Genomic DNA, 288,358 nt, shown 5'->3' on the forward strand with positions numbered 1-288,358 from the left:
TTTTCTGTACGTTTTTATGAACGTTGTTAAAGTTTCATGCTCTAAGAATTATGGGTTAATGTACCAGTCGCCAAAAAAACCCCCGGTTTATTAATTAATTGATACTGGAGGGAAAACTGATACGATCACATCACACTAATTGTGACTGAACTACACTGGCTTCCAGGGTAATTCAGTCAGCAGTAGTTCAAAGCTTGTTTAAGCTGAACTACCGTAAATTGTTCTCGTGTTTTGATTATATTCCTTCGAGCTTCGAATTCTTACAATCACGGAAAATAAAAGTTTTAGGCTTCCTCAAACTTGATTATTACCGCATTTGCTTTTTGAATTCCTTATTGGAATGAACGTCGTATACGGCGTTCATTCAAGGGCGGCGTTTATTAATTTTCTGCTCTAAAATGCGTCGTTCATTCGAGCCCCCCTCCCACCCTCCCTCCCCCCTTTCAATTGTCAGCGGCCTGGTTATAACCGCTTCGTTCTGAGCCTTCAGATAGTGCAGAAGAACAAGGACCTGCGAACCAGGCAACGTGATAAGGAGCTAATTTAAACACAAAGACATAGGATCGGTATAAGAACTTTCCCGCGTTGTCAGCTGTCATCAGAAAAATGTGAAGCGTAACATTTGGACAAGCGCTTTGTTTGTGAGTCTTGTTGCATAGCAACACCACTCGGTGTCAAGCACTGGAGGATTTGTGCGGTAAATAAATTAAAGGGTGGAAAAGAGCAAGGCCAGGTGGAAACATATGAATTTGGCAATTAAATACCTGGGGAGAAAAATCTCAATGAACAGCAATGCCGAGCAGCCACTGACAAAAACTGGAAGGACAAAAGACCTCTCGTATGGGAATATAGGCTTTCTAAAACAGGTTATGTCAGTTAGGATTCGTTTGGAATAAAGGAATGCGTCTGTCTAGTAGCAAAAAGAGTAACCATAATTAGCTCAGAAGAAATTGGTCGCACGCTAGTCTCGGAAGTGTTGTGAGGAGACCAAACCATATTTGGACATGTCGGAAAACTACGTAGCTAATTGCTGTTAATCTTTAACCTTTTTATCTGCAAACAATGATCCATATCTAGTTCTTCTAAATATATCAGTCGAAACGAAGTCAGGCATGAAGTTAATGGGAATGAAAAAGCTAATCTCTTCAATTCTCCCATTTAAGCACTTTGGGAGTTATAGGGCGACTGGTAAGTTTTTGACACTAGATCAGACAGTAAACCACAGAAGGCAGCTCTGCTGGATATTATTAAAACAGAACAACCCTAAATATAACATGTTGGTAAGTGCACGTCAGTTGCATTTGTTCCAAAACGATGCTTGTTTTAATTGCTCTTTTCTCCATAACAAAAGTTTTTACATTTTTCCGCGATATCAATGACTTGCCTTTACTGAAGTGACACATAAGTTATTTTTAACGATAATATAAACGAATAATCTTCGAAATTTAAAGTTAAGGTAGTGACAGAAATAAATAAATAAATAAAAAAAAACAGGTCGTGTTTTACTTTCATTAACAGAAAATTTATGAAAACTTGCTTTGCTTTTTGGGAACCTATAATGACCTATAATAGCTATAGGCCCAGCGGCGTTTAATTATACCAGGGTAATCTTGATAAATATTTGTGTACTTGCATATTAGAGCAAAATTATTAACAGAACACGATTGAAATTATATATCGCATGTGTCTCCTGACCGCAAAACAACTTGGACGTGATATTTACGTTGAACCTCAATCTCATTGCAAACAAAGGAACCAAGGATGCTTTCAGCCTCATTGGTGTTCTGTTAATTAGTTTACAGTGATCGAGGGGGTGTAGAGAAAAACAAAGATATATTTAGGCGGATGAATCCTTCATCAGTAAGTCTCTGAATCGAGTGAGTAGGCTACAATTTACATGCTCTTCACCTTTACAAGAAGAACAAGTTACTTAACGCACAAAACCGCGTTCTGGTGAGTAACAAGACTACCTCTTATTTTATATTGCCTTGGCATTGCACGACTAAAAGATATTTGCGTTGCTCACGATCAATATTTGTTGCTAAACAAAAAAATTAGGAAGACGATTGTAAATAATAGCTTTAAATTTAGAACCCTTAATCATTTTAAGCAAGAATATTTATGGTATTTGCATTTAGCAACTGACCAAACAATGGTAACTGAAAGAATTTAGATCTAGGTCAGCTTATGATATCAAAAAACCCCTTGCAAGTTATTGGCGCAAATGTGCATATAACCTCGCAAGGGCTCGGACTCTTTTAAATGAAAATTCTCAGTCACTCATCTTTTTAATAGCTGGGTAGTTTACTGCTTCACTTAATTTCGTTTATTACCGATATTGGAATCCTGTTTATTCAGTCACCCAACCAGTATCAGCTGGTATCAGTTATAATTACTAAATTATACATACGGTACGGTTTGAGTATCAGTGCGACAACCATCAGTAGAAAGCCAGGAAATAATCCTATCGTAACATGATCATATAGCGTCTGTTTTTCGAGAGGGTAGCAAACAAATCCACGGCCCTTTTATTATACATTTAACGCGTCTTTGGCTCGACCTGAAAACAAACTTCTAAGAGTATATTATTGCAAGGGTTTTGCGGCAGGCGAGCAATAGGTCTTATCGCGATTACATAACATGCTCAAAATTCACCACCAAGCCTTGTGTACGCGACATTTTCTCAAACCTTCGTTGTCCTAGTGTTGTTTTCATGTGGGCATTCTTTTCTTCATTGCTGCAAACCGAGGTTTGGTGGTGATTTTAGCTAGTCTGATGCCATCACGCATAAGGGCTAATATTGACAATGGGTTGAACGAGACCGGTTTGGAGAAAACAAGTACTTTACTAGTCTGAGTGTATTTATAACCAACCAAATATTTACAACAGTACACGGGAGAAGTTTTGTACCAATGTACCGATTTAGTAACGGGTAATTAGACGTTGATTAGTGTTGGAAACTAAAAGGCTTACGAGAATGTCACCTGAAGCTATTTCAGTTCCTTTGTCACTTACGCACTGAAAGAACTCATGTATTAGTTGATTTGCGTGGTTTTTATCCGGTCATGTTGTATACCTGTGCACTTCTAAGTCAATTTGCAGTCGAGTACCGAGAAATCTCGAAGTCCTTTTTATTGAAATTAACGACTACTCTGACCAGTTTCGAGGCCTGATGAATGCTAATACCTCAGTGCAATGAAACTTTAAATATAGCAAGTCAGTTTGCATTAACGTGAAAACATACAGTAGGTTTGCCTTAGATTCTGATTTCACTTAAATGACACACCACATGTGTAAGGTTTATAACAGTTTTCATATGGCAATAGTATGCTTATTAAGTGAAACCCAAGCTTCCCCCAAAGGAGAAAAAGTAGCAGAAGATAACAGCTATTGTAGCAAGGCTTTAGTAAGTAATCACAGTCGTATCGAGCCGGACCTTTAGTCAGTAGCTTTCCTTGTGTGAAATTATTGGTAGCATAGAGACAGTGGGCTAGAGCGAAATTCTTAAAGCACATTTTATTGTCGCATTTCTCCTACAAGAATGCGCATGAAATTGTTTACTGAATTGATGTCAGTAATGCACGTCACTGTGGTTTTGTTACTATGGAAGCCTTTGATCGTATATTAATTAAAGATATATTCTAACGGATACCACATTAGTCGGTCTTGTTCGTGCTACTGATCAGGGCCTGTGCAGGTAATATAATTTCCTTCAGCCCCCTCCCAAGAACGAAGGGGCCTTACTTGTCACGTTCGTTAACATTTAACAGCCTAAATCTCTATATTTCAACTGAAAACTCTTAAAGTTTAACTACCTCTGATTAATAACTTAACTGAATTAAGCCATTTAATTTGATTCACCCGGGAAGTATATAATTGGGCCGTGAACGTGAAAGTTCCTTGTGACTAAGTGACTCCTAAGTAGCGACGAAACTTGAAGATCTTGCAACTCAAATCTCAGCTCGCATTTCTCATAATTGGAATGCTGTCTAGTAAACAGCGTATTTTGCCTTAAGCTGAATGTCTAGGAATAACTCCGTGATTCCAAGCCAGGCATGACGTTACAAGTGCGACATTAATATGCAGTACCACTTGGTCCCTGAGTCAGTGTAATTGTTGTGGCTTGAGCTTCTGGTCAAGTAGAAAAATAAATTTATAAACATTCAGACTCCCGCCGGGGTTGGGAAGATAATTATCTTTTTAAGTGGACAAGAAGAACAAAATCTTTCAAAAGTGTTGTAAAGTTGGGATAAATGTGATAGTTGAACAACTAATCATCAGCAGAGTTACCCCCCAAGGTGAGTCATTCACGAGGAAAAACTTCAACGCCGAAAATTGATAACTGAATACCTCGAGAAACCAGGTGAAAAACAGTTATTAGCAGCCAGCTAATTATACCTTTTTTGTTGAAATAGTTTAAAATATTTCAAAATGATCCAAATGCTTATAAATTATGCTGAAAACGGGATGCTAGGCCGCGTTATCTAAGATTGAGTTATCTTTTCTCTAGCTAAAATCACGATACACTAATTCTCTGCTGGACGGTACATACACATAAATCAACAGAGAAAGTTTGTTTTCCTTTTTCTGCTGGTTTTTAAGGCGGGGGAACACATGAATTTGAGTGAAATTTTAGGAAGTTTAAACGGGGATTAAAAGGATAAAAAGGGGTTTGGAACACCACCAGACAGTTGATCATTTAACCCCCGCCTTAAGATGATTTTGTTGGCAAATTGACCCCGCGCATTAAAGGTCAAATGAACCAAAATTTAGACATTTTTTTCATTTGAGTCCAATGTGATCATTAAGTGTAAAATAAACATATTCTGAAGTTTCAAACGAATTGGACGAAGTATTGCGGATATATTGGAATGTTAAAATCACTGTCTTTTATCCTTCATAATCGTAGAGCGGTCGGGAAAATTGTAGGATAATACTCGGAAATAAAACCACTGTTGGTGAGCTCAAGAAATGCGGGAAATTTGAAACTGTTTTGGTTTCAAGTTCACAGTGAACTTCATAGCACACCACTCAAAATCCAAAGTAAGCACTTTCGAGTAAACCCAGGACCCAAAACTTAAAAAAGAATGGCTTATGAAGATGAAAAGAGAATGCTTTACGCCCTCGAAGCATTCGCGCGTTTGTGCAGAACACTTTACCGAAGACAACTTCGAACAAACTCTTGTGGTAAGGAGTTTGTTGGGACCTTCTTTCAACTTCATCAACTTGTACTCAAGAAAGGCGCGGTACCGACGACTTTTTAATTATGGAACGATGCAAGCCGGTAATTGGACAAAAAACGACAAAAAACAAATGAATAATGATAACGCCCGCCCAACAGTGGGCGCTGGAACACCTCGGCCATTTCCCAAGTAAAATAAGGTTTGTATTTAGATCCATAACCTTTCTCACGAAAGACTCACTGACACAGAAACGAAACAATGTTCATGACAATAATGACTTCACAAAGCAGGGTTTCAATTCCATATTCCTTCCGTTTTTGCGCGGTCATTTTGGAAACGTTTTCGGGAAACCACCGGCTGTCTTCGCACTTTTAACTTTTTGACTCCTTTTCACCGCTCAAAATGGAAATTTCCGCACAACTTTCTTTATTTTTTTTTTAACATTTCGTCGCTATAAAATGGCTGAAGAAAAGATTTCTAAATTTTGGTTCATTTGACCTTTGAAACAATTGGCCATAATCTCGTCTTTAACAGTGGTGTCCTATAGCATTTATCGAGACATATTAGTACATCTCAGCTGAGACAAAGAAAATCAGCCCTTGTTGCGAATTTTCTAGACGCTGTTAAGGTTATGGTCGCCTGAGCCTTTATATTTATTTTCCGCATTATAGGTCTTAGACAAATTTCAATTCTTCCTAGATGAGAACGGCTATTTAAGTAAAACTTTACATGAATATTTTAGTTCATTGAGTTTTAAATTGACAAATTGCCTTCTTTTGATCCAAACAATTGGGAAGGAGTATCATCTAGACAAGTTTAATTTTAAAGTTTTTTCAGTCTTCCTGATTGACAAAAGCAAATATTTGTAAAATCAGTGCTTCTAAGTTTTAATTTATGTCCCTGTTTGCAGACCAAATCAACCATGCATCAGGCAATTGTAATTACACAATTATTGTCTTAATAATACACATGAAAAAATTACTCGATTCTGATTGGCTAAGAGCAGTGCAGTTCAAGTGTAACACCAGTGCAAAATGTGTAACATCAGTGCAAAAAGTGTAACACCAGTGCAAATTACACATCGAAATTCTGGATTATGATTGACTGTAAGAAAATAGCAACTTTTCTAAGAAAATGATATCATGTTAAATGATGGTGAAAATTTTGTGCTGAAACTTTGAAAAAAGTTTTCTCAAATGAGAAAAAATGGCTTCAAGAAAGATCTTCCGGCACTTCCTCCGCGCGAATTTTTTCATGTTTATATTATTAATAAGTAATCATACGGTTTTTCTCGCTCAATTTGGAATTAATTTGCACTTGTGAGTTTTTCAAAAAGCTGAAATTGCACTCGCCGAAGCGGCTCGTGCAATTTCAGCTTTTTGAAAAACTCACTCGTGCAAATTAATTCCAAATTGAACTCGAAACCGTATGATTACCTATACTTATAAGCGTTTATACACCTTTCACCTAAATAGGTCCCTCGCTGCACTTCTGTCCTATTTCCGACCAAAATTTTAAGGCCAGCGAGATTTTTGATTGAAGTACACTCAACAATAAAGGTAGTTTTCAATTTGGGATAAGAATTCTGTCTTTACCTACTTCGCCACCGGCTGAACGAAATTCCAGTGAAACTAAAATTAGATGTGTCTACGTGAGACAATTTTATAATGAATTGTACCTATTCTTAAAATTACTCTGAACTGTTTTTGTTCTTAAATTCTTGGAATATCAGGAATGGAAACAAGTTTCTCACGAGCTTCAGGGCAGTTAGTTTGTGATATAATCTAACATACCAAGACGAGTTTTTATTTCGATACAAAACGTGCAATAGTAACTAGGACAGTTTAAGTCGCCTCATTCGGCTGACTAGGTGTCTGTGAATATTGTGCAACACTCTTAAAATATACTCTTATATAGATCCGCTGCAATATTTTTAAAACTTGAAATGTACTTAATTATTTTAAAATGCTAGAAATATTAGTATATCAAACACTTTTTGAACCGTTACAGCAACAAAACATATTTGTTCAAACAGTGACGTCACTGCAAAGTTAACAAAGCCTTACAACGGTAGGTCCGGTTTGAGTGCAAATTGATTGTTCCTCAGTAGTGAATCACGGTGTCTATTTTTACCATTATTGTTCAAATCCTTTGCGAGATAATAACTCTTAGTATTCATTCATTATTCCAATTAGGTAAAATCGGGACAATATGCATTAAAACAAAGCCAAATTGCGGTTTGCGTCCCAAAAAACTCAAGTGTTCACTGGAAAAAGGCAAACTGTGACAACAATATCGTCGCGAGTAAGAGGTACAAAAGACAATTTTCAAGTGGCTTTGAAAGCTTTCTTGAGTTTAATACATTGGTTAATTCCAAACAATACTTCTGTTTGATTAGAGGATTTAGTGGAATTAGCACTACCGGCCGCTAAACACGCGCTATCTGAAAGTTCATCAACTACTTCATACAACTTCTGGAGGGTTAACACTGTGACTGAAATGTTAGGTGGGTAAAGAACTCTTTTGACTGTCGATGGTGGCTATTAATTTGGGAAATCTAGCAAAAAATTGACCTGTAATCTGATAAAAGAGTAATTGCAGTTGAGCATTCTAGATGGTTCAAGTAGACGTGGAAAATTTAGAATATCCAGCCGAGAACTGAATTACGAAAAACGTTTTATCTTTCAATCTTTTTTTCGTTGAAAGGCCTCGACCCTGATTAGATCATGAAACGAGTGTTAAAAGAACAAGCCAAGAAAATAGTCGAACAAAATTACTCCAAACAAGGGCATTACAAGTCTAAACTTTAAGGAATCTAATTAAACAAATTGCCATTTCCGACCAACAATCTTCTGTTTGTCGGCAAAAAAAACTAGAATGAATGGTTTTAAGTCTACGATAAATTTGACTACGTGACATGTTTGATTTTGTTCTTTATTCTTTTTTATTTCTAAGATTCTTTCTCTCGCGTATTCAATACTTTTTTGTTTGCAAAACAATTCAGGGCACTCGCATGAGTACAGCTGCGTGAAAAATGCCCTAAATTTCAATACGAGGACTCTATTCTTTATACAATAGACAGTGGTTGGGTTTCTGGTGAGATTAGAAATGGTCACAGGATGTTACGTGTTTCCCTTATTTCTGTCTTATTGTTGTTTCAAGTGGAAAAAAAACCTTCCGATTTAAGTTCAAATTCGCGATTGCGAAATGCCTTGGGTGAATGTATCTCTTGCATTTTTGGAACAGTGTTCATTCAACAAAGGGTGACACAGCAATTATGGTGACTTAGGTATATTGCTATTTCATGCGGTTAGTTCAGTATTTTGCCACACGCAAACTCTGAAAAGATATTAACAGGATAGTCACTGATTATCAAAAGAAAACATCACAACATTTGAATACGGCTGACCAATATCACTGTTCAGTGTCGTTATGACCAAACACCTGAGTCATTTTACATGTTTTTCAAAAGAAAAGTTTAAAAATCACGTACAGCAATCCTAAGTAGTCGCCGATATGACTGTTTATGTAGAGAGATTTTTAAACTTTGATTCAAAAGCTGCTAAACAAACCGACACACAAAGAAATAGTTTCAAAAAATGTTTGAGGCAAACAGATAAACTAAAAGTCAGTAGCATTATCAATACAAGAGATCGTAGTACGAATCTTCTTCAGTTAACTGGTTTGCCTAGCAAGGCATCGTTTCTTTTACTTGATTTGTATGAATGTTGTAGTCCATAACGTACTCTTGCATTGGGATCGTGCTTCTCATACTTTTGTCACACGGAAAAAGTACATAGCTACGAGAATCCACTATGACGATAAATTGCATCGTCATCCTAAGTGGAAACGCACCCGAAAAGGAGGAGAAAGGAAAGCATTCGCTTTCACCACGACCGACCACTTTTGACTTTCTAACGATGATTAATGGTCTTGTGGCTTCACAGTCGAAGGAAAACCATTCTTTAATCTCTTTTCAGACAGTGCCTTGACAGCTATGTCTGAGTTTAGCCAGTTTTGTGGTTTCAGAGGGTTGTGGGAATTTGACTTGTGTTAGAAACTTTCACTTTCTCTGATGTACTTCTTGATAAAGTTTCGCGAATACACCATTCATTTTTGTCGTTGATCGCATTTTGTAGCCTTTTCAAGAAATACGCAGCCTGTATAAGTCAGAAACGCGATCTCGCTGGCCAATATCAAGAACACAAAGCGATAAACTGTTTCAATATTGAAAAATACCATCCTTTGTGGCCAGTAAACTGGAACCAAGTAAGCCTCCTGCAGTTTTACAAGTGGCTTCACCAAGTCAGCTCAAGAAGCATAAAATTGTCGTAGATGCGAACAAAGTGTTCTGCATCAGCTGCATCTTTAGAACCTCGTGAAGTAGTTTATGAATAAAACTTGGATCATTAATGCGGTGGTGGTACGGCATGCATAAATTTTCGAGATAAGTGATATTGATTTCATGTTCTGTTAATATGTTTTGCTTCGTTGCCTCAGTTAACAGAATATTCCAGTCTAGTGGATGATTCGGCTCGGTATTCTCATCACCTGCCTAGTTTGCAATGGTCGATCTTGTGAGACGAAGTTCGATGTTGATCACTGATGTATGAAGCAATTACAAATTTAGGCCAAAATTCAATCTTCCTTACTGCGCGGATTACTGCGAACACGGCAACCGTGGCGAGTGTCACAAATAACACACTTACATTTTTTCTTCAGTTCAACTCACTAGGCTCAGTTATGAAGAGATACCTCTTAGGCGCACATCCATTATTTAGCAATTAACCCAGTGAGCAAACTCGAACTCGATTGACATGACATCAGAACTTCTGATGGGATGCATGGATCGCTAAGGAGCGAGTAGAAAAAAGTTTGCATTTAGTAAAAGAGAGAATAATAATAATCAAAAATACTTTCCCTGTTGACTAGGCGAGCTGTTCCATTAAAACATGCTATGAGAAACAGGAGAGACTGGGAAAGAGCGACGTGACTTGATATTTTCCCATATCTGTAATGTCATATCTGTCATGTCCATTACGTGTCTTGGAATATCAGTAAAATAAGCACGTTTCTGCACCGTAAGACAAAAAGAGGTAATTGTTTCAGTTGTGAAGCCCAAGAACCCATTGTACAGTGTTATATACAGATTGTAAGTCACAAAATAGCACGGAAATGACGTCACCACGCCGTTGGTTGATCACGGAACTTGAACGGATTCGTCAGTTCCGGTTTGTGCTAACTAATTGATTCTTGCTGTATAATTTGGATTATTGTTATTGTTGAAACTTGTTGCGAAATCGGTTGTTTAGTGTTCCCTAGAAATGTTTTGTACTAGGGTTAGGAAAACATGAAGTTTGTTCACTTGTTTGCGTCATAAAATCTCGGGTGTTCAGCATAAAGGAGCAGATAGTAACAATATCGTCATGAGAAAAACGAACAAAAGGCAATTAAAGGATTGGCTTTGAGGATGTTATAAGCTTATTATATTAACTATATCTACTAGCAAAGAAAACAAAGTTTGTTATGCGGAATCACGTCAAACGTGTTCTCACTCTCACTGTCGGACTGATCTGAAGGTTGACTCCCAAACTTCCCTCTGGACAGGCCCGTTTTTGAACACAACTTGTTTGGTGGGTAAATACTTAACTATTAGCTATACTATATGGAAATTAAAATACAGATTTAGTAGATTAACCGAACAGAGATGATTCAAACGAGATACCAGGTGATTCATCAATGATTTTGTGTAAAAATGCTCGTTCGTGCCATATTTGTATCCCTCCACTTGTTCAAATACTCTCTTGTTTTATGTTTCGCTCAATGTCTGAACTTTTGCAACCACGATATTGAAAGTGGACGACAAGAAGAAACTGTTATTCTTGTGGTATTTTATCTCGTTTTCGACAGTTGTTGTTGTTTTTTTATTTTATTAATGAAATAAACAATAAGCGTCAGCTATCACCTTGAGCTAAAGATAGAAGTAAGTTAAAAGATAAGCAACAACTATAACACAGGCAACTTTCAACTTAAAATCATCGGTTTGTTCTAGAAAACAAAAAGCAATATTTTGAGATTGATTCTTTTCTACTATTATGCTTAATCTATCCATTTTGATTTCTTTATTTTTTTTTTCGCACTTTATACATCACGTCGCAATGTTTACTTAGCTTGAACTTCAGTCCTCAGCAATAACTGGGTGTCTGTAGATTCTTCACTAAATACTATATTCACTGGACGATGAATTCGTTATAAGAATGTGTAAATTAGTGAGCTAGGATGTTGCGTGTTTGCGTAGTTTCTTCTCATTATCCTTTTAATTGTGAAAAATGTCTAAATTAAGTTTCAATTTCGGATTGTGAACCCTCTATCGATGGAAATGAGTTGTTCGACGCAACTTCTTTTAGACTCAATAGTCACTCAAGTCGCTTTTGGGCATTTTGTTACGCGTGAATAAAAAGCAGTTATCAGAAAATCGAAGCATAACGAGCCCAATATCAGAGCTGTTCAGTGTCATTTGGATATCAAGTCTCTTTGGATTATAAAAGAAAAAAAAAATGCCTGAATTATTAAAGGAATTCGGCACATTTTTGTGAAAAAGATAATCTACACGTCACGCAATGGAATGTTGCGACCTGCCTGCTTTTCTTGGTGTATCACTATTATCATATACTTCTGCCTAGTTTCTTCAGATTCTCTTGTCATTTGCTGATTAATTTGTTTATAATGATTTTTAACTATTCATTTGTATGGCTGATAAAGCAAACAGTTATCATAGGATAAATAGTTGACAACTTTATTTTTTTGAATTCCGAGTATAAGTTTGTTTTCTCAGCCGAAAGGGGTGTCTTTACTCACTTGGTCAGTATCAAGATCGCTGTTCAGTCTTTTATGAACTGTATCCAGGGCGGCGTCGTCCAAAACCACAAACTATTTAGTGGTAATTATGACTCTGTTTGACCTTCCATTAAAGGCATCATTATTTACCTATTTCCTTTCTGGTATCACTAATGGCTCAATTAAGAAAACCAATTAATCATGTATTCGTCGATGCTACAACCATCACTTGGTCTTTATTCAAAGACGACCGAGATCTTGCCCAGTGTATTTCCTTTTATGCATGCCTGTTTCGTGATCAGTCCCTCTAAGAGCCATGGCGTGCTTGTAAGATCTTTAGTTCTAGTAATATTTTCGCTGTCCAGTAGGTCTTGTCGAAAGTTACAATTCCGTCTTTCCCGGTCTTGTAAGAATTTTGCGGTTTGAATGTAAGGAGAACAAAAACGCCGCTTCGCATATCCGGTATTCTGTATGGCAGACTAATGATCAATGTTTTTTTGGTTTGGTTTGGTTTGGTTTTGTTTTGTTTTGTTTTGTTTTGTTTTTTTCTGTCTGCGGCAAATGGTTCAATACATGCAAGTAAACCATGCTTTGTAATCAAGTCAAATAAACGTCTGAAAATTCCCAAGGCCAGAAACATTGGTTTGCCCGTAGCTATTAATACTACGGGATCTTGTTTATTGCCTCCAACTAAACTATATTTTTAGACCCTATCGTTATTCGTTCAGCCGTGCAATTAGAGTTGGAAGATAAGAGATACAGTTGCATAGTCGTGAAAGGACAAAAGGTCCTGAAAGGCGGCGATCGCTGAATATGGTTAATTGTCGTATCGATATCAGTTATCGTATCTAGCTATGGTATGAGTCAGCAAGAAATCAAACACACCAGTGTTGTCAAAACAGTTGAGATAATCCGAAGTTCTTATTGCGTGTTTAACATTCTAACGAACTTAAAAATATGAATCGCGTAGAAGAAAAGAAAATTGAGAAATTTTTCCTAAAACTATTATAAAATATAGCTGTTGCACATATCTCTAGGGCCGAGGAGGTAACGGGAGTAATTAGGTGTACAAAGTAGAATCTCATTAAATTCTTTTGAAAGTTAAATAAACTAGTCGCTTTAGGACAAATAGGGCTAGAGCGGAAAACCACGCTGTCGCCACTACTGTTCATTACAAGCTAATGATGATTAATGGCTCAGTTACAGCTGGAAATTAAATTCAATCTTCAGTTGCTGATTACCAAGGTCTCTTTTTCTGACTTAACCTGCAGAATAGGCGTGATTTTTTTTGCGTATTTAAATTTTGATTTACTCTTTTAAGACCATGTTGTTGTTTTGTGCGCTGTTTGCGTGCTTCGATCTGTTGATTTTTCTGGGGTAAACTTCTATTCGGGAAGTTTCTGTCACGTGACTTTCTCTTTGATGTGCTTTCGTCTGAGTTTCGTGCAAAACCAAGCTGTCGTTGACGCAAAGCGCATGTTTGTCTATCCTCTAAAAACATTATTTTCTATCGCAAATCCGGCTAAATGTCGCTGGCAATATAACATATACAACATTTACAAACGATAAGCCGTTTTAATGACGTGATGACAAATATCAGTAATTAGAGGTGTTTAGAATTTTAACAACTTAGAACTCGCAGAATGAATGCCACACAATCCTTTGCAACTAATTAATTGGAAACAATGATGCCAGGTTGTCTTTCATGGCCTTGCCAGTGCTAAACCGAAAAAAACTACACACCCGAACAAGCATAAAATTGCCCTAGATGTGCGAAACGTGGCTCATATTCTTTTAGCACCTTGTTGAGGTTTGCATGCGTCATCAATTGTGAGTCGCCATGCAAATATAGACTTTTCCAGATGTGAGATATTGCTTTCGTATTCGGTTCTTTGTTTACTTTTTTATCGATGGTTAGTAATTGATTTCAATGCATTAGATAATAGACTAAGCACAGCCCTGGTGCAGATAACGAGCTGGCATCCAGCTCTCGACTATTTATTTATTTTCCACAGCTAGAGGTGTCTAGTGTTAGAGATTCCTCGTCTAGAAGTCAGCTCGTCAAGTTAGTGTTCCTGAGATCGTCTCGTTTAATTTCAAGCATCTCGAGCTTTTTGTGTCTAGATATTTTTAACTTTCTGGTCGATTTTAAGCCATTGGAATGTAGCGTGGAATTCAGCAATAGCAGATATGTGCGAACCAAGCTATTATGTTCAGAGTAGGTGTTTAATAAGCGGTTCGCTTGATCGATTGTTCTGAACTCCTGAGGCCAAACTTTGTAGTGCCAATTAATCACGGCGTTGGTATAACTTCGGGCAATTAACGAAAAAGATCACAAGCTGTTAGCAGGGCACTGCAACTGTTGCGAAAGGTAAACTGAAAAAGAAAACTGATTTTTGTAGTCAAATGGCCTTGAACATTTGGCAATGGACGCGTTTGTTGATGTAAACTTTACCAGTAATTAGTCCCTTAGAGACCTTTCGACAAAGCCTCACCATTCTGTGTTAATCTTTTCAGCTTTCAAGATCTTCTGAGCAAGATTTCAAGAACATTGTCTCGAGACCAAGATACAGCGCACACCATTAAAAATTGCATACCGTCGTAAAGGAGGACGACAAATCTTATTGATTGGATTTTCTTAGTTTCCCGACGGAAGGAAACCAACTTTGTCCTCATGAAGCCCGATTTCATGGATGAGTATCAGCGTCCGCCGGTGTTCAGCGTGGCGAACCAACCACTTTCGTACACGGCGCTACAAGGCAGGCTTTTGAAAGTCTCAAGTGTGAAGGATTTACGAGATAGAACTCTTATTACGCAAACTCAGCCGAAGAACGGGCGAGTTCCATCGCCGTTTAGGAAGTTCTCTGACACTTTTAGAAAAAGAGGATTCGCTAAGTCGAGCAGTACGGCCAAGAAACAGAGAAATGGGAGCATATCAAGTGATAGCGGCGAAGGTTCTCTCTCTGATGTCCAATCAACGACAAACGACAGCGTTTTACGGAATTCGAAACTATCACAGCAAAGCCAAAGCAAAAAATCCAGTGCTCAAGAAATTCAGAAAGTCTCGCTCAGCAAAAAACCTCAACACGTAACTTTTCGTAAACCGCGAAGATTTAGTTCGCCAGCTAGCTCTCCGACGAGACAAAATTTTGGCGAACGTTTTCCAGATACCACTTCACCACTGAAGTCGAACTTGAAAGATCACTCAAATCGTCGGCGAGGTTCATCTTTACCTGATGCGTTATTTGGAGGTGCCAATAGGATTACAACCCGTAATATCCGGGATACGGGAGCTTTTGGTATCGGCTGTTTGGAAGAAGATGACGACGAAGGTCAATACGGCAATGATGTGCGCAAATGTTTAGATTTGACACGTCCACTATCAAAACATGCCAAGTCTTCCGTTTTGCTCATTCCTGATCAGAACAACAACGAGCTCGAGTTCATCGAATTGAACAAACTTCTCGACAAAGAGACGCTCCAAGCATCAGCGGTTATTCTCGACGACGAAGGCATGACAATTCTTCACCGCGCCGTTCAGAATGGCTTCCTTAATTTGACCAAGTTCCTCGTGAACAGTGGTGTTTCGACCGAGATGACGGATTTTGAAGGCAGGACTGCCCTTTGTGTGGCGCTAGAAAGAGGAAACCATGACTGCGCCGAGCTACTGCTGAGGCTCGGAGCAAACGTCAACTTTGCCATGAAAGGTGGCAAAACAATTTTGCATCAAATGGCTCAAGAAGGGGATTATAGAGCAGTCCAGTTGCTGGTGAAACATGGTGCGGATTTAAATATGGAGGACGACAAAGGATGGCCCGCGCTGCACTATGCTTTAAAGAGAAAGGACCTCAAGTGTGCAGCGCTATTAATGACCTCTGGAGTAAACATTCATCGCTACACAGAGAAAAGGATACAAGAATATTCCATGTCCATGGAAATTGTGAACATCGGAAAAGTCAAATTGGACAATTCAAAAACAGTGGACCACGACTTGGAGCCCGAAGTTACAATAATCTGACACTGGACAAAACGTGCATTTCTTTCAAATAGCGATACCGAGAGAACTTTTGGTGCTTTAGGTCTCCTTTCTTTTCTGTAATCTAAGGTTGTTTTCATTCAAGCATTTAATGATTAGTTGCTAAACCATAAAATTTGTTTTCGATTGTTAGGTCGTCCGGTTTCCGTGACGAATTCAGTGTTGCCTTGCAGCTTTTGTGTACAATATTGGTCATAGTGTACCACATCGCGAAGCAAGACATGCTAATTTTAAGCTTGCTCGTTTGAAGCAGTACGAAATCGGTATTTTATCTTTTCAAATATTTTAAATTTTTTTAGAGCCTTTCCAGCTATGATAATGTGATAAGACTTAGAAAGAAAAATGCTAGGGTTACGAGATATAAAATAATTGCGTGGTTATATACCAAGATATATTTATACATAGATTAAGGTTGGTCAGTGTTGTACTCTAATGTATATAAAAGAGAAATTAGAGTCGCACATAAATTATTAAATGGCAAATTGTGCAAATGATAAGTCAAAATAAGGGCATAATTAAACCTTAGCAGGATTGTTAATTCAGAATTCACTGGACAAAGTATCAAATAAACAGCATGGTAGGCTGCCATAACCTGTTTCCGCTGTCAATGTTGTTAAGCCTACAGTTTCCGTTTCCTGATAGAAGTCGATACGTTTGTTCTAATAACAGCTGGAAGAATTTGATCATATATGCGTGAACACAATGCCCCCCTCATGATCACTGCCTGTTTTCTCCGTGACCTGCATACCCAGTTCTGTAATAATATTTTAAGAAGAAATTAGTCTCTAATCACCGTCTGGTTTTGAAGGGTCTATTTATGACTGGCTTTCAATTTGACTAGCGATACGCAAACAGAGGTATCGCAGTTATCTCAGTCAAGGCAAGATGACATCTTCAGCAAATGCCGCTCTTAGCTCAGTATTTCGCACATCCATGGTTGTTTTAAGGCATCATTCTATACTTATCATTCCTTGGTACACAGGAATTTTGTTTCGTCCTGTAATCTTTGTTATTTTAGCCCTAGTAAAGATATTTTAAGACTGTACGTAAATGAAAACGCACTTAATCAATATCCTACTTGTATTTCGCACATCCGTGGTTTGGTTTAGAAACCAAGTCCATATCTGCCCAGGAGTATTCACAGTCCCTTCCTCGGTGTTCACGTGCTGCATTGTGTATGGAAACAGAAAGGGTGCCTCGAGGTGATTAGGATCAGGATCAGTGGTCCAAAATAACTCAGATCATGGCACATCAAAGGAACCGATGAATCCACTCTGGTCACAGATTCATCGGTTCCTTTGATGTACCATGTTCCGAGTGATCTTGGATCACTGATCCTGATCCAGATCACTCCAATGGAACGCACTTTAATAGATCATTTGGAAAGAAACATTACAGGTAACTTAACCGATTAACATAAGCCTCTGCAAACTGGTTTCAATGAGCTTGGATCAGACAGTTCTTCCGGTGGATTCCTTGTAGTATGATTATTTTGGCAGGGCTATTGTTAAGGTTTTCATGAGTCGAATATTTTTTTTTTTTTGCATGACAAATCCATGAATACCACTCATATAATCGTGTCTTTAGTGATGTTTATATCACTACAGATACGCGGAAGTAAAATAGATAATAGATTAGATTAAAAAGATACATGCAGAATTTACAAAAGGATCAAAACATTTATAGCTTTTGCTTCTAATAGAAAAAGATGCTGCTGCAACGGCCTAGCTATGTGGAAAGAAATTTGCTTAGTTCCCTTAAAAATGGACTGATGTGTGGTATTAAGAAAAAAAAAAACCTATTTTGTATCGGGCCTCGTTTTGAAACAGAAACAAGAACTCTGAAATAGTCGATTGCCGAATAGAAAACGATTACTGTTTTGGGAAGCTATTTTTAAATCAAACATAAATATCTCATTAAAAGTGTACAGTTAAGTGTGTAATATTACTCACTGTATTTGCACAACTTGTGCTGTATTTGAAAGATGACCTCATCGATTACTAATGAAGATATTGGCCTTACATGTAAAGAACATCTTCCGAACTTAAAGCTTATAACGTTATAAGATACAAGTTTGCTGCGGGACATATGTTACAATACCGCAACTTTTGCTCTCCCTTACGGTACATGCTGGCTCTATTGTGTTTTTGACAAAAAAGCATTGCATTGTCGGAGTCGGTCATATTTCGTTCGCTGTCAGAATACATCGATATCACGACTATTCAAATCTTGAGACAATTATATATAGTTTGAGTTAATATTGGAAAGCTTAACTGAAGTGAACGTTGCAGCTGATATTTCAGACTACAATGACTTTTTTATGCGAACACAACAAATAGGACATTTTAGCATTGTATTGACACAGAAACCGCGTATCTAGTTACTTGTGGTCGGGAACAAGCCTCGAGACACGAGAACACGTGTACTTTTTACTTTTCTTTTCGTCAGAGTTAGAGAAACTTTGTTTAAGATTTCCATGAGTCATCTACATGTAGCCTTTTTTCTTCGAACTTTTTTCTTTTTCTTTGGTTAGTTTTGATACACTATCTTCAACAAGTCGGCTTAGGTGTTGGTTGCTATGGTACAACAGTAAGGTTGGCTAATCATATATATTATTGTATATTGTTCTGCTATAAGAAGCTATTAAACATGGCTATTATTAGTCATATTATGTCAAGACTGAATGTTCTGCCCCGAATTTTAAATGGTTTGTTCACTCTAAAAAGTGTCTTCAGTATTGGTTCTGGAACTTATGACACCAAGATGTTTGGGGAAGTCGGCCAGTGTTGAATTAACAGAAATCTAGCCAATCCAGAACTTCAGAGCGGACGCTACCTGCTCCTCGTGCCCATCTCCCCCTGACCAAGAGTGACAGGCGGCTTGGGGGTAGGCTTTGGTAGATTGTGCTAGCATAATTTTTAGCATAATTTAGAAAAACGAGCATAATTTAAAGCTTTTATTTCAGTTTAGCACTGCTAGCATAATCCGAGCTTTAATGCCTTGAAAACAAAAAAAAAAACCCATCATAGTTCTAGAATAATTCAGTTTGTACTTTACTTCTGTATTGTTATTGGAAAATATCGAGGTCTGGAAGACTCTAGCTAGGTCACCCCGTACATATCTGAGAGGCTGAGACTCTCCTCAGGCCACCACGCTTATGGCTCGGCGGCTCGGCCCCTCAGGCCTTAGATCAAAGATGGCGTCGTCCTCGAGTACATCCACTGATTCCACTCCCAGCACTTCCAGCACTCCCAGTGCCGTACCGAGAGCTTCAATCTCTAGAGAACGTGTTCCTAAAAGTAATACTGGAAAGTACAAGGAAAGAGGTAACTCAGATCCAAAGAACATGAGTCTTCGTGATCGAATCGAAGAATTTCCAGAGGAAAATTTGTGTCTTCGAGGTGGAAAACTGTTTTGCAATGGGTGTAAGGAGATATTGAGCTCTAAAAAGAGCATTCTCAAAAACCACTTTGCTTCCAAAAAACATGCCGCAGGCAAAGAGAAGTTAAAAGTGACAAAAAAGCGAGATCAAACGATCGAAGAAGCACTTCGTAAAGAAAAACACAAAGAGGATAGCACCTTGCCAGTCGAGGAGAGAGCATACCGTTTACAGGTGGTAGAGGAGTTTCTTAAGGCTGGAATACCCATACGTAAGATGGACAAACTTCGAACGCTTCTTGAAAGGCAAGGCTATCGGCTGAGTCACAGTTCGAACATGATGGATTACGTAACGATAATATACAAGCAGGAGATTGAGAGAATTAAAGCAGAAATTCGCCAAGGAGTATCAACAAGGGACGTATCTGTCATTTATGATGGCAGCACGAGACAGGGTGAAGCGATCGTGATCCTGGTCCGTTTTGTCGATGATGATTGGAATATCGTTCAATGACTGATCAGAATCGATATTTGTGCCAAGGCAGTGAATGGTGACCAGCTTGCTCAAGTGCTCAACGAGTGTTTAAGTATCGAGTACGGTGTGAGAGGAGAATCTCTGATAGCTGCAATGAGAGATGGGGCCAGCGTAAACCAAGCTGCGTTAAATCGCATCCAGTTTATATTCCCTAAGACATTCAATGTTGTTTGCTTCTCTCACACTCTGGACAATGTCGGTAATCACTTTGTTATCCCCAATCTGACAGAGTTTGGCAATCTGTGGATCCGCTTATTTTCGCAAAGCCACAAAGCGGGACTAATGTGGAAGGAACTGACTGGACGTAAGCCGAAAAGTTACTCCGAAACTCGCTGGTGGTCCCGATGGGAAGTGTACAAACAGCTTATGGAACAATTTGGTGATGTACAACGATTTATAGATGACATGGTTAGAGAGAAGGTTGCTCCTCAGACCTCGCGTCAGTTGGCTGATTTCTTCGCAGATCTGAATAAGGTGATAGTCTCAAGCTTGAACTAGCAGCACTCATTGATGTTGGCGAAGTATTTGTTAAGGCCACTTACGTTTTAGAGGGCGATGGCCCTCTTGTTTTGTCATGCTTTGAGACATTACAAGGAGTTTGCAATGCATGTCAGAATGTACATTTACCCAATGTCCATGCCGTAGCTGTAGCTATAGTCGACGCTGATCCCGCACAGAATGTTGCAGCATTGGAACAGGAGGCCAAAAGGAGTGTCCAGCCTGCAATTGAGTGGTTTTTGCGTAAATTTAATGTGGAATTGCACGACACGTTGAGCACATTCAAGGCTGCACGAATAATGTGTCCGGTAACTGTGCAGTGGCTGCGGCCGACACCAGCAAATGTGGAGGCTCTACGGCAGTTTCCGTGCTTGGACAGTAACGATGTAATTAATGACCTCGTTACGGAAATGCTCAACTATCTTGCCGCCGCACAAGACGTCATAATGGCATGCGAAGAAGATAAAGTGAAGTGGTGGAGGCAACAATCTGATAACCTACCCCATTGGTCTTCTGCAGTTATGAAGGTTCTGCTGGTGCAGCCCTCGTCTGCAGCCGCTGAACGAGTATTCTCTATTCTTAACTCATCGTTCAATGATTCACAAGAGCATGCTCTCGTGGACTATTTACAGGCTTGTGTAATGCTTCAGTACAATAACCGATAACAGAGAGATTAACAACATGCATAGTTGTCTCTATACTAAACTGAGGGCTTTGCCTGGATGGCGTCTAAAACAAGTATATACAAGTAACTTTCTGACCCGGATTCAGAACCCAGAAATGGTTGATTTGGATATCATTTGGCTTTTCGAGGTGCGCACATGCGTATTTGCCATGCTGAAGACTGTAAGACTGGAAGGTGGACTGTCTGAATGTTCATTAAAGTCAAAATTGATAGAGTTAAGCTACTGGCGATCTTTATTTTCCTTAAAATCCAAGTAGCATAACTTCGGTGACAGAGAGCATAATTTTCAGGAAGTAGCGTAATTTTGGCATAATTTCTAAAAAATATGAGCACTGCTAAAAGCATAATAAGCTTTTTTTTCGAGCACAATCTACCAAAGCCTACTTGGGGGACAAGAAATGACACCACGTGCAGTGTGTGAAACATCAATCTCGTTTCCAGGGTCTCTCATCTTGCCGTCCTCCCGGATGAGAGCCCCAAGACCCGCTTACCCAATGTCTGCCCACTCTTTTTAGCCCTTATGGTTATTTTGGGCAGGCAGTACTCTATACTAATTTAATGTTTATTGTAATTATTTTATAAATTGTGAGTACAAATAAATGGTTGTTGTTATCTAGGAACGAGGTTGGTGGGACATCTCTTGCGTCTTGCCGGGAATGGAGTAAGGCATGCAGAGTTGGAAATCTGGAGCAAGTCGTAAGTTACCGACTGCACAGACAGAAATGAATTACCGTCTCAGAGAAGCGTTGTATGCAAGTAGCAAAGTTGAGAAACAAGAGAACTGACTTTTCCATGTTTACTTTGCAAGGTAAGTAATAGTACCTCCCGGCATAGTCAATCGAACCAAATCGAACTGTATTTCAATCTAACTCGATCGCCCTAAAAATCGAAGGATTGAGTTCAAATTGACATAAATTACTTCACACAGGTGTGGAGCCTTATGAATGCAAAGAGTGGAAAAAGTTTCAGCCAAGCAGGAATTTTGAAGATGCATTCAAGAGTCCACACTGATGAAAAACCTTGTGAATGCGAACAGTGTGTGGAAAGTGTTTCAGCCAAGCAGGAACTTTGTTGAAGAATCATGTAAAAGTCCACACAGGTGAAAAGCCTTATGAATGCAAACAATGTCTTAAGTGTTTCAGCCAAGCAGGAACTTTGTTGAAGAATCATGTAAGAGTCCACACAGGTGAAAAGCCTTATGAAAGCAAACAGTGTGGAAAGTGTTTCAACCAAGCAGGAACTTTGAAGAATCATGTCAGATTCCACACTGGCAAGAAGCCTTATGAACGCAAACAGTGTGGAAACTGGAAAGTGTGTCAAGGGAGCTGTAAGTTCAAGTAATCATGTAAAAGTGCAGGGTTCTAATTATGATATTAAGAGTAATACATCTACAGCAACATCTAACTTTCAAGAACCTGAGCTATGTCATGTGGAATGTTGGATTTGTCAAGAGGAATTATGCAGTGAAGCCCAACTTTTCAAACACTATGATAATCATATGAAATAGTTTTAACATTTTTGCTCAATGTTATTTTCTGTAAGCACTAAGAGGCCCTGGTAATCGGCCACGTCCAGTTCACTAAAATCTGATCACGGTAATGAAATTTAAAGGACTTTTAATTAGGAAACGACTAGCTGAGCTAATGTTTTGACCAAGTTGAAGTGATTGTCGAAAGATTCTAACCTGCATTGTTCAATTTTTGATGGATTTATAAAGAGAACTCTTAAAAATAATAGCTACCAGCCACTTTCAAGTTTTATAATAGGGTATTTTGTTGAAGCCTCTCCTTTGGTGTGTGATCACATCACAGTTTAAAGCAAAACTGCCCACATGTATTCCAGGGTCCCTGGCATGGGAGCCACTGGAGCCATACGGCATTACTGGATAAAGTTTTGCACTAAAAAAACAACTACGTCGTCGGCGATCTGTCCTTTCTTATGTAATCATTGAGTTACAAACACACTCTTTTCAGTAACAGCATTGAATTTGTGGTGAAAGTGAAGAAGTTTCCAGAAGATATTGTTGGCCCAAAATGTTCCTTGAAATGTTTCGTCTGTTCTGCTGGGCATAATTATGAACTGTGGATAGTTAGGAAGTAGTGGTTTTAATGAGCTGCAATCCTGGCCATAAGTTGTTGGGACACTTACCCTTTGTCGGCGCTAAAACCCACGATTTCAACTACATCCTTGACGTTTTAGAACAAAAATGAATAGAAGCAAGTATAATTGATCCCCCTCCCCCCTAGCAATGTTGCAATAAAATGAAGCCCAAAAATTTATAAGAAATTGAGAAATATTGCCATAAAAAGAAAGCATAATTCTTGAAAAAACCATGACAATAGCTTCAGAAATGCCACGTTCAAGAATTTTTTGCCTCCTAAAAACGGTATTCTTGAACTAAAGAGACGATAAGATAAATGTTCACGTCTTATTCCCATAATAACGATTTTTCAAACACTTTTGCCAGAATTACTTTCAAATATCAGGAGACTTAAATAAATCAGTGGAAACCCAAGGAGGTAGAGTGTAACCTGCCATAAGCAGACAGCAATAGTAAATTGTCCGCTAAAGAGAGGTGCATGCTTATTTGAGGCTTAAACAACTGTTAGTATTTGTTTGAGCCTCGGACCATATCAAAGGGTCTTACAAAATTTGCTCATATACATTCTTAAACAAGAAAACGAATATATAGTTCGTATAGTGTGATCGTCCGGGTGAGTGTAGTTCTGAAAAGAACTGTTGTTGGTGACTGACGATCACACTATACGAACTACTGATACTCCTGGGTTCAAACCATTTACTGTGAAAACGAATATATCGCAGGCAAGATTAGCTACGGTATTTGTCTGTAGGAACCAGAAGCTTCTGTATTACGAATGCTAATACTGCATGAATCGGTTGTTCTCATTTTGTGATGTTGTAGTTTTACTGCGGAACCACTGGCCTGCGGCTCGTGGTTCCACAGCCACGTTGACGATGTTATGACGTAATTTATCATCACTAAGAGGACAGACACATAAAAAACTGACGTCAATTTGTTAAACAGAAGACGTCAAACAGTGTGGTAGGAACATCAGTGACAGCTTTAAGGATTTTGTTTCCATGGCAACGCTGAAAAATATTTAAATTTCAACAAAAGAACTTTTAAGTATTTTTTTAATGCGTTGATCTCACAGAATTTTCACCAAACGAAAGCGGGGAAAATAAGTGATTCAGAACTAAGGAAAAACTTCAACACCGAAAATTGAGAACTGAATACCTCGAGAAACCAGATGAAAAACAGTTGTTAGTAGCCAGCTAATTATACCTTTTTTGTCGGTTATCTCTTTGTGTGCCTCTTTTCTTTGTTCTTACCACATTTTGATGTCATCTGTGATCGATTACGGAACTGACAGACAGCAACATGGATTATATCTCTGAAACGAAACCAGAATGAATGCAATGCAAATTTACCCCAGTTTTCCACCAAAACTTTAATTATATAAAAAGAAAGGTGCTGTTCAGTCACGGACGTTGACATAGGAGTGCTTATTAGAGACAATATGGTTAACACAGGGGCGGGGCAGAAGACTCCTGAAATTTTTGTACTGGATCACCCAACAAAAAGTGACGTCACATCCGGTTTAAACGGTGCCGCGCACCTCGTTTCACAAAGCGAAAAAATGGCGTTTCGATGGGGGAAGATTTTCTTCTATTTGCAAACCGTCAGGTCCGTGTCCTTCCATACTGAGGATAGAAATATGTTGCAGGCACATTTCTTCTACTTTTGAAGCAAAACTGTTAGCAAAAGAGAACAATTTAGTATTGTTTTGAAGGAAAATAACGGAGAGCCTTCTGTCATCGAATGGCGGATTTTACACATAGTCAAAACTGGTGTTGTTCCGAGTTTTGGTTCTTATTGTTCATGATTCGGTGATAACACTAAGTGCAATAGCCTATAATGTTAACAACAACCTGGATGAAGTATTGCTGGCCATAGTTTGCACTGTGTACAACGGGAACATATTTAACCAGATTTAACAGAAGCCGTTTTTTTCTGATAGTGAACACAGTTGAAGTTCTGTATCCACGTGCGTGTGGTGGAAAAGACATGCGGAATCGTATACTGAAGGTTAGTATCCTATTTCCGTATCTCTTGTTGAATACGGTTTTTCTCTGTAAGAAATAAGCAATGTTGAGAGTTAGAGGCGAGCTTTGGGGATTACAGATTTCCCCGAAGAGATCAACAAAGGGGTGAAGCAGTCCCCCACCAAATTTTTCTGGGAGTACCTACCCCCCCGGGCACTGTGAAGTTGTTCAATAAAAAATGCTGAACAGAATTCAAATTTTATCCAGTCCCCTGTATTGTCTGAGCTGCAATGCTGGCCTGGGGATCAACTTTTTTGGGCAGTTCCAAAAGAGTGGGGTTGGCCCATTTAGGGTTAGCTCTCGATGGTATGGTATATCCTTAGCCCTTAACTTTCCCCCTGCTTTTGACAGGTACACACTTCTACTGTGACCCAGGGTGGGGGCTACTCGCTTATATGTGCTATAGGGGTATGTGTGGCCCCAAAAGACTGTTTTTCAGCCGTTTTGATCATAACTAGGGTATCAGTTTTGGCCATTTTGGCCTTAAATAGGGTATGGGTTTTGTACTCTAGTCTTGAATTGGGTAATGTTGTTTAGAAGAAGCTACTTTTTCATCATTGTTGATAAGACCATGAACAAAAGGCCTTCAAATATTATGTTTAGGGCAACTGTGCCAGCTACAATGGTGGTAAATAGGTTTTCAAATTTTTGGTCTGGTCATAAATAGGGTAGGGAGAATCGCAGATTTTTGTCATAAAGAGGGTAAGGGTTTTGGGGAGCTGGCCGCACTCCATGAGTGGTTCATAAATAAATGCTGGACAGAATTCAAATTTTATCCTATAATTAGCTTTAATCTGTAAATTATTACCTATTAATAATAAAATACAGGACATCTTCTGTGTTTCTATTCAACAATTGGACTATAGGGTCAAGAATTCTTTGAGGTGATAGTTTGAGGCTGTATCAACTGTATTATCACCTGATGGGAATCTTAAGCTAGCAATCCAATAATATTGTTAAGTAGAATTGTAATTAAATTTTCTTCAAAGCGTGATTTACCATTGTTTCTTTATCAAACTTCATACTTAGGTGCAATCATACAAACTTGTAGTTATAATATTATTAGTCAATTTGACTATTTTGAGATTTTAAGTTATGTTCTGTATATCAAATTGACTCAACAAGAGATGCTGTGGGAACACAGGCTGCTGGTGATTGTTTTCACAGCTTTTTTAGTTCTTCCAAAGATCTGTTTACAACACCTAGCTCTGTAGCAATGGGCCCCTTGTTCATTATTTGATCAATGTTTAAATGGCATCTGCCTTCCATCTTTTAAAGAAAGAATAAAAAATGACTGTCTCATACACATGCATCAAATAATTCACAAAGGTCAGTTGTGATTGCTCCATTGTGGCATTGTGGATGGGCTGAGAATTCTAGCTTGGTTTGATCTTAAAGTGATTGTTTGCCATTAATTTCCTCATGCATTCAGCTGAATTTGACCCTGCATGACTATTCATAACCCTCATTGTATAATCAAATGTGCAATATCCCTCTTTGTTTGAGTTTCCCTCAGTCATTCAATCACAGTGGGTTTTGCCGAGTTAATTTTCTCTTCTTTGTAAATTGATATTTCTGCTTTAAATTCTAAATCTAGGCATCATGTGACACTCGCCATGCTAAGAGTTGTCCCAGTTAGCCAAGCCAAAGTGTTTATGTAAAGAAAAGTTGTCCTGCCTGTCAGGGTGCCAAGGCGTGACATGAGCCAAGGCTAGACAACTTGCCCACCCCTGTTGTCTCACGGGCAAGACAGGTTTGTAATCCTACATGTAAATGGTTGGTTGAATTTTTAAAGAAATAAGTGAAAAGTTAGCTTGGCCAGGGGAACTCAGGAGAATGGTTGTCTTGGGTACCCAAGACCATATAAATGGGCCCTAAGGCCATTCTATGTTATTTCCACACTCCCTCTTCCTCTGTTGACATGAGCTTTAGACAGGGCTATGAAAGAGTTATTTCTGCACTTTTATCTTTTCTGTTAGGTGGTAAATATTGACTTTATTTAGTGAGTGTGGCTAGGGGGAGGGGGTGTGGATATAAAATGGAATATCTCTAGTCAGCTCTGGGCCCAAGTTGTGTGTTGTCCAACTGATTATGCGAACTATACTTTCAAAATCTTTATGGGTCGGTGTTTGAGAGGATCATCTTGTATGTTCATCACTACAGTTTAACCCCACCTTATGGCTACCCCATTCACATAGCCACCTTGTTATTACGGCCACTTTATTCTGGCTTGAACAAAAGCTCAGTCAGTCAGTCATTTTCTTATTTAAAGAACCCCTTTAACCACACTGTTAATGTCGTCAGATTTTTGTGGCCCATTGGCAACCAGATTAGCAGAGTTCCACTGTAATTTACAATTGTCAGTGTTGGTTGTTTTTAGAATATTTGTACCTCATATAGGTGAAAATGAATTTGAGCTATTACCCACAAAACAAAATTCTGGATCGTACATTTTAGGACATCAGGCATCACTTTCATAGTGAAGTCCCATAACTCTTTTATTTGGAGATTGGTTATCCCCTATCCCTGAAATTACCAAGGCTGATATCTCCATTATCATGTCATCAAAGCCATAATATTTTGACACCTACTGTATCAAACACAGTTTCCTTAAGTAGTAACAAGAGTCCTCCTTTGGTAAACCAAAATAGTACTTACTGCCAGGTGTTTTATTAAAGTATAACCCTTCCAGAAGCCTTCACAAAGTAATATCAGTTGTTAACAATTTTTTTGTGGCTGATTTAAATTTTGTAATTAATCATACTGAACTGGCCCAGGTTTAATATACATTTTGTTGCATATAGCTCACATGTTTTCAGTTTAAAGGAGAAGGTCACTCCAAAAAGCTTACTTTTTTTGTCTTCACTTATAGCAAGTGAATATTTAGCTTTTCCACTCACCAAAGGTTAAGCCTCTGAAGTGCCTGCTATCCTTAAGAACTTTGCTCGAAATTAAGAAGCGACTTTGGAGGCCACCATTTTGCAACTGTCTTGGCAGCCAGGCTGTGTTCATGTGACTTCATTCTGTCCAACTCAAAATTGGCAGGAAGGAGGAGAACCTGCCACTGACTTGGCATCTGTCACAAGGTCAACAAAATCTATTTTTTTCCAATTGATTATCTTCTTCACTATCTTCAATGCTATTATTTCAGAGGTTAGAGCATGTTTAGCTCAAAATAATATGTCTCAAAAGCAGCCATAACCCAGAGTGGTAGTCAAAAGCTTGTGGGAAGCCATTAGGACAAAATCTCTCGGAGGGAATGATGTCATGAAAACTTGGCCTAGGTGCTTCTTTGGAGGCGAACTTCGTAAGGAAAACCTGCACTTTAGACGCTGAAACTTCTGTGAGTTGCTAACCTAAGTGCAAGGTTTTCATTAGCGTCTACATAAAATGTAATACATTTTTTGGAGTGACCTTCTCCTTTATACATGTATCCAAAAAAACAAAATATATATTGTCCAAACTCAGTCATGTTAGTAGTGTTAGTGTCTAATGAGTACCTGCAAAGAGATAGTTATACAATCATTCTAGCAACTCTCCTCAATATTCTGGGAGTCTCCCACCTACCATTTAGATCATCCACCCCAGACAAGTTTTGAACTATTGTCCAGATACAAGGGACCATGGGCTCCTAGGGACAGTGCTTAAAGTGCTATTATGATGAAATTTGCAGTTGTCCTCCATAATATGAGCATAACAGTTTTGCTACCATGGCAACATACTGGGTTTCAACCTTCCCTGATATAGGCTTTTCTGACCACCTTTGGCTTTCCATTTTGGTATTTGCCAATGGTGCCTTATCAGCACTATCCAGGAAGCATATTAATATGCAAAGTTGAAGTCGTAGCCTTTTTTAATGTTTTTCAAGCTGAAAATCACTGAATTAGTGAAATCAGGTTGGAGGGGACTGGAAAAGAGTGAGTTGCCATGGGAAAATACAGGCTGTATATAATTTTTATAGCATAGGTGTGTTTCCTGTAGTTCTAACTTTAAGCCAACCAACTTGTTGTAATATTGGGTTGAGTGTATGACAACATCAGTCAACTCATTTGCATATTTATATTTTTCAAACTGAAATATCTTTGGAACTGATGCACATATTCACAAAAGGTAAACTGCATTTTAAATCGTTTGTGGAATGCTATGTGATACACCTGAAAATTCTGACTCAAGGGGTAAAAATTTAATGATAGAAGCACCTTAAAGCATTGAGTTGAATTTATGCTGTTGGCAAAATTTTACTGTAAGGTGTCGAAAGGAATTTGGAGGGGAATTTGGTGTGGTTATTGAATTGACAGAGGTTGGTTTTGTTGTTATTGTCATTATCTTCTATATTTTTGAGGCAGAGTGGTTGTTGGCAAAAGCAAAATTGGCAATATCCTCACTGACCTGTGTTTAGATGTTTTTAGGTTTTTGTCTCTGACAGTGAAGGCCAATTTAAGTAGTTACACTGTCTTTACAATAGCACATATGGATATTAATAGTATAGTTATATTTCAATATCCTCATACTAACATTATAGTGATTTTATGACTCAATTTCTACTTCTGCTTTAATTTGTTTAAACCAGTAATTTTATTTAAACCAATTTAATTTTATCAAAGGGGATTTAAGGGGGAATCTGAGAGCAACAATAAATCAGACCAACAAATATAAGGAAATTTGCAATGATTGCTTTCATGGCCTAGTGGAGATGAAGTGGACCAAAAGGTCTGAGATCTGATGTTTGAATCTCAAGGTCTGTCTGTACAAAATACAAAAAGATTGTATTGTAGTATAGGAGTATTATGGTAAGTCATGTTGGGGGGTTGATATGGGATCCTGGCTTTACTGTTGTAGGGTAGGAATAGGGACTGAGGGGTGGGTGATGTGCTTGTGATCGTTTTTAAAAACCACTCTAAAAGTGAAAACAAACTGATTTGAAAAATTTACAGCACAGGTAAAAATTGTTCATGGTATCTTGTTTTTTATAGGTGGTAAATGAGCAAATACCCACAAGAGACCTGTCCAAGTGGGATTTCTTTGACTGATGATGGAAATCATAATAAAGATACAAAGCCACCTTGGTTTGATTTCTTCCTTGACAGTGCAGTGCAACCTAACCAAAAGTTGTGTTCTGTAAGAGGTTTAGAAAAATTAAATGGAAAATTAAACTACACCAGTTTGTATTAATTTTATAAGTACTCCTCTCTCCAAAATATATTTGGTATGCTGTCATACTGGCAAGAATATAATCTAGAAATTTTATGGGAAATGTTGCCACTTAGAAAATGTGCAGCTCAGACACAATAACAATAATTCTCATCTCTGTGGTGTTTTCTTCAGTGTGAAAGTGTAAAAACGAATTCTACTACCCTACATGTGAGTTGAAGAATATAAGAACTCTTCTGAAAAAGTTTGTTTTTTTTTCTGTTCATTTTTTGTTGTTGAACATTTATATTTTCCTATAAGCAGTTTCTTCACAACACATTGTAAGATAATAACTAGCCATAAAAAGGACGTTTTTATCTCAGAGATCATTTTCAAGATGAAAAAGTGATTTGATTTATATTTTTTTATTTTCTTTGGGCACAGACGTTTTGAGAATTTCCCTAAAAATATCACAAGGTACAAAGGAAGGGGCAAATTAAAATAAAAGTTATGTTTTCATTATTAGTTTGAGTCTCCCTATGAACCTGCAAAGTATGGTCATTATTTTATACTGTTGTGGATAAAGTTATGCCCATTTTAATTCAAAATACAAATGGGAACTTACATAGATAATCACTCAATCCTTTGGCACTGTTTTGTTTTTCAATTGCCTTTTTCCACAAAACAAATTCAACATCCTCGTTACACAAGGAGGGGGAGGGAGGGGGTATTCTACATGGTTTTAAATAGGGAAGCTCCATCTCAAGGTCCAACCCCTTACCCTTTCACATACATTAGTACCATTTTGACAGAAGAGGTGCCTCTTTTGTAGGCAATTCATTGTAAAAGGGTACTCCTTTACAAGCCTTTTTAAGAATACTGCATCCCTTTTCTAAACCCAACTTAGAAAGAAGTTCTAAAATGTCTTTTTGAACAATATAACAGAATCCCCTCATTCTGGTTCAGTAGAGTAAATGAGAGATTATCAACAACATTTTAGAACAAGAAAAAGGGAAATACCTAAAAGACAGATTTTCCCTACCCTTTCATAGACCCGAATTCAACTTGTCAGAAATTCCTTACCCTTTAATAGTTATACCTGGAGCCCGAAAACTTTTGAGCAGAGCGTCCCCATATGTCATTACAGGGAGTCCTCCCAACTCAGGAACTCTTAATAAGTAGTGATGAACCTGGCTTTAAGACTAGTCTAATCAGGCAGCTTCAGTTTGTGAGTACAAACTTGTTGCTCTCAGTCAACTTCTAGTATGGAACCTTTTCTTCTCTGCTCTGGTCCAAGTTCACAGACACTACTAGCTAGCAATCACATTTACAACACTAACACTAACAATGTCACTCAAATTCTGGTTGTTCAGTTCCACTGCACCACGGTCACTCATCATTGTCAGACATTACTTCATTAGCTTGTAAAATTCTCCAGCCTGGAAGTGTCATTGTTGCTATTGCCTGTTCCCAGACTTTCTTTTATAGCTGGGTGTCGGGGCTTAAGATCGCACACGGAAGAGTGATGAATTAAAATAACTGAACTCTATAAGAGAGAGTTGTCAGAATTGCTAGTGTTCTCTCAGTCCCTGGCACTGAAATGTCTATTATATAGAGAAAGCTGACTGAAAATAGGGCAAAATGTCTAAATAATCTTCCAAAATAAGCTGCAAATACATATGATAGTTAGGGATTAAAAGATAGGGAACTTGGTATGTAAACAAGGCAAATAAAAGGAATCGAAGAAATTAAGGGTGCATGCTTGACCTCATAGGATTGGGGAGGGAGGGGGGGGGGGTGTATTGAAACTTTATAGTGTCGCTGACATTTAACACTGTTGAAACAGAAAAATAAATTACATTATAACTGGAAAACAAACAAAAAAAAAAACACGAGATGCCCAGACTACTGAATCGTCCATAAAAATATCCCCATGTTTATATTTAAGGGGTTCACGGCCTGCTTATGTACATGTTAAAGGAAGCGTTCACCATTATTAAGGGATTACCAAGGGAGAATTTAAGATACCAGTTTGAGTCACAAGCAAGAACAAGAATTGAGTTAGTGTCGATCGGCAAGAAAGTTCATCCCCGTTATGTGTGTGGGTCTTACAATGTGATACGATTAACAGCTCTCCATTACCCTCAAGTGTTTGTCAATGGTAAATTTGAAAAATGGGCTTCTGTTAAATAGGTTCTCCCAAGGGTAGAAAACTGACATTGCGCTTTTCTCTCAGTGTAATGCCTACCTAACAGAACGGCGTCGACAAAACCTGGATCGGACCGGATCACGGATCGGATCACGGACGGATCACGGATCGGATCACGGATCGGATCACGGATCGGATCACGGATCGGATCACGGATCGGATCACGGATCGGATCAAGGAAAAAAATTCAAAATGGAAAATTGAAGATTCAAAATTCAAAATTCAAAATTTTGTTGAGCAAATTACACTAGAGTGACTACTGTGAGCAGAACGTGATATTCCTTTATACTTTTACAATATCAAGCCAACTGGGAGCTGGTCACAGATGAATTTTTTTCAGGCTGTTGGGTTTTGATTGCGATGATCAATCATGTCTTCATATCTTTCTCCGCAGTTCAGATAAATGATATTTCGTATATTCACTTGCATCAAAGGTAGACAGTCATAAAACGAGTCAGCATGATAATAATAGGCCGAACGTATGAATCGAAACACAAAAACTAAAAACACTAAACAAATTAAACACCTGATGATTTCAAACAATTTCCGTCTGAGACAAGTCTATACTTTTACAAGATGCGAGTTTGGAATACGATAGTTCACACTGGAATAAAACGAAACAAACCATCTGTATTTCAAGGAAATACAACTGTTTTACAAAAAATTATAAGAATAACATCGATAGTGTGAACAATAACGCAACCCGAAAATAAACAACATCACGATTTTTAGAGTCATTCTTAGGGTCGTAAAGAGTTGCCTTTAAATAGAATAAAACCTTAACATGATCGTGTTCTAGGATAGGAAACACTTAAGAGGCAAGAACAAATCAAAACGGAATGAGGATTGTTATACGGTTAAGGATGGCAAAGATTAACCAGGACTGCAAATGACGAACTTGAAAAACTAGACTAGGTTTTTTTCAAGATACGCAAATCGTGACGTAGCGCCTTTAAAGCAAGCCATGTCCTTAAGCTTTCGTACGTAAGTTCTCTCATTAACTGTAACGCCAACTGTAACGCTCGCATCTGACACGAAAATGTAGCCGAGAATTAGCTACTGATACTAACAACAATTTCAAAACCGAGAATGGGAGTTCACGCAAGCTTCGAGCCAACTAACGTTGAAATATAACTTCATCTGCCTGTTCATTACAGTTTAAATTCGTCGTAAATTAGGCGCTTATGTGGCGTATTAAATGACCTCTTGTCATTCTCTGTAATTAACATGTTATTGCGTCAAATTCGGGATTCTTATTTTCATTTAACATATTTTAGTTTTCCACTTTTATTTTTTATTTATTATTATCTTATAAGTGATTTGATTTTCTTGGGGGGATTTTTTTTCTTTAAAACTTTTTTTTTTCTGTAATCCGGTCCGTGATCCGATCCGTGATCCGATCCGTGATCCGATCCGTGATCCGATCCGTGATCCGGTCCGGTCCGATCAAGATTTTGTCGCCTAAGAGAATAGGATACTTGAATTGAGTGCAACTTACCTAGAATTCATTATTTCCACGCAAACGATGACTCCTGTGGAATTCAGCGACGAAGAAACGACGACATTTCGTAAAAACACACGCCTTCAAAACAGCGTCTTTTCGAATAAATAATTGTTCCGTTCCTCAAACAAACGATATGGCGAGGAAGAAAATAAAATTTTGTTTATCATGGCCAAATAAAACGTTAGAAATATCCGACCGATTGCGAAATATTGCTGTTTTACTTACAGGGAGAACGATTACGTCGCATTCAAATTTTATTTTGTCGCTCAGCCCGCTTGTTTACCGGATGTGACGTCAGTTTTTGTTGGATGATCCAAACACAAAAAAGTGCCAGGCGTCGCAGAGTGTCCTCCCCCGCCCCTGGTTGACAGACATGCAGCCTTGGTTTACCGTGTACTTCTTTGACATTGGACATCCATGTTATGATCAATTGACACCTGTCAAAACAAGGTATCAGCTGACCAGTATTACGTGACCATATCGCGGGCTCAAGTTTACAAGTCATCGAGGTCACGTGTTTTTTTGAAGTTGACCGCTGACCAAGTGCTGGTTTTCGATTGGATCGCGAGTTCATGTGAGCTTAACTTGTTAAAAACAGGGCAGGATTGTTCGGAAGCCGGTTACTGCGCCTTTCAATAACGTGCGGACTCTAGACTTCAAAGCTCAACCGACAAACTGAATGCGTTTTTCAATACCGTCAATCAAATGTTCGGCGGCTCCTCCCAGCTTCCGACTACTGCCAAGCACTGTTTCGTTGTCTGAACTGTGCTCAACGATTTGATTACCGCGCGATCGGCAGTAGTCGGAAGCTGGGAGGAGCCGCCGAACACTTGATTGACGGTAGCGAAAAACGATTTGTCGGTTGAGCTTTGAATTTTAGAGTCCGCACATTATTGAAAGGCGCAGTAACGCTAACCCAGGATTAAAAGTTAACCGAATCATAACTTTTTCTTCTATGCAAATGTTTTTTGCTGCTTTGTTTTGTCTATATGGTGATTATTAAAACGCAAAACAGAACGCCAAACAATATACAGAAACCCTCACCGCAAAGTTACATGAAATCAAAATTCTACCTTTTCTTGGGTTAGCTTAATCGGTCTCTGAACAACCCGGCCCAGGAGCTACGCTTTTAGGCTGGCCTAAATCTATTCATATACAAGAATCAAATGAAAGCGCGCGCTCTCATTGGTCAATCAGCTATGTTTTATTGTGCCAGTAAACTCATGGAAATTTCGCCTGTTTTCTGAATTATTATATAAAAGCAATAGACCACAAGTTTCTATGGTTTAGAGGCATGATAAACCACTTGAGATTTTGGAAGAACACTCGAAGAATTCGTAAATCACTTGCCTGCGGTTCGTGATTTACGAATTCTTCTCGTGTTCTTCCAACATCCCGCTTGGTTTATCAGCCTATAAACCATAAAAACTATGTGGTCTATTGCTAAAATGTTACTTTCTCCTTTATCGTGGAAATGTTGTCTTTGTTACTAGTGACAACCGGCTCACACAATTTCCAGGTGAAAAACGATCAAATTAGGTGGAGTTGTGTTTTGGACTGTCTTGAACAGGCTGGTTTCAAACTTGTATCAAATATCCCAGGGGGGGTACTCCCTTATATGGGCTATGTAAGGTATGTGCTGCCCCAAAGGGTATGGTTTTTCAGCCGTTTTGGTCATAAATAGGGTATCGATTTTGGCCATTTTGGTCTTAATTAGGATATGGTTTTAGCACTCTAGTCTTGAATTGGGTATGTTTCTTAGAAGAAGCTACTTTTTCACAATTATCAATAAAACCGTCAACAAAATCCCTTCATAACTTATGTTCAGAGGAACTGGGCCATCCGCAACGGTCATGAATAGGGTATCGAATTTTTGGCCAGGTCATAAATAGAGTAGCAAAAATCAAAGATTTTGCTCATAAATAGGGTAAGGGTTTTGGGAGGCAGGCCGCACACCCCCACCCAAATTTTCTGGGGGTACCCCCCGTGTCAAATCTCAACTTGAAAAGACAAAATAAAAGCCACAGTTATGATCAGCAGCTTACATTTTAATTCGTTACCTACCACGTATATATCCCAATTAGAGCCATGTACTCTTGAATACGTAAACTAGGTTCCAACTGTGACAAAATGATCCATCAACAGACAATGTGTTCCATGGCTACTCTACTCAATGCTCAGCATGGCTTTGTACGTTTTCAACTCTGTTTAGTTGCATGCCTTGCTTCTTGGCTCAGTCATTCGTTTTATCCAACCTTAGTCAAATACTTCATGTTGTGACATTTAACTGAGTTTGTTGAAAGAGTCTTCGGTTTGCCGAGGTGCTGCAAATAATGAACACGTATTGACCAAAAAGCGTTTAATAAGTACGTACATGTCGGTGGTCATTCCTTCGGTGAAAAATCTTATCAGGATCTATCAGGATTTCAAGATGAATCAACTGCTAACTAAAATCCATAAAGTGACCAATCAAAGCTCGTTGCTAGAGCGCAATTTCACAAATTAGGCTTGTAGCGACTTCAATCAATTTGTGCGGCAATAAAGTATGACCTACCCACCCCTGGCTCAGCTTGCTCGGACGGCAGATGGCATTGTTTATGATTCAGAAACAGCCGAATTAACATCATGTAGCTACGAAAAATGTTTAAAATGAAAGGAAAAGTTACAAACTTGAACAAGTCTTCAAGTCAGGTGAGACGGTCTTTTTCTCTTCAGTTTTCATTTCTGATCCAATGCGCGTAGGTTCGTATATACAGTAGAGTGCATACTAAATTAATTTACTTATACTTTCGAATGAGGATAAATTAAATACATTATACCCGAGTAAAGTGCACAGGTTTAAGTTTCCTACAAGCTACAGATGCAGCCGTGCTTACAGCGTTCTTGAGGAAAGTGTCTTGAAAAATTGTTTTGGTCGCGGCATTTATTCGATGGGGTAGACTCGAAACGCAAAGATTGAAACCCTATACCAACTAGATTTTCTACAAACTGGATTCTTAACAGTATGTGGTATTGTTTATACTTGAGAAATAACTTTTTATTCAAATCTCATTTAGTGAGAAAAGCATGATGCCTGAGAAAATTATAACAGTTGAAACTGAAATGATTCTAAAGGCAGAATCTGTTTCTGCTTTGTTATCTTTTTGTTTCGCAAGTAACAAAATCACTGCATGAGACTATTTTAACCACAGTTTCCTCTAAAGTCCGGGAAACCCAAGGCAAAGGAGAGTTTGTATTTCTCAGGATATCTAAGCATTTCTGCATGCTGGTTTTAGTCCTTACTCTACTTGCAATACGAAGAGTCTTAAACTTTCTAAATTATTAATCTGTGTGAGGCCTATTAATTACCTTGCCACCTTAGACAATGGACAAACGGAGTCATCGATCATTTCTCTCAGTCCTCTAGTTTGGGAGAAGAAAATGCTCTCCAGGCAGCATACATTTTATTTAGTCAAACAATTTGAGAAAACGGCATGTGGCATGTTTGGTGCAAATTCTTTGCAAAAGAGCTGAATAAGAGCTTTCACCCTGTCGATGCCCAAATGTGTTCAGTGTAATGCAGCGAACGGGAGATAAGCAAGATCTGAGTAAAGAAGTAACAGCATGTTATACACTGTTTTATCTCGCCGGCAACTGCTTATGAAACGGATTTCACCAGGTAAGTTAAGTAACGTTCATGATGCATTAATTTTAATACCTTATGTAAGGCACAGTTGAATATTTTATAAAGACTGCGTCACGATGTAAATTTTAATTATTATCATTATCACCACGATTAAACTGAGCTTGTGTTTGAAAACTGTCATTGGAAATGCACATAACTGAAGAAAGTTAACCGTAAGAAACCTGAATCAATTTGTAACTTTCTTACGTGGGACCCGAATATATTATTACTTAACAACAAAGTGTCAGTCCTCGTTAGGAAAAAAAATGGCAGCTGTACATTTTATCACAATCGGCATGCGAGCCTTACACAGCCCACAAAGTACAAGGAAAGCCATATTTTTGCAATATTTGTCCCTGTGCTAATGACATTGTGTATGCTAGGTTTAAAGATTTTAGAACTTTTTCTGTACGTTTTTATGAACGTTGTTAAAGTTTCATGCTCTAAGAATTATGGGTTAATGTACCAGTCGCCAAAAAAAAAAACCCGGTTTATTAATTAATTGATACTGGAGGGAAAACTGATACGATCACATCACACTAATTGTAACTGAACTATACTGGCTTCCAGGGTAATTCAGTCAGCAGTAGTTGAAAGCTTGTTTAAGCTGAACTACCGTAAATTGTTCTCGTGTTTTGATTATATTCCTTTGAGCTTCGAATTCTTACAATCAAGGAAAATAAATTTTTAGGCTTCCTCAAACTTGATTATTACCGCATTTGCTTTTTGAGTTCCTCATTGGAATGAACGCCGCATCATGATACGGCGTTTATTCAAGGGCGGAGTTTATTAATTTTCTGCTCTAAAATGCGTCGTTCATTCGAGTCCCCCCTCCCACCCTCCGCCCCCTTTCAATTGTCAGCGGCCTGGTTATAACTGTTTCGTTCTGAGCCTTCAGATAGTGCAGAAGAACAAGGACCTGCGAACCAGGCAACGTGATAAGGAGCTAATTTAAACACAAAGACATAGGATCGGTGTAAGAACTTTCCCGCGTTGTCAGCTCTCATCAGAAAAATGTGAAGCGTAACATTTGGACAAGCGCTTTGTTTGTGAGTCTTGTTGCATAGCAACACCACTCGGTGTCAAGCACTGGAGGATTTGTGCGGTAAATAAATTAAAGGGTGGAAAAGAGCAAGGCCAGGTGGAAACATATGAATTTGGCAATTAAATACCTGAGGAAAAAAATCTCAATGAACAGCAATGCCGAGCAGCCACTGACAAAAACTGGAAGGACAAAAGACCTCTCGTGTGGGAATATAGGCTTTCTAAAACAGATTATGTCAGTTAGGATTCGTTTGGAATAAAGGAATGCGTCTGTCTAGTAGCAAAAAGAGTAACCATAATTAGCTCAGAAGAAATTGGTCGCACGCTCGTCTCGGAAGTGTTGTGAGGAGACCAAACCATATTTGGACATGTCGGAAAACTACGTAGCTAAATGCCGTTAATCTTTAACCTTTTTATCTGCAAACAATGATCCATATCTAGTTCTTCTAAATATATCAGTCGAAACGAAGTCAGGCATGAAGTTAATGGGAATGAAAAAGCTAATCTCTTCAATTCTCCCATTTAAGCACTTTGGGAATTATAGGGCGACTGGTAAGTTTCTGACACTAGATCAGACAGTAAACCACAGAAGGCAGCTCTGCTGGATATTATTAAAACAGAACAACCCTAAATATAACATGTTGGTAAGTGCACGTCAGTTTCATTTGTTCCAAAACGATGCTTGTTTTAATTGCTCTTTTCTCCATAACAAAAGTTTTTACATTTTTCCGCGATATCAATGACTTGCCTTTACTGAAGTGACAGATAAGTTAACGATAATATAAACGAATAATCTTCGAAATTTAAAGTTAAGGTAGTGATAGAAATAAATAAATAAATAAATAAATAAATAAAAACAGGTCCTGTTTTACTTTCATTAACTGAAAATTTATGAAAACTTGCTTTCAGTTGCTTTTTGGGAACCTATAATGACCTATAATAGCTATAAGCCCAGCGGCGTTTAATTATACCAGGGTAATTTTGATAAATATTTGTGTACTTGCATATTAGGGCAAAATTATTAACAGAACACGATTGAAAATATATATCGCATGTGTATCCTGACCGCAAAACAACTTGGACGTGATATTTACGTTGAACCTCAATCTCATTGCAAACAAAGGAACCAAGGATGCTTTCAGCCTCATTGGTGTTCTGTTAATTAGTTTATGGTGATCGAGCGGGTGTAGAGAAAAACAAAGATATATTTAGGCGGATGAATCCTTCATCAGTAAGTCTTTGAATCGAGTGAGTAGGCTACAATTTACGTGCTCTTCACCTTTACAAGAAGAACAAGTTACTTAACGCACAAAACCGCGTTCTGGTGAGTAACAAGACTACCTCTTATTTTATATTGCCTTGGCATTGCACGACTAAAAGATATGTGCGTTGCTCACGATCAATATTTGTTACTAAACAAAAAAATTAGTAAGACGATTGCAAATAATAGCTTTAAATTTAGAACCCTTAATCATTTTAAGCAAGTATATTTATGGTATTTGTATTTAGCAACTGACCAAACAATGGTAACTGAAAGAATTTAGATCTAGGTTAGCTTATGATATCAAAAAAACCCTTGCAATTTATTGGCGCAAATGTGCATATAACCTCGCAAGGGCTCGGACTCCTTTAAATGAAAATTCTCAGTCACTCATCTTTTTGATAGCTGGGTAGTTTACTGCTTCACTTAATTTCGTTTATTACCGATATTGGAATCCTGTTTATTCAGTCACCCAACCAGTATCAGTTGGTATCAGTTATTAAATACATACGGTACGGTTTGAATATCAGTGCGAAAACCATCAGTAGAAAGCCAGGAAATAATCCTATCGTAACATGATCATATAGAGTCTATTATTCGAGAGGGTAGCAAACAAATCCACGGCCCTTTTATTATACATTTAACACGTCTTTGGCTCGTCACTGTGGTTTTGTTACTATGGAAGCCTTTGATCGTATATTAATTAAAGATATATTCTAACGGATACCACATTTGTCGGTCTTGTTCGTGCTACTGATCAGGGTCTGTGCAGGTAATATAATTTCCTTCAGCCCCCTCCCAAGAACGAAGGGGCCTTACTTGTCACGTTCGTTAACATTTAACAGCCTAAATCTCTATATTTCAACTGAAAACTCTTAAAGTTTAACTACCTCTGATTAATAATTTAACTGAATTGAGCCATTTAATTTGATTTACCCGGGAAGTATATAATTGGGCCATGAACGTGAAAGTTCCTTGTGACTAAGTGACTCCTAAGTAGCGACGAAACTTGAAGATCTTGCAACTCAAATCTCAGCTCGCATTTCTCATAAATGGAACGCTGTCTAGTAAACAGCGTATTTTGCGTTAAGCTGAATGTCTAGGAATAACTCCGTGATTCCAAGCCAGGCATGACGTTGCAAGTGTGACATTAATATGCAGTACCAGTTGGTCCCTGAATTCAGTGTAATTGTTGTGGCTTGAATTTCTGGTCAAGTAGAAAGACAAATATATAAACATCCAGACTCCCGCCGGGGTTGGGAAGATAATTATCTTTTTAAGTGGATAAGAAGAACAAAATCTTTCAAAAGTGTTGTAAAGTTGGGATAAATGTGATAGTTAAACAACTAATTATCAGCCGAATTACCCCCAAGGTGAGTCATCTTGGATCCACTATCTTCGCTGTTAAAAAACTGAATTACTGAACAGTTGTGCTGAAAGAAATAAGAAGAAATTACTGACATTCAACCAGAGGTTACAATCACAATCCTGGTCAAAAATGTTGGGACACTTCACGGCAATGGCAACGAGAACGTCACCAAAAAAAAGGTTTAAAGTGCACCTAAAACGAATCTAGACTTTATTTGAAGCATTTGCGCGAAGAAATTTTTGGATTTGGTTGAATCCTCGCTTTTCTATGCCCTTTCAAAGTCGCGCTTGAAGTGTTTCACGACCGCGTTTTAGGGAGTCTGGGGCGGCGGTACCTTATGACGTCTACCCAGGAACCAAACACAATAGCGCCTCAGTCAACTCTCTGTATTTGCTCGAGAAAATGGAACACAAAACTAATCGTTCCGATGTATTTTGGGACTAAAACGTCCAAGTTTTGTCTCAGAATCATTTCTTTTTCGTCACTGGAGTCAGAGTTCAGTTTCGATTCGGAAGACTCCGAAATAAACTTCGATCGAGCACGTTCGACAACTATGAACTCACTGCTTAAAGCTTTGAGAGCAATTTACAATATTTCAAGCGACGAAGGGGAAGACTTCTTTGCGGACGAGCTGCTTGTATATCAGGAATGGAAGGCTAGATACGAAGTGGAGGACCAGGCAAACGAAAAGCAGGACAGAAAACTCAAGGACTGCTTTGGATGGTAATTTCGTCAACTAAACATAAGATTCCCACGCGTGTTTATAGCCCGTTTAATTTACATTTGTCCTTAGCGAGAATGTATTTTGTCTAGGTGTGATTGCTCTGTCAAATCCAGTTTGTGTTTTACTTTCAGTTGAATGCTTCATGTTTTTAAGAGCGACGTACGTGTTGCAGTTTTTGAGCCTTGATGACCTCCAAAACATTGGCTTCGATCGATTGAAAATCGTATTCTTTGGACCTGTATTTTTGAAGCTGGGGGAAGAAAGGCGGAAGGAAACATTTCATACAATTACCGATTTCACATTGTCACACGTTTTAAGTCGTAACTCCAAATTACCAATGTAAATTGTTCTCAAAGTTTGCAGTGAAATTCGTCGGATAAGCGAAAAGGATGTGTTCCCTAAGCGGTCCGCAGATAATGTTACGCGGTCATATTTTCGACGCTATTGCACAGAATCTCTGTCGCACTGCTGATTTCCAAACCCTCGAAAAACTCTGTGAGTCTAACAATTTTGTTATCATGCAATTCTAAAGGATTACTCTTCGACTTTCATCGAAATCGAAAGAGAAATAAGTGTTGGTTAGCGGCGTACAGTTGCGATCTATTTACATATCAGTACAACGCTTCTTGATCACGATCGGATCACACAACTTTGCCGGTTATGTTATAAATACTGCGGGATTGGAAGATATAGGTTGTCGGTAGTATTTCTACAAATTGCTGGTTAGCTTTAATCAGAAGATTTATGAAAATAGCGTTCGAAAGTCTGCGGAACAAATTCCAGTGAGAGTTCTTCAATGGTTCTCACTGATTCAGTTAGCTCGTTTCGGTTCGACAAAATCAACCATCATTTACGTCTTTATTGCACCGTTAGCCGATTATCGTCAGTAAATTGCACGGTATATCTTTCTTTAAATCCGGAATATTGCTGCAACAGCCGATAGCACCTCTGGAAGGCGTTTCTGCGCACTTTTCGAATGTGTATTGCACCATCCTGAAGGAAATGAGAGGACGTGAGATATCCAACCTTCCTGGGTAGACATCACAAGAGCCGATGGACCCATTCTCCTCAAACTCGGTCGTGAAACAAAATGGTGGTGTTTTGGAGCTATTTTCGAGATTTCGTCGGGGCACAGAAAATCGAGGATTTAATGGAATCCAAAAATTTTCTCGCAGAACTATTTCAAATAACAAGTACATGGAGGTACAAGCGAGATTACTGGAGGATCAATGTTTCTTTTCCTTGTCCTAGCTTGCTCAGTTCCAGGGCCGGGCGGAAGGAGGTTCCGGGACCAAAATGCCTGGCTTAGACAGCAATAACATTTACTCGATGAGATGTTCCTGCGCCGTAAAGCGTCTCTTCTATTCTATCAATATTATTCCACGCAAGCGTTGCCTGAATATTTTCGACGAAGGAACATCATTATCAGACCTCAAGGCCATTTTTTATAGGCAAAGTGCTGTGTTTATTTCCTCAATAGGCAATCCCACGCCCACATCTGTATAAGTTCAACATTGCGGTTTGCAAAGTTTTCACTGCGTATGGTAATAGCATTTGCTTGGAAGGTTTTCCTCCAGTTATCCCGTATACAATGTCTTGCCCAAAAGAGTTGCCAACAAGGCACCGGTAGCGATGAGGATATTCCGTTGGGTTTACTTAGTTGCTAGTTAGAAGACTACATAGAAAGGCATCTACAATCCCGGCCAAAAGTAGTTGGGACACTTGAGCTGTATCACGTATCCCCCTTCCCCCCTAATCAATGTTGGAAAATATCGCGTTTTCTCCAACAAAAAAGGCAAAAACCACCTGATTATCAACATTGAAAGTGGGGGGAGGGGAGAACTTGCTTCGTGTCCCAAGTCTTTTGTCTGGGATTGTCTGAAAGAAGAATTTAAAGAATGTCACACCACTCGCTCTAACAAAGCTTGGAGAAGAGGGGAGTTGTAACGTCTCGCGGGTACAGCTAACGAGCGCTACTAAAAAGAAACAACATACAATGACAAGTTTTACCTGGTCGGGCACTAAGAAACGTAAAGTGATCTTTCTAAATGATCTTCTACGGTAGGCGATTGGTAAGTCCGTGGCATGACCTTCTGTTGCCTCTTGAGGGGCAAACGGCCCACTTGCTTGCCCGTAAAATGCAACTTTGCACAAGATGTTGTGTTTAAAAAGGATGTTTCTATTTCCTGCACTGAAAAATACGACCTTGTCTACGTCTTTAGAGGGGTGGTTGATTGGCGCGAAACAGAAATGATGCAAATTCGGTTGAAACAGTAGGTGCCGGGCAAGTGGATATTTTCGCCTTGTCCTCGCCGTTTCGCGGAGTTAATCTGTGGACAGCAATAAAGCGTTGCTCCTACCTAAACGCGGTTAAATTATGCATGTCTTTCTTCGTTTTCCGCTCTAATACCGGAACGCGTATAAAGCGAGGTGTGTTTTCGGCTTCAGAAGTGCCACCGGGTTAACCGCCGCGATTAACCCTTACGGTTAACCATTCTGGTAACAGTTTTTGGTTCCAAACTGCTACGTGTCATTCGAATTATACCTTTTCCCGCTTTATAGGAATTACAAAAAACCATTTAACATTGTCTGGGATCAAGAACTAGCAACAGAGAGCTTTCCGAGAAGGTTTATATGGTTAACCATTCAATTGAAATAAAAAGGGTAGTTACGTAGTTAACTTGTTATCTGCGGCAAACCGTTAACCATATTTCAAGTGTCAAACTCGACTATTTTGCCACCAAATTGCTTCCATCCTGCATTTCAAATAATGTGAAGTGAGAAATTTTTTAACCTTCTGCCAATTGGGAAGAACAGGGAAGGTTAGGTTGCAAAACGCTGACTTTCAAATGGTTAACCGTTGTCGTTAACCGTTGTGGTTATTCGTGCGCGTTCATAAAACACATGGAACCCGGAAGCTGTCGTGTCGCGTGTAATGGTGATATATATGATTACTCTACACCGATAAGCATTTCATTGGGTTGAAGTCAATTTATTTAACACTATTCCGTTAAACAACACAAAGATCTGCTACTTTCCGAATTGATAATCCTGGAAAATGTCTTAATAGACACGAGCTCTAACCTTCCCTTAAATGCCATTTTGCTTGAAGCAAGTCCCAAATTTCGTTTTGCTACAGGCGGTTATGGGTTAAATTCCACGAATATCTGCACCGAACCTTAATCTAGATTAACGTAAAAAAGTTCTGTCCAATTTCCAGAAACAAAGTGTACGTCATTAAGCCTAAATCAAATTCTAAAATATCGTGACGCCATGACGATTGCTGGCGTTACCTTTATTGGAAAATTCCTCGCATATCTCTTTCAGACAATCCCGGCCAAAAGTAGTTGGGACACTTGAGCTGTATCACGTATCCCCCTTCCCCCCTAATCAATGTTGGAAAATATCGCGTTTTCTCCAACAAAAAAGGCAAAAATCACCTGATTATCAACATTGAAAGTGGGGGGAGGGGAGAACTTGCTTCGTGTCCCAAGTCTTTTGTCTGGGATTGTAGTTATGCTGGGAGATTGATTGCATTCTCACATAGTTCAGAAGATTTCGGTGGCCATGCCATTTCACTATTATTTGAAAGAACTACATTACAGATGTACAGTCCAACTTGCTATTTTCCTTGACTTTACATGGAGTCAGCCCTGTTGTCGAATTGCTGAGATAAAGTTACTATCTCTCTGGCTAGTTGAGCATTCGAAAAATTTTGGGAAAGAACAAAAACTTTATTATTGTACGGGAGATCTTCAAATTGTAATAAGTCGCCGAAATCGTTTTCTAACTTTCTTCGGAAATGTCTTTTTCGTTGATTCGGATATTTCAGTAGCGCCCATTGATCGCATGGAGATTACTGCTTCTCTCTCAGATCAACCATCTAAATTAGCCTGGGATTTAATAAATCTGATCAAATAAACTCCAACAGTTTGTCATAAGCTTGAGACTCTATATCAAAAAAATTGGTTTTCATCCGAGTCCGGTTCACTGTTTTCCAAGTCAGTGTACTTGCTCGCTTTATCTGGTATGGTACAATCTCAAAAGCACCGATCATGGTGACACTCTTCAGCTGCTACCAAATCACGACAGGCAAGGCCAATAAACCTGCTATCACCCGCAGCAATAGCAACTTTTCTAAAGCACCTAAATACAAGTCAACCTACTGAGTCAAAGGGATCGCGTGTTCTTGTACATGCAGTCGTATTTTCGCAAAAAGTGTACATTTTCGAGCAAGTTCTACTCGTGCTTGGCTCTTGCCAACGAGATCTTTGCCCTTCGCTTTCCATATTAAACTTCGAAATCTGTTTCGTGGCCGTTGTTTGAAAAATGCTCTCCAACTAATCTCGCTTCATATATACTAAAAAGACTACGGCATTTCCTGTGATATATGACTTGGGGAATTTCTCCTTCCATGGTATTCTCTGCCAATGAATAAAGCAATGGCCCATGACTTTTACTTGTAGCCGCGTTCAATAAATATTTCAAAGAGTCGAATCTTTTTTTAAAATAGGAATAATTAGCAGACTTTCATCATATCAGCAGTAAATAATACAAGTTTTAAAAGCAGGTCTTTAGTTTGGTCTAGGAATAAAACAACAATTGAAACTGAACATAGCAGTCAAGTTTCCTTGAGTCGAACAGAGACTCTTAAATGTTTGTAAGTATTTTGTTCAGTGAGCATAAAAATACTAAGTGTTCCCTGTTGATAAAAAGCGTCTAAACTCCGAAAATTTGCAAGAACTTTGAAGTATTTACCATGCAGCGAGACCGTCATCTTAGACGTTACCCATGATGCTTTTTGAGTTTGAGCTGCATGGTTTCATTTAAGTTTTTCTTTTTCAAATCAACTTATAAATTTTAATTTTCAACCACAAATGTTAAGAAAAGCTGTTTACTGTAAAATGTAGTAATTTATTAATATTATAAATAAAGAACGCATTTAAAATAACTGTTTTAATGTGAACCTCGTTTCCATGTCACAGCAATATTTTTGAGAAAAAAAGAAGTACGCAAAAAATACTGAAAGCTACTCTTTCACAATTGCTATCAAGTAAATTTGAAAAGTCCTTCATACAACCTTTCACCAGATATCACTAATATTTTCTCCCCCCCGAGTGGTACCGAGAACCTGCCCTGGCCCATGGACTATATTATGACATGCGCAGTAAGACTCAGGACTACGCTTTTTTTGACCATGCTTGCTGTGATACTGACCACACGATCTGAAATGATATGTGAAATTTGAAGCTTGTGGCAAATACAATGACCAAGATGGAACATCACGAAATCGAGAGCATGCTTCGACTAAAGAGGTGTTTTACTTATCCGGCATAGGGGCGGATCCAGGATTTTTCTCAGGAGGGGTGCACCACTAAGGAATGGCGTAACTGACTGGTGAGGTAAACAAATTTTAAAAGTGAATGTGAAGAAATAAACTTGTCATTAGAATTTTGATCAACAGTTACATCTTAACATGCACATTCCACCATTTGTCACAAAAAAAGTAATGCATTTTCTTCTCTAAAATTCTTAAGACTAAAGTTATGTAGACTGCTCTAATGATCTTCAAAAACATAAAGTTTTGTTCATATTTGTAACTTTGATCTCCTTTCAATAACGTACTTATATTGTATTCCGTACTTATTTACACGCTAGAATTTTTACGGAAATAGCAGTTGTCGGAAACATATAGATGACTCGAATTTTATCTCCTTTTTCAATAACGTACATATATTGTAGTCCATACTTAAACGCTGGCATTTTTACAGAAATAGCAATACTCGGAAACATGTAGATGATTCGACGCGTAAATCTGAAAACTTTATATAACTGCCAATTCAGAATAAAATGGAATCTAAGGAAATCGTCAAAACAGAGACCTTCCTGTTTCTCTGCCTTCTGTCTTAGACAGTACTAACTTCCAAACACTGGAATATCGTAGAGTGTTTAATTAAAGCGACTTTGCCAACAACACATATTATAATAAAGTTTTCATATAACGCGCGCTCTGATTGGCTGAAACAGTGTACTTTATCAGAGAACAGAGCACGGGTTGATGAGGGTTGCTGACGATAAGCTGGCTTTCAAATTTTTGCTTCGGAAGTTTGGCAAATTTGACCCAATTAAACATCCTTTGTGACTCACACAAACGAAATGGAAACAGGCTATTTGTCTGCAGTAAATATGGCTGCACGGAGACCATTGTGAACAACAGTAGTGTTGAAACTGTATTAAAATAATAAGTTTTGCTAGATTCCGAAAAAGCAGATAGCGAAATAAACAAATTCTCAACCTAGCGAGTGCTTCGATAAAAGATGTTATATTTGCTTCGAAGGCAGAAATTATACTTCAGAAGTAAAACAACCAAAGAAGATACTTAGCAAGTAAAACCTCGTCGACAAAAGAAGTTGACGAGGTAAGAAAGATGTTATATCTATGACTAATTAAAGGCAGCCAAGCGCGAGAAGAAGGCTGCCGAAAAGCTGATCATCGATGCTCTTTACCGTGGCCAAGAGACATTACAATTTCCTTTCTATAGACGTTTAATGGACAATTAAGCTAAAGTCAACGCTTAACGCTAGTTTAGTTTTTTTTTTCTACGTAACCACCTGCTTGAGAGCTGCAGCTTTCCACTCTCTGTATCCAGTCAAAACGCCGCACCGACAAAGCTTTAGGTAAGTCTGTAACAGTTATGTGTTTTTGTATGTGTTTCAGAGAGTGTTTCCGTTTTAGCTTGCTCTTCTGTCATGTTGATCAAACTTGTTTTGATGTTAACGGCGTAATAAGAATCACGCCTTGTCATAAATATCAACCGCACCGTGAGTATACTTCTAAGACAGCTTTTTTCGTTATTTCTTGGATACCCTGCCTGTCTTTTCATTAGAAACTAAATGTATAAGCTGTTATCACTTAACGTAAGTAGACTAAACAGTTCGAAAAAGCGAAGACAAGTTTTTAGTTGGTTGCATCAGCAGCAATCGGATATAATTTTCTTGCCAGAAACTTATTCCTTCCCAAAATAATTTTGGTAAACATTTATGCACCGAACGATGTAACCCAACAAATTGTTTTCCTCGCGATCGGAGACCTTTCAAGAGAATTTCTAATCCCGTACGCCAGTGACAACCTAGTGCTAGGAGGTGGTTTCAACTGTACAATTAGCACTTTAGACCAAAAAGGTGGTAGACCGATTAGTTGACAGCAAAAAAGCTTCTCTCAATGAGCTTCAATCACGGTCAATTAAAACACACAATTTACTTGATTCCTGGCGTTTCAAGAATCCAGATCAACCTGGCATTACATGGACTAACCCATTAATGAAAATACAGTGTAGACTTGATTACTCCCTTATTTAAAAGCAGCCAAAAGACCGCGTGAAGGAGTGCAAAATACCTCCCAGCATTTAGTCAGACCACTCCGCCGTCGCTCTCTCCGAGTCTCTTAACGAAAGTAAGCTCCCTCGAGGACCGGGGTTCTGGAAGTTTAACAATTCCTCGCTGTCTGATACTAATGAAGCTGAAAAAGACAAAAAAAATCGGCCATAATATAAACATTCAAATACAATTGTTGCGGACTGGTGATTGGTGAAATGAGAAGTTTATAATGCTAGAAGTCTGTGTCTCGTATTATGACATGCGCGATAAGACTCCCGACTAGGCTTTTTTTGACCATGTTTGTTGTGATACTGACTTACCACACGATCTGAAATGATAAGTGAAATTTGAAGCTTGTGGCAAATGCAATGACCAAGATGGAAAATAACGATATTGATCCCGCATTGTTTAATATTAACTGTTTATATCAACTGCGGTTGAAATGCTAATTTCAATTCGCAATCAGAGGTCGGTACAATTCAGTCGAGATCATGAATTTAGCTGTTAACGACAAATCGAGGAGAACGTTTTAGAACTTCCGTGCATCGTAGAGAGACCAGGTAAGTCCTAATCGAAAGTCAACCCAAACTCGCTTGTAAGATACCTTTTGTGCGAATCTTTAGGGAGAACACCAAATTTCCGCTCTTTGTTATTATTGTCAAAAAACCCACTATCTCCTCCAAGGTCTTCTTCTGGTAAGGCGTGACAAAGGATATTGCTGGTTTTCAGTGTCACGCCATTCAAAATAGATCAAAATCAAAATCAAAACCGTTCAATAGATAAAGTCCAGAATCTGAGAAAAGAAAGAAAGCAAATATGCAAAGACTCTCGCCAAGATTCAGGTCACAGCAATTTTTCTTATGCAAGATATGCGGAGAAACTTTTTACCCAAATTTATAGAGATTTGTATGGAAACGCCATGCTGGTGCCCATCCGGATGGGCACCAACATGGTGGCCGAAACCAAAAGAAACATCTGTCACTGAGTTTTGCCACAGAAGCGCGAATTTATCTCTCGAGAAACTCAAAAACATTAAAATAATACTTTTTCTAATACAAGAACTGTTCGGATAGCCAAATTACCCGAATTAAGTCACATTTTTAACCAACATGACAGCTCTGTCGGGCGTCATGTAAATGCCGCGTCACGCAAAAGCTCAGAAATTCAAGCGTAGTCTATCACAAAACCAAGAATCCATTCGGAGCAAAAATTTGTATGAATTATTAGTTTTCAGCTGCTTTTATACATCATGGAAGTAAAATGTCAGGAGGATCACTAGTTTTGTAGTTTGAATTTTAGTGACGTCATGTGAGAACCGGCAAAAGGTTGGTGGCGAAGAAAATTAAGAGTGGGGAAAGAGGAATCAGCTATTTCGAATTTTTTTAAATTAGTTCTGGAAGGATTATTTTAATCCTTTAATGTTCAAAGCTTTGTGTAAATCGTCCACTCAGAGGTGCCTCGGGCTCCTCACGTCTGTCACAAAAACTTGTTTACAAGTTTATTACGCGACCATTCTTCTCAGAACAGAAGAATGAAAAGCATGTAGTCATCAAGTGGTGAAAGTGCTGTAACTCTCTTTTTATGTGGTATCTACTTTAGTTTATGTTTTATTTTATTGTACGTGTCTTCTATGAATAAAATTAAAAAAATATCCACTGGTTAAATAGTGTGAAATTATGTCCAAGCTATTTTAAGGGTCAGTATATTCCTATTTATGTGCCCCTCATGTTTCGACCGTTGGACCACGTGAATTTCAAGGACTAGACGTTTTCACGTGTTCATATATTACCAACAAAGAAGCCATGCATCCAAAAATACATTTCAATAAAAGGAGTCATGGCAAATGGTCAAGTTGTCGCTCCATTAAGTTATTTATTCCATGAACGAAAATGAGCAAAAAACTATTAATGTCTGTTCTCATAACCCAATTAAATACAACAGAAAGAGTTTGTTATTGGAAATTACGGTTAAGTTCTTCGCCTGGGGTCCGGATTCATATACGCTTTGAAATTCTTCGCCAAACTTGATTTTAAGAAAATCAATGAATACTAAAATAAGTTTGTTAGTGATATAAACAGCGGTGGAATCCCGATTTCTCGAACCCTCAGTTTTTCGAACCTCTCGATAACTCGAACCAAAAGTCGTTTCCCCTCCTCAGTGAAACGCTGTAATGTTACCCCCGATTTTTCGAACCAATTTTCGTTTCCCTTGAAAGTTCGAAAAATCGGGATTCCACTGTAAAACAACACATCAGCTCGAGCTAACAAAGTCGGCTCCCACTCCTCGTATCCAATGCGCTCTAAGTGGGATAGTTTAGATTTATCAGTCTTAATCAATTTTCCCGCCTCCAGAATCATCACTAGGAAAACATTGTTGTTGATATAAAATTATGTTGTCATTAGCCTGTCGACTTTGAGGGTTAGGGTTTAATCCTGTTTTAGAGCATTATATATTTTACTGAGTCAACCAAGTAATACAGAGAGAGATAAATCGACGAGTTAAATAATAATTAAGCGTTTCAGACTGGGAAAAGAGGAATGATAATTAGCCTTTTGTGTTTTGCATGAGTATAACCTACGCGTTCATAATGTATTATTTAGATTTGATAGCTCCCACGCGCACAAGTATTCCAGTAGGCTCCTCCCCAAAACGTGTTTACAAGTTTATTACACCACAGTTATGCTCCGAACAGAAGAATGAAAAATGCGGCCACAGAGTTGATTAAATAGTGTCAAATTATGTCCAAGGTAGATTAAGGCCAGCATTCATTCATATGTAATCCTATGTTTGGAAGTGTGGAATCGTAAACCGTATATTGTCGTAAACTTTGCTCGGAAGGACCACATGTACAAGCATTTCAAGGACCAGACGTTTTCACGTGTTTAGATATTACAAACACAATGCGTAAACAGGAAAAATATTTCAACAGAATGGGGTCAGAGTAAATGGTCACGTTGTCGCTCATTATAATATCTAGGAATATAAGTGATAAAAAACGACCGCTTTTTGCTCACATAATCTGGTGAAGAAATCAATGAAAGTTTGTTATTGGAAATAACGGGTGAAAACTTTTGCCTGAGGTTCGGATTCACATAAGCTTTTGAATTCTTCGCCAAACTTCTGAAAAATTTCGAGGAAACGTGCCGTCTTTGTTTCCTTTTTTAACTCTGTTGTGGTTCTCTGATGATGTTCTTCCGGTGTTTTGTGATAAAGATTTTCTTTTGTTATAGATCGTCATGGCAATCAAAGAAATGTGTCGTTGATAGAATCAGTCGTGCGTATGGATGCTCTCTGAACCCCTATAAATTAAAATGTTGCAGGTATATTTTTTCACTCGGTGCTAGAGATCGGAACTGTTGCTCTTGAGAGCCATTGTCAATTGATAGCCTCTTTCTACTGGAAAGATATTCACGAATTTCAAGAAATAAGAAGTTCGGTAAGTAAAACTGGTGCTGGTTGTGTGTTGTTTAGTAAGTGGAGCCCTCAGTCATGAGTAAACAACAAAACAGTTAGACTCAAGTGATGATAAAAGACACAAACATTATTGATACTTGAGCTACTAAATGCAGAATTGCTTGAAAAGAGTTGCTTATTACTAAGGAAAAAGGGATGATTCATCACATCGTAAAGGAGCTTCTGTTTCAAGCCCTCTTGGAAAACGTTCTTGTCAGCCTATCATATCGCGTTCTTGACACTATTTTGATTCTTGATCTTGGCTGACCTTAATTTGGCCCACAGACTGTTATTTTATTACAGGCCGAAATTTGTCGTGAAGTCGCGACATAATTTCAGCCCCTCTAACCGGGCTGAAATTTCAGCCCACTCCGAAATTCGCCATGTAATCACTCCCTTAATGTTGACGAAAAAGTTCCTTCTACGAATCTATAAATGACAAAATCATAGCGTCATTACAAACAATGATGTCTCTCAAGTGTAACAATTGAAGGTGACAAACAAACCAGATTAAGATCTAGTATGCGCTACAGACGTCACAGTTTGAATGCACAAGTTTAATCATACTGGGCGTAAACACGAGAGAAACAAAAGTGAATAAGGGTTACCATTTTCACAAAATTCTAATGTTTTTTTCTTAATTTTTCTTTAATTAGTGTAACCAATTAGTGTGTAAAACGCTTGAACGACTGACACTTAAATAAAGTTTGCTGCTACTACTACTACTATCATGGGTGTGTGATGTGTGTGTGTGTGTGATTCAACTGAAAAATAAACGAGTCAAAATATTTAAGTACAAAATATAACGACACAAAAAACTGACAACGGAGCAAAATAAACTTACAAAACTGTGGCGACTCGAATTCTAGAATTTGTATTTCAGGGCTCACACAACAGTGAAGCAGCTAAGGAAAAAACGCGATAGAAACCAGCAGATCGAACTTTCAGCGCTAACAAGCACTGGCCAAAAATGGAAACACAAAACTACGCATAATGAAGAACGCTTAAGTATTGCAGAGTGGGTTGCATAATTCCCAGGGGTCACGGAAATCGTGGCACCCAAAAGCAAAGAAAGTTCTAGTCGCTACAGCTATTGTTATTCCGGCCGAGGCTGACTATTATTATTTTTCTGCCGATTGTTGGCGGAAAATATTCTTATTACGGTGAATATTTTTAGATGATAACGTATGACATTTCTGTTCTGGAATGTATTTGGTGGTTCGATAATGTTAAAGTAATTTTGGAGCCAACCAGCAGGCATTGAAGACCATTGAAGCATACCTTTTTGCAGAATTATTATTAACGTCGAACATACGATTAGTGCTGTTTTTGCTGCTTTTAGGATAGTTTAATGTTTAGGGAATGGAAAAGTTTTATGCTGTTTAGTTTAAAAAAATACATGTATAATTGTATTTTCAACACATAAAATTATATTCCTTTCAAAATCTTAGTCTTTGGTACATTCTAAAAATATTCTAAAATCTTCTTCAGTTTCTGTCTAGGCTGCGAGCAGGCTCACGTTGGAGCACAAGCGCGCGCGGCGTAGCCGCGAGCGCGAAATCGATCGGCGAAGCCGCGAGACGAGAAAGTGAGCCTGCTCTGATCTCTGGAAATTTCCACCCCGGAAACCGCAGAACAAATAAGCCAACTGATTTTCACCGGATGTGGGGTAAGCCCGCTCGCAAGCTAGTTTCTGTCCATCAGGCCCTCTTTTGCATTTGTTGTCTTAAGTGGTTATTTTTATATTTCTCTCAATTCGGTGGCCATTTTCTTTTGTTTAAATTTCAGAAAAATCTGTGACACAGTTCTTTTAATATCTTCATCTTGGGGTTTTAGGAGCGTTTTATATACAAGGGCTTTTGTTTGACTCAAAATGCAATAAAATCACCGCGGAAACTAAATGGCTACAAATTGCACGTCAGACCATGTCATCCTCCCACTGACGGAGAACTACAGTGGACATATATGTATATACGCACAGCGAAAAACCCGAAACTCCACCCTTGAGAAATGAGAAATGCCGAGCTTTTCTTCGATTTTGATTAAGTCTGACAGACTCTTACATAGGCTATTCCAAATTTATGTGGCAGGTCGCTGTTATAATTTAGAGTTTGTGCTCAATCAAAAATGACCCCTTTTAGACCTTTAATGCAATCGGTTAATATTGAGGACTCGCCGGCGCGAAGAAAAAGCCGGGGCTTTCTTTCCCAGATACCTCTCGTTCTCGCTCTCTCCTCTACTCGGCGTTCCCGTTTAATTTCACTCACCCCAGAAATTGAGAGCCTGGAACACGCTATTTTAATGCAAGAAAAATGCTTATCTGACTCGTTCATTCTGCTTAACGACACAGACAGCAACTTGAAACAGGATTGTGAAGCTCCCTTATTGAGCGCGTTATTATTTTTCCTCACTGCAGCTCGCGTATGTTAGGTATCAGTTGAAAAAATAAAGAAATTTACTGACAGACTGTGAAACGATAGAAATCACTCAAAACTATGCTTAGTTGAGAACAACAATAATGACTGTAAAATATTTAAGCAACCGTGGACCGTGGACAATAGCGATCTAAGAATATAAAAGCAGAGACCGATACATAGTAAGATAATTTCGGCTGGCCAAACGTCCTTCAGGTAAAGTGGAAGTTTTACCTTGGAAAGGGTGTATTTGTAGTGATTACGGTATTTGCCTTGGTAATACCGGAAATACGTAAAACTGAAAGTGATCGACAGTGTAAATACACGATAAGGTAAAACAAGATAACATATAAGACCAATGATCTCATTAAAGGGTAACCTAAGACAAAATATTGGGAAACAACGGGAACGAGTAACACAAGGACCTAAACCAGTACTTGACTTAAGAACTTGCTCGTGTTGTAGCACACAGTAACCAACTAAATAAACTGAATTCGAGCACAAAGTTGCCAATTTATTACAGACTTAAGGAAACTGTAGGAAGAACTCTAGACCAAATAGAGCAAGAGGATGTATTTAATTTGCTGTCCAGAAATACAGGATAATAATACCTGCGGGAACTAGGAGATTACTAAACCTACACAACAGGATTTAGCTAAGAGAAATGTGTGGGAGTGAAACAACTAACGCAAAACAAATAAGGTGCGCAAGGAAACCAAACAAATGCAGGAAAATAACCAAATAATATCTGCAACACTAATACAAATAGTTCATTTGAAAATTAGAAGTAAATTTGAACTCAAGTCACCTCTTGGTCACAAGTAGAAGCAGTAATCAGTAGGCTTCGAATGTGGCAAGTGCGGAGCTGAAAGTAACAGGGGAGAGCTAGAGATCTTCATTTCACCGGTAAAATATAGCTTCCTGGCCTCTTATTTCATAAGAATATCGACAATGTGAACAGCTAAGCGTGTTTGTGAACGTATTTTTGTTACATGTACAATGTTTGTGCTAGACAAACATATGTTCTTAGGTTCATAAAACGTGAAGACTTTTCTGACGGAATTGAGTATTTAATTTGGAGTGCGATGTGTCCCACTGTCATAAATCAAATTTAATATAATTAACTTTTCCCAGCTTCCCGTTGTATTAAATTTGAACACTGATGTTTTGCGTTTAGGAAAACCTGTCTAAGCTGGTGTCATTGGAATATGGCTACAATTGAAGCCACGCGGAAACGTACCCATATCATCCAGCAGTTCTCCTTCGGAGTGGGTCACGTGATAAATGATGTTACTCGCCTACTGATGATCTCATTCCGACTGGTGTTCCTGATGAAAGTTGTCCGCATGTCTGCGAGTAATACCGGCTGGATAATTCTTTTCAGTCGTGTCACCAATGCAGCAATATTCCGACCGATGGCTGGATATTTGTGCGACAAGGTTTCTATTCCAGTTCTGTCGCGTAGGCATGGAAAGAAAAAATCGTGGCACTTGATAGGAACTGTGCTGCAAGTTGTCAGTATGCCATTGCTTTTTAGCAACTGTTTGGTTTGCAGCAGTGAACCAAGTCAATGGGAACTTATCGCATACTATGGAACAATCAACACATTGGGCTGGATATCTATTATCTTAATTGAAACTGCACATCTATCACTCATTCCTTTCATAGCCAAGGATCAAAAAGAAGCAGTCAAACTGAATGGCTTGAGGTTTGAAAACTGTTTAATTTCTATTCAGTTACCTAATTTTGACGATAGTTTATATTACAGAATCGGGAAGTCTTATACAAGCTATTTACAATTGGAGTTTTTTTTATTCTGATTACTTTGTGCACTGTCGTTCAACGTTCTCGCTTCTTGTTTAACAAAAAGAGTAACTTGTTCTGCATTGTTCTCCTTGTACTAACTGGTAATTGATTGTTGTTTAGAGTAACCTTGGTGTTCTTAACTGGCACAGTCTCCTACCTTGTGGCGTTTGCAATTTTAGGACAAGATGATAAGGATCAACTTACAGCAGAAAGTGTAAAGGATTTCTCAGTAAGAATTTTAATTGTTGACTATAAATATATCAAATCCAGGAAAAGAACTCTCGATAAGAACTGTCATAAATTTGCATAATCAGCCTTTCAGTAATTCTTTCAAATTTTAGCTGGGCACAGTGAGTTTTTTATAATTGTCACAGTTGATAAAAAAAACTTCTTCAAACAAAGGATCAAATAAGATTCCAAAGAGTTGAAATAACGAAAGGTCTAGGAAAACAATAATGCAATTTACTTTACTCTACTGGAGTTCCTTGCCCATTTCCCTAAATTTAGTCGTGTTTTTATATTTATCATTCTTGTAAACTTGTAAAATATTGTTTTGTCTCGTTTCTCTAGATGATAACTCTAATCTTGACAGGAGCAGGCCTGCTGTTTGCTATAATCTTCCACGTTGGAACCAAGGAGCCTTCTAACAAGCTGGCCAAAACAAAGGTCAGCATCAACGTCCTTTCATAGACCAGTTTTGTGGTATAAAGTACTCTGCATCAATCCTTCAAAAGTCCAGCATACCATTTGTATACTTTCCTCGTGCATTAACTACGCTTATTTTTTTCTCAAGCGTCTGAGCGGGCCGGAATCCTAAATCCTCGAATTTGATTGGCTAATCAAACGCACGTGACCGGTCCAGCTTTTTACGATACGGCCCACGGGCCGGATTTTTTCCCGCTGCTTAAATTTCGCTCCTAAAAGTTAGCGGTAATCGTCAATCTTTTGCCTTTTTTACACATCCATCGACGATTAGTCAACGCAAGTTTATCTCTGTTTACTTTAAAATCTGTTCTTTAATACATCTTTCTTTGTCTACTATCTGAGTTACTCGCTCGTTGCCAAGATTTTTTACAAATCGTTAGTAGACGGCGCGCAAGCAGGAGTTGCGTAAACAAACCCATTTTTAATCTGTAAAAACAATTTACTGCAGGAAAATAAGAATAAACATGTTATCTGCCGGCTCAGGGTCGGTCCGTATAGTGAAAAACTGTGACCTGTGGCACAGTTTTTCACCATACGGACCTCCCAGCCGGCAAATAACATATATGTATTGTAAAAACACAGTAGAAAAGTAGTGGTAAAGTTGGCGTAGGAAACAAAACTTGAAAAACTGAAAGACCTCAAACCGTACTCTGTACCTCACTATGTATCTAAAACATAATTGTAATGACGTCTCATTATAAATTTTAAAAAAATAATCTCTGTGTTTTTTTTGGAAAGGCTATTTTATATTAAGTGCTTTTGTTTCAAAAATGATATTTCTGTAGCAGAGAAATGATGACGAGGTGCTGTCCAGTGATAATCAAATGCCACCACACAAGCACGGAAGTATTATTCACAGATCCATGGGATTACAGGCCGATTATCAGAATCCCACGAACGAGCAATTAACTAACGGGTCCGAAGAAGTCACGATGTCTGAGGTGAAAACTGATAGTCCGGGAATGCTAGACCATTCCGAGACAAATGAAAATGCCAATGAGTTAACCAACAATGGCAGTGAGCAAAGAGCAAGAAATGAGGAACATCTAAGAAACACGGCAAAGGAAGCCGCTGGTATTGATCATGAACATGACGCAAAAACATCAGGAGGCGATTCTGAGGTTTTCGTTTTATCACTTACCAATTCTCTTGGTGTCGACAACAAAGGATTTGATTGCAATGATGAAGAATCGACATACTGTTCTCCGGATCAGGTGACTGTCGCAAAAGTGGACGAAGTGAATATGAATGACGTACTGTCGAAGTCATCAGAACAGAACCATGATATTGTAGTAACAGAAACCGTGACCAATAAGAAGCCGTTCGTCGTTTGGTGTGATCCTGAATCTGCTCTTCCAGCAACACCAGGACCTAAGACAGTACGAGCCTGGTTAAAAGATCCTCATTTATACAAGGCAATTCCACTTTTTCACTCTCAATTATATTAAGGTGTACGTGATTAAACTCAAATTAAGTCTCCAAGTTTTGCACAATTTGAATGAACCTATTCTCTTTTTCACACAGGTTGCCATTATCTTCGCGTGTACAAGGGCTGTGCAAGATATTTCTTACTCCTATTTGCCATTGTTTCTTACTGACAGTTTAGATTTCCAAAAGGTTAGTATCGATTTTACCCAGTTATCACGCAAAGATTACGTATCACTAACAAAAACCTAACCACCCAACCAAGACCAAATAATAAACCAAATAAAAAACAACTAACCAAACAAACAAACAAACAAAATAGCCAAAAAATACCCCCTCTCCCAAAGAAAACAACAACAATAACAACAACAACCAACTAACCAAATAATCAACCAAATGCGAAAAATAAGCAATCAACGAACTAAACAACGGACTTATCGACCGACCAAATCAACAAACAGAGCTATCAAAACCACCAAACAAAAACACAAATTGCCGTCCGTCCCATCTGTCCCTGTCTTACCCACTCCCATTCCTCTCCCTCGTTCCCTCCATTAATCTCCGTGCCTCCCCTTTTCCAGCTTCCGTCTTTCTTGCCAATTTTAAAAAACGTATTTTGTGTTTGTTATTTAGGTAGCCATTGCTTATTTGCCACTTGTAGTGTTGATAAGTGCTACAGTTTCCGCTGGAACCTCAAAGAAACTTATCGGAAAAATTGGAGGCAAGGTAATATCCCAAGAAATCCCTCTGAAAAATAATAAATGTTTTATTTTAAGAGTCTAAATTTAAAGGGAAAGTGGTCCCTTCACGTATAAAGTAAGCTAGACTTTTTCGGATTCATAGCTCCATTTATTTCAGTGGGTAATTTGCTCATATCTATTTTTACTATCGATCATTACAAAAATTGTGTGTATGGAACTACGGATAGTGCAAAACTTCCAAAGGTATGTAACATAATGTAACCTTTGTATACAGTTCGCAGTATACTTGTAACTGATAATGAGATGGCCAGAAATAATTAAGAAGTGATTTAATGGTCTTAGGCAAATCCCAAAGTAATCAACGAATCTTATGCAAAGAAAAAGTCTACTAAGTGAACTAATAATCTCAGTGAAATGATACACCGGCTTTACCTTCTAATTTCAGTGGTCTTTTATCTCGGCTGCTATACTTGCGTCGGGATCTTGTGCGTGGTTCTATTTTATTACCCAGTCCACCAGAGCGTTAACTTACCCGGCCGCTGCTTTTCTCGGGTTTGGATTCTCCGCCATGTTGGTGAATTCGTTTAGCTTCACTACGGAACTGATTGGAGACAACAAAGTAAGTTGAGAACTGTTTTCAGTCGTTCTCGTGAACAATTCTCTTTACTCTGGCTTAATTACTTAATTTAATAACAGAGATTCGTTATTAGTATTAGTTACGATCTGATTGATACCGATATAAGGTTGAGCCTCGGGCTCTAAACTTTCGCAATGAACTAGAGATGGCCACTTTAGAGACCTGGCCTTCAGTGAAATTTTGTATTTTCTTCATGTCGACCATGATGAAGTGACGAAGTATTTCAAGCAATAACCAAGACCTTCATTGTTTGGTTGTCCACTTGATGAAAAGTAAGACATTTCAAACTTCTACAAGTTTGTCGTATTTTGATTTATTTCAACATGATATTGTACAAGTAGAGCACTGACCGGCGTACCGAAAAAGAAAGAAAAGAAATACAGAATTGAAAAGGAAATTCTGGTTCAAATATCACGACGGCCGGTGTAAGCCGGGACGACAAAAAGCTGGTTCCGCGATACAACTGAACTGTATATCGTCCAAGACTGGTTTTATCAAGCTTCCATTCCCGTCCGGTCCCCTCCCCTCCTAAAATAATTTGCATGAATTAATGAATAGCGACTTAAGTTTTCTGTCCATTTTCCAGTACTTTACTTGCAAAGTGACTGGAACTTTTTCAATTGTTTTTTAATTGCCCAAAAGCTTCTGAACGCATTCTTACTATGGAATACTTCTCTTAACGTGGCTCCCTATAGTTTTACGATCGCACGCGCGCTGAGGACGAAAGCTCAAGTAACCTGCGCGCGCTCGAAGAAAAACGTCAGGTTTTTTGGATATTTTATGACGTCAACATGAGCACAAAAAGCAAAACTGACAGCGAATTTTCTTGTGTTTCCCTCGTTAAAATTCGGTAAAATTTGGCAGATTGGTAGTAAATATTTTACTTTAGTCGGAGCTCTTTTTTCAGGGAAATCTATAAGACCAGGGTTTTTGCAGCGGTAAAAGACAAATTTTAAAAAATCGAAAAAACTGCCTCTACAAACCCTACTTTTTTCGTGCTTAAAATTCGTATCTCGCTGGAATCGATGTGCTGTAAAAATGTTGGAAGATTTCACCGAAGGAAATTCAAGAAAATCACAAATAAAGCCATAAAAACAGTAAAAAACACATTTGTGAGGGCATTTATAATTCAAGGCTAAAGCCCAAGATTTTAACAGAGATGATAGCGAAACACTATTTAATCAATGGTTTTTACATGCAATAAGTTTGAGAAGACTGAGTGTGAAAGCGAATAGAAAAACAGCATTCAAAACATAACACTTGCGCGCGCAACGCCATACATAATTACCCTATGGAGCCACCTTACTGGCCCTATTCTGTTGGGATCAAACGTTTTGGTTGTTATTCAGTTTTTGCAACGTTAGTCTGAGAAAAGCGTTTTTGGTTGGTTTGGTTGATCAACTTTTCAACCAACTGAAGAGTTGCTTTAGTTTAAGTGTAATTTCCGTCCAATAGACACGACCTTTCCATTCATTTTCAGATGAAACCTTGATCAATATTCAACCGAAAAACCTGCTGGAAAGGAACAAAAATAGATAAAAAACATTAAAATAATATAACTGACGGTTAATCCCTACAGAACACGATGTAGCAACCATGAAGCGTTTTACGATCCCTAGGATAATCTCTCTCAAGTTATTTTTGGATAAGTTCTGGCTTCAAAAATTCCAGGAGGGTCTAGAAAAAGGCAATCCTGTTACAGGAGGTTTACTCACCTTTACTGCCCAAAAGGCTCTCTAACCCTTTATTTATGTTCAGTTGTTTTATTATGAGACACTTTAAAAGTGTTTAAATCAGTTGAAATAAACTGGCGTTGTAAACGTCCAGTTGTAATAGAGCATGACCTTAGCAAAGTATGGAATGCGGGAACGATTTTTGATGTTGATATTTTTGTTGTTTATCGCTATCGTTTGTGTTAAATTTTCTCAAAGTACATCTTTTTCTTCGCAGACCAACTCTGGTTTTGTATTTTCCTTTTTGGGTATTTCATCAAGTCTGATTGGAGGAGCCTTGTACGGCATTATACAGAATTTGTTTCCTCAAAAAAGGTAAATATGTTGCTGTTTGGGGATTGGGAAACTCTGGGTCACTTATCGAAAAAAAAACTTTAAAAAAGATCCGCTACCCGTGCACTCTGTTCGGAATGTCCCTATCTATTCTTACTCGGCATAATTGTTTGCATGTAGTGTTTGAACGATGAGCAGTTGCTTTTTAAATTGGAAATGCTGAACGCTTCACTGAATTTTGACATGCGAATTTTAAGCCTTATCGCGAAACAAACTAATTGCTCTGTTAGGTGCAAACATCTCTTCTTGAGTACATCTTGTGTTTAAAACACCATACGATCATTCTGTATATGTAATTTTATATTGATAATATTCACCTGACTTGTTAAATTCTTTTTATTGGTATCTTATCTTCTCAGGCTATAAAAACATCATCGTTTCATCACAAACTTAGATATGGTGACCAACATATCTGCAAATATCTTTGTGTATTATAAGATTTTTTTTTTTATTTTCTTTCAGTGCGTCTGATGACTGTGAAGAGTGTGGCAATTATGTCCGACACATATTTTCAATCGTACCAGGCTCTCTCGCTATCATCAGTTTGTTGATTGTTTTGTTGTTCCAACATTCTCACACAACTTGGAAGAAAAACGGTAAGTTTGCATTGACTACACGTGCGGATGACACATTGCAATTACCTTCCGAATAGTTAATCAGGACTAGTCTAACTGTTTTAATTTGGATCAAGTTACATCCTATCAAGAAAAGACCAACACTAGTAGTAGTTAGCTGTAATTATATGAATTGTCGACGAGACTTGCCTTTCATTAAGATGTCGCAGATGTTTCGTGGCTTCTTCGTGGGGAGTCGCGGCCAGTGAAGTTTTAAGCTTTTTTTAGCTATTTAGTCTATGATTCAGTTGGAAGCAAGTTACATAGAAATAATAAGCATCCGATGGATTTATCCAAGGACTCAGTGCGGTCAGCATCATTACACGTCACTTCGCAGAACAAACTCATTCGTCAGCGAGCATATAGTGGTAATTGTGGTGTTCAGTTTTTTCACAATGTTATTGTGTTCTCGTTTGGTTGCTTTTCAATTCTTAGCCCTTTTTTTCCCGAAGATGCAACACATACAATCAAGATTGTATTGACTATACGTGCGGATGGCTATTTGTCATACACATTGCAATTACCTCTCGAACAGTTAATCAGTCTAACTGTCTTAATTTGGATAATTTTATTGACCGTCAAGAAAAGACCAAGAACAGTGTTAAGCTGTAAAAATATGAATTGTCAAGGAGACTTATCTTTCGTTATGATGTCACAGACGTCTCATGACTGCCGTAAGTCGTGGCTAGTGACGTTTTAAAGCTGATTTTAACTATTCAGTCGATGATTCAGTTGGAAGCAAGTTCAGTGTCTTCTTGACATCGCAACAGAACTCTCATCGAGCGTGAGGTGGTTGGTCTGGGGCTCAGTTTTTTTCACAATATTATTTTGTCCTCGTTTAGTTTCTTTTATTAGGAAGATAACACATGTAGCGACAGATATGCATGTAAGAGAGTAACTGGGCGGCCGACTCTCACCCCGTTGATAGGAACTGGTATTGTAAGCTGATGATTATACTTTGTGTTCACAATTCAGCTGCTTCAAAAGTTGATGTAGCCACACAAACTGATGTAATGGATGACAACATGAAGACTAAGATCATATCCACAGAACCCATTGTCAGTCCTGAACGCAGCCAACGAGACTGGTGAAAGTCACAAAGAAACCTTGGCGATTGCCATGCTGTTGGACATGTTTAGCGCTTTTTGATTTGGGAAATTAAAAGACACTGCTCACAAGTTGATTTAAATGTTCACAGGATGAACTGTCAGTGAGGGACTGACGAACATTCAGGGCTAGATTTCGTGATTAATGAAACTAGATGAAGGGTAGGAGTCTATCGTCCACCAATATCTAGAAAGACCTGTTCCCAAGGTAATCCCTTTCAAGTTATTTTTAGGCATGGTACCTAGGCCTGTTGCGGATCGGATAATGTTTCCACGTGCTTTAGGTAGATGTTTTCGTGGGGGAACTCCATTTCCAATTTTTTTTAAATAAAAGCGCAAGTGTGCATGGTTTAAAAAGGGCTTGATTGATTTTTATGCTTCTAGTTCTAGTATTAAAGACATTCGTCATTTTACAGTTTCTTAACTTGTGCTGTTTTAATTTTTAATATTTATAAGGTGATATGAATTTACCTTTTAGCTAATCTTACATACATTTTCGACTTATATTTACCAGCAGATTTTGAACACATTTTACTTAGGTTTTTTAATGAGATTTTCAATTATTGTGCATTTAAGATGGCCACAAGTTTATTAGTTGTATACCTATTAGGTGTTACCCTCTATAAATAAAGATTGATTGATTGATTGATTGATGAAACTGCGTGTAAAGCCGTCTGGACTGTCCACCTGACTAAACTTCTCGTCACAGGATTGGCTATTTCCTTACTCTCCTGGGATTTCCAAAACCGGTATAGATCTTGAAAAAAGATCGACAGGGATCGACAAGAGCTTCACGAAGGTGATAGCAAACTACACTTGTGATGAATAAATTATCAGTATCAGCGTGCGCTGTTGGGATTTATTTGCAAAGTAAATTTGCTACACAGATTTGTTTGCCCCAGATTGCATTCGAAGCTCGAAGGTTTTTGTTATACTAAGGTTTATTTTCTAACGTCCGGTGACCTTTAATCATTTCCCTTCTTTACTCCTTCTTTACTCGTTTTAAGTTCTGTTAGAGTTCAATGACTTAAAGATTACATTTTCGCCGATGAACAGTTTTTTTTTCTGTCCGCATAGCTATTACTCCAAGACTCTTTATGGGATGGGGACCCAACATTTTTCTGGCCCTTAGGAAGTATTTTAACCCCCTGGGTCCCTCTCTAAGATAAGGAACTTGATCGCTTCTGAAATCATATTCGTTTCAACACAATTCATGAGGGTCTCCCAGTGGAGGATACTTGTACCCTTGGCCAATTTCACTGCTTCCTAAGTTCACGTTGATAGTAGAGATAATCTTTATTCCCCGAAATTAATCCAAAAAATGTTCACAGCTTTCTGTAACCCCCTCCCCGCCCCCACACCCACTCGAAGGTCCTTTGGGCTCCTCACGCCCGCCTCAAAAACGTGTCTGCAATTTTATCCAGCGACCGTTCCTCTCCAAACAGAAGAATGAAAGCATGCACTCATTAAGTGGTCAAATGGTGTCAAAATATGTCCACGCTATGATAAGGGCCAATGTTCATATTTATGCACCCCTCACTATGATGTGGCTCAGACCAAAGGACCACATGAATTTCAAAGTCTAGACGATTTTATGTCGGTTCATATATTTCGAACAGAAGCAATGACGACCGCTTTCAGTGGTCGCCCCATGGAGCTATTTTTTGCAAAACGAAAAGCAAAGCGTCAAAAAACCTCAATTTCAATAGAATGGGTCGCGTTATCGCCCCATGAAGTAAATTTCCCATGAACGAAAATAAACAAAATTAACGACCGTTTTCTGTTCTCCGCTCATGACCTTACTAAATGCAACAGAAATAATTTGTTATTGAAAATTACGGGTGAAAACTTTCATTACGAGGAAAAGTGAGAAGTGTCCTTAGACTGTTGACTTTGAGGATTAGGGTTAAGAGTAGCCTGTTTTAGCACATTATATTCTTTATTGAGAAATTTCCGTTGCGTGACATTAACATCTAAGAGTCAAGCAAGTAATAGAGAGAGAAAGAGAGATAGATCGACGAGTTAAATTAAGCGTTTCAGTTTAGGGAAAGAGGAATGATAATTAGCCTTTTGTGTTTTGCATGAGTATCACCTCCGCGTTTATAACTTATTATTTCGATTAGTTGTGTTCCACGCACAAGACCTTTAATTTAGACTCCTCATAATTTAAACGTGTTTACAAGTTTATTACACCACCGTTATGCTTTGAACCATAGTTTATAGAGAGAAATGATCGTGAAACCCGGCAAACATTAAAGGAGTAAAACAAAGATGCCAAGGTTTATGTGGGAAGATACACAACCGTGCACAATCTTTTGTTTTGCACTCGTACACTATGCTTGAACTCTAACCAAAGCAATTCTATTGGTTAGTTTCTTAGTAGGGAGCAAACAACAATTGTGTTTTGTGCCAGATCGATCAAGCCCAAAAACGTGAACAAAAACCTACAACGAAGAAATTTGTCAGGTTTCCTAACTATTCTTCTCTGTTAACTATGTTCGAACAGAAGAATGAAAAAATGCAGCTATAGAGTTGGTCATATAGTGTGCCCAAGGTGTACTGTGGGACAAAATTCATATGTAATGCTCGTGTGTTTGGAAGTGTGGAATAGTAAGCTATGGTTGCAAGGGCCACGTGCACAGGCATTTCAAGAACCAGACGTTTTCACTTTGTTCAGATATTACGAACAAAGACACAATGCATAAACAGGAAAAACACTTCAATAGAAGGGGTCATAGTAATTGGTCACGTCGTCGCCCCATTAAGTACGTTGTTTGTTACCAGAAGACGCTCCAGGAACGTAAGTGAGCACAAAACGACCGCTTTCTGCTCACATAACCTGATGAAGAAATCAAAAAAAGTTTATTAATGGAAATTACGGGTGCAACTGACTTTCGCCTGAGGTTCGGATTCAAGTGCGCTTTTGAATGCTTCGTGAAATTTCAGAGAAGTCTCGAGAAAAACGATCCCTTTCGGCGGGTGAATTGTTTCCCTTTTTAGCTCTGTTGTGTATAGTTCGCTGTTGACGTGCTTCCCGTGTTTTGTGATAGTGATTTTCTTTTGTTATATAGAAGGAGGTCATAATTGCGTAATGGTGATCAAAGAAATGTCGCTTTGATAGAATCAGTCATCCGTTTGGATGCCCTCTCAACTCCTATATATCAAGATGCTGCTAAATGTATATTATTACATGGTGCTAGAGATCGGAATTGTTGCTGTCGAGAGCCGCTGTCAATTGATACAACTCTTTCCATTGGAAAGATATTTAAGAATTTTAAGAATATAAGAAGCTCGGTAGGTAAATGTAGTGTTAAAGGGAGACTGGGACGAGACAGTCGATGGAATAGCTCTCCGACATAAGCGAAGGGAGAAAGATAAACGCTCGCCTAATACTTCAAGTTGATACACCAGTTTAACTAATTTGATATCCGCAAAAATGCCGCCAAAACTAAGTGACAAAAAGCGTACGCGGGTGTCGAGTTCTGACGAAGAAAATATCGAACTACATAAGTACTTGTTGACGACTCCGTTTGAAAGATTTGCAAACGAAACTACAGTGTAGGTTTAGTTTTAATAGGCTTAATGCTTTTTAATTTGAGAAATTAAAAGACACTGTTCCCAAGTTGATTTAAATGTTCACAGAATGGACTGTTGTGTACTGAGGAACGTACAGTGTTAGATTTGGCGATTATTTAAACTGGATTAGATCAACAGGGATCGACAAAAACTTCACGAAGATGGTGGTAAACTAAACTTGTGATGAATAAATTATCAGTGTCAGCGTGCGCCGTTGGGATAATTTGCAATTTAAATTTGCATCACAGATTTGTTTGCCCCAAATTGCTTTTGAAGCTCAAGGTTTTTGTTATACTGAGGTATGTTTTCTATCGTCCAGTGACCTCAAATCGTTTTCCCTCTGATGAAGACTTGTTCTTTACTTGTTTTAAGTTCTACAAGAGTTAATTGGCTTCAAGATTACATTCCGCCGATCAGAAAAAATGTTACACGATATCCGGTTAGGCGATAGAAGGTGATGTGCGAAGCTGAAAACACCCGATTCTGTTTTTTTTTTTTTTTTTCTATCCGCATAGCTATTGCTCCAAACCTCTTCACAAGATGGGGGCCCAACATTTTTCCAGCTCCACTGGTCTTAAATTAAGTCGGGGCCCAAAACATTTTCGGCCCTTAGGAAGTATTTTAATCCCCTGGCTCCTTCCCTAAGATATGGAACTTGATCGGTTCTGAAACCCAGTGGTGGATACGTGTTCCCTTGGCCAATTTTACTGCTCTCTTATTTTTCTCCAAAATTCAAGTTGATAGTAGAGAAATCTTTTATTCCCTCAAATTAATGCAAAAAATGTCCACAGCTTTATATAATTAACCGCCCACTCGGAAGTCCTTCGGGCTCCTCACGTCCGTCTCAAAAACGTGTATACGAGTTTATTTTGGGACCGTTCTCCGAACAGAAGAATGAAAAAAATGCAGTCATCAAGTAGCGGTCAAATAGTGTCAAATTATGTCCAAGCTATGTTAGGGCCAGTTTTCATATTTATGTACCCCTTGTATTTTTCGACCACAGAGCCACATGAATTTTAAGGGCTAGATGGTTTTATAGTTCGTTTATGTCGTTTGTATATTTCGAACAGAGAAACAATAACGAACGCTTTATGTGGTCACCCCATTAAGCTATTTTTAAAAAAACAAAGCTCAGAACAACGTGTCAAGGAAAATACATTTAAATAGACTGAGTCATGGCAAATGGTCACGTTTTCTCCCAATAAAGTTGTCTACTCCATGAAAGAAAATGAGCTAATTTTAAACCGACCGCTTTCTGCTCTCTGCTCACGACCCTATTAAATACAACAGAAAGAGTTTGTTATTGGTAATTACGGGTGAAAACTTTCATTGGCAAAGAAAAATGAGAAAGTTTCATCACTAAAAAAACATTGTGCTTGATTTAAATTTCTGTTGTCCTAAGACTGTTGACTTTGAGGATTAGGGTTTATTAACAGTATCTTGTTTAGTTCATTATATGTATTATATTTAGAAATTTCTATTGCGTGAAAGTTAAATTAAGCGTTTCAGATTGGGGTAATAGGAGTGATAATTTGTCTTTTGTGCTTTGCATGAGAATCACCTCCACGTATATATTGTATTATTTAGATTACTTGTCTCCCACGCACAAATCCTTTAGGCTCCTCCCCAAAACGTGTTTACAGTTTTATTACGCCTCAGCTTGCCCCGTACAGAAGAATGAAAAACTTTAGCCACAGAGTTGGTCAAGTAGTGTCAAATGATGTCCAACGTGTTAGAAGGAGTAGCATTCATATTTATGTAGTTTTCGCATGTTTGGAAGTGATGATCAAAAGGACCATATACACAGAAATTTCAAGGTCCAGACACTTTTACGTGTTCATATGTTGCAAACAAAGAAACAATGCGTAAAGAGGTAAACATTTCAACGGGCGAATCTTTGCTGACGTCATTGTTTACATTTTTCCTAATTAACATACGACTTTGCGCATAGAAGGCATCATGCTAGACACGATTTTACTAGAAAAACTTAAAGAGCTTGTGAAACTTAGTAAGTGGTGAAAGTTTTGGCTCTTTGGGTGTAATATTCGAGGAGAAATTGGGTTTCAAAAACATCAAAATTTCTGTGTGGCAAAAGCGCTAATGAGCTCATACATTCTTTGTAAAATTTTGAGCTTTTAAACCCTCGTCACACAAAAAGTATTTAACACATCGCGCTCAAATTCCTTGGGACAGTTAATCGTGCTGTGCTCTTTTCAATATTCAGTATTAATCTCTTTGTAGCTCCATCAGAAACTGTATCGCTTATGGTAATGAGGCAAATATTGTAAACAAAGATTCTCCTATAGTCCGAACCTTTTTTTCAATCGTACCAGGCTCTCTCACTATTATCAGTTTGTTGATTGTTTTGTAGCTCCAATATCCTCACACAACTTGGAAGAAAAATGGTAAGTTTGTATTGACTACACATGCGGATGATCACATTGCAATTACCTTCCGAATAGTTAATCAGGACTAGTCTAACTGTTTTAATTTGGATCAATTTACATCCTATTAAGAAACGACCAACACTAGTATTAAGCTGTAATTATGTGAATTTTCGACGAGACTTGCCTTTCATTATGATATCGCAGATGTTTCGTGACTTCTTCGTGAAGAGTCGCGGCCAGTGAAGTTTTTAAGCTTTTTTTTTTAGCTATTCAGTCCATGATTCAGTTGGAAGCAAGTTACATAGAAATAATAACCATCCGATGAATTTATAGAAATGCGGTCCGCATCAGTACATGTCACTTTGCAGAACAAACTAACTCGTTAGCGAGCACATAGTGGTTGTTCTGGGGTTCAGTTTTTTCACAATGTTATTTTGTCCTCGTTTGGTTGTTTTTCAATTCTTAGCACTTTTTCCCCCGGAGATGCAACACATACAGCGACAGATTAACATGTATAGGGGAGGAACCGGGCGACCGACTGTTCTGAACTGCATGTTCTTGTGAGCTGATGATTATACTTTGTGTTCACGATTCAGCAGCTTCAAAAGTTGACGAAGCCACATCCAGATGCACCTTTACTGCGATCATATGACAGCATGAAGACTGAGATGATATCCACAGAGCCCATTGTTAGTTCCGAACACAACCAACGAGACTGGTGAAGTCAAAAAGACACCTCGGCGATCCTGATGCCTTGCTGTTAGAACACGACAGACGTGTTTAAAACTTTTTGATTTGGGAAATTAAAAGAAACTGTTCCCAAGTATAGATTAAAATGTTCACAGGATGGACTGCTATACACTGAGGAACGAACAGGGTTAAATTTCGTGATTATTGAAACCAGTTAACATCAAGAGAGGATGAAGGGTTAGAGAGAATCATATAGTGTTTATTCCCAGGGTAATCCCTCTCAAGTTATTTTTAGACATGGTACCCGGGCCTACAGCGGATCGCATAAAGTTTCCATATGCGTTGCGTGGTGTTTTCGTGGAGGATGAAATGGCGTGCAAAACCGTGTGGGCTGTCCACGTGACCACACTCCACGTTACAGGATTGGATATTTCTGGACTCTGCTGGGATTTTCAAAACCGAGATTGATCTGAAAACAGATCGACAGGGAATAAGGCCAACATTAGGGATTAACTCTCTTACCCTTCATCCTGTCTTGTTTACATGCATTCATGAATTATACACATTATTTATCAAGGGGGAAAACGGGTAAAATTATGTAACCATTACGCTGAGAGACACTTCAAGGACTACAAGGCTATCTGTTATCAAGACCTTAACCGTTTCTTATTGTTTTTGTGATCTAGAATAACCTTAGAATGGATATGGTATAATATAGACCGTAAATAATGAGTTTAAAAGGCGACATCAGCTAACCTTGTTAGTTGCTCCGTCGATGACTGCAGAAGGAGTAAAGGCTTAAAGAGAATAAAGATGTGGTCCTTTAGGCATTTTCTTTGGCACTTTTGGGCCTGTCCCCGCCCCACCCAAGTATACGCTTTGTACTCTCTTTGTACTCTCTGTGTACCCGCTCTGTATCCTCTCTATTTATCCACTCTGTATCCACTCTTTAACCTCTCCGCTTTACCTCTCCTCTACCTACTCTGTACACTTTCTACCGTTCAATTTTAATGTTGTCAACTATTCTTTGTCAAGTATGTGCGGGTTAATATTTCATCATCTGTGATTTGAAACATCGCAAGGTGGATGGTCGATGCAGTTAACTGTTAGATTTGACCTATCTGCTAGAGTCACTTTTATTCTGACTGTTGGTCTCTTTTTCTCTCACTCAAAGAGGCATGACGAAATTAACAAAACTTGCAAAATATATCTGACCGATTTTCCAAAAACATGCCCGCTATTTTGTGCAAAGTCTTAACACGGTTTTCATAAATCCAGTCATATGTTCGCACAGAACTTCCGAAATCATGAGGGAATGCCCTAGTTTGACTCCAGATGCTTTAGAAAGATCGACAGTAAGTAGAAATGCTCATGTTTCGGCCTTTCTGGGTCATTCAGTCTTAATCCGTTGATCATTCGCACAGAATGTCCGAAATAATCAGGGAATGCCCAGTTTGTCTCCAGATGTTTTAGAAAGACCGACAATGGTAGAAACGCTCATTTTTCGGCCTTTCTGGGTCATTCAGTCTTAATCCGTTGATTATTCGCACAGAATGTCCGAAATGATCAGGGAATGGCCTAGTTTTACTCCAGATTCGTTAGAAAGATCGACAGTAGTCGAAACGCTCATTTTTCGGCCTTTCTGGGTCATCCAGTCTTAACAGGAGCCATAATCGGGGACGGAGACCGTAAGTCTTGGGATCCCCGCGCACCTATGATATGGGACAATTTTTCTATTTTTAGATCAAAATTGCGCCATCCTGACGTCATATATCCGCGCGGATCCACGCACATGTCGGGGCCTCTCGTGTGGATGTTGTCACGTTGCGTGATCAAATGGTGAGAGTTGCGAGATTCTCTTGCAGATTTTTTACAGCAATGGCAGGGAATAAGGCAGGGAATAAGGCAGGGAATAAGGCAGGGAATAAGAACCAGGGCTTTTATATGTAGTTTTATGCTCTGAGCTAACGGAAAAGGTGGGTTTTTCAAGGTCGAAAACAAGACTTCAATCTCGCGCTGGGAATGAATAATAAGATCTGCTCGCGCTAGTTGTAAGCTTACGCGTATGCTTTTGCGTTTGTGTTGACTTAAGAATATAGCAAGAAAACTGTCTACTCTGGTATCGAGTTAATTTGTGAGTTTCTCAGACAATGCTTAATCATAAACAAAACCTATTTTTCATGGTTTCTCATTGTTTCTGCTTGTTTGGCGAGTTTGCAAAAGTTTTTGAAAGGAAAGTCTGACGCGTACAAGTAGCTCATTTGCATAGTGCAGCTCGTGCACTTTCAAGTCCGAGTCGGTGTTTTCAATTGTCAACAAATCTTGACAAAGATTTGTTTCGTTATCTTTTGTGCTAAGATGCTGCAACAAATCTCACGAACGCAAAAAGGCCACTAACATCATGTGTGTTTCTTCAACAGAGTGAAGTTTTACGCTGCGAAAATGAAAATAGACAAGGAGTTTTGAGAACTCGATAAACAAAATCGAAATCGTTATTCGAAGTTGATTAAAGAAAACGTCATCGTAACTTTGCTGATTATTTCTGCTTTATTCACATATTTTCAGCTTAGCTTTATGTTCTCAAACATTCATCAATCTTAAAGTATATATATGACACGAAAAATAATTTTCGCTCATTTGAAAGGCCTTTCAAAACACCGAAGAATGGCGTTTTTCTTTTTGAAATATTGTTTTTCGTTTTAGAGATATTGACGTTTTTCTATTATGCAAATTAGATCAGTGATGACGTCATATTGTTTGCAACTAAAAAGTGGAAAATATTGAATAAACGATGTCTCTGGAAATATTGGAGCAGCGTTCTTGAAACTTGGCACCACAAATGTGCATCACAAAAGGAACAAAATGACACCCTCAGTGAGTTGCCATAGCAACTCTTTCGGTTCCAGTCTCTTTCTGTCAAAAACTAAAAATGCCCATTTGCAACCTCTTAAGTGAGACAAAAAGTCCTATTTGGAACAGACATAGTTCCTATACTGTCTTACTCCCATCATTAGATTGGGTGGTGTAAATGGTTCTTGGTTTAAGACAAAAACTGGGAATTTCAGTTTTTATTAGGACAGCATTAGCGGCAAAACTGTTGTCATGGCAACAGCCTAAGGGTGTCATGTTGTTCCTTTTGTGATGCACATTTGTGGTGCAAGTTTCAAGAACACTGCTTCAATATTTCCAGAGATATCGTTTATTCAGTATTTCCCACTTTTTAGTTGCAAACAATATGACGTCATCACTGATCTAATTTGCATAATAGAAAAACGTCAATATCTCTAAAACGAAAAACGATATTTCAAAAAGAAAAACGCCATTCTTCTGTATTTTGAAAGGCCTTTCAAATAAGCAGAAATTATTTTTCCTGTCATATACACTTTAACCATGTTTAAAAACTATAGAGTTATTGTTTGAGTTCGATAGACGTTTTCACACGAAAGTGCGGCTGAAGTACAATTTGTCATGTTTACTGACTGTACAAAACACGCATCGGCAGGCGCTCTCATTCATCGACAAAAGACAATTTACTGGATTTTTACACAAATAAAACTGAGCAGTATCTACGGTCGTAAAGTTATTGGGCCTTGATGAAACAGCAAGCGTTGTTTACAATTCAGGCGAAACTCGAACTAGCAATTGTTTTGTTTTGCTTTTCGGTCGCGATAGACTGGCAAATTCTTCGCAAGCGTGTGGTGAGAGGAGCTAGGAAACTATGAAGTCCTGAAACTCTGCTATATCTAAATATATCCAGCTAGTGTTTTGCTGTGTCATGGAAAAGCTGTTAATCTTCAAATATGTGAAAGTTACAGGAGTACCCGACGGAGCCGCTCGACAGAAAACCCGCTCGACAGGCTGCAATTACGCTGGCTGGGAAATATTAGCATTAGATTATTTACTGGCTGGGATTTTCTTTCAGCGTCTGGCTTGCTAAAAACTTATTTAAAACACTGTCCCTAGCTGGTAAAAAAGTGACTTTTTTGTTTTTTCTGGCTGTGACTTTTTCGAAAAAGCAATCAATCCCGCCCTGGGACGTAAAAACGCGAGACGATAAACCGCAAGCGGTCGTACTTACTCCCAGCGCCACGTGCGGCAAAAAAGAAAAAAAAATGCAAATCAACGCGCGCGTGATGCCATGCCCGAAAATGATGGCTCCACTGTCAGATTGTTGCGGTTTATCTTTTTCATCAACCAGTAAAAATTGCATAACACCAGCAGCTGTCATTTTCAATGACGTAATAACACTAGTATCTCGAATGGCCGAATCCGTTAAAAACGTTTTTTTCAATGGAACACGGCCTATCTCCAGGATCTCCGCTCGTTTGTCGTTCCAAAGGCCTTAAGAAGCCGTCACTTCAGAAAACCGCTACTGGCGCTATTGTGCTGCAAGCAGTCAGCAGTTATAAAGAAACAGTGGAAAGCAACTTAAAGGTTGGTAAATTCACTCCTATAATTCTCTTGCTTGCACACGGGGCAGTGATGGTACATTGTGCTGGAATCAGTGACATTGTTCGCTGTCTGTTTGCATTAATTCTTTCATTTATAGACAACTAAATTTAAAAAGGTATCGGAGGCATAAGAACCTAGACTCTAAGGTATTCATTTACATTCCTATTTTGCAGTCATTCTGAGTTATTTCGAGGGCTCCGCTGGTAAAGGAAAGAAACGAGATCTGCCAAATCTGAGATCTGCTGTGAAAGGGACTTGGCGCAGACAAGCAAAGCAGCTGGATAAAGGGTAGGCATAATGTTCTGTTTATATGCGCTAGTCGTCTGCATCGGTGGTCAACTTTCCTCTCTTGATGCTAGAGTAATCAAGTAAAGTAATCTCATTGTACCATACACTCATCGTTTCGCTCATAGCATTTTTGGGTTGCTATAAATCTGCAAATTTGCTTAATCGAAAATTTCCCGAAGGTTGCCGGAAGACGAAGGACAATGGTTTGCCCTCTTTTTCAGTCTTATTGGGTACATTAAATGCCTTAATCGTGGTTCAGTACCAGCATAACGAGTTAATGTTTGTCCTCTGGAAAACAAGGGACTATCGCGCGTTGCTCACCGGAAATGTCCGTCGGGTGAATTCATTCCACACTGTTTGCTGTCTCTTTGAGAGAAATGCTTTTATTTTGAGACCCTAAACTTATTAATGTATCGGCGATTCAAGATTGCCGGGAGTTAATTTACATTTGCAGTCATTCTGAGTCATTTCAAAGGCTGGAGAGAAAAAAGAAAAGAGACTAAGGGAAGACATCTGCCCGATCTAAGTTCCGCTGAAAAAAGGACTTACCAAAGGGACAAAGCAGCTGGATAAAGGGTAGGCGTATTTGTTTATATGCGCTAGCTCGGACTGCATTGTTGGACATGCAACTATCCTCTCTGATGCTAAGATAAAGGGATCACTGTATCATACAATCAACGCCTCCCGCTCATGGCACTTTTGTTTTGCTTTAAATCAGTGCAACTTTGCGTGATGGAGTTTTCCGAAAGTTGCCGGACGACGAGGGTCAATTGTTTGCCTTCTTTTTCAGTCTTATTGGGTACATTGAATGCAAGGGACTGTCGCGCGTTGCTCACCGGAAACTGTAGTTAAATCATGCAATGTATTTTATTGGCATAATAAGTAAAATGTTAAAATTGTCTATGTTATTAAAATCTTTGTCAGTTAAAAGAAACTTTTAACTTAAACTTTCCTTCAGTTTGTAGTTGAGAAGGAAACAACTTTCGTCTTTCCGTGCGGCTTTCTTTGAGCAAACATATATCATTTGTTGCCTTTAGTTGTGTTTCACAAAGCTAGCTGGTCGGACCTGTAGGTTCTGCGTGTAATCATGTAATAATTGAATTTCCGTACTAGGAACCGGAGGATCTTTCGAAGCCTAAAGAAGACAGAAATCAGCGAAGGATTACAGAACTCGCGATCGTTTGTCATTTTGAAAACACTGTTTTAGAATTGTGAAAAGCAAACTACTAAGCAAGTGTCCGGAAAATATTGCCAAAGTACAATTTGACAAGCTTAACGCACGATGTGTTTGATTGCGCCAAGCAAGTGAATTTCCGGTAATAAACGCGATCCAAAACAGCTTTCATTTGAACTCGTCGTTGACCTACCAGTTGAGGCAACGGTTTCAATCAACCTCGTTCCCAGGGTCTCTCATCTTACCGCCCCCTGGAGCGAGCGAAGAGAGACCCTGGTTGGGTCTGGTCACGTGCCACTTTGACAATTAAGACCATCAGGGAGGGGTCCTCTGTAATCAGCAATTTGTCGCGTTGAGCTTTGTCGAATTCGAAGTATCGCGCTGCGACTGCCATTACCTGCGGCGTTTATTAATACTTAGCTTTCAGGCTGAAATTTCGAATAATATCTATTCCAACGTTTACCTAAAGGTTAAGCAAGTCTGTCTCGAGGCAATTTAGTGGTCTTGATTTTCAGTGTTGCCGTCTTACCCACTGGATTTATGGAAAGTCAGTCATTTCCACTGTGGACGTGGAGCAGCGCAATTTCATCCCGGAGTAATTGTCGTTTCTTCTTTGAATGCACTTGATCAAATTGATGCTCAAGGGATATTTTAGTCTTTGTCCCTGGAGAGCCAATACTTAGAGCCTTAAAACATATCTTGCAATAGAAACGAACCTAAACAAAGTATAAGCACGGCATGGCAAATTTATACAGAGGTGTCACTCTGAGAAGCGACGTGCAGTTTACAGCGGAAACCATGCAGACCTACGATCTCTAAAAATATGCTGTAACACAATCAAACGACTCCACTCTACTTATAATTTCCATTTCTTCTAATAACACAGCATAAAAAGTGCCCCTCAGAAACACGCGTGAAGTAAAGAAAGGTCGAAAGATCGAAAATTAAATGACAATGTGCACAATTGTCACGAACCGTTGGAGTCACGTACACTAATTTATTAACGACACAATAAAAATTATATTTGTCTTTTTCTTCTTCTTGCCTCCTTTCGGTCGAAGATAAATCCAGTTTATCAGCAACGACGGCGAAATGCATACCGCAACGAGTTCGTTGTATTATCCTTCGCGCTCTGCAAAGTTCGGGGCGCCGACGGCGCGGTGAAACTTCAATAGATCTTTTCAACCTTTGACGCTCCTTTCGAAGTGACCTTAGCTTTCAGTGATCAATTAAAAGGCCCTGAATTCTCTAGAATTATTTAATCGCCGTTCACAAGACCTACACTTCATTCTGAGGTAAAGCTGAGTCAAAGATCTTCCATACACAGCCTCGGTCGCGGTGTGTAATTCTCCATTCGCCTTCTTGAAGAGATTTTTACAATATGTAACGTCCTTCACTGAACCATAGAGCCTTCAGCGACTTGGATTTCCGCTATTAGATGATGGATAAGTTTTCCTCGGCGTTTGCAGAATATTACCGCCGGACATTGCCGCAGAACATATCGTTCTTGGTTTACTTTGGTGACAACACATCCCGCACTCCCGTGGGCTAAGTATAGACAAAATTCCTACTGGGCCGCCCATCCCTTCAATAATTTAATTGTCATCTCCCAGATTCTGGGAGACACGTGACCAGACCCAACCAGGGTCTCTCTTCGCTCGCTCCAGGAGGCGGTAAGATGAGAGACCCTGGGAACGAGGTTGGGTTTCAATCTGCACGCTAGTGCCGTGAATTAACTGGAGTCGTGTAATGAATGATCTATCGATGAACTCTATATCGAAGTGGACACTTCTGCCAGTTTAAAATTCTTTGACCAAAGAGCGCACGTCTGGATAATAATTTTGCCAGATTATTTGGCAGGCATCTGTCGCCCGTGGTATTGGGCGGGCGTAAAGGCGAAAACTCCTATTTTTTTTTTTCGGCATGTTCACTTGCTTAACACAAGGCCAATGGGGCGAATTCCTTTGGGGTGATCCAGGTCAGGATTTATGATCCGAGATCACACTGATCATGTTCAAAACGAGAAGCCGCAAATGACCTTTGGAACGTCAGGAGATAAGTTGACCCATGAGAAACTTGACAGAGCCTTAAGACATGACCGCAAACAAAAGCGGTTGTATTCCTGATTAGGCGCTTTGACAAGGTCTGTGCACCCATTACGTGCACAGGAACCACACAAAATTGCAAAAGTCGTTTCAGTTCGTGGACTAGTAGAATGGGTGATTGGGGGTATAGATCACGTTTCACGGAAAATAAAAAGCCCTTTTCACAATTCACGAAAACTGATATAATATTGGCATTTTACGCTTCACGGAAAATAAAAAAAAAGAACGTTTTGGAAAATCATGGCTCACGACTACTAAGACAAAGCCAGTCGCTTCAGTTATGAGCAACTAACGATTGCTTTTGCTCCGAATCATTCCGACTTCTGTCGTGAGTCTTTTGCGGTGATCGCCTTACGAACGACTAACGATTGCTTTTGCTGCGAATCCTTACGGCTTCTGTCGTGAGTCTTTTGCGGTGATCGCCTTACGAACAACAGTTACTAACGATTGCTTTTGCTGCGAATCCTTGCGGCTTCTGTCGTGAGTCTTTTGCGGTGATCGCCTTAGAACTACTAACGATTGCTTTTGCTGCGAATTCTTGCGGCTTCTGTCGTGAGTCTTTTGCGGTGATCGCCTTACGAACGACTAACGACTGCTTTTGCTGCGAATCCTTGCGGCTTCTGTCGTGAGTCTTTTGCGGTGATCGCCTTACGAACAACAGTTACTAACGATTGCTTTTGCTGCGAATCCTTGCGGCTTCTGTCGTGAGTCTTTTGCGGTGATCGCCTTACGAACAACTAACGACTGCTTTTGCTGCGAATCCTTGCGGCTTCTGTCGTGAGTCTTTTGCGGTGATCACCTTAGAACTACTAACGATTGCTTTTGCTGCGAATCCTTGCGGCTTCTGTCGTGAGTCTTTTGCGGTGATCGCCTTACGAACAACAGTTACTAACGATTGCTTTTGCTGCGAATCCTTGCGGCTTCTGTCGTGAGTCTTTTGCGGTGATCGCCTTACGAACAACAGTTACTAACGATTGCTTTTGCTGCGAATCCTTGCGGCTTCCGTCGTGAGTCTTTGCGGTGATCGCCTTACGAACAACTAACGATTGCTTTTGCTGCGAATCCTTGCGGCTTCTGTCGTGAGTCTTTTGCGGTGATCGCTTTACGAACGACTAACGATTGCTTTTGCTGCGAATCCTTGCGGCTTCTGTCGTGAGTCTTTTGCGGGGATCACCTTACGAACAAGTAACGATTGCTTTTGCTGCGAATCCTTGCGGCTTCTGTCGTGAGTCCTTTGCGCCGATCACCTGATGAACGACTAACGCTTGCTTTTGCTGCGAATCCTTACGGCTTCTGACGTGAGTCTTTTGCGGTGATCGCCTTACGAACAACTTGCGATTGCTTTTGCTGCAAATCCTTCCGGCTTCTGTATTGAATCTTTTGCGGGGATTTGCTATTTCGCCAAGGAAATGTTATACTGATAAAGGTAACTGACATCTGTTTGTTTCGTAGGTTCATTTGATTATAAAAATGACAGACTCTTGGTAGCCAAAGCCTAGTGAGGGCTTTGTAATCTTGTTTTGCTTTTACTTCATGAGCTAAACAGTTTTTAGTTCTTTGCATGGAGGTTCGTTGACTTTTTGGAACAATAACTCTGGGAAATGAAATGAATGTGAAAGTTTGTCGGATGTAAGCGTTTGAAACAACTGATAGGTTGCTTGTTGTACTTGTAATAACAACAATAGATCTTCATTAACTGAATATCTAGATTACGTCTGTTAACCGAATGGACATTGTTTATACTTCACTCTTCTTTTGGAAGGAATTCACGATTTATTTTCAGAGTGAAGCTTGGATCCCTCAAGGATAATCAGAACACTGTAAGCACATTTTATCTTTCCCTCTCTTGGTTTACTGTTGTATGGTAAGTGTAATCTTTTGAGTTTTACGAAACCTTTCCAGTCAAAAGTAAAAATGAAACCATTAACGTATTTTTTTGCGTTCAGGGTACGCAATACTAAATCCGTTGTTATATAAATAGTTTTAAGGAAATGCACCTTGCTATGGTATATTGAAATTACTCGCTCGCCGGCTGGCAAAAAATGGTATACTCGAACATGCTGGCAAACTTTTGGCAAACTTTTTCATGCTGGCTAGCTAGGTGACAAATTTAAAGCATGCTGGCTCGTTGACGACCTCAACGTCGAGCGCTGGCTGGGAGTCCGATAAGTTCAAAATCATGCTTGCTGGCGGTGAAGAGCGGGTATTTTTTTCCCAGGAAAGTTAAATATTAAACAAGATTGACGTAGTGACACTCAGGTAATGTTAAGTACACTGTATGGTGGATTTTCTTCGAAACTGTCGTTGGGTACTCCTGAATTTACAGTGGAGTAATGTACAGCTCATGTAAAAGAAGCATCGGAACACAAATTGGGCCCAGTTGAGACGTCGTGCTTTTGCCGTGCCGAACTAAATTGCAATTTGGTTCGACTGTAGCACGGCAAAGAAACAACTCTGATTCAGCCGTCGTGCCAGAGTCGAACCAAATTCAGCATTTAGTGATGCCTCGTAGCAATTCTCCTCCTCACTCCCCGTGGGAACGCAATCTCGCCAAAATACATTAATATAATTTATGAATTTTGTTTAGCGTGGCAAAAGCACGACGTCTGAATCACTGCCGTGCCAGAGTCGTGTAGCACGGCAGAGCTTGTCGAACTTAATTGCTTGCCGAACTTAATGCAAAAGTTTGATTCAGACGCCGTGCTTCTGCCGTGCTTTTGTCGAACTTAAATCCTGATTTTAGTTCGGCACGGCAAAAGCACGACGTCTGAACTGGGCCTTGGTCAGCGATATATATAAGCTTAAAGCGGAACATACCTAAATTCGACACTGTCTTACTTCACTCCAACTGGAGCAGCTTACGACGAAAATATTTTAGCAAAATTCCCACAGACGTAAACGCGTTGAGTTGTGGGCCAAAAACATGAAAAATTTCGGGAATTTCGGACGCCATTTCCCCCGCGCGACATCCGCAAAAATTCTCGCAGCATGTACGCGCGTGTGCAGAGGCGTGTGCCGCAGGCGATGGCGCAATTTGTTCTAAAAATAGGAACATTGTTCCATATCATGGGGACAGCCCCAATACTAGAAATGGCGCGCGCTTACTGTCTCCGTCCCCGATTATGGTTCCTGGTCTTAATCCGTTGAAATATATGTCTGCATGGGTTTATGAAAACAGTGTTAAAGAAATCAAGGGGGTTTTATTTATTTTATTTTTTTATTACTATTTTATTTTATTGTTGTTTTTTTTTTATTTTGCTTTCCCTATGGCAGCAGCCTGTAAATATTGCCTAGCATAAAATGTAAAGAACTTCTTGCTGAATGTTTCTACACTCTCCTGAATTTCAGTTCGCGCTGTGACTCTGAGAAGGAACCGACTGATCAGCGTTCTGTAACTGCTGTCTAAAGGAAGTCTGCCCGAGGACATCATTAAGTCCAATGAAGGTGCAAGCCTAACGATTTGCTATCGCCCGTTATCGAACATAAAAGGGCCCTGTACTGGAACGGGGCTTCATTTAGCCCCGTAATAGTAGGCCGTTTGCACTGTGGCGATAATGTTGTGCTTGCTTTAGACAGCAAAGAGCTTTAGCCACATCAATTTAGGGCTTACACGTGCAATGGACTAGACATTTCTAGCTGCTGTTGGCGTTATTTCCTCTGAACTTTGATGTCGCTAAAGACTTAAAAATCTGTTGAGGTCGGGAACTGGCATTTCCCACTCGATAAAATTCAAGCACATCCGGGCAAGAGAATCCGGGATATTGCTATTTGCGAGCAAAACATGGTTACAAACGGAGTGAAGAACAATGGGTCAAGCGCTGATCGTGAGTAGAATTTCCTCAGTTGTTTTATCAATTTTAGGCGTTCACGGCCTAGCTAACTATCAGAACTGTCTGTGATTCGCCAACGCGGAAGAAATATATTTGCGTGGCTTCCGGTCGATAATTGACGTAACGATAACATGTTAAGTGTTCGCTTACTGCTAACTATGGCTTAGTTTGTTTGAAGTTCAATCGATTCCCGATGTAGGAAGCTCTTGTTCAGTCCATTCAGGACGATGCTGGCCTTTAGAAAGCTATAGATCAGCTCTCCGCTGTGCGTTCGTGTTGATTTAGAGTCCAATTTCATGTTAAAAGCACTCTTACTTAAATTGTGCAATTCATGATTCAACGAAAAGACGGTGAATAACTCAATATAGTCTTCCTGGCCTCAAAAGGCATACAGGAGAGTTATTTCCTTTTATTTGAGCTACGATAAGCCTTGTGCAAAGCTACAATCATGGACAAAGGTGTTGACTCATTTAAGCGAAACAAACGCTTTCTGACGGCTTCCTTCCGTAATTTTAAAAAACAGTCTTTTTTGTCGATAGCCAAACCTCCGTTTTCCCCCTTTTCAATGTTGAAGTACGCTCCGTGGACACTGTCACGTAGTTGCAACATTGAAAAGGGGAGAGGGGGTCGAAATGTGAAAATTGGATATTGAAAAACTCACGTGTTCAACGAAACAGGTCTTTGTCGGGGAGTTTCTCAACTACTTTTGTCCACGATTGTCTGAATTATATTTTACACAGTGCGAAGCTTTCCCAGCATCATCCGGCACTGTTCCGTCTACTCAGTAGTACTTAGCATCATTGTCTAGCAAACTATAGATCCTGTCGTGGACCAATAGAGTGCAATTATTACGCCACATAGGTTAATTATTGGCGAGAATTATTTCACGAAATGGTTTTCGAGGAGCCATTGATTTTTTTTTTGTTTTGTTTTTGTTTTTGTTTTTTTTCTGGATTGATGCAGAAAGGCGACAATATCTTTTGTTTTTTACGTAAATTCTGTTTTTTTACGGTGCACATGAGCAAGACATGTACAGTAGATTTCAATGGCTCACAACGGTTCACATCCCCGATTAAAGAAAATAAAAGATATTATCTTTTTCTCAGCTCGTGAGCGGGGGGAAATCAACAAATCCTGCAATCTGATTGGTTCCTGGAGCGGGCGGAATTTTCTCATCCGGACCGCCACAGCGGGCGGAATCCCTCGAGTTGATCTATTTTCGTGAACGAATTACACTTCCATAGACGATTAATCAACGCAAGTTTATCTCTATTCACCTTTAAATGGCAAGGAAAGTCACTGTAAGTAAATTCAATTGAGTTTTTTGAAGTTGTGAGAGTTTGTTTGGCTGTTTGTAGCTCGGCGCTGTAATGGGGCGTAATCCTGCGTGACTCTCGCTGTGCAATTTTAAGGAAAAAAAGAGTCCATTTCAGTCGAGTTTATCTCTCCGATCGTTGCCGTATTTGAGAGAATTTCTGTGGAATACACTTCACGAATTTCCTCACTATCTGCTACTCAATTTACGGTAGAAAATTCTGATTTCGAGTGATTCGCAACAACTGACAGAAATTGTTTTCGTAGTACACCTTCAAACTTTGCACAAAATTTCACACCGGAAAAACACTTTTAGAGAACTTAAATGGTGAACTAAATGCAACTAACATAGAGTAGTTCGGTATAAATCTGTTCTTTAACGCATCTTTCTTTTTCTAGTATCTGAGTTACTCGCTCGTTCGCTCGTTAGATTTTTTACGAATGGTTTGTAGAGTCTGTAGACGGCGCGTAAGCCAATTCAATGACAAAGCTGCGAAAACAAACCCACTTGTAAGCCAATTCACCGCAAGAAAAAAAGATAAACATTTTATTGTCCGGCTTAGGGTCGGTCCGTATAGTGAAAAACTGTGACCTCGGGCTTGAAAGACCTCGGTCACAGTTTTTCACTATACGGACCTCCCAGCCGGCCAATAACACATATTTCTTTATTTGTGTCATGTGAACCGCTGTGAATCGTTGTCAACCGTTGTGAATCGTTGTAAAGCCACCTCAGGGCATATATTCTGCCAACAACATCAAGGACAGAAGCAGAAAATCTGTTTTTTTTGGGTGGTAACTGTTCCCGAGAACTGTCGCATTGTCAACGATAACTTGTGTCATGCCAGACTTCTACTGCTGAGTTCAATCACTGGGTTTGTTATCAGTAAAATCACTCAGACAAATTTCGCGAATCAAAATCTACACGGACGTAAATTTGGGTCTTTAATTTGCCGTATTATCTTACAAACACGATTTGTTGTTTTCTAACTTGTGTGGACTCAATCTGTGTTTAGCGAGACCACTAAAGCGGCCGCTAATACGCGGAGACTGGAAACGAGTCTGCGGAAAACTATTCTGCACTGCTCTTAAGCCTCCAAATCCTGACCTAAACTACAACTAGACGGTTTCTATTGCAATTGTTATGGTATTTCAGTATTTCCAACACATATATAGTACATTTCTATTTATTTTCGCTGAAAGGCAATTTCAGACTGTAGCTCTAGGACAGAATTATATCAAGATTATCAGTGACAAGTCAAATTCTGTGGCTATTTTTTTGCGAATCCAGACAGATATATTTCACCGAATTTGCGAGGTAGACCAAAACCATGGCAATACACAAGATGATGGAAAATACTTTTTAAGACGATTTCTTCTCTCTAAAGCCTTCTGGGGCAAAATAGTGGAAAGTTGCCGATTGTGCAAACTCTTGTAACTTGAATACTCCCTAAAACATATCGCCAAAATTCCGGTTAATAGCAGAGCCGCCCATGTAAATTAACCTTATTCCCTCAAATAAATCCAAGGTATATAAATAAATGATTATTTCCCCTTTTTCCCAAGACCGCTAGGAGGTTCTCAGGTTCAATGTTTATAAGCGTTCATAAATAAAAATAATTTTCTTTCAAAGCTATCCTCAGTCAATACATGATGATCATTATGCACACAATGAGATGAAAGAAAAGATATAGTATAGAGTTTTACGTGACCCGTAAGTAAAGACATTTACTTGCGACCTGCGCTTTAACGTCTGGTTTTCTTTGCTGAATAATTAAGACCGCAAAGACGACACGATGACACAGATCACACCCAGTTCTCAACGGAGAGTTAACCTGTAACGAAGCTTAAGATGATTTCAAAGGAAAATATTGAAAGAGAAACCTGTGCAATAATTCCCACTTGTAAACAATTCTAGAACACTAACGCTTGGTGATATAGGTGCCCTCGATTCGTTGGGCCAACATTAACTGACGGAGTTGAAAATAATAATTCCTGTCCAAAACCTGTCCCTCTTCCTTTTAGGCCCTTTGATAAGGGGTGAAGAAAGGACGTTATCCTTAATGTGTTGTGAGTCAGTACAAGAGAAAATCAATCCAAATATACCAACTTGGTCTTCTTCGATCTAGTCTTGGCTGTGACTGCTACTGACCTGGTCACATTATGTAGAATAAAAAGAAACAGATCTACGTAGTTTATTTCAGCGTATACACTGTAGGTAGAAAATGGCGAACCTCAGTGAAACACGGCATCGTGATGTGTGTCGTGGCTAACTTGTTCCCATTACACAAATGCGTGACGAAACTTATTGTGGACGGCAAGCAACCAAAGCCAGTCACTGGCAAACCAAAGAGAACCCAACTGAACTGCATGTCAATGCAGAGTATCTGATGGCTTCTGTGTCCCTGTATTACAGCTACAAAACTACACTCAGCTACATAAACAGACACACCTACAGTGACAAATGTTCGACAGAATAGAGTATTATAAGGTGACTGTTAGTACCAGGAGTAATTGCTGGGACGCTATAAGAATTACTCTGTGATGATTTTGTTTTCTGTTCAAATGGCAAGATGACAACACACCTGGTCCATATATAAGCCGGTTATCGCTAAACTTGCAGGATTAAAATTTAACCCACGTCATCAATTCCTTTTACGTGAGAAGCAACTTCCACTGCTAAGTTTAAGTTTGAAAGTAAAGCTAGGGCAAAAACTTACGGAACAAAAAATCGTCAATAAGTGATACAACTGAAATGTTCATTGACATAAATCTTGGATTGTTGAAAGCCGATTAAACCCGTCCCTGAATTCTACAGATGGCATTATCTACCGGTTTGTTGCAAAGACGGTGACCCAAGTATGCGATATTTTCGTGATAGATAGTTACTTTTTGTGTTCAAGAATGCGATTACTTACGATTTTGTTCTAGTGAGCCGTGGTTGGCGTAATTGTCTGCTCGCAAAACGTTTCTTGGACTATCTTTTCACATAAAAGAAGAGATAGAGAAGGGGAATACCAACAGAAGAAAACAAATTCACTAAAAAAATCCAAGCAGAAAGGTACTTTTTAGAGGACAGCACGGTGGCATTTTTGAGCGATTTCAATGTCGTAGTTAAAGTGTTTTAATTCATTTTTATGGTGTGTCGAGGAAGGGCCTACTGAGAACTAAAACTGAGTACACAAATAGTGAGTTGTCGCGGCGTAATAAACATTTTCGCTTCTCTTTAAATCAAGATGCTTCCTTCAACATTCACTCATTGAGAAACCGAGGAAAAAAACCTAACTAGATATTCCCACTGACCGGGGCTAGTCATTAACTGTAGTCTATTTCATACGCAACAGTAAAAATAAAAAAAAAAATAAATGAGTATCCCACGTGGCGTAAGTTTAAATCATAGCCAAGTCATCAATGAGCGATCGCGTGAGATTCACGTAAGCCTGGACAGCTATGTAACATATACCAAGTAAACATGTTTAACTGCTATACGTGCAGGTAACTGAAGAATCCCTGGCCGTACATTGGAATACAGTGTAATATTTATATAAAGTGTTACAAAGCATAATTTACTTCATGATTCTAAGATTCTAATTACATGAGTCTGTAATTAAAAACAGCGAATAATTTAAAGACATCAGCCCAGACTTGACGCAAATTTACGAAAAACACGTTTTTCACACCATTTCACCTTCATTCAGTTTCTTCTTGACTTATTTTTTTTAAAAAATAAATGATTTTCAATGCTTTTCACACTTTTTCACCTTTATCCAGTTATTTCTTCTTGACTTAATTTTTAATGAAATCGATGATTTTCAATAAAGTACTGAATAGTTTTCGATTTTGAATTGTTCGGTGCTCATCTATTTTAAACAAGCTATTTTGTAAAGAAAATCACTCTTGAAAAGCATTGGAGAGTCATTTCAGTTCCCGTCTGAGGTAAACGTTGATAACTCTCCTAAGGAAAGTTTTAGCACGTCACTGTTCTTCACATTACGTCACAAATTTGTTTTCAGGAGAACAGGGAAATGCCCTGTCGTCATGTCTCTAATTTCCATGAATTCCCGGATGCGTTCCGTTGTATACCGAGCAATATCAGTTCCACATTCAATAAGCAGTATAGCACATTTATAATGAGCTTTCTTAAGTGCGGAATGAATCGGCGGAAAACCATCTTGGTCGACGATATTAACCAAGGCGCCGTATTGAATGAGGGTGTGAATGCTTTCCAGGTCTCCAGCAGCGGCTGCTTTGTGTAACAATGAGCGACCACTGGGACTTAACTGATTCACATCTATTCTCTCCTTTTCAATGACTTCCTTGACTTCCGCCGCTGAATTCTCACCAATTGCACTCAGAAGCATGGCTGAAGGTGAGAAGGAAATTTTTCGACCCCGCTGCTTCCTGTTGAAAGTTTGTTCCTCGAGTTTTTCCAAGGAAATACGTTCATTGTTATTAACATCGCTCTCACTCTTTTCCTCGAAAGGAGTTTTTGAGTCCAGTGTTCCAAAAAAGTGCTTTCGAAGTCTTAAGATGACCCTTACGAGCATCGGGACAGTTTTGTTTTCTTTCTTTTGAAGGCAGCCACCAAAAATGTCCATGTCCCCCTGCTCTTCGTCCAGGTAATATTTTACTTGCGGCTTTTTATAGAGAGATGCTGATTCCTTGCGTGCATTCAACACATATGTAGAAATGGCTTTCAGTTCCTCTCTAAAGTCTTCAGCTGTAGGAATTCCGGTCTGACATTCACATTGATACTGGCACTCGCAAACACGGTCACTCGTAGAGAGATCACTAGTATCTACACTTGAAGTTGGCGATGAAACTCTTATTTGCCCAGTTGTGTATTCACGCCGAAGAATATCCCCCATGAGCTGTTCGTGAAGAGATGGAGCGCGAGCAGGGCGTGGTAGGGGTGACAGCCTGAAGCTTCGAACATAGGGTTCACTGTCAGACGATGGCTCGTTATCTCTGAAGTATGACGAAGTTGAGGAGGGGCGGGAGTTTCTTTCCAAAGCTGAATGTTCATAATCGGGAATGACAAACTGCTTTCTCTCATTATAATCCTGACGAGACAGCGAGTCTTTGCGAATTTTCCATGGGTAGATGCCACCGTTATTAGAGCTGATGCTTGTGAGAGAAGAATAAGAGCTCTCTGATCCGGACACCTCGGGCGCTGCATCGTGATTAGTGGTAATAACATTCCCTGAAGGCGTTTGGCTTACCAAGTCCGGATTTGGTGTGGAGTCAAAGAACACATCATCACTCAACGCTGACATCAACGTCTCCGAAAACCCGCTTTCAGTTAAGGCGTCTGCCTCAAAGGGAAACTTCGAGCGTGTGTTATCATGTGGAATTCTTTTCTCCAGATGATTCTCGAATTCATCTTCTCTCGAATGGAAGTGAAACTTCGAGTGTGTGTTATCATTTGGAACTCTTTTTTCCGGATGATTCTCGAATGCATCTTCTCTGGAATGATGCGTGTGTGGTCCTCGCTTTGGTGCGTGAAGATTTCGCATAATTTGATGATAACTAGGGTGTACCGGATGGCTTTTTGACCGCGTGGTGCGGGTGGCGACCCTGTCATTGCTATCAGTGCTAATTGCTTTGTAATCATTGTTGTAGCCAACAATGCCAAAGAATTGATCATTAAACTGTGAAATATGCCCATCAGCCTCCTGGTACTGTGGTTTTGTTTTGTCAACTCGGAATAGTACTGCCTTTACAGCTTCGCCGTTGTTGTTTACATCTGCTGGGACGTTTTGAATGTGTTGTCCGCTCTCATTGCCGTCTGTGTAACCAGTGCCATTGTTTGTTAAAAGACTCTTAGCGTCAAATCGTTTACGAGTATAATAGGCGTGCTCGTATCTTTGTTCTTCTGGAACGTGATTCATTTGCATTTCAATAAGCTTGTTGCTCGCAACAGCGTCACAGTTCATCGTTTCGTTCTGTTTTAATCCATGGTTTCCGTTCTGGTATTGCTCCACTTGCCGTGTAAAATAAACAACGTTTTCGTACTTTCCATTCTTCACGAGTAGTGGATAATCTGCCATTGCTTGCTGTCTGTCTGGTTCCGTGTTTGTCGAAGATGATTGTTCAAACGCATCACTGAGATTTGCATTTAATTTGGCTGGATTCCTTTCATAATAGAATGCTTCTCGTTCTCCTAAAGTGTCAACAAAATCGTAGTTAGTGTGATCGCCCTCAAGTGGCTCCGAATCAACATAGATCACGTTGTAAGATGGTTCACCGGCTTTTTCTGTGTAATAAGCGCTGATGTCAGGTTTAAAATCACTTGAGCTCTGTTTGTATTCCATGTATTTCTCGTTGTCACAGTGCATTGACTCTGAAGAGTGATGGTAAATTTGATCAAATGTTGCCCCATCAGAAGAATGCGTTGATTGAGTTGTTGATTGTTTGAACAAAGACCTCAATTGCTCATCCACTGCCCTCTGCTCCTTGATTTCGTCAGCTGCGAAATGACTTTGAAATCTTTCAGAATGATGTCGAGCAATGGGTTTAAACGAGTTAACGCCACTAGAGCTGATGCCTTGAGAAGGCTCTTTAGCCGTTGCTATGCCAATAGTAAGGCCATATTTGCGGCTTAAAGGCAGCTTATAATCTTTGCATTCTGTAGACACCATTTTCTCTTCTTGATCGTATTCAATGTCGATAGCACCTCCAACTTCCCGTTTCCCTTCAAACGGATCATAGGCATTGGAATGTGATCCTCTTGAATTAAGTAAACAATCTTCCGAAGGAATTATCTCGGAGACACGTTCATTCCTCTGAGTACGCATTTGCTTTTCGCTTGTACCAAAGCTCCTTTGGCTCGGTAGCGGTATCACTTCATTCGCAAACGATTTTAGCGAATTGGTAACACTTGGAATGCTTAAATCTCGCTGATTAGCATTGATCTTATTCTCTGTGGCGCCGTCGTTATCCCCGATAAATGCGTCTTCACAGGTAATATATTTACGCGCATTATCATCCATTTCTGACCATATGAAAGTTTGTTTTTCTGTTGTAAATGAATAAGAGTCATTGTCTTTGTAGCTGCCGACGGGAATAATGAGATAAGAAGTGCTGCGTTCGAGCTCGTGTTCTGAATCTTTAGAGATCGCACTATCAAGGCGCGAACTGTTGTGTTCATCGTCGCTGGAAATAGGTTCTGAACAACTCGAACCGGAGACGTGCCTTCTCCCACATTTCTTGATTGCCGTTACAGATGCCGCAGACGAGCCGTCTTCTGGTAGCAAATTGGCTGCCAGGTCTTCTTGAATTGCCAAACTGGTTTCAAGCTTCCTTTCTAATGCCTCGATTTTCCAGGAAAGAAAATGCAACTCGTCGAGGATTTTTTCATCACTGGCCATAAGAAATTCACAGTCCAACACAGTTCTTTCCTTGCTTTAAATTGTATTAATTTTCTGGAATCAAGTCATCGTCTAAAATGACTTTAACCCGGACACGTGTGAACAGCCATTCTGATACAACATGAACAAGTGTGGCTTTCTTGAGGACATATACTTTTCCAAAACACGATATCGTTTCCTGACACTGTGACCAAATCGTCAAAGACGCGGGCGATGATCCTCGTGGGACACATGCAAGCCCTCCCGTTGTGTCAACCACATTGTCATGCGCGTTGATGCAAAATGTATGTACTTGGTAATCGATTGTGACGGAATAACACTACTGTGAAATATGACCGACAGCTGTGAATGTAGCTCGAGGAAATTGCTATTGCTTAATCCTTCAAACGCTATTTGTCGAGGCACGTACGAAGAACTTTATCGATTATCGATGTTAGTCATGTTAGAGAGGTCTGCAAATGTATTCCGTGTCCATCAGCACCTATTTGTGAAATGTCCTGTACTTTGTTTTGGTGGCATTACGTCACACGTCATTGCTTCCCTACACTCATTACAACTCATTTTAGGCCTATTCTGGTAATGGTTAATACCTGCACGTAAATAAGAATACCGAAATCATAATGTATTTTATTTAAGACTTCTTTATCCATTAAAGCTGTCTTGACTCCCTAGCGATGGCAAGCACGCCGTGAAGCCTGCATGGAGAAAAACCTACTGAACCCAAATTATTATAGGCCCCGTCCACACTACCCTGGAAGTATATTTGAAAACGAAGGTTTCACCCTGAAAACGCATCAAATGTTTTCCGCCCACACAACCGTGGAGGAATCTAAAAACGCAACAATCACCGGTCATTTTAGATTTGTGATTAAGGAAAACAAGGCCAGGGAAATCGTTTTCAAAACGTTTTCCGTCCAAATAAAAATGCAAAGCCGACGTCCTCAAAGTCCTCCTGCTCATGGAAAGCTCCGTTTTCGTGACGGATTAGTATGGCCGGTAGGCCAAACCCTGGAATTAAAGCTGCGTTCTCAAATTTCTCCGGCGTAGCAGTGTGGACGCTGCCGTTGGCAATCCGGCCATCTGATGAAAGTTTCCAAATCTGCGCGGTTCTCTTGTTTTCTGTCATTCCCCGTGTTTCAAGCCTTTTGTTCCCTAGGAAACTAGAGGCAATATTCTACATCGCAGAAATGACCTGCCGTAAGATTAATTGTAGTTATTCGTCTTGTTTTAATTTGCAGCTTTAGATCATCTTTTGCAATACGACACTAATCCTTTCCATGCATATTTAAGAGATATTTTAATCCTGCAAGAAATAAAATGGAATGAACACCTTAGAGCCAGGAAATTTGTTGAAAAGCTGATCAACCAAGCCGTAGCTTGACTAAACCTTGAGTCACTTAGAGTCTGTTGGAAGTCGTTGAAGTTTCGAGCACGTGCCCTTTCACGGTCTTGCATGTGAAAGCTGAAACACCTCACGGAACCTTTGAGCCATGAGTGCCAAGTTGCCGACCACAATGACAAAGGTCCATTAATCTTGCTAAACTCTTGTCACTCGCCATGATGCGATTAATCAAACTCTTTAAGAATTCATGCCAAAATAAGTACGGTCATGATGCCTTGTGCTGTCCCAAAATGGTGTGATCTTTTCGTCAAAGGAGATTTAAAAACCTGAAACAAAACTGATTTAACTTAAAATTGTGCCTTTAAACAGCTGAAGCAAAAGCTGAAAATAACACCAGGCGAAACTAGGGCGGAAAAAGGTAAGCGTCCGACCCGGCCCGAAACGGTGCATGGGAGCCAAGTGTATATTTGGCCTTAGAAAGATTATGTACTTTGTTCGAATATTGTTGGAATAACATGCGTAGAAATTTGTTTAATTACTAGCCAATGTTTCGAGACGAAATACGGGGGCGCATGTTATCTGAAGAAAACATGGGATAAGTAATCGCAACACAAAGTCTTGCTATCTAGGCTCAACAAGTGGCGGGAAAAGTACGAGGAACACGAGGTAATACGCTCTCAGATTTTAAGCAGATGACCTAACAGAGAAGTAATAATCTTAAAGTGCATGTGTTTCCTTTTTTTAATCCCTTCATAAACCTACGAGATCGGAGGTGCCCGTGGTGAGTACTCCGTCGCTCTCTCAGTGAGTCGGCGAAATTAATTTTTGCGGCTGACCAAACCACTCTTCCGAAATTTTAAGCTACTAGATCGAAGCCTTTAGTCGAAGTGAATGCTCGTCGTTGTTGTTGTTGATTGCTTTTGAGCGTCTTTTTTCGCATCAGGCTGCAACTTTAAGAAGTCAAACCCCCATAACTTTAGTGAGACCGAATAGGGTATCAGGTTTTTGCCGTTTTTAATCTTCAGTTCACAGTCAAACCAGTTTCAATTAAGTTAGTACAATTGCTCAGTTAATTCCTTGCAACTTATGGCTTCTTCGTTTTATGGGAGAGCTTTAGGGGACGTCCTGGAGGAGGCGCGCGCGGGGAAAACTACGCGCTTCGTACGTTTTTCCACGCCGTGAGACCGTTAAAACTCGCAGCAATCGGACGGTTCCTAAGCAACAGAGCACTCGTTATCGTGCATGTTATTCCTGCTGGCCGGGACGGAAAAAAGAATATAGCAAGACAAGAGAATATGATCTGAATCTGTCGAGCAAGAGTATCATGTGAAAGACCAGGTGTTTTTTTTTTTGAGTATCTGAAATTCGCAATTATAATTTCACCTTGTTTTGGGCTCTGAGAAGGTTAGCTCAAAGTAGAAACCTATCGGTGAAGATTACGACAAAAGATAGTTAAAAAGGAAGGAGGTAGTAAAATACCCAGTCGCGCCGTGAGACATATTCCTTGCTTTCAAAATTAAGCAATTACTCGTTTATGAATGTGGCTTAGAGGTTAATTGCTTGAAATTTCAGTTTGTAGCTGTGAATCGAAATACCAAATAGGAACAAAACTCCGTGTGTAAAAAAAGGAATTCCAGTTCTTTCAAACTCCCAACAGCATTGTCGTGACAACATGACAGGCTACTCAAGGTCATACTTCCCCAGCGTATTTCCATTTTACTCCCACTCCGTCGCTGTTTAATACGAAGAAGACAAGTTTAGCTGCTCTCACGGGAACGTAGAATACAGTCAGCTACCAGGTTTAGCTAGTTTTAATCCGCCAACGAATAGCTTTAATTGCTACTTTTATCTATCCCGCGGATCTTCCTTCTTTTTAAGAAAGTACAACAGTTTGTAATCGATACACAATGACAGAGGGTCCACAATAGGGTTCTCAGATCCCGCTTTCCCGCCCATTTTTTGCTGTTAATCCCGCCATCCCGCCCTTTTTTGCCTAGAAATCCCAATCCCGCCCACTTTTCAAAGACGTTTCTGCGTTAATTATTAATTTGTTAAAGTAGTACTTAATTTAATTATTAACTCAGAAACTTTTTAAAACTAGATATCGCATAAAAGTTCACAAAAGAATGCTATGGCTAGCAGAAAAGTAAGCACAAATGATTACAACATTTCTCTCTGTAAACGGTTTACTGTTTTGTTTTGTTTTTGTCCACGTATCAGTGAAAGGAAAAGATTGTTCGTTTCCATATTCAAGAGATGGCCCGTAAACACAATTGACAGTTTCTTCCAAAGTTTTCAGCATCTTCACTTTCCTTGAAATCTGGCCTCAGAACTTTTCTTTCCGAATGACGGGCATAGAGTCCTAAAGTGATGACGTCACAAAAATAAAAGTTTTGAAATTATGGGATATGATGTCATATTCTTATAAAGGATCCTAAAAGATGCCCTCATCCCAAAAATTAGCTCTGAATTGTAATTCCCGATAGAGATATAAGGGATAAAAGTTTGATAGCATCCCATACGAACCCTTCAAAATTTGTTTCAGTTCCTTCAGTTTAGAACTGACTCAAAATTAGAGAGACTTATATGGGGCAGTACCAAATTTTCGTCCTTTATATTTCAGCTGGGAATTATAATTATGAGGTAATTTTTGGCAAAGCCTCCTTTTTAAGGACGCTCTGTTCGAAAATGGCGCCAAATCCCATAATTTCTCAAATTTATTTTTTTGTGACGTCACACTTTAGGACTCTATTCCTGCTCGCAGATCTTTTTCGTAATATATGGTGACGCAATTCGTAATGTTACATACTTCGTTTAGTAAATCACTGTCATCACCATCCGAAAGACTAGAAAAACTAGAAAGGATCGGGGGGCCAAGATTGCAGACGCAAGCGTGGAAAATGTCGGAAATGGACAGATGTCATTGATGTCAGAGGTCAACACAAATGATTGTAATATGACTCAAACACCTCATAGAGTCGCATGAACAGATTCTAACGTAGTCAAGCGATAATGGATACGTTTGACAGAACATGACAGGGTACAGAGCCGTTGCTATTCATTATTTGAAACCTGACACAGTTTTCCGCAAAAAAGATTCGTGTCTGCCAGCATGTAGTTTTTGCGCTGGCCAACAACAATTTATGTGGTCACGTAAGAATTGAAATCCCGTATCACGCTCTGTTCCATTTGCGAATCCCACATCCCAACCCTATAAAAACACGAAACCCCACTCCCGCTCGTAATTGTGAATCCCGCTTCCCGCTCCTGTTTTCAGCTCAAATCCCAAATATCACGGCGAAAAAAAGCCAAATCCCGCATCCCGCCAAACCTATTGGGGACCCTCAATGACAGTCCACTGAAAAAGTTAACACACATTTCCACAGGGAACTGTACAATTCATTTCTGTCATCAGCGCACGATAGGCACGACAAAAAAACATATCTAACCCTGCACAAACAGAAATTACGATTTAGTATCTCCCTCTTCCTTGAAAGAGAATTTTCCGACCTCCATTTGCATTACTTTTTTTATTATATCAAGAGGCCTACCGAGGTTAAATTAAATGCATGGCAGCTGAATCATTTAGCTGTGGGACTTTTTGAATATCATTTCTATCTAATTAAAATATCTGTAAAAGAGAAATATTGTATTAAAGAAAACTTGTGAAATCGATGTCATAATTTTCTCTACTCTGAGAGATTACATGTATGTCATGACGAGAATATTTTTTTTCTCAAAACAAAACAACCGAGGTAAAAGGTGGCTTCTTCGCTCACTGTTTATTCAGAAAAAAATGACGGACATGGAATAAATTTATTGAAGAGTAAACAAACCTACAGGTTAAGGAACAACCGTTTGTTTGACTAAATTTTTATTATTTTCAATAATACAGAAAACTCGATTATTTTCTTTGTGAGGGTAAATTACTTTCAAAATTCGCTCTCTGTCGTCTCTGAAATACTGAGACCAGAAAACCATACTACGAAGCCTTGGTTTTATTTCTCATTGATTTCAAACGCGCGTTCACGCCATTTCAACCTGATATTGGACAATATGGCCTTTCAACCAGCCGGATGGTCATGCTTGAGGAGATCTTAGTCCTTCAGACATTGACTTCAAAAGAGCGATAACAACTCTTTGATAAAACCAAAGCATCTTCGTACTCCTGCACGCATTGTTGCGTGTATTCCTCTACGCTTGCTCCTGACTCGATTAAAAGCACAATACACTCGAATTGGCGCATCGAAATCGCTAAATTGATAGCGGAGCGATTTGTGGAGTCTCTTAGGTTAATGTCAGCCGCATGAGACAGTAAAACGCGCACACAATCAACTGCTCCGCGCTGTACAGCGCGATGAAGCGGGGGAAGTCCACGAGCGTTTTTACACAAATTCACATCGACCCTGTGGGTTCTGATTATTTCGATCAATTCTTTAGACGCGTTTTCTTCGATAGCTGAAAATAAGAGAACATCGGCGGGAAAAGAGATCTTTTTAACTGTGGAGCCCTGTTCACGCTTTGTGACTCGATAACCATTACAAGCTAATTGCTTTTGTCTACATTTCAAAATACACTTGTAAAATTTCTTAGGAGTCGATGTCCATTCTCTAACCATTTCCTTCTTTTCTTTGGAGAAGATTTCAAGTCTGTGCTTAGCTTTAAAGCTTGTTAGTTTATCGATGTCGTTGAGCCATTTCTCTGAAGTTGGACACATATCACTCAAGTTGTCCACACGTCCGCTGGCTGTATTTTGTTCAGCATCTGTGTGTGACCCAAGAAGCGAAACTTTAGAATCGTCTGCATTTGAACTATGCACCTTGTGCTTGAAATTGGGCGAATTATCGCTTTTACGTCGAAAGCACAGTTTTTCGCTCTCAACTACAGGCATATTCAAGGGTAAGGTAATGCTTTGCGCTCCTTTGGTTCTGTGTGCTGGAAGTGACGTGTATTCGATCCCTTCTTCTAAATAGTCCGACTGCCGAATCGCTTCGGCATCGAAATCCTTCAGCTGGTATTTCAAAGTCGATAGATATGGCGGCATGATTCCCTTTTTGTCGCTTTGGCTTTCTTCTTGATTCACGTCTTCCTCTGGCAAAGTGTTCGTTGTCTTGTTATGAATAGAAGGTTCTAATGTTATTGTTCTGAATCTGCCTTTGAGAAGTGGCATTCCAATATTGCTTGTCTTCCCCACGACTTCTCCTTCATTGTTGACGATCTTCAAATTGTAATAAATATAACCAGAAACACATTATTCAAATATAGTTCCAAATAGCCCTGGCCTATCAATCGTTCTTTTACTTCTGCTCGCTGTAATATCCTCCTGCAGTGACGCCTGGTTCGAAACTACTATCCGGCGAAAGCCTCTCGATGTTTAAAATCTACATATCGAGTTTCAAGATTGTCGAGATTGTACACGAATGAATTTCCTGTTGGCTAATGCCATGATGTCACGTCAGCTTGCTATGAATTTACGTTTTTGCCACGTTTGGTCTAAAATCCAAGGCGACTGTGCTAACATCACGAAAAAGTTCACGAGCCACGAGTGGCAAAATCCATATTGCACCTTAATGACAATCCCCTGGGGGAAGCTGTCATCTTATAATTAACATAAATGACGGTGAAAACAAATTGATTGTTTTATTAGGTACATACATAGCCTTATGCACGTTCCGTATATGCGCCAATACACAGGAAATATTACTTTCTAACGAAGGCCCAGCGCTGTTTAGTTTCGACGCATTTACTGCATGGTTGAAGCGTGAAGCGTATATCAAACACGATTTGCTGCGGGTTGCATCGTGACAACTCGTTTCCCATGTACAATCAAGGGACAGCTGAACGCCATGAGCGTGTTGGACGGTGCGAGTCTCTAAACCAATCAAGTACTCACTGTAATTGTCAAAGGATTGGGTGATAATCACGCAAGACATGCAGGCTTCACATCCCTCTGACGAAAATTTCAAACATTCATGATTATGTGTGAAACTTGGCTTTCTGAGTTAATACTTGATATCGAGATCGATGCAAATTAATCCCAAAGTGTTAATGACTTGCCAAGTCAAATTATATTACTGCCAAAAGATGCGTCAGCCGGAGGCGTGACAAGAGGTCGAGATTCCACGCGTGGGCAGGCCTTAGCAAGTCACGCGCCCGCGCGCGCTTTTCGTCAACAGAGATACCGAGAAAGTTAGCTAAGAGTTTTCGAGGCCTCTTTTCCGACTATTGCCAGCGTAAACACGTAATACACATAGTCCAGGACTTCGACAAGTTAAAATAGTCAGGGAAAAACAGATTTCTCGATACTTTAAACTGACCAAAACTGTGGTGAATAATCAATTTATTTCAAATATTCACGGTTAAGTATACAAATGTTATTGATTGTTGTTCTACTGACTTCACGCTAGTGATGGCGGTAGATTCGATTTCGTGCGCCTTTTAATAAACTTGCCTCTAGCTACTCGCGGTTCCGGTCAACACAAACCGCTTTTCGTAAAGTGAGGTCACACAGACTATTGTCACGTATTCTTGAATCGAGTAGACATGCTCCATGATAGCAATGACAGTGCAGAGGGGCATTTTTGGGTCGGGACGACATCAGCTAGCCAGCTAGGCCTGTTCTGTTAACGGAGATAGAAAGAGTATCTGATAGACCAACCGAGCTCATAACAAATTTAACTACATTCTTCCCAAAAGTTTTTATGGGAGTGTGCGGAGATCGAAGTTTCTTGAAAACGTTAGACAATTCAAACCAACAAATGTGATTTTCGACACCTAATTTCAGACCTGATCCAAAAATTAACGTTCTATTTCAGGCCTCTAAAATCAGTATGTCACTAAAAATCACTGCAGTTTACAGGATACGTTTCAATTTACGTAAAAACATTCCCGACAACACTTCCATTTCTAGGCCAGAGTGTAAGTCATTCTCTATTTCAGACCAAAACGGGTCAAAAATCATACTCCGAAGCGCCGCATATACCTGTATAGCTTATATAAGGTAGTACCCCTCACCCCCATCGGGTGCATCCTAATCAAATGGCATGCATTTTTCCATTCATTGCCATTTTAATCAATCAGGGAGAGAGAGAGAGACAGAGAGAGACAGAGAGAGAGAGAGAGAGAATGGATCTCACACCATCAACCGTGGTTAACTGCCTGACGCTCAGCGAATCAACACACTTAACAATATATGTGCATAAAATAGGCATATTTGACCCAGCTGTAAAAATACTTTGTCGCTTAGCAACATGCTAATCAAGAAAAATCACCAACAGCAGCTTGAAGATCTCAGATGTTCCTTGATTCAGTGAGTTCGAATCTGAATATAACAAGGAGGGCCTGAAGGAATTTAGGAATCCGAGAGTCGAGGCCGAAATTGCAGGGCTTCTGCAACTGGACTCCAACTGGACTGTGCTCCGCAGCCAAAATATATTCCGACTATTTCATTATACATTAGAAAAGCTGTGACAAATGCGGCATATAGCTAATAGCCGGTGTCGAGAAGTTAAAGTGTAGTGCAGTGTATGAAGAATTCCAATAATTAAGATAGTGGTAGTGACAACATTACGCAGTATCATCGTTATTATTAACAGCTGATTGTAAACATCTTGTCGTAGACTTTGCGTCGTTGATTCACAACAGAGTTTTATCAAGCTGGAACAAGAAAGAAAAATTCCGGATTAAGTTATAGAGAAATTATCCCACAAAAGAACCATTATTTTTAAATAGATGCGGTGAAACAAGGAAGCTATTTATATCTTTCATATCATCTTCTGCCTGTGCTACATGTACACAATAAACCAGGTTGGTAACAAAGTTTCTTTCAATATGCACGTTTTTAAGAGAAACGTTCTTCTGCTTTGTATCGATTACAGTCCATACAGGGTATTCTGCACTTAAACGACGTACTCGTTTCCTTTAAGTGGTTCCGCTGAATTTAGGAACCTCCCGGCGCCTACTCCGGTTACAACGAAAGGAAATCTATTCTACTGCTAACTGGATGATTTAAAGTAGGCGTTTTGTTGTCAGTGTTGCCCAATGAAAAGGACTAAGAAAAATATTTCTAGGGGATTATTAACTAAGGACAATAACGTCATCTCGAGGGTTGCGCGCTAAGCTCGGGGTTCACGTTGTACCTTTGCTACGGTTGAAAGCAGTATAGTTTACCTACCTTCACAACCGTAAATTTCCAGCTTAGTGCAGATAAATTTGTACCAGTGAGTGACGCACAGCTTTATGTATCTTGCTTCGATTGCCTGAGGCAGAAACTCCCTGCTTATATCCGCCTGTGTTTTGTAGCCATGAAATATCTAAAGTTTAAAAAAGCGGACAAGAAAAGTAATATCAATATTATAAAATCATACTGCATATAACGTTCGCGCCAGGAATGCCTTGACGGTTCAAACCTGAACAGCGATCCTCTCTTTTTGAACCTCTATTTACCAATTACTGGGACACGTCTCTAAGCTAAGATGGCAGTTATTGATTATTCATACACTCAGGTAAGCTGTGGTTAAGTCCTTGCAAGTTGCAAACGATCTAATAAGCGGTTTTATAATACTTCCAAACGTTGAACACTCATTATGTCGACCATGTGACTGATTTTAAGATGACAGCATGCGTAGTGCATGTATTTATAAAATAACTGAGCTAGTACACGCGTTCTCATTGGTCGATAGGTTTGTTTAGATGAGAGTATGTGAACACGGTTGTGTCGTTTTGGATTCGACCGTATTTTTAGTCGGGCTTCCGTAGGGCAGCCCGAGTTATAAAATGTTAGCGTTTTGGTCGCCAAAATAGGGGTCATGGTTCCAGGCGTTCCATACGTAGACCATGGAAACTGGGAACGAGAAACGCGACATTGCTCGCGTGACAGAACGCGGTGTTTTGCGAAGAAATTTTTGGTGAGAATCGCGCCATATACGTTCATCTCGCATACAAAGATGTCGATCGTTTTCGGAAAGGGTCGGTCCACGAATTATATTGCTTGAAAGCCAGCCAGGTAAGCAAAGGTCAAGCTCGAAACGTTCTCGTGAGATAACAGTTGAGCCGATCGCGGTATGAGTTCAAACTACGAAAACACTGACAAAAAATAGGCAGTCAGTGACTGCATGTGACTACTGCTGTTATTATTTAGAACACTGCAGTAAAACAAATCATGTTGCAATAAAACGAGGTAAATACGAAAACGTTTTTGAACTGGTAGCTCATTAAAAACGTGCGACTTGTTCCTTGCACCGCGCAGTATATGTCGATCTCCAAATTTGTAAAGATAAGACTTTCGGTAACTTGAATTAAATATCTTACCTCCAAGTTAGTTGGCTTTCTAGTAGGGTGCAGAAAAAAAACAATAGCGTGCGATTTTGGAGGCAAACTGTGCGGGAAAAATTAAAACTGTGCGGGATTATTGACGAACCAATGTTAACGTTCTTGTCAAGTCCTAAGGAAAATCTGCATTGACGATAGTTTAGCCAGATTTATTTCACTAGTAGTTCAAATATATTTAGCAGTCTTAGCAATCGCTAATTCTTGTGGAAAACTGTGTCTGACTGCTAAAGAAAATCATGTTGCGTGACATGAACTAGACGAGCATGAAACCAAACTAAATAGCAAAACAGAATGCTGCATCTTCCCTTATAAATGAGTTCCTTTTTAAAAATACTCCTGCCTTGATTCAATAAAAATATGTAGCTCAAATATTTTTTCATAAACTGCGTTAAGGGTCGCAAATTCTCGGAAGTTATCCGCAAAAAATACAACTTGAAAGTTTATGCAAATTTTAAGTGCAATGCAATTTGCGCCGTGTCCTAGGACTGTTGTTTTCGCCAAGGAGTTTGTTTAATCGCTCTCCAAAGGAGATAAGACTCTTGAAAAGGGTTTAAGATCGCAACACGGCAAAGATGTTCAGCTGCACAATCCACTCGGATCGCCACGACCAGTAAACGAACTTCGAACAATTTCTGCTAGCATGTACAATGTAATCGCCATAAGTGGTAAAAAGACCTGGAAAATTCTTTGCAAACAAGTTCTCCACAAATGCGTAGACAGCTGTAATTGATTCTTGAACCAAAATGGTTTAAACTCACAACTTGCGATTGAATTAGGAGGATACTCAACGAAGCAACTTGAATAGTAAATATGTAAGCAGAACTCTTGTGCTAAAATGTCCTGATTCTTTAATTTGTTTTTATTGTGTCCAATACGCGTTTTCGTAAAGTATGATTTGATACTGCAGTACGAAGCCCGAGTAAACGCTCTTAGATCGTCTAGTTGAGAATTATTTTATAAAAGCAATAGAACACTTTTTCCGTTCTTACATAGCCGGCCTCATCTAAACACTCGGGGGGTTGGGAGAATTCTCGAAAGTTATGCAAACCCTCGCCCCCCGACTACGTCTCAGGTTTGCTCAACTGTCTCGAATTTTCCCAACCTTCTTCATGTTTAGATGAGGCTATGTAAACACGGAAAAAGTGCTCTATTGCTTCAGTAGCGGATCCAGACCTTGAGCTCGGGGGGGGGGGGGGGGGGGATTTGCGGATTTTTTTTTCTTTTTTTTTTTTCTTTTTGCTTGCCCTGCCGGCTTTTCTTCCTTCTGCGATTTTTTTTTTTACCAAAAATAAGGGGGCCCCTCCCCTAGATCCGCCACTGTGCTTAAATATAGAAGGGAGGATTCAGAAAAAAATACATAAATTGCCAGTTCCAGAACGGGTCATATCCCGGCTTAACATTAGTTTCATGCGTACATGTCCTAACTGTAAAGAAATTGACTTCTTTATTCTTTTTCTGAATCCTCCTTTCTACATAGACATGTACTTCGCTGTCTACATGGTCGACAAAGCGAGTGTTCACTGACATATGACATTGTAAAATCAACTTAACAACCGGTTATGAGATCGTCTGCAGCTTGCAAGAACTTAACCACAGCTTACCAGTAGGAATAATTAATGACTAGTGCTGCCTTAGCCACTGAGAGCACAAAAGGAAGATTTTTCAAACTGATGAATATCGTTGGTGAGAAAAAAGAAAATCCCCAGCCCCACCCCTGTCAGACGAATCCTTGCCTTTCGCTGTCCTTCATATGTGTAGTCCTTCCAGTTAGAGCCATCGTCACTGTACTGAATATAATATTCCTTTAAACGAGAATCTCTTTCCACATAAGCATTTCCTTGAGTTGCAATTGCTGTAATAGTCTTTCGTTGACCCAAATCGATCTGTAGGTAATAATAATGGGAATAAAAGATTACAGCTTTTGAAAAGGTTACTTGCTGGTTCTGGTTGTAGAAAAACCGTCTGACATGTTCTAGCTAATCATAGCATGAATATTGTTTACTTAGCAAACCGAGAACGGGTTTGTTACCATCTTGACAGGTAACAAAGCCATATCGACCAATCCTGTTTGGATGCGTGACTTCAATTTTCTGTGCTGGGTCACAGCTGACTCAATTGCATGTTGAACATGTCGTTGCACATGATTGTTACGTTAACTCCGTGGTTCACGGTGAGTCGAGCAAGTCAGTACAATCGTTAAAATCCTTTTAGACTGCTGATGAGCTCCCTATTTTCAGTAAAATAGTAGTTAACGTCATATATCAGAATATATTTGCACTTCCCCTGTTTTCATTCGGGTTTATTACTGACTGGCTAAACAAAACAGTCCACAAAGGTGACAGAAACATCAATGTTGAACGAATCAACCGTGAACCTCAGTCTCGCGGCAATGGTATGGTATGTTTGACTCTTAACGTCAACGCAAATGTCAACAATGCAATAGAGAGAATAACTAGAAAGTAAACACCTTGAAACCTTTGAGATTAATAAAGGCAACGTGGCCAGGAAGTTCTTTTGATTTCATCATATCTTTCAGTTGGTGCTTACATTACGATTCTGTAAGGTCAGCGAATTTGACTATGCATAAACTGAAGGATGAGAAAATACGAATGGGGTTATACCTGTACAAACTGGTTAAGGTTGTGATAATCAGCGCACCACATGTCTTTGTTGTAATATCCCAGGCGCACCCTCTCCTTAGTTCGACCTCCTTGAGATGAGACAGCTATGGATGAATCCGGGATTTGAAAATTTTCCAGCCCTAGCGGTTCCAAACAAGCTGCAAAACAAAAAAATAAAATAGAATTAAATCAAACCCCACCCTTGGATATTTATTTTACTTCAACAAGGGCCAATCAAAGACACTTATGAAATATCGCAATTACTGAAAATTGCAAGAGTTTAGGCACCTCCCTTCACTTGATTTGTTAGACCCATGTATGGCTTTCGTTGCCGCGACGGTGATTTGAAAGGGGGTTAAAAGCAACAGACATAGACGACGAATATTAAAAAAGCACTGATTCATACTGATTTCTAGTGTCAGTTTAGTGTTGTATTTACGTGCAGTAAAGACGAAGTTTAATAAAACCCAAAGTTTGTTCCATGACCACTGATGCAATAGTAAGAGAGTTCTAAAACGATGAGGTACAAAATCAAGAAATTGACATCTAAGAGGTACATGTTACCACATTTTTATGTCACCTTGACAACCATAAAGCTCCATTCTTAGGCAGATATGGTTGGACCATTCCTTAACAACGACACGTACAAATCGGGCGTGTACTGTGTTAACAAGTTTGTGTCTCTTATTCCCAGTGAACTCCTAAAGAGAAAATTCAGTAATGACTTAATTGTAAGGTACAAATATGTAGGATTTATGTTAGAGTTAATTCATGAATTTCGTCAAAACGTTGTCAAAGTAGCTCAAAGTAGATCCACAGAGTACTCAAGTTGACAATGTTATGACCAAATACACTGTCAATAACAGGACATACGCATGAAATACTCACGTCAATTTGTTTTTTACGATAACAAATTGGCATGTCAAATTGTCCTCTCTGGCTCGTTGCGTCAACATCGCATAAATTATAAATTCATGATGCGTCTATCCGCTTATTGGCAATGAAAATTAGGTAATGAAAGCGCGAGAATTTCTGCAGTTATCGTACAAAAGAAAGTTGTCTCTCACAGCAATGCGGTAGACAGCGGAGGTGGAAGATTGCTATAATAGGTATTGGTAACAGGACTCAGAGGAATCCAATTCGGAATGTAATAAATAACTGTTACAGAATTGGACGACACAAACTGAATCATAACTGTAAAAAATCGAGGAGCAAAATAAGGCAAACTCGAACCTTGCTCACGATTTGTCATCTATATTTGTTTCAAAGTGTGCTGGGAAAAAGTAATTTCTAAGGATTTAAGGATACTAATGAAGAAGGAGTAATCAGTTATAATCAAGCAGCAACCAAGTAACGCTCGCGCGGCATGAGAATTTTTGTCGATGGAGACCTTGCTGTTGGATACCTAAGCTGAGCAGACTCAATTTTACGAACAAAAGGGAATGCTATGAACCAGTCAGATTCAAGAAGTTTTTGTCACAGTTATGTACGAGCGTCTTTCAAAAGAGACGCCCTCTCTTGCCTCCTAGCCACTTTGGAATAAACGTCTCTTGGTATAACATAGTTTAAAAAACTTTGGAGATGTCCTAAGTCTGCCCTCCAAGGAACAAGATATCCAGGAACGTAAACATTCAGAAACACGTCTACAAGACAATTAATTTAGACTGTTTTGGTTGGTTATAACATGTTTCAAATATTGAGAAAACTTGTCTTGCAAATAATAGCACTGCCTATCAGTATAAGCACTTAGTGCATTTATGAAGGAACAGCAGTTTTTCTACCCTCTTTATGTCATCAAAACTAGAATTAAACGTCCACTCGATAAAAAGCATTGACCTAGTAGCCTTCAGACTCGCTCTAAAGGAATTTTAACCATTGGAGATCTTATGATTTTTGTTGACTTAACTATTAACCTTAACTCCACTGCCGTCAGAGTACTCTGACCAAGTCAACCCATTCTCACTGTAATCAACTACAAACTTGGTAACCCAGGCCTTTCCCATCGGTTCGGCCGGTGAAGTCTTAAGCTTTCCCTGTACGGCAATCTGTGAAATGATGTGAACTCGTCTGAGCTGCACTTGGATAAACTCATCCGGGACATTGTCACGTGCGCACCACGCGCCTTTCCCGTGATGTCGATTATAACGAGCGTTCCATGGTACATAGCCTTCACCAAGATAACTGGAAGCATTTATAGACGCGTCTGTGATCTTCGAATTTTCCATCCCCAAGTCGTCATTGCAGCCTAAACAAATCCAAAGAACGTTAAATATGTTATTTTCTCTTTTGGTTTTCAGTGGTGTTTCTCTAATTAAGCGGCCACTTTCTCTGCTAAAACACGAACTATATACGATCAAAATATTTTAAAAACAGTCCATGAAACTGCGAGCTGAAAGGCAATAGGCCTAGGTTTTCCAAGATTCCAACAATGGCAGCATTTCCCGGCCAAAACTGTACTGGACCTCACAACCCTAAAATCCCCAGAGAAATACCAACCAAATAATGCCCACATCAGAATTATCGAGAGCATGCAAATAATTAAGCACGACTTTTCTCGCAGAATGTTGACACGTGACTGCAATATCCTCAAAACTAATGTGGGAGCAGAACAGTTCTTGATATTTTAAAATAAAATTTTGTATTGAAAATAAAATTACGCCACTGTCAAAGATACGCCATGTCAAGGATTGAGACCGGCAAAAGTTTGACTTCCTGCTGACTATCATGTTGAGAGACTGGCGCAAATGCCTGTTCAGTCCTCACCATCTCTTAGCACTTATCACACTGTGACTGAAGTCCGCGGATCCACGTGAACCACTGACAGTTGTCCTACGTTTAAAGATAAGCTTCACCAAAGATAAGCTTTATCCTAATCTGATTAACTGACATAAGTTATATGAAAAATCTAGGAAGTGACCAAGTAATGCTAGTACAGCAACATATTTTAACATCAAGTTGAGCTCACCTTTATAACCGAATACCTGTACTCTGAGGCAGATTGCACTGTGCCAGTTTTTTACAACAATCTTCAGAAAACGAGCATTAACTTCGTATAAGAACTTGTTCTTGAATACACTTGAGCAGTCTGTATTTGCTGCAAGTTCAACTATCTTATTCCCTGGGTTTCCAAACGACTGTGTGTAGGTAAACCAGGCAGCCCCGTCCACGCTGTATTCTAACCTGTATTTTGAGACGCATTCGTTGTTGCTATGGTGACCTTGGGTGGCAATCCCAGTGAGCATCATTGTCTCTCCAAAATCGAGCTGCAAGCTTTCGTCTCTGGTCTCTCGACTTGCGCACCATGAACCTGTGTGGCTTAACAGCTGCGCCTTTTCAGGTTCGTGTGACGGTCTACTGCTCGAGGCTGATGACGAAACAACTGGTAGGATGTCATTTCCGATGCCATGTGACTCTGAACAGGCTGTAAAATATAGACAGCGCTATTTAAAATGTTAGCAAAATATAGAATACAGGCCAGAGTCCGCGTTCTTGGTGCTGACGAAAAAAAGCGGGCTCTGAGGGTGTAAATGTGTGTCCAGGACTGAAGTCGTATGTGCCCTCCTACGGTCTTAATTGACTCCTTAAAGTAACAAGCTTACCTTCACAGCCGTAGAGTTCCATTGTGACCTGTGGACGCTTGATCCAGTCCTTCAGCAAAACTCGTATGTACCTTGCAGTGATGTTATGCTGCAATCTGTGCTTTGATGGGAAGAAGCGATTCTCTGAAGGAGCCTGGAACGTCTGTAAACATAAACCATGTCTGTTCTACAGTAATTTTTCCTAATGATAAGCAAATAATTCTCTCAATGTAAGTTAAGAGAATTTGGTGTTCCATCAAGATAAGTATGCTTAGTTGATTTGTTGACACTTCAGAAATGATCGAACTAAATTACCAATTACCACTTTAGGTCGAGCCGAGCAGGAAGTTATTTGGTTAGTGGTCATGAATAGCGTACATACGGACGTGCAGTCCTGTCCAAGCTTTCTCGGTGAAGTAGCATTTTATCATATCAACTTCATTGCGCTTGTTTTAGTTAAAAAATCATAAAGTTTTCAGATAAATGTTTTACATTACGTGCTTAATGAAATACTATGGTATGCGGGATCGGTTATGTCAAACGCAAGTGCACCATTAACTTCTAACACAGTGTTTACGCTTTCTTTCTGTGGTATAGTAAACTTCTGCATTATTAATTACCAATATGCTTGACAATTTACCTAAAGTGCAAGGGCAAATCCGTTTTCCATTGTTTCAGACCAATTGAGGATTAAAATGTGGCTTCAAAAATCAGGCAATTAAATGGTCGGTCTCGACATTACCCTTTTACCGCATGCGTAAAGCTTACATCAAATCTACAAAATGAATTTCTTAATTTTGTATCAAGCCTACAACTTACTTGCGATTGTTGCAGACACGAACAATGTCGTAAGATTTTGAAACACGTTTCAAAACCTAGGGCATTCGTAACCTCGGGAAGTGTTACATGAGGTTTACTGACTGCTAACGATTCTTTGTATGCTGGTAAATCGTTTTTCTCAAGGATATCGACAGCTTTTTCGAGTGAATTCTTTCACCAATAAGAGAAGGCAAAGTTTCCTGGTTACGTTCTAAACCTTTTTTTACCTTTAAAACGCCATTTTCCATGTAAGAGAAAAAGTCACTGCCGTCCCTGCTGTAGTTTAAGGCAAATTTGGTGATCCAGTTTTTATTGCTGCTTGAAAAACGTCCTTTAATGGTTACAGCAGTCAGTGTTTTCCCTCCAGGGCCCAGGTCGACCTGAACGTACTCGTCTACTTGAGGTTGCAACAGAAAGTAATCGGGTTTGTTTAACCGAGTACGAATAGCATCATAACTTGGAGTAGTCGTCAGAAGAGCATAATTAGGAATGTCAAGATTTTCCATACCAAGAGCATCTCCACAAGCTGGAAAAGGAAACGAAGAAATGCATGAACAACGGGAAATATGCATTGACGACCTTAAGCAGCTTTTATTGACTCACAACAGCGTCTTTATTTCCTATTCCCTGGCGTTTTTTTTGATTTTTTAGTAGTGTTTTTTTGATGTTTATTCCCGCTATCGGGAATCTTTAAAACCTTTCTGCTTAACTGAAAATTATCCTTGAAATGAAAGGTTACGAAAAACATTTCATTTGGGATTCCGATACAGATATACTATTTCCTTTCAAGTTTTACTTTTGCGCTCTTAAAACACACTTATTTAGCCATAAGGATAGCATTGCCCCAATATCAAAATTAATAAGCCTCGGCTACATCACAGAAACAAAGGTTACATTGTTTTCGCAAGAGACCATTTGCCCACCTTGACATCCGTAAAGTTCTACTCGCATGCAAATGTGTCGGTGCCAGCTTTGAGGAACAATTCTGACATGACGACCAACAATCGCAGCTCCCAAAGAAATGAACGTCACCTCATGTGGATTCGAGCTACCAATAAATACCTGAATAAAAATAAACAGTAATCGATCTATATTTTTGTGACAGCATTTCTGGTATAACGTTTCTTTAAAACCTCTAATACACTCCTTTTCTTTTTACATTTTTATTTACACTTCAACGGCTCACATCAATTTGTAAAACAATAGGCTAAAAATTAATAAATGGCTATTAAGTTTACGTGAGTAGCTGACGTTATACTACAAGTGACAAAAAAGAGAACTACACAAAAAGACATCAAGAACAACTGGAAACAAACAAACAAAATGAGTGAATCATTTCGTGATTACAAAGAGCGAATCAAGCTAAATTATTTCTTTGGTTACTTGCGTATTTAATCTATCTACATAATAATTTGATTTCTGGCCAGGACTAAATATCCATTTCATTTCAAAATAATCCTTCTTATTTGTTTTACCCTCAGTTTCATAAATTATTTTTTAGCTATTTTGTTTTGATAACCTTTAATTTTAGGATGTATTTTGTTTCTTCTGCAGTCCCACAAAAACAGCTTTCCAACAATAATAAAGTAATTTAATTGAAGGGCATTGCTTAGATATTATACCAAATAAAACATTCTGCAAAGGAAGACGAAACTGTTGATTTGATAAAAGGCACCAATAAGATTCAAAATCGTTCCAGAATTGCCTTGAGTAAGGGCATTGGTAAAGGATATGGTACAAAGTTTCTGGTTCGGCCACACAAAAAGTACAAACATTGTTTGTTCTGTAACCAGTTTCGAATAATTTTTTATTTGTGTGGAGTATATTATTAAGCACTTTATAGTGGAAAGTCTAATACATCCTCAAATAGCCACTAATTGGGATTATGTTAGATGCTCAGTGAATGACATCCAGCCTGACTTGCAAACTGTTCTAAAGCTAGACTGCAAACAGTCTTTTCCTTTTCCAAGCATGCCACGTGAATACAGGAAAGCGGAGCAAATCCCTCTCTCGTGTGTCTCCTAATTTGCATCCTTTTAACTTTTCCAATCGCCAGGAGGATTTCTTTAACAAAACCAGACTTGCTGTAGCCTATGCTAAAATACGTTCAACGCCGGTGGCGTAAACCTATTCTATGACCGTTTCCTCCCCGAAAAGATTGATTCACCCGTAAACGCCGGTAAAAGTTTGGAGGCACACGAACAAAGCCACACATACCTTTGAAACTCCATCATGCTCATGATCTGTCCATTCCATCCCATCTACACTGTATGACACTGTGAAACTCTTCACCCACGCGCTCTCCACAGTAGGATGTCTACTAACGCCCTCTTTGCCTTGAATACCAAGGCTGTGTATTTGATTCACGTGACCCAAATCAATCTGCAGGTACTGAGTGTTATCGTTATTTTTGGCGCACCATGCTCCACCTCCCACTTTAGCACCCAGTCTCCCCATCCACGGCAGGTAGTTCGTTCCGAGCGAACTGGAAGCTGACATAACTTCATTTGGTATTATCCACTCTTTTAGTCCCAGGGGCCAAGTACATTCTAAAGAACAGATGTTTCATCATTAGTCGAATACATACTGAAAGACCTCTTTGGTAAATCGGGCTTAACTATAGATGCAAATCAGACTTTAAGCTGTCAGCTCAGCCAATATCAGCCAGCTCTATATCTGAGTGAAAAGAGCTCGCCTCTATGGTAACGTTGTAGTGAAGTAATTCGAAATGGAACATTTCGCAGACCTTCATAACCATAAAGCTCTACTCTCATACAAGCCAAGTCAGTCGACATCTCAGGAAGGAACCTGTAGAAACGCGCTCTTATTTCCAAAGCAAGTGGAAACTTGAAAGCTTGCGAATAATCCACGGGTGCCGTGAACTCCTAAAAAGAAACAGTTTTTCTACGATTAGTCTTGCCGTGCCTCTATTCCAACACACATTTATCTAGAGTACTCATAGTTGGGTAACGAGGACTGTGCGCGAGATAATTCAATGGAAATCCTTAATTCCTATGATATCACAGACAAGAATCTCCAGGAATTCAACATCACGTAGCCCTTAAAAACACTAAGGAATATTTTCGGATTCTTCATTTACTAAACTTTATTTACGGTGATCTTTGCACAGTGATCTATCTGCTGACAGACATTGAGAGTACATTCCGGTTAACAGCTCTCCACCAAGACCTTGGGTGTGACCCGCCCTCCTCTCACCTTTACGTTATTAACTTGTGGAGGTTCTCAAAAAACTACGGAGCGAGATAAAGGAGAGAGAGGCTTGGTGCACCGCGCTTCTCGCCAATTTTTCGCGCGCCATTTTTGCTCGCTGAGCCTCAAGGACTCAGATTGGCTTTCTTATCTTGCCTGATAGGTAACTTTTGCAGATTTGTGCAATGTTTTTTGTTCATGTGTACATGAATCTTTAGAAGCCTTTGTGTGGGGGATCCAGGGGTGACTTGGCCTCAGAATGCCGGGAATCCCATTTCCGAGGATCTCGACTTTAAAACTGTCTGGGGTAGAATGACCCCTACAGGGGACCGCCTCAGACATTCCATATCTCAAACCCCTTTCTCTAAAATCATATAATCGCCCCAGGCCTTAGTGCGGCATCTCCTTCCAACGTCGTGCACTGTTACAAAGTTTTCTGTGATGGAATTTTGCATGCTCAATTAATTAATCAAGAGAATGTTATTAAGTCTTGAAGTTTTTACTTTTCAGCTCATATCGAAACATTTCTTAAAACCGCTACTGAGTATAAGCTCCTGACTCCCCTAGCTATTAGTTTATACCGGCAAGCCATCATAAAACCCTTAAAAGAACTTAATAAATCAGGTTGTGCTGTGTTCGTCACCTTTTCCCCAGCAACTGTTGTATATTTTCGCCAGAATCCGCCGTCGTTACTTGAAGATAGCTTAAATGTCGTCACCATGCCTCCTCCACTTTTTCCCGCCACTGCTATTTGGTTCACAACTACGACTCGACCCAGGTCGATATGCAGATAGGGTGATGAGTCGGAAGGTGCGGCACACCAGCCTTTCGTATCAGGTACCACATTTAACCTCGCCATCCATGGTTCGTTCCCAGATCCTGAGTAGCTCGATGAAGTTATTTTGTCGTTTTCGATTAGTCCTGATGCGATTCCCATGGGATGTGACCGAGCTGTCAAGTGAGATGCATGTAAATGTTGATTGTCAACCCCGGTTTGCAAGCGCTAAGCTTTAGAAGAAACATTTATCAAAATGGCCAGCACAATGAGCTCTAGCGTGTTATAAGTTTAGATACATTCGTGGTGTTTCAAGTAATATATAAAACACGAAAGACCGTGTTTGACCACATTTCTAAACACCGAGAAGGGAGTTGAAAATACGACTCGCCGCGGAGTATTTTTGACAAACTTTGAGGTGTTTGGAAATGTGGTCATACACTGTCTTGAGTGTTTGATATGCCTTCTCGATCGAAACTGAAACTAAGGAGAAAACGGAAAAATAAAATCGTAAAAACCTGTGCCAATTAAGATCCGATATCCAAGCACCGTTCACATTACCTTGATGAATTATTCATGAGTTTGAGAAGTATCACTTCTTTTTAATTAAAGAATAAATGCCGGGTCTTAAAAGTCGAATTGAAAACATACGCCCTTACAACGTTTAATGGTGGTCCCAGTGATCGGAGCCCGACTTGGCAGTTGTATTTATTTCCAGGTTATTTTAACAGATTAATGAACCATCACAATATGCCATTTGTTTCCCTCGCTAGGGAGCTGCAATCCGACAACTAAAGAAATTTGACTTACAAAATATCCTTTGTAATGAAAATCTTCACGTTTTTATTTCACTTTACTGACCAGAGACAGAGTATGTTTGTTCCATACCTTATCGTCCCTTAATCAGACTACTATACATTATTATAGTTTGTTTGTTAGAGGTCAGCATTCTCCATAAAAATAAGTAGTTTATGTTTACGACTGATTCCCGAGACCTGGTATTAAAATAGCATGGGCGCATTTCCAAGAAATGTTTACTTACTCTCACAGCCGTAGACTTCTAATCTTACGGAAACGTACTCCACCCACTCTTTCAAAACGAAGCGTACATAACGAGTGATAACTTGGTACTCCAGGACATTTAGTACAGTAATATCTGGGCTTGTATTGCCCGGCATATCCTGTGGAACAAAGAGAACAATGCAAGTGTCTAAAAGAGAGCAGTTTCTTTTCTAATTTCTGTTCCACTCTTTCTCCTTGCCGAAAGAATAAGACTGCCGTTTCTTTTCATTAAAAGCTGACAATTCTGGTGATATTTCCAACCTGATGATTGATGTGATTGCCTTGTAACTGCATGAGCATCACAATTTCATGCTGAAAATGAACTTACCTTAACTTCTCCATGTTCTTTGTAATAAAACCATTCACCTTCCTGTCTGCTAAACGCCAGTCGATAACTTCTCACAAATGCCTTCCCTCGATATCTACCCTGCGTGGCGACAGCAGTGACAGTATTCAATTTTCCCAGGTTGACTTGTAACACGACTTCTTCACGACCTTAAAAACGAAAATGAAAAAGATAAACTAAACTAAACATCATTTTTAGGTAGTTTTGATGATTTTTTGGGAAAAACAGTGTCAAAAATATGGCTCTCTTTCTTCACCCATGCACATAGTGCGCTTGGACACCAAGATTGAAGTATTAAGTGATCATTACATTACGTGAATTGCTGAAGGTAAAGTTAGTATTTCGAGATTTTTCCAAGACAAAACGACAGGTTTAAATAACGTCTGCCAGACTTTTTCGATTCGTTACCCAGCCTCGTGCATGAGTAATTCGTGATTTCATTCATACCATAGCCTCAGTGTACTGGCCGTGTACTTTGTAATAAAACTAGGCCATATTTTGAGGCTTTCATCGACACTAATGTGTCATTAGACAAATTTCGATATATTAGAATTCAGCCTAAAACAGTAGACCTCAGCACGTGGCTCTGGGGAAAAAAACTATAGAGTTTGTGGTATTTATTTCCCAGAGCCTCGTGTTGAGGTCTAATGTGTTAGGCTGAATTTTAATATATCGAAATTGGTCTGTTGCATTTTGAATTTTGTCATTTTGCATTTGTGTTTGAGTAAAACTCGGGTAGGGGAATATCCTGATTATAACGTCATCGTTTTCGGAAAGCTTTGTTTTCAAAGTGTTCACCGTCCACATTAACTAAAACGCAAAGCCGGCGTTTTCAAATCCGTCCGGTTTGAAGATCGTTTTCGAAAAGCTCCGTTTTCGTGACGGATTAGTGTGCACGTAAGGCCTAACAAGCGAAATAAAGCTCCGATGTTAAATTCCTTCGGCGTAGTGTGGACGGGGATTTTGCAATTCGAAGAAAAGTCTGAAATTGATGAAGAATGATTTTAGAAGAAATGTTGGTGTATTATTGCAAGGCAAGGCAAGTCCATGATGTTTTCGTTTTTGAGATTCGAATTCTTGCTAAGTTCCAGACGTGGCATTCACGGCTAATTATTTGGAACTCCACTGCAAATGACTTCCTTTATTTCTTGAACCATGAAGTAAGTTATACGAGAGAACAAATGCTGTCGAAATCTGTTGGAATCTGCCGTTTTAATGTTAAAAAATGTCAAGATCAACATTTCTATACGCACCTCCATAGAATTGACTGCTGCCTTCATAGTTTAACCTTGCATTGAAAATATTATCTAGGATAGTTGACTTTACGTTTGTTCTAGGTATAGAGAAGTCCTCCATTCCCAGAGGCTGAAAACAAGCTGTAATAGTAAAAAAACAACGCTGAGAATCAATTGAAATCAGTGCACTGTAGCAGTTTTAAACCGACTAGGAATTGATTGGTTTACATTTAAAAGACGTTCACCGTAGTTTAAGACACAGATAAAGTTCAAAGATTTTCCTGAGCATAGCATTTGAAAAATCACCTTTGCATCCGTAAATTTCCACTCTCATGCAAATTCTGTTGAACCAGTTCACAGGACGAAGACGGACATAGCGAGCAATCACAGGGTCCCCCAAATCGTGACTGACAACAACAGAGGTATTACTGTTCCCGGAGAAGACCTAAAAAAGGTTAATTCGACAATTTCAATCACTTAATACCTTATGACTGAGCAAATGAAGATAACAAATACTGAAAATAACATGACTAGCTTGTAGTTATTTACTTTTATTGTAAATCATGTCGAGGCCCCAAAGCTTAAAGGGTCCTTATAAAGAGCGCTTTATGACCTATGCAATACAGGTCTCCAAGCGGGTGCGTTCGATGTTTGACCGATCTCTCTCTCAAAAGTATCACTGCAGCATTATGACAAATTGAAAATACACTCGTCCTTTCAATGAGTAGGATTGAAAGGAAAGTCAACAAGAATTTTGTTTGTGAGTGTGCAGACTTGTATATATATATGTGTGTGTCGGGTTGTGGGCTTCAGTGGCACTCCCTTTGGGACCCTTACAACCGATTTACATGCCCAGGGTAAATGATGTATTTCATGTATCAAGCAGGAAATGAAAACTCTGTGTAATTAAAGCAAGAAGACTGGAGACACATTTACGTAAAAACGACATCACGTAAACATTTCCACCATTTCATCATTTTATCACTTCGTCTTCATCATAAGCGCCGGTCGAGAAAACAAACACTCAAAAGTGTCTATGTCATTGCACCGTTTTTTCTTCTCACCCTCGTCTTGCCATCCTCTGTGTAATTCCACCAGTGCATCGTATCTTGTCTAAACTGCATGATATAGCTAGTGACCCAGGCATCCGGGATAATACATCCGGGCACAGGGTATTTTCCTTGAGTGGCTACACGTTTCACACGATGCAAGCGTTGTAAGTCTATTTCCAAGTACTGATTCTCGTCGTTTTTCTGTGAACACACACAAAATATCTGTTGTCCAGTTTTTCTATTTATGTATAATTTTTTCGTCAAGCCATCGTGTTGCTCTCTCCTCCCATAGGCCTTTCTTTGTTAAATTAGGAAAGACGTTATTAAGGTCAGGGCCATTTGGAGTATTTTTATGTGAAAGGGATAAAGGTATTTACTTACTCCTGCACACCAGGCTCCTTCTCCCAGCTGGCTGTGTAACCTGGCCAGCCAGGGTTCATAATTTACCCGCAGAGCGCTTGAAGCTGTGATGACTTCGTCCGATATTTCACCGCTCTCCATTCCCAAGGAATCACTGCAGTCTTTTAACAGAATATAACGAAACAAGAACGAAAAAATTTTAAAAATGTCTGATGTTTACATTTATTCTTAAAATGCCTTCGTGGAGCATTGTTAAAAGATAATTTTATGTCATTAATTGGTACTAATGTTTGGAGTTTACAAGATATCAAATAATATCATATCATCATCATATCATAGCAATTTTTCTTACAAGGGGGAAAGGTGCAATGAGGTTTACCCTATGTAAAGCACCAACCCGTGAGACAAGGCCAGAGCACAACACCGAGAACTACGTGCCCTACTCTTTGCGATAAGTGTGTGGGTTATTTGACGTCCCCTTCTAACCATGTAACACTGAAGGTGCAAAAGACGGGGCCTACGGTTTATAACATAACATAACATAACATAACATCCATCAACCGAATTCACATGTCGTTAGTACATTACATCACTATACCTTCCTTAGCAAACACCTCCAGTCTTAAACAAGGATGGCTCACCCAGGTTTTGGGGTAAATACGTAAATATCGTGCACGAAGGTTATATTTGATATCAACTTTAACCACATCTTGTCGATGAGCGTTCCCATAAAACACCTAAAACATAATATAAGGTATGAATACTAGGTCGTCATGATCTATAAATTGGCAAGGAAAATGTCTTTGTCAAGAAGTCTCTTATGGATACATTGGAACGGAAAAGAAACGACTGTTTTCTACCCTGCTATTGAAAGTTCGAAAGCACCTTGGCTGTCTAATCATTCAAGGTTTTGTTTGTACCTTTAAGTCTCCGACCTCTGTATACTGCTTCCAAAATATCCCATCAAGACTTGAGCTAATGGTAAATGTTTTGACATACTTGTCCTCGGAAGAATGAGACTGGATAGCGATCGCGTGAATAACTTTGACAAGTTTAAAATCCAGTTGTAGAAACTGAATCTTGTCTGGATCAGTGCTGTCTGCACACCACGATGATCCGGGGGACTCGTCGTTTATTTTAAGGCTTCCTTGCCATGGCGTTAAAACAGATCCATCGAATCCGAACACGTCAGGATATTCAAAATTTCTGGTCATTTTTGAAGCGTCTATAGATCGTGTGCAAACTGCAAATAGAAAACCGTTTGATTATAGCGGTTATTGAAATCGATAAACTATGCTCTTAAAGTAAAGTGTAAAGAACAAAGTAACTAAAGTTGTGAGTAGTATGGCCAGAAGCTAGCTAAAAAAGGCTTGGCAGCGAACTCACTGTAAGGCTTGTAAAAGCATCCCGTCCAACCTGACCTTAGATACGTAATTGACAAAACAATGGCGGCAAATAACCATTCTACACTTCTGAGTTATTTCTTGACACTGACTATGTTCACAAATGAGAAACAAGAGGCGCTTTTCAATAACAATGTCATCTGAGTCTGATCATTTCATTGCCCTTCATGAGCAGATTGACTTTATAGTGGTTCACATACGACCAGGAAATGACGAGTGATTCTAGATGCTAACCTATGCATCCGTACACTTCAACTTTCATGTGTCGCCTTCCAAACCACTCTTTGGGCCAAAAACGCACGAAGCGTGCAGTGATGTTCCTCATTAGGAAATGCTTTGTTACTGTATTAGTAAGGGCGGCACTTGTAAATATCTACAGTAAAACAAAACCATCACATTTATTACAGCTAAACAATATCGGGACAATTGCTGTTCAAATGCAACACCTTGGTGGCACTTAATCTATGGTATTACAAAGGTAAACAAAAAGCGGCCACACAGCCTCCTGGGTACAGTAAAGCATAGCATTGTACAAAAAAAAAAAAACATGAAAACTGGAGATTGCACATAGTTGTCCGTGTGGGCCAAAATCGAATTCTTTGAAGGTGTTTTAGTGATGGCAATTTTCTCATCGACCTAGAAGACATGAGGATAACCTCACAGAGAGAAACGAATGCACCTAATAGTCTGCGATCAAGACATTTTCCCTTTTCCCTTCATGCCTGTCCATGTACCGTCCTAACGTTAAATCTCATATTTACCCTGACGTCACCGTCCTCTCTGTAATCAAACCATTGCAAACTATCAATAGAAAATGACAACTGGAATTTCACCACGGCTGTCTTGTATGTCTTGCGTCCTTGAGTTGCCACAGCAGTGATCACATGATCAGTTATACCAACTGCGATCTGCAGAAACGCGTTTCGATCTGTGGTGGCTGCCATCCACGGGTATGTTGATGAGAAAAGTCGACCTCTGTAAGGGTAATATCCACCATGAAAAGAAGAAGTTAGGACTGATTGGTCGGGAATGTGATTATCCTCCATGCCAAGAGCAGAGGAACAAGCTGAAGGGCGAAATGAAAGAAAAAGGTTTAATGATAACAGAAATAAGTAATAGCAATCATAACAACAACAGCAACAACAGCACTAGATTACGACAAACGAACGATGATGATGATGATGATGATGACGACGACGAACAACAACGAGTACACACACTTTTAGTTAATACCATTTGATGATGATGATGATGATGATGATGATGATGGTGGTGGTGGTGGTGATGACCGTGATGACGATAACGATGATGATTTTGGTTACATGCTTTGTAGAGCCACACAACCATTTTCTTGTCAACGACCTAATCATCAGCAGAACATGACTATGATACATACGTTATTTCACGCAGTGTTTTCAATAACAGCCTAACCTCTGCATCCAAAAATCTCTACACGCATACAAGTCCATCCAGACCAAGTAACTGGTAAAAACCTCAACTGCCGAGAAACTATTCTCTTGAGAAACGTATGACGTACAATTTGATTGCTTTGTGAATTTCCAGTAAATATCTGCAAACAAGACGAAATTAATTAATACAACTTCAATTTGTTTTATTTAGATTACTTACCTCAACGCATTGGAGGTATAAAATTCGCAACGGCCGTGACAGAAAAAGCACCCCACCGTAGCACCACAACTTCCTAAGAAAGATTTTCCAAGAGACATTCCATTAAATGCTTAATATTCTTTCAGAGGTTAATCCTATATGTCAACCTTTTGATCGAGGTGGTTATTTTTCGTCGGTTTGCCAGCGGATTTGCTCACCTTTGGGGTGTTTCCATCCTCAATGTAATTTATCCAGGTCATTTGCTCGTCAGTGAATGATAAACTAAAGGCCGTTACCCAAGCCCGAAAACCAAGAGCCCATTCAGATATTTCATATTTGCCCTGAGTAGCCACGCCTGTTATGATGTAAGTCTGAGCGAGATCGACCTGCAGGTACTGGGCACCATCATTTTCTTTTGCACACCAGGCTCCCTCGCCTTCTCTACTGTAGAGCCGTGCCAGCCAAGGTTCATGGTCCACGTCATACCATGATGAAGCTGAAAACGCCATATTAGGGACCACGCCTCGCTCAAGACCGACCGGATAGGCGCATTCTGGAAATTATAAACACCAATGTTTATATCTCAAAGTTGTGAATTATCAAGCAAATTGCATTTTTTTTTTTTTTAAACAACAACGAACACGAGGCCAACAACAGCAACGACGACGTAAAAAACTGAAACAACAACTAAAACAATGAATGACTTATTTTTATCAAGAGAGTGTGTAGAGAGTCGAGAAAAGGAATTCAAAAGTTTTTCAAGTCATTTTTAGAGTATCGTTATCGTTTCGTCTGAGAGTGCAACATCGCCGTTCCATGTTCCACTGGAAATCTGCCAAATAAAATGTGATTGGTTCTCACATCATTGTCTGTTTGCTGAAAAAACTCAATAGCACGTGCCATTGAGAGCGAAAATTCCCCTTGATTTTAGTGTTATAAGCATATTTCCGACTAATTCTTTTCAACGGTGATCAATGAACAACTCAAAGACATCATTTCATTAAAATAACTGAAGGCAGCGGAACAGGAGTCCTTTAACTTTCTCTCACTAACCCTAGCATAGTCGGGTTTGATATAGTTCAGTATTTTGTCTCTTTCCACCAACCTTCACATCCATATACTTCAACCCTCATACAAATCGAGCCACTCCAAGTTTCAGGACGAAACCTCAAAAATCTTGCTGTCACGTGTTTGTACAGTGAAACTTCCTTTACTGTGTTTTGATCTGTATTACCGTTTAGGATCTGAAAAGAATTCAAATATAAATTATTAAGCGTGGATGAGCGTTTCCTACCAAGCTATGTGAGCTAATTTATGTAAATTGTACTTTAAAATTTAAGCTGCGAATTAAAAAGAACTATATAAGCAATAGCCTACGTTTGGCGCGAAATTATGCTCGGATATTTGTCTGCGGACATTGTGTGCCCCGAGAAGCGAACAGTTTTCCACTCAGAATTGATTGTAAATATTAGGCTGACTCTGCACTCTTCTGCACACATTGCATTCCTCAGTTCAAGAATCGACTGGTTTACATGTTACAGAGGTTTTAATTGAGTGTTGTAAAACCAAAACCAAAGTAATCACCCTAGCCACTAACAAAGGGCACAGACAATACAGTGAACCAATAAAAACTCGGAGCAAATATATGTTGTCGGCAAGCAGCGCGGGAAAACGTGTGCGAGCACGTCATAATAAAGTTTGGTTCCACTTCTGATTAGTCGAGAAAATGGCGCGAGATTCTTAAACCAAACGTAGTAATCGATATCAATTAATGGTCGCAGAGAACAATTTGTAAGTGCGTTAAATGGATCAGGAGACGCTATCCTACAAGGTATACATCTGATTGCTTAAAGTTGAAATGGGAGAAAACGTTATTCCGGAATCCAGTTTCTTGTGCACTTTGAGGTTTCTTTGACCAATCTTACAACTCCGGACACACGTGTACGCTTCCTTATGCGTCAGGGTTGTTAAGGATCAACAGGGTAACATAATCAAACATCCTAACCGTTGATTTGCTTTCGTCGAGAGCGTTCCTCCAAAATATTCCATCCACACTGTACTCCAATCCGTAACTTGTCACCCAGAATGCACTGCCAGGGTGACCCTGAGTAGCGACACGTGACACTGTCCGACTCCTCCCTAAGTCGACTTGAAGATATTGATTGTTGTTATTTTCTCCTGCACACCAGGCGGCCTGATCATTATTCAAGCGACTTTTCCAGGGAACTTTTTCTGGTCCTCCGTCACTTGAGGAGGTAAAATGCTTGTCCGGTAAATCACCATTTTCCACACCAAGTGCGTCCTGACAAACAGCTATACGTATATAGATATACAAGATTAGCGGGAATAGGACACAGGATAATGATATAGTCTAAACTACAGAATTTATACGAAGGCGCATACTAGAAAACCAAGAGCAACTGCTGCCCCGGGATAATTGAGAGCCGGATGGCTAAAAAAAAACAGAGGGGAGGAGAATTGGAAGAAAAAGAATCTTTTACGTGTAAGCAAGTTCTCTCTGAAAAGTAAGCCATACAACTACACGAAATCGCGTGGGATCATTCGGGACGGTGCCCAATGGAGCAATCTGATTGGTAGCCTATTTCATCCTATCCCAGACGCTCAAACTACTAATTGCAGCACGTGAAAGGTTGAGTTCTCATTGGCTATGACCTCTGTCATAGCAGTTTTTAAACAGTTATGTGAGATATACGTACCTTTCCCGCCATAAACCTCAACCCTCATGGCAGGATAAGTGAAATATGTCTCCGGAAAAAAACGAACAAGCAACGCTGTGACGTTGTGACGGAGATAGTGTTTAACAACAGTGTTCTCATCGTTGTTGCCAGGAAACACCTTAAAGGAGAACGAAACTCAAACATAGGACAAGGCGTTATATTAACTGAATTACAAGAATTGTGTTTTTATGATATTTTCAGAATTTCAAAAGCTATTACCACTGGAAAGTACCGTGCGAGCACTTGGTTTCTTCTTCGCCGTTGGTTTCACTCTCGTTTGACGTGAGAAACCACCTGCTCCCAGGGTACTGGAAAGAAGATGTAGTAAAGACGCACGTTCTTGCTACTGCGATAAATCTAACCCTTTGACGTCAATTTTTCAAAACCAGTTATACATTTAACTCACCCTAACCTGACCATCTTCACTGTACTCCATCCACTCGTCTCCCCACTTACTGAAACTCAATTTGTACGTCAATACCCAAGCTATTTCATTACTTTTTCCAGACCCTTGTGTTGCTACAGCCGTAATGAGACTCAGCTGCCTTCCGATGGAAATCTGTAAGAATGATCCCAGTCGATCAAGGGCTCCCCAGGTCCCTCCGATGTTATTAAGTCGACCATTTCTCGCTTGGTGAGACAAGTGGTGGTGCGAAGCTGTTAAGTATTCATCTGGGATGATGCTGACATTTTCCACCCCTAATGGTCCTGAGAAAGCTGCGGAAATTTAATTCAGTAAAGACGAGTTACTCAATACAGAGTTCTCAGAACTCATTGACGTGATTTTCTGAATCCAACCAAGACTAAAATTTGCTGCCCGTACCATGCAGAGACTTACATCTCCTGATCAAGGTACAGCTGTACAGTGAACTTGAAATAAACTAGAGGGTTCAAGCCCTGCAAGTCTCCTCTTGTTGTGAACAAGATGCTTCAATCTCAAGAGGTGTGGCCCTAATCTTCGTGGCCCAAGGGGGGGGCGGGGTGCTCCGGTATATTAGCAACAGGAAGGTGCAAATGAAGGCCTTTCATTGTTTCGGGTTACCTCCTGAGCCACTAAACATGGTAACCTTAGCAAGATGCTGCACCATTCAGATGGAGCAAACCAGTCAATTGCATCAAAGATTACCAATTCTTCCAAAACTACCTTTCATTATCTCAGTGCTAAGCTGACATTCAACTATCATTTATCAACCGCAGACATGATAAGTCACCCAACATTGCAAACTCAGTAATGATAGTAAAAATATTGGTAAACAAGTGCTGACAACAATTTGCGCCTGACTGGGGGAGCAAATTATCCTTTGCGCAGAGAAATTTGCATGAGAGGGGAGAAGGAGGAGAAAGTAAGGTTTGCCAACCTCTGTTAACCTGGCTATATCAACCCATTTCAAAATTACTTAAGATGTCTCACACTAACTTCTTGGGTTCATACAAATATCTAAGCTCTGTGCTCCCACCTCCCTGTAATTATTTTTAATTGATTAAAAAAACGTCCTTGTAATTACTACAATGCGCATAGAGCAGTGCATCGCAATGTGTAAGCAGCATTTGTCAATATACTCACCATCGCATCCAAATGCTTCAACTCTCATACACATATCACCACTCCATGCAGTTGGGTGAAACCGCAAAGCCACAGCTGTGATGGGGGGCTCAATTTGGTGTTTCACCACTGTCTGCCGATCATTATTTGCATCGAAGACCTTTGATAAGGTGCAGAGACAAGCATATTCCACACACAAAAAGACTAATTATAATAATAATAATAATAATAATAATAATAATACTAATAAACAAGTAATTCACATGCCTTCCTAAGAGCAGTAAGAGAAGAGCCGTATGTTTGGGAACCCAAAGAATTAATGTTATATGTTAATTGTACTTGCAGATAATCAAGTATATTATAGTTAATTTCCCTAGTACAAGTAACAGGCCTAGGGCTTTTGCAAGTTAAATTCAGTTTTGTTTCTTCGCATGACTAAAGAAAGTGTCTTTCGTGAAATTTAAGAAGAGTAAACGTACAGTATGATACGCATTGCATAAGAATGCAAAGAATTGTTCAACTTGGTAATGTTCCTTTGATAACTGAACTGATTCAAACCATTCTTCTTTCTTTTATCAGGCTTAAACTGTGGCCAAAGTATTACATGGAGTTTAATCAATGCAAATGTCTATAGATGCTATACATTAATTCTAACACTGATAAAATCCCACACAACATCAGACTACCTTTATTCTTCTGGACAGAGTACTAGTATTTGATGACCAGCATTCAATGCCCTGCAATCCCAGTCTACTCAAATTTCACCAGGGAATTCCAGGCAATACAGCTGCAGCTTTAGTATTTGGGTTCACTGTGAAGTTTTCAAACAAATATAGAGGTATTGTCTCACCTTAAGCTTATTGAATTCTACATAATAGGTCCACTCGCCACCATCCAAGCTGTATGAGAGCTTATACCCAGTCACCCACTCATCATAGTTATGACTTCCCTGGCTGGCAACTGTGGTTATTCGCCTCAGTTTGGGTCCTAAATCAACCTATGAACAAACAATCATAGCTAGACTATGCATTGCACTGGTCTCTACATTCTTGTGTTATAGATGTCATAGGTCAAAGGTAGAGATTTGTGGAGATTCGGGAGATTGCCAGTTTTACCTTTTTTGACCCTAAAAAAGTTGTTCAAAGTAGAGCTCGCGAATTAAACCGTAAAATTGCATCAAATATACAAAATTGTTTCCCCAAAATGCCAAAATCAAAAACAGCCAAAAGATGTCTGAAAAATGTAGTTTATACACTTTCATTTGTAATGTCCGGGAGATTTGGTGACCGGTGTATGTAAGACCGGCAGATTTCGTCTGCATCCGGGAGACTTCCGGATAATCTGGGAGAGTTCTCCTAACATTGGCAACGTTGAAAGCTGTTTTGAGCTTGAGGCTGAATTCTCGCGGATTCACACTGATCAAACGAAATTTCAGTCCAAACAGAATTGCAATAGTATTTGACAAAAAGCAATATTATTATTAACCTGGATATACTGATTATCATCAGACACCGTTGAGCACCAGCTGCGTCGTGATTCATTGTTTAATCGGCCATACCATGGACCACTTCTGCCAGGTTGCCAGCTTGTAGCAAAAACCGAGTCATCTGAGATTTGATTAGTAGAAAGTCCTAAAGGATCTGAACAATCTGCAATATTTCCTGTTTTGGGAGGGAGATAAAAGTAATGTTTCAGTCAATTCGAAACTTCAACATGCCCCTGGGGATTGACATTCCCCATCTACCAACCAAATATTGCGCTCAAATGACTCACCTTAGGGTCATACTATAGGTAACAAATACCTCTACACCAGGGACAAACATGACGAAAATTAGTAATGGAAAGGAAATAAGATCTTTCTTGGTGTTTTCTAGCTTCTCGATGATTATGAGGCAACTTTTTCAAATCCCTCTCTACCTCTCCCATATGGAGTCAAATATCCCACCCCAGTCTCAACCACAGAAGTCAAATTTCCACCCCCAGTTACACATCAACTAGCCAAATAACTTCGGTTACACGCGGGGAGGAGGAGGATGCTGATGTTTCTATTCGATCAACAGATAAAAGCAAATATATCAGCATGTTGTCACTTCAATTTATACGCTATGAAGACTCCAAAAACAAACTTAGTATCCCACCTCTTGTGGCAATTATGATTTGCAATTGCGCCAAGAAAAAGGAAAACAAAATAAATATAGCTAGAAATCTAGGAAATTTGATCCTAAGCGAGGGAGCCAGGTGAGCGCAAAATCTATTCTGCCTAAAATAGAAACATGTATTTAAAAACTACATGACGAATTAGCAAGGCGACTGCTGGCTTAAGAAACACATCGCGCAAAAAATTTAAATGATTTCATCAATTATGTGTATATTTTGTGGAATGCAATGCGGGGAGCACCGAAAACTGAAAACATAAGATTAAACTTGACGGTTATAAACAGTCATTGCTGGCAAGCTGAATTTGAAGGGAATCAATTATATGTCAATAAATCTGATAGGCTTTCTTAGGTCTACTAACGGTAACCGTCATTGCAGCGCCATCCGAACAGTGATGTGCATTTGTTGTATTTGACAAAACAACCAAAGAATCATTCAATAAACATTTTTATCCAGCAATTCTACGAGCTTCGACGGGAACTTTTGAGAAGTTTTGTTTGATGAAAATCTTGGGACCGTTTGACCAGGCGCCAAAAATCTGTCCTATAATCGACACCAAATTTTCGCGACCTTACTCTTACATGCAAAGGCCATTGAAATCTCGTGTTGGGGTCTAAAAGAGATAAAAAGTTTAACTTACCCTGAGCGAGCATGGGAATCGTACTGGTCTAAAGCAAGAGAAGCAACAATAACAATGGCTCAGTAAATAATAATCGACAGATTTATAAAGAATCGTAACTGCTGTGGATTTTTGATAAGTAAGAGAGCCTTGCGGACGGTAAATTGCAATAAAAAGATAACGATACTGTAGATAAACTGGGCAACTAATTTCTGACGCACAATGTTTCTCTATAATGTATGATGCAGGAGTAATGAGTAACTAAAATTACTTACTGCTGGCGTCTTGAAACAACGAAAGCTACGATAGTTAAACATAATGTGGGAAAATAAGCCGGGGACAAGAGATAATGCCAGGTAAGAGAGTTAATACCCCATATAGGCCTTTATTACCAAGGTAATACCTCTCAGGTTATTTTTAGATTATGTCGTGTTTTGGAAATCCTAAGACGGGCATAAAATGGCCAATCCTCTGAGGGGGATTTTGCTGACGCAGACAGCCCTGTCTTTACACTGCGTTTACGTCATCCCCGGCTGAAAACATCCACGCCGCACGTAGTAACATCCGCGGGGAAACTAAGTCCATTTCTAAAAATAACTAAATAGGGATTACCTTGGGTATAAACACTATATGAGAGATTAACTGTCTCACCCTTCATCCTCTCGTGCGAGGGTTCATGGAACGGTTCTCGACCCATAGCTGATCTTCTATTCATTGTGTGAATGGAATTCTGTAAGGACCGTCATGCAGCTTTGAAATCCACTGATTGCAATAACTTTTTAAGCTAACTTCATTGTGGTTTGGCTATGATCAAGAGCGCTGTTCAATTATTAAACAGATTTTAAAATTGAAATGCTTCCTGGTGTTAGATTTAAGTCACAATGGTAAGATGACGGTGGATATCAAAAGCGTAAAACCCTTCTTTCGTCTTCTTTGGCAGTGAGAATAAAAAAAAAAACAATTTGTGAAATACGGTAAATATCGTTTGCATTTCTCTAATAAGAGTTCACTTTAATTCATATGCTCTCTTTTCCTTCAAACTATGTTCTCTTTTCGTTTAGTAGAGAACGGTCTAATTGAAAATAACAAGAGTTCTTATATCCTAAACTCGTATTGGTGTGACGTTGTGTAAAAACAGTTTGCAAACTTAAAAAAATGTCTACGAAGAAGAGTACTGACAACTCTTAAAGAGACAAAGTACAATGATTACTTCCTCAAGATAATATTCTAGCGTGTAAGATCAGATTATCTATTTTTTCCCCCTTGATTTTTAACATAAACGGCCAAGAGCTAATTTTATTTAATTACTTACCCAGAATATAAGAAATGGATACAGGACATTCAGCATTTCCATTTCTCGCTACCTATAATCGACAGAATGAAGTGATGCTAAGACTCGACTCCAGTTCGGTCGACATGTCTGATGCGACCGTCAAGTGTTCTAAGTAAAACAGCAGGAATTGTTTGACTCCTATTGATTATTCCATTGCAAGTTTAATTTAATTTTTTTTTTTTGAGTAGGGATAAAAAATAAAGGCATAACAAACATAATTACGAAAAGACTGTTGAAATTCCCTGTTTAAGGATCGCAGCTTGAGCTAAAACTGCCAAGCACATAACGCTGCTTCTAAAAAATTGCAAGTTGTCCTGATACGTACAAGCACCAAGAGAAAATAACGGTCTAGGTATTTTACTTGTGACGAAGCAAATAGACAAAAAAGTTGTTAAAAATAATAATGGCTATTTTTCCTTTAAATGATTGAGGCTTCATTTTAAAAGTTAGAAAAAACTTCAAGCTGTGCGTATATCAATAATGCACAAGTATATGAGTGAAAAGCTAGATTATTTATTAAGTCACTGATGTCACAGATAACCAAAGTTTGGATAGGGAAGGGACAACCTCGTTCCCAGGGTCTCTCGTCTTAGCACCGCCTGGAGCGAGCGAGGAGAGACCCTGGTTGGGTCTGGTCACGTGGCACTTTGACAATTGAGAACACTAGGGAGGGGTCCTATGTAATCAGCAATTTGTCGCGTTGAGCTTTGTCGAATCCAAAGTATTGCGCTGCGACTGCCATTACCTGCGATGTTTATCAATACTTAGTTTTCAGGCTGAAATTTCGAATGATATCTATTCCAACGTTTACCTAAAGGTTAAGCAAGAGTGTCTCGAGGCAATTTAGTGGTCGTGATTTTCAGTGTTGCCGTCTTGCCCACTGGATTTATGGAAAGTCAGTCATACTTCAACTGTGGATGTTGAGAAGCGCAATTTAATCCCGTAGTAATTGTTGTTTCTCCTTTCAATGTACTCGATCAAATTGATGTAAAAAACATAAGAATGTCTCTAGGAAAACGTATAGCTTTCTCAAAGTAAAGCTACGGCAGTCTCTGAAGAAAAGCTGGACGAAGATAAATATGATATTCGTGCAACGCACTGTGCTTGCAAACAGTTCTAATCAAATAGCCGGGCACGGCGTCACCTGCGCCGTCACAATATAGAATGCAAGTAAGCAATATGTTAACGGAATATTTTAATCTTTGTCCCTGGAGAGCCAATACTTAGAGCCTTAAAACATATCTTGCAATAGAAACGAACCTAAACAAAGTATAAGCACGGCATGGCAAATTACTGAGGTGTCAAACTCTGAGAAGCGACGTGCAGTTAACAGCGGAAATCATGCAGACCCACGACCTAAAAAATATGCTGTAACACAATCAAACAACTTCTCTTCTCTACTTATAATTTCCATTTCTTCTAATAACACGGCATAAAAAGTGCCCCTCAGAAACACGCGTGAAGTAAGGAAAGGTCGAGTGATCGACAATTAAATGAGAATGTGCACAATTGTCACGAGGCGTTGGAGTCTCGTACACTAATTTATTAACGACACAATAAAAATTATATTTTTCTTTTTCTAGCCTCCTTTCGGTCGAAGATAAATCCAGTTTATCAGTAACGATGGCGAAATGCATACCACGACGAGTTCGTTGTATTATCCTTTGCGCTCTGCGCTGCAAAGTTCGGGGCGCCGACGGCACGGTGAAACTTCAATAAATCTTTTCACCCTTTCGCTCCTTTCGAAGTGACTTTGGCTTTCAGTGATCAATTAAAAGGCCCTGAATTTCCTAAAATTATTTAATCGCCGTTCACAAGACCTAGCTACACTTCATTCTGAGGTAAAGATGAGTCGAACATCTTCCATGCACAGAGATTTTTACAATATGTAACGTCCTTCACTGAACCATACAACCTTCAGCGACTTGGATTTCCGCTCTCAGATGGTTTACTTTGGTGACAAGACATCCCGCACTCCCGTAGGCTAAGTATAGACAAAATTCCTACTAGGCAGCCCATCCCTTCAATAATTTAATTGTCATCTCCCAGATTCTGGGAGACACGTGACCAGACCCAACCAGGGTCTCTCCTCGCTCGCTCCAGGGGGCGGTAAGATGAGAGACCCTGGGAACAAGGTTGGGGAAGGGAGAAAACCAAAAGGTATTAATTATAATCAGAATCTCCTTTTTTTTTTTACCAACGCATGATTATAAAGCCAGATACGCGCGCGCAATGAGTCTGACAGGCGCCAAAACTCAAGAGAGGCCAGAGTTGTGAGATTGAAGAAAGATCAGGATGACCTTCCAGACACCATACCGTTTGACATCAGTCTTTTTGTTACTTGTCGCCGTTTCGTCAATTGCCCGAATGGACAAATTTCTTTTAGATAACCGTACACCTATTCCAAAGCATCATTTCAAAGAATAGTGCAATAAGGCTAGTGTCTTTAACATGTATTGAGAGTAAATTTGCTATTTATCGGATAAATGGCAAATTTACTCCAAATATAAAATATTGTTCTTAGGCCATCGTAGCTTGATTAAGAATATAACAAAAACAGAGAAAAAAAATCAAAAGCTTGTGACCAACGTAATAAAGATTCCACTTTGTTTCAGTTCTATAGGGACAAAGGAGGCTGACGACTTATCATTGCCTAGAAGGTTACCGCCTTACCCCTCATGAATGGGCACCCTTTGGTATTTTTCCCAGTTGTCTCTCCCTTAGCGTGGTGGAGAGGGCCGCTGATAGAGCAAAAGGTCTTTCCCAAAAACACAGCAACATGAAGCTTGTGGTCAGAGTTATTATAACATCAACCAAAACGTTCGTAATACTTCTTTATTTGTACAGTGTCTTACATCAGAAATTGTACAGGTTAGAAACTTGAAAATGGAACGCTGTGGATTTAAAATCTCTATTGAGCTCCTATGGACGTCCCCACATCATTCTTTTATAACTTAAATGCAGTTTAAAAATCTTCAATTCACAGTAAAATTCAAATTGTCAATACCACTCACTCATTCCTTAAACTAATATTTTATCTGATTTCACACATATTGCTAGTCCCTGACAATTTAATCAATACACGTATCGTTGCCAAAGAGACAGCAGTGCTTTCTCAGCTTATTAGTTTAAAATATAACTCGTAACTTTGGTGACTAAGTTTATTCCATCTAATATACCTCGGTCCTAGTATTTATTGCTTTTTTCAGCAAACGACTCGGCTCTCGATGTTTTGATATAAATAAAATGAAAAACCTTATTGATAAACAGAGTCAATAAGTCAGACTTCATTTGATCCAGCATTCAATAAACCCACAAGTTTAATGCGTAGGACTGGGAAGGAGGGTAGAGACCACTATCACCAAAATCAAACGACGAACCGTTTACTTGTATGTTGAACCCGTGATCAACATGACAGCAATTATTTCCTCCTCCACCAATCATTATCATTGCCAAATAATCAGTGTTATTCCAGACATTGTAACACAAGAAGCCGATGTTGTTGGCGCTTTGGATCTCCCCACTGCACCCAGCCTGCTGAAACCCTTCTATGGACTTGTACTCACCACCATATTCTACCGCGCAGCTTCCCTGGCACTCTCCAGGGACATAACCGTAGCCATAACTTTCGACTGTAGATCGGAATGTTCGTCCGCCCAAACAATCGCCTGTGGTCTGTAACAAAGGAGTATGACTGGAGTCATTGCTGAGAGTGACTTTTAACTCTCTCCCGCTGACCAACCAAAAGGCAGGCGAGATCATGTCAGCGTTCATTAACGGGTTAGTTGTTCCCATGGCAACTTCCGTAGTCCACCACAAGCTATTATATACCCAATGTTCACTATCAGCGTTTGACAAACGGGCGATTAGAGTCCAGCCTTTACCGTCATTAGTCAAGTGGCAGTAAACCTGGCAAATGAAGAGGGATTTGAGTTTATTTACTTGTAATTATTTCTTTATTTATGTGGTGGTGTAAGTAGAGTGATATTAAACACGGTATATCGTGCAATCTTTGTTTAAAGTACTTGCCTCATTAGTATAAGCGCTTCGAGCTCTGATCGAGCTGCAAAACTCTCAACTCTGGATTATTGAAAAGCCGTGGCACGATGAACTATCCCTAGAAATTTGACGTGAGTTTAAAAACTCGAACAAGGAATGTAAGCGCTCACTGATTAGGGCATTTTTCACCCAGAAATTTGGAATTTTTTGAAAGCCAATATCTCCTTACATATGACACTGAGAGAGTTTAAAGTGTCACTAATTACCAGCTTTTCAAATGCTTGCAGTCAATTTGTATAGAATCTGTACAGAACTGTGTGTCAATAATGAAAAATGTTGCCCGGGTAGCGGAAGCCCTGAGGACAGAAAAAATAATTGGTGTTTTTTTCCGTCTTCGGCGCTTGGCTCTTCTCCTGAACATTACGGTGGAATAAAAGTCCTGTGAACCTCAATAATTTTCATATGACTTATTAATTAGTATGATTGGTGTGTGATTATCAATTGATTATATAACAATCAAATGAATGCGCGCGCTCTGACTGGTCAATCAGCTATGGTTTATTGTGCCAGTAAACTCATGGAAATTTCGCGTGTCTTCTGAATTATTATATAAAAGCAATAGACCACAAGTTTCTATGGTTTAGAGGCAAAAGAAGAATTCGTAAATCAATCGCCTGCGGCTTGTGATTTACGAATTCTTCTAGTGTTCTTCCAACATCCCGCGTGGTTTATAAAGCTATAAACCATAAAAACTTGTGGTCTATTGCTTAATTATCATTTTGTAGTTACCACGTCAGTCTTGTGATTCTAGTGCCCGACTGCCCACACAGAGAGTCTTGTGACTTAAGTTGTTTATCTTAGTTTATCGAGAGAGCTTAAAAGCTCCGAATAACATCTCATCGATGGTCCTGTTTGGGTTCATCTACTGAGCTTGGTTTGAGTTCCCCACGAAAGATCTTGTTTGGGTTTCTCAGTCGTTCTCTGAACTTAAGCTTCTATTTGTTGCTTCAAGAACTTTGTGAAAGTCGCGTGAAAATGTTTGGATTAACTTAACCCTGAACATGTTTGATCCTCCAAGGACAGCTCAGTTTGCCGATAGGGTATTTTTAAAAGAACGTGTTCATTGGCTAAGTTAATTGAATGAAGATTGTGCTGCACAGAAGTTAAAAAGTCTAGATGCCCGGTACCTCCATTTCGACGGCAGCAACCCAACAAAAGTCATCAATGGTCAGACTCAAAGGCTGTATTAGCAAAGCATAAGAATGGGGCATAGATGATAGGTCACATGTTGAGAAAATCACTGGGGAACAACAGAAAATCATGTCAGAAGGACGAGTAGCAAAAGCCTGCATACCTAGCTAACGTAGAGAAAGGAACTTTGAGAGTAAAAAGCTCCTAGCAAAAACACACCCACATACAACTGATCGATGTTGTGATAGTGTCTTCATCTTACTTACCTTGAATGTTTCGCTTCCAATTCTTAGCAGATATTCTCCATCCGCTAATCTTTGGTTTTCCATCTTCTGGGCCTCGTTGCACGAAGGAGGGTCTGAGAAAAGAGATTCAAAAATTAAGGTAATAACGAGTAGGTTTCTTAGTGTTCACAGCTTAATCCATTTTGGTGATGAAACGAACAATACTGATGGGGGAGAATGTGAAAACTAACACTGGTAATTATAATTTCGAATTAAAGAAAAAAAATAAAGGGATCCTTGTTGATTTGACCCCTCCTCCCTTCTCCTCCTCTTCAATGTTGGGTTTCCCTTCCGAAAAGAACTTCTTCGAATTCACATCACGTGCTACAACATTAGTCTGATGTTGTTTGGAAAGGAGGGTGGAGTGAAGGGGGATACTTGCTTGAAAGTAGTCATGATGTTTGCTCTTGTAATACGAACTTTTTCTAGAATGAAACGCAATCAACGTCCCTATCCTATTTTAGCGAAGCCAAAGAAGACCAAACCAGCGTGAAACGAGACGCCTATGTATACATGCATGCTAGCTCGTTTCTATTTGCAGTGAATGCCTTTCTCTTACCAATTTTAATTTCGCATTTTTCTCCAGTCCAAGGAATCGGGCACGAACATGTAAATGTTTCCTTCACTTCGTCCATCTCACAAGAGCCACCATTGAGACAGCCTGTCATGAGGCATCCCTGAAATGAATAAATAAGAATGGGAAAACTCGAAACTATAAAGATAGCCATATTGTTTTCAATATTTCCGTCATAAAGTTCCATGGTTTAGCTAGACTGTATATTGTGCCATACGAGGTAAGAAAGCCTCCAAAAGGTTGACGAAAGGAACACGCACACGATGAAAAAAAAAACAAACTAAATGTGTTCTGTCGTGATCCCAAGGCAAACTAAACGTTCGTGAGGATGCGAGACTTAAACGCGGTATATAAACTGCGGTGTTTTACATAGATTTATCTTCGGACGTCTTCGCAAAATGTTCGGAACGTTCGTGTGGCTTTTGGACAACTTTTAGATATCTTCGAAAATCTTCGGAAAGTGCTCGAAAATCTTTAGAAAATCGCCAAAAACGTCGTTATTTGTATTTTTATTTGTAATAAACAAAATAATGCATGGCTGTTTGTAGATATGGAATTTCTCATCTCGTCAGGTCAAGTTAACGTCTCTGTCGTTCGCTGCCTTGTGCACGGCGCGCGTGTGAGAGAGATATCGAGTTGAACACTAAAAGAGAGGCGCGCCAATATGAGTATTGTTCTCTATATATCATTCATACGGTTTGGTAACTGTTCTCCTATTGACATAACAACATTTTATGTTCTTAATTTGAAAAGCAGCTTATTTGAATATCAGATGGTATACATGTTTTAGGACCTTTTGAGCTGAATCTCGAGAATCCTAACTCGAGTTGGTGTTTTTCACAATTCCGCGAAAATTTTAGTGCACTGATTATATAATCACAAAATTGCAAAAATCTCTTGTTTATAGTTATCGGGATGATAATTTATACCCTTTGCTTTAATGACTAGTAAAAATAACAGTTGCTAAATGCTAACTAGCTATCAACCCAACTATTTAATAAGGCTTTTCGTTCATCGCACTCGATACACACACAGAAACCCCAACTTGAGCAAAGCATCTTGGATGATGGGAAGCTTTAAACATACCTCATAATACTCATACACGATTCTATGCACCTGGATCAGAAGTATCTAGCTGAACATCAACTATTAGAAACATTGTATTACCTTAAGGAGCTTAGAGAAAATAACTCCTTGTTCATTATGAAAGTTGACATTTCCATCGATAGCTTCGTGATTGTTAAGCTCACACGTTCCTTTGCCATTCTTGGATACTGTCTTGAAATTAGTGGAAGTACACCCACTGTTTCTTAAGCACGTATTGCTGCACGACAACAAACATGGAGACTCAAACCGTTTGACAACGTGGCCTATTAGTCGCCTGTTTTCTCGCGTGGTAAAGTATGCCGAACGAGAATTCGTTGAATCCTTTTCGGCAGCTAAAATAATGACAGTTGCTATTTCTTGAAACAAAATAAACGTCAGCACCTTTCTGGCGTCCATCACAAAACAGAACTCTACATGGAATGGGGTGTGTATTTAACCAAATACATAGCTACTTTGGAGATTTCAAGGTGGGGCATTTCGATCGAGGTGATGAAATAACACTGTGTGATTGGTTGATTTCTGTTCGAGTAATATTCAGAGCTGGTCGATCGGCAGTTTGCTTGACATTAGTTTATGCTTCGCACAGTGTTTAGCTAAAACGTACTTCAAAATGTAAACGTTGCCAACAACGGTTTGCATTTGAAAGCAGCTGTGTGCGCGACTCAACCGTGTGCGATTATATTTGATTTTGCTCTGTGAACACCCAGAAAATCGTTACGTGATGGTAACATTTAGCTCCAAAAAATATTTTCTCGCCTTATTACGCACAAATTTGAATGACTATGGTCAATTAAAGCAAACCTGCCGTTATCTGATATGGACAAATACAGATTATGTCGATCAGAAAGCCCTTGTCAGAATAGACCTGGGATAAATAAACAGTCACTATGGTCGGAGGGTAATCCCAAGATACTGTTTAATATTTTTAAGGTACATTTCTTCAGGCCATATCTAAAGCAGTCCTTAGTTTTGCGATAATCTTGTTTAATAAAGCAGGTGTTTACAGCTGTTTGAACCAAATTTTAAAGTTCACAATTTTTTTTTTTTGCAGATGATTAAATAAATGAACGTGCATACAACCCTTTGGTCTCAGTTAATATATAACAACACTTCCGATTATTTACAGCCAGATGTGGACAGCATACACTAATGAAACTACTACTGGGCTATATATATATTTATATACTGATTTAATGATTTGCTTATTCAGGCCTAAAATGTCCAATCCTGGCAAGTTACCGCTTAGTGCTTGTATAGCTAAGTACATGACCACTATAAGTAAGATTTACATTTACATTTCTGGTTAATTCACACTTTTTTCGTATATTCCAATGTATGACATGTATATGGACGCTGCAATCCATATTTAATCTAGAGAATGGTAGTTGGTCACAAGATGCTTTTTCATTATTTTCACAATACAAAAAGTCCATATGCTGCGTCAGATAATCGCTGTATTAACATATGATTGAAAAGGACAAATGGGAAGAAATTAAAATTAACTAACATAACGATAACATAACATAATAACTTTTCCTGACCATCGGTGAATGTTTACATAATTTAGCTCACAAAATAAAGTGAGTAAAATTTTAGTAAGGTTGGTGTCCGTCAGTATCCTACGTTGAAACAGCTCGTGGCTTGCTGGAATATATAGCCGGTAACCATTACCAGTTTAAAACCATTTAATTAACGGTGGCATTACCTACAATATGATGACGCGGATACTCAACTCAGCATTTAAGGGAAAACGTTTCTAAGATTACTTCTTATTTGCCGAGTCTAGATAACCGCTTCCCTTAAAACCCAAACCTTTAATTATAAGGAAAATGTTCAAACAGAATCTTCAAGAGAACGAGCACATGATGACAACTCAGGTGACTGTAGCGTACAAAGCAACAAATGTCTTTGTGACCTAATGAAAAAAAAAGTTAACATCGGTGGAAAATATCGTTTCCTCACATGTGATCATGGCCAAAGAGAATGCGGACAGTAAGAATATTCAAATGGCCTTAGTCACGGGTAGCCGTCACCATGTGTATATAAAAAAACTTTATTGTACATGTTGTTTAGGTACATCATGTGCTTTGTTACTTCGAGTTTACTTTTATATATATATATATATATATATATATATATATATATATATATATATATATATATATATATATATATATATATAACTAACTGCAGACAGTACTGTTTCGGCCTTCTGGGCCTCATCAGTGCAGTGCTGAAGACTAGGATGGAGGTTAAGCTTAAAAAGCCGCCCCAAATGCTACACATGTGGTAGTATCTAAGCCGTTACCAGAGTGCTCAAACTAGCGAGCTAGTGAGCATGCGCATGGACGAGAGCCATACTGTAGAACAAAGTTCATGTTGCTGGACTCATAATTCGTTAATTGTCCATTATTTTTCCAGTGTCTTTAAGTGACTTGCATCAGAAACTGCACCTGCTACAAATTTGAAAATGGAACGGTGGGGATTAAAAATCTCTTCTTAGTTCATGTGGAGGTCCCCAATTACAAAATCTACAAACAGATTTAGTTTAAATGAATTTACTGTAAAGGAAAAATGATAAATACCCGTATTCGTATAAGTTGATATATTCTTTTCTCGCAGAGTGTCAACTAATATTACATTTGATCTTTCACGCATTAGGCTTCAGCGTTATTCGGAAATGCGAGTCCCTGATAATTTAATTAATACATGTATTTAGGATACTGTCAAGCAACGATGATCTTTGGCCAGCCTCGAATACATTTCGCACAGCTCTCCTGTTGAAGATTTCTGTTTCAGTCCTAAATTTTTTAGTTCTTCAGCAAACGACGTTTTGATTTAATAAAAAAAATGTAAAATGTAAATGTAATTTGTTTACCCACGGAGCACCAAGGAGTTCACAGAACTCGTTCAGAAATGTCCGTGCATTCAAGGATCGAATTGGAATTTGAGAAATGTTTGTTTTTGAGGAGAGGGGAAAACCGGAGTACCCGGTGAAAAACCTCTCGGAGCAGAGAAGAGAACCAACAACAAACTCAACCCACATATGACGCCGGGTCCGTGAATTGAACCCGCGGGACACATTGGTGGGAGGCGAGCGCTCTCACCACTGCGCACACCACACCACAACTAAAAAAACTTACAGCTAAACATTATCAATAAGTTAAAATTTATTTTTTTCTACAGGATTGATCATATTCAATAAACCCACAGGTTTAACGCATAGGACTGGGAAGACGGGTACAGATCAATATCACCAAAATCAAGTGACAAATAGCCTGCCCGTATGCTTAACCCGTGATCAACATGAGAGCAATTCTTTCCTCCTCCACCAATCATTATCATTGACAAATAATCATCTTCCCAGTAACTGTAACACAAGAAGCCGATGTTGTTGGCGCTTTGGATCTCTCCACTGCACTCAGTCTGCTGAAACCCTTCTATGGACTTGTACTGACCGCCATATTCTACCGTGCAGTTTCCCAGGCACTTTTCTTGGACATAACCCTTGCCATAACTTTCGACTTTAGATCGGAATGTTCGTCCGCCCAAACAGTCACCTGTGGTCTGTAACAAAGGAGTATGACTGGAGTCATTGTTGAGCGTGACTTTTAACTCACTCCCGCTTACCAACCAAAAGGCGGGCGAGATCATGTCAGCGTTCGTATCCGGATTAGTTGTTCCCATGGCAACTTGCGTAGTCCGCCAGAAGCTAGACTGCCTCCAATTCTTCATATCAGCGTTTGAGAAACGGGCGATTAGAGTCCAGCCTTTGCCTTCATTTGTCATGTGGCAGTATACCTGGGGAAGGAAAGTGACTTAAGTTCAATCAAACGCCTCTCTAGTATGGAGTGGTGTAAATAGTGCCGCACACTGTGGGATCTTTGTTTAAAATACTTGGCCCATAACTATTAGCTTTACAAAGAATGTAGGGGCTCATAGCGCTTTTTTTACTCAGAAATTGTAAAATTTTTGAAAGCCGACATCTCCTGAACACTGAAAGAGCAGTGCGTGTGTTCAGTTCAGAAAGAAAAATTTAGGCAATTAGAGGCAAACAAAGAACCATGAATCAAACATTTTATTCCATGTTTCTCCTTACATGTCTTTAGTGGCATGACTTCGGGCAACGACTTTAAGAAACTTATCGTAATAATATATGTTGTATTTGAGGAGCAACCAAACGTTAAAGAGTCCGTCAAAGCGAACACAGTGGACAGTATTGTACAATAGATCGTTTTCACGTGACGTCATATCATTGCCGGTCACCATATTGTTGCGTAGCACTTTTGATTGCATAATATTCGCTATAACTATGATTCCAATTAAGAAAAATGAATTCAAAGGAAAGGGAACCAAGTTGCCAGAACAATTGCAGTGTCGACTATTCTTTTCCGATTTCTGAATATGCCAAGTAGCTGGATTTGCCAGTATGAGATCGATATTTGCACAAAATATCAACGGTAGGAACTGATCCAGTGTTAGTACAAGGAAATGAATTTAAGCCGGACTGTTTGCCTCCTGTTGAATCTACAGATATTTTGTGTTATCTTATCTTGGAGACAGGTTTCTAGTACACTCGGCAACAGTTTAAAGCTTTTCGAAAGCGTAGAAGCATAGACCCAAATGGTCTCTGGTTTTATCGCAAGCGTACAAGGCCACATCATCGCAAACAAGTTCGCTTTTTTTGGCGAAGGATAGACATTCCCAACATTTGAACGACTCTCTCATTTCTTGTTGGGTTATCACGGAAAGAGAAGGAACGATTTTGTCTGCTCACTGGTTAGGCTGCAAAGCTGGTCTGGCAGAATCCTGATCGCAGTTAGCAAGCTTCCTATTTTATCTAGAATCATAAGAAGCATGAACAAAGATAAATGGCTGACTTTCCTGCACGCAAGTGAAGTGCTCGTGCTTCTACCCACATACGTCAAACATGTAGATATTAAAAGGTTCGAAAAATAACCCCACGCGAAGTACGTTACTGGTTTGTTTACAATCGAGGTACACTAATGCGGCAGCGTGTGGAGGCGCGGTGGCATCATGGTTAGTGCGCTCCTTTTTCTCTCTGTGTATCTCCAATCTCTTACATAAAATACAATAGTGGCAAGAAACGTAATAGTAGAGTGAAAACAAAAGCAAAAAACTCTACCCTCCACGGCCCCACACATTGTCAGCCGTACAAGTCCCCAGTCCCAAGTTATTTTTGAAGGAGAGGCTACCCTTGTTACTAACATGTCGTGTGGCTTCAGAACGATAAATGCACCAATTGAGATTAGGAATATATACATGCGAAATATAGCTGAAGTCAGTGAGTGTGTGAAGTGCTAGAGGTATGAAAATCCAAAGAAACTATTAGAGTTCAAAACTGTAATTACTGTATTACAACAGACGGGAGTTTGAGCTCTTTAGCTATTCTGCACATTCACAAGTACAAGGACATTGATGATGTTATAACAGAGTTTGCCCGCATGAAGGGTAGAAGTCTTGCCCTTTGCTTGTAAACTCTGTTTATACTTTTGTTTGACCCCCTGTTTTTGTTGTAGCTTGCTGAGAACCCTAAAGATGGGTAAAATAAAAAAAAAAACTAACTACTGCACTTTCCCACGCATTTAGTTATTGAAGTGTCCCTCGGAAATTGCAGGAAATGGCATTTCAGAGTCCCCAGATTTCAAAATTTTGTGGGGAAGTATGCTCCTAGACCACATTAGTTTGGAGCGCCTTGGGCGCTCAAAATTTTATTATTGTGCGTACACCTTCAAAATCTCACGCGACGCCCCTGTCTCACAGTGCCTTTCTCCACCCAGGCGTATAAAGGGGTATCGGAGAATTGAATGCTGGGGATAATCCTTCGATAGACTAGCATCCCATCCAGGGGGAGTAGAAATACTCCTAGTCGCTTCATGCTACGGAAACCGGGATACGCTCGGCCTGACGGGCCACTTGGCTCGTATGTACACTTCACTTACCTAGAATATGGCGGCCTAGCAACGGTAGTCAAGGAATTGGTCGCGTGAGTGAAAACGATCTATAAGGCACTTTATTTGCTTAAATAGAAGTGACATGATTAGCCGGGTGATTACAAGAACATAACAGATAATCAATATTGCGTTGTTACACTGTCCGGTGCACCTTATTTACAGCTGTTGGAGACACGTGACGAGAATCCGAAATGTCAGCTGATACTCTCATCAATAGAGCCAAATTTTCCTAGACAAAGTTGCACAAAATCTATACTCAAAAAAATAAAGGCATTCTGCTTTTTATGTACTAATTCAATTCACTGTACTTGAAATAGGAGCTTTTATTCGAGCCCAGTGGCTTATCGCCAGACTAGACAAGGTCTTCAACTTCAACATTTGAAAAAACATGAAGCGATCCGGAGTCCAACGGGTTATGATTGCTGCTTCCCATGGTGAATAAAAGTCAATTACAGGTTGTCATATCAAGACGTGCGAATGGAGCATGTGCAATGGGGATGATAGGTCACGTATTGGAACCAACCCAAGGCAACAAGTTAAAAACTGCACTCACTTACGCCGACCAGAATGCATTACAAAGAGAGTTCCCGATAGGTTTGGCGGGATGCGGGATTTGGGTTTTTTTCGCCGTGATATTGGGGATTTGAGCTGAAAACAGGGGCGGGAAGCGGGAATTACAATTAAGAGCGGGAACGGGATTGCGTGTTTTTATGGGTTTGGGATGCGGGATTTGCAAGGGGAACAGAGCGGGATACGAGATTTCAATTCTTACGTGACTTCATAAATTGTTATTGACCAGCGCAAAAATCACAAGCTGGCAGAAACGAACCGTGTAGTTGTGTCAGGTTTCGAGTAATGAATAGCAACCGCTCTGTACCCTGACAGGTTCTGTCAAACGTATCGTCCATTTCCGAAATTTTCGATGCTTGCTTCTGTAACCTTGACCTCCCGATCCTTTCTAGTGTTTCTAGTCTTTCGGCCTTTTCAAAAGCGCTTGGCTTGTTTTGGCCAGGATGGCCACATCGGATGGCGGTGATAGTGATTTACCGAACGAAGTATGCGACATTACGAATTGCGTCACCATATATTGGACCTTATTACGAAAAGGATGTGCGAGCAGGAATGCTTTCATTCGGAAAGAAAAGTTCAGAGCCCAGATTTCAAGTAAAGTGAAGACGCTGAAAGCTTTGAAAGAAACTGTCAAGTGTGTTTACGGGCCATCTCTTGAATATGGGAATGAACAATCTTTTTCTTTCACTGATACGTGGACAAAAGGAAACAAAACAGTAAACCGTTTAAAGAAAGAAACGTTACAATCATTTGTGCTTACTTATCTGCTACCCATTGAATTCTTTTGTGATCTTTTTTTTTTTTTGGCGTCAATAATTAAATTAATTATTAATTTAAAAAAATTAACAATTAACGCTGAAGCGTCCTTGAAAAGTAGGCGGGATCGGGATTTCCAGGCTAAAAAGGGCGGGATGGTGGGATTAACAGGAAAAAATGGGCGGGAAAGCGGGATCTGAGAACCCTATTGTGGACCCTCTACAAAAGGCAGTTCAAAAGAGAGAACGGTATACAAAATCATGGCAGAAGGACGAGTAGCGAAAGCCTGTATACCTGACTCAAGTAGAGAGAGGAACTGTGAGAGTAAAGAGCTTCTAACAAAAACATAACGCACCGTGCCCCACACAACTAAGAATTGCTGAAATTCATGTTTTAATATTTCATATTTAAAAATATATACACCTGATGTTGGTGCTAGTTTTTTGTTAATCTTACTTACTTTGAGTGTTTCGTTTCCAATTCTTAGCGGGTATTCTCCATCCACCAACTTCTGGTTTGCCATTTTCTTGAACTCGTTACACGAACGAGGATCTGAAAAAAAACGTTTTAAGATGATGAAGGCGAGCTTATTTTGTTGTCCGGGTTTCTTAGTGTTCGCAGTTTGATGCATTTGGTGATAAGACGAACAATACTGATAGACAAACGTCAAAACTTGATACTGATAGTTACAGCATCCAATAGCAGGTCCGTGCACATCGGCTATTCTAGCTGCCTTATGGTTTAACTTCGGTATCATGTTGTGTGTGTATGTGTTTGCGTATATGACTTTGTGTATATTTTCAATTTCAAATTTAAGAAAACAGTTTTGGGACTCTGGTAAATGCCAACCGTCCTCATCTTCAATGTTAGGTTTGCCTTTAGAAAATAACTTCTACAAATCACATCACATTCTACAACGTTACCCTAACAATGACTGCTGACTGTTCTAGAATATAAGACAATGAAAACGTTCCTAGCAGAACTGGAGAACAGGATTACTCTGGTGTAACTCTTTTTTAATTAAATTAATATCCGTAGGTACCTTTGTGTGCCTTAGTGTCAGCAATTTGGATTGCACATTTTTCTCCAGTCCAAGGAATCGGGCACGAACATGTAAATGTTTGCTTCACTTCGTCCATCTCACAAGAGCCACCATTGAGACAGCCGGTTAGGAGGCATCCCTGAAATGAACAGAAATAAACGAAACTATAAAGCAAGCTACATAGATTTAAATATTTTTGATAATGACTTCAACGGTGGCGCTCATATTTTATCACGTGGTCAGTGACCACTGGGAATATAAGATTAAGTTACACAAAAACATGACAAAACACACACAAAAACACTAAAACACGAGGGCTAGGTCTTCCCTTAACGTTTTAAATGTTTAAATTGTGAAGTACGGCGTTTGAACCGGGTATTAGACATCAGTTGGCGCTAACCAGATAGCAGGTCATTAGAATTATTTAGTTAAATTGATGCAAAAACAGAATTGAAGTGTGAATCCCACTGAAATATATGAAACGTGCTTGATTATTTATGGAATAATGAAGTCAAAACTTAAAATAGGAACTGTCCAACTTTGCTATTTAGTTTACCAAGATAGAGCTCGTATTTTACCACATGCAGTCAGTGACCACTGGGAATATAGGATTAGATTACACAAAAATTGAAACACAAGAACCAGGTCCTCCCTGAATATTTAAACACCTTTTAGCAATTGGCAAGTACAGTAGTTTTGTATTATGATCTCAAAGTTTCGTTTTATCCAAGTATATGTACAGCTGTTTTTTGTTTTATGCAAAATATTTTTAAAATTTAACTTCACCACACTCGATATACATGCAGAAACCCCAATTTGGGCAAAACATTTCGGATGATAGAAAGCTTTACTCATGCCACAGATTTACACACGTTTCTTTCTGGATCAGATGTAGATGGATAAACGCAACTAGTAAAAGTAATGCATTACCTTAAAAAGCTTAGAGAAAGTAACTCCTTGTTCATCACGAAAGTTGGCATTTTAAATAAAATATTTCTACTAAAATAATACATGGTTGCTTGTAGATATGGAATTTCTCTTCTCGTCAGGTCAAGTTTACATCTCTGTCGTTCGCTGCGCTGTGCACAGCGTGAGAGAGATATCGAGTTAAACACTAAAAGAGAAGCGCGCCAATAAGAGTATTATTCTCTCTATATATATATCATTCATACGGTTTGGTACCTGTTCTCCTATTGAGATAATGACATTTTATGTTCTTAATTTAAAAAGCAGCTTATTTGAATATCAGAATGTATACATGTTTCAGGACATTTTGACTTGAATTTCGAAAATCCTTTCTCGAGTTGGTGTTTTCGTTCACCGCACTCGATACACAGAAGCTTTAAGCATACCTCATAATACTCATACTCGATTCTATGCACCTGGATCAGAAGTATCTAGCTGAACATCAACTATTAGAAACATTGTATTACCTTAAGGAGCTTAGAGAAAATAACTCCTTGTTCATCATGAAAGTGGGCATTTCCATCGATAGCTTTGTGCTTGTTAAGCTCACACGTTCCTTTGCCATTCTTGGATACTGTCTTGAAATTAGTGGAAGTACACCAACTGTTCCACAAACACGAGTTCTCACACGACAACAAACTTGGAGATTCAAACCGTTTGGCAACGTGACCTTTTAGTCGCTTATTTCCTCGTGTCGTGAAGTATGCCGCACGAGAATTCGTGATGTTCTTTTCGGCAGCAAATATAACGACAGTTGCTATTCCTTGCAACAAAATAATCAAGAATACCTTTTTGACGTCCATTACTTAACAGAGCTTTGTATGGAATGCAGGGTGTGCATGTAACCAAATACATAGCTACTTTGGAGATTTCAAGGTGGGGCATTTTGATCAAGCTGACGAAATAAGACGGTGTGATTGGTTGATCTCTGTCGAAGTAATATCCAGAACTGGTCGATCAGTCGTTCGCTTGACATAAATTTAATTATGCCTCACTCAGTGTTTAGCTAAGACATGCCTCAAAATGTAAACTTTGCTACCTGAGGTTTACATTTGACAATTAGCTGAGTGCGACTCAACCGTGTACGAAAAATGTTATTTTAATTTGTTCTCCAAAAAAAAAATCAAGGAATTTCTGGTATAAATTTGCTTCAAATTGCATGGCTTTTGTCAATTAAAGCCAAAGCTGCCGTTATCTGATCTGGATAAATGCAGATTATGTCGATTACAAAGCGCATGTCAGAATAGACGTGGGATAAATTAACAGTAACTATGGTCAGAGGGTAACCTCAAGAATCTGTTAAAGTTTTTTAACAGCAGCTTCCTTTAGGCCATTATCTAAAGCAGTCCTTATAGTGATCAGTATCTGAGGCACACAATCAGTTTCTCGAGTAAAACAAACACAGTGCTAGAGTAACATAATGTAAAAGTACCATAGAGCAAGAATTGTTCTTGTTTCAAAAAGCAGGTATTTTCATGTATTTCTAACAAATTTTAAAGCTCACAAGTGGTCTGCGCAAATAAATGGATTAATGAATAAGGCTTTTAAACAATTGAAGTAGAAAATTCTAGAATTTTTTTTCAGGTAGTGTCAAACTGTCATCTGGAGCTGCAGTAATTACGTTTTTTTTTTTACCTCTCATATTGGATATAAATGGTATCGACATTTCTGGTTATTTCACACCTTTTTTTTTTTCTCTTATACTCCTTTTAATGTGAACGTTGCAATCCCTATGTATTTTAAAAGATGGTAGCTGATCAAAAGATTTTTTTTCTATAGCACTAAAACTAATCGTTTCATAGTCCGTGTGCTGTGTAAGATGGTGAGTACATTAACATATTTTTCAAAAGAACAAAAAGGAAGAAATTTCACTAACACAATGACAATAACTTTATCTTGATGTAGCCCAACTGCAACAACAAACTGCTCCCACTCGTTCTACTCCAAGTACAGGAATGAATATCACAGCAAGCTTTCAACTGATTACTCGTCGGTTGAGCGTTGTACTTGTCGAGTTTCACTTCGCTGAGATGACCGGAGATCGCCATTTGGTCAACGAGCGTTACTACACCCCATGTAAGTGTTGTTTAAGCATTTTTACAAAACTAAAGTTTCTCATTATAAACAGAGACAGCTCAGGTGGTATTTTCTGTCGTTTTACTTCTTAAGTATAATTTCTGTCTTCGTAACAAATATAATATATTTATCGAAGCATTCGCTAGGTTGAGAATTTGTTTATTTTGTTACGTGATTAAGCTTTACCGTTTTGTCGGAATTTAGAAAAAACTTGTTAGTTTAGTACTGTTTTAGCATTTCTATTGTTAGGTTGCTAACAATGGCCTCCAGGCAACTACGTTTACCGCAGTCAAATAGCTCGTTTCTTTTTCGTTTGCCTGAGTTACAGGGAACGTTTAATTTGGGTCAAGTTTGTCAAAATTACGAGGCAAAAATTTGAAATTTAGCTTAGCGTGCATCTGCTCTCTGACAAAGCATGCTGTTCGAGAACTAATCAAAGCCGGCGATCTACCGGATGCGTTTGACAGGAAACCAAGAAGAAGAATATCTATTTGCTCTGTTTTGTATCTTGTTTTCAAACTTGCTTCCTGAGGTTTTCGTATATGGCATAAAAATTGTCAATAACGCATGTCAATAAAAATAACTTTTCATAAAACGCTTTAATTAAGTTTTCTAACTGTAAACTTTAAACCAAACTATACTGAGATAAACAAAGGCAATGTGACCTAGGGACACCTTGTGCTTTGCGAGATTAATCAGTGTGGTGGTGAAAATGGAGAACTTTACAAAACGTCGCTAAACTTGGCTACCCAAAGTGGCATTTGTGTGAAGTGAACATTCATATGGAGTAACTGTCAGCTGTGAAGTTGTTGGGCCAACTTTGAACCTACAACTCATGGCCCCTATCCCCCAAGCCAGCAGCAAACACAACAAAGGATTTTTCATGCAGATGCCTCAGTTTGATCATCACAAATTGTGAGTTCGAACGAATGCCTTGAGTCTTGGCACAGGTAAAATGTCATCATCACCAGAAACTCTGTATCTCTTTTGAGATTTCCAGCGCTACAATGGATATTCCATTGCTCGACGAAAGATAGCTCCGAATCGCTAACATCTCTGTCCAATTTGTACAATGCTTTTATCTTTTTGCTAAGCAATTTACGTTGTTCCTTAAGAACTTGACAGTTTTCTTTGACAGTCCTCTTCTTAATGGGTTTTTGTACCATTTCTCTGGATTTTCTCCAGACCTCGTCTCCGGCCTCAAACTCCGATCCACTTCCAAAAAGAGATTTTAAATAAGAGAGTAAAAATTCAGTCATTTCGAATTCAGGAGAGTTTTCATCGATTTCAGAACTCACGTCACTGTATGTGTCCATAATGACTGCCATGAACATGTTCAGCAAAAAAAATTGCATCGCTATAACAAATGAAGAGAAAAACACTGGTCCAAGCATAGGCTCGGCATGACTCAGATCCATAAAGTACGCCTTTCCCAGTGTCATGGCCAATGTAGTTTCAGACGTCGATATAAAATCCGCAAACCCCTCAACCTTGCTTCCAAAGACAACGTAGCCGAAGATATTGAAGGCCAAAACCGTCACCAAAGCTTCCATCCCCAACGGCAGCAGACCCTTGGAAGCTCGTGAAATTGTGTGCCCGAGTACTGCAATGTGTCGATTAAAACTCAAAAGTCGGAGAAACTTCAACGTGGCGATGAAAACAATGGAACTTATAACGTAGGTGCTAATTTCGTCCCATTTTATTGCGTAGTGAAAACTTACAAAAACGAATGGATTTTCTTGAACTTTGTTGATGGTCCACTTTGTGTTCATAAGTAGAATGAAGAACAATCCGACAGCAGAGAAACATAACACAATCTGAGCAACATCAACAACATTCCACGAATTTTTGAAGAACTCCTTTCGTTTCTTTAAAATCTTTTTGCAAGTAACATAGAAAACTATAGCAACTGTCACAACGGCGACAAACTCGCAAAATGCTACCAAGGCAGTCCAGGCACCAACATGCTGATAGAGACGGAACGTATCAACCTTAGCATACGTCGAAGCACCACCGATTCCTGTCAACTCCACTAGGTAGGTCACACTGCTGAAAAGATTGGTCGGGGCGTTAAACACTGTTAGCTCGACAAACACTCCACGAGTGAACTTATCAACCCAGTTATAAGTCTGTAAATCGCGTATCACTCCCTTGGCTTGTTCCATGTAATATCCCAAGTCAGCTGTGTATCCCCCTCCACTATAAACCGTCTTGCTTCCCCAATAAGGCAGTCCGTTCAGTGTTAAAGCTGTCTGGTATCGCCAGGGAATCGGACATGCAGAGAAGGTCAGATCAGCTGTCTTCACCCAACCAGGTAAAAAGAAGTCTTTCTCCTCGTCGACAATGGAATAAGAACCATCACAACTCGAGTTGAAGTATTTGGCATATTTTCCTTTGCAGACTCCTTTAGCTAAGAAAAATTATCAAATTATCAGAACGTTTCCTTTCATAATTGTCCCAATAAACAGTACCTATGTAATCTATTTAGAAGTCTCGAGTTATTCAAGCTTTCTTCTAACCTCCCAGACTGAGGGGAATCGGCAAATTCAAATATATTAACCTAGATTTTATCCTATTTTCATTTCGCCGTTTCTATCACAATCTGAGAACCTGAAGGAGACTATTCCTTCCTTGGCTTGTGATTATACCGAGGTCAATCATGAGCCATTTGTGAAGTACTCAAGAGGACGGATAAGACAACGTTCGATGTCAGAAACTACTTAATAGTTTGAAGTCATTCTCAATTTTGCCGCCTTGTTACATTATAGTAATTGAGTTCTGCACAACTGCACGAGTGAGAAAAGCTTGGTTTAATCTAAGAGGAACTGTATGGTATTTCAGTAAAGATAACTGAAACCATTTTCACTTTAACATCAACTAAGAAAAAAAGGAGTTCTTATACTGGACGGCGAAATTCTTCTTCAAATAAGGATGGTGATTTGTAAGCTTACCTTTTTTGGTCCGGAGTTGCCTAAGGCGAGGCATACCAACAATGTACAAATATTTGTCATCAGTAAAGCCGTCGAATATGTCTTCCTCGCCATTATACCACTTTTTGTCAAAAACAAATGGCAACAAATCACTCTCCACGAAAAACCAAAGACTCTTGACATCATTTGTCTAGAGAACGAGCAAGTACACAACTTTAGACTCTCTCCCTCTCAATTGAATACATCATTTCTCCTCCTTACTCCCATTTGTGTGTTACTTAGTTCCATACACCAACCCAAAAAAGAACATACTTAGCTGTAAGGTTCCCCCTTGGTGAACAACAAAATAGGAACATGTAAGTTGCACCTTATGTTGTTAGTCTTTTGTAAATTACCTGTACCCTCTATCACTTATAAACGTTCTGCAAAACTTAAGAAACGGTGACTATTGTTAGGGTAAAATGTAACCGTACCTGTCTGCTAAACACATTTCTCAGATGGCTGCTCTGTGTGAACGCATCAGGGTCTCGGGCAGTATAACTTATCACTAACAGGGATGACAGAAATAACAGGTGGAAGATGTTTTCTTTCAAGATGGTAAAGGCTTTCATTTCCAACAATTTATATTTTCTGGCCTTTTCAACTAAAGCCTCGTCTAGGGGTTCAAACATGCTACATGGTGTTTTGATCGCTTCTTCCGGGTCAAATTCCATTTGTCGTCCAGGCTCTTTGCTGCTTGTTTTTCTGTCCAAGGAAGTTGAGCTTTCTTTGAAGTCGCTAGGCAGTTTCTTTATAATTGAAGAGATGATCAAGGCATCGAGGAAAATCTTTAAGGGCTGCGTGATAAATGCGTCCTGGAAAAAGGAGATAAGCATAGACGAGAGCCAATTGTTGGAAATCTCCCTTCCCCACGCCATGCTGTAGAACAAAGTAAATGTTGCTGAAGTCATAATCACTACAAAGCACAGAAAATATGCGATGTAGATACAGCAGTGCGGTAAGCGTGGGCCAGATGCTTTTCCATTTTTCTTGTCAGGGACGTCGCTCACTGACCAGCCGTCACTGGCGCCGACTGCGTTTCTACTGCGTGAGCATGGCCGTGAGTATTTTGAACTGACCGTTGGCTTTGGTTTCAGATTTCGAAATATTTGTAAGACGATGATGTTTAAAGGAAGAGCGATCAAACTGCTCTGTACCCCAATAATGACTTGCCGGAGGCTGAGCGTCAGGGGTCCGACAGAAACAGTTGAATTATCTGGCGTGTTGCCAATGTTGTAAAACGTGGCGTTTGTTATCATGGCGCTAAATAGAATTGACACACAACATGTCAGTCTTTGAACACGTGTAAACGTACTCTTAGAGGGTTTTGCCACAACTGAGATCCACAGGTGCCCATCAAATATGTCTTTCGATGTCTTCGTTCGAAACAAAATTCCAAAACTCGTTAGCTCCTTTGAGTCGCTTACTTGTATTACCCGACTAACTGAGCCGTCTCCTTTCTCTAGGGCGAGCCAGCGGTCACATACAAAAATGTATTGTTCGCTAGCTTCAGTATTCCGAATGATGACGTAACTGAGATACCAAGATGAGTCAATGCCCGACAAGTCGTGCCATATCTTGAGGTACAGTAGTTTTCCCAGATTTTCTGGTAACAATAAGAGAAATTCGTTTGTAGATCCTCTTGTAAAAAGAACTTTCTTTTCATCTGTAAGAGCTATGGGACTGCTTTGTCCTTCTTCGCCAACCAACATTATAAACACGTTGGCTGTAGTACCAGAACCTCGCCACGGACCTGTTTGGATTATGAGCTCATAGCTGTTCCGGGCGATATCACCACTTGTAATTATTGTAGGGATGCCCTAAAATCAGGAAGCGACAATTTAAATCCTTCTGATCAGCAAGATGAAACTGTAAAGTGATGTCAAAACCGCTCACTATATTGAGATATAACATTGTAGAGACGGAAATTGCGAATTCGGCCAATTTTCAGCCGCAGGATTTAACTGAAACACCCGGAAACATTATACAAAATGACAAGATCTGCCTCTGCAGTTGGGTCGTGTTCTATAGCAGATTCGCAAATTATTCAGGGAAGGTATTCACCAACTTCCGGGGTTTAACTCAAGAGAGAAACCGAGGCAGACTGTCACGGTCAAAGTAGTGAAGGCACTGGTAATGTGGACGGCACATCACACCCGCCGTAATTACGAGCTGTATACTGAAAAAAGCATTATTAGCACTATTGAAAGCGTAAATCATAATCATAGAAACCAATTTATCCTACAAGACGATCATCGACACGACGCAACTAGCCCGGCTTGGCGACACTCGGCATAACGATGAAACGATCCTTTACGACTTCTGGTCTTTATAAGCCATTTTCATTGCATTTTCATTTTATGATTGGACTGTATCTAGCTTACAATGGAAGCTTTGTGGGAACCCTTACCTCTAAAGAACCAGTGGTTTATACCGTACAATGCAGTTCCATTGTCCAGTTGAATTTCGTACGTGATTAAACTTTTATTTAAGCAGCAAATTAAACAAAATAAACTCAACTTACGATGGTCTCGTCTCGCTTGTCCATTCTTCTCAACAATATCACCAATAAAATATAGATGGCAAATGCTGTAACAATGGTTGCAAGAACAGCGATATTGTCAGATAAGTTCTGGAAGCCCTCGAACACTTTATCAAAGTCAATTGGATTGGGGGCGGTGACGAATCCTCCTCCAAAAGATGTCAAATGATTACAGAGGCAGTGGACCCGATCAACTCGTGTATGGTTTCCAGCCTATAAGTAAAGTCGGACTGTGTGCTGTTAATTAATATAGAACAACTATTGACTTAATTAAGTCTGTCCAGAATCGGTCCAGTCATTAAGAGTTTAGTGATACCCACGGAAATTAAAATACATACACAGCTTGAAGAAGAAGTCTAACAAGATAAAAAAAGTATTTAATAAAGTTTCTTTTCCCATTAAGGTGGCAATAAGATTTCATATCCCTTTGAATTATTGAACCGACAAACCTACAATCCTGGCCAAAACTCCTTTGGACACTTGACAAAATGCCAACTGGTGACGCATTATTTTGAATTGGGAAGTCATTTATCGATTTGCCGAACGCCCCTTCCCCCAAAATAATACAATGTTGGAATAGTGGGTCTACTTTGGATGAATCAACATCAATATTGTGTTGGGGGTCGGGAAAGGGAAGTGGACAGAAAGACCATACCGTTAATCCTCGAATTAGCGCCCCCCCCCCTCCTCGAATAAGCGCCCTTCCTATCGGCCAAAATTTAAAGTAAGCGCCCCCCCCCCTCGAATAAGCGCCCCTCTCCCCTCCCCCCATGTTGTGGACGAGTAATGAGACAACAAAGGATGTATAGTTTTCGTCGTGAAGTATTAGATTTGTGCATTGTTTCAGTTTGTGAACTTGTTAAGTTTGGAAAAAAATTACAAGTACTAACGGCGCCGCGAGTTAAAGTTTAGGATCAGCTTTTTAGGTCGATAGACAGCTTATGTTGTTGTTTACGCGCAGATGATGTATTAAAAAAATTGTCATGTCAGGCGACCATTTGGGAAAAATTTAATAAGCGCCCCCCTCCCCCCCCCTTCTCGATTAAGCGCCTCCCTCGAATAAGTGCCCCCGTCTTCTCCTAAATTTGAAATAAGCGCCCCGGGCGCTAATTCGAGGATTTACTGTATTTGGGAAAAAGTGCAGTGTCCTAAGACTTTTGACCAGAATTATTTTAAACCCAGCAGTCAGATTAGGGGTCATTGCCATAAATATAATCCTGCATATGGGACGTTCTTTTGCGCTAAATTAACAATTTTGCATCCTATATAAATACAGGAATCAAGTAATTTCATAATCAAAATCTATAATTTTAGCCTAGTCTAATGACGTAGCTCACGATTGGTAGGCATCTGATCGATGAACTAGTGAACTAGCGTCTTACGTACCTTACATCCTTTAGATGTCCATGTCTCATTTTTCTCATCCCAAAACTTACATGGAGATGAAAAACTATTAACAGTGTAATTGATGTCTCTCTCAGGGTCATACTCGGGGATCTGTAGTTTGTATTCGTCCTGAGGCCCAGTTGCAGGTCGAGGTGGAGGATCCCTATACTCTATACAAGAACGTCTGACTCGTACGCCATCTGAACAAGACCTACGCTCACGTGACTGTGTACCGTTGATATGTTTTGAATCCCGATAGGCTGCGATTCCCATGTAGTATTCACCAGCTACTGGTATCAAAGATGCGTCTATGAAGACAGTGTAAGGGTCATACTCGCAAATCTCATAACCGTTCTCAAGAGTTCTACAGGATGTAAAGTCTGGTACAACTGCAACGAAATGATCACCTCCCACCTGAGGTCGTTCTCCATAACGCCAATGAATCTCAAACAATGCGTCGTTGTTATTCGATGTAATCTGAATGATCTTTGGTTCTCCGACATTCTCTATGTCAAATGTACGATAAACAATGCTTCCATTTTCCCCTTTCATAAACGCTGGTCTTGGTTTGGTCAGTAAGTCGACGTTGCGAGGTATCAATAAACTGATTTCATTTTGAAGGGAGGACACTTCTAAAACATTCTGTTTGTCATCTTTGAGTAGAACAGTCAGCACGTGCGAAGAAATGGTCATTGAAGTGTTATCCCATGTAAACGGATTGTCAGAGAAAACAAGCACCTGAAAATAAAATGAAAATATTGATTGTAATTCTGTTATAGACAGCTAAAACTAACAGCTTTTAATGACTGGTTGAAAGGTAGAAAGAGACAATGCATTCAATTTAGACGACATTTTTAATGGAGATAAGTTCATTGCTTTAATTTCTAATACCTGTAAATCCACATTTTTACCAGCCTTATTTCCAGCCAGCACTTCAGAAACGCTAGGAAAGTGGACAGACACCTGCCCATTCCCAACAGTGTGTTCTTCTTCAACGTCGGATCTTATCTTTTTTAGGACCATAGACATTTGTGGAACAGATATAACCAGAGGTTCATCTCCTACAACAGCCAGGGAACTTAAGATGTCAGTTACATTACTGAGCGTCGCCATGGCCTCCAAGGCAATCGACCTTGCCTGAAAAATAATTGTACAAACAACGCAAGAATTAAAATAGCATAGAAAACGTAGTTGTGTTCGTTTTTCAGCATTCCGGAAAGGTGTTGCATTTTAAGTTACTGGACAGTCATAGTGCTGATGGCAGTTTGTAGCCTGATTAAAGCTCATCACTGCATGACGCATATGGATCAGAAGCTATTCTATCGCAGGTCCCTACTCGCATTTGCATAGTTTCCCCAAAGGTTTAACGGTACCTTTACACATTCTGTAATTTGAGGCGGTATGCGCTAAGGAGTCTTGCCAATACAAGAAAACGACAAAACCGTTACGCCAATGCAACTCCCAATAAAAAGCATAAGGCTGTAGTTAGAATTTTAGTGGCCTTCCAAGCCTCATTCCTTGCCCAACAACTCCAGCCTTTTGCACACTTGATAATACCCTGTAAGAAGGTTTAAGTTGTAGTCATCATATTCCTAAAACATTACCTTTTCCCTGGTAGTATTAAATGACAAGTGGCTATCATTGGTACGAGGCTCCAATCTGGCCGTGAAACTAGCCGCCATGATGACATTGACTATGCCCGTTTCTACTATGACTGCTGTGTCTTCGATATGACTTGCAAGAGTCTCCCTATCACGTGACTTTTTGTTCACTATAACTGCCATTTCTTGGAATTGCTTTAAGCTTATTTCCTGAAATGTTCAAAACGCTCTTACAGTGTAAACTTACGGTACAAATAAACAATTAAATCACTGAGGGTGACAAGGGTGACACGAAAACAATACCGGGTGATTGGAGGCTGGTTGGTCGAAATTAACACTAGGGTGAAGACATAATAAGACCCATTTGGAGTGAAGAGCTTTAGCCCAGGACCTCGCGATTTCAAGTCGAGGTCCTGATGACTCTGGCGGCATGCTGCTTCTTCGGCCTACAGGGGCGGCAAAGACTGAGTCCATTTATAAATATTTACACGAAAAGTAAATAATATATGTCAATATGGTAGGAAAACGGAAGGGAAAAACGGAACGAACAGGGTTGATGAGCTTCGGAAAAGATGACTGCGAAGAAGATCACTCTGTGAGCCCCAAAACATTGACACTGAAAATGAGGAGGCTGGTAAAAATCGAGAATAAAATAAAAAGCTAACCCTTTATAGCTGGTAACTGACAACGACGAAGCATAATTTTCATCACCAAGCTTCGATGTAAGGTGTGAATGCTTTTCATTATATTATGTTTGGATACATGTAATTCCACGAGCAAGCAAGACAAACCATATTCTACACTATGATTGGCTACCCTAGCGGGTAAGATGAGGCTGTCTTGTCCGCTTAGGATCCTCGGATGTAATAAATTCATAATTGTATAAGTTTGTACGCCCAGGAAGGCTGGATGTTGGCCTCGTACCTTTATTTTCTTGCGTGATTCACGAAATCCATATTTCTTTGTTTTGTTCTTGTGAGTAATGTTTTGCACACTTTCAGCTATGACCACTTTAAACATTTCAAAACAAGTACGGTGCGTTTTCTTTACCTGAATGTCTACAGTAACCTCTTCCTTAACAAGAGTTACTTGACTTAGGGCAGATCCTAACTGCTTGACATCCGATAGAGACGATACTGTTTTGTTTGTAAGAATAGTTCCAATCGCTGTTCTCATCTATGAAAGCCGAAAAAATGAATGTATAGAAATATGAATTGCATACATTGTAATAAAATGAAGAGGCCACAAAAAACAATCGGTGAAAGTTATGATTAAATCAATAATAAAAGGGTTTTTTTTTCTCGTCAGAAGAATATTCCAGAAGTAAAATAATATACTAGAAAATGACGACTGACGGATGGGTGGACGGACGGAGCAGGCGAGTGACTGACTGACTAACTGAGGGTGGACGGACGGAGCGAGCGAGCGACTGACTGACTGACTGACTGACTGACTGACTGACGGACGGACGGATGGATGGACGGACGGACAGACGGACGGACGGACAGACGGACGGACTGACACGCCTGACTGACTGACTGACAAACTGGCTAGCTAGCCGAATGACTGACTGACTAAGTGACTGACTGACTGACTGACTGACTGACTGGCTGGCTGGCTGGCTGGCTGGCTGGCTGGCTGGCTGGCTGGCTGACTGACTGACTGACTGACGGACGGACTGAATAACTGACTGACTGGTCATTCAATCCATCGTTAAAGCTATATCGACTGATTGATCGATCGATCGATCGATCGATTGATTGACTGATTGACCAGGATATACGACAAAAATCAGAAAGGCACTACTTCTCTAGAACTCATTCGCCCGTTATAAACGGAACCTCTTCTGTATTCTACGGGTTGGGGGCATCGCTCTGACCGGCTATCCATCGTTTTAGGGACCAAAAGAGAAACTAGTTCCTACAGGTAGAGGACGACCCTTCAATTTTTCCTTCATTGTCTATTAAACCTATTGTGGTGCAATTGAGCGTCTCACTTGCTGTCGTTCTTCCCTTCTTGTGGTTCCATTTTGCAAAGCATGAAAGTTCAGGACTGAGACAATTGCGTTCACTTCACGAGTGGCTTCTTGGATCTTACCCACTCTTATTAAGGAAGACAGTGACTCTTTTATAAAGTTCTGAAACTTCGTGAAGGTCTCATTCTGTCTATTTCTTCCCAGTAGCACCTGAAATAAATTAAAAAGACGAGGGATACCACAACAAGTAGCAGGTAAACACTCTGCATTGTTTCAATCACAAAATAACCAGAATTCCTGAATATACAGATTACAGTGAGAAAAAGAAATAAGGTTTTTTATGCCAGTTGTTGTGTAAAAGTCACACAAATTGCAAAAGGTTCTTAACACAGTTTCAAAATTTTTCTGCAAAAATTACATCGCTGTGACATTCCACTGACGATGACTTTAAACGCAACGTCCATGACAAGTCCTCAATCGACTTGTATAAAACATATACATTACGAAACGTTACATATATATATATACTTTGATCCTTTCATTCACATACCTTGACATCGATGTTTGATGCACTGTACGTTTTGTGACTATCAAAAATCTTGACCTGAAAATCCAGTGTAAAATTATTTTCCACATCTCCAAGCGGAAGCTTAGTAAAGAAAACAGGTGATATGCCATCATACAGAAGAGACACGACTCCGTACGAGTTTCGGTACTGAAACTCGTATGAAAGTGGAAGATCTTTGTCAGTCCATCCTTCGCACTTAAAGGAAAAAATTGTATCGTCAGAAAAGCCCCTGGTTGGGTCTACAGAACAGCTTCCACCAATCGGTGGAATGTTCACACTGAAGGCTAATTCACTGTAACCATTTGTTCTACCAGGAACCATTCCAATAACCGACACCTTGTAAGTATTCCCAGGGTGAAGAGTGTTCCCCGGGAGATGAAGCTGATGAATTCTTGTATCATCAATAGCTATAACTTCTCTCCAAACAGACTTGCCTTCTTGTTCATCTCTCTCGTAGACATGCCACTGGTATCGTGCTTCCACAATGGCTGCTGATTCCGCTGTGTCAATTTCGGTCTCAAGAACGAGACCTTCCGACGGATTAACTGTTGCATCGCAGTTTCGTTTACACCTGTTGGCAAACAAGTACGTTTATTATAACAGTCTGGCTTGTACGGCATCCAAAACTATAGACATAGTTAACTAAACTGCATGTAGTTTGTCTTCCCAAGTGAATGAAAATTAAACTAAAGATCGGCGCCTATACCTAGAGGGCTAGAAAGAATATGAAAGAATATTATACACGTATACATATATTAGTGGCAACGCTTATGACCACTGAAAGGTTACGGGTAGCCTTAGCCATCAGCTGAACTGTATAATTTAAATATCTCTAAACTGACTACATGTAGCTTCAGTGACGCAATCGCTTTGAGCTACGTTCCTGATATGTGGTCACATTGTCTTATGATAGGCCCAAATTCATACGGTTTATTTGTTTGAAATATTTATATAGCTATAAAAAGTGAAACACCACGATTACGCCCATGTGCTTATATTTGGATTGCTACTAGTCTTCGTTGGAGATTAGAAAGCCTTGTTCGGAGGTGGCGCTTACTTAGAAGGTTTATAGTATATCCTCTATATCTGAAATTCGAGAATGAGATATAGATGCTGTTTGGGAGTTATATTATCTCTACGTCTTTACTAACCTGATCTTAATCACTGGCGGATCACCATCGACAATCTTTACCACTTGAGAGAAGTTAGAGATTCGAAAGTGACTGTTAACTGTTTTGGAAACAAACAACACAACTGCGTATGATGAATGCAGCTTGAGTTTTCCTGTGTACGGTATCTCGATAGACAATCCTGCCTCCATTAAAACCCCTCTCCTTGAACCATTACAGAAAGCAGATGCATTGTAAGTAGAGGCACTGGAAAGGGACGCTTCACTAAGTACCAAATCTCCTTGAATGTTCCAGGAAGCATTTTGGCAGAGCCAGTAGTAATGTAAATCATGCCCAGTTTCATCAGCATCGTTGGTGTCGTCAGGATCCCGGGAATCCGATCCGTCAAAAGTGTACGGTTTACCAAAGGCTCTCTCACTTAAACTCCCTCCTTTGATGGACGCTATCAGAGGATTTCCGCGTATTTCAATGTAGCCTTCCACAACGCTGAATACCTCATACTGTCCTCTCATGCTAACATTTAACCTAATCACATAGATACCATATGTCACGGTGTTTTCCTGTATCGTAAGCTTTTCGAGTTGTTTGTTATCTGGGTTAAGATCTGTGTGATTCCCAAGTTCATCCCCAGACAAGGACACTTGAGCAAGACTCCAGCTAATATCCTTATGACTAGTTGCCCTGCAATCAACTTCAATCTGAGAATGAAAATAAACTATCTGTGATGGCGTAAAAGTTGTGCGAGAATTAATGTCCTTCTCAAACTCTGGCACCGATATGGTCGGAAAATTGCATGGTATCTTTACCACAAGTGCCTTGACATGTATTTCGAAACGTGAGACCAGATTCCACGCTTGTAAACTTACATCGTAACTGCCCAACGAGGTGTAGTTGTGTTCAATGGAAAAGTTATTCTCTACAAAGTTTGTGAATTCCACTGATGGTTTCTCATAGGCGCAATCTGCGTGGCCAAAACCAAAAACAGTTCCATCACCAAGACTAACAATGAAACAAGAATTCGTCCCTTTGTCCTCAGTTAAGATATTGAGAATTACTGACTCATCAATTGGCCTAGGGAAGTTATGACTGAAAGAAATGTTTTTAATCGGCAGTTGCACAGCGGCGACAGCTGTTTGGGTCGAATAGCCAAAATTATTGGAACAATTAACAATAACCTTGAAAATGTCAATTGCTTTATACATATGGTAGATCTCCGCGGAGGACATGTTTTGGAAAGATGATGTTTGGATGAAACTACCATCTCCGAGATCCCAAGAACATAAATACGGAAATCCTTCGGTAACGTTCAGTATCATTTGCGTTGACTCAGTAAAGTTGGCTGGTAAGACTTCTAGAGCTACCTTACCAAGTGATAAAACTTTGTGAACGTAAACAGTTTTCCAGACCTGTACCGTGCTGATGTTATTGTAAACGAAGACAACAATGTTCTTTGCACCACTTTCCTGATAATTGAAAAACAATTCCGTCGACCTTTGCGTGAAGCTGGTTCCGTCCCCCGTAATGAACATAAGTTCTGGGTTAGAACCATTTCTGATTTCTAGAGCTACGTTAATCTCATCCTTCTGATAGATAAGTTCGAAAGGCCCACAGTTCTTTACAACTAGACACGAAATCTTAATTGGAATTTCAACAACAACACTTTGAAACACGCTGACGTTATTTAACTCATTCATAGCCATTATGATGACGTGAAACAGTCCTGGAACGTTATAGATATGGGAGTTATTTCTTTGCAAGGTCCCCCGGACTCGTGAAAGTAAATACGTTTGTGTTGAATTATCGCCGTAATCGACAGATATGTGAACCGTTGTACCCGAGTCAATGGTCCAGTTAATGAAATAAGTATCTCCTAAGGCGATCGCTTTCATTGATTCGTTTACTTTAAAACCTGTGACAGGATCTTGTACAAGGATAGGGACCCTTGTCAAAGAATGGTTTTGAAGTTGTAAAACCAGTTCTAATAAGCCAGTTGTATTGTAGGTGTGCTCGATAACGCAAAGAGATGTGTTGGTGACATTGCAGTCTCCGAAGTCCAAACGCATTACACTACCAGTGCAGTTATCGACCCGTATAACAACTGGTGTGTTTGTTGCCACAACGGGAGGAACTGTTATGCTGAGTGCTGAAAGTTCAAAAGAGGACATTAATTTTAGCAGTCCTATTTCACTAACTAAATTTACGATATTCCCGGCATTCAAGGGCTCTTGCCAAGCGTCTCCAACCAAGTTGGGTATTGAACTTTACTCACAAATGCACACAAATGTGCACCCATAAAAGTAACAAATTGCTGAACAGGTTGGCTCCTTGTCGTCTTTCAGTTATCGAGGTAATCAGCAAGACGTGTGCCTTGCTTTGGTGCGTTCACCTATTCGTGCAAACTTGATCTTAATCAAAACGAACGTAACTCATCCTAATTAAGACGACAACGCAAGTTTGTTGGGTCTTCTTGCGACTCTGAGCACGCCTGGGAGGAAAAGTCTGTCTGAATCACATCATGATGGCAAATAACACCGAATGAAAAGTCATGTTCTCCGGGAAGGGGTCACTTTGTAAAAATCGTCATGATTCAACTGAAGAATGGCAATACCACATGTAATAGGCAATTCCCTATTTGCAAAGCCTCGCACATAAAAAGATGTTTTAATTTATTCGACAAGTGTCCATTTCCATGTCGTGCCTCGGTGCCCATTTTTACAATCTTTACAGCAGTTTTACCATTGATGTAAATGACTTCATTTGACAGTTGATGAAAGGCACATCTATTTACGTGTCCTGTGCTATTGGTTCTGGGGCGTCTTATACCGAACACCGTATTTTCTCCTTTTGACAACATATCGTTTATCTTTTCTGGACCATGATATTTCAGATCCCCTTGTTTGCGCCTGTTGACGATCTTCTTTCTTCCCGCTTCAATTCTCCGAAGCCGGCAGCTTTTCTGGAGCGTCACTCTTACAAAACTGCTCGCTTAACTGATTTCTTGAAGCAAATATTGTTAGCGAGGGTAAAATCCAGTCCAACTTGGCCTAGTTTTTTTTAAAAATTTGTTTGTGTGTGTTCGTTCGCGACACATTTTGACAAATTGGTAGGTGCATAACAGAATAGGCCGAAAATTCAATCTAAAAGTAACATGGCAAAATACGCTATTAGTAACTAACATATGACAATCTTTCACACTAACAAATAGTTTAACATCCCACCTGGACAAAGGTGCGTGTTACAAATCTTTTCTTCTTTATCCGGTCCCAAAAGTGAGCAATCCTTTCCGCCATTTTGTTTCTTTGGATTTTCACAGACGCGCTCTCTGTATTGCTGTCCCCCTGCGCAAGAGGCACTGCACGCTGACCAAGCAGACCAATCGGTGTATCCACCATTCACGACGTCAACTAATTATGATTTTAAAACAAAACTACTAAGTGATCTCTGATGTACTTTACAGCAAAAGTCAAACCTTTGCCTCCTTAACTTAACGACGCTTTCTTTTAACCAAGAGAAAACGAGGGGACATTCTGCCCCCCTTCCCCACTTTCTCTTGCTTACCTAAGTGTGTTTCACACATTTTAACTTGTCAATGAAGATTTAAGAAAAAAGTGACCGATCAAATATACTTTCTGTGGTTCCGTTAAAATTTTCCAAATAGACCGCATTTTAGCAATTTCTCGGTTTTTCTCTTTGGGACTCTCTGAAAGTAATTGGGACATACGGCCTTCGTGAGAAGCTCTCTAACATTTAGTATGATAATATTTTTAAAAAAAATTTCGAGTCTTACCATCACATCCAAGGATTTCTACTCTCATGCAAATTCCTTCGTGCCAGGACTTCACGTGAAACTTGATGAACCGTAGAGATGTGGGATCAAGATGGTGCGTAATTGCAGTAAACTGATCAACATTCCCTTTGAAAACCTGTAATCCAAAGGTATACAATTGAGATATTATGTCTCGATCAATCCTTGAAACGATTTAATAACGAGCGCTACATTAAATTATGATTCTATGATGATGATTCTAAAATCAAATAACAAAGATTTCTGGTCTCAAGAGCGAGTAAAACCTCAAATAGGAGTTTCAAAATTTAGAATTTTACGACTTGACACTGATTTAATTTGGAGATAAATCAGTTGACAAAACTAAACAAGATTAAAGTGTCATATCCCCTTGTCGTCTTTTGTTATTGGCATTGTTGCTAATTTTGTTGTTGTTGTTGTTGATGATGATGCTATTGTTGTTTCTGGTTACGATTTCAGAAATCAGAGAAGTACAGGAAGCGGCTGGGTAAAAGGCTCGAGCCAACCCATTCAACTCTAACTGTTCCTCTTTAGATAAGTAAGCTTAAGATACGCAAAACCTTGATATTGCCATCAACCATGTAAGGTTGCAAATTGTCCAATCCATTTGCCGAGGACACCGTATATTCTGTGACCCACTTTGCATCCTTTCCATGCTTTCCTTGGGTCGATATCCCAGTCACTCTTTTCTTTTCTCCCAGGTCAATAAGTAGATATTCTCCTGTTATGTTGTTGGCAGCGCACCAGCCTCCACCACCAATCACGCGGTTTAGTCGTGCACTCCAAGGCTCGTTGTTAACGTTGTAACTACTAGCTGTGAATAAATCGTCCAACAATTCGCCATTATTCACACCAAGAGGGAAGCCACAAACTGAAACAAACAATAATAAACCAGTTGTTATAGTAATTTATAATTACTGATTTCAGTATTTGAACCTGGTCATAAGCGAGCCTCAGAGTAAAGAGCAAAGGCCTTAGAGTTGACATGAGTCTTGAATTAGGGTATGTGTGATCAATCAGTTATCTCTTGTTATACGGTTGGTATCCCAGTAAGCTACTTTAATGATTGCAAAATTATTGTAGCACACAAGAATAATTCTGACTATCGCTGGTAAAGTCCGTACAGACTTGACCAGACGTTGTAATGAGTTTGTCAGCAATGTCGCTATACATTCGTAAAGCTTGAGAGGACATCAAAACTTTAAACACTATAAAAGAATCAAATCTTACAATATGCCTTTCATTTATAATACAAAAAATTGGATCCCAACAGTATCAAATTTAACTTTTTTCGCTCCCACAAAATAAAACTCCAATTATCAATAATCCATTTCAATCCCCCATAATTTTACATACATAGACTTTGTTTCGGAATCAAATAGTTGGCTTAATAGATCCTTGTTTCTTCGAAGGTAGAAAATAACACATGCTTAATCACTTATGCTCCCTTTACGAAAAACCAGTCTTCAATCTCCTTGCATGTTTTCACCTTGAAAAGTTTTCTGTCAGATGCTGCAAGATGGCATGGGCTTTCAGAGCCACAGGCTCGTTAAGGTTAAACTTTGTCAAACAATTTCTTTCAGGCAACCTTTGCTTTAGTTTGGCAAGCTGGCAGATGTAACCTAAGTGATACTCAGATTCATACCTTGATAACCATACAGTTCAACTTTCATGCACACGTGATTAAACCACGTGACAGGAAGAAACCTGACATAACGAGCTTTTATTTCGTGGCTCATTCCATGTTTGACGATGCCATGGTCGTCGGTGTTCCCGAGGAATACCTAAAAGAAATGTTATGAAAGTATGAGTAATGTCTACTATAAAGCCATCTCTAACCAGTATTTCAGTTTCACTCCTTTCCTTTCATCAGCTAAGGACTTGTTTGTTGTTGTTGTCGTTCTTGTTGTTGCATAAGTTCATTATACGGTGAATGTTTTTAACAGCTGCTAGAAATACTTTGATTATTACAATGAAAAATAATGTGCATTTCTGAAGAAAGTTAAAATTTGATATGTTTTATTAAAAATTAAGAAGAAATACGCTGCAGGTCAAAAACTTTAAGAGAAATAAAATAGTTCACGCTACCTTTGGAGTCTCATTTTCGATGTACAATTCCCACGAAGACCCATCCAAACTGTACGACAAATTGTACTGCGTCACCCAGCAACTATCATTCATCACGTGACTACCTTGAGTGGCCACTTGAGTGATGTTATGGCTAGTTCCTAGGTCAATCTGTAAGTACTGTTGACTGTTATCTTCTCCCGCGCGCCAAGTTTCGCTCTGGAATCCAACAGCTAGGCGGGCTCTCCAAGGCTCGTTACCTGGCCCTGCATGACTGGAGGCCGTCATGGCTGAATTATTAAGCTTTTGTTTCTGAATTCCCAGAGGTGTACTGCGACCTTGTGATTTCAACAAAATCTGATTAAGATATTTCTGTCACAGTATTTTAAGAAAACAAATTACTACTTTGCTACTCTTCTCCACAGTTTCGTTTCTTGTTGTTTTACTATAGACACTTTCAGTAGTTGCGTTATACATACCCCTACTCCGTATGTCCACTCGCATACACACATGACCAACCCAACTGACTGGATGGATCCTGATAAATCGTGCCAAAACATGTTTCATAAATTGGCGAGTGGCAACAGTCCTGCTGTCGTTATTTCCTTGGAAGCGCTGTAAATGAAAACATAGATTATTCAAATTACTGATTGTCAAAAGAAGTACGGGCAATACAGTTCTTATTCTCTCAAAAAAACCCTTGTGAGGACAGAAACCTATGAAACGAAAACTGCTCGTTGCATTTCCATATATTCTGCAAAGCCGGAAATTCTCATAATGTTAAAATAAAGAATCAAATATATGAATAGAACGATCTCTGCTTTCATTTCTCTTTCTTCCATTTTCAACGGTGGGAAAAACCTAGTGGGATAACATCATGCATTTTTACCTTTAAAGAACCGTTCTCTTTATATCGTTTCCATATGTCACCAAAATGTCCATAAGAAACCGTGTAGGTCTCAACCCAGGCGTCCTCGTCGACAGCTCCTTGAGTAATGATCTCTGTGACGTGGCTGTTTCGCTTGAGGTCGATTTCTAGGTATTGCGTATCGTCGTCGAACTCAGCACACCAAGACTTGTTGCCGCTGAGTATGTTGTCCTGTGGTGTCAGCGGATATCGAAAACTTGAAGCACTGAAGGAAGTGTTCGTAACCACAAGCAACTCGTCCTCTGGATTGGAGAGGAGAATTGTGAATGAGAACAAGATATGCCAAAACAAAGCAAAAATGATCCATAATGAGCTTCAGTAAGTACTGCCTTGTACAAATCAACATAAGCAGTCCTTTTTTAGGAATTGAGAAACTTCTGTGTTTTTAATCACGTCGCTGTTTAATTTCTTACCAATTCTTTTGCCATAAATTTCCACTCTTAGCGAGAGCGTGGGCATAGTTGCTGCCCATCGAGTCACGTGGAACTTGACGTAACGAGTGTAAAATGCCCGGATGAAGACGTGTCGCACTGGGAGGTCCTGTTCTTTATAGGTGTTGCCGCTGAAGACCTGTATACACAACATTAAGCATGTGACCTTTTTAATTGGGAGTTAAAATTTCAAGTTTATATATTGTTAAAAAATCTACTCCCTTTTTCCATAGTCTGAACTATTTTTATACCATAATGACGCCATAAAACACTTTAAACTTGTAGTGAAACCTAGGGCTAAGATTATGTTTGGAACATTTTATGACGTCATTAAATTTGTACGGTCTGAAAAATGTGGTCGATCTGTTGAATACCTTGGGAAATCTTTCCTCGAGATAGTAATACCATCCAGTTCCATCATCACTAAATGATAACAGATACTCCAACACGTATCCATACAAGTCGTGCTCATCATCATTACAGCCCTGTGTTGCGACTCCACCTACGGACACCAAACCTACACCCAGGTCAACAAGGAGGAAGGTTTTTGCAGGCAGGAAGGCCCAGCAGCCAGTGCTGCTGTGTAACCGCGATAGCCACGGTCCGTACGTTCCGTGCATCTCTGACTCAAAGCTGTCCGAGGCGAAGATATTGCTGTCAGCGATTCGGTGGTCGCTCATCCCCAAAGGTGTCAAGCTCTGTTCGTTGAAGACTGAAAGAATAGGAAAATCAACATTATAAATAAGTCCAACCAGCAGCCTGAGATGCTAGTAAGAATAGTGTTTCGATTGGATTCTTTTTTCTGAGGTCTCCTCGGTATATCTTGAGAAACATAGCTTTCTGGTTCTTTTTTTCTATTGAGCCATTTCCTTCATCTATAGGGGAAGAATGTGGAAACCTAAAAGTGCAACATAAATTTAATTTCCACACGCTAGTCTGCAGTAATACAGTATGCCTATGTTAGGTATAATTGCCAGTTCATTCGATTGGACAGGGCCTTCGCAGGTGTGAAGTGGTGAGAAATATGTTTAAACATATTAACATACTTAATCAATTTCGGTTGCGCCGTAACGAGAGGAAAGCCTTACCTTTGCATCCGTACAGTTCGATCCTTACGCATGCGCGAATGTTCCATTTCTTAGGATGAAAGCGAATGTACCTGACACTCGTAACATTCTTCAGCTGGTTTTTCACAATCGATGCCCCGTCCGAATTGCCGGTAAATATCTATATCGAAACATAGTATATAACATTCCGGTGAAAATGAACTACTGCATGTTGTACAGATGTTGTTGTTGTTGTTGTTGTTGTTTTTTACGTATTGTTCTTGTTCTCTCAAAACATGTACAGTTTGTTCCCTCCCATACTTTGCCGCTGAAAAACTGTTTTCGACACTGAGTTGACTACTAAGCGAAGAAAACCATCCTACTTAGGTGTAATTAGAGAGGTTGGCTGTTTTTGTTCTGTCATGTTTGTTTTTGTAGAATTTTCGTTTCATTTATAGACAGCAGTTAGCTCTGTTCAAATTTCTTTGCTTCCCGATCAAGCAGCAAGGCAGAGCCACAGCAAACCAACAGGGGGCAAGGAAAAGCGAGTATTCCCTAAGAGTATGAGAGTATGATGCAAAATTATAGCTTGATAATATCTGAAACTGAGGACCAACCTTTACAACACCGCTCTCAGTGTATGAAAACCACAACGAATTTTCTCCCCGGAAATCCAAGGTGTATTGCTGTACCCATGCGCTGTAATTTGATCCACTGTAGAGTCCTTGAGTAGCAATAAACCGCAATCTGTAAGGTCTTCCAATGTCCACCTGGTAAGATTAAGTAGTTGGTCAGACTACATACGCACTGGACCAATAGGTTTGAATATAGCTTCTGAAAATAACGCACAATCGGTTGATTGGGCGGCAGACTTGAACCGCTGGAGCTTTAAACTTTTGTTCAGGGCAGCCATGTTGAATACTCTTGAGAGTTAAATCTGGAGTGAGGGCCATGTAAATCTAAAACAGCCTAGCGTTAACAATGTTTATTCAACATGGTAGAACCACAACAAAACTTAGTCTGCGTTTGGAAAAAAAAAGAGGAAGAAGAAGAAGAAGAAGAAGAAGAAGAAGAAGAATGAGCCTGTTTATAGTCTAAATGACCAGCTTATGTACTTTTTCTTCAAATAAAAAGGAAAATGCGTTGCCTGTCCAGCTTCTTTTCATTGGCCACAAATAAGCACACCAATTTCATTCCTTGTTTTTTTGCTTTTAACAATTCGTTACGACGCTTTCCTCATCAAAGGTAACATAGTGCATAAATTAACCAATCGCTTAATTTGAATTGCAAAGCTTAATGTTCCAAGAATTATACCCACAGGGTCACCCGAATCTATGAAAAGTTAAACAGAGCATATCTTATCGAATTATATGATGATGATTACCTTTATTTTTCATCAATTCATTATCATTTCCATCAGGATTAATAACCAAACAAGTCAGTTTAACATTACTCAAATGCGACGAAACACTAACTTGCAAGAAGGGCTGAGTATCGTGTTTGCCTGGACACCAGGACTCTCTTCCGCCAAGACGTGACAACCATGGGTAACTGCGTGAGGACTCGTAACTAGAGGCGGTGAAAGCAGACTCTTTTATAATCCAGCTTCCAATGCCGACTTCATCAGAGCAAACTGGAAAATAACATAAGGAGAGTTCTAACCATGCAAATAAGAGTACGATGTTCATGGTAATGATGGCGTACTACGTAAAGGAAGTCTTGGCTAAAAAAAAAAAAGAACAGTTTTGTTCCAAATTACAAGTTGATGTTTCACATTAACATTAATGACCTCAGAGTTGAGAATGATGCTTGATGCATCGAAAAGTCAATTGATAATACTTTTAATTTTCCTGGTCAAATGCTTTAACAAGCAACTCATTGTCCGATCTCTTATGTTAAATTGTCCCAGAAATTTAAAGTGGATAATTCTTCGCCTGTTTTCCGCTATGCTGGCCGTTTCCCTTCTACTATTTTAGGATTTTAAATTTCCCTCGTGCCGCCATGTTTAATCTCCTTGCTTTTCAGTCAAGAGTCAGAATTTTTGTAACTTAGAAGCTACGGGAACAATGGATGTAACTCGCTTAATTTGTTGTACTAGGGCTACACGCTTCTATGATTTGTCTGAGGATACTGAACTACCCAGGATAAGAACTAAAGACGAACGATGAAAATTGCAAATCACTAATGTTTGCTAAACTATTCAGGCTATTCTCGACATCCCGGGTGGTTTACAATCATTGGGCGTAACCTGTAAGATGGTGTGTAAAAAGCGCCATCATTATACGTTCATTTATGATCGCTTACAATGTTTCGGCCGAAACAGTTCAGTAAAAGTAAATAAAAAAGTACGGTAAAGAAGTGGGCATCAGGCCAAAGTTTCTCATACCACCGGAGCTTATTAGTCCAGGGTACAGTAGCATGAGGACACAAGGAATCATGGCAAACAATTCCAAGGTTACCCCCCCCCCCCCCTGGCACTTAATTCGCCAGTACCCATTTGTACAAACCGGTAAAGAGAGCAGTGTCTTGCCTGAGAACACAACAGAATGAATACTACTAGGGTTTGGAACCGGACTGCTCGATCCAGGAGTCGAGCACACTAATTGCTAGTCACCACGTCTTTAACAAAATATTTTTCTATAGTCAGTATATTTATACCACCTTTATCACAACCATAAAGTTCGAGCTTTAAGCTTCTGCCTCCATGCCAATCTTGGACCCTGATCTTTATAAATCTTGCCTCTAGTTTCTGTTCTGTCGTCATCTTCTTCACCATGTTCCTCATATACAAGCCTTTTATCTTCTAAATGAAAAATCGAACTTTTAAAAGACCATGGAACGACAGGTATAAGATAGAACGAAAAAGCTTTAATTCAAGACACTTTCCTTTGAAAGTAAAATATCTAAGACTTTGAAACTGAAATGTAAGGAATAATTTAGAAGATTCAATTTCCGAGTAAATTCCATTTCCGCATATTATCCGCATGCATAGAAGACCATACCATTCAAAGGCCTGCTAGCGGATCCACAAGGTTACTTACTTAGGTAAAATGCAACCCAAGTTGCCCTTAAACGCAGAAGGAAAGACACGAAAGCTGATCATGAAAGTCTACAGGGATGTGAAGCGGACGTCCAGCCCACTCTCACACTGCTACGTGATTCAATTCAATTCAATTCGTTATTTACACTCTAAACGCATTTACATTCATTTTGTATGGCAAAGGAAAGAAAATGGTAATAATTAAGCAACAAAAAAGACGTAACCCTTAAGCCTACCAGTCTTGAATATGAACACCGTGTAACTCCGACATGAAAAGGTTTAAATCATATCTGGTAAACCCCTTTACACAGACTATCTTCGATGGTAGTCATGTAAGCGAAACTAAGATAAGGCATGCCACCCGGCCCCCTGTAGATTGTCTACAGAGGGCAAAGTTTGAGCTCAATGTGCAAGTTATCCCTGGCTTGCCGGACAGGGTAAGAGATAAAAACGACGTGAAAAGCAGAAGGTATGATACGCCGGCTTACGCATGCGTCTAGCCAGATGAACCTGACGGATTCATGAAGCAGATGGCTTTTAAGAATAGACTGCCTCTTAACTGGCGCAAAATACTAACCTCACTGCTTCCGCGAGGTTGATAATTTTCCCAAGGTTCATCACTGTTCATCCTGTAGTCCAAGAAAAACCAAACTAACCAGTGCTCATGATGGGAATCTCCCTCAATCTCTACATACGTAATGACTTTCGGTTCCCCAAGATCAACCTCAAGATATTCTGATGACGAGCCAGATGACGGAATCCAGCCGGATCCATGCCCCAAACGTGCGCGCCAAGGTTCTCCGCCATCTTTGAAAGAAGATGCCTTGATGCTGGAGTCTGGTATGAGACCACTGACCATTCCCAACGGCTCAGCACACTCTGAAAGAAAACGTTTGTATTGAACTGTGCACCAGGAAAAGTGAAACGGCTATACAGAGAAAAAGGATTGTGTTAGCTTGGTAAAAGCGAAATCGACAAAAAATGTCTCTAGGTCGAAACAACCATCGAATTGAAAAGGGTAACTTCCACACGAAGAGCGAGACCAATTCTTAGCTAATTTCAATTTCAATTCGCCCTTCGTTGGCATCAAATTGGCCAACTCACCAGTCAAGCTGTAATAATTTCTTCAACAAAAAGGAAGAGAATTTAGATATGGCAAATTCGATCTTCAAAAACGAAACATCAACAATAGAACATGAGATTATTTTAACAGATCCTTGAACTATATAATTCATGGGATATGGCAGTGGCTTGGGAGGCGCGGTGGCCTCATGGTTAGTGCGCTCGTTTGCGGATCGAGCGGTCCGGGGTTCGAGCCCTGGCTGGGGACATTGCGTTGTGTTCTTGGGCAAGACACTTTACTCTCACAGTGCCTCTCTCCACCCAGGTGTATAAATGGGTACCGGCGAACTTAATGCTGGGGGTAACCCTGCGATGGACTGGCATCCCATTCAGGGGGGAGTAGAAATACTCCTAGTCGCTTTATGCTACAGAAACCGGGATAAGCTCCGGCCTGGTAGGCCATTTGGCTCGTATGCAGACTACGGCAGTGGTAGTTGTACTAGCTGTAATAAAAGTAGAAGCAGCAATAGCAATGACGGCGGAGGCGACAACAGTAGGTACACCACCGTGGTAGTAACTGCTACTGCTAATAATAATTAGAAGCAGCTACTAGACGTTGTTGTTGCACGTTTGTTCATCAGGCTGACGTAGATGTTTTCTCGGAAATTTTGCATTTTTGATATATAGTTTTGATCAGTATAAGTAGCTTAAGGGGTCCTTACCTTCACACCCGTACAATTCCAAGCTGATCTGCCCATAATTACTCCATGTCCGAGGATGTAGGCGGATATAACGTGACCAAATTTTCTTCGGAAGAGGCTTACGTAACGTCTGGTATTGAGTTGTACAACCCGAAAAAACCTACGATTAAATAATGAACATGAAAAGCATGGGTTGGAAGAAGTGCCAGAGGCTTATGTGACGTCTGGTATTGAGTTGGAAGAACGAAGGAAACGAAATATTGTTTGGGAACTGAAAATTCCCCTAATGATGATTATGCAGTAGTATTATCATGGTTGCCTAAAATAATTTTTACCTGAATTTCATTCTGAACGACAACAATGATAGATCATAGCTAGAGACTATAGCTATATAGAGATAGATCATAGCTGTGAATTATAGAGTTGTTAGGAAATTTACGCCCAACACTGTTGACAGCCATATTACTAAGGGATTTTTGGTTTGGCGCGATAGCAAGAAGGTGCGTGCACTGTAATTAGCAGTAATTAGCCGATCGTTACCACGTTCGGTCGACATAGTTGCGTGGCCCATGCGACGGCGATTTGCACATCGTGGAAAGTTTCAGAAGTTGTTCAACGATCGAGGAGAAATAATAAGTAAGCTTGTGCACACGACTAACTTTTCCCGCAACCAAAAACAACAGTGTAGAAATCGCCTACATTAGCTATAAAAATTTACGATATACCTTCGATAAATCTGCCGAAAAAATTGATGGAAGAGTATTGCTTCCTAGCCCCCATGTTACGGCTTGCGATCCCCTCGGCTTCGTTTAATCTTTTTTTCTGAAACTCTCCACGAGAATCTTCCCGCTGTACGGGCCAAGCAGGTCGATCGATGAAGAAAACCACTTCGTGTACGAAAGCGACAGAGTTACCCGGCTGGACCTCCTCGCTGATTGGCCAGAAAAATTTTCTGGCCAATCAGAGGGACGGAATTCGACCACTTCTGGAACTGGTTTGGTAAGAATAAGTTCTCAGGGGCTTTTCAGTTCGTGAAGTAAACGTTCACGCCGAAAATATCGCTTCGTCCCGGCTGGTAGCCTCTAGGTCTCCAAGGATGTTAATTTCATAGATGGTGTAGAATCCACGTAAGGAGATTAAAAGTATGACTTAAAAAAGAGAAATATGAGTTTTAAGCGTCTTTCAGTTACAGTGAACTTGCAAAAGCACCTTACCTCAATGTTACCATGAACAATGTAATCGTACCAGTCAACCCCATCCTCGCTTGTCCTCAGTGTAAATGAAGTAACCATGTCAACGTGTGATTCAACTGCAAGCGCCGCGACTGTTCTTCCATAAGGCGTTACAACCACTTGAAGATAATCTCGATTGTCACGGTGGGAATCGCTATACCACGGATGATTGTCGTGTAGCCTGATATAATCCCAACGATATTTACCTGAGGACCCGGATAAATAGTCTGTATGTAAATTTCCATTCTCCAAGCCAAGTGGTTCCGCGCACGCTGTGGAAATCAAGATAGTAATATACCGTGAGCCCTATCCTTGAAATCATAATCATAATAAGATTGCGTACTCTATACAAGTGCTATGTAAATTTGATTTAGCGCCCAGTGTGCATAATAAATTTTGGTAGCTCAAGTAGTGGGGGTGGGGGGACGCTTATTTTAGACATAGCTCTTACTCAGGGAAGGACATGTATATGTCTGTTTATCTACCTAGATTGACACTTGCACAAACCACAAACGCTATTGAATATGGTTTAATAATGGATTTGAATCAAGTCTAAACCAAAACACAAATCTTTGTCAACCCAGTATTAAACTAAACTCAATGCAGTGAGTAGTATTATTGAAATACGGGAGCGTAATAGGTGTACGGGCACCTTCGGGCTTAGGGGGGCGGTGACCTTCTTGTCAGAAACATTGTACAACGCTCGAACGAGTAAGGGTTGAAATCGGGACCAAAACGCACTCAAATTGCATGAAAAATAACATATACAATTCCCACGTCTAATGAAGTTCTTATAATTTGAAAAATAGCTATTTTGGAACCTTGCATACTCTATGGACTCTATAGACAGTCTACATGATATAGTAAAATCTACAAAAATGGAGAGAAATGTAGGCACGAACTGCAGGAGATGCCAGCGATCGGCAGATCAACACCAAAGCCATTCAAGTGTTTTAATATAGACGAGCTCCGAAAGCTAGACAATTCGAGACGTTGAAAGAACAAACTCTCTGAGGAAACCACTTGACAGTGTACAGACTCCAAGCGTCCGTTTCTCGAAGGTTCCGAAAAGTTTTCGCACCCGGAAAGCCGTAGCAAAAACTCAAACCTTATGATTACAGAACTGTTTTATTCACAAGAACAGAGGTTGTCTTCATACAAGGAGTTTCAGGCGTATACACCTTTCGGTTTTTAGATACAGATTACCTGAAACTGGCTTTGCGGGCACGAAAAGTTTCCGGGGCTTTCCAGAAACGAGCCCCAGGTACATGTATACGTTTAATCACACAAGGATTCATCAAAAGTAACCATTTGGAGACTTTATTTATGACTTTTGAAAATCACACAAATTGCATTATTTTGGAATGTAGACTCCTAAGTGCTGTTGCTCGAATCATGAGCGTTTTGCCGGAAAAAAATCACAATTTCCGAAACTGGGGGGTGGGGGGCTGCAGACGCCACCCTCTAAGTACATCTATCGGAATAGGGTCGTGTACTGGAACAAGAGCGTTTATCGCCAAAGGAACCGTAAAAGTAGAGGGGGCGACATTTGATTGATGAGGGAACCCATTGGAAAGAAATGGCTAAATCGAGGCATTTACCGCAACTTTACCATAACCGATGATCAATCACGTATATAAACAATTTGGTTGTTTTGTCAGAAAACTTGGTAAACTACCGCACATAAAGCATGCTTTCAGACGAACTACTCAGTTTGGGTCATTTTGAACGAGCAAATCATTCTTTTGTTCCGCTCGTTAGTGGCTGTTTACTAGTACACAACTCTTGTTTCATAAGGATTCGTTTGTCAACATACCTTTACAGCCGGTTAGTTCCACCCGCATACAAATCAGTTGATACCACTCTATCGCATGCAGTCGAACAAAACGAGAGCGCAAGGATGGAGATAGTTTATGATTTGTTGTCTTGTTTTCAACATTGTTACCCTCAAAAACCTGTCATTTAGAAAGAAATATCACGATATTGCTTTATTGTATTTCTGCAAATTTTCTGTGGACTGATTACTCAAGCATTTGTTTTATAATTAAGCACGAGGGTTTTTTACATTTTCTACGTGGTTCACGTTCGTTAATTTATAAAACCTTTGTCGTGAGTCATTCAGTATGTCAATAAGTAGATAATATGTTTGTCTGTCAGTCTATCAGACAAAAATGACTGAATCAGTTAGTCCGCGAACCAGCAGTTTATTAGTCCGTCCGTTAGGCAGAAAAATAGTCCGTCACGCAATCAGTCTCTTGACTCAATCAATCAGTCAGTCAGTCAGTCAGTTAGATAGTCTGCCAGTGAGTCAGTTAACGGTGTGCGTTAAAAGTTGTCAATTTGAGCAATCAAGTATTTAGAAAATCTAACACTTACCCCAATTCCGTCCTCCACGTGTTGACTCCACGCGATCCCGTCGTAACTGTAAGTGACGGAAAACTTGGTAACCCAGCCTTGAATCTCGACGGGGCCTGAGTATCTTCCTTGCATCAATATGTTAGTGATCTTGTGTACTTCAGTTAAATCCACCTGGAAGTACTGCTTGATATTTGTCTCTCGTGCACACCAAGCTCCACCTTCAATAAAGGTGCTTAATCTTCCATATTCCGGTTTGTGCCGCTTGTCTAACGAGCTTGAAGCTTTCAAAGAATGGTTTGCTATTTTTCCAACTTCAAATCCAAGGGAATCATAAGCATAAAGTTCTGAGGAAAAAATATCTTTATCTATAAATTTACTTGCTTTTTTTCTTGTTCATATGTTCAATCTACAGAGTAAACGATTGACGCCATGGATATGCCGGATAAAAAGGAAAAGCCCTTATCAATTTCAGGGATAATAATAAATAATTAAACAAACACGTAAATGATTAATTTTTTTTAAACATATTTTTTTGGATAAATTTTACCTTAAGAGCAAAAAACCTCATCTGTAAGGCCCACTTCGAAAAGAAGGAAATTCTTTACACATTACATTGAGTAATGTAGGGTCAAACGTGGCAAAAAAGGTGAGAAACAAAGCCAGCACGCTGAACATAAATAATTAATCCTTAAATTGGAATCTCGCGGGTTCACTTATGCCTATAACTAATTTTGTCAAGGTTTTAACCTTTTCTAAGTGGTATTTAATATTTTTAAGTGTTTAGTATTTTAGATATTTTTTGAGTAGTATGTTCCTTTTCTCTTAGTAGTTAACAATAAGATCACAAGCTCGCCATGTCTATGATCTTCTGGTCACCCACTCACCGCTTGAAGAGCAGCCATACAACTCAATCCTCATACACATCTGTTTAAAGTAGCTGCTTGGTCGGACACGAACATGGCGGGCCCTAATAACATGGCCCAACTTCACATATTTCGTTTTGTCATTTCCTTCATTTCCACGAAGTTGCTGTAAAACGAAATAAAACACAAAGTATGTATCTCGTATTTTTCTGGTAAAAGTACCTGCTTTCCTAAAGCCCTGGCCAAACGGAGTCGCAAGTAGTCGCAAGAAGCCACAAGTTGAACTTGCGTAGAGACTGCCGTTGGGTGGCCTAACGGACTCGCAAGTTTCGTCGCATTTCGAGGCATTTCCTCACATTTCGAGGCAGACATATCCTGTATTTCATTGGCTAATAATAGGTTAATGGACGTCACTCAACTTGCGTTGACTTGGGTTGGGTGGCCAAACGGAGTCGCAAGTAGACGCAAGTTGAGAACTTGCGTCTACTTGCGACTCCGTTTGGCCAGGGCTTTAAAGCAACCCATTTTAGCCAATGAAATACAAGATCTTTATCCTTGAAATGTTGTTTTTTTTTCGTTTTTTTTTGGCGACTTGCGTGCACTTGCGAGGAAGCTTGCGAGTCCGTTTGGCCACCCAAGCGGAGCACAATAACTATAGGAAGGGAGCCACAAGCATGCTTAGAAATAGAAAACCATGCAACTCTTTTCTCATGGTCAACCTAGCGGCATAGATCGCGGGCGCTTGCGCCCTATGACGGCGAACGATTGCGTCAGACAACGACGAGCGAATTGCCAAAGATGGAGGCAGCGATCAAAGCGGACAAAACAAACGTTTTGATAGCTCTTGTAATTTCAGTGTCGGCGCCAATCGCCCCAGGTTTGGCTTAACGGTAGAAAAGTTGGACTTGTTTGTATTTGATTCCGTATTCAGCGACATAGACAACTCGAAAACCATAATCAAACTTTGCTGTTGGATTGAAGGTCTTGGTTCATAAGCTTTGTACTGATTAGCACTCTTCCCAGGACAGTGATTGAAGAAAAAAGAGGAACTTGATTAGGAAGTAAAATAACCGCGTTGAGTAAATATCGTAATTAGATGGTTAAGCTAGGGTGAGAACTTCAAAAAAATTGTCTCATTAGGCATGCTTAGCAGAGCTCTGAATACAAAACAGAAAATTCCTTTTCATCTCATGGTAAAAAAAACTCTCCTTTGGATTCCAAAGGTGTAATTTGGTACGAAAATATATATGGCTTTTTTTGAAGAGGCTATTAAAAACCGCTGAGATTCAATGCAAGGTTTATTTTTTTCTGAATCAGTAGAAAAAAAAAGAGAAAGCCTGAGAAAATATGCTTTCTTTTTTTAACAAAGATGTAATTTTCCGTTCGCTTACACCTTCGACGGCAGTATCACATACTGGCAAAGTCCAACAGAAAATTTAATTTTGACGAACAAATCCAGCCAAATAGAACTTTCCTCTTTTTTGAAATGGTCCTTCTCTTTTCTTTTCAACTAGAAATTTCTTATTGAAACCTCTTAACTTTAAATTGTTGTCTACATCTTTCCAAAAAGCACTGTTCAGCTAAACTTCTATTCCAAATACTGAACTTTTAGTGAAGACGCCTTGAAACCATGTCTGAAATATACAATTATATTCGTGCTTGGCTTGTCAAATATGGCCATCGCTGCAGCCGAACGTGTCTCAAAATCCTTGATACGTGTAGACTGTCTGTGACGTAGGCTGCTGTAGGTCAATATTGCTGAGTAATATTTAGGTACTCAAGTGATCAGATTGATTTCAGTGTTATGCACGTCATTCGTTTATATTTGAGAACTCAAGTTGTCAGATCAGATTTCAGATTGAAGGCACTCTTACTATTTGTGCCTCTCACTGTTTAAGCTGTGAAAATTCTTCGCTGAAATTACAGTGATTTGGAATATCTCACTTGCGAGAGAACTGTAACGACTTGATCCTACATACTGCAAACTCCTCAAGACAACATCATTCTTAATTCACCAATTGACGATCATAAACTGTGGTGTGTTCATCTTAATTTTCTTATATAAATGAGCAGAAAAATCTTATAACCATAACTAAATGAACCATTTTATCACAACTGAAGGAACAGGTCTGGTGTGCCGAGCCCCAGTTCCCCGTGACCAGTGGTTGTTTTTTTCATTTTCTTTTCCCGTGCGTTACAAACAAATGTTGTTATTGTTGTGTTGTTGTTTTTATTGTTGTTGTTGTTGTTGTTGTTTTTTTTACCAAAGTGAACAAAGCGTTTTTGCAATTGGGAAGTTTTAACAACGAATGGGCATGAAATAAATGGTTTCTCAGTGTGTTGGTAATTTAATCGTTTTTAGCAGTAAAAACAGAAACAAGGTTAAAAAGGGACTCGAACCCATGACATGCAGCCCGGACAGTCGCTCTATATCGCCATGCAAACCATTTACACCGTAAAGATTTCATAGTCCATTTAGAAGAGCTATGCATCGGATTACAAACCCATGAGTTTCAATGCTGCTGCAGCTTTGATTTTTTTCCAACTAAAAAAGAGCAGAAGCTTAAAATGCTTATACACTTCACATGGAGGAGATCGCTCTGTGCATTTTGTTCGCCAAGTTCTGTGTGTCGGACACCCCAGTATACAGAACGTGCTAACGATGGACTATAGCCATTATGCATACTGACATCAGACTAGCAAATTTCACTACTAAGCTTCGCATTGAAAATGCAAATTGAAAATTTTGTCCTGAACAAATTCCCAAAACAGCAAACTGACATGGAAAGAACATCACGTAAAAAATAACACGAAGGTGCTGGAGATTTTCGAAACTAACGTGTAAACGGGGCTGCGCGTGTGACGTAATCATGGATAAGCGGTACATCTGTAATTTTGTACTTACTTCATTGTACACAGGATCGACGTACGTTTCAAAGCGTTTGCCGTCCAGAGAGTAATGCAAATAAAATCTCGTGACCCTTCCACACGAAGCGCTATCTCCTTGAATAGCGAGGCCTGTTATAGCCATCACATGATCAAAGGTGAATTGAAGAAATTCGAAGTTTTTGTTCAGAAGTGGTCGCCAGATCCCCGCATGATGGTTCAACCGTCCGCGCCAAGGTTCGTACCCAGGTCCAAAATACGTGGATGCGGATACATTGAAGAAACCTCTTTCAATTCCGAGAGCATATTCGCATACTAAAGGAAAGAGCAGGACGTAGAATTAATTGTTGTAATATAGGATATAGCGTATTTATTTAACTGAAACAAAAGTTTTCTACAGCCGGTCTACTATCTTAGACGGATAAAAATTGTGATAAAAATTGTTATCTGTCGAAGACAGTAGACCGGCGATCGAAAGCTTATGCTTTTAAATACTTTTTACCAGAGAACGTTACATCCTATATTGTCATGATCAATCCTGGTAACGGATCCGCGATATTTTTAAGAATTAACTGTGTTAGGCCCAGTTCAGATGCCGAACTTTTCATGAGCCGAACCAAATACATTGAATTAAGTACATGAAAAGTTCGGCGTCTGAATCAGTTAAGAACGGCTATTTGAATTTTGGAACGGCCCAGCCGTTCTTCCCGCCTAGCTCAGCCGGGAATTTCGGCTTTGGAACGGCTTTGATTCAGATGTCGAACTTTTCATGAGCCGAACCTAATGTCTAAATTATTATAACGTATTTTACAAGCAGTTTTTACTTTGCCTGAAAATCGCTGACATTTCGATGTGTTTTGGTTTAAACTAAATAAAGTTCGGCGAATTAAGTTCGACGTCTGAATCAACAGGTGTACTTTTGATAATTTGGGTCGGTCCAAATTCGAATTAAGTTCGGCTCATGAAAAGTTCGGCGTGGTGATGCTTGAAAAAAAAAAAAAAACAATTTAACGGCTTTGTCTGTGCGATGAGCGTTAACGGCTCTTGCTATATTAGGGTCAGTAACATAATATTCTTCCTTTTTTCTTTTTATTGTAGTAATCACATCGAGGACTCAAAAAAATTAATCAGCCTGCACAGCCAGGGAGGCGCAATGTAGGAGTAATGGTCGTAAAGAGTTGAACCTCCTTCCCAATCCCCCCTCTAGGATCGCACGTTGCACTCTCATTTTTCTCGACTCCTCTCTCACGTTCTAAACACGTTCACTACACGATAACGTACCTGGGCAACCATAGAGCTCAATTCTGATGTTAGCGTCATAACTCCAGGTCAGCGGCACAACGCGGGTGAAACGCGCGGTTATGTTCTGATTAAAATAATGCTTGGCTATCAAATCCATATACTCTCCTCCTTCAAATATCTAAGATCATTAAAGAGGATCGATGACATAAGATGAACTTTAGCTGACTAAAATGAAGCAACGTCATCATAAATAGAAATAACGCCATGGGACAGGGCACTAAAATGGACTGTTTTAAATTGGCGTTGAATCGGTCATAGAGATTCTCCGCATGGATAAAAATTACTTACTAAGAGGACACAGAACAAAAAAGAAAGAAAACAACCCTAAATGAAATCGCGTTACAAATCCACATAAAAACCTCCCCTCCCGTAGCAGCTCTCGTAAGTTTGTAATTATTTTGCTTGTCAGCAGCTGTTATTGTCTTGGCGCAAGGGCATTGTTACCGTTGTTTATGCTATTGTCCTCTTAAAGTGTATCAAGCCGTTCATGTGAGACCTAACGAGAGCTTCTACTCGACCCTCTAATTCCGGCTTTAAAAAGTCTTGAGCTTCTGATATTTATTACATGTATATATTTGTATTAATTCGAGTCTAAGACTTCAATACACCGAATGCAAATGATACGGACCACGTGACGTGACCTCAGATTATTTCAGTGATTTCTTTGAGTTTGACCATCTGAGATCTCGTTCGTTAGTGTGTGTCATCAGAACGTTGAAGGCTCATTTTACGCGTCACGGCACACTTGAGCAACTGGTGACTGACAACGGTTCACAGTTTACATCACGTGACTTCCTGAGGTTCGCGAAGGGATGGGACTTTGAACATCTCACGAGCAGCCACATCACAGTCAGGGTAACGGTAAAGAAGAGAGCGCAGTGAAGGAAGCCAAGAAAATTCTCAGAAAGTGCAGAGCGAGTGGATCAGATGCATTTCTGGCCTTACTCGAGTTAGTCCAACACAGCGTCTCTTCAACAGAAGGACTAAGAGTCTCTTACCAATGACGGCAAATTTGCTCGCGCCACAGGCAGTTTCAGATAACGAGCTGTGCCGAGCCAAGCTCGAACAGCGCAAACAGCGACAAGCTCAGTATTACAACAGAGGTGCTGTCGATCTGGACCCCTTGAGAAGAGGAGATGTACGTAGTAAGACTAAAACCATTTCAGCAGGGCATAGCGAGAATGGCACAAACGGATTGTGCGAAGTCGACTGGATGAGAGATCGTATGAGGTCGAGACGCCCCATCATGTGATTCGTCGCAACCGCGTTCACCTACGAAAGACAAGTGAGCCGTCACCGCCACCATCACGCCAGGCCCCTGCTGAGGTGTCTGTTCCTCTTTTTCCGCAGTCCAGTGAGTTGGCGACCACCGTTCCCGGAGAAGTAAATCCACCTCCTCAAGTCAAGAAAATGCGCCTCTGTGTAGGCCGGAAGTTGCTTCAACTGCAGCAGAGTCTCCACCCAAGCCAGTGCTAAGACGATCTGAGCGTAAAACGACGGCCACCGAAGCACTTAAGTGACTTTGTTTTGACTAAGCCATAAACTGTTCTAAAGACTTGACTTAAATACACGTTGCAGAGTTCGTGTATTCACTTCATTAATGCGCGCTTAATTCATGTAAGTCTGAAATGTAGCGAACAACTTTTAGTTCCCGCGGCGATCGTGAACTCCTTTCCTTCGTCTCAACGAATTACATTGATCCACTATTTTTCCTTGGAGGCGAACGGTGGAAGATTTCTATCCCTTCTCGTGGCATTCAGAAATAGCAACTCATAGACACAGCGAAATAAAACAGGCCAGATCGACGACGAAGCAAGACTTTTCTTGGGGAAGCATTGTCAAAACAAAACATCAAAGCTAGCTGACTGGCTCGCTCTCATGCAGTTCGTCCCGGGTGCCGACCGCGTCGTCCGCCATATTTGCATTCGGTGTATACAGCAGAGTGTTAGCCTCATTGTTAAGCGTTGGATTCCTATACAACGCTCCCAACCAGTACAAGTTAAAATTAAGTTAAAGCTTAGAAGTACTGTGCAATTTCACTTACTCTCGTCACTCCATTTTCTGTGTAGTTGTACCATTCCGATCCATCTTCACTGTACTTCATGTAAAACCTCCACGTATTGTGGCCATACACACGTCCTTGGACAGCCACGGCCGTCAGCCGTTTACTCGCTGGACCAAGATCAACTTGAATGAATGGCGTCCAATGGTATAAGTTTATGTACGCAGAACCGTGACGCAGCCGGGGATTGGCATGTGAACTCGATGACGTAGGCGCTTTTTTGATTTGACTGTCCGTGATCTCCTCACTGTCCTTATTCTCCATCCCCAGGGGAGCAGAGCATACTGAGCGAAAATACATTTGCCATGTAAGAAAAAGGTAATTTACCTTGAAAATAGCAACAACCTAATATTCCAAAATAAGCGAAAGATAACAATGACATGTAAAGGTCACCTAATTGTTAACAATCAAAAGAGTGCCATAAAAGCAAAACGTGTTCATTCAAGCAGTAGAGGATAATTTGATTATATGATCGTGAGAAGTGTTCGTGGTTATCGGCCAGTCACAAAGAACACAAACAATCCTCAAACCAAATACATACAGTTGACACAAAGCGCGGGAAAAAGTGTATGAGCGAGACGCGATTAGTTTTGGTTTTACTTCTGAGAAGAGAAGAAAGTGGCTAGAGATTTTTGAACCAATCAAAAAGCGTTGCAAACCAAACAAATCCTTATCACTTTTAACACTCAAGTGAAAACCGTGCTGAGATGTCTTTTGTGAAATGTTCTCGGATAAAGCAATAGTGACACTTTCAGTTATTACTTCAACAAAATTCTCAAATCTGAGAAATGATTACCGAGCCCAGTTTATGTTGTCATTGTATTAGGGCCTCTACAGACCAGACATTAAACTGTCGACAATTATCTATCATCAAAAACTAAATGTTATCGACAACTCAAAATTGTTTGTTCTTAAGGTCTCGCTGACGTGACTTGGAGTTCGACAACTAACACTCTAATGAGTGGAATGCTGGGATCGGACACTAGTGTCACCAAACGTTGAACACGCTACGGTGCCTTAATCGATATGACGAAATGTTTAATTTAAACGATAGAGTGCAAAGAAAGGTATGAAAATGGAGCGGTTGCTACAAACAAAATAAATTACAAGTTATAAACGAATACAATAAAAGAAACAGAAATAACGAGCCAAAGGTTGACGATACTTACAAACGTTGTATGACTATGACGGTAAGGAACACGAAAGAGGAAAGCGGCAGGGCGGTAAATGAAACAAGATGACAGTAGCGTCGCGATGAAAATGCACAAATAAACTAGAAAAACGCATACAGAAGGGGACTGAAACAAAACAAAATTATGCGAAAAACCTAACAGAATATTGATAACGTGAAAGCGAGATAAACGAAAAGAATGCGATGATCACGGAAAGAATGCACGTACAAACGGAAAAAATAACAAAGAAGTGAATGGGGCGGTAACAGACACAATTAGTTGTCAATAACAAATAGTGACAACTAAATGACTTCGTCTGGTGTGTGGACGCTCTTAGACCTTATTGAACGGTTCACTTGCAATCATCAGAAAGTTTCAAACAACTCGAAGACTAGAGACGGAAATTCCGTCATCACATGAGTATCACCTTTACAGCCTTTGAGTTCCACTTTCATGCACATCCCATAATGCCACTGGGTAGGGATGACTCGAACATAGCGCGCGTGAAAACTCGTGACTTGAGTCTTAGAAAACACTGCGTCCGTATTTCCATCATACGTCTGTTAAAAAGAAATGGACTAATCAATACAAGCTACTGTGCTAATATCTGCTGCCCAAAATGGACACTGCAAATTAACAGACACTTAACTTTCACTTTTTGACATCTCAATAATTACAGCACAGCTATTTTTACAAGAAATTATTCCTCGATGGATCCGTATATTGTAAGAGATCATCCAACACAGTGTTGGTGAATAGAAATTAATATTTTGTCATTGGTGTGAGCTGGGTCTGCAACTGTTGCAATTACAGAAAAAGAACCAACGAATGATTGAACGATTACTCTGACATTTTTCTCTCTCTTCTTCAGATGATGATTGCAGCTTGCGTTTATATACTCTTTACATAATTACTATTCATGCTTAGACGTCTTCCATTTTACAGAAGCTGATCCATAACACGGGGTTTTAAATTCAGAATCTTGTTCACGGTCTTTAATTAATGTTATTATATGGCTTTGGCTTGTGGCCGATATAACGCGCGCTCTGATTGGCTAAGAGCGAGATCTGAGCGGTCATTATGCAGCCGTAATGCCCACGGGCCGATTACGGATTATGCAAATTAGGAAGAGCCCGGCTCTGAAAATTCAAGCGCATTGAAACGATGAAAACCGATTGAAAACAGTAAGAGAAAGTAAGTAGCTAAACGTTTAGAGATTTTTCCTTAATAAAACTAATATAGAAGTCGTTTTTGACTTACCAGCCGGTAAGCTTGGCGGGCACTAGTGAAAAACAATCAAAGTTTGCAGAGTCTTAAGTAATGCTAAAATCGCTGAGTGAAAGACACCATCGGCAGATCTGTCATGCATCCTGAGCAGAACACCACGAAGAAACGTATAAGTTATCATCTTAGTCACAAAAATTACGGAAATATTGAACTCCGTCACAATTCTCATCGAATAGATTCCCTCGCTTTAACACAAGCAAGTGTAAATCAGCTTCCCTTGAGGATCATCAGATGTAAACAATCGGGCGGTTTCTGTCGGTAGTGGTGTTTCTGATAACTGCAGGAAGTTTTAGACGTTCATAAGGCTTGAAAAGTTCATCCATAAATCCCAGAATGAAGAAGGCGGAGATATGTTGTCGAAAGCGAATGCGAAGATAGAGTTATTCTGAGCAATTCATTCTGAAGCATTAGTTGGTTTGAACTATTTTGAAGCACTTTCTGTCTTTTCTATATGCGTTGACGTTTCGCCACAAAAGTCGGAAAAACTCCCCCATCAACTTGTGGCACCACGATACTAAAATACCTTTTTGAGGCTGTGACAATCACTTTTCCCGTAAAGAAACGTGTGTTTTTAACAGAATACGTAATACAGTGGTTCACTGTGTAGTTTTGCACTGGGTTTGAGACGATGAATGAATCGGTAAACGCGCGCATCGCCGGACGTAAATTGACGACTTCCGCTCGAATAATTTTTTTCTTTTCCTTAATTCATGAGCCATATAATAAACAACTTAATAACCTCGACCGTTCCGTCGTTACGGGAAAATCTCAAACCTCGGCCTACCGTATTGACCGAGCGATAGCGAGGTCAATACGGCAAGGCCTCAGTTTGAGATTTTCCCGTAACGACCTCACTCTCGGTTATTAAGTAGTTAGTATTATTCTATGGGAATCCTTGAAAATAGTTGTTATTATCTTGAAAAGAGATGTACTGACAAACATTCTGTTAGGTGATATAAATTCTTGTCATATTCAGTTTGCCACTAATTTAAACAAATGCAGCAATACGTCTTATGACACGTTTCAACTGGGTAATGCAAGCGATAAAACTGGAAAAAACATATTCGTGATACCTTGTTGACGTCCTGTTCCGTGTGATCAGTCCAGGCGTCTCCAAGAACACTGTACTGAATTCTGTATTTCTCTACCCAGGCATCCTCTTCCACAATACCCGCGGTAATTCCCCAAGTTGCAACTCCAGTGACATGATGAAGAGTTCCCAAATCAATTTGTAAATACTGAGTTTTGCTATCATCTGCGCACCAACCGTGCTGTTTGCTTGAACTGATGATGCTAGCACGCCAGGGATCAAAACCAGGTCCCATAAAACTAGATGCTGTGTAACCTCCCCTCTTAGCTTCTTTTAGACTGAAGTCAAGACTGTTTACACAACCTTCAAGAAAAATGAGAATAATAGAGGGGAAATATCTTTATTGTTCAATAGATGATATGAAAGATACGATCAAGGGAATTCTACAAAAATCCTTAATGATTGAGACTGATATTCAAAATGGCGCAGTTTTTGAGGCAATATATCTGGTTCAGAATTCTCTTCCTTGCAACGTGCAAATGGGTAAAAAAGCACTTTAAATGGTTCTCTGGTAATTGGCTAGTCACCGACACACCACGATCGTGAGCGCAAGGTCCTTAAAAGAGAAAACGTTTTTTCATCGGCCAAGAAATGTCAGATGTTTGGCATTTGTCAGCTCTCCTTTCTAGTTTCCATCAATACACCATATTCGTATTCCCGGTATTTGACTGGAACTAGCTTGAAACCGAGGCTAATGCGGGGAGTGTTTTCAAATGCAAATGACATTGATCTCTTTTTAATGATATTCCTCCGCATGAGCCTCCATTGCAAGCTAGTTCCAGTCCAATACCGAGAGTACGAATATGTTCTGTTAGTTCACAGAGAACTAACGCTCACAGTTCAATTGTTCACTAGATCATCTTTTGATCTTGACGCAGCCTGCCGCACAGTCTTATCTGACCTGGGGTGCTGCAACACTACCTTACCTGTGTGATATAGTTCTATCCTCATACATGGCCAGATATACCAGCCAAGTACATAGATTCTGATCTTCTTCGCAAGGAATTTCCACTCAAAAGCTCTGTAAACCACTGTGTTACCAGTAGAGCCATGAAACCCCTTAAGAGGAGTAAGCAAGTGATGTAAGTATATTTCCCAAATTTCTTCAAAACTGGGTGGAGAAACTCTATCTGTGGGTATGAGACCTAAAGTATTAGCAACCCCTACTGTCGTAAAATAATGACCCACCCATGCAACAAGAAAATACCAAACTTGTCCACTAAGCAACGTCATTGCTGGGAGTGACAAAGAGCAACATACCAACGCTAGCAGTTTCTAACCACAAAATCCTTTCCTCAAAACTCGAGCCTCGCAAAAGAAGAAAATCGATCCTGGATTCTCGAAGGCATCAAGGATCGAAAACCGAGTCTCGACTCGAGACAGTCAACTTACATTTGGACAGTACCGTACAAAGAAGTACATAAATACACCCTTACCTTTCTAGCTCCGTTTATCTTGTAGTCTGTCCATTGCCCTCCATTTCTAGTGAAAGCAATGGCGAAGCTAGTCACACCTGAGCCCTCGTCAGAGTCACCCTGGAGGGCTATTTTTGCCAAGGTAAACTCTTTTCCCAGATCCACCTGTAAGTATTCGTCTTGTTTGTTTGTAGCCGCGCACCAAGAAACATTCGCGTGAAGTCTTGCAGCGTGAGGGTAGTAACCAGGTTTCCAGCTGGACGCGGTCATAGATGAACTAGAAATTTCGTCCGAGCGCTCTATCCCCACCGGAAACAAATCTGTGATAACTGACAGTAGAGGAAAAGATAATTTAAAGCTGACATCTTAGACAAAAATTAGAACAATGAAATTTTTGATACCAGCGTGGCTAAAATAAATTTTCGAAATTTTAGTTGATGAAGTATTCACGGTAAAAACAGCAGGTAAGAACGAACGACGTTTCGACCGCTCTTCGTAAAATAGGAAACCAGGTTCGTTTCCTTTTTAGCGGGAGCAAACCAAAGTTTCAATGGCCTACAAGATAATCCTATTTATTTCAGAGCGTAATAAGTATTTAGTAATCTACGTTGATTTTTTTCCCGTATGCGCAGCGTTCGTCAAGGCTTCTAAGCGTTAACTATCAAAAGCTCGGGAATACAAAAATAATGTCATGCCGACAATCAGGCAAAAATCTTTGGGTCAATAAACTACAAAAAGTGTTATGCATTGTTAATGCATTATTCCAGTTGTGGATTCCCTTCGCCAATAATAATGACACATTGTTTCTAGTTTGGATAGAAAAATGTCACCATTGCATTGGGGATAGGCAGGGTGAAGTAAAGACAAGGACTACTGGACAGCAAAAATGTGAACTGTTCCAAAATGTTCGATCAGAAATGAATTACACATTAGTACTTCACAACACATAATTATGCTTGAATAGATATGTTACTCGGGCCATTAACAAACCTTCGCATCCGTAGACTTCAACTCGAGTGTACCTTGCCCTGTAAAAGGCCCGTGGCCGAAATATCAAGTACCGGACATCCACGGGATATTGCAGCTTAAATCTGGTGATGCTGTTGAAGCTGGTGAATCCAGAGAAAACCTAACAAGGCAACGAGAAGAACTATCCAACAAAGGGCTAGAAAAGTCTCCAGACTTTGCAAGGAAAGAAACAAAGCCTTGCCTTTAATTTTATCAGAAGTTAAAAAATTCACTACAAAAGAAAAGAAATCACATCAAGGTCGGTTAAGGCATGAGAAAATAATTTCAGTTTTAGTCCACTTAACCTTGGCGCTGTGTTTGATTTTTAATACATCGCAATTGGCCAATTGAAAGGTGCTCCACTTTTCCCACTCGCTGCTAGTGGTATTTGCGGGCTTTGTTAGTCGGCGGCCGGTGGGGCTTAAGCATGAGAAACGAAACGAAACGAAACCCCCCTCCCCCCCGCTCACCCCTCCCCCTCCCCTCACCCGGGGACAAGAAAATTGTCTTCTTTATTACCTTTTCACGGGCGTGCTCGATCCAGTGTCTCCATGAACAGCCATCCACGCTATAAGAAATTTCATAGGCAGACACAAAGTACCCCAATCCTGACTGCACGGCTATGGCAGTAATTTTCGTTTTGGCAGGCCCAAAATCAACCTTCAGAACGGCAAGTGGATCAATGTGGGTAGGATTCCAGCCATAGGAATTCAGCCTAGCTCTATAACCTTGAGTGTAGCTGTAACTAGTCGAGTGCATCATAGCAGAGTTGCTGACTTTTTGCAAATTAGCACTGGCACAAACTGAATATGTAAAAAAAGAAAAAAAAAAAAGTAGCAACCATGAACGGACATACGTGTATCCCAGTTACCCACTGTGATCATCATTACGTTTCACAGTTTTCTTGAACGCAAATGGGGGTTTTCAATATACGAACTAGGAAAGGTGAAATATGTATACTGAAAAAATTCTTATGTACATTGGAAAGCATACTTTGCCAAAAAAGCAAAACATAGAATCTTCCTTTTAATGGAACCTTCGCTGTCACAAAAGTTAAGCAGTGTAAGGAATTCGAAGAATGAAAAAGCCTAAGGAAGAGCTAACACAAAGACAATCCTAGCCAAACAAAGGGAAGATCTTATCTATTTGTAATTCTTAAAGAATGTGTGGTCGTTTTTTGTCTTAGTTCTTATGTAAATATACTGTTTTCTGGAAATGTTTAGGAAATGGCACGTACTGTATCACAGTCTTGGTTTTTGTGCAAATATATCGTAATTCTAATTGTAATAAAAGGCTACAAGTTCGTCAGTAATTTGAGTTACTGTCAGGTTTAATTTAAGTCTTTCCCTTTACCTCACCTGTCAAATACTCCAAGGTTTATCTAAACTATAGAGAAATGGTGTTCTGTGCTACAACTGTGACGAATAGCTCACGTTCAAAAAAGATCGTCTACAACACACGGGCGCGCTTAGTCAGTCAGGCATCTATTTTTTCAGGAACGCATACTCGCGAATCTTTTAAGATTCTAATCATTTCTCATTTTAACTATCTTTCTAGCTTTTGATTTTATTGGTGTGAGTATTTCACAAACAAATTTCTAGGGTTTAAGTGAAAGTTCATACCTTTAGATCCAATTATCTCGGCTCGGAGACAAGGCAAGTTTTTCCACTCCTTAGGGTAAAAGCGCACGAGACGGGCAGTGAAACCAGACAGCGTGATTTTCTTTTTCAAGGTTGTAGCATCGTTTCCGAGAAATTCCTAAAATGATATATCAAACAATGTTATGTTAACAGTAAAGACATGCAATTGGAAGATCTTGAAATGTGATAATCAACTTTGCAGCTCAAAATGTTCCTTCTCAGCGTTAGCCTAGGAGATGAAAAGCTACACACAGCAAAGTAAAATTATTTTGCATTCAGTTAGATTCTAGGGGTGAAGAGGATTCGCAGCGCTCTAAATTAGACAAGTCATAATGCGAAATGCAAAAAAGGGGCCCCTAAATCACAAAACGTGGAGCCTTAATTTTCAAAAGCTAAAAGTGAGAGACTGAATTAAAAAGTTCCGAATGTTGGCTTGGATGTTGAGTTGACTAAGAAAAAGACACTTTAACATGCGTGGCAGGTGCTCGCTGGAGTAATACGCAAGAGCGAGGAGACGCGCGCGACTGGAGACACGCGAGGAAAAGGAAGGAGCCTTGCGAGTCGCACCGCTCCAACTTGAGCGCCGGCAAGTACGGAGCAATCGGGCCAAACTGATCGCCAGACCTTTCCTGTGACATAAACCAACTAGCATTCTTCGAAAGTAGGAATATTACTAGTCCATTCCAGGCAACCCCAAAGCTAATTAGGTCGCCCCAACAATTCTTTACTTCTCATTTATACACTTGTGAGGAGAGAGGCACTCAGATACTATAATGTTAGTTCACATGACCCGGCCATACTTTGAATCCTAACCCCGATATAGATGCTTGCACCCTGGAATGCTCGACTATGCTTGTGAGTTCTTGATATAGTTACAACCAAAGATGCAGTTGTTGCAAAAATAATATTTGCACCCACAATAGGTTACTTATACTCACAATAGGTTGTTTAGTTTTGACATCTGTGACATGAGCCCACTGTTCTCTGGTTATAGCGTAAGACAGAGAGAACACTGTTACCCAAGCGTCTCCAAGCTGGTCCGAAGATAAGCGGTATTTACCCTGTGTGATGATACCGCTGATCGAGTGCTCCATTTCAAGATCAATTTCCAAGTACGGATTTACGTCATTCGCTGCAGCGCACCAAGCCCCATGCCCGATGTTCGTATCCAGTCTCCCGTAATAAGGCAGATGTTTGGAGCTGAACCAAGACGAGGCTGTGATGCACTCATCCGGGATATGCTCAGTGTACATTCCAAGACCTTCATAACTCACTAAATTGCAAAGGAAATACAGTGAAGACTTTTTTTCTTACAATCAACCATTTGAGGAAACCAAGATTTGCAAAGTTGACGAATCTGCAGAACTCCTGACCTACTAATAACTGAACAAATATTAGCCTGGTTTCCTCAGATTGCTGGTGAAGAAAAACCTTCATCGCTTCGAGGACACATCTCATAGACTTAAATGTTTTTCTGTGATTACGGTATCGCCATGTTCCTTATGCTAACCCGGTACTAATATATTGATTGCGCGCCGGTAACTTATACGGCTGAATGTCTACCAATTAGTAATTCGTCAGTTCGGACATTGGATTTTGTTTATTTACGTAGCCTGCAAACCTGACCGGTTAAATAAAAACGGTTGGTTATGGCAGGCTAATTTAAAGGGCAATTTGCCCGTAACACCTAATTCTCGGCACTCCATTCCTTCCGTCAAAAGGCATGAGGTGAGAAAGAGAAAAAAGCCTTTAGAAGTTAAAGTACATACGCCGATGCCCTCTGAGGGACTAGCTATACTGCTAATCACTTTAATTTAATGTAGACATTGGCAAAAGTAACTGTTAAACTTCCTTCGATCGACTCACGCTTCTTAATTTCTACCTCATGATGTTTTATGTCTACGTAATGTTTTTTTGTCTTGCGCATTGGATCATATTTAGACAGAATTTCCACATTTAGCATTACACATAACTTTTGTTTGGCCAGTGTTTTATTAGTTGCCTAGCAAATCTTTTGATCGGAGTTGTAATACACTTAAAAAATATCTGAGACAATTACACGCAAAACGTCTCAATTAGTTGTTAAATACGTTGTCTTTCACGTTTACACAAGTCACTGTCACACAACATTTATGACGTTACTGAGATCAAGAGAAGATGAAGGGTATGTTAGTTGATCTCTCATATACACGTAATTCTCAAAATAATCCTTCTCAAGTTATTTTTAGACATGGTACCCAGTAGGTCTATTCCGAGTTGCCTTTTGCCTCCGTGTAAAAACGCGTCTTCGCGCGAAACCAATAATGCGAAAATGTGTTCCGCCTACAGGTTCATTTTCGTGCAAATCAAACTCATTTTCATATGAAAGGTTTGGCACGAGGACTTGTTTTGAAACAGAGGCACAAGGTTACTCGGAGATACCTGTTCTTCAGCGCACAATAGGCACCTTAAGATACCAGCACGGGACGAACTAGGACGGCTACCGGAAGTAAATTGACTCAACCGGGCATGCGCACGAGAACTCTCGCCTAATCTCTCTGCCGTCCTCATCTCGTCGAGGACGCCATTTCGCCCGACTAGCCGTCGTATCGAAGACGTGAGTATTTTGCACTTGTTTTGCCCCGATAACTGTTCCAATCGACTTTATTTTCAGTTATATTGATAGAAATGTTTATAGCGTTCACAGTTTTCGTGATTGTAGTGTAGAATACTACGCTGAGATACGAAAATGTGAGTAAAAATATTCCTCGTCTGTTCGTTTGTGTTTCTGCAGCCACTGTGCAGACGCTATCACGAGTGTGCAAGCTCAATACAAACTCTATGCATTGAGAATACAACAGTGTAAGTACAGTTGATAAATTGTTGTAAGAATGAATGCCATGGAGCATCTATCGAGCAAATAAAATACACATTTCCAAACTGATGTTTAGTTGTTGTTTTTATACTACCCAGAATTTGATGCAACGTTTGTTTGATTTTTATAATGCTTGTTACAATTACAGATGGAAATTGAAACGTTCAACAAAAGCCAGGATTCTTCGGCGACAGAATTCCCAAACGCTTTAGTGGTAAAAAGCCATCTGAAGCAGGTCGATCAGATTGTTCGTTTAATTTTTTCATACGGAAATTATGGTTTCTCTATTAAAATATTGACAGATGTTTGCTTCGCTTATGAAGAAAAAGAAATTCAGCATCGCTGTTCACTATCGTTTAAGCCTAATAGGATAAGATTTCTATCATCTCTTTTATAGTCTAATGGATGTCATTGCTTCTGTGAATAGCTTGTACGAGGTTCCAATTATTGACGTCGCCGTCCTTTGCGAAAATGCACATCTTAAGCATTTTGTTTTTGGCGACACGACGGGACCCGCGAAAGTTTCCCGCGTCCACTGCCGTTGCCGTCCTGGCCTTCCCGTCCTCGTATCTTAAGGTCCCTAATGTTACCAAGCGCATTGCCTGGATGTATTCTCGGAGGATGAAATGCGTCAAAATAAAAAGGCGCTTGGGCTGTCCCACGTGTGCTTAAGTCAGGTCACAGGATTGGCTAGTTATAGATCCTCCTGGGATTTCAAAACCGGTAGTGATGTAAAAATAACTTGACAGAGATTGCTATGGAAATTTGCCCTATATTGGGGATTAACTCCCTTGCCATGCATACACACATACATACACTCTTCATCCTCTCTTGCTGAGATGTGCCATCCTACCTATATCGCTGACTTCAACTTCCACCTCGCATAAGCTTAGCGATGAATTGACTTCCAGCACAAATATGGTTACAAATCTCCCCTCTACTTCCGGTACACAAGGAACCATTCTAGCCGCCCCTTGATGGAAAACATGCGACAGCCCTCCACAAGTTGGGTTTCCAATTCCTCCGTTGACACTGGTGAAGCCGATTCTAATTGACAGTTCTGTGACATTTCGATAGTTTTCGTCCCCACGATTCGCTACAAATACGCCAGTCACGGTTTTTGCTGATCGCAAGTCGACTAACCACCAGGGTACCTCAGTGTCCCCTGTGAAAGAACATGAGCCGAGCGAGTAGTCAGATGCTCTGTTGCCATCGACAGCCAGGCCTGAATTATCCGTTAGATTTCCAGACTGAGACGTCGGGCGTCTGAGAGCGTCGTTTTCAACGCTGACATCGAAACCTGCCAACCAAACATCTAAGATTGGTTCTTCAAATCTCAATTTGGTTCTATCCCACACGCATTAAAAGGCTTATATTTTGGGAAAGCAAGTGAAATATTGTGAGACACCCTTCACGATGGCCACCCACCTCTCCCTCCCTTCCCAGCATTTCTTAGTACCACTAGCAGCAACTTATTCATTGAAAGTCTTTCCCAGTTCAAAGCAATTATCTTTTTTATCATGTATAGTTGCAGCTGGCAATTATATCCTTCGTTCTCTCAGGAATCAGTATCCATCTCTTTATACATGCAATGGCCAGCGCTCGACCTCTGTGAAAACAATTTGTTTTCTAAAAGGTTTCAAGCAAGTCATCTTCTAAAATGACTCAAGGTAACATTTTTATCCCAACCTCTGCTGGAAACGGTTGAAAAGTATATTCTAGGAGGATTATAACAACAACAGATGGATCACTTTTCCATCTGCCAGAATAGATAATAAATGGCTGCCATTTATAAATTATTTCGTAAGTAGTAACCTCGTGTTTAAGTTGATAATTCAAAATAATTTTTACTCTCAAACGAGGTAAGTGAGGCTAATTTAAATGCCTACAAAAGAATTGGTAGTGCCCAAGTGCTACTCACGTTTGCACCCATAAAACTCCAACCTCAAGCCCGCATATCCATACGTGGAGTTTTTTACATTTAACCTGACGTAGGCAGGGATGATCTCTTTTTCTAATTCATGCTGTACTGTCTCTGTTGACGGATTGTTTCCTTCAAATATCTGTTGAATAACAACGTAACTCAGAAAAGTCATATACGCGGAATCACATTTTGAGTTAAACTTTTGAGCCTAAGAAGAAACCTCTGTGATTAACCATTCATGAAAACCATTAAGTGGTTAAAAATCTAGAAATCGTTAATTTGTGAGTCTGATTAGGGAGGGATTTAACTTTCGTTTGGCGCGAAATTTAATTCCATTGTTCATAACCAGACCACGTTCAAATTCAAAATGTTCAAATGTTGATGTTTATAGTGATCAATGCGCTTAGCCACACCAAGCTAGTTCACAGGCATGCCACTTAAACTGAAAGAAACAAAATTAATGTTTCAACGAAACATAACACGCTTAAAAATCCCAACTAGCAGAGGCAGACCAGTTGGCTATTTACAAGCATAACCGAGTAGTTCAACGCTGGTCTACCAAGAAAAAACTCCAGCTAAATGGTCAGAGCGGGACTTGAACCCACGACCTCCGGATTTCAAGTCCGGCGCCCTAACCACTCGGCCACGCTGCGTCCTCCTAAACGCCCTTTGGTTAAACATCAAAGAAGATAAAATGATATAGAATGTTTCACATGCCCGCGAACAGTTTCATTAAAAGCTAAACACCTACGTACTTTGACCTGTCCATCCTCTCGATACTCGACCCAGTCTATACCGTCCATACTGTATGAAAGAGTAAACATTTTGACCAGGTAGCCGTATATTCCCTGTGTAGCGACTCCAGTTAGCGTGAAGTCACCAGATCCTAGCGTCACTTGGATAAAATGAGCCATTGAAAAATCGGTGTAAACCAACCATCCAGCGCCGTTATTAAGACGAGCTTTGTACGCGTTGTATTCACTTTTCCAATCGCTGGCAGTTATTTCGTCGTCCCATAGTTCGTGAGCTTCCATTCCTAAAGGATCTTGACATGCTATGACGGCAAAAACAAACACACAAACATAACTTTGGATACCTAACTGCACCATGTCCCCTCTTGTGACGTAACAGTATTGCTTTACGCCTCAGCAGTGATGCACTGCAACGTATTGCCATGTAGACTGAAAATGTAGCGCAGTTTTATTGTAGCACACGTTTTACCCGCTTGTTTCCGAACCTTTTTACGGACGCAAAATTAAAATAGGTTTGGCGTCCTAAAAATAGTGTCCCCGTAAGCCCTGCCATACTGTTTATTTTGTCTGTTAGCGGCTTAGTTTTATCGAGTGGTTCGAGGACAGGTTTTTGAAAAGCACTCGATTTAAGACTCAAGAAGAGGGTTAAAACAACCTTCAGCTGTGACTGCAAACGCGTAATTGTTGGATACACACAGAGTTTACATCTCCCACGCATACAATATGCATCTTGTCTTCCTAGATTTCGTCCTTCTTTACCTCGTCATTACCTTCAGCCATGTATTTCATTTACCTTTACTGCCTAATGTTTCCTAAAACATAAGCTTTTAAGGTGGCTCAAGAAAGGTTTCTAGCACTTTCTTGATGGGTCATTATAACTACTCTTTATCGGTTGATGCTATAATCATGTAATCAAAAAACCGCACAATCATTAGTGAATACGTTGTTATCATTTTCGTGGCATATTAGGTCACTGTTGCAACAGCATGACCGCTAAAATGTTTTGTTCATAGTAAATAAACTCAGTTTATAATAAATACACTCGATTGGGTCATTTGCATTTGCCTTGATCATAACACCCTACAGTCAGTTACCGTAAGAGTTCCTAAAAAGTTACCTGGACAACCATACAGCTCTATTCGTAAGCAAATAGCCTTCTCCCACCCTACAGGCCGGATGCGGACAAACTTTGCAACAAAAGGAAATAAAAAGGCCCTCGTTGCGACTTCATGCTCGTTAAAGTTGCCATCGAATATCTGTGAGAAAAAAAAAGATAAGATCGGAGATTAATTTTTACCCTCTTCTGCTTAAGTGCATTTTTTTTGGTTTCCCCTATAACCGATATCTCTTTGTCTTCTTCATAAGTGATTCAAGAGAGTACGTATATAATGAGTTTGTTCGTAGATATCAAGTTCACTAAATACATATCAATAACTAGATATTCTGTTCCAATTTCTGTCTCAATACTGCTGTTTCGGGGTCCTACTGACTTGTTGATCTGGGCTTCAAGTCCCGCAAAATGTCAGCCACTGGTACAACCCAGTGACCGACAAACACGTAAACACACAATCTGATTGGCTAATGATCAATAGACGACACTTGGACCTGGTCAGTCTTTGAAAATGGTTTCAACTTCGCGTTTTCGTATGGTTCCTAAAATAAATATACTTTTTTTGTTTAATAGATCGCACAGTCGGTTGTGCTTAACAAGCGGCTCGCTTTCGATGTTGGCTCTCGGGGCTTTGACCCTTGCCAACTATCAGCCAAACTTCGAATTCAGTCAGCCAGTCGCTCTCTAAATTTTATACAGAAGGGTGGAACTCGCACTCTAATTGTTAAGTAACATTTGAAGTGTTTAGTTGTTACTACTACTCGTGCTATCATGCAGGATGGTCGTGTGGACTAAACAGTTCTATCCAGAACAGGATCTATTGAATGATAATTTCAAGTCTTCATAACCTCTAGCTTTCCAAGCGTTGTGTAATTCTTCCATTTCTCGCCATTTTGGCTGTGTTCTATAAAAAAGCTCGATACCCATCCTTTTTGAGTAACAGATCCCTGCGTGCGCAGCTGACGAATCTTGCGAATCTGTGGAAACTGAACCTGTAGGTACTGGAACGCATCATTTGCTGCTGAGCACCAGGCTCCATGCGGATTATACAAACGAGCAAGCCAAGGTTGGTAGCCTGGACCCAAGTGCGAAGAAGCTGTCATGGCTTTGTTAGGAATTTCGCCTGTGCCAGCGCCAAGGTCGTTGGAACATTCTACGGACGAAAAAGAAAGTGAGAATATTAGTAAAGCCTATTCCGGAACCCGGCAATGGCCAGACTACCACGAGCCTCTGGTAACTTGTAGATTAACATGCAAGCACTAGTCATAACGTCATGAGTTCGACTTTCAACTGGACGAAGTGTGTTCTGGCAGAAATACCTGGCAAAATCATTAATGGCTATAATTTTACACAAGCAGATACACTCAGCTTTTTCATTCTCCTTTAGCGCATGACGCCTAGTTTTACGACGACGTTGACGAACGCAAAACAGGAATAGATCTACCTGAATCGAAACATTTCCCTGAACGAAGGTAATTAAACATTCCCCTTATCCTTACAATAATAAACTTTCGTCTCTTTACCAGAAGTAAATCCCTCGGAAAATTTGGGTAGTAGTTTTCATTGTTCTGAGTGTGAGCGAGGATGCCCTTTTCAAAATTCATGTGGAATATGGATACGTGAGGTGTTCCCGAGTTATTTCGGCTCCCTTCATGCTACTTATAATCGTACCAGGCAGGATGTAATGAGAAGGTTTAAAAGGAATCAAACGAGTGCTTGTAAAAATATGTCTGATTCTCAGTTTTTGCTTCTTTACAAACGATAACTAAGTTTTTTAATAGGATAAGTCGAGACTGTATTCCAATATCAGTTTGCTTCATGTCAGGATTGCATTGTTTTCATGTCATATCAAGATGATCTTCTCTGATTGATCCGCACCTATACATTCTTATAACATAAATGCTTGATTTGGCTTTAATTATTTTGTGAGAGGTCAGACATTGATTGCGATTTGGGTTGACTGAATGAAGAAGAAATACCAGAAAAAGATGCAAGAGGAATTTCGAGTGTCTCCAATGAGACAGCAATCTGCAAAAAGGTAGTTAGGTGTTTGGGTGAGTGGAGTCGATAAATCTCGTGATCGATAATCCCCCAAGGAAAGGTAGAAGCGTATTGTACCTTTGCATCCGTAGATTTCCACTCGCAGGCAGTTTGCCCTTTTCCACTTTTTAGGTCGAATCCGAATATACCGGGCAATCAGCTGGTTGGATATTTTCCGAAATTCAGTTGTATTGGGTTTAGTGTTGCCTTTAAATTCCTGCACACAGAAAGAACATTCAAACGTATTGCATTGTTTCCCTTAGCACTTGTTACAAAGATAATCTGAAATCAGATTTCTTGTGCCCGACAGGAGCATAGTTAATAGAGGGAATGGTTAAAATGCCCGGTAAACATCAAAGAAGCAAACAAAGAGTCTAAGATTTATGTTGACAGGTCTTTGACCCTGCACATCGTTTGCTTTATGCTCATAGACTATGCCTGAATTACATAATCGCAATGCTTCCATTGGTTAGTTGTATGAGCACACATAACCGCCTTTTGTATTTTGCCGGGTTTTGAGCAGGGTAACTCCAAAATAGCCAACAAAACCACAAAACAAAGAACTTTGCCAGATTTCATAACGATTCCCTTTATGAACTACGATAAGAGTAAAAAGCATATAGATTCATTTACAATATGTAAGAAGCGACAGTAGCACTTATAGCTTAGAATTTAAATAATGAAAATGTCAAAAGCCGTACATTATTGAGTATTCCGTGACTGTATATATATGTAAAGCATACATGTGGGATTATCCCCGAAGAGTAAGAATTTTTTCTTCTTTTTTTTTCTTACTTTTTTTGAAGATACTTCACGCAATGTTTCTAAACATCGTCAATACACAAATACCTTCAGATATCCTCCTTCATAATACTGCCTCCAAAGATCGCCATTGTCGCTGTACTCTAAAGTGAACTCTTTCACATAGGCCTTCGCGAGACGAGTCTTAGTTTCAAAACATTCCTTCACGGTTGCTTTTACAGCAATGGTCCCAGTGTTGTTAGCAATAGTGACGCTTTGGACTTCAACTGAAGAATTTTGTCCAGAAGCGTTGTTAGCCAAGGTGATATTTTGTACCTCAACAGATGAATTTTGCCCCATTGTATTGTTCGCCAATAAGATTTTCTCTGAAGAGTTGCTAGCCAGGGTGACATTTTGCACCTCAACAGATGAAGTTTGCCCCCTTGTGTTGTTACCCAGTGTTATGTTTCCAGCTTGGGACGAATTTAGTGAAACAGTTTCGTTTGCCAGAGAACTGTGTATGAGCAATTAACATAGTCACGTCATATATTTTGCATCTTCTATATCCCTGTAAAGCAAGACTGGCTATACACTGTGTGCTGCTCTACCATAGCTTTGAAATGGACGTTATGACGAATTTAAACCAAGAATCCCCTTAATAAAGAGTGATCTCCAAAAGGACATGAAAATAAAAACTAGCTAGGTGGGGAACTATTTAAAATCGGACGCCACCTTTTCGCTCCAAAATCATATATGCACCTTTACAACAAGAATAGGCTATCTGATAACGCTTTTCTCACCAAGGCTGTTCCAGCTATTTTAGAAATAGATTACTCCTTTTCGCAACCATTACATTTTTCGAGGGCTGAAAAGTTAGTCCTCTCAGATAATAGGATTACGAGTACGAGATCGAGTACAAGAACGACTTTTCAATTCTAGTTCGTAGGCTCCACATTATCACGTCACTGGTTTGAAATTCGAAAGTTCTATTCGTATAGTGGTCCAATCTAAAGGTCCCTAATTTCCACATTTTTAGTATCTTCACATAATAACTTTGCAAGTGGACGAGCCCCTAGCGTACGTTCATCCTAGTTAAATTATCTTACAGAGAGATAACTTTAAACAATTAGCCCACAAGGGCGCGTTGGATGTGAGTTGGCAATAATCATCTCATATCCAGGGCAAGTGAAATAATTTTTTTTTTTTTTTAAAAAAACGCCCCCAAAAAATTACGCGCGTGCTTACCATATTTAGAGAGCATGGTATAATGGCTCATATACCATGATGGTTAAGCCAATGAAAACACTTGAATTGTATTATCCAATCATCCAGTTTTTAGTAAATTCAATTACGTTTGGGGTAAAGACATACCTGCAATTGACTTGTTTCTCCCAAGTAGTCACAAATTCGTGAAGCTCATTTCCTTGGATGGCTATCATGCTGATTTGGAATCGATTCCCAAGATCAATCTGCAAGAATGACTCTACATCACGTGCATCTGCACACCACGAACCATTCCCTGAAATGTCATTCAGCCGGCCGCGAAAGGGCTCGAACCCAGGCCCAAAAAATGATGATGACGTCATAGCTTTGTCAGGAATGATACCATCTTTGATGCCAAATGGATCGAAACAAGCTATAACAAAACAAATCTCATTTGCACATTGATATCAATAACCAACGATAAGCGTCAACGCTACAAAAATGATAGGTTGATGGCTACCAGAAATAGCGTAAGAGTTAAAAGCACCAAGCAGCCAGTTCAAAGAAAAGATATTTTACAAAAGGATTAACGTGCTGCGGGGTAGTGGCTTTCCAAAATACCTTTTAAAAGCTAAACAATTAAAGCGTAAACTAAAAAAATAGTTTGTGTTTCTTTTTGATTTCAGTGTTGGTTGGCTTATGTTTCTTTTTTGTTTATTTTTGTTTATCTGTTTGTTTCTTTGTTTGCTTGTTTGCTCGCTCGGTTTTTTTTTACTCACCTTGACAGCCGTAGAGTTCAAGTCGTAAACAAGTATCACGGATAGCTCGCTTGGGATAAATTCGAAACATTTTCGCTCTTACTGGAAATGAAAGATTGTTAACCACAATCTCGCTGCTGTAATCTGAGTTGTTACGATGAAATATCTGTCAAGAAAAGTTTATGTACATAGATCAGAACAAGTATAATCAACTTCTCATTGAACTCATTGAACTCATTGACAAGGGAGGGTTGTATCAAACTCCTTCCCTTGTCTTCCACAAACTGTCCCGTAATTATGTCTTTGCGAACAAAACGACGACCATTGCGTGAGTAAAGAATGGTTTTAACAAAGAATAACATTGTACCTTAATCGTCCCGTTTTCCATGTATTCAAACCATCCAAGTCCCCGGCTGTAAGCCAGTGTGAATTCCAACACCCACCCTCTACTGGTCGCTTGATTCGCCACAGCTGTGACGTAATGATCGGTGTCGAACTTGATCTGAAACCATTCTTTATCGCTGATTAAGCTTGCGCACCAGCCACTTACACTGTCGTTAATTCTGCCGTTGTAGGGTTCCCAGTACGCTGTTGATCTGGAGGCACGCAGAGCTTCTGACGGGATTTTAAAGTTTTCCATTCCCAATGGAGAACTGCACTGATCTAAATGTAAAAAAGGCAAACATGTTAACTTCACAGATTGGGTGGAAGCGAATAGCTTACAGTTAGAAGTCAGAACAGTACAAGTTGCAGTGGACGGTATCGCTCCCACTTGTCAAGAGTTAAAATAGCCAATCAAAAACAAGAAAAAGTTCTAGGGACCAATCAGAAACGCACTTACTGTTAGCGCAGATCAATGGCTTCCTTTAAGTTGAATTAAATTTCATTTTGTTATAATGTATATCACGTATATGTACTCGACTGAGCATGCCCATTGGCGAGCTCTCGCTCTATTTTCAACTTGATAAGCTTTTTTTCGTGAAAGACAAATTAATGGCCAAGGTTTTTTGACAAATTTTTCAGATGAGAGCCAGGTTTAGCACACGCATAAGTACGGCGAACGTTGTACCAGAAGAGTCCAAATGATAAAAGCCGATACGCTTATTATAGGAACTTGTTACAAAGCCCGGTCCTCAATTACGACGCAAGCATAAGCATAAGCATAAGAAACTTTAATATGCGCTGGTGGAGATTGCTGCGACATGAGCATAAACATAAGCTAGCCTTCTTCTAATGCTTATGTTTACGCTTTCGCTTGTGTCGCTGTTATGTCCAGTGAGGACATGGTTGGAATAAGCGCTCGCTGACCGGCTGAAAGTCTTTCACTTATACTTGTACTTATGCTTATGCAAATCATGTCCCTTATGGACATAACAGCGAGATATTCTTATGGTTATGCTTATGCTTTTAAAGTGGCTGCCGTCCCCACTAGCACAAAAGCTTCTTTCATGCTTAGGCTTAATGCTTATGCTTGGCAAGTAAATGAGGACTGGCCTTTACATCGCAAGTGAGTAGTCTCTCCCCCACCCCCCACCCTAACCCCCACCCCCCACCCTAACCCCCACCTTAAAATTATTATTAGCATTATTTCCATGACCTAACAATAACGACAAACTGGAAGGCTTAACTTGTTTGAAAATCAATATGATCGTATAATAATGCCAAATCAGTTCTGTCTGTTTAAGGTAGCTCCCTTTAGTTTTACGATCGCACGCTAGAAGCGATGTGTTGTAAAAATTTTGGAAGATTTCACCGAAGAAAATTCAAGAAAATCACAAGTAAAGCCATACAAACAGTAAAAAACACATTTGTTTGGGCATTTATAATTCAAGACTAAAGCCCAAAATTTTAACAGAGATGAAAGCAAAACACTATTTAATCATTCGTTATTACATGTAATAAGTTTGAAAGGACTGGGTGTGAAAGCGAATGCAAAAACAGCATTCAAAACATAACACTTGCGCGCGCAACGCCATAAATGATTACCCTATGGAGCCACCTAAAACCGTTTTATCAGGGCAAATCCTTTCAAATAGCAGGAAAATGACAACGCGTTTACATGTAAACAAAAACAAGAGTAGAAAACGCAGAGCTAAGTTAACTTTAATTTCAATCTGGAAAAAAGCATCAAACAGCTTCCAATAAACATTGCCCAGAACTGGACTTGCAGTTAACGAAAACTTACCACGATAATAAATCAAAGCATCCCGTTTTGGTGACGATAAATCAAGACATTCCGTTTTGGTGACGATAAAAACTTTAATTCATGTCAGTGCATGTAATGACATACACGACACTGAGCTAAGTTTGCATAACCATCTATTTGGGTATTGTAAGGTATTATTAATTAATTGAATATTTTCAGATTTATCAATTGCAAGCAAGGTAGAACACTCACCTTGGAATTGAATAGTCATTCCATTTTCGCAAAGCTGAAATCACGAAACCGAACAAATGCATTGCCATCAACTGCCTCAAAGGTGGAAATAATCAGATTTACAGCCAAGGGAATCTACCTCAAGGTTGAGTAAATAATTATACATTATTCATACCTGTAAAGTCAGTTAAGGGGAGAAAACTTCAATGGAAACTGAAAGCTTTAAATTTGAAAACTATTCGTGGAGAGAGACACACTTAGAATTGGCACGTTTGATTGCAGTAATGGGACGGGGTTCGCCGTTTGCCATATTCAGCATTTCGTTATTAAAATAACAAATCGACGTATTTCTTATGAGATTACAAACCCCAACTTAGTCCTTACAGCGAGATTTATGCCTCTTACCACGAACAAAACAGCAAGAAGCACGGTCCACTGGCATGTTTTTCGTTCCCATCGAACATGCCGACACTCTGGAAACATCATGACAGTTGTACGGTAACTACTCTTTCAGATAAACCTACGAGAAACAACAGATATTTAACCCTGACAGCCATGAAAAAGAAGAGATGAAAAAAGATATTCACTGTGAATAACAGCGGTTTCTACAGACCTCTGGAACAGTACAAAACATACAGAAATTCACGAATCAATTTTAACCAGTTAATGCTTTTTTTATTAACGTCCCAAGTAAATAACAAAACTTTCAAAGTTTAACTTCTTTATCAATCCAACTCGTAGAAAACGCTTTTATCGATGGTAAGGAGAAAGTTGATATGTTTTTCTTCCCATGGAAACAAAAATGGAAAGTTGCTTTCCTCGATTCAGCAAAAATAAAACTGGTTAACTGATCTATGACGTTGATGATCCAAAAATGAATTTTCAATTCCCATTTTTATCTGTTTTGCTAAGACCTTAAACTCTTCCTATCTTGTAAAACGAAACATGGACTGAAGAATCGCTTCAAAGTGACAAGTATTAAAGAATTGAATCTAATACTTACCAAAAGACTTCCATTACTTTGAATCGACGGTACGTTGAAAGCATTCGTACAGCTGTGCTAATCGATCACCAAGCCACAATAACGGTAATAAATAATAAATATCACACGTTTTATGGTTTAATCAACACAATTACTGGAATTCATGGCGCTATTGTGACCCACTCTGTACAATCCAAACATTTTGTTTAAACTGTATTAATTATTCACGCAACTGACGACTTTTCACCATGAATCAAAGGCAGAAAAAAGCAAAATATGATATTATACCATATCACTAACAGTTTCATTCACTGATTTATTTCTTATTTCAACCACTTGAAAATTGTTGAAAAGACAAACTGAGGAAAACGTTTATTGCGCAACAAATTTCACCCTCGCAACTTCGAACGAAGGATTCCCCATTGACGGTTAATTAGATTTAATAAAATAGTTTACACAACTGCAATAATGGAGTAGTATGTTATTGGCAAAGAAATCCATTTTATTTTGTTTAGATTGAACATATTAAACATTTACAATTAATCGCCCGACCAGCAAACATAAAACAACTCTCCTTTTACCTTTTAAAGAAGATTCTGGCAGTCTCAAAATGATTCTAACCTGATATTTGGATCTGTAAATATGCAGCCAAAGTCAGCAAGTTGAAATTATTTTCTTTTTTCAGATTTGGTATCAGTTGACCGTCAACGCTTAGTCACGGCGAAATATCATAAGAAGTATTTAGTCTGAGTCGCCGAAAGCAACACAGAAGAGGAAAATTATATTGCGAAGGACTTCCATACAAGCCTAGTATGCATTGTCTGCTCTCTGTGATTTTCTTTTTTGTTTGTTTCAATGATAGAGGAAACGAAAATATGACGCTTTACTATGTCTCTCAGTTATAGTGCGCGCGCTGTGGTTGGTCAATTTAGCGGGTCGTATTGTACAGTACGGCCCGCTAAATTTAAAACTGTTTTTGTTGCCAAAATGTTTCGTGATTAATCGCTAAGTGTTCTTGAGTTGTCAAGCAAGTTTAAAGCTTTATTTTACTTTTGAAATTGTGTATTAAACCATGCCAACGACTAAAGAGTCACTTAACAACGATTTCAAATTGACTCGTTTTGCTTTCGATGTGCGTCAAAAATTTGAAGCCGTTCCGCGTGAATAGAAATCGTTCCCGAACCCGTCAGACACACAGTAGAGACATAATAAACATCTTACTAACTTCGTCTTCTCAAACGGCCCTCGAACTCGGTTAGCCTGCGTAGCAGTCTTTTCCGTTTCCTCTAAACGGGAGAAAGCGAGAGCCAAGGGGAAGTCGCGCGAACGCATGGGGCGAGAGCAAAAAGTTAGAAACAGGGGTGAAGGGGTGGGGAGGAAAGGAAAAGCCTGCTGCTGAGCCCATACATTTTACCGAACGCCGTTCGTCCACGAACGGGAGGCGATTAGGAATAACGATTGGTCAATCGCGCGTCAATCAAAACGATCAATGTCAACAGCTTGTCAATAGATCCAGTGCAATAGATCGATCACGACAATATTGCAGAGCTCAGATCAGATCAAATATGGCCGTAGTCGAACATAATTCTTTCGAATTTGCTCTTCAGGAAACTGCTTAAGTTTTCTCGCCGAGCGGGAAATCAATTAATCTAAAAGCAGAACAAGTGGCTGCCGTTAAGAGGCTCTTCAACGGAAAAGATGTTCTGGCGGTTTTACCAACTGGTTTTGGCAAAAGTGCCATATTTCAATTCTTCGCTCGTGTCAAAGAGTCAGAAGACTCTGCCTGAATTTTAGTTATCTGTCCTCTTCGAAGTTTAATGGAAGACCAGATAGCAGAAGCAAGATCAATCGGTTTGACAGCGAATTCTGAACGGAAGTCGGCTTTACAACAAACCGTTAAAGTGCGAAAGAAAATTCTGCCTTTTGTAACAACATACCACCCGGCGTTGCATAACCTCAAAAACATCTTGATGAGCAAATGGCATTTAATTCAAAACCAATCATTGCTTAGAGAAATATTCAAACAACCTCCACTTATCTCGTATGAAAAAGGAAAATCTTTAAGAGATATACTCGTGTGAGCAAAACTTTAACGAGAGGTCACTATAACTAGAGGTCACTCTTCACGCGACGAGCCTATGAATCGTGTCTGGCCTGTCAACATTTTACTCAGCGATACTTCAAGACGAAGTAATTTTCCCTACAGATTTCACGCGTTGGACCTTCCCACTCGGAGATTTGTTTCTTTCATCGGGAGTACGCTCTCCAAACAGTCTTTTTGTGGACTGCTTCCGTTTTTCTGGAGTTTTCTGTGATATTCATTCCATCAAAGTATACAGACTCCCCAGATTGCGAATTTTCCTTACGCAGGGTTTGCAAACGCGATCTGAAAATTTTTCGTCACGTTCGATGGAAATGCCAGTCTTTTTCAACACTTCTGCTAACACGACTCCACGACAATCTTTTCTGTTGAAAGGCTTGAACAGATTTTCCCCAGATAAATATCCTTTCTAATGAGAGAAACTTCCACACTTCGTTTGAGCACTAACAAACACGGCAATTATCGGATGCCATACCTCTACATTTTTCAAGCCGCGAAAACTTACCCTGCTGACTTTAGCGCTAAAATTTTCGCGGTTTTTATTTTACCGGAAGTCAATATGATTGGGTCTCGTGTGACAGTTGACGTGACAGTTGACGCCCCTAGGGAGCGAAAGTAATTAGGGGCGTTCGGTAAAATGTCTGGCCTCAGCAGCAGGCTTTTCCTTTCCTTCCCTGCCCCTCACCCCTGCCACTAATTTTTTTGTTACCTCTGTCCCCTTGCCCTCGCGCGACTCCCACTTGCCTGAAAGGAAACGGAAAAGACTGCTACGCAGGCTAGAACTCGGTTAGCAAGAAGTATTACTGGCGTGAAATGCACGATGAAAGAGCCTACATTTTTTTCCCACTCAAAAGCATGTCTAAACTCCGACCTCCTCTGACTTCGTTCCAGCGAAGCCGTCCTCTTCCCCTTCGTGTTAACAAGGCCAAGGAACGAAGACCAGTCACAATGGATAACAACAGAAAATTCTATACTGTTGATGGCTGCAAGAGTGCCTCTCCGCTCTTCCTCCGCCAGCTAGGAGAATTGCGTGACCCCGCGAGCAGTTGTGTTTTCTTTGCCAGTACAGTGGATTTCCAGGTTTCATGAAGTATACCTCGAGGCACGATTGTCGGAAAGCGCTCGTTTATATTCGACAATTACCGTCAGAAACTCGGTGCACTCTTTCACACGAATCAGGATGTTTATCAAAGAGCCGTGCTGCGACTCGCTTCAGCGAAGAGATTCCTAAACCAGAATGCCTTGCGCTTCAATGCACTGCAGGGCGTTGTCGATATGTAGTCAGTTACTAATATTCTTGCCGAAAGACCATAACCAAGTAAACATGCGAGTTGCAGTCAAGCTCATTATCTTCTCAGCGATTTTACAAACTGGTAAGTAATGCATTTCGGATTTCAAATTATAATTTCAACGCGTAAACATTAAACTAAACAATGTGCAACCGCCGAGGTTGCGCAACACAACGACTGCTGCACCCAGGTATAGCGGGAGAAGCTATTCAATTCCTTGTTATCCACATTACGAAAGTGGCTTAATATTGACTACATCGTCTGTTGCGATTGCAGCAAGAAACTTAAATGTTATTTACGTGCTTCAAACAAAACGAGATTACTTCTTTGATAATTAACACGCACTTGCGGGCACCTATCAGCGGAGGTAAAAATCATCCTTTACCCAAACGTACATTATATTCCAAAACTTGCAAAACAATCTACAGGTTTATTTCAGTAATTCAAAACCCGTATCTTCGGCGGAAATTGCCGGGAAATTGACGCAGTGGTTTGGAAAATCGTGATAATCTTGCACATGTGTAAATGTAATAAGGACACTTCATTAACAATTCATTTCCAACAATTTACTTGGGAAAAACTGGGGTTTTTTGTCACGGGACAAGAAAACTACCCCCTTTACCGTCAAGCAGGTCAGTCGAAAGGTAATAAAAAGACAAATTTTCATTTGCTTGAAGTGAAAACTCAGATCGATGAAGAGAAAGAGTGGAAAGAATTATCCTTTTCAATAAAAAGTTCGACGCCATGTGATACTCTTCGTCAAGGATCACCCTGTCGATATATACGTGAACATGCAGTCGTACGTTTACTAGAGATAATCAATAACTGTATTAACTTTACAGCTCTCTGGCTGAATTTGCATCTTCTTAGTTACAACGGTTGCAGTAGTTTCAACGCTCATAAACACTGTCAAAAACACAGCAGGTGGCCGTTTTCATGACTGACCTGAATAAGTTCGTAATGCAGATTCTCATCACTGACTTGTACATAAATTTCAGTATGACCTGCTGACAATTAGTATTGTACCAAAAAGTAGTGCAACTTGATTATTTCTTATATTCTCCTCATCTGTCTACTTCATAATGTGCTGACCTCGTGAGAAGAAATTACATTTTCATCGCTCCAATATGTTTTTTACCGTTTTCAGGTGTCTCGTTGACGTGTTACAGTTGCTATTCTAAAGTCAACTGGACTCACTGTGATGAACAACAACAAAAGTATATCTGTGAACCGTGGCTGGACGTGTGCGCCAAATCAAGGGCCTCTTTCGACTACATGGGGTTAAAGTTTGATGTTTACGAGCGGGGTTGTTTTAAAGGTGATTATTGCAACACAATGGCTTGCAAGTTCATTAGCCAAGCGGAAAACTGTGATCTGCAGTGCTGCGATTATGACTTCTGTAACGATGCTGCTCTTCCAACTAACCGCAAGATTCTTGTCGGGTGCTTGGTGCTTTTTACACTGTTCAAATATGTGATATATCGTTAAGATTAGAGCGATTGCACTGAACAAAAGAAACAGATAACGATTTTGGCCGTTGCATCGGGATATTGTTGGGTAAAAAGTTTGAAACTCTTTCACGCTACGCTGCAAACCAAGCTTCAGTTCCAAATATTAATTCATACTTAAGAAGGAATTTGTTCAATATTATTTATGAGAATCAAGTTAGGAGCATTCTCATCGCCTCTCTTCTAGTTTATATATTTGATAACTTAAGACAAAATGCCTTAAAACGCCAGTTTTGAGAAATGCAGCAAGACGAGGAAAAAACCTTCTCATCTTTGTAAAACGTAAAAATTACGTGTAAATTCCAGCTAAAGCTAACTAAAGTAAATTTGTAGTCAAACGTAAGGTAGCTGGCAACAGTTTCCAGCAGTTTTCCAGTGACTATACTTTGACGGATCAATACTACCACCGTTTATTAAGCAATGCTACATTGTTGGTATCACATAAATGCCCCAGCCATTGGTGAATCAATAATGATAATCTTTATGGCCTGACATTATTATTAAATTGCTATATGCATAATAAGATGCAACTTTTTGCGAAGTTTAAAAAATTCTACGAGGAAGTTCAGAGCCACCTGAAATTTTCACAGTGATAGTGTTGTTCCGTTTAAGTATAGCTGTCGGAAAAGTCATGATGCCTCGTAAAGGTTTGCTAGGAATCCTAGCACAAGCAGCATGTCCAGATTGTTGAAGTTGCTGCTGGTTCCCTTAAAACACCTGCATTTGCAGATCGGCTTGTGTGGCTTGTGGATTCAGGGTACACACATGAGAGAACATTAACGCACACCGACGAGCGTTGTAACTCTTGAGAGAATTTTCATTCCTGTGGTCTGACAGCGTCATTATGTGGCGTTTAACAATACAGCATCCAACCACAGTGTTATAGCTGTTGCCCTGATACAGTGATTGGTATAACCTTGAGAAAGATTGGCCGCTTTGCTGAGCTCTTTCATCATGCTACCGAGCTTGTTTACGCCTAGACATCCATTTTCGAACCACACTAATTCTTCTGCGCCCCCCCCCCCCCCCCTTCTTAGAATCGATTCGGAAACTGGAAAAAGGTGTTGCAGACAGGACTGAGTTTACTGCAGTAAAGTCGGAGGGCATTTAATTCATCACTTAGGTGATCTGTCTATTACATTCTTCCAAGTCTTAGTTTGTGGCGGTGTCAGGTATCCCCCTTGGCGTGTTTTTCTTGACTCGTCATGGGCCATGGTTAGGTAACATTTTTTGTTTTCATCGTGAAGGAATAGGAAACTGGACTTCGTCAAGTTTCTCAGTCCTTCCCGTCTACGTCGACACAAATACAGGGTGACATGAAACCAGACGTTGTATAGGAGGCCTTGAGGAGTTGTTGGACTGATAACAGTGCTCTCCTTCAGACGCCGCAGGTCCTCACGCTCAATATCGAAATTTGGAAAGGTTTTCTCCATTTGATTTCCTTAATATTTGTACTTGAAAGTTGAGATTACTTAAGGAGTCTTCCGACGGCTTTGCAATGTTTTCAAATGGTGCCGGGAAACACAGAGAGCGCGACGTTACGACCGTGTTTATATACTCTCCTAAAAACACACCTATCGGCGAATGAGAACACGCGTACTATCTTAAATATGTTATAAAAGTGTATACAAACATGCTAAATACTGTCCCGGCGCTTTAAGTGAATCGCATTTTACAACACTGATTTAAGGGATCGTCAAACCGTCCATGCACAATCACTAAAAGATTTCCGCTGGTCCATAGAGCAACTGGCAACACGTTTACAATCGCCACTAAAATGTGTCTTCTCCACTGTTTTCGCCACACAGCCATTACAGCCATATTCTGATACCGAGTCTCGATCGCAACAGACATGCTGTTGAAAAACCACTCAATCACCAGCGGAACCGAAGTGTGGATTGCGAAAGACTGCAACAACTTCAGAAATGGATAATTTCTCTCTAAGTAAATCAACTGATACAAGTATAACAAGCCGTTAACAGACACTATAGCAGTTGATTCGAACAACATGCTCATAATAACGATATCAGCCATTAGTCTTTCACGGCGAGGTGTGCGAAAACTTCCCCATGGAAGTGATTCTCGTCTGCAAATTTGGTGGCAGAGATGATCAATAACAACCACGGTGCTGCGTTCTACGACTTCGGCAAAGCCGTGAATTATTCCAAGAACAGCAATAGATTCCAGGCTGTCAAGGTCCGCTTGCAAAACTCAAAACATGACAGACAATAAGCAATACAACGGTGCTAATAAAACATACGAATAACCCGGATGGGTAATGTTCCACAACCGCTGAACACAGATTCGTGAAATTGCTTTGACAGCCACACCCATGAGAGGGGAGAAGATTGCGATAACAAGTTTGCCTTCCGTGTCTTGCTTGTTGTACGCTATGTAAATAGCATACCTGATGACAAAGGCCGAAATAAAAGCGCAACAAGATGGAATCGCAATTTTACAAAGAAGACTTGCTAGTCTTGCTCTTTGTCTTATAAGCAAGTGTCTTGCGACAAAATAGAACTGCACACACCCAGAAATGATGACGAAAATATAAAATGGAACATTAGACAAGGCTCTGTATAAAGCAGAAAGGTTAAAGATAGGTTTTCCAAACGCCTGTAGCACTGCTAGAAAGAGACCATTCAAAATGTACATCACAAAAGAAACGAGAATCAGTTTAGTTTTGATCCCTTTCAGCTGATGTGGCCGAAAAAGAAATAGCAGGTTTAAAACTGGGCAGACGTAATAGAGGACGCAACCGATGATATCTGCAATTGTTCTCGTCCATTGTATCCGTGCTGAAATTAATTCGACTTTTTTAAATTCGCAGTTCCACGCCGTCTTATAGTTAAGATAAGAAAGCAATGTGTATATTGTACCTACAATGAAGGCGGCGAGAAGTGAAATTAAACCTCCAATGTACATTGATTTCACAACTGTCTGTAGAACGGGTGGTCTAAGTCGCTTCCAAGCCATTTCTTTGTCTTCTTCTTGCGCATTTTCCTGGTTACCTTCTTCCGTGCTTTCCTCTGGTAAACACGCATTTATAACTTGTACATCAAGGCTGCTAGATGCCAGGTAGGCGAAGCTTGTGATGTCTTTGTCGCTGTATTCTTGATAAATAAGCTCGTCAACAGGAAGATAATACCATTCTCGACCTGTGCTTTGTACAGGATCGTAGCCAAAAGACTCTGCCGTGAACTCAGGTTCTTCTGGGTTGTAGCGCTCTGTCACACTCCGTGTAAATCTGAACACGATATCACCAAACACCTCTAACAGTGTACTTCCACTCATGTTGCATTCAATGCACAAACCGAGTTGAGGGTACAACTGTGCCTCGTTACACTGAATGAAATGCTATGTTTGTTTCATAATGTTCTTATATATCACACCCAAAATAAGGACTCCAGAAAGAAAAGATAACATTTCATGGTTGTTATCAAATCCGGAACGTATCGAACCTCTGAAGGTATCGATTCTACGGAAGTGGCGCCCTCAAACGTTATTTCCCTTGTTACGCGAACAGTGGAAAAGATAGAAACAACTAGTTGAACAGAACTGATCTGATATTTGCTACAAATGACCTTTCCCCTTTTTCTCTCTCCATATATACTAAGGACATAATTATTAACCGGGCAGCCAATCGTATAGGGCCGAGCTAATATTCAAGCAACTTTTGATCCTAAATCGCTAAGAGTTAACAAAATATTAATCTGTTTAAAACGCATGAATCCCTTGCTCGTAATTTATTGTAAATATATTTCTTATTCGTGTTGTTTAAAGGTTTCACCATGGTTGCCACAGACATCACTTTTCAAAACTCCCTGACTTTTACCTAATAAAAAAAAATTTCCCTGACTTTTCCCCCAGTCTTGAAGAATGTTTTTTTCCGCCGACCATTTCTATTTCAAATCCTGAGTTGTGGCAACCTTGTTCACTGGAGGCGAGTGTTAGCTTGTGATGTCGGACATTACAATGCATCGGCCTGCAAGATTCACAGATTAGGCTGAGTTGCGAGACAACGTGTCGACTTTGCAACATTCATTGCCAGATCAGATTATGGCTTTCGTCAGGAGCCACAATCATTGATCTAACTTCAATTTTCTAAATATTTTAGTGAGATAGGACTTTCGTACGGTGCAACGCAAGTTTCAGTATTTATGACGACTTTCTTCCGGAAGAACTTGTCAACCAGAAAAGCAAAACCACACGGAAAGTTCAAATATACCTGAGGTTGTTGTTTTATCAAGATGGTCGGCCCGTGTCAATGCTTATATGCAAAACATGACTCTTCGAAAACATTTGGAAGTAAACGAGGTTCGTTTACTTTCGAAACTTTATGGCATTTCTCCAACTTTTACAGCAAATTTGTTCACAAAATAATGTCATAAGGTTGTGAGCAAAAAAAAGCAAACAAACATCTTTTAAAAAGCTCCACTTCTATTCTACTACTCCAAAAATTTAGATGCTTGTCAGCGAAACTGATGGTAACTCCATAGCAAGTTGTTGATCCGATAACATTTTTTAGCCTTTTTATCTGTCACAGATCAAAGTGTGGTGTCAAATATCGCCCACTGATCCCATTTCAAAGAGATGCTTCGCACTTATAAAATGCATTCTAATTTAACTTTCCAAGATCGATCAAAAAATCGTCAGTATTCTGTCAACATATGGTAAATTAGATATTATGAAAAAAAGTTTTAAAATATTTCACTCTGTCAGCTTTTACAAACCTCGTTCCCAGGCCCTGGAAACGAGGTTGAGCAAATACACTCTTGTTCCCAGAGCCTTCCTAGAGCCGCCTTTTCCTTTAGCCGTCGGGGTCTTGCCACGAGGAAACAATGGCTATGGATACAACTGATTTGATTTATTCTTTTCCGAATGAAGATTTGACTAATTCAAGCCGAAAGTAGCCACTGTTACATTTATTACAAACCCGTTCTATTACAGTACCTCCTTCCGCGCCTTAAGGGTAAAGGTGGCTCTCGGGACAAGAATGTACCAAATATTTTAATCTCTACTGATCCCCAGGAATTTCCAAGCACACCAAGAAATAGCTATCCTTATTCTCATCCTCTCTCTACTAGTTTATGCAGAAGCTTATCATCTAGATAATATGCTCCTGGTTTATGTGATTGGTAACTCAAGAAAAAAAGACAAAGATGTTAATTATCACTTTAGGGCAATGCAGGGGGACGAAAAAAATCTTGCCACATTTGTGAAAGACACAAAATAACAACGAGTTAAACCCAACTTAAATCAAAACTGAATTTTTACTCTGGGTTTGCAGACATGCGCAAACCAAGTGACAGAGTAGTGAAGAAGATCTCCCACCAACTGGCTTTGATAACATCAGCAAGACCGATCAATCAATTGAAATCCATATTTAATTTTTGACAACTGGATCACGAGAACACTGACACCAGCGCTGCAGACCCGAACACATCTTTCACCGGTTCACAACAAGAGTGTAGATTGTACAAGTAAACCTTGAGGCCTTCATTCATCGGGACAAGGGAAATAAGATATCACCAACTGGATGGCAACATCGACTTGTGAGTTTAGTACTTCTGTCCGTAAGGTTAAATTCTTATGGAAGAAAACGAATTTTATAAAAAATGGCTTTAATAATCCAAGATTATGTTGGCAAGGTAATTCTTTCATTCAACACTGACATGAAAGAATCAACAACATCGTAATTTATACTCAGAGGTTCGCGTAGAAGAGAACAAGCCCAAAATTTAAACCAATTCACGCGAGCTTGAAGTGACCTCAATCTTCAACTTGGGCGATTAATAGCGTTATTCAATATTCTTTTATTAATATTGAAAGGACGACTGTCCCGTTTGATTTGGACTTTATTAACATGATTTTCGTAATGGTAGTGTATCAAAGCAAAACTTCTTCAGTATCCAGACCCTCTACATAAATGGCATTTTACAAGACTGATTTAAGGGCTCGTCAAACCGTCCATGCACAATCACTAAAAGATTTCCGCTGGTCCATAGAGCAACTGGCAACACGTTTACAATCGCCACTAAAATGTGTCTTTTCCACTGTTTTCGCCATACAGCCATTACAGCCATATTCTGATACCGAGTCTCGATCGCAAGAGATAAGCTGTTGAAAAACCACTCAATCACCAACGGAACCGAAGTGTGGATTGCAAAAGACTGCAACAACTCTAGGAATGAATCATTCCTCTCTAAGTACATCAACTGATACAAGTATAACAAGCCGTTAACAGACACTATAGCAGCTGATTCGAACAACATGCCCATGATAATGATATCAGCCATTAGTCTTTCACGGCGAGGTGTGCGAAAACTTCCCCATGGAAGTGATTCTCGTCTGCAAATTTGATGGCAGAGATGATCAATAACAACCACGGTGCTGCGTTCTACGACTTCGGCAAAGCCGTGAATTATTCCAAGAACAGCAATAGATTCCAGGCTGTCAAGGTCCGCTTGCAAAACTCGAAACATGACAGACAATAAGCAATACAACGGTGCTAATAAAACATACGAATACCCCGGATGGGTAATGTTCCACAACCGCTGCACACAGATTCGTGAAATTGTTTTGACAGCCACACCCATGAGAGGGGAAAAGAGGGCGATTACAAGTTTGCCTTCCGTGTCTTGCTTGTTGTACGCTGTGTAAATAGCATACCTGATGACAAAGGCCGCGATGACAGCGCAAGAAGGTGAAATTGCCATTTTACAAATAAGACACGCTAAATTTGGTTTCAGTCGTACAAACAAGTGTCTTGCGACAAAATAGAACTGCACACAAACAGTAGCGAAAACGAAAATAAACACTGGAACATTAGACAAGGCTCTGTATAAAGCAGGAAGGGTAAAGATAGGTTTTCCAAATGCTTGTAGAACTGCGCAAAAAAGTGCATCCAAAATGTACATCACAAAAGAAACGAGAATCAGTTTAGTTTTGATCCCTTTCAGCTGATGTGGCCGAAAGAGAAATAACAAGTTTAAAACTGGGCAGGCGTAATAGAGGACGCAACCGATTATATCTGCAATTGTTTTCGTCCATTGTATCCGCGCTGAAATTAATTCGACTTTTTTAAATTCGCAGTTCCACGCCGTCTTATAGTTAAGATAAGAGAACAATGTATATATTGTACCCACGACGGAGGCGGCGAGAAGTGAAATTAAACCTCCAATGTACATTGATTTCACAACTGTCTGTAGAACGGGTGGTCTAAGTCGCTTCCAAGCCATTTCTTTGTCTTCTTCTTGCGCATTTTCCTGGTTACCTTCTTCCGTGCTTTCCTCTGGTAAACACGCATTTATAACTTGTACATCAAGGCTGCTAGATGCCAGGTAGGCGAAGCTTGTGATGTCTTTGTCGCTGTATTCTTGATAAATAAGCTCGTCAACAGGAAGATAATACCATTCTCGACCTGTGCTTTGTACAGGATCGTAGCCAAAAGACTCTGCCGTGAACTCAGGTTCTTCTGGGTTGTAGTGCTCTGTCACACTCCGTGTAAAGCTGAACACGATATCACCAAACACCTCTATCGGCGTACTCCCATTCATGTTGCATTTAATGCACAACCCGAGTTGAGGGTACAACTATGCCGCGTTATACTGAATGAAATGCTATGTTTGTTGCGTAATGCTCTTATATATCATACCGAAAATAAGGACTCCAGAAAGAAAGGATAATATTTCATGGCTGTTATCAAATCCGGAACGTATCAAACCTCTGAAGGTATCGATTCTACGAAGGTGGCGCCCTCAAACATTATTTTCCTTGTTATGAGAACAGAGGAAATGACAGGAACAACTAGTTGAACAGAACTGATCTGATATTTGCTACAAATGACCTTTTCCTCTTTTTCACTCTCTATATATACTAAGGACATAATTATTAACCGGGCGGCCAAGCGTCTAGGGCCGAGCTAATATTCAAGCAACTTTTGATCCTTAATCGCTAGTACCTAACAAAATATTAATCTGTTTAAAATGTATGAATATCCTGCTCGTTATTTCTTATTCGTGTTGTTTAAAGGTTTCACCATGGTTGCCACAAACATCACTTTTCAAAATTCTCTGACCTTTCTTTAATAAAAGTAAAATTTCCCTGACTTTTACCCCATCTTGAAGAATGTTTTTTCCCCGACCATACTGAGTTTGCGGCAACCTTGTTCACTGAAGGCGAGTGTTAGCTTATGATGTCGGACAACATTAAAACGCCTTGGCCTGCAAGATTCACAGATTAGGCTGAATTCCTAGACAACGCGTCCACTTTGCAACATTAATTGCAAGATCAGATTATGATTTTCGTCAGGCGCCACAATCATTGATCTAACTTCAATTTTCTAAATATTTTAGTGTGATAGGACTTTCGTACCGTGCAACGCAATTTTCACTATTTATGAAGACTTTCATCCAGAAAAGCTTTTAAACCAGAGAGCAAAACCACACGGAAAGTTCAAATATACCTGAGGTTGTTGTTTTATTAAGATGGTCGGCCCATGTCAACCCTTATATGCAAAACATGACTCTTCGAAAACGAGGTTCATTTACTTTCGAAACTTTATGGCATTTCTCCAACTTTTACAGCAAATTTGTTGAAGATGAAGATTTGACTAATTCAAGCCGAAAGTAGCCACTGTTACATTTATTACAAACCCGTTCTATTACAGTACCTCCTTCCGCGCCTTAAGGGTAAAGGTGGCTCTGGGGACAAGAATGTTCCAAATATTTTAATCTCTACTGATCCCCAGGAATTTCCAAGCACACCAAGAAATAGCTATCCTTATTCTCATCCTCTCTCTACTAGTTTATGCAGAAGCTTATCACCTAGATAATATGCTCCTGGTTTATGTGATTGATAACTCGAGCAAAAAAGACAAATATGTTAATTATCACTTTAGGGCAATGCAGGGGGACGAAAAAAATCTTGCCACATTTGTGAAAGACACAAAATAACAACGAGTTAAACCCAACTTAAATCAAAACTGAATTTTTACTCTGGGTTTGCAGACATGCGCAAACCAAGTGACAGAGTAGTGAAGAAGATCTCCCACCAACTGGCTTTGATAACATCAGCAAGACCGATCAATCAATTGAAATCCATATTTAATTTTTGACAACTGGATCACGAGAACACTGACACCAGCGCTGCAGACCCGAAACACATCTTTCACCGGTTCACAACAAGAGTGTAGATTGTACAAGTAAACCTTGAGGCCTTCATTCATCGGGACAAGGGAAATAAGATATCCCCAATTCGCTGGCAACATCGACTTGTGAGTTTAGTACTTCTGTCCGTAAGGTTAAATTCTTATGGAAGAAAACGAATTCTATGAAACGTGTCTTTAACAATCCAAGATTATGATGGCAAGGTAATTCTTTCATTCAACACTGACATGAAAGAATCAACAACATCGCAGTTTATACTCAGAGGCTGGCGTGGAAGAGGACAAGCCCAAAATTTCAACCAATTCACGCGAGCTTGAAGTGACGTCAATCTTCAACTTGGGCGATTAATATTGGTAATAGGACTGAGTGGAGTCCAATTCGGTCTGTAATCATACGAGTGATTAACAAAATCGGACGACCGCGAAGCGGGAGTCCGATTTGTTAATCACGAGTATGATTACAGACTTTATTAAATCCATTTTGAAATCAATGGTTATCCTTGCAATCTGATTGGCTCTCAGTGGTGCGATTTATTCGCGAATCGCACTGTTTTTTGCTCTAAATCGCATCTTTTTCTCAGCCAATGAGAATGGGACAGTAAAACAAAACAACCAATCAGATTTCAAGATTAGTTTAAAGTAATCAATAAAATTTCAGGAAAATGAAAGGCAAAAACCCATTGTGTGGAGAATTTTGCAACTACATGTACTATTGCCAAAACTTTGTTGTTATTGTTGTTTTTCCACACAAAATTGACGAATTTAATTAATTACAGTTTCTGAATGACGATTATGAGCTCCCTCAAGCTGAAGACCTACTTTAATGGAAGTTTCCAACTTTCATGATCAGTGTCCATTTTGACGCATATTTTGGCGATTTTTCTTCAACATCTGCTCAAGATCTGTATGATACCGAGTCCAGTAAAACATAAACAAACGGAAACCACCGGCGTCGACAAAACCTGGATCGGACCGGACCGGATCACGGATCGGATCACGGACCGGATCACGGACCGGATCACGGACCGGATCACGGACCGGATCACGGACCGGATCACGGATCGAATCAAGGAAAAAAATTCAAAATTCAAAATTCAAGATTCAAAATTCAAAATTTTGTTGAGCAAATTACACTAGAGTGACTACTGTGAGCGGAACGTTTTATTTAATCCAGGTGTGATATTCCTTTATTCTTTTATAATATCAAGCCAACTGGGAGCTGGTCACAGATGAATTTTTTTCAGGCTGTTGGGTTTTGATTGCGATGATCAATCATGTCTTCTCCGCAGTTCAGATAAATGATATTTCGTATATTCGCTAGCATCAAAGGTAAACTGTCATAAAACGAGTAAGCATGGTAATAATATGACGAACGTATGAATCGAAACACAAAAACTAAAAACACAAAAAAAATTAATCACCTGATGATTTCAAACAATTTCCGTTTCTGAGACAAGTCTATACTTTTACAAGATGTGAGTTTGGAATACGATATTTCGTACTGGAATAAAACGAAACAAACCATTTGTATTTCAAGGAAATATAGCTGTTTTACAAAAAATTAGAGGAATAACATCGATAGTGTGAACGATAACGCAACCCGAGAATAAACAACGTTCTAGGAGTTGCGTCACGATTTTTAGAGTCATTTTTAGGGTCGTAAAGAGTTGCCTTTATATGGAATAAAACCTTAAAATGATCGTGTTCTAGGATAGAAAGCACTTAAGAGGCAAGAACAAATCAAAACGGAATGAGGATCGTTAAGGATGGCAAAGATTAACGAGGACTGCAAATAACGAACTTGAAAAACTAGGCTAGTTTTTTCAAGATGCGCAAATCGTGACGTAGCTCCTTTAAAGCAAGTCATGTCCTTAAGCTTTCGTACGTAAGCTTTCTCATTAACTGTAACGCTAACTATAACGCTCACATCTGACACGAAAAAGTAGCCGAGAATTAGCTACTGATACTAACAACAATTTCAAAAACGAGAATGGGAGTTCACGCAAGCTTCGAGCCAACTAACGTTCAAATATAACTACATCTGCCTGTTCATTATAATTTAAATTCGTCGTAAATTAGGCGCTTATGTGGCTTTTGAAATGACCTCTTTTCATTCTCTGTAATTAACATGTCATTGCGTCAAATTCGGGATTCCTATTTTTATTTACATATTTTAGTTTTCCACTTTTATTTTTTATTTATTATTATCTCATAAACGATTTGATTTTTTTGTTGTTTTCTTTTTTCTTTAAAACGTTTTTTTTTTTTTATTCTGTGATCCGATCTGTGATCCGATCCGTGATCCGATCCGTGATCCGATCCGTGATCCGATCCGTGATCCGATCCGTGATCCGATCCGTGATCCGATCCGTGATCCGATCCGTGATCCGATCCGTGATCCGATCCATATATATACATATATCTCTGATTATTTAGGGGAAGCTATTGAAGAAAACCCTAAGAGATTCTGGTCCTATATTAAACAACTGAATAAAGAAGAGCTGGGGATTGCAGATTTCGAAATAAACGGCTCCATAATCAGTGATAACAAGTCAAAGGCTGACTTGTTAAACAATCATTTCTCAAGTGTCTTTACTCAGGAAGACTTATCAAACATCCCTGATATTGAATATGACAGAATACCAGCTATTGACAGTCTGTCTATCACCATCAATGGAGTTGCAAAGCAGTTATCGCTATTGAAGACAAATAAAGCTTCTGGACCAGATGCCATTCCACCGTGGTTTCTAAAAGAATATGCAGCCGAGATTGCTCCTATCCTAACTAATATCTTCCAAGATTCTATCGAGAGTGGAACCGTACCCAGTAGATGGAAATCGGCAAATGTATGTGGCGTCTTTAAAAAAGGGAAAAAGTCTGATCCTTCAAACTACAGACCCATATCTCTAACCTGCATAGCATCGAAAATCCTCGAACACATTGTACATAGCCATGTGATGAAACATTTTGAACATTATAACATACTAACAGATTGTCAGCATGGCTTTAGATCAAAAAGATCTACAGAACTCCAACTGATACTTACTATTCATGACATTGCAAGTTCTCTACAACAAAACAAATCTATTCATGCTGCTGTGTTAGATTTTTCGAAAGCCTTCGATAAAGTCCCACATCAACGCTTACTAATGAAGCTGGAGCGTCATGGTATCCATGGTAACCTCTTATCCTGGATGGAATCCTTTCTCACTAAGAGGGTTCAAACTGTCATCTGTGAGGGTGCAACATCTACCTCCTCCCCAGTGACTTCGGGTGTACCACAAGGATCAGTACTAGGCCCGCTGTTGTTCCTAACATACATCAACGACTTGCCAAATGGTCTAACCTCTACAGTTAAGCTGTTTGCCGATGACACCCTTTTGTACGGAGTGGTGGTTGAAGACTCAGATTGCGAAAATCTCCAAGACGACCTCAATAAACTAGAAACCTGGCAACATAAGTGGCAGATGCAATTTAACCCCTCTAAATGCAACATCATCTGTATTTCAAATAAGCAATGTCCTCCCCAACGGTCATATTTGTTCTGTGGGTCCAAACTTGAGTAAGTAGATTCTGCATCGTACCTAGGAATTGCCGTTAACAGTAAATTAAGGTGGTCTGACCATATCTCATCTATATCAAGCAAGGCGAGTCGATCCTTGGGGGTGATGAAGAGAAATCTCTGGAACTGCCCCAGGAAAGTACGCGAAACGGCCTACACCAGCATCGTCCGACCCAAATTGGAGTACGCAAGTGCCTCGTGGGACCCACACTACAAAAAAGATATTTCAACCCTGGAGAGAGTTCAAAGGAAAGCTGCTCGTTTTTGCCTTCAAAACTTCAACAACACAGCAAGCGTGACAGACATGCTATCTGACTTGAAATGGGACACATTAGAAACAAGACGAAAGAAAAACAGACTGACTCTAATGTACAAACTTAGTCATAACTTAATGGACATAACCACAGAAGAACACTTAATACTAAACAGTGAAAAAAGAACACGCAACAGCCATGCTTTTAAGTATAGGATGCCAAAAGTATCTAAGGACGTTTTTAAGTTTTCTTTTTTTCCTAGATCAATAACAGAGTGGAACTTACTGCCCGCTGACTTAGTAAATTGCAAGTCATTATCTGATTTTAAGTTAAATTTAGGAAAGCACGTGAAATGAAACAAAGTGCATCGCAACAGCGCGTGCAAAATGACGCGTACTGTCCAATTACAAGCATGACGCGTATACACTCTCCAATCATCCGTAGGAAAAAAGATGGCGCTGGTACATTAACCCATAGTTCTTAGCGCACGAAAACCTTAACAGCGTTCATAAAAACGTACAGAAACGTTATAAAATCTTCAAACCTAGGCTACGTAATGGCCCTGGAACAGGGACGAATAGTGTAAAAGAAAATGGCTTTCTTTGTGCCTTATAGGCTGGGTAGGCTCGCAGGCCATTGTGGAAAAATGTACAGCCGCCATCTTTTTTCCTACCGTGGATTAATGCTCAAATCGGGCTGCTGATAGCTCATCACGTTCCAGAATTTTGTTATAGTTTTGATTAATAGCTTTATTCATTATTCCTTTATTACAATTTAAGGACGACTGTCCCGCTAGATCTGAACTTTATTAACATGATTTTGTAATGATAGTGTATAAAAGGAAAACCTCTCTCAGTGTCCCGGCCCTCTACATAAATGGCATTTTACAAGACTGATTTAAGGGCTCGTCAAACCGTCCATGCACAATCACTAAAAGATTTCCGCTGGTCCATAGAGCAACTGGCAACACGTTTACAATCGCCACTAAAATGTGTCTTTTCCACTGTTTTCGCCATACAGCCATTACAGCCATATTCTGATACCAAGTCTCGACCGCAAGAGATAAGCTGTTGAAAAACCACTCAATCACCAACGGAACCGAAGTGTGGATTGCAAAAGACTGCATCAACTCTAGAAATGAATCATTCCTCTCTGATACAAGTATAACAAGCCGTTAACAGACACTATAGCAGTTGATTCGAACAACATGCTCATGATAATGATATCAGCCATTAGTCTTTCACGGCGAGGTGTGCGAAAACTTCCCCATGGAAGTGATTCTCGTCTGCAAATTTGGTGGCAGAGATGATCAATAACAACCACGGTGCTGCGTTCTACGACTTCGGCAAAGCCGTGAATTATTCCAAGAACAGCAATAGATTCCAGGCTGTCAAGGTCCGCTTGCAAAACTCGAAACATGACAGACAATAAGCAATACAACGGTGCTAATAAAACATACGAATATCCTGGATGGGTAATGTTCCACAACCGCTAAACACAAATTCGTGAAATTGCTTTGACAACCACACCCATGAGAGGGGAGAAGATTGCGATAACAAGTTTGCCTTCCGTGTCTTGCTTGTTGTAAGCTGTGTAAATAGCATACCTGATGACAAAGGCCGAAATAAAAGCGCAACAAGATGGAATCGCCATTTAACAAAGAAGACTTGCTAGTCTTGCTCTTTGTCTTATAAGCAAGTGTCTTGCGACAAAATAGAACTGCACACACCCAGAAATGAGAACGAAAATATAGAATGGAACATTAGACAAGGCTCTGTATAAAGCAGAAAGGTTAAAGATAGGTTTGCCAAACGTCTGTAGCACTGCTAAAAAGAGACCATTCAAAATGTACATCACAAAAGAAACGAGAATCAGTTTAGTTTTGATCCCTTTCAGCTGATGTGGCCGAAAAAGAAATAGCAGGTTTAAAACTGGGCAGACGTAATAGAGGACACAACCGATTATATCTGCAATTGTCCTCGTCCATTGTATCCGTGCTGAAATTAATTCGACTTTTTTGAATTCGCAGTTCCACGCCGTCTTATAGTTAAGATAAGAGAGCAATGTGCCTATTGTACCTACCTAATTGTCTGTAGAACGGGTGGTCTAAGCCGCTTCCAAGCCATTTCTTTGTCTTCTTCTTGCCTATTTTCTTAGTTACCTTCCTCTGTGCTGTCCTCTGGTAAACACGCATTTATAACTTGTACATCAAGGCTGCTAGATGCCAGGTAAGCGAAGCTTGTGATGTCTTTGACGCTGTATTCTTGATAAATAAGCTCGTCAACAGGAAGATAGTACCATTCTCGACCTGTGCTTTGTACAGGATCGTAGCCAAAAGACTCTGCCGTGAATTCAGGTTCTTCTGGGTTGTAGTGCTCTGTCACACTCCGTGTAAATCTGAACACGATGTCACCAAACACCTCTAGCAGCGTACTTCCACTCATGTTGCATTCAATGCAAAAACCGAGTTGAGGGTACAACTGTGCCGCGTTATACTCAATAAAGTGCTATGTTTGTTTCATAATGCTGTTATATATCATACCGAAAATAAGGACTCCAGAAGGAAAAGATAACATTTCGCGGTTCTTATCAAATTCGGGAGGTAGCGAGCCTCTGAAGATATCGATTCTACGGAAGTGGCGCCCTCAAACGTTATTTCTCTTGTTATGAGAACAGTGGAAATGATAGAAACAACTGGTTGAACAGAAATGATCTGATATTTGCTACAAATGACCTTTTCCACTTTTCCTCTCTCTACATATATTAAGGACATAATTAATAACCAGGCGGCCAAGCGTCTAGGGCCGAGCTAGTATTCAAGCAACTTTTGATCCTTAATCGCTAGTACCTAACAAAATATTAATCTTTGTAAAATGTATGAATATCCTGCTCGTTATTTATTGTAAATGCATTTTTTATTCGTGTTGTTTAAAGGTTTCACCATGGTTGCCACAAACATCACTTTTCAAAATTCTCTGACTTTTACCTAATAAAAGCAAAATTTCCCTGACTTTTACCCAATCTTGAAGAATGTTTTTTCCCCGACCATACTAAGTTGTGGCAAACTTGTTCACTGGAGGCGAATGTTAGCTTATCATGTCGGTCAACATGAAAACGCCTCGGCCTGCAAGATTCACAGATTAGGCTGAATTCCAAGACAACTTGTCGACTTTGCAACATTAATTGCCAGATCAGATTATGCCTTTCGTGAGGAGCCACAATCATTGATCTAACTTCAATTTTCTAAACATTTTAGTGTAATAGAACTTTCGTACCGTGCAACGCAATTTTCAGTATTTATGACGACTTTCTTCCGGAAAAAACTTTTAAACCAGAAAAGCAAAACCACACGGAAAATTCAAAGATACCTGAGGTTGTTGTTTAATTAAGATGGTCGGCCCATGTCGATACGTATTTGCAAAACATGACTCTTCGAAAGTAGTGTTAGGAAAAAACTTGGAAGTAAACAACGTTCGTTTACTTTCCAAACTTTATGGCATTTCTCCAACTTTTACAACAAATTTGTTCACAAAATAATGCCATACGATTGTGAGCAAAACAAGCATACAAACATCTTTTTAAAAGCTCCACCTCTATTCCAAGAATTTGCACGCTTGTCAGCGAAATTGATGGTAACTACATAGCAAGTTGTTAATCCGATAACATTTTTTAGCCTCTTTATCTGTCACAGATCAAAATGTGGCGTACGATATCACCCACTGACCCCATTTCAAGGAGATGCTCCGCACTTATCAAATGCATTCTAATTTAACTTTCCAAGACCGTTCAAAAAATCGTCAGTATTTTATCAACGTATGGTAAATCATAGATATTATGAAAAAAGGTATTAAAATACCAACCTCGTTCCCAGGCCCTGGGAAGAAGGTTGACAAAATACACTCAATAGACCGATCAATCAATAAAAATCGATATCTAATTTATTGACAACTGGATCATGAGAAAACTGATACCAGCGTTCCAGACCCGAAACAAATCTTTCACCGGTTTACAAAAGGAGTTCAGATTGTACAGGAAGTAAACTTTGTGGGGAAAAAAAAGATTCCTCAGTGAGGAATTCGTGCCTTCGTTTATCGGGGTAAGGGAAATAAGATATCACCAATTCGTTGGCAGCATCGATTTGTGAGAAACGTTCAGTGCTTCTATCCGTAAGGTTAAAAATTCTCATGGAAGAAAACGAATTCTATGAAAGATGTCTTTAATAATCCAAGATTATGTTGGCAAGGTAATTCTTTCATTCAACACTGACATGAAAGAATCAACAACATCGCACTTTATACTCGGAGGTTGGCGTAAAAGAGGACAAGCCCAAAATTTCAACCAATTCACGCGAGCTTGAAGTGACCTCAATCTTTAACTTAGGTGATTAAAACGACCAAGGGAGGCAGAAGAGACAGAACCTGGGAACAAGGTTGGGCGATTAATAGCTTTATTCATAATTCCTTTTTTACAATTTAAGGACGACTCTACCGCTTGATTTGAACTTTATTAACATGATTTTCGTAATGGTAGTGTATCAAAGCAAAACTTCTCTCAGTATCCAGACCCTCTACATAAATGGCATTTTACAAGACTGATTTAAGGGCTCGTCAAACCGTCCATGCACAATCACTAAAAGATTTCCGCTGGTCCATAGAGCAACTGGCAACACGTTTACAATCGCCACTAAAATGTGTCTTTTCCACTGTTTTCGCCATACAGCCATTACAGCCATATTCTGATACCGAGTCTCGACCGCAAGAGATAAGCTGTTGAAAAACCACTCAATCACCAACGGAACCGAAGTGTGGATTGCAAAAGACTGCATCAACTCTAGAAATGAATCATTCCTCTCTGATACAAGTATAACAAGCCGTTAACAGACACTATAGCAGTTGATTCGAACAACATGCTCATGATAATGATATCAGCCATTAGTCTTTCACGGCGAGGTGTGCGAAAACTTCCCCATGGAAGTGATTCTCGTCTGCAAATTTGGTGGCAGAGATGATCAATAACAACCACGGTGCTGCGTTCTACGACTTCGGCAAAGCCGTGAATTATTCCAAGAACAGCAATAGATTCCAGGCTGTCAAGGTCCGCTTGCAAAACTCGAAACATGACAGACAATAAGCAATACAACGGTGCTAATAAAACATACGAATATCCTGGATGAGTAATGTTCCACAACCGCTAAACACAAATTCGTGAAATTGCTTTGACAACCACACCCATGAGAGGGGAGAAGATTGCGATAACGAGTTTGCCTTCCGTGTCTTGCTTGTTGTAAGCTGTGTAAATAGCATACCTGATGACAAAGGCCGCGATGACAGCGCAACAAGATGAAACTGCCATTTTACAAATTAGACATGTTAAATTTGGTTTGAGTCGTACAAGCAAGTGTCTTGCGACAAAATAGAATTGCACACAAACAGAAGTGAAAACGAAAATAAACACTGGAACATGAGACAAGTCTCTGTATAAAGCAGGAAGGTTAAAGAAAGGTTTTCCAAATGCTTGTAGAACTGTGCGAAAAAGTGCATGTAAAATGAACATCACAAAAGAAACGAGAATCAGTTTAGTTTTGATCCCTTTCAGCTGATGTGGCCGAAAAAGAAATAACATGTTTAAACCTGGGTATGCATAATAGAAGACGCAACCGATTATATCTGCAATTGTTCTCATCCACTGCATTCTTGCTGAAATTAAATCCCCTTGTTGAAATCCGCGGTAGCACAACATCTTATAGTTAAGATAAGAAAGCAATGTGTATATTGTACCCACGATGGAGGCGGCGAGAAGTGAAATTAAACCTCCAATGTACATTGATTTAACAATTGTCTGTAGAACGGGTGGTCTAAGACGCTTCCAAGCCATTTCTTTGTCTTCTTCTTGCCTACTTTCCTTGTTACCTTCCTCTGTGCTTTCCTCTGGTAAACACGCATTTATAACTTGTACATCAAGGCTGCTAGATGCCAGGTAGGCGAAGCTTCTGATGTCTTTGTCGCTGTATTCTTGATAAATAAGCTCGTCAACAGGAGGATAATACCATTCTCGACCTGTGCTCTGTAGAGGATCGTAGCCAAAAGACTCTGCCGTGAATTCAGGTTCCTCTGGGTTGTAGTGCTCTGTCATCCTCCGTGTAAATCTGAACACGATATCACCAAACACCTCCAACAACGTACTTCCGCCCATGAGTCAGTTAGTGCACGAATCCAGTTTATGGTACAACTGTGCCGCGCAATACTGAGGAAAATGTTTTTTGTTTGTTTCACAGTACTCTCATATATCATACCGAACCTACCAACTCCCAAAAGAGATAAATTTCAGATTCGTAATCATATCTTCAAGGTAGCGAACCTATTAGTCACGATTCTCCGAAAGTGGCGCCCTCAAATAACAGCTACATTGCACAACTAGCTCAACCAAAATGATCTGAATTTTGGTGCAAATGATCTTCTACAAACGTTATCACAATCGGTGAGAATACAAAACAGTCATTAGGTAATCCTTGGCCCCATTAAGCTTCCTGACATTGTTAAATTATATACATGTACCTGCCAATTATTTTATGATCACCAAATTGATAATAAGTCTTCGAATCTCATTGTGTGTCTAGTATCTGAACAACATAATTACACAACTCGAAGTGCATCCTTAGCCGGAACATCTGAATCCACGATCCTTTAGAATAAATATAATAAAATTTTGCCCAACTATTTAATGGATGCTATTACTGGAAGGACATCCCTTTATATATACGTAATAAGCCAACTAGAAAACTATTTAAAAAATACACTCAACCAGTTTTTTTTTTCTCAGTATTCATAATTTTAACATTATATATTTATTTACTCTGATTCACTCTTTCCTCTCTTATACTAGTTTTCGTTTATCCTAAATTAAATGTATTTAATTAAAGGGCACATAATTAGTTTCCTATAAATTGGCTGAAAAAGTTCACTTGGCTGGTGTACGATAGAGATGGCAATTTCATGTATTATAAAATCTGTACGGAAGCTACCAAGTCTAACGGATTGAGCAAAGCGTCCCAGGGCAGATATTTTCCAAATACTGTGCTCTTTCGACATGATGGTCTTCAAGAACACCAAATGACCAACTTGTGTCTACATGCTATTTGGCCCCAAGGGTACGGGACACATGTTCATAGATTTGGGACTCACACTCTTGGGCCTGAGACTCCGGCATAGTTTATTGGCTGTGTGAGTCCCAGGACTCACTACAGCCTTTTTCTAGATGGTTCACTGTTCCACGCGTAGCGAGGCTGGAGGCCAAGTGTCAAAGCTTAAGGTCAAATTTTTTAGAGTTTACGGATATGACTTAAAGTTGCAAATAAATCATAACTAATACCACAATTTCATACACAAAATGTGATTGTGTTGGATTATGCAACCAAAAATGTCATGTTTTATAGGGGGTGAGTCATGCAATTGTCAACTTTCATTTAGGGGTGGATCACTCAGTTTTGTGTCAAATGGAAGGGGTGGGTCATGTTTTTTCTAACCACCGTATTTTCAAATGCTCCACCCCCACCCCGATACTTTTTGACCAGTCCCTAAATGAGGTAGAGCGAGCTAGGGCCACTGAACGATCAAGACAAATTCAGCCACCGAACACGATGTTAGATCCTTTTAATAACCAGTCTACAAGTAAATCAAGTATCACTTAACCGACTTAAACAGTGGCAAAACGTACAGTCAGAATAATACTCTAGATTTGTTAAGCTTTCCATCTACAGCGGAGGTTTCCGTGGCGCGTTATTAACATAAAGCTTCTTACACAGATCGGTGAAATGTCCCTCATTGGTTGGTGCTCGATTTGAAATTTCTCGTATAACATCCAATCAGGGACACCCTGAAGAGATCTACAGGGCTACGTCATCACATGATATTTAACGTTGAGCTCAAATTTTAACTATTTTTACTCGGGCTGGAGAAGACTCGAGGGCATTAAGAGGGACGAGTATTTAATCGCGCTTAGGTTTACTTAAACTGAGGCCAAAGTAATTGTGTGTGTTTTAAAGAAGTTGCGTTTAATTTCAGTTCGCAGAAATCAGTGCAGACATATTGTGTTTTTACGAGCAGTTGGCCTACGTTTGTTTCGCAGCTTTGGTGCACTTTGCGTCCGGCAGTGGCCAGAGTAATTCTTTAGGTTTTGATTAAATACACATGATGGTTCTCAAAAAATCAAAACAATAATTGTTTATTTGAAGAAACGTTTTTTATTAATTTTCCCTTAACCGATTTGTTGCGACTACGAGATTCACAAATACGACATACCTTTGACTGACTTTAATAAGATCTGAAAAGGAAACGCTCTCGGCTTAGCCAAGAAGTAAATTTTCGATTTAAAAATAATCACTGTTCATCACACCGTTTCAATAAAGACTGGAATTCTCCCCTGTTATATCGAATTCCAGACCCCTCAAAGACCAAACAACTGTCTGACTGTTAGCCATCTCGATTCACGCGAAAAACTGAACCTCACGTTTGCGCGACGTTGGTAGACAGACGCGCACGTTTTGCGCGAGATCACACACAGTGTTACCGGGATACGCAAACAAAGACGACTAGCAGTGTATAGCGTGATTTACAGCACTCAGTCAGATAGTGTGGTGACGGCGTCATGAATCGCCTGCGCCACGTAGTCCACATTGTGAGTAGTGATCCCGCAGATGTTAATTCGTCCACTGTTCAGGAGGTAGATGTGGTATTTCTTAGCTAAAAACTCCACTTGCTTTACTGCAGAGAAACACAAAACGATCATTTTAATTCAAATCACGTCTTGATACTCGTTTCTCCTTGCAGGCGAGGTTAAAGATAGCTTCTCCTTTGTGATTGACATAAATTCCTTTTAGTGTCAGTTCTGAGAAAATGCTGTTACATCAAAAGGATAATTATCTTTGCAATTGTAGATGTTCCTTTTCTCTGTATGCTTGGCAAAGATATCGAGAAGACAAAGTTGGGGAATGTGGGTTTAAAGTTAGAGGTCCACAAAAACTACGTGTAGAAAATGAGACCTTTCTTTGACTACTTCCCCAACAAGAGTTGAACACAGGCCAATACAGACCACAATTCAAAATACATGTTTCATCTTCGGGGTGGAGAGGTGGGTGGGATTAAGGAATCAGGATTTTTTTTCCCAATTACCCCACGCCCCTCACAAGCTGATCAACAGCTCTTCACTATTTCACCGAGCTTCGCTTTTACGATCAAGTAATTTCTACATGTGCATGCATGTTAGTGTACATGGAATATATGTATCATGTATATATGTATCATGTATCATGTAGTCATCAATTAAAATAAAATTTCTGAACCGAACTATGTGAAACACCAAGCAAACTATGCAGTCATTAAATGGATATCTTATGACTGCCAAAAACAACTGTGATCTACCTGAATACAATAGCAAGAGACTCCTCAGATTAGGGCTACCATCTTACAACCATCTACATACACTGTAGCTGACAGGTAGCGTTAGGTACCAGTGAATAAATACGACCAGAGTTTGGTGGCCAGATTAACTTTGCTGTGTATGCTTGCGACACAGTTTACCTAATCACCACAAGGCCCCCAAGAGTAACGCAATGAATGGCAATAACGCTGACGGATGCGTTACACAACTTACATGTACAGTAAAAGCGTGACAGTCGACTAGAGATGAGTGTTGACACTGGTCACAGCTTCGCGAATGGCTCGGCCAATGTGATCAACATTTGCTGGGGTAATACCACAAACGTTTATAGGACCAGTGTCCAGCAAATAGATGTGATGCTTTTGAGCTAAAAGCTTCACTTGGTCAACTGTAAATGACAGAAAACTGAGTGACATGTCTGTTCTCGGAAAGGATGAAAGGAAAGCACAGTTTTCAACTTTGTTCCTGGATCCATTAATAAAATGCTTTTCAAGAAAGTCGAGGTAAACGATTTACGGTGTTTAATGAGGACTGGTCAAGTCACGCTATACATGTGTCACATCAAGTTATTGACTTGTCACGTCACGCTGTCGACACGTCACGTTACTCTATCGCTTTGAGTGTGTCAATACACTGTCAAAGAAGTTATGTGAGGAGAAATCAAGAACACCAATAACTACCAGCCAAGTATTGATGTACCGCCAAATTCTCAGAACTGATATTATAGGAAAAATATTGTAATCAGCACGGAGAATTATTAACTATTTTTATTCACATAACGTGACTTAGAAGCAGAAATTGAATCAGAAAGGCCATGCACTTTTCATGCATCAAGAAAGTGCATGAATTATAATTCAAATGATGTAAAATATCTTAAGTCTAAACATTTTTCTGATACTTTGTTCTTGTTTGATGAATTAAGTTTGCCATCTGCAAGTTGTTACATTTGTACATGCACCTCAAAAATCAAACATAACTAAATTTAAGCACATCTTACAATGTAGCTTTGTCACATAAGGAGAGCAGCATCTCAACAGGACCTTATTCTGCTCATGTTCAAGAGCAAACAATATTATCTTCAACACTCACCATTCAGCCCAGTAAATCCAAACATTCCCTTCTGGTCTACAATATGATTCCACGTTCCTGGTGTTCCAAGTTCCTTCAGCTTGTTAAAAAGCTGCTTTCGGCACTCCAGAATGCGTCCAGCCATTGACTTCAAGGTGTCGCGCCTAAAATAGTTCAAAGGTTATGACTATGATAAATATAGCAAGAAAATGACCTGAAAATGTATCTACAAATAACATGTGTTTCGACGATACTTCATGTAAGTCTTACAAATTACTATTTTACCTATGAAATGAAAAACTCAAATCTGAATTCTACAACGACTCAACAAAAACTGAGCACCCACACGACCGATAGAATATTAATTAATGAAGGCCAAAATATAAGCATGCGTTCAAAAGGAATAGTTCACATTCACAGTCTTTTGTTCTGTCATCCCAATGGAAGGCATTAGCATTAATGAACGTTCACAGGAACGACATGTATCAAAAACAATTCAAATCTCAAGGGTGGTGAAAATCAAATTTCTCCTTACAACATCAAGTTGTCAAGAAAACAACAAGTGAGGAGAATACAAAAATATTGTCACTGTAATAAGGCTACACTCTGGCCACACCCAGTCATCGGAATGGAGCTACTTGAAGGGATTATTTCACCTTCACCCTCCCCTAACTTCTTCGCGCCAAGTGTCAACTGACACTTATTTCAATTTAGAAAACAGTCCTAAGAAAATACGCGCGCTGACTGGTTAAAAATAGTGTTTCTATAACTTGATAGAAACACAGAACTAGCGCAAGCTGTTGACGTAATGATGGCGCGAGCAATGAGAATTTACGTTTTGATAATCAAAGTTAACAAGTTGTTTTCCTTTTTTCGTCGCGTTGTTTTCTAAAAGAAATAGAAAACATGTTCTCCGTGTTTCTATCGAGTTTTAGTATAAATCAACTAGCGTTCTATCACGAATGGCGTTCTCTGATTGGCTACGCTACTCACTATCTATTCTGTGATAGATAGTGAGCAGCGTAGCAGTGTATCCTTGTTAACAAAATGACGGCCGCTTCTTGACATTTTCGAAGTGTCTGTGAGGAGGATTTAGATAAAGTTTTGAACGACTATCAGATTTATACTAAAACAATTAGATTATTCGCTCTCGATTGCTATGCGTGATAGAATCCCCGAGCTCATAATCTAATTGCTTAATAGCAACACTCGTGAAAGTTTGGGAGAACTCGACAGAGCTGTGGAAACACTCGCCTACGGCTCGTGTTCCCAGAGCATTTCTTGTTCTCCCAAACGTCCACTCGTGTTTCTATAACTCGATAGAAACAGGGAGGACATGTTTTCTATTTCTTAAATCAAATGCCAAAAGTGGACTTTCCAGTCAGGCTAGTGGATTCTGTCAGTCATTTGCCCGATAAGGAAGAAAAGTGACGTTTCTTGGGGAAATTCTTGAGCAAATACAAATTACAGGATGATGAACTGTAAGGCATAAACTTTTGGAGGACTAGTGAAAATGATTTTCAGGCTAGAACATCATAGTCAGAGCTTGCCCACAGAGCAAGCCAGAAACTTTGTTCTCTTTGCACTCTGCATTTACTAGTGCCAAGGTGTCAAGTCTGCATTGGGCCAAAGTGTCATTATGTTGCCAATGTATTCTGGTTCTTATAATTATATTGAATAATCAAGAGTATTTCTATTCCCCCTGGATGAGATGCTAGTCCATTACAGGGGTACCTCCAGTATTCTTCGCCTCCAAAGTCAGTCATTAAAATTGCCTTAGAACAGCAAGTTGGACCTGGAGTCCTTGAAATTCAAAGGCATATTTCTAGAGAACATACATGTCCATGCCACTATTCCAGTCCAAAAGCAATAGCAAGATGTTGTCACTGTGTTCATTTACCTACCATTCACTATTCAGAGCAGGATTGTTAAGTATAGTTGCCACAATACGAGCCCCATGATTGGGTGGATTTGACCACATTGGACGGATGATTGCCCTAAGCTGGGTTCGAATACGTTCAGCAGTATCATTATCAGTCGTCACAACACAAAGATTGCCAGCCCTTTCATCTGCAAAGACAGTGAAAACATTCTCAAACAAGGCTCAAAATTTATGCTTGCTGTGTTATTACAAGCCCCAAAACTGGTAGATAGAACAAGCCACTCTAAATTCATTAGAGCTAGAGAATGAAAAATAACAGTGTAGGAGTTTGTAATTTCAATTCCAAAACAAGAGAAGTTGTACACAGTGGTGAGCAAGTACTGGCTTTTGTGTGATCTGCATTTCCCCCTACATTCTGTTAGGATGTCAAGGCAATTTTCTGATACCCATTTATACACCTGGGTGGACTGGAGAGAGGCACTACGAGAGATACTGTAAGAGTAAGAGTGTGACCGAGAACACAACACAATGGCAGTCTCCGCTAGGGCTAAAACCTGGACCACTCAATCCAGAGTCCAGGTCATGAACCATTTAGTCACTATGCCTCACTCACTCACAACTGATCTGCAATTGCAATGTATAAGCTTATCACCTGTGATTTAGCCAAGCCTAAAAGCAGAGCTCCTGAGCCAGGTTGTTTGAAGTCTGATTAAGCTAATACAGGATAAGCGAGAATTTTGATTTGAGTTTTGTGAGGTTGTTGAGTTTTTGTGAGGCTTTCTGTTTATATTGTTTGACCTCCTGTTATGAGTTTGATTTAGAATTGAATAATCTCAAACTACACCCTCAGCCCATGACCCAAAAGCAGTGAAAAACATTTTAATTTTTGTATGCAAGAAAAAGTTAAACTTCGGTTAACTTTTAATCCTGGGTTAGCATTAACACACTTCTGAACAACTCAGCCCTGATTGTCACCCTAATTGCAACAAATTCACCCGACATGAGCTTGCGATCCTATCGAAAGCCAGTACTTGGTCAGCAGTCAACTTTATAAAACAAATGACCTCAATGAGCTCTAAACCTGAGCCCGTGATATGATCACTTGATACTGGTCAGTGGATGTCTTGTTTTGACAGGTATCAGTTGACCATAACATGGATGTTGAATATCAAAGACATATGCTGAAAACCAAGACTGCCTGACTTGGTATTACATGTAGCTGGATGGCCGCTATGTTGTGCAATGTCATCGTTCATGTCGTTGGGCGCACTCGCCTGTAATCCATGCCACTAGCCATGTTGACCATGAAAAAGAGTTGCATGGGTTTCTATTAAATTTTCTATGCATGCATGTGGTTCTGTTCCTATGGTTATGGTGCTCCACTTCAGGCCCTTCAGGCTGGCTGAGCTCTGCTATTACGTTCACTAAGACTCTACTTACTGTACAGTCCAAAGTTTTTGGCAAAGGACTGTCCAACTAACAGTTCAAATCCTTCACTGACAAGGTAGCGCACAGCCCATGCATCCTCGTCTGGATCACCAGTCACAAAACCTTGATAAGCCATGTCTATCAAAGGGAACAGCTTACGCCTCTAGTAAACAACAACAACAATAACAACAAAAATTGCAATGAAAATAATGCAAAGTTAATTGGTTTGGTATTCAACAGTGTTAAAATTTAAAAAAAAAAATGCACCACATAATATAATTATACATGTATGTAGATCAGACTGATGTTATAGAAAGAAAATTAGAAATTGTCAATAAGTTATTATTACTATCAGTAGTTAATAAGTTAGTCAATAGCTAATCATTAAGTTAGGCAATAACTTATTTAATATCGTCTTTGTATGTAAACCACAACTGAGAGACAAATAAGTCAGAAATTATTATTCTGACAGCACAATGGGGAGCCTCAGAGTGTCATGGGACGTTTAGAGACTAATTAGGCTTTTGGCAGGAGATTTAGATCACTCTAGGTTGGTCAGGCTTTGTGTTTGTCCACTTTTTTATTGACCTTTTGTTATAACAGCTTGAGTGTATATTGTAAAATGTTCTAGCTTACTGATTTTGTACCCTTTCCTTAGGGTCTTATGCTGCTGCATTAGATGAGGATTACATTTCCACAAATTTTTTTGGCTTTATCTAATGGGTGGTTTTTAAGTGGTTTTTCATATCTGGTGTAGCACAAGTTCTAACTGTTACAACCAAATTTTGCAAGAATACAAATTATCTTGTAAGGCAGAATACATCTGCATCAGATGACTGACTAATGCATCCGCAATAAGCTATTCACATAGAATTTCTCGTGTTAGTGTGGTCAGACTTTTAATGTGGTCAATAAATACCTCTTACTAACCAAGTTAGAGGTCCGTACTTAGCTCTTATTAACCGAGCAGCAGGTCTGTATGGGAGAATCTTGACCAAGATCTGTACACACGACCAAGGTCAAGATTCTCCCATACAGACCAACTAACCTCAGTTAATGAGATGTTTATTATATGGCAAACAAGAAAAATTTAATTCTTTTAATGTAACTGGTTTGTACTAACTGACATTTTGCTTGTGAATGGCGATGAGCTGAATTTAATTCTGCCAAAGTTTTCTTGTCCTCTTTACCTTTTTTTCTCATCAGGCTTTTTGGCACTTTCATAAATAAATAATTTTAGAAGAACATAGTCAATGGTTTTTCACTTTAGTTTGCAATTCTTTCACTGCAAAACATTACCAGTCTAGATGCCGGTCTAGATGGGAAAATCTAGAGTGCTTTCAATATCGATTTCAGCCAATCAAACTTGTGAATTTGGTAGTTCCCAATCCTTGTGAGACAGAACCATATAATAATGTAAGTTACAGACCAAGTTTTGTCCCCTTTGATTTATGGCCCAAGCACGAAGTGTGTGGGCCATAAATCGATGGGGAAAAAACGAGGATCTGTAACTTACAGTACAGACCGAGAAGACGAGGTTTGTAAGATATTTATTATTAATATCTCTACTGTGTGCCTTCAGGACAGGTTTGGGAATGATTTACATTCATGAGGAATGGCTTCAAACCTCTGACGCACCTCAAAGGCAAAATGAGTCAATTTGAATTTGTTTTTAAGTTGTTAGCATGCTTTAACACACAATTTAGAGTAAAAGAAAGTTTTAAACTTTTACTTGCTATAAAAGTCAAGAACACTTGGGGATAAATCACAAAACAATTTGGCAACAAAAGCAACTTTAAATTTTAGCGGCCCTACAGAAAAATACAGCCCACTAAATTGACCAATCACAGCATGCATACTAACTGAGAGATATAATAATAAAGATTTATGCATTGCAGATACTGTTTACAATACCTTCATGATCTCAGCTATCTTCTTCCACTGCTCCTTAGAGGGATCTACTCCAGTTGGATTGTGTGCACAAGCATGAAGCAAGATGATGGCATTTTCTGGAGCTGCCTGAAAAAGTTGCAAGAACAGTCAACTTGCATTATAGCAGACATCCTTGCGACCATCATTATTTTGGTGTCTGTAATAGCAAGAGTCTGCAATAGCAGGAGATCATTGATGAAAAAACAGAAGACCCAATATATATTTGGTTGCAAAGTATCACATACAATGTATACCACTATACTCTTTTAAGATTTGCCGTCTCTTTTAATTAATTGTTTTTATTAGTAGTACACATTTACTGTCAGTGATGTTTAAAGTCAGTTGAAAAATCAGTGCTGTCAAAAAGGGCTGGTAGCGGGCCAAACAGCCGGCCACTGGCCAATCTTCGGCTGCCTAATGTTGTCTCACTGGACCATTAATTTTGACAAGAAACTGAAAATAATGAAAAGATCCCAAAAATATCACAACACATCTGTTTCAAACGTCTGTCTAAAGTGACGATGCATTTCAAGAGTTTTAGACGTGTTTTCCTTTCTCACGCGCGATGGGAGGAGTAGATTAACAGGTAGTGAAATGCCTGGAGCATTATCACAGAATTTGATTCCAGGCTTTCACATGTACCAAATTGGCGTCCGTGTCAAACAAATTGAGTTGGTCATTGCTGAGTATGTTTTCTCCCCTTTCAGCCAAGTGAGCAGCACCCTAAAATGCCTTAAAATACTCTTAAGGAAAGAGGACAGAGGAGCTTGATAGTCTGCTTCATAATTTAATTTGTGGGCCACCAGTAAAAGAATATGAAGCTGTAATCAACATGGCAATGCCATTATGGAAGGAAAAGAGGCACAGAAGAAAACTGCCAAAGTCTTCTTGTTTTCAATAGAAGGACAGGGTTATGTACGCCAAATTCATGGGAAGATTTTAAATAGGAGAGATTTTCTGATTGAGACCATTGAGATTTTGACTAAAAGAACAGTTGTTATAACATGGGAGAAATAGTCATATCAATGATAGGTTTTATTGTTCTTTAGGCCCAAATACTGACTGACTCGAAAATGCTGAAAACAGCATTTCCAAGAGTTTGAATTTTAAAATTTCCTGGGCGAGCATGCTCCCCTAGGAGGCTAGCACCTTTGGCACTCGAAAAGTGGCCTGCCACCTACTTTCAAATTTATGACATCTACTTCAAAACTTATCATGACAACCCTGAAAAAAAGGTCAAATTACTGTAGACTCGTGAACATTCCAAGACTGCAGAATATTCACTATGTCCAAGTACTAGTTGTCCATTGTAACAAGAGAAGAACAATAAAAAATATTAGTTTGGAACCACATAATGTTTAGACTGCAATTCCATTATAGTGGGAGTCTGTAATAGCAGGAGTTGTTTCCATACTCTTCCTTGTAGTTTCAGCCATCAATGTAACTTCTGTCCATGATAGCTGCGTATTGTAATAGTGGGGTGTCCAAAAGGCAAGAATTGACTGCATGTGCTGACAGTCACAACACTAAATGAGTCCAAAGCCAGATGTATTGCCATCACCCCAAGTTTAAACTGGTCCAAGTTCAAGTGTGCGTGTGATTTTCTCAGACTTCATCAGTAAACTGTTCGGTTAAAGATTAAGTCTGTTCAATTCCAAGTTATATCAGAGTAGTTTATCAGTACTGATGATGGATACAAGCTTGACATCAGTTTTTTTCACTGACATGGTGTATCTCCGAGTTGAGCGGTAACTTACACAAAGGAAATAGAGTCAAAGCTCTCCTTGCGACCACTCTCGTAAGCCACCAGCTCTAGTTATGACCACCTTTGTGAAACCCCTTTTGAACAATGACTTTGTCATGAAAAGCTCTCATAAGCGACCAATCCTGTAAGCGACCGTGATCACTTTTGGGATTACCCAGCTGGACTTTTCCTTTGTCTTTAAGCTCTCGTAAGTGGCCACACCAAGTCTTTTACTTATACATTGTAAATCAACGCTTTAATGAAACTGCACACTGTGCTAATGGTTATTTTGAAAATGAGTGTCTAGTAAAAACCTTCATATGCTTTAAGGATTTTCACTTAAACTATGGACATGTAAACGTACACATTTTCTGAAAGGTCATAAACATGTTCCTTCAATGCAATTAATTCCACTGAGGTTGACCTAATGTGATAACCACATGATATGACAGCAATGGGAAAGTAAGAGGTCGGTCGAAAAACCTCCTACAAATCTCAGGTGCCGATTTAAGTTGTTTCCGGTGTGCTAGGAGTTTGACATACCCAGTACATCTTATAGGCACCTGAGGGACAAAAATCATGACGTACTGAGTACATCATACAGGCACTCATGGGGTTAAATTTTATACACTGTAAATGAAATTTGCTCACCTCTAAATCATTTGTCATACCAGCAAAATCTAATAACTTAGTTTCTTTGTCAAAGTAATTGTATTCCCTGATGTTTTCAGCTTTGTATCCAGTGGCTAATAACATCTTCTTGTGGTTTCCTTAGAAAAGAAAATGTGAATGACATCAGTAAAATGTATTTAAAGTGGTACTATGACGAAAATCACATCTTTCCTAACTAGGCCATTTTAAAACATAAAGAAGTACATAGTCTGTAAGAGAAGAAAAATGCTGTTTATTATTTTCAAATATCTCTTTTCATTCCAGAGATACCCATTACAAGTTTTTAAAATGTGCAAATTAGCCGAGTGGTGATGTCATACACTAAACCCAATTTTGATCAGATATGAAGAGAGATATCTCAGCCAATTTGTATCAGAAATGTTTGATTTTTTGCAGTAAGATTCTATTAAAAGTGCTCCACAATACAAGCTCAACAGTTTTGTTACCATGGTCACATACTGGGTTACACACCTCCTCAATGTGTGGTTCAAGAAAATATTCATACCCCCACCATGGAGGGAATAAGAAATTCTGGAGGGGTGGGGGGAGGGGTCAAAGACCCAGGAAATTCTGGAGGGGAGGGAGGTTGGACTGTCAATTTAGTTTCCAGATGCCCTTCGATTCAATATGGAATTAAGTACAGATCTTGCTGATCAAAAATCCTTTCTTACCTATTGAGTAGATCTTTCCCATGGAAAAATAGTAGCTTGAATACTTGTACTTGAATTGCATTATATTTGAAATAAATTTTCTTTCTTCAAAAAGCACTTTGAAAGCTAACAAGTGCAAAGAATATACTGTTGCGTGGAAATGGCCCTATTACTTGTTGCCAGTCTACATGGAGTCATCTTGTGGACCGAAAAGCACTGGTGACTAGCCTAGTTTGTTTTTGCATTGGTCTTAGAAGCTGTCAAGTGGCAGTCGATTTCTTTCATTAAATTAGTTTTTTTACAAAGGTAGAAATGACATTATGATTTCACAAACTTGAGAATTTCTTAATCATGTTTATCTCTCTCAATTTGTATGTAATTTTGCTGTAAAATTGGCTTTCGTCGTGACAAAGTATGGTGTCAATTTCATCCACATTCATCTTATCAGTCCTTCAACCGAAATTATACCACATTTACAAAGGGACTTAGTCATATAGGAAGGTAATTTGACAAGTTACTATTTGATCTGTTTTTTTTATGTTTTCTCTGTGTGTATCTTCAGATGTTCAGACTTCAGACGATTGATCAAGAATGAACAGCAGTGACATGTACATGTATGCAATACAGACGGCAAAGTGTTTGGAGTGTTTATGTAGCTTTGAACACACTTTTTTGCCAAAACTATTTTCCCCAGAGGTTATGGGGGGGTGCACATAATACTCGTGGAAATTCCAGAGGGGTGGAGGGGTTATTTTTGTGTTCAAAAAATTGGAAATTTTCGTTCCTTTAAATTAATTTGTCCTAAGTGTCGCCATGTTAATATTTTCTTTGTCTGTACTTGTTAAGTTGATTAGTATATTTTAGATTGTATTTGTGTTATTTAGACTATTTGATTTGTAGTTTAGTCGGGTCAGGGAAGGGTTTTTTCGGGATATTTTTTAGGGGGTTGGGTGTGGGTGTATTAACCAAGTAGGGGACTTATGTCCTATTGTTAAGCACCTGTACTTGTACGAATCCTAAAATAATAAATAATAATAATAATAATAACTTACATGAAATTCCCTCCTTGGTGGGGGTATGGATATTTTCTGGAACTACACAATATCAAAGGCATTTCTGGCCACCTTTGGCATCCCATTTTGATATTTGCTAAATGGTGCCTCATATGCATGATCCAGCAAGCATATAAATACATGTATGTTAGCGTTTGTAGCGTCATTTAATGTTTTTCAAACTGAAAATCACAAACGTATTGAATTCAAGTGAGTGGGGACTGGAAAAGAGTGAGTTGCCATGGGAACAGAACGTTTTATAGCCATGGGTGTGCTTCCTGTAGAACTATTAGCCTACCAAGTTTCAATGGTCTGTGCTGCAAATTGGCAAAGATACATGTAGCTCTATTTATAGACTTCATAATATAATATAATATTGGGTTGAGTTATGTTATGATTTATCATCAATAAGAGGACAGATGCATATAAAACTGACGTCAATTTGTTTTTTACAATAACAAGATCCCAAAATGGTCAAATGCCAGGAATAAATGAGGGGAAAAGATGCCGTAAACTTGCTGTAAACAAAGATAAGTGAATTTTATCCAATTTGGCGCTTTTCTTACTTTTTGATTGGCTTCTTAAAAAAGTCCATAAAATCTCATTGTGTAGTTCCAGAAAATATCCATACCTCCACCATGGAAGGGAATTCCCTCCCACCCCTCTGGAAATTCCGATTGAGTTTCACATATTTCTTTAAAGTTTTGGTCTTAAAGAACCCCCCACCCCCCAGGAAATTCCAATCCCTTCTGTGGGGGGAGTATGGATATTTTCTGGAACTGAACATTGGTTAAAAAGTTGACAGTTTGACAGCTGAAAGTTGAACTTGAAAGCTTGCGTAAATTGCGTAAATTGAAATTTTATCCGTCTGTACTCTTATTGATGATAAAAATGAGCCAATCAGAGTGCAAGAAATTAGACAGTTATTGTAAAAATCTCATTTGCATATTTTACACATTTTTCAAATACCCCCGGAACTAATGTAGATATTTGCAAACGGTAAACAGCGTTTTTATTCTTTCCTGGAATTCTATGTGATACACCACAAAACCAAGGAGCAACAATTTGATCATGCATGTAGTACCACTTTAAAGGCCTTTGTTGACATTTGTTGGCATCTGTAAGCATTTCTAAAGTGTTTTGTTGGCATCAGTGGTTAGTGTGTGAAGCATTTTAATTTATTCTTATGGCAGTTGGAGTATCCACTGGCAGGCATTTCTCAGTATGTATTCCGGAAATTAGTGGCCCTTCAGCTTAGTGTTTTGTAGGCATCAGTGGTTAGCGAGTAAAGCATCTTTTGGTGGTTGGGGTATCTCTCAGTATGTATTCTGGTGGTTAATGGCCCTTCAGGGTCCACTTCACCACTGAAGGCAGTTGACCAGTAGTTTCCATTGCTGGGTTCACGGTCTTAGTGTTCAACAGTCAGCAGTCTTCTCTGCCACTCAGGTTTGCATTGCTTTGTGCTTGTACTACAGCTTACCTTGTGTGTTGCATTGTACCATGTGAAAAAGTATCTTCCTGGGGGCATTTTGTTGGATTTATTTACAAATTATTTATTGGTATTGTTACTGGTTATTAATTCAGTGTGACTGGTGCCCGGGTTCTCTATAGGTGTGGAGGTTTACGCCTGGGTTGCCGGCAGTGCCTGCCATGTGGGCAGTCTCACATCCTGGGACTGGAGTTACAGGGCAAATATACTTGATGGGTATGCTGGGGTTAGAGCTGAATATACATGCACTTGATTGGTCCTTGATGTTATGGGCGAGGTAATCTATAATTGTTGATACAATTCCCCCAAAGAGTAACAGGTTTGTTTCTGGTGTGAAGATCAAGACAACAGGTGACTCAAAACTTATTGACAGCCCTGATTCAATATAAGTCACTAACATTACAACAAGAAGATCTTTTAGATCTTATAACCGCGCTTTTAAAATTTAACTCTTTGCTTAGCACTACCGTCGGAATGTAGTGCACATTTCGAAGCAGTCATTGATGATTCTTTTCTTACTGTAGACATCACATCACTTGATCAACACAAACTGTATTATTGCACCATCAGTGGTAGCCATTGACAAATCTCCGATGACGTAATGGTCCTAATCTAGAACTTTCTTCGGGATATGTATGGTCATGAACGATATGAACCACACGATAATAACACTATTAACAACAGTTTTCTTTCTTTAAAGACATCATTAAATTTGATTGGTGTTTTCCATGAGTAAAGGGCTAGCAAAGTAGTCACACAAGTCATGTAATTTAATAATGAAACTTTATCCCGACCGATGTATCGATTTTGGTCACTCCAGTGGCTACAGATTGAAAACGTGACAGAAAATTGGCGTTACTTTCGATTCTCACCAAATTTGGACAGTGGGAAGATCTCATCATTAGCCAATTACAGGCCAGTTTTCAGCTCTTTTCGTCACATCCTCCCCCCTCGGGAGAATTTTGTCAAGTTAGCTAATTTAGTATGCAAGCCACCGTAATGGTGGTCGCTGTTGGCGAAATGTTTATTTGCTCAAAATTGGGGCAAAATCTTTTGGAGATGGAAGTCAGGACATTTGTAAGGATACAGAAAGTAATATGGGACCAGTTGGTGGCTTCTAAGGCTGAATTTATCCAGAAGTAAGCTGTATTTTCGTGTTCGTGCCGAAAGCCACGCGGTGAAATATTATCCGTTTGTTCTGCTGTCTTGTTCTGTTTTTTCTCTTGGTCATTTTTGTAGCCCGCCGAGGCCATTCTTTCGTCTAAATAAGTTGAAAAAAGTTCGAAAAAGATGTTCCCATTCAAGTTTAAGCTCTCAGGCGATAATTCTGGAGTTTTTTGGCCGAAACATCGGCTTTGTTATGTTCGTGTCTTTCGGTTGCTATGGGCAACCGTTGCTCCCTTTGTTAGGTCAAGTCTGGGGAGTGAGGTCACAAAAAATTCTAATTAATTCTGGTTTTGTTCGATTTGCTGAAATTTTAGCACGATAAAGCTGGATTGTTAAGGAATAGATTTACCTTCTGCCGATGTGTGGTAGCTATTAACGCTAAAGTGATATATCACTTCGATGTCAGGGTTTTGAAGAGATTTTTTTGCAACGTGTAGGTTTGGCGTGATTTTGTAATCTGAGATTTTTGTTGACCCTGAAGAAACAAGATTTGGCGAGTAAACATTACAGATTGCATAATTCAAAGTTGGCCGAGTGGAGATCTGCGTCTGGTCTCCGACAAAAAAAAAATTAAAAAAAATAAACCAAGGGTAGAACATGAACCGCGCTCGGCCCATGGCCGCGTGGTTAATTATAATATTGATTTTATAATTTGTAGCCTTATCCCATTTGATGCACAATGTACATGTAAAGCCATGTTATTCAGAAATCCTTACCCCAAGTAGGCTTGGAGACGTAAACCACTTCTGAAGAGTAAAATTTCTTCAAAAACTCCATTCCAAGACGAACACTGCCAGTGCCAGAAATGGCTTGAGCTGCACAAACCTTAATGAAATATCAAACAGACAGCAATACATGACTGTATAACCATATAATCACAAAACCAATATTCAACAACTCAAGTTACAGAGAACATAACTGAAGTTTAAACAGGAGGAGACTACAATAAATTAATAGTCATGTTACAACTCACAGAAGGAGATGAAGAAAACATTATTATCCTTTTTGCAGTTTTTAATTTAATATTATCATAATAATGGACAATTAAATTTGGACATACATGTAAGAATATTAATGATACTGAGAATATAGCAAGAGCAAGAACCTCTCTGTCTGCAGGAAGGTTGCATAACTTTAAATCCCGTATATATACAGCTTGTACAATTTTGTTTGTGGAATTTTTTTTCTGTATGCTTTAGCTTATTGTTAAGTCTTTGATAGTCTGTTTTTCTTGCTCCTCTTTTTCTGCAGCCCTTTGTTAGAACCTCTGTCTAACTTAACAATATTAACTTAAATAATGCTACACTGTGATTTCATGTTTTCACACTTTTCAACATGTACAATGTGAAAGTTTCTGTTCTTTTCTGGAAGAGGAGAAATGCCTTGCATCACATACATTGTACATGTGACCAGAGATCAGCTTTAGTCTGTCTCATTCATAACAAAAGCACTCAGTTAAGTTTCCCAAGATCTATAGGATTCCAAAAGTCCACAGTTAAGAAACATAGAAAATATTTCACTTTTTTGATGCAGTGCTCAAAAAATTATTTAGTGGTTTGGGAGCATGAGGAATTCATGTGTTTCCACCATCCAATGTTGTACAGTCAAACCCCTGTTAAGCGGCCACCTATTAAATGGCCACCCCTATTAGGCAGCCAGCAATCAAAGTCCCAATGATAACTTTTCTATTGTTTCTACCTCTTTTAAGCGGCCAACCCCTTTTGAGCAGCCACAGTCCATTTCCCCAAGGATGGCCATTTAATAGGGGTTCAACTGTATTTACACCTCACCCCCTTTTGCCAACCATCAATAAGCTGTTCATACACAGTCCCCTTACTCTTTGATGACCAGTAGAGTATAAATATTGGCAAATGCAAAAACAATTTGGCCAGCATAGAGAGCAGAGTGTGATTGAGCAAAGCAAGCTGACGGTGTCCTATCACAGACTACTCTCGACTTGTTCTGGTCACCCTAGAGTGAGTCAAACCACACTTAGCTCACTCCACTTACCACTTCTTTCACCCTACCCCAGTTGGGAGCTTGTTCAAAGGATAGTGACTAGTGTCACACAAGGCCTTTCAGAAAAATTCTGAATTTTAGCATTCCATCAGTCAATTCAAGCTCTGCCCATTCCCCCTAGCAACAGTGGGACATTTTCTGGCACTAGGCAGCCCCGGGCAATTGATCATCTTACTTTTTCACCTAACAGTATTGTCACTTCTTTAAATGACCAGTTCATCAGCAACTACAGTAAGTTTCCTAATGTTTAAGTCTAGATAGGATGTAAATGAGATTCAAGACCAACAGAACAACCTAGCTACACTGTAGGTCTTGATTTGGTCTGAATTATGAACGTAAGATGAGAAATGAAGAAAATAAACCATTTTTGAGCTACTACTCTAAGGAATTTTAACAACTAGTTTGCAGACCAATTGCCAGTTTGTTTAAAAAAACCCTAATAATTATTTAGGAATAATTCCAGGGGTTCAGCCTGGGGCATGAGCACAGCGGCAATGGACCGTTTTCAATATATTAAAATTCAGCATGGCAGTGAGGCTTAGAAGACACAAACAAAGGAAATTGAATGACCATGTTTGTGTCCTCTAGGCCTCACTATCAAATTGAATTTTAATATATCGAAATTGGTCTATTGACTGATGTCTACAATAAAAATGTGCCACCCAGTCCCTAAAGAATTACCTGTACGTCTTCTCAACTACTGATCATGGGACTCCCTTAAAGAATTCCTTAACTTTGCATCTGAAATTTCCACCTTGGTTTGTAGAGAATAGACCAATTTCGATATATTAAAATTCAGCCTAACACAATAAACCTCAGCACGAGGCTCTGGGGAATAAACCCTACAAACTCTGTAGTTATTCCCCAGAGCCTCGTACTGGGGTCAATTGTTTTAGGCTGAATTTTAATATATCAAAATTGGTCTATTATGCACCAACACGGGGTGCAGATATTTTTAACATTTGCTATATTTTAGCTCAATGTTCCAAAGGACATGAAACACCAGCATTATATATTGCATCATTTCCTTATTTCTCTTTGTGTAGGGTTTTCCTTGCACAGCTACAATAATTAGTTCTAACTAGCGCCAACTTTGCTATTCAACATACCCTATTTTCTGCCAGTGCAGGATTGTCGTCTCCAAGGAGGAGTTTGGACGCAGCATCACTGAACGCCCCGAGACCGTCAATTTGTAAGTACTCGTGGTTCAGGGTTTTTGCTGAAATTTCTTCAGCTAGCCGCTTTTCAACATTCGCAACAACTGGTAAGACCATTGGCTTCCCATCATTATCGCGATAAGCTGAAAAAGCCACAAATCAGGAACAAAAGTTCAGCGAAAAGGGGGCATAAATTATAAACTGGGACCTCGCGTTCTGTCATCTTTTTCAGCCAACTTCTTTTAAATTTTTACCTCCTATTCCCATGTTTACTTTCCTGGGATCTTGGTCTTCATTGTAGCTATTGTTGACTTGGAAGACATGATCCAATGGGACAAGAGGAACATCCTTGAAGATCGAAACGCCCGCCATGTTGTGCAACCCACAAAGACTTATTTCGCTCGATTATCGTTCGTCGTGCTCCGACTCATTCCGACCCCCAATTGACTAAAGCTATGACGTCAGGATATATACAAGAGCTATTTTCAGTGCAGCAAGGAAATGCACGATTTAAGTCCTATTTCTGAAGAATTCTTTTGATTTTGCTAAAATCAAGGATGGGATTATTTGGACAAACACCGAAGCAGACGCCTAAGGAACAGGTCTGTTTGATTTGCGTGCTGTTTTATGGTCATAAACTGTATTGTTAGAAGTAGTTGCCCAAATGATGTTTTACCATCGACAATATTCAAACACATCAGATGTCGATTGTATTGCATTCCTTATTTTCTTGTCATACTATGTTGGTATCCACGCACTATATTTTCAAAGGGAAAGAAAGTTAAACAGATCTTTGGACGGCTTGCCACGCAGGGCTGTCAACTGAATGGTTGCCCGCAAAATCAAATGATTAACGCAAAGTGAAAGTACAGTATCTCCTGAAAACAAACTGTAAAATGGAATCTAAACTTGAACTCAGCTCTCTACATTTTAATGCTTAAGCTTTCTAATGCTGTCAAGGTCCTTTATGAACAAAATACATATACGTGTACAGCAAGATGCAGTTTATAATCCAAGCTGATTGCATGAATACTGAATGCTAAGTGACTTGACTCATACAGCTGAATATATGGAGGATATTTCATGGCCACATGGGGATTTGAAATTTCTCTTTGAGAAGAAAAATTTTGTATCTTCAAGAAGCCATGTAATGTTCTATTTATTATATAACACCAATGAAATAACAAGCCATTTAGCTTTTGCTGCGAAAGATGCCAGTTATTAAATGTAACCTTAGCAACAGTGTTCTTTTCACATGTGAAGATAACATGTTATTTTCACGTGTGAAGATATCATGTTTTTGCGCAAAAGCTCACCTGGTATTTCATTGTTGTTTATATAATAAATGCAAGTCTCACATGTTATGCCTTGGCCACCTAGAAACTGCAAGAGTTTAAGAATGAGAGTTCTGTACCAAACTGTCCTTCAACACTCAACAAGTGTGAGCCAAACAAAAGAAACTCTACAGTCTTGTACCGAGTATCCTAATACTCGTTAGCGTGCAATTACTTGACAAAACAAGCAATTGTGATGTCTTGAAAGAAGTCTCAGGTACTGGACCAATGAAATTGACCAGAACATTAAAAGATCAAGGATTTTAGTCCCATTTGCTGACAGCAAGACTGATGCACAAATTAACCATGCATCCTCTGTTTTTGGACTTTTAATCAGAACTTCTCTTACTTGGTCACTTACTTTCCACTCACTGGTCAAGGAGAATTAGGACTGAATACAAGAATGGGTTGTTCTCAAGAGTAATTGAAGGCTTTCGTGCAAAAAGGGCGTATATAGCATTTTGGCCCGATTTTTATTTTTTGCAGGATTGAGCTAATTTTTGGCAGACTGACTTGTTTTGACATGAAAAGCATTGTTGCATAATTGTTTTTTTTTGATTTGCGCTTCGTTTTCAAGAAATAACGTATGCAAAAAAACTCAGAAGGCTGTGGTCTAAGAACAACTATGAGGAGCCCATGGTTTCCTACCTGTGAAATCCTGGGTGCTTAGCATTTACAGTTAAGCATACAGTATACTTACTGTATATGAAAAAAAGTAAGTTTTTCTGGTTGCCCAAAGGCAAAAGTTAGTCACCTGTGGTATCCGAGCACTTCTAGAGCACAGCCCTGTGCATACATTTCACTTGCATTTCCTGTGCACATTTAATCCAGACTTTTCTCTGTTATTGTTGGTCCATTGTTTTCAATCATCATTACCTGTTCCAATTCACTTGATACATGTAAACAGGCTTTTTTAAATAAAATACTCATCAAACATTTGGTGATAAAAAAGCAAACTTGCATGCATATTGTACATGCATAGTTACATAGTGTTAGTTAAGGTAATTCCTCTGAAATAAAAGTGACAATAGATTTTTGTTCAAACTTTGTCCACTGAATATTTGTCATATGATAACTTCAATTTTGAAATAAAAAAGAGGGGTGCCCATGCTCATTAACGAGCAGTGAGGCATTGAAAATGCCCCATTTTTGCATTATTTAATGCTTATTATAAGAACGCATTCCCAGTAATTGTAACATCTTTGTAAGCCCGGACTCATAAGAACACGCATTAAACTACAGTCAATACATTGTGTCGGACCACAAATAAATGTTTAAGTTTGATTCAGACAGAAAGCTAAATCCTTGATTAAAAATTTGAACCAAATTTCTTGACGTGGTTACCGACTGCAAAATAGAAAAGACCACAGTGTATTTGCTATTTTTCTTATTTATTCAATTTTCAGCAATAGAAATTAGATCAGTCTTTTCTCATGCAAAGCTTATGATTAGTTGATTACAACGACTGGAAAAAAAAAATTGGGGTGCCCATGCTCGTTGGTGAGCTAGAGCCATTTTTCAACTGACAGAGCTCAATATCAAGGCAAATCCATCATGTTTTCAATATGCGCGTGCACAAACGCGCACTAATGACGCCATAAATTATGCGCAGTAAGGATGCGCAATGCAAATGTGAGGAATGACCTTAACAATGGACCCATATGCTAGGAGGGGTCTACTCATTACTCAAAGAATCTGAATTTGCTGTTTTGCATTATGCTAGGTTCAGGAATGGTGTAGAGGTCTAAGGAAAGAAAACAGAGCTCTTGACAGACAAATAAGAGGTTAGTTAATAATTTTTGAAGTCTTTTTAGATTTTTATTGAAACAAAATTTAATAAGCAAATATCATTTAAATGTAGTCCTAGATTTTTGAAATCCTGTCACCTGAAGAATAAAAGATAATAATTAATAATTATAATAATAATTATATGTAATTTTATGTTACTTTCACATTTATTACAGCCATTCAAAGAGAAGAAGAGAAAGCAGCAAGATCTCTTAAAGATGCTGCAAAAAAGGGCCACAAAGATGTGTGTGTAATTCTGGCTAAAGAAATAATAAGATCAAGAAAAGCTGTGAACAAAATTTATGCCTCCAAGGCACAACTAAACTCTGTGGAGATGAGCATGAAAAATCAGTTGGGTGAGTCAATTTCAAATCAGTCATCTCTGTACATTAATTCAAAACACAGGTGTCCTTCAGTCTTTATTGTTGTTACAGTTTACTTCTAATGACACACTTACCATAGTTATGTTATGGTTATCAACTGATCATAACAATGCCATTAAAAGTTCCTAAAGGGACTTCAAATGGCAATCTGGCCTTACATCACATAAGGCTTCCCAATTGTGTAATATGCCATTCAACATCTTGAAAAAAGTGTAAGAATTTACAATCGATAATTATATGGCTAGCCCTATGTGGTGGGGGGGTGAAATGAACATATGTCAGGCTAACCACTGACATGCTTATTATTTATCTTAATTTAATATTTAATATGAAATTATCAGGTCATACTTGTAATAGCAATCATGTAAGTTGCACTATGACTGTAAAAAAAAGCTTATTTAAGGAAAATTCTGCTTGACTCATTTTGTACAATACAGCAACATTGCGTATGGCTGGTGCACTAGAAAAGAGTAGTGAGGTGATGAAATACATGCAACAGTTGGTAAAGGTACCAGAAATACAGGCCACAATGCAAGAACTGTCCAAAGAAATGATGAAGGTATGTGCACTACGTAGCATGTACATATCTGTACTTAATTATTACACTTATCATGACTGTGATGGTCTTTGGATATCTGATCTTAAGTGGCATAGAATTTTACAATCCTATTTCTCCATTTTCTCCTTAATTTTGGTTTCAATTGAGAAGATTTATCAAACACTCAAGACAGTGTTTGACCAAATTTCCAAACACCTTGAAGTATGTAAAAAATGTGATCTGCCACACGTTGTTGTATTTCAACTTTCTTCTCAGTGTTTGGAAATGGGTTCAAACACAGTTTTTGTTAAATACATATAACATGAAAATTATGGTGAATGTGTTATATAGTATGCGTGTCAGTAGTTCTAGTTGTTGCCCATTTGTTGTTTATTGACTCTCCTAGAGCCTTTTTTGTTATCAACATCATCTAAAGAAATTTTGTAATTTTGTAATTTTGATGTGGTAATATGTAAACTTTTATTGCGGTTGTATATCTATTTAATATCATTTTTATTTCCTGCCGATCCAAGCTATAAAGTTCCATACAAATTTTACCACTGTGTCCAAATGGGAGTATCATGAACCTGGTCATCTTGTGGTTTGACCCAGTAAAACACAAAAATGTTATCAAAATTGATATAATAATCTTGTAAACTCAAAATATCCAAAATGCTAGGACTACATGTAAGTAGGTGCTAAGAGCATGATAAAGAGCAACTTCTTACCAACTAATTATAAATCAACACTTTGCAGGCAGGCATAATAGAAGAAATGTTAGAAGACACATTTGAAGGAATGGAGGATGATGATTTGGAGGAGGCTGCCCAAGAGGAAGTCGACAAAGTTTTGTTTGAAGTCACAAAAGGTAATTATTTTTTTCTTTTATCATGAGTTGTTACCGTAATAATCTTTTGTGTGCAGTATAACAAAATTCTTGATCGTGATTGGTTCTCCACATGCCTATTTCTCTGTGCACCAATTTCAAATCAGTCTCACACGATTACTTCCTGAATTGTACTCCTCTCGGTCCAGTTACTTTTACTTACTAATGCAACATATTTTAATGATAAAACATTGATACGTGTAGTTGTTGCTGTTTGCTCCATCCAGAGTACTTTCCTGTCAGTGAACAATGACATATTTTAATTACTTTTTTCCAAGTGAATTAGATTTTACGTGACTTTGTAAACCAGTAATTCATCTTGTACTTTTACATGCATGTTTAAGCGGTGAGGGCAATATTTTAATTCATGTATGTCTATAATGACAGTTGGTACTTGACATGTCTTCTAAATCTCCTTGTCACCTTTCATATTCCACATCTCTTTGACCATTTTCTGCCAACTTTTTCTTTGACAAAGTCCTGTTTTTTCAATTGTTCTTCTCTTTGACTACAACCTACACTAATCTCAAGCTCAACTTGCACCTGCAGAAAGTTCTCCAAAACTGACTTCCACCTCAAATTTCTTTTTTCTTAGGTGCTCTTGGACAAGCTGGGCATGTATCAGACAAGCTGCCGGTGAGTTCAGTAAAACAAAAGCTGTCAAGTTAATGAACCCTCCCCCCCCCCCCCCCCTTTTCTACCTATAGCCTAAAATGTATCAAGAATTTCTCAAGCAATCAGTTGAGTTAAATAAAAGGGAATGGAAATTATTTATCTCAGTATTTTTATGGTGTAACCCTTACCATCAAAGTCCAGATTTATATTTTTCTAAACCTTCCTTTGGTTATTGTTAATGAGGTATTTCTGTCTCTAATAAATACTGTATAAATGTAGTACTATAAATACTGCCACATTCACTCCAGTCCAATAAAACAAAATCATTTTGAGTTAAACTTCCAAGGTGCCATGTTAAGTGTCTTGTTGTGGTGAGCACAAAGCCTGCAAGCAGGCTCTGTTGGCCTCCAAGAGGTACTACGAGAGCATGCCACCAACATCAATGTTGAGCGAGAGAACTGATTAGCCAATCAGAGCCCTATCTACCTTATAATTGTAATGTTGCCTGAACGGTTTGAGCACATTTTACGACTTGTGAAGGGGTAAACGTTATTCCTAAGGTTCCACGAATAATAAGAACTCAAGTAATTTTTTAGAACTTGATCTTCAGTGATGGGGATGCAGGCTCGACAAATTTCTCTTTTCCATTTCTCTAGGGAGAGGATGAAGGTGCAGCAGCCATGGTTCCATCTGATGATGAAGGCGAAATGGAAGACATGAAGGCACGACTGGAGGCACTTCGTAGTTAAATCATTAGTAGCATACATGTAGAATTCCCTGTTAAGATTGTGCAATGTTTGTTGTCTCCTGATCCTTCAGCCCATACCAAGGTACTTGATTTGAGGGACCAAGCGACGAGGGACATTTTAGGCCATTGTGAAAAGTACCCCCAAAAAGTCAGAAGAAAAAGCCCCTGAGGGTACATGTATGTGAAGGGCAATTTTGGGTTTTATTTGCCTAGTTATCACTTAACTTAAACTTCAGCTGTAAGCACAATCAATTGTAGGTTGTTTTTTGTTTGTTTTTTTTGTTTGTTTGTTTGTTTTCTTTCACCGCCTTTTTGTACAATATTTTGTTGTATGTGATGCTTTGGTCGAAATTTAGTGAAACATTAGTAATACATCTGCAATAGAGCAGTAAAACCCGCCTGCGAAACACCGTCGCCGTCCGTTTTGACTGCGTTGTCGCTTTTTGTATCAAAGAACATTAATATAATCAGGTAATATCTACAGAGAATGCTCCTTCTTCAATTTTAAGCAAGTTAACTTTTGTTACGTAATTTTGTCTTGAATTTGATAACATTTCTACAACCTGCAAAGTACCTTTGTTTGGTTAACGGAAATAAATCAAAGTGAAGGTATTCTAGTGAAGCTCCTATTCTTGCATTAAGAGAGAACACTTTAATGTAAGCAAAGTGGTGATCTTACTAAATGAGGGTCGACCAGGGTCTGTATGAGCTGTGTTATTAACTGATTCATGTAACTGAGGATCGCTCAACGTTTTAAATGACGCATTTTTGACTGATATATAATTTGTAAAATTCCCTGTTGAGAAATCGCTGAAAATTTAACTGATAGCTGAGATTGCAACACCCCCTATTCAAACCCTCTTCATAGAACTTAATTTCGGAGAAAATGTTGTGCAAATGGCTGACATGTCCCCTGCTCTATTGTAGATTTTAGCAGCAGCGTTAGCAGTATCCTTTAAAATGCTGTTCACCAGTCGAGATCTCTTTGACTCGTTCCACTTGTTTGTTACACTGTGCAACATAAAGGGACTTAATATAACTACCTTACGGTGCTTATCTGCACATTTTAGCCTGTGAACAGGCTCCGGCCGCGGCTGGAAAGGCCGAGAAGGAACTGACTGAGAGTGAAGTGGCCGAGGAGTGACTGGGGTAGGGGCTCCTCTGTCTCCCGTCCTCTCTCTCTTCTATCCTCTTTCTTCCCACTTTCTCTTCGCCCCATACTCGACTAGAGATCCTGTTTACAGGCTAGCACATTTGAAAGAGATTCTAAATTATATTGATCAAGGTGAAATTTGTTTCTAGTTTTATAAACCCTAAGATGGCATCAACAGGTGTAGATTTGGCGCTAGGGTAAGGGTTCGTGAATAGACTACAGCGCTTCTTTGCTTTTCTAGAAGACTTTGGCGGATCACGGGTTACGCATGCGTAGAAAATGAGAAAAACCACGCAAGTAATGACTAATCTCGTACCTCGAGTCTTTGTTCCTTACTGCGCGTGCAGGCTTGACGAAATAAGCTACCGGACCGCTTGTCATGGGGAACGCTTCAAAATAAACTAGGGAAAATCGAGATATATTGTATACCGACGAATTTTTGAACAGCGTTCGGTCTCCTTGATTGTTTTCGATTAACGTTTACTCCCGCAGACAAAGTTAAAAGCTCGTTCACCTATGGCCCTTAAATTAGCAGAGAATTCCCTATAGAATTCAGGACAGTAACAGAAATAGGTTATTTAGAGGACACATTGCTGTTGTATAGACTAGAAATTGAGTGGTCTTCATGTATCTTAAACTATTTGTAAAATAGCAGTCAAAATAAAAATGAAATAAAAGTCACTAATTGACTTGTACAAATTGTTGGTGCTGTTATGGACTTGAGCTCTATAAGGTCTAAGATAAGCAAAACAAAACAAACAAAAAAGAGCATCAGAGGTTCGATTGAACGTTGATATTCTATAATTTGAAAAGTACAGCAGGACTCGGGATCCTGAGTTGAGTGTTGAGCTTTTAAAAAGTGTTTTGCAATATGTATGAGTCAACGTGCAAGTGGGAAAATGCTGATCAACATACGAACGCTTTTTAAGAAGAACCTATCATCCACAATTGCTCTTATGGTTGACGAAGTAAAACAAGAGCAATCGCGTGAAAGGCAATGCACTATTCAACAATTAGGTTATGAGCTCTAGATTTCTATGAGCCAGTTGATGAGGCCGAATATCAACTATGACCACATAGAAATCGAGAGCGAATAATCTAATTGTTTTCGTAGAATTCTAACCAAATGTCCTTCAAATAACGATTTCCAATCATTTCTCAACGTACTTTTAAACTTCTTGCTCCAGCAAAATCGCGCGGATTGAACTGCGTTTTTGTTGCAACTTGCAGTTGTGCTCGCGCGCTTATAAATTATCGGCTCTGAGAAATTTTGAGGTTTTAAAAAAGCATGGTGATCAGTTCCCTTTCTTTACGGTTCTTGTGAATTAAATCATCCAGTAATATTTCTAAACCTTCCTCAAAACATTATTGAAACAAGAAAACGTTGTCATTGCATGGACGACCTCCAGCCACTGCACTCTAATTAAGCAATAAAGCACTCTTTCTTTGTGTTTACCGGCGCAATAAACCACGTGGGACGAGCTGTTACGCGAGTGATTAATAAGCTTTTCGTAATATATAGATTTAGGCCAGCCTAAAGCGTAGCTCCTGGGCCGGTTGTTCAGAGCCAAATAACCCAGGAAATGGTAGAATTTTGATTTGAGTTTTGTAACTTTGCCGTGAGGTTTTCTGTATATTGTTTGGCCTTCTGTTTGGGGTTTTAACGATGACTATATACACAAGACAAAGCAGTAAAAAGCATTTGTATAGACGAAAAAGTTATAATTCGGTTAACTGTTAATCCTGGGTTAGCGTTAACCGGCTTCCGAACAATCCTGCCCTGTTTTCAACAAGTTGACCTGGGATGAGCCCGCGATCCAATCCAAAACCAGCACTTTGTCAGCGGTCAACTTCAAAAAAACACGCGACCGCGATGAGCTGTAAACTTGAGCCCGCGATATGTCACGTGATACTGGTCAGCGGATATCTTGTTTTGACAGGTGTCAATTGATCATAACATGGATGTCCAATATCAAAGAAATACACGGTAAACCAAGGCTGCATGTCTCTGTCAACCTATTATTTGGAGTATGGCCACCATGTTGCGCGACTCCGTCGTCGTCGTCGCCGTCGTGCGTACGCGCCCACGAGCAATACCGCTAGCCATGATAACCACGAGAAAATCAATTCATGGGTTTCCTTTTCTTTCCTATATGGGTATGGGGCTCCGCTTGGCGGCCCTTCGGGCCGCCGGAGCTCCGCTATTAATTAATTTAAGCTTTAGAAGAAACAAAACACAAACCGCGATGATAAACATGGAACCAAAACGCATGTTAAACAAAGTTAATTTCCTTGACGTTTCGTATGTACAACATACATCTTCAGAAGTGACCGTTAACTAAATTACAATCGAAATTTAAACGCGAAGAAAAAGAAAAAGACTGGTATCTACTAATATGTAACAAGACTAATAGTTAATAACAAACAGATGAGTCTGCGGGAGAGAAAAAAACAAAAACAAAAAATTACCATAATAATAATAACAATACAAAATGCTAGTAAAGAAAAAGTTTTTCACTGTCAACGTTTTCATTCAAGGCTGGCTTTAAATCACGAATTAACAATGTTTCCTTAATTTTACAATGTATATGTGACCTACCAGTTGCTAAGATATCAAAATTGTCCCATTTAATATTATGACCCGTGGAAGTAACGTGATCCGCAATTGCTGAGGTGTGACCGCTTTAATTTGAGCAAGGGCCTTAAAATGTTCAGTTTTTCTATCGTGTAGTCGACGCTTTGTTTTTCCTATATAAAAATCATCACAGTCCCAGCAGCTTGCCTTATAAACCACCTTAGACATCTGAGAACGGCTAAACCTGTCCTTGTACGGGAAAAAAGATTTAATTCGGCGGGTGTTTCGGAAAATTATTTTAACGTTAAAACAACCATAAAACTTATAGATGCAAGATTTAAGTTGCTGGGTAATTACTTTACTTTGGAACCCTAAAAATGGTAAAACAATGAAGATTTCTCTCTTGGGAACTGTAGTGACAGGGTCTTTAGGTTTGTTTTGATGTCTATTCACTACATCGTTCATGTTGTACGTGATAATACCACGGGGATAACCATTGCGTGACAATAGCTTCCTGAGATCATCCAAGGCAGACTGTAATGATGAAGACGATGAACAGATGCGAAGACAACGATAAGTAAGGGTGCGGATGAGGTTTATCTTGTACTTGCGAGGTGTGAAGGAGTCCCATTTCGTGTAAAGGCCAGTGAAAGTTTTCTTACGGTAAATGGATGTTGAGAATGAATTGCTATGGCGTTTGACAAGAACAGCAAGGAATGGAAGTTCGTGATCCTGTTCAAATTCAATGGTAAATTTGATGTTGACATGTCGGTCGTTGAGATAAGAGAGAAATTTAACAGCAGCGTCCTTATTGTCAAATAAGGTGAAGGTGTCGTCAACGTATCTGAACCAAATGGTAGGACGAGCACTGTTATTCATCACCCACTTACAGTGCTCGTGCTTATATAGGAAAAACAAAGCGTCGACTACACGATAGAAAAACTGAACATTTTAAGGCCCTTGCTCAAAGCGGTCACACCTCAGCAATTGCGGATCACGTTACTTCCACGGGTCATAATATTAAATGGGACAATTTTGATATCTTAGCAACTGGTAGGTCACATATACATTGTAAAATTAAGGAAACATTGTTAATTCGTGATTTAAAGCCAGCCTTGAATGAAAACGTTGACAGTGAAAAACTTTTTCTTTACTAGCATTTTGTATTGTTATTGTTATTATGGTAATTTTTTGTTTTTGTTTTTTTCTCTCCCGCAGACTCATCTGTTTGTTATTAACTATTAGTCTTGTTACATATTAGTAGATACCAGTCTTTTTCTTTTTCTTCGCGTTTAAATTTCGATTGTAATTTAGTTAACGGTCACTTCTGAAGATGTATGTTGTACATACGAAACGTCAAGGAAATTAACTTTGTTTAACATGCGTTTTGGTTCCATGTTTATCACCGCGGTTTGTGTTTTGTTTCTCCTAAAGCTACGATGGCCAAGGAAAAAGAGTTTTTATAATTTAAGCTTTTTGTATTAATTAATTCAAAAAGTTTGACGGGAAAAGTGACCGGAATCACTCATCACGAAAGTAAAAGACCATATGAAAATTAAAGTTTGCACCTAGTACAAACTTCTTGCGCTTGGCGAAGAGATTCAACGATAACTTTTAAAATTTTTGCGAGAGGAATAAAGCTTAGTTCTAAGAACGCAGCTTCTGAAATTTATGTAGAATTTATTTACTTACTTGAAGGCTATGAAGTCCATGCCTTTCTCTGTATTTTGCTAAAAGAAAATTGTTGCTTGAAACCTTAATGGAAACCAAATTCATTTATCGTGTTATGCTTGCTACAATCATGCAACAATCATGGTATCAAAAACGGACGGACGGACGTACAAACGTACGGGTAGTCACGTGACAACCCAATTTTTTTAGATCGATGGGTTACCAGATGACCTAAGGTATGGAGCCCCACTCCTGCACCGCTCCGCTATAAGAGTCACCTTACTTCATTTCCACGCTGTATATTACTTGTTATCTGCTTGTTTACTTAGCTGAATCGACGCCATTTTGGCAAGTTATTTTCGAGTGGAAAATCCAGGAATCAAAGAGATAAGAAGGGTGGTCAAGTAACCCGACAAAATGGTCAGCAAAGTAAAAGTTTCATGGTGCTGACCGAAAGGAGCGCGTGCTCTGGGGACGAAAAACTGTCATTTTCTTATGACTCTAAGTAACAACAACTCAACAACATCTCAAAATATCTCTAGGGGTGCTCTGAATCGATCTTGTTCGCGTTCTTTTACAATGATTGAAACCATCAATTAGACGTCAGAAATGACTCTAATTTTATGCTTAACTATGTAAGGACTTACGCAGTATGCATAAAGCGAAACAACGCTTCGGCACAAGTTTCATTCTTTCCACTGAGTCGAAATCATTTTCATTGGAAATTTTCACTATTTCAGCAATATCATCTGGACAAAATAATGTGAAAAAGGCAATATACAAATCACGAAGACCATTACAAGAAACTCAAAAAGTTTGAAACTGGGCTATGAGGTCAAAATGGTTGGAAACTTTACTTGCAAATAAAAAGTGCTGTTGCGCGGTCTGTTGAGCAGTTTTGGAAATCAGCACGTTACGAACTAGGATTAAGTATTTGTAAGAACCGTTGATGTAGTGTGTGTGAGTGTAGTTCCCGGTGTTGTTTGCTGTTGTTTGGACAACTTCTGTTTAAGATCTCAAATTTCTGAATCTCCAGTTACTAGTGATTGAAAACAGAGGGTTTGTATGGTGTGTATGGATAGAGAATGTAGTAATTGTTATTGAACTACGGTGAGCGTTATGCGTTGTGTAAGGCTTCAATTTAGTTTGGGCCTGCATTAATACACGCCGCAGCTTCCTCCTATAATTCGTGTAATTTCAACGCAACGTCCTCTAACTTCTTGCGCTTTATGTTTGTAAAGAAAGTAAACTGCGAAGTACAAGAACGAGACAAGATCAAAGACCAAGTGAACTTTATTTATACTTTCCAATCCTTAGGTCACTCTGAGATTCGTTGGGTTCAAGGTAGTTAACAACACTTGACAGAACTGAATGCAACTACCGTGATTCTTTGCAGGCGTGTCTCAGAGCAAACTAAGCATTGTTATTTGGAAAGAATTCCTTGTAACCGTCTGACAGATCTTGGATGTTATTTATTTTCCCTACAAAAGCATGACCAGATTGACAGTGAACCCTTATTAACAGAAAATCGTCACAAAATCCATTACATCGTTTACACCAAATAAATTGCTCGGAGAAGAACCACTATCTACAGTCGAAGACACAGTATGTACACTTTACAACTATTATAACTGTACAATTTCAAAACAAATTCGTCATAGACAAAACCTATCCTAACTGAGGTCGTGTTTTACTTGCTCTAAAAAGTTTTGAACATCCTCAATGGAACATTTCCAAATCTTTTTCTGTTCAAACGGTTGATAACTTTTATGCCGAGTTCTACTGGAATCAATCATTAACAGATGATTGGGTTGGCTGAAGTGTTGCACGTTCTACTTGTCTGACAAAACTTATTGCTCAATGTAAGGAGATGAACCATCTTAATTGTAAAAAAAACTCTGCGATAGTGTTTTATTGGGAGACTTGGCAATCAAAATCAACAATCTTAGTGATGTTCCAACCGTTTGTTCCTTACAGAACATTACCTAATATTTCATGCAATGGCAAACATTGCAACATTTTTCACAAATTTCAAAAACGTTCTTAAGGTTTAAGTAACCTTTAGTATTTTAGCTAAATACTTCGTGTTGTAGGACGGCATTGGAAAACGAAAATTGTAAATGTCATGTCGAAATCTACTAGCTGTTTCCACGCATGCGTTCACGTCACACATACACAGAACAGCATGGCCTCTCAACAAGGACTTCCCGCGAGAGACATGCTTTGACTAAGAAACCACTGAGTAAGGACGAACTGACAAATAGTCGTTTCTTCGTTTGGCTATTCGATTCCAAAGCCCTCGGCGTTGGAAATTGCAATAGTGAGCTTTTGTTTGAGAACTTTTCGGTTCTTGTACGGAGGAAGACAAAGCTGGTTGAAGCATGTGTGAGACATTGGCAACCTGCAGAGAAACGATAAGAGAGAAATGTTGAGCGTCTTGATGTCGCGTCAAATTCCAAGAACATTCAGCACAATTCAGTGAGACAGGTAAGTATTGCAGTTACTGAGGAAAACTTGTGACGAAAAGATATGATAATTTAGTATTTTCGAGTGGTAAAAATATTGGTTTTTAAAACGAGACAATACAATTTTAATAATCCTCTTTCGTCATTTTCTTTTTTATTATATAGACAAGCTTGCTATTTGCACAAACACCCGTGAAATGTGGGAAATGACGCGCGCGTTCACCGAAATGGATCGCGGAGACGCATCAATTTTTAGCCATTATAACAAATACTTTATTGAACTTCCTTCTTCGGTCCGTATTGGGAAATAGTGGTCTCGTCCTTTTTTATTGCAAGTTTATGGACCGAGCCGAAATCCGGCAGACCTCGCTAGGTCAATAACACGTATGTATCTCGACTTACATGCTAGTACTGTGAGCCACTTCCATGCGGATTATCTTGAATTCCATCTCACCCATGCCACCGATCGGAACACGGTCACTACCCGTCGCAAACAGAAGCAGCTTTTTCTTCAGTTCCAGTGAAAACGACAGAACCACATCCCAGAAGTACCTAGCAGAGTTAATAGGACATTCAGGTAAAACACCCAACTTTCTAACACTAAGATTACTATTCATACACGCAATTGAATGGAATCTGGTCAATTAAGAAAAAATATCATATCTCAAGGCTTTGGGTCGACTTCGGAAATCTTCGGAGCTAGACTTGCATCTTTGACAGTGTTCAGGATATCATCCACAATTTTCGGTACAATTTTGCCCCTGGCGAGCAAAAAAATTTACGAACAATGTCCTCTACTACAACCAATTGAAATTCGTTTATTTTGCTCTCGATATTATTACGGATGTAGTATTAAACATGGAGGGCAAAAGTACTCATTCCAACAACAAAAAGTGGTTTAATGCGGCAGTTTCCCCGATTGTCTCAATATTTTTTTTTGCGTAATGATGATATTACGTATAAATAACTATATTTTACAGAAACTAAGAGAAGAACGTCACCAACCTGATGACAGGATCGTTCTTCGTGTAGCCATCATAAACTGTCACTTTTCTCAGTGCATCCATATCAAGCTCAGGGTTCCCACAGACTAACATTTCTACTTCTTCAGGACGTAACATCTGCATGGAACACAATGACAATATAAATACGTATAAACATAACGTATTTATTAATCAGCAATTTATCATCAGGATGTTTTCAGTTTGTTTTGATTTTCTTGTGAGTAGGCTTATAAAGGAGAATTCACGCCAGTAACAGAAGACAAAGTACTAAGGAATGAGAGAATAAGCCATCAAATACATCTTGGAAGACTTCATAACTAAAAGCTGATGAAGTTTCATAGGCAAGCCGACAGGAGTTTGCTTTAAGAGAACAGTGATTCAAGTTTACGCGGAAATTCTCTGTGCTAAATCCGATTTAATCAATCTCAAGATGACACAAAACGATTGATACTAACGATGAGGGCATTGGAGGCACACACACTGTGGAAGCCATGATAAAACGAAGCGAACTGCTGGTATATGGACTTGTTCAGCAGATAATCCACGTAAAGATTCACGTATTCTGAAAAACAAAGGGTCAAATTTTATTTATGGGTTAAAAAATCTTGTGTAAACATTTGCGAGACACAAACTCGAACAAACTTTCATATAGAATCATGCATTTGTCTACGGCGAGACAATCACATCAAGCATAAAACTCACTCTCCATACAACGGATTTCCGATGCTTTTCCGAAATAACAATAAGTTAGCTTTAATTCTAAGGTTCTTGAGCTTTTCAGCTGGCTTCATAGTGCCCTGACCAATCATAAGTGTTCTCCTCTCAGCCAATCAAAATCAACTAACACCAAGTCTGAGTTACTTTTCCCGCGCTTACACGAGTCGTCAACTTTTATGTTTCAGCTTTGAGGTTTAATTAACCTGACGCAAAAAATCAGTAGATTCTACAGATGACTTACTAGCTTAAAGAACCTCCGTTTACTGCAAACTAGAAACGGAATGCAAGAAGCCGTTCCTTGTAATTTTTGTTTTAACGTGTAGTGAACATTTGCTAAGAAGCCCATCGCCCATAAGACAAATTTACTTAAAACCACAGGGCTTATTGAGTAAGAATTTTAGGCAACAGCAATTTAATACCTTGTCTGTTTTCCTTTGTGACCGGAATCTTGTCACCCTTGGGCTTGAGGTTGTGGGTGACAACTTCACCAAACACAGTGAAAGAAATCTGAGGAATTAAAACAGCGTTACTCTCAGCCACGAATGAAGCAACCATAAAAGGCAGGTGGCAGTATAATAAAGATGGTAGAAACATAAATAATCAGATAGACACCCTTAAGTTAGCAACACAAACTCTGTCTACGTGTATGTAGTTGTGGCCTTTTAAACGGGAAGGAATAACTGACCTGGAAAGTTTGGCAAAGATCTTCTTCTACATCTCCCTCATATTCCAGGAGCTCCTTGAGGCCTCGCCCAAGATCCTGCAAAACAGTGAGAAATTAATATGTAGCACACAGATATCAAGTTTTATTAAAATAATAATTACTACTATAGGCAACTTAGTGCTACATGCCTCATTGGCTATCTAACATCTCTTATAATCCATCAAATATTTTCACTCGCGTGCCATTGGTTTAAATGCGTCCCGTGACTGAATATTTCCCAGCTAAAACTGGGGAATATCCAAGTGATATTTCCCATTTTTCAAAACCGTGTGTTTTGTGAAAAATATTTGAAGGATAATAGACGTGATAGCCTCCATTTGGCGCAAAAATATGCTCGGATATTTGTCGTTGGACATTATCTGTACCTCCAAGCTCTCTCTTGCTTCTGGGAAAAGATAATGTCCAAGGACAAATATCCGAGCATATTTCCGCGCCAAATGGAGGCTACTGTTCATATATCCAACTCGTGCTCATGGAATAACTGTTCATTAAACCGGCAGTCATATTTATTTGCTGATTATTCAGCAGACTTACTGGCATGGTATCCATCAGGTCTTGAAGTCCTAGTTGTGCAAGACCAACTGAAGCATTAGGATTATGAAAAGGAACAACAGCTGGGTTCAAGAGCTTCTTGTAACAACAAGGAGGAAATCTAATGTCCAAAATGATGCTGTTATAAACTGCCAAGCCCATTAGCTATCACATTGTTAAGAAATAATATATTGTTCATGATTATCTCATGTAGTTATTCTGACTCTTCAGTAATAAGTTTACCATTAATAATTTAATACATGAATGTTAAAGTGTTCTCCATGCTAAAAAGGATACAACACCAACTAAGTTGAATTCAGAGTCATTGTCCATACATGTTTTACTAAACCAGTATGTTCTTGACTTCTCATTATAAGTGAACATACCTGAAATATGAAGTAGATGGAGCATTTCTTAGTGTCAAATTTTACTTGCAATTTTAATGCTATTTTATTTCACGCATTTGTCAACAAAATTGGGGGTGAATTAATTTATTAATAAAATTAAAAATATATTAAAACCACAACATAAACATGTACATTTCAAACATCTGCTACTGTGTACTGCAATTACAAAATCAAATCAAATCAAATGAGTTGTATGTTCCTATGAGAACATAAAATGTTTACAAAAGGGACATATTAGACAAAGATTGGGGAGGGAACACATAAACTACTTACTCCTTATACGTGTAACTGATGAGATCACACTTGAAAGTGTGAAAGTGCTAAGACAGAAAATAACTAAAGCTTTTTTCCCCTTCAGAATGATAGGAAAAAAAAACAGGACTCTAACTTAGTCCCAATGGAATGCTGAAAAAAGAGGTGACAGAGGGAGTATGACATAACTTTTTTTTGGACAGTAATTTCTTACCATACTCTGGTCTAAAGATTCTTCTAATCAGCAGAAGGAACCACTCCTTTGTTAGCCCACCCATGTCCAGTCCTGGTTCACCTGCAAATGTCACTTTTAGCTTCTTCTTCAAGTCTCTTTGCTTGCGAGAAATCTAAAAAAAGTTGAAAACATGGAATATCTTAATAAAATACATCTATTGACCAAGTAATTCCTAAAATTAAGGAGCATCATCTCTTTGTTAGTATTAATGTCAAGAGAACACATGATGTAAGTTTGGATGTAACTTAATTTAGTTCAAAGATTTACACACATGTCTAGCCACTGCAAACACTGATTACTGAATTTAAGTGTTCACCTGCTGAAAAATGATGGTTAATATTATTATAAGATCACATGCAACCCATTAATATCAGACAAGACTTACCTCATTCAGTGAATCAGAAATCAAGTGAGACCGGCGCACTTTGATGTTGAGAAAGAGCATTCCCATGTCTGGCATTTCTCTCCTTTGAACTTTTGCTACCAGACTTTTCTGCTCATAAGAAACAAGAATAGGAATGACAGTTATCAACAACTTCCATTTTTATGCACAGGACAACAAACTAGAAACTTAAGTTATCACTCTAGCTACATTGTGTTTATCTACACTCAACTGTCAGAAAGAAAATATTTGTCACCTACAGTGCATACTAAGAATACTTTATACTAAACAGAAATCAATTTACAACTGAGTATTGTAAAACCAAACCATCAAATAAATCACTTTGGCCAATCACAAAGGACACAGGCAATTCAGTGAACCAATCAAACCTCAAAGCAAATTCATGTAGCCAACCCAACGCATGGGAAAACCTGTTTGGGTGATTAGATGACAAAGCAGTGCAAGTTTTTTAAGCCAACTGCTTAGCATAGCAATGCAAAACCAAAGCAAATGGCAAATACATTTCACACTCAAGTGAAAACCTCTCTATCCATATCCATGTCGTTTACTTAGCAAGCAAATCTTCAATTCTCATGCAATTCAGTACTGCCAACGTCTTAAGATAAACAAGGTGAAAAAAGGCACTGTAAGTTTTCTTTAAGAGATATTCTTGCCAAAATGGAAAATAAAAAGAAGCGTCAATAATATTTAAGCTTAAATAATTTCCTAAAGATGAAACTCATGCTTGCCAAACAGGCGGGTGATCGATGATTTGTACTCGCCAGACATTTTTCACACTTACATTGGCGATTGGGCGAGCTCTAATTTCCAACACTGTATTTAGGATTTGAAACAGTGTGTCTCAGTTATGTATACAATATATAAGTACAGCCAGGAAAGTTAATGAAGACTTTCAGATGAATTTCTCTGGTTGTCTCCATGAAGTGGATACCAATGAAATATAAACCCAGGCAGTCTTTGAGAAAATAATGCTCGCATACATGTACATGCACACATTGCTCAACACCAACTCAGAATGAAGCAAGTGTTACTAACGAGGAGTGAATTTCCTGGCAACAAAAACAACTGCCGTGAAGAAGAATTACAAAGACAGGACCACTGGTTATTAACCAAAGATGCATAATGTATTCCAAACTGGGAAATGTTAACTTACCCTAGCCATGACGATCATTTGTGACTCAGAATCCTTTTGCATGATGTACCGTTTGGCTGCTAAGCTTAGAATGAATGGATACTGACAGAAGGAGAACTTGCTAAAACCAAAGAGAAAACAATATCTGTGACAATCATCTTTCACCGGTCGATGAGTTAACGGTGATTCAATGCAAGCTTTTGTACGCAAGCAAACACTGCTGGACTAATTTTCTCAAATGCCACGGAGAATTTAATCATGAATTTTGGGCATTGATTGTAGCATCAAGTGATAAAGAGTAGTTATAATGACCAGTCAAAATCTAAGTGCTGGAAACTGTTTTGAGCCCCTTTATAACATGGAAAATGTTTTCTATTTCTTAGGTAAAATGTATAATATCAAACACTGTTTTCAAGCATATTTGCCAAAATTTTTCACTTGTTATATTTTCTTATTATTTTTCGTTTGTTGATGATATTCATAATCTTCAGTGACCCCATATCATGAAACATCCACTCACCCAGGATTGGCTCCCGGATTTTGCCATGAGTAGTATTCATTCATGAGATCAATGTGGTCAAGGGATTGATTATAGAAATAGCTGTGATTCACAAGAGGAGGAGTAAACAGCCAATTGGATGCATCTGATGAACAAAGCAAAGTATTATTATTAAATATTTATTATTATTAACAAATGTAACCACTAAAAACTGAAAAACTAAAACAATCAATTCAAGGTGAACTTTCCGATCAATCGGTTTATCATGTGCCATTATGAAGCTGATTTTTTAAAAATACTTTTTTGGGGGAAAAAGGTCTCTTTTAAAAATACTCTTCCCCCTCATGAAATGGCTAATTAAGATGTTACCCTTAATAAAAGATTTATTAAATTTATATTTTGAGTACGTTTACATGGTGTCAAATATTCTTATTAACGAAAAACTCAAGAAATCAGAACAAGCAAATTTATACATGAATGACAACAAATACACAAATCAAATTGATTAAGGTTTAACAAGTTTCACTCCATGGCTGTACATGTATATTTTCCATTCTTGTTCAAAAAGATAAATATTAGTGATTTATTGGCTAACATTTACTAGTTAAGAATCAAAAGTTAATTTTAATTAATTAATATTCACTTTTTAAACATTCACCAGAAAGTTTACTTTGTTAAAGGCCAGCTTTAAGAATTAAAAGCAATCTTTGTTGAATTAATGAAAAAGAAACTTAAAATATCTATTAAAGTATTTAATATATAAATACAAAAAGATCTGATTCAACAATTACTTTTCACAAAATAATTTAATATTTAATAACAATGGGTTTAACCATACTCAAGAGTGCTAGAACTTTTACGGCAGACGGAATCCACCAAGTACATTTCTCATCTGGAGGCAGTTCATTGCTTTTCGTTGGAAACAGACGAACACTAATAAACTTTAAGGAAGAAAGAAGTCTTGTTATTGTCAGAGAATGTAAGACAGTTGAGTGTATAATCTTCAATAAAAATTAATATAACACCTGTTTTTTTGCTGATTGGGATATGAAATAATTCAGAGCAGAAGAGGGTTAATTATTCTGTAGTTTGTTGGAAACAATAATTAATAGTAATGTATAGTACTTATTATATTGTTCTGTTTTGTTTTAAACTCATAATGTTACTTTATTCTAAAGGTACAGGATGGTGTGTTTCCTTTGCTTTACCTACCGCTCACATTATAAGCTTTTACTCAATCATTAACATCAATACTTAGTACAGAAGACAAGCATGTACCTTCTCTATACAGTCTCTTTTTAAATCTTCAAAGCAACAATTACCCCAGCAGTACATTAATTATATTATGTAACAATCACTTAGCAGAACATTAGTTATACAAAATATTCTGACAGCACTTTAATAGACTATTTCTGAGTTGCCTTTTGACTCTGTGTCAAAACAAGTCTACATGCGAAACCATTCACATATGAAAATGAGTTCTGCCTACAAGTTCATTTTCATGTAAATCAAACTCGTTTTCATAAGAAAGGTTTTGCACAAGGACTCATTTTGAAACAGAGGCACAAGGGAACTTGGAAATGGTCTATTTGGTACTCTTGAAAATGATAGTGGAGCTCCTGCACGCCAAAGGCGCGCGAGCAGAGCCCCATACCTTAGAAATGTGGTAACCCATCGATCTGAAAAATTTTGGTTGTCACGTGACTGTCCGTACGCCAAGACCTTGAAAACTAAGAGAGTAGCACCATTACCATAGCTACATCTTTGATTTTGTCCCCGCCATTGCTAATTGACAGCTGTCAAAACAAGCTATCCGCTGACCAGTATCAGGTGACTATATCGCGGGCTCAAGTTTAGAGCTCATCGAGGTTGCGTGTTTTTTTAAAGTTGACCGCTGACCAGTTACTGGTGTGCCGATTGGATCGTGGGCTCAAGTCACGTTATTTCTCTGAGGGAGACGGAAGGAGTACTTGCAAAGGCAAAATTTCGGCGCAAACTAACCCCTGGCGCATTGTTGACTTTTCTTTTGACAAATTCCTTGTACAATGGTCTCTTGGAAAGTCCCTAATATATTGCGTACGTAATTTCTACAATCTTGGTTAGGATTGTTGGGTATAGTTTGTTAAAATTTAATTGGAAAAAATAGCAAAACCATACGCTGAACAATTACACGCTCACAATTGATCATTTTTTGAGTTTCTGATCCAAGAAAAAAATAATTCTTTCTTTCCTTTATCGTCAGTTATTGCAATCAGGAGCTCCGCTTTTAGGCTTCGCTAAATCTATATATTAAACAATACCTGCTGTATTCTTGTTATAGTGGCCTTGAAGGTATTAACGGGAAATCTAGAAAAGGACAATAAATAAATTTATTGTGGTTTGCAGTTGAACCTTTCCACAATGGCCTACTCGGGAACAAAGGTAAGTGGCCATTATAGAGAGGTGTCCATTATGGGGAGGTACAGCAGGGGTGTAACATGACACAGACCGTTTTTGGGGGTGCAACTTTTTTTGTCTTAAAGAAAATGCTTATTTTAGCTTACAAATACTTAACGCATTCAAACTATATCAATGAATAAGACAGAAACTAGACAGAAAGAGAGACCAATGGCGTGTGGTTGGATCAAGTTTGGTAACCTTTTTACCATAAAAAATGGGGTTTTGCTTACACTGTTCATCAGTCACTGATTAAGTGGTCATTGTTGACAGGTTATTTTGGCAGTTGGTACCCATTTTAGATGCAGTTGTGGAGAGGCGGCCATTGTAGAGAAGTTAAAATAAGAGTGAGTGTATGGACTGTCAGCTGGGACCAAAAGAGTGGCTGCTGTAGAGAGGTGGCCTTTAGTGAAGATTCAGCTGTTTTAACTGGGTTTTATATACCAATTTTTTTAACCAAAGGACCATGTTGTTCATATAGTGTGATCATCTGGGTGAGGGTAGTTCTGAAAAGAACTGTTGTTGGTGACTCACATTTTGACAATCTGAGTAGAGGTCATCTTCAGAGTCAAGGTCAATGTCAGTCACCAAGAGCAGTTCTTTTAAGAACTAACCCTAACCCGGCCAATCACACTATAGATATGAACCACTGATACTCCTGGGTTCAAACCATTCACTAAAGGACCATGTTGTTGTTAGGTAAGTTTGCATACAAGCCAAGAGGTGCATCAGGCTGGAGCTTATCCTGGTTTCTGTAGCATGAAGTGACCAAGAGTATGTCCCCCCTGGATGGGATGCTAGTCCATTACAGGGTTAATCCCCAGCACTAAATTCACCATTACCCATTTATACACCTGGGTGGACAGAGGCACTGTGAGAGTTAAGTGTTTGCCAAAGAACACAACACAATGTCCCCGGCTAAGGCTAGAACCCACACCACTTGATTCAGCGACGAGCGCACTAACCATGAGGCAACCACACCTCCACAATGTTGTTATTGACAGTATTTTAAATACAGTTGAACCACTATTTTGTCTTGGGGTAAACAAAAAATAGTTTGAAATAGTGGGAGTTCAAACTAGCTGATAATAAATGACAGACAGGCAAACCAAAGGGAAATGGGTTTGAGTTTGAAATAGCAGGTCCAGCTGTTCAGGCATACAAGGTTCAACTGTTTTACCTTCTGAACCAGTGCACAAGATACTGATGCTCCCCATCTGTTAGAGAAGACACTTGTCGTAGAAGATGAGCAAAGATTACGTAAGTTGAGGATTTGTTGAACTGAGGATTCTGAAATGATAAAAATAGTGTTGCACGTACCTCAAAGGACTCGAAAAGTGGTTTGTGTGACTTAAATGTATTAATCCTGCTAAACTAGACTCACATAATATTTTTCCTTAAGGTGGCTTATTGTACTATGAACGGTTTTGAGAGATGTTTTTGTAAAATGTTCCAAGATGTTTTTCCATGCTTTGATCTGTCTGCCAGTACTGTCTGTAACCATCAAATGCATCATTTTAACAATACACTGTGTAATAGCTCAAAATCTGTCTCATTCTGTGCTCATTGATTTTTAGTAATGACATGTATTTGGAAGACAGCACATTATTACCTGTAAAAGGATTGTGTATGCTCTAAGATCATCTTTTGTTCTTTGTCTGTACAAGGTGAGAAAACAAACCAAAATCAATGATTTTAATTTTTATTATATAAAAGACTGTTTGACCAGAGTTCACATGGTATGTTTGTCTATACCATAATCAACTTTTTGAGTGATTGAAAAATTTAAGATGACTGTGCAATTCCTAAGTTAATACACATTCCTACACAACATACTTATATTCAAGCTACTGCTTGAAAGCCACTTGCTATGATGTAATAAGTTGTGTAGATCACAAAAGATGTAAATTCATTAGATGTTACCTTTTGATGTCTTGCAACAGGCTATTTACCACAGACTTGAGAACATTCTTGTGCACATCTTGAGGCTAAATTATAAAATCAAAAAGGATATCAAAAAGGATATACTAAGAAAAAGGAAAAAAGGCTAATATGTACAACATGAAAGAACTCTATGAAAAGATGTGTCATGTAGAAGGTAATGAGAATCAGAAACCAAAGATCAGCTGTTTCAGATACTATTTCATTCAAAATGGTTTAAGTGACATCCTTAAAGGAACTCAGTCACAGTGTTTTGGTGATGTACAAGATAGAAAAGATAAGATAGACAGAAAAACACTACAGAACGAGATAATAATAAACCATAAAGGAACAAGGATATCTAAGGATGGAGGAGATTAACACAGATTACAAACGACGAACTTAAAAAATTTAGATGCGCAAACCATGACATAGCCCAGTGAAGGCAAATTTCTCACTGCATGCCATGTTCACTGTGCAAGTGTCTACAGCTGCCATAATGCAAGCAAACAAATGCAAACTGTAATGAAAAAGGTTATTTATATTACCACTGTCTTGACACTTCAAGTGATAACATTCAGAGCATTGTTCTTAGCCATGGCTTATAATGGTTTCATGGTTTTCATGTGAGAACTAAGCATAGTCAGATCATCACTTTAAATATTCTTAACTATATTTATGTTGGGTAGACTAGAGGCTTTTATAATTTCCTCATTTTTTTTAATATACAGTTGCAAAGATCCAGCCTTTAAAAATAAGCACTGTTATACAAATAGCCCTACTGTAGGTTGATTAACCTTTTGCCAGGGCAATATAATTCTGTACTCAAAATGCAAATATAATAAACCACTGCATGAACATATTTTAATTAAAATTACAATTACCAGAGTAAGGACAGTTTCATATGTTATTCTGACAAAGTCATGATCAATACCACTTTCACCAAATTCATCAGCGTTATAGTCATCTTTTCTCTGCAATAAATAAATTCAAGTACAACAGAAGTTTATTACACACATGTGTTACTAGTAAAATATTATAACTGCAACATTCGTGAAAACTGTGTAGTCAAATGCCAGGATGGGAACCTCCAAGGACCAATGTAAATAGTGAAGGTCAAAGAACACACAACACAGAAGATGACTCTAGTAGAAGGAAAGTTACATCAGATTATACATCAAGATGATCCCTAGTGGGACAAAGGCCAGGGGCCCACTTCTTGAAGGTCCCGAAAAGTTTTTGTACCTGAAAAGTCGTAGCAAAATCTCAAACCTTATGTCTTCAGAGCTATTTCATGCACATATTCTTAATATGAACTGAGGTTCTTTTCATACAAGAAGTCTCAGGCGCATACATCTATCTGTCTTAAATACTGATTAACTAAAAATCGCTTTGCCGGCCCGAAAAGTTTGCAGGCTTTTGAGAAATGGCCCCTGATCTCACAAGTTGCACATCAGAAATGAACTTGGAGTAAGTAAATAAGTTATTTGTATTTGCCATACCATGAATACAGCCGTCATCTCAGAAAAAGAATCAAATGTTGTTGTCAAAAATTGAAGAAGAGTTTGATAGTCTCCTGTAGCCAAAGCTGTCCTCATGTCATTTCTGAAATTTAGAAATTTCCCAACTGTTATTTATATTAGTCTTATATGTACATATTTAGTCAAATATTAAGTCAAAAGAACATGAAATCAATAGCAGATTTGCATGTTGTCGTCATTTGACTACAACTACCAGAATTTGTTTTGTTTTTTCTTTATTATCTAAATTTTGTATTCCCAGTGGGGTTTAAATAACAATCGCCCTAATTAGCATAAGGAAGAGTTAAAGTGAAGGATTCTGGAAGTTGTCATCAAATACGCCATCACGCAAATCGCCTATTAAAAACCTAAATTTGTGTAGCTTATCATATACCTGCCATTATTCAAATCCTTTTGATACAAGAATGTATTTTCTCCCAACTAGCCGCCGATGCGGTATTGCTGTCTCGACATTGCATTTAGTTTATAATATTAAGTTAGAGTAGTCTTGGATTCAAAAGAAATTTAAGGCATTAAGCATATTGCTCATGATCAAACTGGAACAAGTCTGCATTTAAATGTAGAGCCTTGTGAGCATATGCATGTATTCATGACCTGGCTAAGCAACATTTAACAGCTGGTCCTGCAGCTGCTGTGACTTCCACATGCTATCTTCTAGAGAGAAAACGTGACCTAACAAGGCAGCAGAAAAGGAATACAATGTATGTGCAACTTAGCATAACTCCACGTCAAATAAAGTATCTTATCTTGTCTTATCTTGTCTAATCTTATCAGAACACATCCAGATGAAGCCTTGTATTTTGTGTGCTAACCTTCATTAACATTATTAGTCCATTGAAAGTACTATGACTTGTATACAAAATTTAAATATGTCATTCAGAAACTGAATTCTCCAGAAAATGTGAGGTACATGTAGATGCAGGGCTCAAAAAATAGTGCTGCCCACTCGTCCAGGACAAGTAGATTTTCCTGCCAGCCAAGAAACAATTCACCCTAACTTGCCCAATGGGTAAGGGGCCAGACAAGTCTTCTGCCAGCTAAATTAAAATAAAGTAAACTAATACTTGCCCAGTGCAAGAAAAATTTGGGAGGTGCTTGTTAGAAGGCCAAGCAGGAAGTGAAGCTTTTTCGGACCCTCTAGATAGCAAACAATTTGTAGCAGGTGAAGAGGAACATTCACTACCTTCCAAAATAGAGAGGGACATCAGTATTTCCGCCAGAGCCCGCCATTGCGGAAATCCCGCATTACAATCAGAGATGGCCCCCAGAAAAAAGAAAAAAGGGCCAATTTGGCCCTTTCCATTTACAAGACTGCAGGCTTAACACAGGCATAATATTTTAAAAGTCATCCAGGGCTCAAAATTGTGATCGATACCGTTGCCAATGTAACTAACATTTAATCCTTGGCGACCAAAAATTCTGGTTTAGTCGCCATAATACGGCATAATGGAGACTACATGTCTCTGTGTTGGCAATCAGTAATGGTTATTTTGTCACACATTATGACCTAGAAAATCATATTGAAAGATCTTTGCTTCTAAAACATTCAGCATAAGAAAAGTCAATCCGTGCTTTTGCTTTGCTGTATTGATTCTCTCATATCAGAAAACTTCCAAATGGCTGAACGTGTTTGAAATCGCCCTATAATGCATTGCAAACCCTTGATCATTGACTACGTCATGTTCTCTTGTAATGCACGGATCCTTCATACTAGTATCTGTTTCAAAAGAAATTTTATTGAGTAGAAACACTTCAAAAAGCACTAACTATAAATTTTATCATAGATCCTAATAAACTGCTTTATTTTCCTTGGTACCCTGATGCATTTTTTCATTCTGTAGCTTTCAATTCATTGGCCCCTTTCCTAAAATATTGGCCCTAAAAAAGATCTTAAGGGGCCACTTTGACCCTCAAGTAAAATTTTCTGGCTGAAACACTGGGACATTATTTTTACACTTTGTCTTTGACTAGATGAAATTAGCCTAAGGCCACTTTACTTTCTCCTGAGTGACTATTAGAATTCAAGGAACCTGGCCTCTACACTATTAAGTATTGGAGTTGAGTTTTAGCCATGGCACATAGCCAATGATCCAACAAAGTTCTCACTCTCCTAAACTTCCACCTACAATATAATGTGTTTCTATGACTCCATGGAGACACTGGAAATATTTTCTGTTTCTTCAACAGCAATTTGATAACTGAAATGTAAATCAATCCTGCTTTACACTGAAATAAACATACACCTGTAGAGTCCAATACATACATGTATGATAATAAATTCCTGTCTTAGAAATTTCTAGTGCTACCTGCAGGTTAAAACTTAAAAATGACTAATGGATCTTAAAGTAGAGTACATTAAACTCACATGTATTTAAATTCCTATTTTATTTTTATTTTACTTCAGACCAGTGAAAAGAATTCAAGCAAAAAAGTGATAACAATCTGAACATATTAACCATTCTAAAATTCAAAACCATATTTATATTCTTTTTCAAGGTGAAACACGTGACAATTTAGGAATAAAGACAATCATATTTATTCTAGAAAAATATAAAACACGTTCACAGTTTATTGTAAGAAATACCTTCGATTGAAACTGTAGTTTTAAATAAACAATACTACATGATGTAAATATTTCTCCCTTCGCCCCACGATCGTGAATACTACAGTTTCATCAACTTAAGCTTAATTTATTATCATTAATTTTTCTTCGCTTTCAGGTCGCCTGTATTAGGGACAATGCAAGCCTTAAGGGGTGACAAACGATTTCAATCGCTTAATCTTTTCGTCACGATCAATGAAAGAAACAAAAGTGTTAAATGAAGCTGGTGAGTGCTAACTTTTGTCTGAGTGCTTGTAAAACCACAAAGCATGCATGACCTCATATACCACACAACAAGGAAATGATTCAATTTACCTTAGCGACAGCGCGTTGTCGTATCGTATCTTCTTCTGCGGCTCTTTCTCCGGCTCATTTCTTGAACGACTGCTACGACGAACAACCACTTCACTGTCCGACGAAGTCGCTTCAAGCCGTTGATGTTGCGATTTCGATACTGACAGAAGTTTGCATTCGCCATCTTCAGGATCTTGTTTTAACAGCAAGCTTCGTTTCTCTTTACCTCGATGCAAAAGAGCCGTCCTTTTCTTGTCAGATATCGCAGGTCTTGAAGTTTGCCTTGAAGAAGAGACTCGTTTGCTTTCCTCGTTATCAGAAAGCACGTCCCCAGTAGAATTATTCGCACGGTTACTAGCTTCCATTGCATTTGTGTTGCTGAGGTTACGAGCGAAGCGTGATGAATTTGGTACCCTTGAGTTCAAGGTTTTCACATTCCCTGACCCCGTATCCAAGTTTGTAGCCTCTGTTGTCACGGTTGTCCCTTTCGTAGGTCTCTTTAAGTTGTTCAAAACAGGCCTATCGCTGCGTGGAGACAGCGACGGAGAGAGCTTGTTTGAACTCTCTCCCATGTCGCCGACATTCTCGCTACCTCCTTCGATTTCTTCGCGCGTCGAGCTTGGAGAGCCGGAATTTCGATGCCGTGAAGTAAAAAGATTTGCCAAACCACCTAATCTTCTCCCGGGACGCGGCCGTTCTGGATGACTGTTCTGTAACAGCACACATAATTAATCATTACGACGCGAACAGTGAAATAAAATTAAGAAAATGACACAGACAACTCACGACAGTTGTGACTCGCACTTCCTCCTGGTCTTCATTCGGATTGAAGAGAGGGTTCTTTATCGGCGGTAGCAGGCGAGTGGAAGGGTTTTTAGCACCACCACCGGACATATCTCCTACTTAATCATCCATCTGAAAATCTCCCAACAGCACCGATCCAAACCACGGATAAAAAAAACTAAGGAATATGTGAAGATAACTTCAGCACCGTGCATAACATCCGACAGCCATTTTTTTGTTTTTAATTGGCATGAGTGGGTGCGCTCGACCGTGGCATGACACTACAATGTGATTGGTTGGTCACCGGGATGTAAGATGCAATTGGTTGAAGAGGAACTTTTCAGAGACTTGCTTACAACAGGTGTAATAGTTCTCGTCAACAATTTAATCAATATTTCATATCCCACTACTCAATTTTTTTCTCCCTTACCTACAGAATAAACGTAATTACCGACAATTTTACATTATCCGCACAGCTCTGAGAAAACAAGAAAATTTTTCATCCAGAAATTTCCTCGATCACTTCAGCTTTTCCTTGCATGTTTGATTGTCAAGGAAGTTTGACATACTGATGTCGAGTTCATATTTCTAGCCACAGGATATTAGATTTCGTCGCTTTATATTTTCAAAGCAAAAATAAACATTTGCAGGATGGGCGACTGAAATTGACTCCAACCATCTGCAACTTTTTAGTTCATTCCAGTCTTGTGATGAAACCAAGTGGCCCCAGTTACTTTTCTTTCTCATGAAACGAGCCTCCAATCCATATGCTACAATCAAAGACATTTATCAGCTTAATACATCACAATTTGTGACGGAAGTTTGTCAAACAGGGAAACAAAGAAAAAAATTCTCGAAATTTTTACGACCTGAGTTGAAATTTTTAAAATATTCAAAAAATTTCCAGACTAAATGTTGGTTGTCCTTGTAAGTTGTTGTTGCTTGGGTGATTCAAGCGAAGGAATAATTTACCCTCATTCCGTCATTTAATGAACTTCGTCGATCAGTTGCTATAGGTGTTTACGTGGTGCCTTCCTCAAAGCTGCCTTGTTAAAATCAATACCGAACGAAATGTTTGCTTTGGAGCTATGCCAGACGGACTGTCGAAGCTCTAAAAAAAGAGTTGGTCCATAATGCAAATGATAAATTTAGCATAATAATGACAGCTAGACCATCTTTACCTTTCCGTGATGGAAATGTATAAAAATATAATTAGTAGTTCTTATACGTCTGGAGAATTGATAGATAAAACAAGGATAGAAGTTAATTAATAATAGGTGATGTTGTCACGATTTTTATAATTTTGAAGGGCGCTAGCGCTTAATAACCCGCCACCTTTAGATAACGAGATGAAACGAGAAAAAGAAACTGTCAACGATTATCATTAAAATTTCATGACAATTAACAGTTAGCTGGCAACGAATAACAATTAGCGGTCAAACTGTACTGAAAGAGCTGACATATATTTTTCGTTAATTATCATGTTATTTGTGCGGGCGATTTGCCCGTCCGGTTACGTAACGCTCGACAAGTGTTACCGTTTTTGTAGAAACATCACTGTTGCTATGAAGTCATTATGTGTACGTTTTATTTCATGTCACATGATTCTCCCTCTCAGTGGGTTACCAGTGGAGATGGCACGCAATGTGAGACATCTGTATCCGGGGGAAGAGGGCTGCCACATGAAAAGGTCGGGGAAGCTCGTCGGAAAATTTGAATTAAACTCCTAAAGGAGACCAATCTGGGTGTGTTTCGAACTTTAGGTACCACTAAAACGTAATATGCTCGATTACCAGCCGCTATTCAAGAAACAACTGATTACAAATGGCCTGTAGTCTGTAGATCGATACTAAAGAACTTCGTAATAATGATTTCGGACAAGGTTTTTTACATCTTTCTTTCTTTGTTCGTTTTTGAACCTCTTGCCTAATGGCCAACTATTGTTAGTGATAAATTTGCAAGTATGATATTGACTCCTTGATTTTAGAAGTAAACACTGTAGATATCAACTTACGGCTCTTTTCTAGAAAGATTCAGGTCAAACACTCCAAAACTATATTTGAATATCGTAACTAACATTCTCGCTCGATAAATAGATTAAATATAAGGCTGAACAAGAAGCGAAAGGAAGCTTCTCAAACTTATCACATGTAATAATTCATCAAGTTTAAACAAAGAAATTCATGGCCGTGACGGTGTTTGGACAAAACAGCATAGCCGGATTTTTACGATTTTACTTCTCCTTTTGCGCTTAGTGTTAGTTTCGATTGAGACTCTGATGTATCAAACACTTAAGACAGTGTTTAACCCCATTTCCAAACACCTCGAAGTAAAGGAAAGTTCGTCAAAAATACTTGCGCGTCGCATTTTCAACACTCCAAGCTCAGTTTTTTGCTCATAAAAATAAGATGGTTGTTGTGTTGAGATGACTTGTGTGATTCTGACTTTCGGTATTAATGTTCGGACAACTTTTTAATGTTTTGATATAAATTTTAACTCTTCAGATTCAAATGAAGTCATTATTACAAATCGAAAGTTTAATTCGTATCTGGTAGCTGCCGGTTTCGCCCCATGGCGAGTTCGCCCCAACCGAGTTCGCCCCCACATCGACTCAACTAGCGATTAAGTACTTAAAATTTATCTTTCTCTTACCGAGAAAAAAAGACAACATTGTGCGCGTGATTAAACAAAATCACACAAAACATGTTTATTTTTCGTTCTTTGATCTATTGAAGGTGAAGGCAAACTCGAATTAGAAAGTTCGGAATAAGTTCAGGGGTGCGAACTCGGTGGGGGCGAACTCGCCATGGGGCGAAACTAGTATCATTCCATGATAAACAGTGACATCCCAGTAAAACAGCAACAATGACGTAATTCCATCATTACCAATTTACAAATCAGCTATTTACATGAACATGAACCTGGCCTGTAGAATTTTCTGTGGATCATGAAATTAGGCCCCGTCCACACTGCACCGGAGAAATTTGAAAACGGCGTTTTCATTCTGAAAATGCATCAAATGTTTCCTGTCCACACTACGCCGGAAACATTCGAAAACGCAGCAATCACCGGTCATTTTGGATTTGTGTTTGACGAAAACTCGGGCAGGGAATCGAAATCACATGATTATCGTCAGTGGCCGCGGCCGCACTAGAGAGTTTACCGGGTTATTTCTAATTAATTAATTACGGTTAACCGGGTTACCGAAAAATCGTGATGCGACCGCTAGTTTCGGCTGTGCATGGAACTTAAATCGGGTTTACGGTTACCATGGAAATTAATTGAAGAACAATAGATTTTTTAACCGGGTTAGGTTAATTTTAAACCACCTTTTCCCGTGCTTTAACCCAGGTTAGTGGTCTCTTATCAGCAGTCTGATCAGCGCTACACGGAAGCGAGTGTTTCTTTTTGCCATAAATGGCGACAGAATACGACAAAGGACGTGAAAAGAGTCGAAGTTCATTCGAAATTGCTCTCTAAAAAAGTCATGCATGGCAGGATTCCTATGGATTTCCCCAAACCATCGCTGGTTTCTCGGATATACCCAGACTCGAGCACAATTCATTCGACGGCGATGGAGAACACTCTGAAGTCTACGCGAAATTAACATCATGTTTGAAAGAACTGTCTTAGAAATTTGCGTAGTGCGCATTAGCTATAGAAGGAAGAGGGACTGCCTTAGCCGTGAGTGGAGAGAAAGAAACGAAAACAAAGAAAAAGAATCGAGAATATAACAACAGACTGAACAGGGTCCTCGAAGTTTGCCATTTTGTTGGTTTATCTGATGACGTCAATTGAGTTTAACCCACTTCATAACCCATTTCAGTGCGGCCGCTCATAAAATATAACCCCGTTATTTTATTATAACCAACCTTTAACCGAGTTAAGTTGTTTACAATTTTTAACCAGGTTTCTAAAAAATAAACCCAGTTAACTCTCTTAGTGTGGCCGCAGCCAGTATCGTGATTTCGTCGTTTTCGAAAAGCTCCATTTTCAAAATGTTTTCCGTCCACACTAAAACTCAAAGTCGGCGTTTTCAAATGCCTACGTTTTCGAAAACCTCCACTTTCGAGACGGATTAGTGCAGGCGGTAGGTCTAACGAAGAAATAAAGCTGCGTTTTCAAATTTCTCCGGCGTAGTGTGGCGCTGCCTACAATTCTTGTATGGGGGGAAATGTGCAGTGTCGAGCGCAATTTTGGCGCGAAATTGTTTCATCGGGTGCGTTCATTGGTCGAAATTGCGGTGAATGGTTGACCACCGGTTTGAAATTTCTTGCGCGTAGGAACACTTGATCAAACGCAGTCTTTCATTTATAAACGCGACTATTTTGCTTTTAAAAGAGAAATTTAAGTGTACACTTACAGGGTATACAGGTAAGTGTCCAGTGCCAACGCTAAAATGTATAGGATTGGAAGGAGTAGGTCTTTGAAGTAACTTGCTTCGAGACAATGAGACCATGTGCTTCGACCTAGCTTCGATCTACGAAGGCTTTCAACTTCTTTGATTAGTCTAGTTAACAAAGTTCGCTTGTTTGACTGCAGATCGATGCAAGAGTGAAAGTCATTTTCCCACTGCAGCCAAATTATTCCTTCTTCCCGTAACCGAGATATCAGGAACAAAAAGGTCAGTTAAACTTTTATTTGTTTGTTTTAATTTTACGATCCGCACTCCTGACATGTTTGTAAGTAAGCTTTAGCTAAAACTTACCAAAAATAATATAAATGTGCAGCTTCCTTTCTGACCGATTCCTCTTGTTTGAAGATCTTTTCTTAGAAGCCATTTCGATTCATATTTTTAGTATTTCTGCTTATCAACTTAATTCATCGCAATCTGAAGGTTCTCGCATCGCTTCGAGCGGCACGTACGTCAAAGTGAGCTGAAGTTGGGCGCTGAATTGGGAAAGTTTTTAGAGTTATGAGTTTATTTTCACTGAGTTTTTTAACTTTCTTTAGGGTCTCTTCTTTGAGGAGGATAAAGGATGTTTTACTCAGTTGACATTTTGACAAGGAAAGGAAGACTTGGACTTATTTGGTAAGCTTGAGAACAACTTGATAAGCGTTATGTACTTTTGTTCGCACACTCTTCCCACATGCAGATGGTCGGCGGAAAGTTAGAAACCAATTTTTAACTTACAACAAAGGACCGCAAATAATAGTTTACTTTTCATAACTTCAAAGCTAAGCTACAAAGAACCCAAAGAACCAAATAACTTACCAAGATGGACTATCCATCGTGATTTCGTTTCGCTTCACTGGCCGGTACCAAATTGCTCTTCGTTACGAAGAGGACATAAAACGTGATGTAAAAAGTATGCTTAACTGATTAGCTTATACTGGTATATTTTTTTTATCCAAAGGTTGGCTGCCACATATGGCGATTCAAAGAAAGGGATGGCAAATCGGGATTTTCGAAATGTTAATATTCCAAGAGCGTGGTAAGTTAAACACAATTATTCAAATCATGTTATGTAAGACTTAATTAAAAGATATCGATCATAGTTTTCATTGGAGGCTCTTTCACTTAGAGTCCATGCAAAGAATTTTATGTGACCTCATACAAGCCTATATTTGGTGTACACAAAATGTAAAAAAAATATTCTTTAGTTTGAAAACTGTTTACATTGTGCTGTATGATAATAGTGAAAGAAATTCTGAAAAACCCTTAAAGTGCACCTAACCCCCAAATTTTTTTTTCGCTAAAACAAATCTAGACTTTATTTGAAGCATTTGGGCGAAGAAATTTTTGAATTTGGTTGAATCCTCGATTTTCTATGCCCTTTCAAAGTCGCGATTAAGTGTTTCACGACCGCGTTTTAGGGAGTCTGGGGCGGCGGTACCTGATGACGTCTACCCAGGAACCAAACACAATAGCGCCTCAGTCAACTCACTGTATTTGCTCGAGAAAATAGAATGCAAAACTAATCGTACCGATGTATTTTGGGACTAAAACGTCCAAGTTTTGTCTCAGAATCATTTCTTTTTCGTCACTGGAGTCAGAGTTAAGTTTCGATTCGGAAGGCTCCGAAATAAACTTCGATCGAGCACGTTCGACAACTGTGAACTCACTGCTTAGAGCTTTGAGAGCAATTTACAATATTTCAAGCGACGACGGGGAAGACGTCTTTGCGGACGAGCTGCTTGTATATTAGGAATGGAAAGTTAGATACGAAGTGGAGGAGCAGGCAAACGAACAGCAGGAAAGAAAACTCAAGGACTGCTTTGGATGGTAATTTCGTCAACTCCCACGCCACCAGTCGGGCATTAATGAGAATCGCTGTGATATGGTTCACACATGGAGAAACATGATACGCGGCTCCCGATTGGACGTATTATTTTCTCCACATGTAAAAAAAGCAATATGCAACATTTGATTGGGTTTCCACTACTTAGATAATTTGACTTTATCAACTGGATTGATAATATGAATGGCCACCATAAAGAGATTCAAATTCAAGGAGCGAATCGAGGAATTGTGGGTTGTGTGTGGTTTATATACAGAAAGATGGAGCTATGCTATTGGTTGGTGTATGGTTACGTGAAAAACAACAGCATAAATTAGTTGAATGAAAAGTGTTCGTTGATACCATGAGGATTAAGAGTGCCGATTTGAAAAATAAATTTTTATTCTAGATTTTTGCGGCTTTCCATGCTTCCTTGATGTAGGGAAAGGCCGCAGACTGCCATATGTTGCTTGGTTTAGTCCAGTTTTGCGGCTTTCCCTGCTGGACGGGCTTGAGAATGAGAATTTATTTCACATCTTTTCAGTGAGTACATGTAAATCTCAGTATGTATATACATACCTTAACCAACCCCCAGAGTACAAAACCTGGAGACGGCTAGAAATCTTTGCATTGTAAGAATATAATTTTCGACAATGTCTGAATACTCTCCGACAATCACCCGAAGGCCTTCCGAACGTTCCCGACATCTCGAAAATAACGAAATTAATGAAAAAAAAATTAACAAGAGCCACAGTAGGTAGTTCCCGGGAGATTTGGTGCTCTAACCGGGAGACCGGGAGATTTGATGAAAAACTTGGAGACTCCCGGGAAAACCGGGAGAGTTGGTAGGTCTGTATATAATAAAGGTCATCACTATATGTCCTGTATAGCTCTACTGGTGTCACCAATTAATCATAATTACTGAAGGAATATGCAGCGTTACTTATTTAACTACACCATTTTATTTTAAATCTACCAGTGTTCTACTACGAATGCCATTCTCTTATTGGCTACGCTACTAGATAGTGAGCAGCTTAGCATTGTGTGGTTGTTACCAAAATGGCAGTTGCTTCTTTGCATTTTCCAAGTGTCTCTGAAGAGGATTTCAAAAAAGTCTTTAACGACTAGTAGATTTATACTTAAACAATTGGATTATTTGCTCTTGATTTAATGCATTGTAATTGACTTACAGCTGTGGCCTTGTGACCAAACATGACTCGTTCACACATGTTTTCCTGCAATTCATGCCGGCTACATGTATTTACCTTGAGTTTTGGTTGGTTCAATGGATAGTTAGTGTCCTTTTTGATTGGCCAGAGTGATAACCTTGGTTTAAGTTTCACAACATTCAGTTGAAAACCCTTCTATACAGATAACAGACATTGTTTATTTTTGCCTTAAGTTTAGCTTATTAGAGTGCAGAAACCTCCAAACCCTCCCATTTCCCCCAGCCTGAATTGCGGGGTTGCTCCCCACAATATTGCTAGATTGATTGTATTGTGATGACAGAAGTCTTAGCTAAAGAGAAATTTAGCAATAATTTGAAATAAAGAGAAAGTGCTTTTAGTAAATAGCCATTACACTACTGTATTTTATGATAAATGACCTACTCATTCCTTTTATTAATTTTTTTTTTCAGTCATGATATAGTGAATCCTGTTGTGCCATTTGCCCTTCGATTGTCATCCAACCTAATGATTGGTGTGGTGCGAATCTATCGTAAACAAACACAAACTGTATGGGGTAAGGACATGCAATTATTACTACTCTGGGAGCATATGTAATCAATCAATCAATAATTTTGCTCCGAGTTTTTCACTCAAATGTTCTTGAGTATTTCCGTGCATATTTCAGGCTCCATTGAGCCAATCACTCTGATCTGGGTATCATTGGAAAGATCTTTTTCTCCTGCAGAATTTGAGTGCAGATGATGCCAATTTTGGCAAAGGTGATGACATGAGAAGTGGAACAAAGGCCAATGCTCATCATGGCCAGTTATGGCCAGTACAGGCATCAATGGAATGGATGAGCCAGCTCAAATGTTATATCAATCCCAGGGGACTCCCATAAGAAAAGGTTGGGAATGCTTGTTGTCTCACTTAGGTCTCACTTGGGGTGTTCAGGATGAAGCGCCACTATTTTTAACTGTCAAGGTATCTTTTAGGAAGTACTCGAATAAATAACAACAACAAAAATGCCCTCATTTCCATTTTTAGGTTCAATTTTGGCCACTATCTGGAGTGCAGTCTACTAAAGCGGGCTCCTTTCCTGATCAGTGGCTTATAATTAAGCCTATTCCATTTTAAGTACCAGTGGTATCTTTTAGATGTCAAATAAAGCTCGAGCCAAGCCCATATTGATCTCCTTTAGAGGTTTAACTCCAATTTTCTGACAAGCATCCCCGACCTTTTCATAAGAGTTGCCTCCCCCCAGAATCTAAATCCTCTTAAATCTTTCTCTTGTATTTACTGTCCCCTTTATGTGTCACGTGGCACACAGGGCTGCAACCCTCTTACTCATGTAGGAAGTAACAAAAAGCACCTCTGATGTTAACCAACTAGTAAAACAGAATTCTTATGACCTAATGTATTCAATGAAATAATTTATGTTTTGTCTTGGTAGTTGAAGTTGCACAGATGTGGAAGACTATAAAGAATGCCTCGGGACTACGACCCAGTGAAATTGATATGATAAATCAAGCATCAAGGTATAAAAAACATATGTCACAAGTTTTAATAACGGCAAGGAGTCTTGTAATACACTCCTGCTAGACTTGGAACAAGTCCTAAAATGTTATGATAATTATGTTTGCAACAAGTTGCGGGTTTGTTTTAACCAGAACAATGTCAGGAATTAATGGCATAATTTCCAGAATTCAATGGAGTTTTACTTCAATGTTACTATAATGTTATAGTTTACTAACATTATAGGGTATTTTAGTGTCAATGGTTGTTTCATAGTTGCCCGTGTATGTGACTTGGGGTTATGTTAAGTGTGGAATATTTTAATGAAAAAACGTACTTTAGAAGTAATCTTTAGGTTTAAACACCCAAATCAGTGCAAAACCTGATAAAAGTACTTTACTGGCTTTAATTTGAAAATGCTTTTTGCCTTTAAATCATTCTACAATCATAATCTTGGTTAAAAGATAAAAGTTTGTCCTGCCCTTGTTCCGGCCATTTATCCCGGTTTTACACATAGTATTTGTGAGTCACTATCAGTTTGTTTTAACCAGAGAGACGTGTGAGATAAGGCTAAAGAAATAGTAAGAGT

At 39.3% G+C, this 288,358-nt stretch overlaps 18 protein-coding genes, 1 non-coding gene and 3 pseudogenes across 25 annotated transcripts in view; 6 read left to right on the forward strand and 16 right to left on the reverse strand.

Annotated features, from left to right (window-relative positions):
- Positions 1-1,507: 1,507 nt before the first annotated feature.
- LOC145478023 (uncharacterized) lies at positions 1,508-22,064 on the forward strand. Of its 5 annotated transcripts, none has more exons than XR_014048180.1 (3): positions 1,508-1,953; positions 14,538-17,454; positions 21,770-22,064. XR_014048180.1 is itself a non-coding variant. In XM_081455908.1 (2 exons), exon 2 carries the CDS (start codon positions 14,695-14,697, stop codon positions 16,036-16,038), a length of 1,344 nt encoding a protein of 447 aa, XP_081312034.1. In that variant the 5' UTR covers positions 6,632-10,816; positions 14,538-14,694; the 3' UTR covers positions 16,039-17,496. The 5 variants fall into 5 exon arrangements, 1 of the variants encoding a protein (XP_081312034.1); XR_014048178.1 differs by lacking the exon at positions 1,508-1,953 and adding an exon at positions 6,632-10,816; XR_014048181.1 differs by lacking the exon at positions 1,508-1,953 and adding an exon at positions 6,632-7,689.
- LOC145468367 (uncharacterized) lies at positions 18,944-21,153 on the forward strand (annotated as a pseudogene).
- A 30,845-nt stretch (positions 22,065-52,909) lies between the features above and the next one.
- Positions 52,910-65,137, forward strand: LOC145478024 (major facilitator superfamily domain-containing protein 12-like). The gene is made up of 11 exons (XM_081455909.1): positions 52,910-52,997; positions 56,606-57,136; positions 57,355-57,463; positions 57,805-57,900; positions 58,725-59,354; positions 59,464-59,556; positions 59,998-60,090; positions 60,511-60,684; positions 62,653-62,750; positions 63,231-63,364; positions 64,358-65,137. Exons 2-11 carry the CDS (start codon positions 56,637-56,639, stop codon positions 64,471-64,473), a joined length of 2,043 nt encoding a protein of 680 aa, XP_081312035.1. The 5' UTR covers positions 52,910-52,997; positions 56,606-56,636; the 3' UTR covers positions 64,474-65,137.
- Positions 65,138-86,552: 21,415 nt separating this feature from the next.
- Positions 86,553-95,262, reverse strand: LOC145478025 (uncharacterized). Its single transcript, XM_081455911.1, has one exon. It carries the CDS (start codon positions 91,669-91,671, stop codon positions 88,297-88,299), a length of 3,375 nt encoding a protein of 1,124 aa, XP_081312037.1. The 5' UTR covers positions 91,672-95,262; the 3' UTR covers positions 86,553-88,296.
- A 1,509-nt stretch (positions 95,263-96,771) lies between these two features.
- Positions 96,772-99,052, reverse strand: LOC145478026 (uncharacterized). The gene has a single exon (XM_081455912.1). It carries the CDS (start codon positions 98,181-98,183, stop codon positions 97,119-97,121), a length of 1,065 nt encoding a protein of 354 aa, XP_081312038.1. The 5' UTR covers positions 98,184-99,052; the 3' UTR covers positions 96,772-97,118.
- Positions 99,053-101,118: 2,066 nt separating this feature from the next.
- On the reverse strand, positions 101,119-119,748 carry LOC145470783 (uncharacterized). Its single transcript, XM_081454625.1, has 22 exons — positions 119,566-119,748; positions 119,039-119,177; positions 118,322-118,644; positions 118,000-118,138; positions 117,423-117,562; positions 117,054-117,242; positions 116,296-116,434; positions 116,008-116,130; positions 114,737-114,903; positions 114,389-114,527; positions 113,215-113,522; positions 112,108-112,246; positions 111,579-111,910; positions 110,285-110,423; positions 109,589-109,887; positions 108,564-108,705; positions 107,930-108,385; positions 106,878-107,209; positions 105,545-105,665; positions 104,965-105,122; positions 104,077-104,226; positions 101,119-101,325 (listed from the first exon to the last, which is right to left on the reverse strand). The coding sequence occupies exons 1-22, from the start codon at positions 119,746-119,748 to the stop codon at positions 101,179-101,181; spliced, it is 4,404 nt and encodes a 1,467-aa protein (XP_081310751.1). The 3' UTR covers positions 101,119-101,178.
- Positions 119,749-120,230: 482 nt separating this feature from the next.
- Positions 120,231-128,184, reverse strand: LOC145470794 (neuropilin-1-like). The gene is made up of 10 exons (XM_081454637.1): positions 128,121-128,184; positions 126,179-126,354; positions 125,544-125,690; positions 124,715-124,853; positions 123,563-123,867; positions 123,130-123,268; positions 122,418-122,725; positions 121,518-121,656; positions 120,631-120,965; positions 120,231-120,374 (listed from the first exon to the last, which is right to left on the reverse strand). Exons 1-10 carry the CDS (start codon positions 128,182-128,184, stop codon positions 120,231-120,233), a joined length of 1,896 nt encoding a protein of 631 aa, XP_081310763.1.
- A 3,770-nt stretch (positions 128,185-131,954) lies between these two features.
- Positions 131,955-132,613, reverse strand: LOC145468388 (uncharacterized). Its single transcript, XM_081452085.1, has one exon. It carries the CDS (start codon positions 132,595-132,597, stop codon positions 132,106-132,108), a length of 492 nt encoding a protein of 163 aa, XP_081308211.1. The 5' UTR covers positions 132,598-132,613; the 3' UTR covers positions 131,955-132,105.
- A 1,374-nt stretch (positions 132,614-133,987) lies between these two features.
- On the reverse strand, positions 133,988-136,758 carry LOC145468378 (uncharacterized). Its single transcript, XM_081452076.1, has 3 exons — positions 136,018-136,758; positions 134,823-134,953; positions 133,988-134,358 (listed from the first exon to the last, which is right to left on the reverse strand). The coding sequence occupies exons 1-3, from the start codon at positions 136,351-136,353 to the stop codon at positions 134,160-134,162; spliced, it is 666 nt and encodes a 221-aa protein (XP_081308202.1). The 5' UTR covers positions 136,354-136,758; the 3' UTR covers positions 133,988-134,159.
- A 2,063-nt stretch (positions 136,759-138,821) lies between these two features.
- LOC145478027 (uncharacterized) lies at positions 138,822-146,339 on the reverse strand. 3 transcript variants are annotated; one of them, XM_081455915.1, is made up of 4 exons: positions 145,734-145,795; positions 144,301-144,439; positions 143,719-143,810; positions 138,822-139,758 (listed from the first exon to the last, which is right to left on the reverse strand). In XM_081455915.1, the coding sequence occupies exons 2-4, from the start codon at positions 144,395-144,397 to the stop codon at positions 139,156-139,158; spliced, it is 792 nt and encodes a 263-aa protein (XP_081312041.1). In that variant the 5' UTR covers positions 144,398-144,439; positions 145,734-145,795; the 3' UTR covers positions 138,822-139,155. The 3 variants fall into 3 exon arrangements, with proteins under 3 accessions (XP_081312041.1, XP_081312039.1, XP_081312040.1); XM_081455914.1 differs by lacking the exon at positions 138,822-139,758 and having other exon boundaries at positions 142,268-143,810; positions 145,734-146,339; XM_081455913.1 differs by lacking the exon at positions 145,734-145,795 and having other exon boundaries at positions 143,719-144,383.
- A 779-nt stretch (positions 146,340-147,118) lies between these two features.
- LOC145478028 (uncharacterized) lies at positions 147,119-205,322 on the reverse strand. The gene is made up of 53 exons (XM_081455916.1): positions 205,074-205,322; positions 204,690-204,723; positions 202,659-202,954; positions 202,313-202,457; positions 201,702-201,966; positions 200,439-200,844; positions 199,668-199,806; positions 198,398-198,702; positions 197,556-197,694; positions 196,442-196,740; positions 195,684-195,825; positions 194,616-195,062; positions 191,847-192,181; positions 190,891-191,026; positions 189,788-190,071; positions 189,251-189,389; positions 188,282-188,589; positions 187,772-187,904; positions 186,829-187,148; positions 184,896-185,028; positions 183,279-183,580; positions 181,214-181,352; positions 179,952-180,247; positions 177,068-177,212; positions 176,202-176,527; positions 175,642-175,780; positions 173,808-174,097; positions 172,615-172,753; positions 171,408-171,709; positions 170,452-170,593; positions 169,266-169,423; positions 168,408-168,560; positions 167,833-167,971; positions 167,119-167,456; positions 166,727-166,883; positions 166,275-166,555; positions 165,865-166,000; positions 165,407-165,723; positions 164,964-165,102; positions 163,879-164,189; positions 163,301-163,436; positions 162,732-162,917; positions 159,535-161,656; positions 158,366-158,954; positions 157,837-158,025; positions 156,891-157,016; positions 155,844-156,050; positions 155,131-155,376; positions 154,240-154,977; positions 152,836-153,066; positions 150,746-152,131; positions 150,294-150,462; positions 147,119-149,752 (listed from the first exon to the last, which is right to left on the reverse strand). The coding sequence occupies exons 1-53, from the start codon at positions 205,152-205,154 to the stop codon at positions 148,224-148,226; spliced, it is 16,689 nt and encodes a 5,562-aa protein (XP_081312042.1). The 5' UTR covers positions 205,155-205,322; the 3' UTR covers positions 147,119-148,223.
- Positions 196,267-196,338, reverse strand: Trnas-uga (transfer RNA serine (anticodon UGA)). Its single transcript has one exon. It is a non-coding gene; the product is annotated as a tRNA-Ser (tRNA).
- A 1,162-nt stretch (positions 205,323-206,484) lies between the features above and the next one.
- Positions 206,485-210,536, forward strand: LOC145478030 (uncharacterized). The gene is made up of 2 exons (XM_081455919.1): positions 206,485-209,124; positions 210,188-210,536. The coding sequence occupies exons 1-2, from the start codon at positions 208,989-208,991 to the stop codon at positions 210,526-210,528; spliced, it is 477 nt and encodes a 158-aa protein (XP_081312045.1). The 5' UTR covers positions 206,485-208,988; the 3' UTR covers positions 210,529-210,536.
- Positions 210,537-211,494: 958 nt separating this feature from the next.
- On the reverse strand, positions 211,495-214,630 carry LOC145478029 (uncharacterized). Its single transcript, XM_081455917.1, has 2 exons — positions 212,427-214,630; positions 211,495-211,557 (listed from the first exon to the last, which is right to left on the reverse strand). Exon 1 carries the CDS (start codon positions 213,840-213,842, stop codon positions 212,760-212,762), a length of 1,083 nt encoding a protein of 360 aa, XP_081312043.1. The 5' UTR covers positions 213,843-214,630; the 3' UTR covers positions 211,495-211,557; positions 212,427-212,759.
- Positions 214,631-216,324: 1,694 nt separating this feature from the next.
- On the reverse strand, positions 216,325-221,988 carry LOC145478031 (uncharacterized). Its single transcript, XM_081455920.1, has one exon. It carries the CDS (start codon positions 218,105-218,107, stop codon positions 216,470-216,472), a length of 1,638 nt encoding a protein of 545 aa, XP_081312046.1. The 5' UTR covers positions 218,108-221,988; the 3' UTR covers positions 216,325-216,469.
- A 2,413-nt stretch (positions 221,989-224,401) lies between these two features.
- On the reverse strand, positions 224,402-225,186 carry LOC145478034 (uncharacterized; annotated as a pseudogene).
- Positions 225,187-225,686: 500 nt separating this feature from the next.
- On the reverse strand, positions 225,687-225,977 carry LOC145478036 (uncharacterized). Its single transcript, XM_081455923.1, has one exon. It carries the CDS (start codon positions 225,975-225,977, stop codon positions 225,687-225,689), a length of 291 nt encoding a protein of 96 aa, XP_081312049.1.
- Positions 225,978-228,100: 2,123 nt separating this feature from the next.
- Positions 228,101-229,725, reverse strand: LOC145478032 (uncharacterized; annotated as a pseudogene).
- A 2,038-nt stretch (positions 229,726-231,763) lies between these two features.
- Positions 231,764-249,600, reverse strand: LOC145478033 (aspartate aminotransferase, cytoplasmic-like). Its single transcript, XM_081455921.1, has 9 exons — positions 249,483-249,600; positions 249,181-249,371; positions 246,769-246,877; positions 241,674-241,792; positions 239,261-239,365; positions 237,359-237,509; positions 235,941-236,106; positions 234,058-234,200; positions 231,764-232,292 (listed from the first exon to the last, which is right to left on the reverse strand). The coding sequence occupies exons 1-9, from the start codon at positions 249,598-249,600 to the stop codon at positions 232,150-232,152; spliced, it is 1,245 nt and encodes a 414-aa protein (XP_081312047.1). The 3' UTR covers positions 231,764-232,149.
- Positions 249,601-249,741: 141 nt separating this feature from the next.
- On the forward strand, positions 249,742-257,588 carry LOC145478035 (charged multivesicular body protein 3-like). The gene is made up of 7 exons (XM_081455922.1): positions 249,742-249,830; positions 252,286-252,346; positions 252,527-252,706; positions 253,171-253,292; positions 254,028-254,139; positions 254,753-254,793; positions 255,429-257,588. The coding sequence occupies exons 1-7, from the start codon at positions 249,786-249,788 to the stop codon at positions 255,519-255,521; spliced, it is 654 nt and encodes a 217-aa protein (XP_081312048.1). The 5' UTR covers positions 249,742-249,785; the 3' UTR covers positions 255,522-257,588.
- Positions 257,589-261,747: 4,159 nt separating this feature from the next.
- LOC145478038 (putative E3 ubiquitin-protein ligase HECTD2) lies at positions 261,748-279,441 on the reverse strand. Its single transcript, XM_081455924.1, has 21 exons — positions 278,868-279,441; positions 278,103-278,791; positions 275,147-275,249; positions 274,529-274,618; positions 273,648-273,712; positions 273,337-273,382; positions 272,905-273,014; positions 271,589-271,634; positions 270,127-270,229; positions 269,310-269,433; positions 268,811-268,910; positions 267,640-267,747; positions 267,234-267,366; positions 266,658-266,746; positions 266,364-266,525; positions 265,791-265,865; positions 265,525-265,612; positions 264,844-264,950; positions 264,390-264,505; positions 263,787-263,936; positions 261,748-263,320 (listed from the first exon to the last, which is right to left on the reverse strand). The coding sequence occupies exons 1-21, from the start codon at positions 278,973-278,975 to the stop codon at positions 263,200-263,202; spliced, it is 2,733 nt and encodes a 910-aa protein (XP_081312050.1). The 5' UTR covers positions 278,976-279,441; the 3' UTR covers positions 261,748-263,199.
- A 4,295-nt stretch (positions 279,442-283,736) lies between these two features.
- LOC145470809 (uncharacterized) overlaps positions 283,737-288,358 on the forward strand; it is a 16,641-nt gene continuing 12,019 nt past the window's right edge. The window contains exons 1-4 of the mRNA XM_081454662.1: positions 283,737-283,896; positions 284,222-284,299; positions 286,725-286,828; positions 287,708-287,792. Of these exons, the coding sequence (XP_081310788.1) occupies positions 283,844-283,896; positions 284,222-284,299; positions 286,725-286,828; positions 287,708-287,792 (320 nt within the window). The 5' untranslated portion in view covers positions 283,737-283,843. The remainder of the gene's footprint in view (positions 283,897-284,221; positions 284,300-286,724; positions 286,829-287,707; positions 287,793-288,358) is intronic.

Source organism: Orbicella franksi, chromosome 2 (assembly GCF_964199315.1).
Source record: "Orbicella franksi chromosome 2, jaOrbFran1.1, whole genome shotgun sequence".
NCBI classification, from domain to species: Eukaryota; Metazoa; Cnidaria; class Anthozoa; order Scleractinia; family Merulinidae; genus Orbicella; species Orbicella franksi.

What these genes read in the sequence shown, in the direction of transcription:
- LOC145478031 (XM_081455920.1), bottom strand. Translation starts at nt 218,107, where the DNA reads ATGAATGGGAGTACGCCGATAGAGGTGTTTGGTGATATCGTGTTCAGC.
- LOC145478027 (XM_081455913.1), bottom strand. Translation starts at nt 144,015, where the DNA reads ATGATACCGAAGTTAAACCATAAGGCAGCTAGAATAGCCGATGTGCAC. An exon ending in TTGGAAACGAAACACTCAAA is followed by an intron (nt 139,759 to 143,718) that starts GTAAGTAAGATT and finishes TTCCTTCCCCAG; the next exon opens with GTATACTGCCACATGACAAA.
- LOC145478026 (XM_081455912.1), bottom strand. Translation starts at nt 98,183, where the DNA reads ATGCCACTTCTCAAAGGCAGATTCAGAACAATAACATTAGAACCTTCT.
- LOC145478025 (XM_081455911.1), bottom strand. Translation starts at nt 91,671, where the DNA reads ATGGCCAGTGATGAAAAAATCCTCGACGAGTTGCATTTTCTTTCCTGG.
- LOC145478024 (XM_081455909.1), top strand. Translation starts at nt 56,637, where the DNA reads ATGGCTACAATTGAAGCCACGCGGAAACGTACCCATATCATCCAGCAG. An exon ending in ACAAGCTGGCCAAAACAAAG is followed by an intron (nt 57,901 to 58,724) that starts GTCAGCATCAAC and finishes ATATTTCTGTAG; the next exon opens with CAGAGAAATGATGACGAGGT. An exon ending in AATTTGTTTCCTCAAAAAAG is followed by an intron (nt 62,751 to 63,230) that starts GTAAATATGTTG and finishes ATTTTCTTTCAG; the next exon opens with TGCGTCTGATGACTGTGAAG.
- LOC145468388 (XM_081452085.1), bottom strand. Translation starts at nt 132,597, where the DNA reads ATGGGAACAACTAACCCGTTAATGAACGCTGACATGATCTCGCCTGCC.
- LOC145468378 (XM_081452076.1), bottom strand. Translation starts at nt 136,353, where the DNA reads ATGGACGCCAGAAAGGTGCTGACGTTTATTTTGTTTCAAGAAATAGCA. An exon ending in TTTTCTCTAAGCTCCTTAAG is followed by an intron (nt 134,954 to 136,017) that starts GTAATACAATGT and finishes TATTCATTTCAG; the next exon opens with GGATGCCTCATGACAGGCTG. An exon ending in AAAATTGGTAAGAGAAAGGC is followed by an intron (nt 134,359 to 134,822) that starts ATTCACTGCAAA and finishes TTTTGAATCTCT; the next exon opens with TTTCTCAGACCCTCCTTCGT.
- LOC145478035 (XM_081455922.1), top strand. Translation starts at nt 249,786, where the DNA reads ATGGGATTATTTGGACAAACACCGAAGCAGACGCCTAAGGAACAG. An exon ending in TTTGTTTGAAGTCACAAAAG is followed by an intron (nt 254,140 to 254,752) that starts GTAATTATTTTT and finishes CTTTTTTCTTAG; the next exon opens with GTGCTCTTGGACAAGCTGGG. An exon ending in ATGTATCAGACAAGCTGCCG is followed by an intron (nt 254,794 to 255,428) that starts GTGAGTTCAGTA and finishes CCATTTCTCTAG; the next exon opens with GGAGAGGATGAAGGTGCAGC.
- LOC145478030 (XM_081455919.1), top strand. Translation starts at nt 208,989, where the DNA reads ATGCCTTGCGCTTCAATGCACTGCAGGGCGTTGTCGATATGTAGTCAG. An exon ending in CTCAGCGATTTTACAAACTG is followed by an intron (nt 209,125 to 210,187) that starts GTAAGTAATGCA and finishes TACCGTTTTCAG; the next exon opens with GTGTCTCGTTGACGTGTTAC.
- LOC145470794 (XM_081454637.1), bottom strand. Translation starts at nt 128,184, where the DNA reads ATGAATAGAAGATCAGCTATGGGTCGAGAACCGTTCCATGAACCCTCG. An exon ending in AGTACAGTGAAGATGGTCAG is followed by an intron (nt 123,269 to 123,562) that starts GTTAGGGTGAGT and finishes TTCTCCTTTAAG; the next exon opens with GTGTTTCCTGGCAACAACGA. An exon ending in AGGATGGAAACACCCCAAAG is followed by an intron (nt 120,375 to 120,630) that starts GTGAGCAAATCC and finishes TCTTGTTTGCAG; the next exon opens with ATATTTACTGGAAATTCACA.
- LOC145478036 (XM_081455923.1), bottom strand. Translation starts at nt 225,977, where the DNA reads ATGAGTGGAAGTACGCTGCTAGAGGTGTTTGGTGACATCGTGTTCAGA.
- LOC145478028 (XM_081455916.1), bottom strand. Translation starts at nt 205,154, where the DNA reads ATGATGTTTCCAGAGTGTCGGCATGTTCGATGGGAACGAAAAACATGC. An exon ending in TGAAGTCTACGGATGCGAAG is followed by an intron (nt 188,590 to 189,250) that starts GTTTGTTAATGG and finishes CTCTACTGTCAG; the next exon opens with TTATCACAGATTTGTTTCCG. An exon ending in AGATAAACGGAGCTAGAAAG is followed by an intron (nt 187,905 to 188,281) that starts GTAAGGGTGTAT and finishes ACTCCTCTTAAG; the next exon opens with GGGTTTCATGGCTCTACTGG.
- LOC145478038 (XM_081455924.1), bottom strand. Translation starts at nt 278,975, where the DNA reads ATGTCCGGTGGTGGTGCTAAAAACCCTTCCACTCGCCTGCTACCGCCG. An exon ending in ATGAAACTGTCCTTACTCTG is followed by an intron (nt 273,713 to 274,528) that starts GTAATTGTAATT and finishes TTTATAATTTAG; the next exon opens with CCTCAAGATGTGCACAAGAA. An exon ending in GTGGCTCACAGTACTAGCAT is followed by an intron (nt 263,321 to 263,786) that starts GTAAGTCGAGAT and finishes GTTTCTCTGCAG; the next exon opens with GTTGCCAATGTCTCACACAT.
- LOC145470783 (XM_081454625.1), bottom strand. Translation starts at nt 119,748, where the DNA reads ATGGCAGCCACCACAGATCGAAACGCGTTTCTGCAGATCGCAGTTGGT. An exon ending in CAACAGTTGCTGGGGAAAAG is followed by an intron (nt 112,247 to 113,214) that starts GTGACGAACACA and finishes GTTTCTTTTTAG; the next exon opens with GAGTTCACGGCACCCGTGGA. An exon ending in ACCTTAACCAGTTTGTACAG is followed by an intron (nt 104,227 to 104,964) that starts GTATAACCCCAT and finishes TATTACCTACAG; the next exon opens with ATCGATTTGGGTCAACGAAA.
- LOC145478033 (XM_081455921.1), bottom strand. Translation starts at nt 249,600, where the DNA reads ATGGCGGGCGTTTCGATCTTCAAGGATGTTCCTCTTGTCCCATTGGAT. An exon ending in AGTAAACATGGGAATAGGAG is followed by an intron (nt 249,372 to 249,482) that starts GTAAAAATTTAA and finishes TGGCTTTTTCAG; the next exon opens with CTTATCGCGATAATGATGGG. An exon ending in AGATAGCTGAGATCATGAAG is followed by an intron (nt 237,510 to 239,260) that starts GTATTGTAAACA and finishes GTTGTTTACTAG; the next exon opens with AGGCGTAAGCTGTTCCCTTT.
- LOC145478029 (XM_081455917.1), bottom strand. Translation starts at nt 213,842, where the DNA reads ATGAGTGGAAGTACACTGTTAGAGGTGTTTGGTGATATCGTGTTCAGA.
- LOC145478023 (XM_081455908.1), top strand. Translation starts at nt 14,695, where the DNA reads ATGAAGCCCGATTTCATGGATGAGTATCAGCGTCCGCCGGTGTTCAGC.